At 36.9% G+C, this 255908-nt stretch overlaps 6 protein-coding genes across 10 annotated transcripts; 4 read left to right on the top strand and 2 right to left on the bottom strand.

The window, feature by feature from the left end:
* The first annotated feature begins 5364 nt into the window (after positions 1-5364).
* Positions 5365-39610, top strand: rasl10a (RAS-like, family 10, member A). Of its 2 annotated transcripts, XM_056456904.1 has the most exons (4): positions 5365-5829; positions 5936-6206; positions 30902-31026; positions 38707-39610. In XM_056456904.1, exons 1-4 carry the CDS (start codon positions 5768-5770, stop codon positions 38975-38977), a joined length of 729 nt encoding a protein of 242 aa, XP_056312879.1. In that variant the 5' UTR covers positions 5365-5767; the 3' UTR covers positions 38978-39610. The 2 variants fall into 2 exon arrangements, with proteins under 2 accessions (XP_056312879.1, XP_056312878.1); XM_056456903.1 differs by having other exon boundaries at positions 5365-6206.
* Positions 39611-50863: 11253 nt separating this feature from the next.
* Positions 50864-183900, top strand: osbp2b (oxysterol binding protein 2b). Of its 4 annotated transcripts, XM_056457746.1 has the most exons (15): positions 50864-51270; positions 84238-84446; positions 86384-86425; positions 145251-145501; positions 166066-166264; positions 168325-168448; positions 170092-170158; positions 170968-171120; positions 173532-173777; positions 175935-176055; positions 176326-176429; positions 178627-178722; positions 178893-179077; positions 180967-181187; positions 182243-183900. In XM_056457746.1, the coding sequence occupies exons 1-15, from the start codon at positions 50960-50962 to the stop codon at positions 182383-182385; spliced, it is 2472 nt and encodes an 823-aa protein (XP_056313721.1). In that variant the 5' UTR covers positions 50864-50959; the 3' UTR covers positions 182386-183900. The 4 variants fall into 4 exon arrangements, with proteins under 4 accessions (XP_056313721.1, XP_056313722.1, XP_056313723.1 ...); XM_056457747.1 differs by lacking the exon at positions 86384-86425; XM_056457748.1 differs by lacking the exons at positions 50864-51270; positions 84238-84446; positions 86384-86425 and adding an exon at positions 120033-120471.
* A 2835-nt stretch (positions 183901-186735) lies between these two features.
* On the bottom strand, positions 186736-205866 carry atp6v0a2b (ATPase H+ transporting V0 subunit a2b). The gene is made up of 20 exons (XM_056457745.1): positions 205186-205866; positions 204583-204661; positions 204133-204230; positions 202770-202907; positions 201249-201346; positions 200658-200784; positions 200451-200533; positions 199614-199707; positions 196269-196481; positions 196034-196184; positions 194106-194245; positions 193851-194008; positions 193636-193726; positions 193312-193430; positions 193011-193221; positions 192813-192932; positions 192194-192313; positions 192002-192119; positions 190912-191083; positions 186736-187805 (listed from the first exon to the last, which is right to left on the bottom strand). The coding sequence occupies exons 1-20, from the start codon at positions 205300-205302 to the stop codon at positions 187703-187705; spliced, it is 2550 nt and encodes an 849-aa protein (XP_056313720.1). The 5' UTR covers positions 205303-205866; the 3' UTR covers positions 186736-187702.
* A 228-nt stretch (positions 205867-206094) lies between these two features.
* trmt2a (tRNA methyltransferase 2 homolog A) lies at positions 206095-213876 on the top strand. Its single transcript, XM_056457744.1, has 12 exons — positions 206095-206214; positions 207085-207824; positions 208119-208227; positions 209164-209345; positions 209513-209627; positions 210588-210703; positions 210784-210895; positions 211058-211180; positions 211257-211332; positions 211716-211832; positions 211909-212005; positions 213687-213876. The coding sequence occupies exons 2-12, from the start codon at positions 207091-207093 to the stop codon at positions 213832-213834; spliced, it is 1929 nt and encodes a 642-aa protein (XP_056313719.1). The 5' UTR covers positions 206095-206214; positions 207085-207090; the 3' UTR covers positions 213835-213876.
* A 119-nt stretch (positions 213877-213995) lies between these two features.
* dgcr8 (DGCR8 microprocessor complex subunit) lies at positions 213996-225501 on the bottom strand. Its single transcript, XM_056457743.1, has 14 exons — positions 225395-225501; positions 223661-224653; positions 222913-223075; positions 220705-220847; positions 220252-220588; positions 219844-220041; positions 219657-219758; positions 218588-218686; positions 218396-218478; positions 218206-218306; positions 217957-218063; positions 217198-217325; positions 216998-217111; positions 213996-216007 (listed from the first exon to the last, which is right to left on the bottom strand). Exons 2-14 carry the CDS (start codon positions 224339-224341, stop codon positions 215924-215926), a joined length of 2340 nt encoding a protein of 779 aa, XP_056313718.1. The 5' UTR covers positions 224342-224653; positions 225395-225501; the 3' UTR covers positions 213996-215923.
* A 2940-nt stretch (positions 225502-228441) lies between these two features.
* tia1l (cytotoxic granule-associated RNA binding protein 1, like) lies at positions 228442-235445 on the top strand. The gene is made up of 11 exons (XM_056457741.1): positions 228442-228631; positions 229339-229435; positions 230186-230284; positions 231563-231617; positions 231736-231823; positions 232370-232445; positions 232534-232642; positions 232805-232903; positions 233043-233127; positions 233503-233638; positions 233726-235445. Exons 1-11 carry the CDS (start codon positions 228600-228602, stop codon positions 233876-233878), a joined length of 1029 nt encoding a protein of 342 aa, XP_056313716.1. The 5' UTR covers positions 228442-228599; the 3' UTR covers positions 233879-235445.
* Positions 235446-255908: the final 20463 nt, after the last annotated feature.

Below are 255908 nucleotides of genomic sequence, written 5' to 3'. Positions count from 1 at the left end.
TTATCTGACTAACATCTTGCAGCTAACTGTGTCTGGAGAAGGATTTAAAGGCTTTTATTTTCATAAACAGCGCAGATGTAAGTGCGTCTGAATGTTCTGATTGGCTGGAGTAGACATCTCATGTCAGCGCGTTCTAAACATAAACACGCTCTTTCTGGCAATTTTCCTTCTGTGTTCATTACAGGAAATTACCAATAATATTACAACTTCTCTTTCCGGAAACGAATGTACCGGTATTTTTAAAAAGGGCCTGTTCCCGTATGATCCCTTTCCGGAAAACACATTCATAGGAACAAAAATACTATGGAAGTCAACAGCCCCTTTCACGAATACAGACCTTTTTGGGAAAATTACTGGCAATTTTCTGGAAAGAGATCATGTGTGAACTGGCCCTTTTGGAAAATACTAGTAAATACGTCAATTTTCAGGAAAGAGAAGTTTAACATTACCGGTAATTTGCTGGATTGCTGCTCTGTGTGAAGGTTTTTGCTAAATCGGATACGGTTGCCAGCTGGAAATTAACATGAATTATTTATGTTATTTATTAAATTTCCCATTTATTGTAGTTTTTTAACGTCCACCCCAACCCTAAACCCGATCATCACAGTAATGTAAAAACAGTAGTTGTACCGAGTATTATTTATGCTCTCCATTAAATTACCCAATAAATTGTTTTAACACCTACCCCAACTCTAAACCCAGTCATCACAGTACTGTTAAAAAAAAGGTATTATTGTTCAAGAGTTCACCCTCAGCTGATGATGGATTGTAAAGCGTGTTTGGCATGCTGTCCAAGGAGAGAGCCCTGAGCTCATTAGATCCTCGAGCCTGGGGCTTCCTCCCATTTGCAGGGCGAGTTTGAGCTCAGGTAGGTCTCGAGAACTCCCCTGCTTGATAATAGTGAATGTAAATTATGAATGACTATGGAGAGAATATTGCTGGGTAATCAATCGTTTATGGTGTCAATTTGCTTTGGTTAATTTACTTGTGTTACATGTTTTTGGTCTGTGGGAGGAACCGGAGAGCCCGGGGAAAACCCACGTGAACACAGGGAGAACACGCAAACTCCACACAAATGTCAACTTGGCCTGGTAAAGACTTGAGCTAGTGATATTCTTGGGCTGTTTATGAAAATAAAAGCCTTTGAATACTTCTCCCGACAAATTTAGCTGCTAGATGTTAGTAGGATAACATTTCTATGTTTCTTCTTAATGCCAACTGTGTAAAAAAAATCGATAAAATGTTTATGATAAACCGTTGTTTGTTTACCTTTAAGCTCTGCTTCAGTTGCTTGCGCGTGCTCCAGTGACACACACATTATGCAGATCTCGAAATGCAAAAATGGTCCTTCATATCTTTTCATCGAAGTTGTTCACAATACTTATCCATCCACAGGATTTGTAATGTAGTCAAGTGTGTAAAACTTTAGCTGTGGTTCGCACTTCTGTCTTTGGATGTCTCTCGATCAAAGTACCTGCAAGAATGCCAGAGCTTTAAATAAAAGTGAAACCATCAACAAAAGCCTGACTCTTATTATGTTTACAAATACAAGCACAACCGTTTATTTCCGGTCATTTCTGGTTAATGATGTCAGAATTTACCAGTATTTTGGAATGGATGTGTCTTTTCTGGAAAAATTCCGGAACGTTCTTGCCTGTGTGAACAGTTCTTTTTTGAATTCATCGGTAAAGTCGTTCCATACATTTTCTGGATATTTACCGATATCACTATGTGAAAGGGGCTAATGCAGGCATGGGCAAACTCGATCCTCGAGGGCCGGTGTCCCTGCAGACTTTTGCTCCAACACTAATCAAACACACCTGAACACCCTAATTAGTGTCTTCAAGATCACTAGAAAGCTACAAGCAGGTGTGTTTGATTAGGGTTGGTGCAAAACTATGCAGGGACACCGGCCCTCCAGGATCGAGTTTGCCCATCCCTGGGCTAATGGCTGCTGCTTTCAAAATTTCAGAATATCTTGTTTTGTGTTCAACAGAAGAAACCCAAATCGGTTTGGAACAATTTTCAGGGAATTTTTATTTTTGGGAGAACAATTGCTTTAAAGCAATCAAAAACGTTACTCAAATATGAAATATCTGCAATTTCTATGTGGCTCACATTTCAATAATCAATACTGTCCTCTCTTCTAATACTCCAAATTAAAAAGAAACCCCAATAAAACTTTGCCGTGACTATTTGGGACCTGGAATCCCCTTCAGTCTCTTGCTTGTGCATGAGTGAGCACATTAGCAAGTAAACAGCCACTGGACTCAATAATAACAAGACTGAATAACTTCTGAATTCAACATGTAGACCTCCAAATATCACCTTTTAATAGATTCAGGGGAATTTCAGAGGTTAATGTTATCTCCTGTGGGTCACGAGTTTAGTCTGTGTCTTATCTAATGACATTTTCATGAGTAAAGCTAATGGGCTACCTTGCTGAAGCTGAGGTTGAAAAGGTTTCAGGAAATGTCATTTATTATGGGTTGCAGGCACACCTCATTCAGTCCTTCATTAAACCAGCCTCCGTAGTTGGGAATTACTCATAATTACTTGTACTGAAGTGGCATTCTCTAGAGTCCAAGCAATATTCTTGTTGTCATTTTTTTTTTAATGTTCTGCTCTTCTATGATCTATGATGAACATTAAATTTGCCAGTGTGATATCTACCCGTGTTGAGCCATGTTAAAATTGTTTACTAGCCTGCAGTAATCTGTAATGTTTAGTCATATTATAGGAGCTGAAGGACTTGTGTATTCAACCATGTAATTCATGGAAGTACATTCATGCACCAAGCCTGAAGCTCAATTTCAAATCTGATGACAAGCAATCTAAATTGAGAAGACAAGAGGCTTGGTTTATATTGCTCATACTAATGAACTCTGCCTGGTCACCAGCATGGCAATTGAAAGCTGCGTTTAGATGCTACAGCTTGTGTGATTGATGCTAAATTGGTCTTCCTGGAGCATTGTGTGTGTATATTGACAACTGCAACTGATCCCGAATATTTCACTGGTTTAGCGATGGCCTAAAGGTCTGGCAGACGGAGAAAAATCACCATTTAAAATGTGGACTGAATTAATCTTTCTTGTGTAAATCAAATTGCACTAATGGGTGAATGAATTCCAGTCAGTAATCCAAATGTCATTAGATTAGATTACACTCCATGCTGTTCTGATACCCACCACTTCTGTTATCCAAATGAATGGCTCATCGTCTGGATTAGGGACTGTGAGGATATTCCTGCAGATGGCCCTCATAACAGAAGAGCAGAAAACGAACATCTCTTTGGACCCCAGGTAAAGGAAAATTTCATATTTGCGATTTAGAAGTGGTTTTCCGGTGTTGACTCCATGCAGTGTGTGAAATGATTAAGATTAATATGTTATTTATTAATAGCACACACAAATTGGTTCTTTCACAGTTCTTTATGGTAGCTGAGGTAGTTCTTTGGCTTGTAAACATTTTAGATCCAATTTAAGTGCTATATACAGTATAGTAGCACCAGTTGTGGTTAGTTGAGGACAGTGCTACATTTCTCGATTAATAAGCAAGTTGAATCTTTTTCATTGACATTTCCCCCGTAAAACTATGAAAAGCATGACTTTTAATCACCTAGCTACATAAATGAAGAACGCTGTCAGTAAAAAAGTGCTAAATACAGGGTTTATACGGTCATGGAAAACCTGGAAAAGTCATGGAATTTTGACAGTGCATTTTCCAGGCCTGGAAAAGTTTTGGGAAAAAAAGAAAAACCCACAAAGTTTTGGAAAAGTCATGGAAAACCGATATCTGTATAATTGAATGGGTTATTTACTTATTTTCTGTCCTTGGCCAATCACATACTCTCACATTATTAGTGTGGTGTAAGCATTATCTAAATCAATTTTACATATATATATATATATATATATATATATATATATATATATATATATATATATATATATATATATATATACATATACATATATATATATATATATATATATATATATATATATATATATATATATATATATATATAATGATTTTACACATATATATATAATGAAACTAAATAGATTGTTGCGTGTTTTACGATATGCTGTAATAAATTTGAACATGCATTGTTTTTCTTTTACCGCGTTATTTTAATCGAAAGTCTTGGGAAAATCATGGAAATTCATGGAATTGTAATAGTAAAAATGTTTATGAACCCTGTAAATAATGGCTCATAATCATAGGTGCCATGTACTGTAGCACTTAAAGCGATTCCCCTATGATTATGAGCCATTATTTAGCACTTTTAACTGACAGCATTCTTCATTTGTGTAGCTTAATAATTAAAAGTCAGATCTTTCATGAATTTAGAGGATGAATGTTAAATGACCATAAAAAGCACCAATTAGAGTGGAGAGACTGTTGCCTTTTGCAAACAAACATCTTAAACCAGAGTTTAGCATTGTATACAGAAATGTCAGTCTGTGAAAGCCAGGATTTACAGTTAACCCTGAGTAAATAATGAAATGTAAAGCAAGATAACTCTCAATCATGTTTACTCTGGAATATAGCGCTTATTGTTTGTGTCTGACTTCATGTGCTCTTGTGAATGGAAGCAATTTTGGGTTTTATTTCCTCACAGTGTCTCTTCAGGATAACTAATTGAAATGTGTTTGCTGCTGAGCTTTAGAGAAGTAGAAACATTTCAAAGAGCATAGTGCACCCCAAAATGGGAACCCGTTTCCCCATTATTTACTCACCCTCAGGTGGTTCCAAACCTTTATGGGTCTTCTGCTGAACACAAAGGAAGTTATTTTAAAGAAAGTTGAAAATATTTGTTGGAAAAACAGATATTATGGAAGTCAATGGTTACAGGTTTTCAGCATTCTTCAAATTATCTTCTGAACAGACGAACGAAACTTAAACATTTTAAAACCAGTAAAGGGTCAGTAAATGAGAGTTTTGAGTTGGAACCGAGTAATTCTCATAGAATGTAGGCTAATGGAAGACACCGTCCACAAACGGTTTCTGGACGGTTTTTAGTTTCTTATTAAAGAAATTCAAGAGCTAACTTACGGTTTGTTTTGAACTTAAGCAACATAAAATGTTTTACACATCAGTTTCGTACGGAAATTTAAAGCGATGTGTAGCTATGTTAGTTGAATTCTTTTGCTTGTTTAAGAAACATACGAAGCTCGTGTTTGCTGTTTGAGCACGCTTCCATTTTCACCTTGTATTTCTCTAACAATACTGGTAAATTCCAGGTATGATCGACGACTGAGCTTTTAGACCTGTTTGTAGCCAGTAAGCACCAGTCATGAGTGCGCGCGCGTCAAGCTGAACCACGAGTGCGCGCGGAGGAGCAGCGCTTAGTACAACACAGCAGGGTCTCTGTTTCTGCTTCACCTGCAGAATCAGTACAGATACCGTCCACCTTTACAGTCTCACGGAGCTTCACGATGGACCTTTAGACAGACTGCATTCGGCTGGCGGTGAGGTGCGTGGTTAAACGAGCTCTGGTGCGCCCGCGCAGCACTCACTGCTGAGACGATGAGGGGAAGGCACGAGAGGTTACGAGGAGAAAGGGTCAATGGTAACCTCCAAATCGAAGAGCACACTCAACCCCGAGAGCAGCCGGACGGATACTGTTGGAAAACGACCGCTTTGCAGCCCCAGAGCTTTGCGTAGGATCACCGTGGAGCGGTGAAGGTTTCCCCAATGGAATGCAGAAAAGACAGCGCAACTGCCGCAGTGAATGAAGTTGGTTTGTTGATCCGTTCGGATGCTACTGACTGTGTGTTTCACCAAAAAAGATAACGAAATGTACCAGAAGACAACACGTCTGTGAGCAAACTCTTGTTTTTAAGTGTGTTGTAATCGAAGGAGGCGGGATAATTTAACCACAAAAAAGGCTCAGGTTTACAATTGCCATTGTTTTGGTTTGTTGAAGAGGTTTCCACGTTTGTCGATCGGCAGTCGCTGGCTTTGGTCCTGATCGGCGCGGGATGGTGGAGACGCTGAGCATCGCCGTCATCGGAGCGCCTGGAGTCGGGAAAACTTCTATCATCCGTCAGTTTATTTACAATGACTTCTCTGAGACTTACACTCCCACCCAAACGCGATACGTCTACAGACCCTCCGTCATTCTTAACGGTGTGATGTACGACCTGAAGATTTTGGATGTCCCGCCAATATCCTCCTTTCCTTCAAGCCCGAGTCAGGTACTGTACACACTCTTCAAATGCGCCCATGTGTGATGGTAGTTTGTGTATGCATCAGACCATTAAACATGATGTAACACTGACTAAATTAATAACAGAACGTAGAATAAATATTTGGTTTCTTTGAAAGTAGGCTACATTGTACTAATACCACCTCAAATTGATAAAGTACTTAAAATATAGCAAAAATATATTTTCTGTCTAAAACATAATTTTTTAAATAGGTTTTTATGCAAAAATGTACCTTTGTCCCTGCTCTCCCCTAGTTTGTGTATGAATCAGACTACACATGGGCATTAAATACACTGAAAATAACTGCTTAATCGTTGCAAACAATTTATATGTGTTGAATTTAAACAAATTAAATTTAGTAATGTTCAACTTAATTTGTTTGTTTGTATTAAGCTCAAAAATTGTTTGCAATCATTTAACTTCAGTAAATCAGTAAATCCAAGGAATCATCTTTGGATAATTTTTGTTCAGTGCATAATGCAACACTTATTCAATAAATATATTTGTTAATAATAATTTTCTTTGAAAGTACATGTATTTCTTTTTTGAATACGACTTAAAATAATACAGATTGTTTACTGCCAAATATGTGTTTTGTTTTTTACAGATTATTTTTATTTGTTTATTTTACAGTTTTTACAAATTGTGCCCTTGAACACAAAACCTTTACAAAAAAGTCTTCAATTGCATGGGTATATATAAAGTAATTGCCAGCAATACATTGTGTCAAAAACTTCTGCTAAAAACCATCACAATATGATCCATCAATACATTTTAAAAACAGTTCACTTTAAAAAAATATTAAAAACCTTTTCTTTATTAGTAGTAAAATCCATTGATCTTAATTTAGCTTTAAAGACCATTTTCTCAATGTTTAGATATTTTATGAACCCTCAAATTTCAGATTTTCAAACAATTTATCTTTTCCAAATCAACTGAAAGCTTATTTACTCAGCTTTCAAGTGATGTATAAATATTAATTCCCAAATACTGACCCCTATGACTAATTTTTCATTATAACTGTTAAGATATCTAATACATTTTTCTAAATTTATTTCTCTTTTTTTTTTTGCCAAACGTTCAACAATTTTTATAGTGTACAATTATTTTATGTGGTTTATGTCTGTACACATATAAAGGAGTGCATTAGTGCCTGTCTTTTTTCCATAGGAAAATCCACGAACCAAATCAAACAGTTATAATGTTATAACTTTGATTCCAAGCAATTAGTCACAATTGCTCTATTTTAGGATGGCAACAAGTAACATTACCAACTCAGTGTTAGCACACAATACCAGATATTAGAAATACTGTAATTATAAGATTCCAACTTGTAAAAAGTGTTAAAGGGAGAAGTGTAAGTAAGAAGTGTTCACATTTTGACTTACAGAACCAGACTATTACTCCCCATTATCCATAAAAAAAAATCTAGGCCAGAAAGAAAAATAAGCTTGTGTCTGAAAACAATTCTGTGTCTAAACATCAGTATAAATGTTGGATATTGATGTTTTAAAGCCCAATAAATTGCACAACAATATGCATTATTGACACCTATTCACATAGTTCTATTTTCCTGCCATTATACACGTTCACTCATAATCCACCTGCTTGACCTATAGCACTGCCCATCTCTGGTATGCCATTATTCACACTTTCCCAGTCACTTCAAAAATAGAGTGTTTTTGTGTTGCAATCATCACAGCTAGATTGAACTGAATCTTTAAACAGATCCATTTATAGATAGAGATTCCTCAGGAATGTCAGTGTAATGCTTCAGGAGAGAGGGGCTTTCCTCTCAAAAAAAAAAAAAAACCTCTCATTTGGAGTAGTTGCTATGGAGACGTTGCTTGAACCGAGCATCTCTAAGCTTATTTTCTGTATCCTCCCTCTGGCAAATATTTCTCTCTCTCCCTCTCGGTCCTCCCCCACCTCAAATCACACAGATTAGTCTTCCTGTTTTTTTGTCTAATCATCTTGCCATTTAATAATAATATTAAAAAACACACATGCTCCTCAAATTGCCAATCTTTCAGAATTATCCCCCCCCCCCCCAAAAAAAAACCATTAAAATCTGTTAAAGAAAAAAAAAAAAAAAAAAAGAAACGTGGCATAATTAGACGCATATTTTGCTAGCAATTTTACCATTTCCAAATTCTTGCATCACATGACTTTTCTGTTAAAACCCAATTGTAGTGTATTGCTCACACTCAATCTACTTTTGTCACAGGTTAGTTCTATCTGTCTATCTATCTGTCTATCTATCTATCTATCTATATATATATATAAATAAATAAATAAATAAGTGTTCGTAAAGTGTAATTTAACACAAAAAGCTTGATTTTGCTGTTTCATATTGTCACGTCTCGCTCTTTCACAGAGGCTCAGGATCGCAGGAATTATCAAAACACATTTATTTACAAACTGAACACTCATAACTGGACCATAGACCCACATTAAGCTTGACAATATAATACCGGATAAAGACTGTACTCGAAAACAGGGCTTTAAATATACATGACGTAATTGCACAGACTACAAACAGGGGGTGTGACACAGGTGAATCTAATAAGCATTAACAACGGTGGGGAAACTAGAACAAAGGGATCACATGACATAAACAAACGCACATGGAACACTGGGGCATGGGAAAACACAGAAAGCACATGGGCACAGGAACCCTGACACATATGCGTTGATTGGAGCTAGATGTGTTAATAGATTTGATCTGCTAAGACGTTAATACATTTGTGCTTTCAACATTTATATCAGTTTTACAATTACAGACGTTTTAATTTATCCAACGCGATTAGCAAAATCACAATAATTCAAGCTGACGCAATTAATCCGCTATATGAAATTGATAAATACCAGCGTAGTGCAGTGCGAGATCCTTACAAATCCCTATAAATCCAGAGAAATCATTTCTGCTTGCCTCCTAATGCTTATGCAAGACATGGCCAAGTATGGAAAGCCACCGTGGTCCCTTCAGAGCAGACCAGCCTGAGCTAACGAGGAAATTTATTAATTTTATATATGTATTTTATGGATAATTCATATTATTTTATATGTACGAAAAAGTACACACACTGAAAAAAAAGATATTCATTGAGTTTACAATTTTAAGGTAAGTGGTTGCAAACAATTTATATAGGCTGAATTAAGACAGACTAATTACATTTGGTAATGTTCAATGTAATTTGTTTGTTCAAATTCCGCCCATATAAATTGTTTGCAACCACTTACCTTAACAAAATGTAGTAAATCCAGTTAATCAGTTCTTTCAGTGCACTTTTAAAAGAAGGTGATCATACAAAAGGTGATACGGTGGCTCAGTGGTTAGCACTGTCGCCTCACAGCAAGAAGTTTGCTGGTTTGAGTCCCGGCTGGGTCAGCTGGCATTTCTGTGTGGTGTTTGCATGTTCTCCCTGTGTTCGGGTTCCTCCGGGTGCTCTGGTTTCCTCCACAGTCCAAAGACATGCGCTATAGGTAAATTGAATAAACTAAATTGGCCGTAGTGTATGTGTGTGAACGTGAGACGGTATGGGTGTTTCCCAGTCCTGGGTTGCAGCTGGAAGGGCATCTGCTGTGTAAAACATATGCTGAACAAGTTGGTGGTTCATTCCGCTGTGATGACCCCTGATGAAAAAGGGACTAAGCCGAAGGAAAATGAGTGAATGTATGAATGTGATCATACAGGTTTATATGAATTAGCCGTTGAATCAAAAAGTTAGGCCTTTCTGTGAGCAAACTGCTATAGTCTCCAGAATGCAGAAGAAAGTATAGTTTTAGTTTTTTTACATTTATTTGATTTAAGACACAATTTCACACAGTTCTCTCATACTCCCTTTAGGCCACATACACACTGCAGCTAATTCGGCTGTCAGTTCACCTTTTAGTGCTTAGTCCTGTTGTGTTCAGAGTGATTTATTAGAGTAACAACTGCATTTAACATCCGAATGAACTCACTAAATAATCCATAAAGTGGGAATGAAAACAAACTGAATGACCAGCAAACTGAAACAAGCCCACGATAAGCCAAAATAAAATCTAAATAAATTCTCATTAAATGCACTTAATAAATAAATGTGATTGTTTTATGAGCAGAGCAACAAAAACACAACAAATAATGTGCATAGTTTCACAAGTCATATGGATCTTATGCAAATATAATATATGGATATTAAAATCTTATCCATGTGAGGTCCATAAAACACAAAGGAAGCTTGCTAATTACTAAAAGTCATTAATTTTAAAACTAATGATTGGCTGATTTCGTAATCTAGCTTTTATTAATATGAACAATATCCAATGTAAATCTGTTAAGAAAATACATCTACGGTAATAAAAAATCATTTGCTCACATTGACGCATGCATGTACAAGTTGTCAGTGTGTTGATCTGGAACCCACTGTGTGTCAGTCATTACACTTACTCGTTAAATGATTCTATTATTGATATCAATTATTGATTCTTTTTACAATCCTACTAGCTTTCAATTTACTGTAAAACATTTATCTTTGGGTGAGAATGCTTGTGTTTTTAGTGTCATTGCACATCCTGTCATGCTAATGACAATGTGCTAATAAAGTAGACACATCTTTTATTATTTATGTTAAGAATTAATCAATGAATCTTGTTTTAATGAAACATAACACCTCTGTTGACTGTGTTTAGGTTTAGTTTAAACTAAAGACTATAGAGCCTTTAATCACTGTAGTATACGTTACGTCAGAAATAGTAATGGAATGTTGCTAGGGCTGTCGCCTCACAGCAAAAAGGTCGCTGGTTCGAGCCCTGGCTGGGTCAGTTGGCATTTCTGTGTGGAGTTTGCATGTTCTCCCTGTGTTCGCATGGGTTTCCTCTGGGTGCTACATTTTCCCCTGAAGTCCAAAGACGTGCGGTATAGGTGAATTGAATAAACTAAATTGGCCGAAGTGTATGAGTGTGAAGGAGTATGGGTGTTTCCCAGTACTGGGTTGCAGCTAGAACAGCATCCACTGCATAAAATGTGCTGGATAAGTTGGGGATTCATTCCGCTGTGGTGATCCTAGATGAATAAAAGGAGAAAGCCGAAAAGAAAATGAATGTAAGAATGAATGAATGAATGAACACACAGCTGATAATAAACTTGGTTGTCAGTCCTAGCCCTGCATGAATAATCGTTTCAAAACTGAAATCACGTTTTGAAAGGGTGCGATATTCAAAACACTAATGCTGCGATTATGTGGATGCAACATCAAATATGGTAACAAGCATATATATTTTGACAGTTTGTAAGCACATTACCCTGAACAATGTGAAAAATGTAGCACAATCTAAATGTGACGGTTTCTTGATCGAATTATTAGTGTTCTTTACACTTTAAATTCCAAAAACATTTGCTGTGGTTGTTTCAACCTTTAATGTAGACTATCGTCAGTGTTTTACTGATGTAAAATTGTTTACAGTGTTTTTGGATTCTAAAAATTGTAAGATCAGGTAGCCAGTGTAAAGATCTGAGGACAGGTGTGATGTGTTTGATTTTCTGGTTTTGTTCAGAATCCAGGCCGCAGCGTTCTGGATGTGCTGTAACTGTCTGACTGTCTTTTTGAGAAGGCCAGTGAGGAGGCCGTTACAGTAATCCACTCTGCTGGTGATAAAAGCATGAACAAGTTTCTCACTGGAAACAAAGCATCTGATTCTTGCAATGTTTTTGAGATGACAGTTTGCTGATTTAGTTACTGCTTTGACATGACTATTGAAACTCTGATCTGATTCTAGAGTCACACCAAGATTCTTGAGCTTATTTTTTGCTGTTTGACCCTTAGAGCCAAGGTACGCAATTACCTTGAGAACCTCATCTCTGTTCCCAAATGCAATGACTTCAGTTTTCTCTTTGTTTTAACTGAAGAAAGTTTTGGGACATCCAACTATTAATTTGATTAATGCATTGGCAGAGGGTGTCAATGGGGTTGAAGTCATTAGCCATTAAGGCCAAGTAGATCTGAGTGTCATCAGCATAGCTGTGGTAGAAGATTTGGTTCTTTCTCATTATTTGGCTCTGAAGGAGCACATCAAGATTGAACAGGAGAGGTGCTAGAATTTTACTTTGTGGGACTCCACATGCCATGGGTGTCAACCTTGACCTATGGTCAACTATACTGACATAGTAACTTCTCCCTTCAAGGTAAGATCTGAACCATTTGAGGACCGTCCAAGGCAGCACAACCCAGTTTTCCAGCCTATCCAGAAGTATGCTGTGATCGACAGTGTCAAATGCAGCACTGAGATCAAGCAATACCAGCATAGTTAGTTTGCCTGAATCCGCATTTAATCCATTTCACCCCTACTGTTTGTAATGGTTTGCTCCACCCTTATTGGACTGTTTTAAGATATGTTATACGAGAAAGGAAAGTGAAAGAAAGAAAGACAGAAACACAGTTTTTTCATCAAGGTTTATTTTTATACTGCATGAGAAATCAGTAAACATCAGCAAACTGATTTTCTGAAAATCTCAATAGTACATTATATATGATTTCTTTCATTTAAGACACTGTATTTATTTCCTTTTTTTTATGACAACTGACAACTTTAAAAAAAAAAAAAGGCAACTATGTAGTTTTAAATAAAGAGTAGCATAGTATAGCATACCTTGTGATTATGCTTTGTCTTTTTTGGCTCTGATTAAACCACCACATTAAACCTGTAGGTTTTTGATGAAATAGTAGTAAATCACAGTTTAAATAGCAAATTTGATCAGAAAAATCGCAATTGGATTTTTCTCCAAATCATGCAGCCTTAGTCAGTCCTGAAACTTTCCAGTGTGTACGTGGCCTCTGATTTACCATCTGAAAGAATCTGTGCCGCTTGCAGAATGCAAAATGCTATTTGTTCTTGAGACATTCTGTCAGGGTTTATAACTGAAATGCAAGGCATTTTCTTACAACATTTTCCCTGGCAGTACTTGGGAGTAAATTCCCTGCATCGTGACCACTTCAGCTTGAAGACCCACTTCAGATGCAGACCCCCAAGGTCGCCCCGGCAACAAGTGATTCTGCTGATTGTTGTCAGGTTGTTTATTACCAACTATGAAGTAAAGTGTCGACACCAGCAAAACAATGAGAAAGAAATGCTATTATAGACTGCAGATGGCTGTGTTGAATGGAGAAATAAAAAAAGGATTGATCTTTATGGTAGTTTCATGATATCCCGCTGGGAATCGGTGAGGTGTTAGTAGTTCTGATGTCACATCAGCAAAATATAATAATAAAAATCATGAATGTTCTGTGCAGCGGTGCAGAGGGAGGGCATTGCTTTCAGTCCTGTGAGCACATTAAGATACCGCAATCTAATTGAGCCAAAGATTGCTGCAGCTAAATGCCATTTAGCTCCCTTCAGAGCGCGGCAGGCTGGAGCACATAGAGGAGAAGGTGTGTGTGTGTGTGTGTGTGTGTGTGTGTGTGTGTGTGTGTGTGTGTGTGATACATCTTTATTAAAATCCTTCTAGCTGCTTGTGACAAGTGCTGGTGTAATATGCTGACTGGTTGGACCCCCTTTGACTTCAGAACTGCTTTAGTTCTTTGTGGCATTGATTCCACAAGGTGCATAAAACATTTCTACACATGGTCTATATTGATTTGATAGTATCATGCTGTTTCTGCAGATCTGTCAGCTGTGCATTCATGAGATTTCCCCATTTCACAACATCTATTGAATTAGATCTTGTCACCATGAAGGCCATTTGAGTAGCTTGTACGATGATCATATTCAAAACTCCAGTTTAAGATGATTTGAGCTTTGTCATTGTGCATTATCCTGTTGAAAGTACACAGAAAAAAAGGATTCATTGGATTTGCTACATTTGTTAAGGTAAGTGGTTGCAAACAATTTATATGGGCTGAATTTAAAGAAACAAATAAAATGTAGAAATGTTCAACTTAATTTGTCTGTTTAAATTCCGCCCATATAAACTGTTTGCCAACACTTACCTTAACAAATGTAGCAAATCCAATGAATCATTTTTTCCAGTGTTGTAAGAAATGGGTTATTTTTTATTATTTTTTTATCCTGTTGCGCTCAACGAACAACCAAATGACCAGAGAAGGGTTTGATGACCTTTTAAGATTAGATTTGATTTGACTTTTTTGTCATTACAAATGTATCTTAAGGTTAACTTCACACCTTTCTCCAAATTTTAGGAGGTAAAACATTGACACTTAAGCATGACCAAATGACCAGAGAAGAGTCTCATGATCTTAAGGTAAACTTTCTCTAAATCTTAGGAGGTAGTATATTGACTCTATGATAATCATGCTGACACTACAAACCTCAAATTGTTCTTTGCAATCAGAAATAATGTGCACCTAGTAGAGAGCAAGAGAGAGAGAGAGCGAACAAGAGAGAGAGAGCGGGCCTGAATACTCACTCTTCTCTCTTACCTCTCTTACCAGCACCCAAATTTTCACTGCACATTGACCGGCATTCTCGGACACACGTGTTGGTTTTCCAATGTCCCAGCAGGCTCCCCAGTCTTTGAAGGGAAAATGATGGCACGTCTCTGAGATTGTATAGACAGTCTCATATAGATTGTATAGACATAATAGTTTTAATACCTCATTTCTAATAACTGATTTATTTGATCTTTGTCATGATGACAGTAAATAATATTTGACTAGATATTTTTCAAGATCCTTCTATACAGTTTAAAGTGACATTAAAAGGCTTAACTTGGTTAATTAGTTTAACTAGGCAGATTAGGGGAATTAGCCAAGTTATTGTATAAGATGGTTTGTTCTGTAGAGAAACAATATAGCTTAAAGGGGCTAATAATTTTTACCTTAAAATGTTTTTTAAAAAATTAAAAACTGCTTTTATTCTAGCCGAAATAAAACAAAAAAAGACATTTTCCAGAAGAAAAAACATTCACAGACTTTCTGTGAAAATGTCCTTGCACTGTTAAACATCATTTGGGAAATATTTAAAAAGAAAAAAAAATTCAAAGGGGGGTTAATAATTCTGACTTCAACTGTACTTCAAATCAAATTGCTTAGGGTTTCATTATCTGTCTTTTATTCTTGTTGAAGCGAATTTAGCTCAATTTATGAATATTCATGATTAATAATAACAAGTTATTTTTAATCATGAATATTCAAAATTAACTTATAGTACATTTAACAAAACTAAAATAACAATAACTTCACCCAGTCGTCTGAGCGGACTCTGTAATTGTTTGTTTATTTAGAAAGTGAATTGTAGCTGCTTCTTGTGAAGAAGGTGAATAGTTTAGAAGTTTTATTAAACTTAATAGGGTCTTTTCACTGAAGTGACCGTTTCTGTGAGGCAAAACAAAGACAATTCAACATGGTTATAGCTTAATTTATTAGCTTTATTGAATTTGCTGGAAAATAAGAAATATTGTACCTCGTCACAAGGTACAATATTGGGCCTTCCTTTGTGTCAGTGACCTTCTGCGATGATGTGGGGGTGTAAAAGGTATTTAAAGGTATTAGTCAGGTAACTCCCAGTCTCTGTTGACTGACCAATGACGTGAGAGGAAAAGTTAAGCGGGAAACTTTATTTGTTCATCTCGCTGGCCTGTTCCATCCCCAGACAGACAGACAAAATGTTAACTCATGGTTTGAAATTACAACAAGCATACAAGTTATCATCCTGAGTCCTAGATCATGAGCTGTAGAATTATGTGTGGAGGAAAATGACACCAAACATGACACTTTTAAAAATACATAAAACATGATTCATGCATTCTTAGTTTTTCTAATGTCTTGAAAAGGCATATACATGTGTAAGAATTAAGAGAGAATTAAGGAAGAGAATACAGAGGATACAAACACATTACATATACTTTGGGCTGAATATCCAAAGCTGAATGTTGAGTCCATTTCAATAGTGTGTGTCTTTGGGTGTGTGTGTGGGTCCCAGGATGGAGGGGTGTAAGAATTAAGAGAGAATTCTTCAACAATGGAATTTCTGGTAACAATGGAATTTCACCTCGAGACTGTATGTTACAATGTAATCCTTATTACTCATCTTTAATTCGCATTATAAGCCTTTTATGCAATTTTGTTGTATTTCGATTAATGATGTTCATGAGTATAATTCGTGATTATTGACTATTATTGTGATAATTAATATCTATTAATGTCTGTACCAGCAGTAAACAGTTGTATTGCTTGATTAGGATTATGTATAAACCGTTATTGGTGCCTCCTCTTGTCGATTAGCACCACACTTGTCTTATTAGCATAAACACAAACCATACTTCACCTTTTTGGTACGCTGAATCATTTTACATACTAAACATTTGGGACACACTAAAACAAGCGTAGCCAACATAAGATGGGCACACTGTGGTCATAAAGGGTTGGAGATGGTAAGCAACAATTGTCAGTTAGGCTGTGACATTGAAATGAAGCTCAGTTGGTACTAAGGGGCCCAAAAGTGTGCCAAGGAAATATCCCCCACACCATTGCCCCTCTAGCAGCCTGAACTTGCTTTGATACAGATGGACCCATGCTGTCATGTTTTCAAGGCACATTCTCACTCCATCATTCAAATTTGGCAGCAGAATCAAGACTCACCAGACTAGGCAACTTTTTTTCCCCATTCTTCTGTTGGCCAATTTAGCTTGAGCCAGAATAGTAGCCTCAGTTTGCTGTTCTTATTTGAAGTCCTGTGCATTTAGAGATGCTTTTCTATTGTATCAAGTCAATATTTTGGGTTACTGTTTTCTTTATGAGTAATTTCTCTTCTGACCTTTGGCATAAACAAGGCATTTTTACCCACAAATCTGCTAGACTGTGGATTGTTTTTGGACCATTCTGTAAAATTGTGGAAATCCTCATTCAGATCAGCAGTTTGTGAAATATACCAAACATGCAATCACTTAAATCAGCTTTCTTCCTTTCGCCCAATGTGCATCACACCATCACATCTTCTTCAATGATAAACAAACAGTGACGTTAAACCTAGATAGATGTCTTTATATATGCTGTATCTCTCTGCTGCAGTGCAAAATGAAACCGAATCATGCAGATCCACTGCTATTCATTGTATAGACAACTGTGAATAATAATCTTTGACTGCTTGGCAACTTTGGTGTGTGAGTGTCGCAGCTTGTTCGCATGATGCCATGGCAGATGGAGCAGATCAAAAGGCAGCATGATTCAGGATTTCCTTTTCCTGCCAGCCTCTCTTTCTCGCTCTTGTTCTCCCTCAATTATGACAACAGAGAGCTCAGTGACACGTTCCCCCGTGTCTACAGTTGCCTGGTCATGTAATGGTCCTCAGAATGTGAGAGATATCACTCTGCCCAGAGCCGGCTTCCTTCTGCTCAGGAAAATGTGCTCATGCCCTGTGGAGATTTCTGTTGTTCGTTTAGCTGCTAAGGTTGAGGAATATTAACTTTGGGTTTAGTTTTTTCCTGCTCTGAGCGCTGACGTGACTGACTCTCTGTTGAGGTCTCTTTTCTTTCAGCTCTGGGTCGTCACTTGGTGGCTTTGCCAATGTCACACTGACAACTCTAATTTTGGAATTACTCTTCATTGATACTGACATTCTCGTTCTCTTCTTCTATGACTCTTGCTTTTCTCTCAACTGCTCTGTCTCTTTCAATCCCCTGCATTAGAGTCATTTGTTATGTGAAGGATCATTTGTTTCTTTTTAGAAATGATCAGATTGATTTATCACTCGTCTGTGTTTAAAGCCAGATAAGCCACTGCAATGTTTTATAAAAGTTTAAAATCCTAAAATGACTAAATTGAAGAGGATTAGGCTAGTTTAACTAATATTGTATTATTCTGCGGTCACACTAGAGTTTGTGCAATCGAAATTCTGTTGTATGATGCTGTGAAAAGGGGATGGGATTATACAAGATGATTACTCATTAAAGCAAGCAATTGGTCCATATTTAAAATTTCTGTCCAGAAAGGTCATGTTTTGATCTTCGATTGGTTTCACGCAATCACATGATGCGATTTCGTAGGTCAGAGTTCACCAAGCTTGGACTTCGCAATGCAGCGGATGCAGAAACTTGTCGCACGAGCTTGTGTTTCTGGTCTGCCCCATTCGTGTGGGTATGAATGGAAGTCTATGCAGCGAAAAGTGCAGTGTGACCGCAGCTTTAAGCCTGGTTTATACTCGACGTGTCTGCTAGTTCACTTGAGTGTGCACGGCTAATGTGGCATCATCGCTGTGTTGGCGGAGGTTCGCTTTGCGTGCGCGCAACATGATTTCAGCTGGCGGAGCCAGAGACTGTAAAAGATATGGACCTAGTATTCGTGGCGTCAACCATAGTTTTATGAAGAACACAAAAGAAGCTACCAGTATGCGTGGCCAACTGTCGCCATTTTGTTCGCGTATCACTGCACCAACCGGGGGATGCCAAACAAGGGCAAAGAGGCGGAGTGTGAGCGGAGCTACATAAGCATGCTGGCATTTTGCTTAGACTGGCTTTCCTATGGGAGAAATGCTTAATACCTCATTAACTGCGACTCTTTGTGTTCTGTGTTCCTTGTACCAGGCTGTAAACACTTTTTTATGCTGTAAAGTTTCAATAGCGATTTCAACAGTGGGCTCAATAGAAATTTGCTCCATACGGAGCCTGGACTAACGAAATTTTGATGAATTGCAGTTTTAGTTACTTCCGTATTGGCTTCCCGAGGGAGAGCAGGAGGTTGCCGCTTGGGCGGAGCGCATGATTTTTTTTGAGACTCCAGCAAACAGTTCGCACGGCGCTGCATTTGATTTGAGTTAAATATGAAACACTTTGAAGAGATTTTGTCTGAAACAGGTACGACTGTACAGACACCTTTATGATCCGTGATCATAGAGATAACCAGATGATCAATAATTCTTGGCTAGAAATTGCAACAGCTGTGGGAAAGGAGGAAAGTTTTTGTTAAAAAGTTTGGGAAAACCTGAGAGATAAGTTTCTTAAAACCAAAAGAGGCCATGGCAAAAGTGGAGACCCAGGTACACAATTACAAAATATGTTTTTCCAGTCATAGGTTTAACACTGATGTATATATTAAAATATTGAATTTAAAACAATTTAACAGCTACAAAACTATAATTATGGAAAACATTATTTCTTTGACAACTTTAAAGGAATTTTTGAACGTATCACTTTACAATACACTGATGCCCTGTTTTTCTAGGTTTGATTGGTGATAATGGTCAGGAATGTTGGACCATTATTGCCTTTTTAGCATAATAAGATGACAGAAACTAGCCAGACAGTAATGTGTGAATTGTGGAGTGGGCTAAATAAAAAAAAAATATATTTGTAGAGCAACCCATGTTCTGCTGTCATTAATAAATGAATAAACTTTAATTGGTCGAACTGTCCAAGATATGAACAAAAGCAAGTGATGCATCAAAGTTTGACTAAAAAAAAAAATCTTAAATGGTTACAAAAATTCTTATAATCAATAAAATAAATAATAAAAAAATTATTAGTTTAAAAATATTAAATGATATTAAGGATGAGACGTAGTTTCGGAAACTTTCTACTTCTCGGTTTATCCGTCTGATTTTACGGTCAGTCTCTTTTGACCGCCCCCTGTCGTTTTAAAGAATATCACAACGGCGAATGCGTCAAGTTTAAAAGCCTCATCCATTTCGTGAGATACGCACGCTGTCAGTGGAGGTGTACGATGCGACGTCAGTCAAAAGCATAAATACAGCTTTAATCCTCCCCCAACACCTGTACATAACTGTTATAGCCATTATTTAATTATCTGAATTTATCAAACACTCCCCTTTTTTTGCTTCTTTGTTATGGTTAATTGTTGTGTAAGTTGTACATAACCTGCAAATGAATAATTAAATGTTAGTTAAATGCTTTTTCCAGTTAAATAATAATTGATTTTCCTGCGGCTTAGTCCTTTATTTATCAGGGGTCACCCCAGCGGAATGAACCGCTAACTAAATAAAAGTTAAATATTTTAGAAAAAAAATTATAAATAAAGATGTAAAAAGAATAATATTATAATACAATTATCATATAAATCATAATTAAAAAATAAATAAATAAAATAAACAAAGTTTAAAACCCTAACTAATTATGAAGTCAGGTAAATTCACAAGATTTTCTTACCTGAACTCACAAAAATACACAACGACAACACAATCTGAAAATCATGAGCACCAACAACAGAAATAAGTTAGAACAGCAAAATAGGAGAGTGTTACTATAATGCTATAATGCTAAATTAAAAGCAGCTCACAGGTCATCTCTAATTTGATTGGGTTTAATCATTGTTTTTGTTATGGTTTCACTCATACTGGTTATAAAATGTATGCATTAAATAACATAATTATATATATTTATGGTAAGAAAATGAATAAATGAATAAATATATATTTATATAATTCTATATATATATAATGTAGAAATATATCAGAGAGAGAAGATGGAGAAGAGCAGGGCTGCAGGAAAGAACCCAATAGGGAAAAGGCTAGAAAAACAGCCAGAGCAACAGTTAATCAGTTAATCTTCTTCCATCTTTTCCTTGACCATGTGGCTAAAAGCCAAATCTGAGACATTCAGCTGACCAATCGGCATCATGGAGCTCCCCCCACCACAGGCGTGACAACTAGCAGACCTTTAACAGATCTTTATCAGCATTTCTGTGCCTTTAGGAATTTCAAATAGTCCTTGTGGTCAGAAAGACATGGTTTAGAGTAAAAATAAACACCTTTGATCATTTCTTTTAAAATTGTAACATTAAAACTGTAATCTGTAGACAGATCAGACAGACTTCACTTGTGTAGACATTCATGTCTATGGACCCTTTTCACAAGACTATTATGACGCGTTTGTTATAATATTTAGATTTTAGCGTTTTGTTTTTCATATTTAGATTAAAAAATAAACCAATGCACGATTAGATGTGTTTATGTATGTATTATTTCATCTTCACATAAAATTACAAAAAAAAAGTAAAAGTCACCCCCCCATTTGGTGACTATTTTGACACTGTAAAGATGGGTTTTTAACCATTGCGGTTTGAACTGTAGTTTTGCCGAATGTCTAAAAAGTTATCAGTTTTATGATGAAAAACTGTACATTTCTAGTCGAACCATCCTTCTGCAATATTTTACCAAAAAAGGCAATAGGGGCACTTTTAATAGTTTAAAATGTGGGAGCGCGTTATGTGTTTAACGGTCATCAGCATCTTAAAACCTTGAAAGTTTTAAATATTTAAATAAAAAAATAATAATATTGCACATTTAGATGTATTTATGTATGTATTATATCATCTTTGCATCAAATTACAAAAAACAAATTTTCGTTTGTGTGAGGCGTTGAAATGCAGAGTGTATGGTCAGGAGAGTCAATTTTGCGCTGTTCTCTCTTCTGGCTGCCTCTCACACATTTTTTTTTTCCTTTTTCTGAAAGTTTTGTGGAGTTTTACTTTTATTATTTTAGCAAATAGGATTTTAAAAAAAGTATTTGTTGCTCACTCCCATTCACTGTGCTTAAGTGTACCCAATTATGATGACTTCTACTACTGAGAAATCCAGAAATGTGAAAAGGCTCCATTTGATGACTATAGTCAGTTTTTCTTTGGACTAATGATCCGTCATTTAGATTTTCACTGACATTTTAAAATTTTAACCAAGATGTTTGTTTGGAAGCCTATTAAGGGAGTTTTTATCATGATCTCATGCATCAGATGGTTTCAGCAGGAAGCCTTTTAACCAGTAATGTTTACAGTGGTTAGCTAGCATGCTAGAAGAAAATATCAAAGCTTCTCTCCAGCGCTTCATTTGTGTTTTGTTTGTTTTCTATCTTCCAAAACACTTTATATAGGAACGCACCTTGTTTAGTTGTGTTTTGCCAAAGTTTTTATGCATTTTTCCATCTATGCTGTCCATTGGTTTCAAAGACCAGCTTGTTTGGCAATTATGCATTGGTTATTGTGGAAATATTGACCTAATCAGAGATCCTGGGTTATTTAATTTAATAATAATTTCATTTCATTAATTTAATTTCTTGTCCATTGATTACAGATATTAGTCATTCATAATTCACTTTCGATAAAAGTGTCTTCCAAATTATAAAGTGTAAACCCAAATGATGATGAATGACATATATGATCATACCAGTTTTAAGACCGGATATAAATTGGAGAAGTCTCATTTAAACTACAAAAAGTGTTTATAGTTTAACCATTTGAGAATTACACAAAATGTAGATGTCACTCACACATAGTTTTTTAGATCCTCTTTCAAAATCTGTAACATAAAACATGACAAAATATCACAATAAAACAATCTTAAGACTCTTACAGTCGTCTTTAAAACAAATGCAATTCCATTTCAAGGACAGATGTTCTTATTTTCTTCACGCTTGAAATGTGTAATCTCTATTTTAGGATGCCTGGTAGTCATACATCACAGTGTCAGGAAGAAATAAAAAAGAAATCCATACAACTTATCCAGCTGTACACACCTCAGCATAGAATTAAGAAATGTAATTCAGTAATTATACCATCAATTATCAGGGACTGAACCATGGAATAAAGATGATGCATAATGTACAAACAGTTTAGTTCCCTGGCATGTAATGATTTAAATGAGACATGCGGTTATTTGTCTTAGTGCTTTTCTGGATTATTTCCACATCCCAATTTGGCACTGTATAAACAGACCGTCACATAGATGAATGAATGCTGTGCTAAATTATGCCTTTGGTTTGTATTTAGTCATGAATAAACACGTGGCTTAGAGAGAAAGATTCTTCAGTGTTAGGTGGAAAATGATCGGATCATGTATTGAGTTGGATATTTCGTCTTTGACTCAGATTGTATTGATTTTTTTCTTGTGGCATCAATGTAGTGCAGTAAAGTGGTGCACTATATGTAGAGCACTTTTAGTGGAATTCTTCATTGCCGGCAGATACAGTTGAAATCAGAATTATTAAACTTTTTTCTTCTTTTTAAATGTTTCCTAAATGATGGTTAACAGAGCAAGGAAATTTTCACAGTATGTCTGATAATATTTTTCCTTCTGGAGAAAGTCTTATTTGTTTTATTTCAGCTAGAATAAAAGCCTAATTACCCTATCCTGCCTAGTTAACCTAATAAACCTAGTTAAGCCTTTAAATGTCTCTTTAAGCTGTATAGAAATGTCTTGAAAAAGATCTAGTCAAATATTATTTACTGTCATCATGGCAAAGATAAAATAAATCAGTTATTAGAAATGAGTTATTAAAACTATCATGTTTAGAAATGTGTTGAAAAAATATTCTCTCCATTTAAACAGAAATTGGGGGAAAAATATACAGGGGGCTAATAATTCAGGGGGGCTAATAATTCTGACTTGAACTGTAGCTCTCACATGGTTGACTATTGAAGCTAAGTAGTGCTGCGCCTGGTCAGTACCTGGATGGGACAAGATGTCCTTGCTGCAGTCTGTAATCACGATGACGTACTGGACCAGGTCCAATAAGTAGCGTACCTTGTACCGTCCACTGAGGTAACGCCCATACTACTGTGACGGTTGGGTTTAGGGTAGGGGGAGGTGTAGGTGATCGTCCATTAATCATCAAGCTGCAGGCTGCAGTGAGGACAGTCTCGGATGGGAGACCACATGGGAAAGCTAGGTTGCTGCCAGAAATGGTGTTGGTAAGACCAGAGTGGGTGCTCTACCTGTTGTCTGTGTGAGACCTAATGCCCCAGTATATTGTTGGGGACTCTATACTGCTAAGGAATATGATAATAAGGAATTATTATTATTATTATTATTATTATTATTATTATTATTATTATTATTATTATTATTATTATTATTATTATTATTATTATTATTATTGTTGTTGTTGTTTTTGATTTATTACATTTCTATTCATTGATTCATTTATTTGTTTATTTAGAAATCTGTACTTTGTGGGTTAGGGTTAGAAGATCTGTTAAAATGTGCTAAATTTACAAGTCAGAAACATTATTAATCACTAATTAAATTTAAATCATATACTCAAAACCCTTAAGTAGTTCCTATCCTGCTATTCTAGTCTAACAACAGAATCTGTCTGAGCTGTTCATTCACAACATCATGAAACACATTCATGAGTCAGATTGCATTTCTTTCATGAACTCACCTGCAGCTTTCAGCAGCCCAGTTACCCATGCGGAAATATCTGGATGCCTCTCAAAGTTCGTTTCCTTAAAGTGCACACTTTCCTCACCCAGAGAAAACTGTTGAATTGCGATGAAAGTGAATTTCAACATGTTTTTCTTCTTACTCACAATCACAGGGAGGAATAGTACTGTGGTTTGACAACGAGAGAGAAAGAGAGAGAGAGAGAGAGAGAGAGATAGAGAGACAAGCTTCTATTTTTAGCTTTCACAGGGATGGCAACGCATCTGAAACATCTCACAGGCACATTGAGGGAAGCGTTTATGTAAGAACAGCGCTCAGCAGAAAAGACCCGAAGCTTTGAGGCTCACGTGGAATAGTGCTCCAGCTCTACAGTAAATGCTCAAAACTACAGCAGATAATTGCTTCGTCTACCAATGAATGATTACTAGAACCACACAGAACCTCATCCAGTGCTGAGTTTTGGGCTTAATAAGGTCTGAGAAGCGTCAGATTTCCCATTGGAGACGAAGGGTCAGGCTTTCTGCTTCTGAGGTGCAGAAAATTGAAAAAGACGAATGAAGCAAAAAGAGACTGGAAAAAAGGACAGAGACTTCTAAGGGACCATTTTAAACCCAAATGCGCACATATGATCTCTCTTCCTATTTTGGGGGGATTTATAGATCAGTCAGAAGCTGGAGAGTGTGTCTAGAATGCAGAAAATGATTGTTCACTCTTAAAGGAAAACTGAAAAATGTCTAGTTTTGGAAAAATGAGTGAAAGTCAGTTTGAAGGGCTTGAAACAAGTTCATTTTTTGGGGTGAACTGTCACTTTTCCCTCCCTCCCTTTGAACATTTCCCTCCCTTCCTTGTCTGTTTGTATACGATAGTGATCAACAATATTGCGGTGTGTTTATCTACAAGCCTGATTGCTTTCATTATTAGATTAATGTGCGGGTGTGAATCTCAGTGCAGCATCAGAATCTGCGAGTGTGAAATATTAGCAGGAGTCTGCTTTTCTAACGTCGCTAGAGGAAGAAGGTAATTATTCCCCTGTTCAGATGAATGCGGAACCACAGTCTTTGCTACACTTGACATCGATTTTCTTTACAAGCAAGATCAGCTTGTGACGAATGGCTTCAATTTGACTTCCCCACTCACTCGATTTTTCTTCTGTCCGTTGCCAACACACACACAAATGCAGATCAATATGGTAATTAAACAGGATCTGCTGAAATTTCAACACATGCAAGCTCTATCTAGTGTGATAACTAATTATTTAAAGCTGGGGTACCCAAACTTTTTTGTATGAAAGGCCAAAATCCAAATATCATTGATAGCTGTGGGCTGAAGATAAATATACCAAACTATTTTACATTAAAGCTGTCATGAGTAATTTGCTAATTTATTACCTGATATTTAAAAATAAATAACAAGCATTACTTTGAATTGTATTTCCTAATGCAATATTACTTTTTTCATTATAACTATTGCAATAAAAACAGAAACAATCACATTTATAACATAGTTGAGTCAACGCTAAATACACTAGTCAAGCAGAATCTGCCTTTGACTTGATTTGCTTACCAAAGTCCTCCATCTGGCAGGTGACAGTATGTACAGTTTAAACTAAGTCTGATTAATTGACACTGTTTAAATTGAAATGTTTAATTTCACTTAGCTTTTTTTGTAGCTTAACAATTGAACAAACAAATAAAAGCTTACATTAAATTTGAAATGACAATTCTAAACCATCCTCATCTTTCTCCCTCTTTTCTCAGATGGGAAGGCGGGCCAATTCAAAGGTTTCCATGTGCCAACTTTGGCCCGTGGGCCCTAGTTTGGGCATCTCTAATTTAGAGTTTATTTTACGAGGATGTGCTCATAAAGTGTTAGTGTTGTTAAAGGTATAATTTACCCTAGCATGACATTTTCCTCATCATTTACTCAAACTCAAGTGTTTCTAAACCTGTATGATATTCTTTTTCTGTTGAACACGAAACAAGATGTTCTGAATAGTGTTGGAAACTACAGGGGCCCGGTAGTGCACAACGCAACACTAAAAGCAAATATTAATTTCACAACATAATGACATTAAGATCCCACATTTATATTTACATGTAGTCATTTAGCACACTTTTGTCCAAAGCGACTTATAATTAAGAGGCATTCAGCAAGAAGAAGTAATACACACAAGAAGTGCTGATTATACAAAGAAACTTGTTTGTGCTCAGAGAATTTAGTGCTAGAGTAAAAGTGCTGGAGATTTTTTTAAGAGAGAGAAATTGCTTCTACAGGTGGTTTGTCAAGCCCACTCACTGTGTGAAGCCCACTTCATAAATGCAGTGTTTGTGTTAGTTAATGTGTCAGTGAGATGAGTAAGTCCGTTTTCTACAGGTGGTTTTTTAAACCCACTCACCACAGTGAGGCACACTCAGAATTGCTAGTATTTTGGGTTGGTGTGTGGTGAGGTCAGTGATAGAAGAAGGGTCTTGGTTTTATTCACCAGGGTTAAGGTAGTCTCAGAAAAGATGGGTTGTTTGAAGGAATTACAACGCAACGACATTTCAGAAAGCAAACATTAATCTCACAACGCAATCGCTGTTTCACTATAACTCGCCATTCAACCAGAAGAAGTAGTAGTAATCGGTGTTTTACTGCCACCTAGTAGTAGCATTTCCGTTGTGTTGTGAGCTTAATGTTTGCTTTCTGATATGTCATTGCCTTGTGATCTAAATGGTGTTATGTTGTAAGATTAATGTTTGCTTTTTGACATGTCAGTGTGTTGTGAGAACTACTGTTTATCCCTTTAAGCCCGACTTGTGGGGTTATGTTTATCTAGAGTTTCACATTGACAAATATATTTAAGCTTCAGATTAAATGCAAATCTTTTCCTCCCTTTTGCGATGTATGTACAAATGAAACAGTCTAGAGCAGGGGTAGAGAACCTATGGCTCATGAGCCACATGTGGCTCTTTGACCAAAACATTGTGGCTCTCCAGCTCTCTCTTATCAATATTTCAAGTTTTTACAAAATATAATCAGTTCCCTATTGAAAATACAATTACAATTTCCTTTATATTGTACTTTCTACAGCAAAATGAATAAGAACTCGGTTTACAATAAAAGGACGTTTCAACCAATGCGCATATATGGTGCTGTGGTTTAACTTGAATCGCAACAACAATAGAGGGCAAGCTATATTTTTTTTACATTTCTTTGGTACATTTCTGTGGTAACTTACATTTCTATGATAACGTCACGCACATACATTTAAACATTCATGAGTGGCGATGGCAAAAAGAAAAAAAATCTGTAAATTGTTCTTTCTTCATACATTGTGATGCGTCATAATTGTTTATTTTTGAATTGTGCATGGAGATAAATAAAGGTTTTGTTCATAAATAATTAAATAAATAAAGATTTTGTTATATACACACACCTCATATGGCTCATTAAAAATGCATTTGATAAAAATAAATCTGAAATGGCTCTTAGCTGAAAAAAGGTTGCAGACCTCTGGTCTAGAGTGAAAAAATGTATAGTAGGACTTGATTTAGTCAGTCATCTGAAATGTACATCATTTATATATACACATAAAATGATACAGAGAGCATCAGCTTTTATTTCTGTGCTGATAAATGCAATACTGTTATTGTTTAAATCAGTACTAAGAATGATTGTTTCACAGGTTTTTTTCGTTTTCAGACCACTTATAATATCATAGGGCAAAGGTTAAATGCTGTCTGGTTAGCGTTTTAAAAAAAAAAATCTTTTACTGTATATGAATGAGGTTAGTAGGCGTAGGGTACTGTAGATGATCTGTTGGAACACATTTGTCCACTTGAGTATTTGGTTTAAAAAAGCAATTCAGCTAAATCTGGTTTCATTAACTCTAGAAGCACTTAAACGTGGACTTGACAAGCTCAAAATGTTTTAGACATTTTACTCTAGTTTACACATATATTTAGTGTGGCCAACATTCTTTAAATATCTTTTGTCATTCTTGTCTTCTTTCTGGGACCGAGACCTTTAGTCTGATTTCTGCTCATTTGCATATATGCATTTAGCAGATTCTAACCTGTAGAATTGATGCATCATTGACCAATTAATACAAATGGTTTGACATGACAAATGATACAACACTTGATGGTGTAAATGAGTATGGGAATTGATATTCAGTTGACATCACGAGAGCTCGTCTGAGAGAAGCAGAGGAGATGAGGTCAGTGTGTCAATGCTGGAGAAATGTGCTCACAGCCCCTTTCAGCTGTCCTCCATTCAGCACTCTCATGTAATTCACGAAATCATTACTATTCATTGGCTGCAACCTTATTTCTTCCTGCACTCCACTGAACTGTTGAGATTAGCCACTATAACACGCTTGCATGTAAATGACACATTGTGCAAACACCTTGGAGTAGAGAGATGGCATTACAAAGCAACAAAGCAAACTGTGGATCAAAGAAATGGATTCAATTGTGTTCATTTCTTTTTTTTTTTTAGTTTGTTCCTGCTTTCTTCCTTTTTAGGATCACATTCAGTTCGATGAACCTTATCAAGAGAACTGGAGCTTCATTAATTAGATTTTATTAAATCAGTGATAACAATGAATGAAAATATTAATTACAGTTTAATAATAAAAGTGTTTTACTCTTAGGTTAGGATCGTTTCCATAACATATAATTTTGATTGTGCTTAACTAATGTGTGATTTGTCTTTTTAATTTTACCTTTTAAAAGTAGGAATTAAATGATTTATTGAAGGAAGTAATGTGAGTTCACTTAAATTGTGTTGTTTTCTTTATTTTCTTATGCTTTTCAATCAATTTCAATGAATTGCTTTCTATTTTATGAGCCTGCTTTGTAACTACCAACAGAAAAACTAAAGACTCATCATGGAATGTTTCATTCTCTTTCTTTCTTTCTTTCTTTCTTTCTTTCTTTCTTTCTTTCTTTCTTTCTTTCTTTCTTTCTTTCTTTCTTTCTTTCTTTCTTTCTTTCTTTCTTTCTTTCTTTCTTTCTTTCTTTCTTTCTTTCTTTCTTTCTTTCTTTCTTGCAATACATTTGCAACATTTTATTTTGTTTATAGGCCTTGGCATTTACTTAATGCAAAACAATTGAAGTCAGTACAACAAAAATAAAACACAATCCTTATTTCCTTTTGCTTTTTCTTGTTCACTCAACTTTTGAAGTTGGATTAACTCTAGTTAGGTTAACATCAGATTATTTTGTGGAGAGGTGAACTACTCTGTAACAAAACTTTTTAAGTTGTGCCAACTGAACTTTATTTGCCTGAAGTTAAATGAAAAAAACATAATCTTCATTTCCTTTCATTTTTTTCTTGTGTACTCAACGTTTTTTTCACCTTTATTTGATAGAACAGTAGAGAGTATAGACAGGAAAGTGTGGGGAGAGAGCGGAAGGATCGGCATAGGACCTTGAGGTGGGAATCAAACTTGGGTGCCGTGAACATGCCGTGTTTGTTTGTTCTGATAATGTATTATTTCTTAATAATTTCCAAAGGAGTTTTTTTATTCACTAAACGTCAGACATTTGAGATCAGTGCAACTGATGTTTTCAAAAGTTGAGTACACGTCGGCGCCAATAATGTAGTGCTGAGTAATGGTGACTCCAGTGCTCACGGTCACCCGAGTTCAGTTCCCGCCTTGAGGTCCTATGCCGATCCTTCTCCTCTCTCCCCACACTCCTGTCTATACTCTCTACTGTTCTATCAATTAAAGCTGAAAAAAATGTTGAGTACACAAGAAAAAAATGAAAGGAAATAGGGATAATGTTTTTTTGCTCACTCAACTTCAGGCATTCCAGTTCTGCAGACAAATAAAGTTCAGTTGGCACAACTTAAAAAGTTATGTTACAGAGTAGTTCACCTCTCCAGAAAACGAATAATCTTATGTTAACTCAACTAAATGTTATTTGTATTACGGACAAATAATTTTAGGTCAGTGCAGCTGATGTTTTCAAAAGTTGAGTGAACAAGAAAAAGTGAACGGAAATAAGGATGATAATGTTGTTGTTTTTTTGTTGTACTGATTTATTTTTTTTTACAGTGCTTTATTTGCTTGGCATTTACGTTATCTTATTTATTGCTTTGTTTATGATTTATAAATGCAATACTTTTTATTTTATCAGTGTTATATATTATCTGAAGCTTAACAAAGAGAAATTCAATGGTATTTTGTTTGATATTGATTGTAAACTATACTTAAAGAAGCAGGTAAATGTATTAGGTGTAAACATTTTTTTGTGGTCATGTTTGAAAAAAATGTATGTATATATATATATATATATATATATATATATATATATATATATATATATATATATATATATATATATATATATATATAGTTTAATGTATTTCATTTTAATTTACATATATGTTTAAGTTTAAGTTGTTGTTTTTTTTTATGTTTTTTGTAATTCCACGTAACTTAACTGCAACCAAAAAGTTTGTTATTTCATAAATATGTTGTACAATGGCCTCCTATCATCATAAATAATCAAACATTTATATGCTCTATTAAACAGTTAACCAATCATAATCTGAAGTGTCAGTGTTTGTCTGTTTGTTTCTGTTAGGAGTGGCTGGACTCGCGGTGTAGAGGAGTCCGCAGCGCAAATGCATACATTCTGGTCTATGACATCTGCTGTGTGGAGAGCTTCGAGTATGTCAAGATGATCCGGCAGCAAATTGTGGATAACAGGTACAGAACTGAACTGACCCACCACAAAGAATAATAGAGAACGATTATGGTGTTATCATATTAGGCCGACTATGGTCATTCAAAGCTTTTCCTCTCCAGTTCAGCAGTATGAAGCACATCATCACTGATTAATGTGACAGTATCAGCTGCAGTGACAAGCTACTGATTGCGTTTGATGTTTTTAATAACAGTTGGCCCTTGTTTGCCCGGCTGAAGCTGAGATAATGAGGTGACATTTGAGAATATGGATGAGTGACAGTTGCAGAGCATAAACACTGTCACCATTCACTCCAGCTGATAGGAATATAACAGATGCCAGTGAAAAACCTCTTTTACATATGCAGGTCTTGTGCCCATATACTGTGTGCAGGATCAGGCATTTGCATAGTTTATGTGAACTGAATAAATGACAGAAAATGATCTGCAGTCTCCACCTTTAACCCCTTTTCTCCACCCACAATATCACATATCTGTTTTACAGATGCTGCTTGAGTTCTCACTGCATGCGCTTAGAGCACAAATGTCAATAAGACATTAATTAGACAATGTGAATCATTTTAACGATCATCGTATTCAGATCTAGTAAATATATTCAGTAGAGAATGCATGCAGATACAGTGGAGATCAAAATTAGAGAAGCATTTAAGATTACTAGGCTTTTACTAGATTTTTTTTCCAGAAATAATAAAATTTATAGTATTTTAAGGAATTTTAGTTGTGACTTTAACAGGGCTTTTTTAGTTTTATAGTTTTAGATTTAAAATGTTATAACCAAGACACTTTAACAAAATAAAAGCTTGTGCAAAATCACTTCTTGACCTTAGACAAAAAACACAAACAAAAAGATGGTGCCTGATGAACAACAGAAATACACCGGTACACAAGGTGGTGCTGTCCAACTTTATGCTTCTGATACTCATTTGTGGCACAGGAGATGAAGATAAAGAAGAAGAGAGACAGTGTTTTATCATACAGCTTTGCTCAGTGGTCAGAAACCATTGATAGAAGCAGCTCTACATTCATTCTGCCTCTATGCATATTCTTTGTTGTTAGGAATGTGTGCTCTCCTAGCCCATTTAGCCCGTTGAGTGTAGTCAATTCCTGGGTACTGTAACTCCAGCATCTCAGGCACGTGAACATAAGAGCCTCATTGGTTGATCAGTTGTAACATGTCGCGTCAAAACATAAAAGGGTTTTTTAATAGATATTTTAAGCCTGGCGTTTTGCACATTAATGTAAACGCTCACATTGGCACCCGTTGTTTAGGCATTACATTTCAGAAATAAGCACAAACAAAAGTTGCCCCCAGTGTGAACTGATCTTGCTCTTTTCTTTGACAGTTCTCTGTAGTAGATTGTAGACTGTAGTAGGATTCTTATTTATATTTTTTTCGCCAAAGATTCTCAATCAGGTTTAACTCGGGACTCTGAGCTGGCCATTTTATTATTACAGTGTTTTCAGCTTCAAGGATTATACCCGTCTTGCTGTGTGGCGGAGCTCATTGTCTTGCTTGTGTCACAATCACCAGGAATCTAGTCCATACAAATCGCTGCATAACAACAAACCCTTTCATGCACCACACACTCACACCTGTTCCTGATTACACACACACAGCCGAAGGATCATTATGAACTGATTACTTGGACTTTAAAATCAGCACAGACATATTTGCTGAGTCATGTTTGTACTGTGAGCATTACGTCATGTTTTCCTTGCCTTACCGTGTTAGACCCTTGCTTTGTTTTACTGTTTATTTCTGTCCACTTCCAGCCTTTGACCATCCGCCTGTTTATTGACCACAACTCTGGATTTTCTGTATACATCTGTTTGCCCCTGTGTTGACCGTTGCTTGCCTTGTCATTCTTGAATAAATCCTGCGTTTAGATCCTCAACTCTGTTGTCAGCGTCTCTCACATAACAGCTTGTAAGTTGCTAGGTGATTGGCTGATGAAGTAACTGCATGTGGTAGGAACTTTTTATGAACAGAGTAGATTAATTTTGCCATGTCGACATTTTTTGAACACACTTTGGACCCTATCATACACCCAGCGCAATAAGGCGCAAGACCTGTTTGCCTCGATGTGTTGCTATTTCCAGACCAATGCGTCCTTAATTTTCCCTTTTTCCGCCACGTTGTTTAAATGGCAAATCCATTTGCACCACTTTGTGTTTCGGCCTAAAAAAAGAGATGGGTTAAGGTGCATTGTTGGCGCGTTGCTATTTTTAGGAACTAAAATAGAATGCTAAAAGCAGGTCTAAAGTCCAGCGCAGAGCACACTAGTTGTGCGCCTCACTTACACATTGCTTAAAACACTCAGGATGTACAGCAATACGCAAACATGTTTACAAATGAAAAAGAATTAAAGGAATAAAATATTACAAAAATTATTATTATCTACATAAATATAAAAACCACTGCCTCCATGCCTTCTTCATCTCGTGGGGCTTTTTTTGTTTATTCATGATTATTTGCTTTTGTGTAATGTTGTTATTATTATTATTATTATTATTATTATTATTTATTAAATGCATATGTATATTTGCTTTATTAAAAACAAGCTTAGATTTGTCCACCTGTCTTTAGACCATATGGGGCATAGCATGTGTATTTGGATATAACTCAGTTATTTGACCACACTTGGTTATTATTGTTCATTTATTAGTTTGCTGGATATTAGAACTGAATTTAGAAATAGTTTTGAAACAAATCTTTGCGCTTAACAAATGAAATTAAATATGTAGGCTAATGGATGTCTTCAGCGGAGTGCGTACAACACTGTTTCCTTATCCACCAAAGAGAAAAAAGTGAAAGTAAAGGCCAATTGGAGAATCGGCCTCATTCTTTATCCTCGCGCTGCAGATGCTGTTTAACTGTTTTCTCGCAAGTGAAGCGTTCAGTTTTTCCACTTAAAAAGTCCGCCATGTAAATAGCAAATGCACCATGGTGCAACGCAACTGACTCTTAAAGGGAATGGGAGATGAGACTCTGATTGGTTTATTCTCAAAACACACCCATTACTCATTAAGAGAATAAGCTCAACCCTGTTAGACCATGCGCCGTGATACAGAGTGTATTTTTCTGTCCTTAAAATTGCAAAAATGGATTTGGACATGCCCTTAATGCTTTTGGGCCCTACGCCTTAGACTTTGCACCTAGATCATTAAAATAGAGCCCTTTGGGTTCATTCTTTACCCAGTTTGACAAGGAGCAAATTGTTTTTCATTACACCCAAATAAGTTGATCTTGCTTTCATGACTGCAGTGAACTCTGAACAAGTTCTCTGACAATTCCAGCTGCAGTTTTTGAGATTCTCAGCATTATATTGTCCTCTCATGCATTTGTCTTCTGAGAACAACCAGTCTATCTAGGTAACATGAATGAGTTGTAAAGATGCAATGGTATAGAAATCACAGATTTGGAACATTCAACTCTTGCTGTGGCTAAAAGGGCTATCACTCACTGAAAATCAATGAAAACTGAAATGTTCTGTTACTGGTTAAAAATTACACAAATAACTGTGATGAATTTGAAAGTGTTCTGTATTTGATCAGTGTTCTTTCTCAATTTTTGCATTTAAGATATGCTGTGCTTCAGAATAGTCATGAAACATGTTAAAAACTTCTTTTGTTTTACTTTTAGTGTGACTTTAAATAAAACCATGCAGAAATTGCAGGATTTATTTCTAATTTTGATCTTCACTGTATGTGTGTATATATATATATATATGATGTGATAGAAAATTGAACGTAGACTCAAAATACCCACAGAGGCTTTACTAAAAGCAGCTGAGGTAGACGAAGATTTCACAAAAGTGCTCTGACTAAACATGGACTTGAAAGGTTTGAGAGATAGCGAGGGAGTAGACGGGAAGTCTTACTGAGAAAGCCCTGATAAACAATATGAAAGGAGGATAAATCAGTGTAAAACATGACACAAGCGCCCAGACACAGGCATGAGGGATTGGTGTGGGCTTATGAAACTCAATGCCACTGGTTTATCTGACAGATTATTCATCTCTTTTGTGCTGATATTACTCACTTTCTTTTTTCTTACTGTCTTTAGAAATGTACTGAAACACACTCATATAATAGCATAAATTCTCAGCATTTCACAGAAATTACATGAGTCTGCACTGTAATAGCTGTAGCAATAATAGTGTGCCTTTTAATGTCAAAATGAATGAGATGGAATGGCCTTGGGTCAGCAATTACAGTTAATGAGTTTCAAATATTTCTGGCTTGTAATCTGTTTGCGCATGAAGCCCTTCGGTAATTTGTTATTATATAAAGGAACTCTGAGTGGCCAGAAATTTATTGGATATCTACATATCCATATCCTACATTCCACCGTTTTTTCTACATACAGTATGTCACAATGGACTTTTTTTTTCTCAGCAAATTAAATATAAAAGTGAACCTCTCTTTTGAGCTCCTTGTGCACATTTAACTGCCAATTAAATTTATTGCACATTTTTCAATTGAACAAAATGCCTTTGAAGCCTTCTGAACATGAAACGCTTTCATTCTTCATTACCCGTGCGTTTGTGTGTGTGTGTGTGTGTGTGTGTGTGTGTGTGTGTGTGTGTGTGTGTGTGTGTGTGTGTGTGTGTGTGTGTGTGTGTGTGTGTGTGTGTGTATATGTGTGTGTTTCTGTCTGTGTGTCTGTGAGTGACCTTCAAGAGCATTTAAGCACTGAGAAAGGACACACATCACGCATTCCCCATCACACATCATGAGCTCAGAGCTTTTTTTATGGAGCCTGTCAAGGAGCAAAGGGGCTTTCAAATTAGTGTGTGTGTGTGTGCGTGTGTGTGTGTGCGTGTGTGTGTGTGTGTCAGTCCATGTTTGCTGAATATATTAGCATTCAAACATGAACAAATATTATGTCCAGCATAAATGTCATTTAAGAAACAGATCCAATCCCATGTGGTTCCTTTATTTGACTTACTAATTACTTATAACGGAAACCTAACATGCCCTCTTTTACAGGATGTCTGATGTCCCTAAAGTGCAATAATTCTGGATGCAGCTTTTATGATGCAAGCTGAGATTGTATCTCTTAGAGATGCAATGTCAGACATGATGCACTCAATGGGGCTGGTGACGTCACTGTGAGGGGTAGGGTTAGGGGTGGGGTTAGGTGAACCCATTGAAAAGCATTGGATGCAGCTCAGATTGCACTGCACCATCCAGACCCCTCTCCAAAGCAGGGTTCCCAATTTTTTTCAGCCCGCAACCCTCAAAATAACAATGCCAGTGACTCGTGACCCCCACATTCCTCTGAGGTGGTTATAAATATACATATGTTGCACAATAATAGGCCTACAGTATATAAACATGAGCAGATTGACAACACAAAATTGTGCAACAGTCTAACAACCATAGGCCATAATTTATATTGTCATTTATTAATTTGTTTAATTTAATATTAACCTCACTGAATGAGACTGGTGGGCACAATGTTTTCAGCACAAGTCTAGTCTTAATTTTGGAGACCGCCACTCAGAGATCATCCTCAATGTTTAGTCGTGGCCTGTATTTATTTATGCGTTGGTCCACGGCACGCCAACTTCATGCCTGGCATAAATGCATTTCTTGTGTGTGTTTGTTTTATTTCCATTGGCGACTCCTAGACGCAATTATGTTAAATTGCACACCAGAAAGTATCTTTGAGCCGTTCAATGGCAGCTGTATGGGACGGGATCATCTGCAGGTCTAGCAGGTATATAAGGTTTCCATACCATGCAGTTGACCAGCCAAACATTAAAGCGCAATTTGCAGCGATCGCCGGTTTCCCAATGTAATCGGAGTGATCGACTGCACGCACATAGCTATAAAGGTGCCATCTGAAGACGAATTTGCATACGTGAATCAGAAACATTTCCATTCAATAAATGTGCAAATAATAGGTGATTCTCAAATGCACTTAACACAATACACACACTTATTAATGAGTCCTACTTGTCTTCCTCGTGATAAAGAGTAGGCAAAATCTGATATGTAGTGGGGGAAAAAACAAAAATGTGTTCATCAGACACTGGATGCCATGCGCTTAACGAGCTACGCCACTCACGCTGTTTGCCACTTTCTTTAGTTACGTTGTCTCTGTCAATCAAACGGTGACGGGTGGGAATCACCCAACTAGTTCTATCCAACGAGGTGTGCTATTTGCACTTAGCCTAAATAGACACTACAAAATTTTACACCTTTACATCAGACCATTTCTTTTTTAATTCACTCACAGTGCGATGTTCAGACCCCACTGCATTAGCCGCCTCAGCCAAACTCTCCCACTCTATTTTTTTCTTTTGTTATTAAATCCAGAGAGCAAACTTGCAAATAACACTGTTTATCTCCAGTTTACCTCCGAAAGGAGAACCTCCAATTCACATTCTGTTCAAGGTTTCTCTTTTTGCTAGCTTTTGCCATTACTTTTTTGTTTGGTTTTGCCAAAGTAGAGTCATTACCATATTTATTAGGGGGAGGAGGCAGGGAGGGGTTTTGCGCTCGTGGACGTGCGCTCAGTTTCATGTTAATTGGGGTGTACAAAGAGAATAAGCATGGGATTCCGCGTACGCAGTGTTTCATACATCTGATTTTTTACTGCGTACACACATTTACAGCTTTGTGTGTACGCAATGTTTTAGTATGAATTCAACGCAAGTCTTCGTACTTGAGGCCCCTGAACTTTTCCAGAATGCCACTAAAGCACCGCGATTCATGTAAGTAGAACTAACCAAACTGCAATGCAGTGCTTCATAAACTTGCATCAGAGCTGCAGCAATGATTTGTCCGTTGCATCCTCTGAGAAAACAGTTGATGGGTGCCTAGTTACAGAAAGACGCCAGGGGAGCATGAGCGTCAAATGTATTGAAAAAGGTGAAGGAAACCATGCGCTTGCACATTTCACCTGTGAGTTTTGGGTTTGATCGTTGTCACTTCAAACCAGAATAACATACATGAAAAGGAGTGCCATATAGCAGCAGTGAGGAGACTGTAAATAAAAAAAGTATGTCAGGATGTCGCCAGAGTGGCGTTTGGGTTTCTTTTATTGTGCATCCCAGCCACTAGCATCCCGTCTGAAAGAACTTTTTATCATAGGGGTAATGTAGTCATCCAACTTCACAATTTGTAATGTTGCTATACATATTTGAATAATGATGGCTGGTTCTTTTACTTAAAAGCTCAGATTTGATTATAATAATTTATTTTGTTGACACAGTTTGAGGTTTACTATATCATTATTATTCACACCATAAAGTTTGCTTTGATTGTTCAGCGTTCACACTTTATTATTGCACACACTTTGTAACATTTTATTTGTCAAGTTTAAGAGTTAACTTTAACACTCATGTTTATTTTATTATAAGTAGATCAGGTATTTTGTTGAAATATTTTAGTTTTTGACTTAAAGCTATTTGGCTTAGTAATATTGGTAAATTAAAATAAAGTGATAAAAAAAATCCTAATATTCCTAAATGGATTGTTAAATAATATATAATCAATAATGATCGATATCGAATGATATAAAACATGATATCATGATTTTTAATTTAATTTATTTATTTTTTGCTGTACAGTATCGCTTATCCCTAAGAATAGGTGCCCTTTCAACTATTTCTTATATTGCTGTCCTCACCTACTGTCCCCTTCCTGTCTCTTTCTGTGTTTTTTCATAAGAGTGGGCAGCAGCAGTGAAGTGCCCATCTTGGTGGTAGGCAGTAAGCGGGACCTCCAGCGGCAGCGGTTCACCCAGCGCAGGGCCGTGTCTGTACTGGTAAAGAAGACCTGGAAGTGTGGTTATGTCGAGTGCTCCGCCAAATACAACTGGCATGTGCTCCTGCTCTTCAAAGAGCTCCTGGGAATAGCCGTATCCCGAGGACTGCGCCCAAACCACACCTCCATCCGCCTCCAGGGGGCACTGCAGAGGAATCGCTGTACTGTCATGTGACGGATATGTAGCCTTTTATCAAAGAATTCTTATTTAGGACCAGTTTGTGTTCTCAGATTTAACTGTTTGAAACAAAACTGGCTCTGAAAAGTTAACTTTGCTGTACCACAAGGATGAAGCTTTGAGGACAAGCTGTCAATCAAAATGGCTGGAAAACTACCACCTCGGGGCCTCTGTAACTGATGCATTCATCTGAGGGATTACCTTAGGTACTACTAATTTTACTTTTCTCTCTGTTCTTTAAAACACAACAGTGGAAGCAGATAAGGATTTTTTTCATCTTGCCAAGTCTTTCATGGTTAGAGTTAGATTGGATTGTGTTTCCTTTTTGCTTTATTTAAATTCAGATGCTGTGGGTGCATTCCAGTTTTTAAGGATTGCTTTGGAACAGCTTTTATAAACTTCTTTTAATGAACACATCTACTGCATTTTAAACTGTGGGTGGAACTTCCGGTTTAGAGAACTTTAGATCAAAACAAATTATGGTCCCACTTTACAATAAGGTTTGATTAGTTGATGTATTTACTAACATGAACTAATTATGAACAATACTTGTACAGCATTTATTAATTATCATAGTTCAACATTTACTAATGATTTATTAACATCAGGCCCGTAGTCACCCTGGTGAAAGTGATGGTCCGTTTTTCTTAAAAAGTGAAAGTTTTAGCAGTTATTCGCCTATTTTCTATTTAGTTTTGATTTAAATACTGCATTTTAGTGACCTTTTAAGCACTTGTTTTAGCTGAATTAGCTTGTTGGATATTCGTCATAACTAAACTTTTAATGTACCAAAAATATTTCCTAAAGTTTTAGAATAAAGAAACATAAATAAATACTTATTTTTTTTTAAAATACAAATATATTACATCCTATATCATTAGACAGAAAATAGGAATCTTTTAAGGTTTTAAATTCAAAACTGTACCCTATTGTTACTTATTAGACAGATAACAAACTGGGGTGCGTTTCCCAAAACCATCGTTGGCCAACTAAGGTCGCAAGTTCCGTCGTTACAAACATAGTTTGTTGATTTGCCGTTTCCCAAATCTGTCGCTCCAGCGAACATTCGCAAAACTTGAGCACTCGCAACTACAGCTCTGGAGCTGTAGTTAGAAACATAGTTCCTGGCTGTGTTCTATTCCCACTTATCCCCCCTATGCCCTATTCATTTAAAACATTTCAACATTCAAAGTTGGAATAATTAAAAATAAAAAAGCATTAAAGTCATCTCTCTTAACTGTAAATTGCTTTCAATCTATTTTTACAGTTCAGTTTTAGCGATCTTCATGTTTACAATTGCGCTCCCTTCGCAGTGCACTTTGAAAACATTGATGTCATTTTGACCACAGCCTCATTGCGAAAGCTATAGGTGACCTATTATTTAAAAGCGGAATTTATGTTTCCAAAGCTTAGGGAAAAAAAGCATTCGGTAATTCTTTTAATTTATAGTGGGTTATTTAATAAGTATCTGTACTGTACATGACATGGGCCTGCTGGTTAGAACATTTCTGCTGTGGTTTACATGTGTCAAATTGTAAAAAAAATTATAAAAATAATAATAATAATATATTTTTCAAATAATAAAATTTTTTATTATTATCATCATCATCATCATCATCATCATCAATATTATTATTAAAGTATGATTTTTTTCATTTCTTAATAAATAATAAATATTACATTTCATTTTAAAATAAATAACCTCATTATTTATTTATTTATTTATTTATTTATTTATTTATTTATTTATTTATATGATTTATATATGATATTAGAATACGTGTTAGCTTTTGTAAGTGATTTTTTGTTTTAGAATAGAATATGTAATGTTCAACTTCTAAATAATGTTAGTAAAGCAAACATAGGCCCTATGTGCCATTTACATATATTTCAGTTAAAATGGAATGGAGGTACATGTTTTTACCAAAACTAATATTGAATTTTTTTTATGCGTGTGCGAGTAAAACAATATAATTTGCCAAAGAAATTATGGGTTTTTCTTTAAAGTAGTAGTTACTCCACCCAGTTCAGAGCATCATTATGGGCGTTTTACACTATAACTACCGTGGTTCAAGCGATGGATCTGCGACAGAGAAACAACAGGTTTTGGGAAACACTCCTCACTACATAGTTCTTTTCCCAAACGCATAGTGCATCGTACTATGATAGCTTAGCTGCAAGTTACGTTGTTGTTTGGGAAACGCACCCCTGGCCAGCACATTCAACTTTCCTCACTCACACAAATGTAAACATAATAATAATGCAGATCTTCATGGTTTTTCTAGCCTCTCTTGTAAAAAGTACATTTGAAAATTCATGAATAACAATAATAGCCAATTAATATTCATATTAATTTTAATATGGACCGCTTTTGACTATTTTAGTTACGTTAGATTGTAAGTTTTCTTTCACAGCTGGATGTTGGTCTGGATGAAAAATATTTGTTTGCACTGGCCAAAACTGAAGCGGAAGTCACACTAAAGTGACAGCCAACAGAGGATTCCACTTAGTCTTTAAGCCTTTTTTTAATGGGTTATTTTCACTATTTATGATAGCATAGCAGTCAAAATAGGAAAAAGGAGCTAGTGTATGGGACAAATTCTGGACTTTTGTCAGTGAGGTCCCCATTACACCCCCCCTCCCCCTCCCAACCGCCCTCCGGCTACAGCCCTGAACAACCAAATTCATTCTTTTTAACACTAGTTAATGCACCATGAGTTAACATGAAAACCTGTATTTTCATTAACTAACATGAACAATTACTATAATAAATGTGTTGTTGATTATGTTAGTAAATGCATTAACTAATATAGTCTTATTGTAAAGTGTTACCCAATTTATTATAAGTTTGCCTGAATGAGCTGTACATTTTCCCTCATGCTCTATTTTTATCCATCAGTACCACGTCATTTTAAATTCTCTGTTCTAACTAATTTCTATAAACATTGTGAATATTTCTAGAATATTTTTGTAAATATCTATGTTCTCGTAAGTGATGGGAATTCTGATTAGCTTAACAAAATGCTACATATTGCTACAGTGCTCACCGTAATTGAGTACACCCCATTTTGAAAATGAATATTTTTAGCCATTTCTCAGTAAATACAGGCAATGTATTTTAGTCACCAAGCATATTTAGAAATGAAAAGATAATACAACTAAATTCAAGCAAAATATTACAAAAAAAAACATACAAAATTTAAACTAAATTTTTTTGCTTCTCTTGATTTTTTTCCTCTTTTTTTTAATTTGTATTTAATATTTTTCTATAACAGAAATTTGGGTGTACTAGTTTTGGGATCGTTATCGTAAGTTGTTTTGTTAGATAAGCTCCAGATTTGGCTTCAGTACTGACTAATCTAATGTATATGCACATATATAATATTGTATAGCTTACTGGTAAAAATATGAATTTAAAATATAGATTTTGAGGGGTGTACTTAAATGCTGAGCACTGTATATCTAATCCTTCTGGTTCTACTTATACTTCTCAGAGCAACATTCAAATCAGTGTTTTTTTTTTAAATGGGATGTGAACATGCTAATGAGGATACTAAAGACTCCAGTCTCTAGTATCAGTCACTATAATGCACTTTAAGAGGCCAGAGAAGTGAGCTTTACTCACACTGCTTCTACTGTCTGGCCTTAATTTCATATAAAGTCATATTAATGCCAACACCTCCATAATGCTTATGCTGAAAGACTCTGGGGTTATTTATGTTTCTTGACAGCAACTTGTTACTATTCTGAAAATGTAGCCCTATATATGTTTCTGGAGAGCGCGAATTATGTAGCCAGAAGTACGTATGGCTGCATCTTCTCTTTAAAACGAAGACTACACGGTTGAATGATGTCGTTCCTTTTCGCGCTTACCAGCTGATTGCTTACCTCCGTGTGAATGGCTTTTTCGCTGTTACCAGTTTGTCCAGTAGCTCGCCATGTACGTCAGCGAACTTGAGACATAGAGAGGAGTTGACCACAACGATGGGGTTTGAGTCTGGTGAAAAACAGTTCCAGAAAGTGGGTAAGACAAAAATAGAAGCCAAAAAATAAAATAAACAGGTAAATGTTTGTGGTAAAATCTGAAAACGTGGTTAAAATCAGGCGAGGGCTTTTCTTTTTCTGGATTGCTTTTGAAAACACTTCAATTGTGTTTAGAGAATTGGGTGGGCGGGTCCCTGTTGTCTGTTGAGAAATTTGCGATCTCAGAAAGTGTGCCGAGCAGTCTCTGGTAGATTTGTGAAAACAAAATGGGACGTATTTGGCGCTCTCCAGAAATATATATAGCGGTACGTTTTCATAATGTTAGCCCATTTACCTGCAGTGTCGTGTTCTTTTCTCAGCCTCAATGATATGTAGCACTACAAGTTTTTTGTTGTTTCAAACAAGTAACCTATACATCTTTATTCAATCGCCATTTTTACAGAACACCACACAAAATGAAAACAGCTTCAATCACAGCATACTACAAGTTATTGATCGATTATTATCGATAAATATGCTTCTTGATGTCACTGTTGGACATTTCACTTTACTTCAAAGTTCTTAGCGAGCGAATGCATCTCAGATGTTTGAGAAAAATGAAGGAAAATGTTTTGTTGGGATTTTTTTGTCCTGTTGGGATAGTTCCTATGTCTAAGTTCCTGTAACTGCATGCAAAACCCCCTGATCTCGTTAGTGATGGGTCGTTCTTGAATGATTCCTTCATTTTGAATGAATATTTTGTATGACTCAAGAACGATGAGTCCTCTCGGAGTGATTCGTTCATTTGCGCAAGCGCACAATTGTGCACGTGGAGCGGAAGACTAGTTTCTTTTCTTCTATCTGGTTTGAGTCGTTCATTCATCACGTGAAACACAGAAGCCAGTCATATGCATTTAGAGCCAGAAAAAGATTTGATTGAATCATTTCTCTAGTATTCAGCTTTGAGTCATCTCTATTTGTTGTCACATGATGAACCATGAATGAACGACTTAAAAACCAGAAGACTTGAAAGGTGAAATAATCATGGCTCATTTTGGCTCAGTCTGCTTGCATTGTTTGAGCTTATATGGGTCTGTGTGATGTGAATGAACCACTCAAATTTGAAGACCTGTCAGAAGAAGTGAGCTGACATAATCCTAGACAAAAGAGCAGGTAAACAATAAATGATTATTTTCTCTTTCTTATAGCATTCTAGTTATGACTTGTTTGTAGTGTGGTCAAAGTCTGGGCTAGTTGTAGATGAGTTTGGAAGCAACTTGTAACATTTTAATAATATTTTGGCAAATTGAACAAAAGGAACGGAATGACTCGAAAAAATGAACAAGACTCAAAGGTCCGAGTCAGTAAAATGATCCAAACTTACCATCACTAGATCACATCGTCCCTGCTTTTGTTAACAATTATTAATACACTCGCTGGCTAAAACTGATGGAAGTTTCCTCACCAAATGCCCTGCTACATCTACTAAACATTCTACCTCCTAGAAATAGATCAATGAAGATATGAGGCACAAAATAAAGTCTTCCTCTGTTGGGATAGTGAGGTGTTGTGTACATATTTCAGCGAGCATGTACAATCCAGGAGCTGCGAGCAACGTTAAGAAAGCAAACAGATCCTCTGGGGCTTCCCTAAACCTGAAGATTTCTGCTGAAGCGAGATGCAGAGCAGGCTTACGTGCTTTACTGCAGTGGACCGCAGTCTGTATGCTAGATGACAGCGCAATCCACATCCTCTCTGGAGTATTTCTGAATGCAGAATACATTAAAGTTAAAGCGCTTCAAAGTCTGCAGTGAGATTCAGGGCTAATTTTTTTCTATCCTACTCTGTAAGTGTGTATAGAGAATGAGCATTGGCCTGTAAGCTTCGAATGGGCTAATATATATAGAGAGAGCTCATGTCTGTGGTATGATTGATTGATTGGCTGTGTGGAAGTGTTGATCCACAGCTAGAGTCGTCACACTTCTGCAGATACTCTGTCACCTATTGGCTTGTAAGGTAATAAATGGGTGAAGGGTTGAAAAAAAAAGTCCTTAAAGGGGTAGTTCACAACAAAATGAAAGTTTGCTGCAGGTGACTTTTCATCAGTAGAAGATTAAACAGAATTTTAGCTGAAACTGTGCTCATTGGTTATTCTTAAAATGCAAGTCAATAACTATTGGTACTTTTAGAGTCAATAAAAATGAATAAATAAAAATTCTAAACAAAATTAATTCTGACTGTTCCTTACAAAACATGGAGGACTTATGAAATGAAACACTCAGTCTGTGCAAGAAACGCTATTATAATTCACAGGCTCTGCAGACTGTTCTGAGTGCATTTGTGACAGTTTAGAGTCAGGAGCCCCTCGCCATGGTTGATGCCGACAGTGGATGTTTCCATCCAAAAATGTGAATTAAATTTATGTGCTAAACTGGATTATCGCATAAAAGACGTGCAAATAAAGCAGCGTTTCCATCCAACGAGTCAAAGAGAACAAAATCATCACTTCCTAACTAACTGGTGCCAAATATTAAAAGTAAAAACGGAATTTGCTGCAGTAGGAGAAGCTGCGTCAATCTTTTCCTGATTTAATAAATGACTTGCGCATGCAATGAACGCATGGTGGCATTTGAAGGCAGTTCTGGAGGTCATTAATAATATAATAACACTAATACTGGAATGGTTAAGGTGTTTTAAAATGACCAAAACAACATTTAAGATGTTTTACAATGTGCTCAGTCTGCTGGTTTGTCCATTCACACACATTTTTATCATCACATGATCTCTTATTAACTAAATTGTGTGACTTTTTTTAATGCGCAAACTGAATTTTTTTCAGTAAAAGTGTTTCCATCATAGTTTATGCGCATCTTTTCTTATCTAATAAAAAGTTCATCCTACTCAGTTATGCGCATATGATTTTTATGTGCAGTTTCAAAATTGATGCGCATCTTGGCGTTTCCATCATATCCAAATGCTCATAAATAAGGGGAATGGAAACATAGCTACTGACAAACACCTTTCAAAAAATGTAATTACACGTCGCACAACGTGTAGAGCAAGCTGTGTGATTGGTCAGCTTGGTAGCTATGACGAGTGTATGCGGTGCTCAGAGCCGCGAGCCCAATGGAGCGAGTGTTTACAAGTGTCGAGTCCCATGAAGGAGCTCCAGATGGAAAGTTTTATTTTGTGTTTACCTTATGATTAAAGTTGATACCATCTGCCGGTTCCCACCTCATAATGAGCAAGTTTTCGCAACTAGTAGCATTCAGAAAAAAATAAAACACCTACAGGAACATAAAAACATACTGCCAGCTAGTGTTTCAGAAGTGTTATTGCAGAGCAACACAAACAGCACGCAGAAGTATAAATGCATGTCTACGTGCAAGGCATGCACCGTGGGTCACGCCGATCACTTGACATTGAAGTACAAAAACCAGCCTTGGCTCGTAACATACCGGAAGACATTGACTTTCATTATATAAATCATCGATAAAGCTCATCCAAAAATGAAAATTAATTAAAAATAGAAAATTATTTACTCTATCTTTATAGAATTTTAAACTTTTACAAGTTTCTTTCATATGTTGAACACAAATGCCCATTGACTTCTTAAGTCAGGTGTCCCAGCAACTAGAACTTTTAAAAATATATTTTTTTGGATTGAATTTAAATAAAGAAACACCAATGGGATTAGTTTTTGGGTGAACTATACTTTTAATGTTCTACTGAAGAAACAAAAAGTCACCTACATCTTACTAATTTTCTGCTGCACCATTCCTTAGGAAGGTACGTGTAAGATTTTTTATTTATGTTTATAGGACAACAGTATCTCCAGCAGAAAAAAATATCCAAAGATGCTATTTTAAATTGTAAAGAAATCAGTGTTTTTGAAACTAATGAAGACAGCAGAAGTCAACGATGCATTTGAATTATTAAGCCTGACATTTTTACTGTTTCAAAATATTTTAAATGTTTCTCAAAATATACATATATTGTGTTCAAATGGGAAAAGTCTTTGTTTTCACCCAGACATTTAAAAAGAATATATTTTAGAGCAGTAATCACAATACTGTCAAACCGTGATATTTTAATCCAAGGTTATCATACTGTCAGATTCTTATACCAGCTCATACCTACATCATACATTGCCTGATGGTAAACAAACTGACATTTTGTTTTTGAGGAGAACTGTCCCTTTAAAAAGCCTCACACCCACCCCAAATACTTTCTTATGGCAGAAAAAAAAATCACAGACACAATATTCTCATGCCAGTGTGCATTGGAATGAAAAAAATCTCCCTTGCTTCTTTCAAAAGCAACTCTGACAGCCATCTATGCACATCTTACAGTTAGCAACTTGGGTCATGCTTCAGACTTCTTTTTAACCATAAAGACTCTGTTTTGTGTTTAATGGAGCTGCATGCTTTAACTGGGAAAACTATTCAGGGGTAAATTGCACTGATGTACCTAGCCTACATAAGTGAGTACAAGCAGATTTCTGTAAAAGTACTTTAACATTAGTCTTTTTGTATAATGTCAGTGTGGAATTAGCTTAGCATGTGGTTTAAGTGTAACTGATGGGGAAACGGTCAGGCTAAGAACAGCAGAGGTGGGCTTATACGTTTGCATGCCACACAGTGTTAAGTGCCATTGTTGTGGACCGAGGACTAGAAAACATGTAGCAGATGTCATGTTCTTGTGGAATGTGTCCTGTGCTAGTAATGTTAAAGGCATTAATAGACTGAACATTCAGAGTTGATGAATATGGATTCTCTTGGTAGGACTGTTTGATATTTTTGTCAATGTTTTAGATTTTAAAGGGCTACCTGCTTTTTCTAAAATGAAAACATGTTTTTTTTCTTTTAGTAGTTGTAATGTTTCATCAATGAAAAATTAATAAACCGTTTCGAACTTCGTCTCAGCATTCTCCTCTTATGTTGAATATTTTATACTTCACTTGTGTCTCAATCTCAAGCCAAACGCTCATGCCACATTTGAAGCTCTGTGGCGCCATCAACTGGCAAGAAGTCAAAATATTACATGATTTAAAAAAAACTGTAAAACTGGTGTGAAACATAGAATAGCAGTTACAAAAAGATTCTTAGCTAATTTTAACACTAAAATTCATAGTTTACGCCAAAAATATTTTTACTGTTCATTTATTCAACTATTAATTGACAACAAAACACATATGTATAAAAAACATAATAATAACTTTAAACCACAGCACCTGAGTGTCAGGAGCATGCACTATTAGGCCCTATGAGCAAAAGTGGTTCTTTTATAAGAGACAATTAGAGACTGGATACACTAGTCAAGCAGAATCCGCCTTTGACATTGTGACATTTTAAACTAAATCTGATTAAATAACATCATTTGAATTGAAACATTTATCTTCAGTGAGCTTTTTGTAGCTTAACAATAAAACAAACAAATAAAAGGTTACATTAAATTTGAAATGACAATCTCTAAACCCCCATCATTCTCTTCTCAGATGGAATGACAGGCCAAATCAAAGGTTATCATGGGCCAACTTTGGCCCAAGGTTTTGGGCATCTCTGGTATAGAAAAATTACCAGTTTGTAAACAATCAGGATGAGCACGCATCGAGGTTGCAGAAAAACGGGAGCACTAGCATTTACAGCGACTGAATGACATCTGATGCGGTACAGAGTTTGTTGTTGTATTACATATAAGTTATATTGATTACATATTATATATATATATATATTATTTACATAATGCTTTCAGCGTATTATAACAGCTTGTCACCCAGTGATAAGCACAGTTATTTGGCAAAATTAGCATTAAAGTGAGCGGCGTTCGTCTGACAGGTCCATTTGCCAAAACCCCCTTCCAATGGATATTGGATAAGACGAAATGGCCAAGCATCCAGCACGAAATATACAAATATCTCATTGAAACTCCAAGTGTTTTTACAAGAGAGGTTACAGGCCTACAAGTCTTTGGATGCCAACAATTTTGTTGTGTGGTCATGTGCAAGAAAAAATGTTCCATGATGACCAGATTCAAAACTTTGTAGTGCTAAAAACCGAGGTTCTGCCTAGCCAAAACAAGGAAAGAAGACGGAGCTACACAAGGCCTGGGTAAAACAACTGCATTCTGACGGTGAACTGCCTGTATATGCCAGGGTATGTGAAAGTACATTTTTACATTTCATTCTAAGCATTCAGTGTCTGCAGTTTAATCAACCATATTTAACTGTTTTTGCTGAAATCATTGCTGCAGTCAAAAACGAGTAATGTGTATGGTTCAGCATAGCATGAACTTACCTGATGTGAAATGAGAACTGCAGAGTCCAGCATTTTTAATTAGGTCCTCACTCCATTCAGCTCTTCTGATGGCTGTTAGCCAAAGACGTCTGCGGTTGGCATTAAAAGCGGTGTGGTGTACGGTAAAATTTAAGTTTACTAATTTTGTACTTTCGATTTCGGCATCCTACCGCACAGCACAACATGTTTGCTATTGCAACCGATCTTTTTTTGCAGCTGGTATGCATGGTTGAACCTGTGTGACTGGAACTGAGTTTGAAACCATTGCCTTAATAGATTAAAATGCCATATTTGTGACAAATCTAACGATTTTACAATATTATTATTATTTACATAAACTATTCATTATTGTTTTGAGGGTACTATTGTAATAACAATGACCATTTAACTTTTTAAAAAGTGACTTGCGCTCTTTAGATTGAATGTAATGACCAAACTTTGCAATAAGATTTCAATAGTTGATGTTAGTAAAGTAACATGAACAAACTGACAAACAAAAACAATCAAGACCATTTATTACAGTAGACTATGTATTCTTTTGTTAATGTCAGTTAATGAAAATAAAGTTGGTCATTGTTAACTCACAGTGCATTAACTAATGGTAACAAGCTAAATTTTGGAATTTAATAATGCATTGGCAAATGTTGGACTATGATTAATAACAGCTGTACAAGTTTGTCCATCCTTAGTTCTAGTAAATAAAACTTTAGAGAAAAAAAAGTTTTAAAAAGTGTAACCAGATTACAATATTGTTCAGACTGATGGTTCACTTCTTGAGATCAAAATGTATCACCAGAAGCCACCTTCACTTTTTGACACTCAGCTACCAGTAGCCATTGACTTACTTTTCTTTGACTTTTCAGCAAAAATAAATAAATAAATAAATAAATAAATAAATAAACGTATTTAAAGTTCTGCTAAATCAATAAACCAACTAACATATTGTAAGGCCAGCTAATAAATTGTCAGCTCATATTAAAGAAATAGTTTACCCAAAATTCTAAATTCTGTCATCATCTACTCACCCTTTGCTTGTTCCAAACCTGTTTGACTTCCCTTCTTTTGTTGAACACAAATGACGATATTTTGAAGAAAGCTGGAAACCTGTAACCATTGACTTCCATAGTACTTATTTTCCTTTATTTAGCTAGGAGATCACATTGAGAGAGACAGTACTGTCTGTTCTTCCAGTGAAACCTGGTCAAGACTGCAGACAACACATAAAGTTTCACATAAAAAGAAAAAAAAACAATACCACAAAATCAAATTTACAAAATTGTGTTCAACAGAATAAAAGGTTTGAAACCACTTAGAAGGTGAGTAAATTTTCATTTTGAGTGAACTAGGCTATCCCTTTAAAATTTTAAATGTAGTTGAGTAAACTACCCCTTTAAGTAAATGTAAATGTTTAAGTAATAAAACTAATCATAGACATAGGCGTCTATTACATTAAGTCCTATAAATACACTTAATTAGTTGAACACATGTTTTGTTTAACTCAACAGGCCTGCTGCACGGGTACTATAATGTGACGGACTGTACGGTGATTTCTGCTGTGGCGCCAGTGGTCGTCGCTCCAGCTCTCTCTCTCCCTCTCGCTGCTCTTCATCTCTGTCATCATCGGGGAGAGAAAGTGCGCTGTTTCTCTCTATCTCTATCTTTATGCCCCAGACCCTCCTCAGCAGCAGCCCGTCCATCTCAGCGTATCGGCGGCGAGTTTATGGGGAGAGTGGCCGCTCCCTGCAATAACGGCCCCGGCAGGATCGCGTCCTTTCTCACCGCAGTCCCGTGTTTATCCTGCAAACAGCAGCAGCAGAAGCGGCGGCAGCAGCACCATCAGTCTGCGGCAGTGGAGCGGGGCAGGAGGAGGATGAGCGAGCAGGGCAAGAGTGTCGCGTCCACGCCGGCGAGCGGGACACCAGCCCCGGGCTCGGACACCTACAAAGGCTGGCTCTTTAAATGGACTAACTACATCAAGGGTTACCAGCGCAGATGGTTCGTGCTCAGCAATGGACTGCTGTCATATTACAGGTAACGGTAAAACACGCGCGCGGTCTTTACTATCATGGGCATGTGTTAATGTCACTCGTTTATTTCGAGAGTGTAATATATGCATATATCATAGGCTATATTGGGCAATGTTAGTTTGAATTTCTGTGGACGAATAGTGTAAACATCTGCCATGTCAATACAGGTCATTAGAGCTGTCAAACACACATGCGGACACTTCTAGTGCAAAACATGAGTGTGGACAGACGCGAATCATTATTTACCTCACTTTAAAAGCGAGTGTTTCTTTTAAACCACGTTTTTCAAATGTTATTATGAGCGGATAAACGCATGTCTTACTCATGCTTACTAATGTTAGCGTTGTTTTTATTAGCGCGTCCGCTAGCGCTCGTGCTAACGTCAACTGATATTGTCATACAACAGCGATACACTGTGACGCTTATGAGAGAGTCGTTTCACTTTAATATCTGACTGGCGACTTTTGCGTGTGTATGTGGGCGTGTCTTACACATTTAGGTCTAATCATATTTCTGGCTCGATTTTATGGCGAACTTGGTCACTATTAATTGATACCGGTCAGTTTTCAGCCGCTGGCCAGCTACAGATGTGTTAGCCAGCGTTAGCTTTAGCCAGCGTACACGCAACAATCCAGAACACCCTTTGTAAACATTCGTCATGGTACGCAGTTTTCCTAAAAACAGAAAAACTGTCATGCATTTGATATCAGCTCCCTATAAAAATCACAAAATTCCTGTGACAGTGTCTTAAAGCTCGATTTTAGTGAGTCATATTAATTTAATAAAGGCTATTTTTATGTTTATATGAACACATTTGTAGCAAAAGTACGCTCAGATCTTTTTTCTTTTTGTGACAGCATCTCAAATGACGGGTTGAGATACCTGATGATGAAGTCTCTATGTATGCAGTGATACAGTATCTGTTTAAAATTTAAACCTTCTTCACATGTGTCACCTGTGAGCTCTGCCAGTAACACCTGTTGTTCAGTGGTATTCATGTTTCATCTCTCCCCATGTGTCAGGAAGACAGGTAGATCAGATGAGGTGACCGGCGCAAACAATTGCTTCATTACAGTCTTCAGGTCCCACGTTGGAAGCATTTAATGATCTAGCCGAGCAGAAATATTGCTCAGTGGAATGTGTAAGTGATTGCTCATTAAGTGGCTCGGTTGATGATAATCATACAGCAATAATTATTACAATATCTGAGCTGGACTGATTAGAAGCCTCATATTGCTGGTGATTCTGCAGTTTCTGAGATGTTGCACAATGGTGACCTTGAGATTACTGAACTATCTGGCAGGCTGCATGTCAAGTATTTTGAAAACATCGCACACTTACATCCAGCTAGTCTGTGTTAGAATTTCTCATGGCAGAAAGAGTGAAAAATGGACCTCCTGGAAAGAGTGTTGGAGAAATGTAATGCTCATTATCACAACTGTACAACATAAATGTAATCTCTCTTTACAGTTCTTGCATTACAAAAGACAAACACCTGTTCTGTTTGTTTGTTTGCTGGATCAGTGTGTGAATTTTACATTGACGATCAGGGGGTCAACTGTTTGTCAGCTGTTAGTTTGTGAAATACTTGCTTCAGTCATTTATGTATTTACTTTTAATTACATATAGTTTATTAATCAAATTTATTTAAGTTTTCAGCATTTTGAGGAATACTTAGTCTTTTCTGACCTAACGTATTCTCCGATTAGCTATTTCATATGTTACTGTAGGTTAAACTACAAACTATGTGTCTATTTTGATTTTATTTTTAGGCTAAATGTAGATACAAACACCTATTTTAGGAGAAAAAAAGTCGTGTGAACACGATGTCTATTGGTGCTCTAGATCTTCAGACTTTTTCCTCAAATTTGGTTGGCGCAATTATGCATTAACAATGGTTTGAACCATTATAGGGCGGGTCAAATGTATATTTATGTCATGTCATGTCATTTTCATCCGCTTATCTGGGGCCGGGTCGTGGGGGCAGCAGTCTCACGAGAGACCTCCAGACTTCCCTCTCCCCAGACACTTCTTCCAGCTCCTCCGGGGGGATCCTGAGGCGTTCCCAGGCCAGCCGAGAGACATAGTCCCTCCACCGTGTCCTGGGTCTTCCTCGAGGCCTCCTCCGGGTGGGACATGCCTGGAACACCTCCCTAGGTAGGCGTCCTGGAGGCATCCGAAACAGATGCCTGAGCCACCTCAGCTGACTTCTCTTGGTGTGGAGGAGCTGCGGCTCTACTCCGAGCTCCTCCCAGGTGACAGAGCTCCTCACCCTGTTTATAAGAGTGCGCCCTGCCACCCTGTGAAGGAAACTCATTTCGACCGCTTGTATCTGAGATCTTGTCCTTTCGGTCATGACTCAAATCTCATGACCATAGGTGAGAGTAGGAATGTAGATTGACCGGTAATTCAAGAGCTTTGCCTTTTGGCTTAGCTCCTTCTTTACCACAATGGAACAGTACATCGACCCCATTACTGCTGCCGCTGCACCAATCCAACTGTCAATCTCGCGCTCCATCCTTCCCTCACTCGTGAAAAAAACCCCAAGATACTTGAACTCCTCCACCTTGGGTAAGAACTTTTCTCCAACCTATAGATGGCAAACCACCTTTTTCCGGTGGATCACCATGGCTTTGGACTTGGAGGTGTCTCTGTTGGAGGTGGGCCTCATCTCTGTTATTCGCAGGCGATGTTGTTCTGTTGGCTTCATCGAACATGGACCTTCAGCATGCACTGGGGCGGTTTGCTGCTGAGTGGGACGCGGCTGGGATGAGAATCAGCAGGTGGAGGAGTTTAAGTATGTATATTTATATTATCTATTATTTTAGCGGTTGGCATTATTATTTAAAACAGATCAGAGTTAAATATTTCTTAGTATTATAGAACTGACCCCCCATACAACTTGTTTTGGGGGGGATCAAGCAATAATTAGGGGGGTCAATCCCCTCCACAACTCCCCTGTAATTTGCACCCTGTGCTGGACCAATGCAAAAACAGTTTAAAGAGTTTTAAAGCAGAAAGAAACCATTGCAGTTTTTTAAATTCTGCTTTAAAACTCTTTTAACTATTAAAAGTATTTGTTGTCAGAGTATATAGTACATTTTAGTATGAAGCAGCACTTGACAAATAGTTTTCGCAAAGTGAAGGAGTTTGTTTTTCCCCATTCAAGTTCATAAAGAATATGCTGACTTTAATTTCTGCTACAATGAGCCTTTTTATTACTCCAGATTTTCAAATATAGCATTTAAGAAATTTAATCTGAACAAAGATATTGTAAAAAGTAAAGCATAGGTGTAGTTAATGAATTCAAAGTGATGTAAATTATTCACTCCCATCACTTATTTATACATGGGATAAATGTGAGGCAAACCATGAACGTTATATGGAATAGGCTTGCTTTCTGCTCTTTGATCACTATACATTATATAATACTAAACCAGAAAACTTGTATGTCGATAATAACTTTACTTTCATCTGTTTTTTTATGTAACACAGAATTTAATAGCACAAGTGATAATTAAAGATTTCCATCATGTTGAGTTTGGTTTTACAGTAGTGCCCAAAAGTAGTGTCTAGAGTGTGATTTGCTCAAAACCAGCTTTTATTGACCCTAAAACCTGAATGAAATACTTTTAAGACTGGGTAAAGAAAAGTTATGGTGTCTGCGGGGTTTTAAATTGTCCCTGCAGGCACATGACGTCATCTTGACATCATATTGACGTTGTACCCCAACATTGTGGAGACGTTGCATTTTTTGGTAATGAAAATCGGGTTGACGTCAGAACACAACGTCAGGCTGACGTCAATGTCCAATGTCCAACTTAAAATCAACCTAAAATCAACCAAAATATCAACGTCTAATCATGTTACTCCTTGACGTTGTGTGAACTTCATCCCTTGACATCTATCAGACATTGGATTTTGGTCACTTTAAAAAAAATCAACCAAATATCAACTTAACTTCACGTTGTAATTGGACATGTAAATAACTTAGACTTATAACTTAACTTATTCCTTAGAAACTGGCTAGACATTGGATTTGGGCAGCTGACGTCATGACCTAAATCTAACCTAACCTAACGTCTTATGATGTTGTGTGCCTACTGGGGTCTTACATTTCAAAAGCAAAATGTTTAGGCCTTAAAAAGTTTTAAATTTACTAAAATATTGTGTTGTAGGTCTTAAATCATTTTAAACAGGTCTTAATTCTCCTATGTCTAAGTAAAGCTAACCTATCGGGCTGACACCCAACACAACTTTTAAATATATATTTATAATATACATTTTTTTATATTGCAAAGTTCAAACAGCTATAGTTGATATGTTTACTTGAAATTCTCCAATTTAAATTCTCTAATTAGGGAAAGAAAACTAAAGTAACACATCCCTTCATATCTTCCATTAATACAAAAACTAAATACAGTGCTCAGCATAATTGAGTGCACGCCATTTTGAAAAAAATATTTGTATCCATTTCTCAGTGAAAATAGGCAATGTATTTTTGTGCATTTAAACAAAACAGATTAAACAGATATATTTATTAAAATAATATTTTAGTCACCAAACATATTGAGAAATTGAAATATAATACCATTAAATTCAAGCAAAATATTGCAAAAAAAATTACAACCTACAAAATTTCAACAAAATTTTTCCATTTGTTTGCTTCTCTTGATTTTTCCTCTTTTTAAAATTTGTATTTAAGATTTTTCCATAGCATAAATTTGGTTGTACTAATTTTTGGAGCGTTATCGTAAGTTATTTTGTTAGATAAGCTCCAGATTTGACTTCAGTACTAATCTGATACTAATTTAATACATATGCACAAATATAATATTGTATAGCTTCCTATTAAAAATATGAATTTAAAAGAGAGATTTGTGAGGGGTGTAACTGGGCCATTAGAAAAAATCCTTAGCGTGTAGCCCTGTATAAGTCTAAAATTTCATTCATAATGGTCTTAAAAGGGTCTTAATAGTCTTAAACCTGCAAAAATCCTGATTAATATGTCATTGGTCATTTTGTCCTTGAATTAACACAAATTAAATAACTGAAACATCATCCGCATATAAATGTTTTACACTCAAACACAACTAAGCAATGTGCTTAGAACATTTACATAACATCCTTATGCTTTAATAAAAGGGCAAATATATTAGCAAAATGTCACTAGTTATTTGTCTTTTGTTTTATTTAGGCTGTTTTTGCATTGTTTCCAGCTTGCCACTTAATAACTGGCTGACTCAGAGCAATGCGTTTCCAAAGCAGCATTAAAGAAACTTTAGGTTTACTCCTGCAGTATTTAATCTTTAAAATTGTCTATAAATGCGGCAAGTCTGACTGAAGACGTTCAGGAAGTGTATTTCAGAGCCTTCGTCTTGTCAGAAGTGTATTGTATGCCAACGGTCATCTGGAACAAATGCTTATCAGATGGTCATGAGGGTCATCGTGATAGCGTCAGGGAGTAGATCTGTAGTCAAGCGGCTAATGAAATAAGGCCAAAGGCTCTTGTAAAAGCACTGAAGCAATGTCCGTCAGTCCATATCTGCAGTGGGCAGCCCTTCACAGGGTGGCCCACAGGGTTTCCTTCCACCCACCCTGGAGAGTCTGAAGGGGAAAGCGACACTCTGCTGACTCTGAAAGAGAAGAAGCTTGTGTCTTGCCGCTCTCCTCTATTAATAGTCTATTATGGTGGAAGGTGATTGCAGTGGTGTAAAGCTAGATCTGCTTGTCATCAGAGAGTTTGGCAGTAGTTCACGGGTAGGCAAACACAATGGAGTGTCTGGATAACGTGCTGCGCTCATGTCTGCCAAATCAACCTGCCAAATCGGGGTTGCTGAAGAGAGCAACAGAAAATGTGTGAATACGTTTCAGTGCTATTGTAAAAAGTCATTACGAAGGATTTCTTGACATTATAAAGGATTTCTACTCCCTGAAACTACATTTCTGCCATTGTTTACTCTTCCTTATGTTGTTCTTATGATATTAAATTTAGGTCCTAGAGGAGATGCACACAAATAGTAAGGTAATGAAACCCCTTCAAAGTCCCCTCAAATTACACGTTATTTCATTTTTCAGTTTATTTAGGAGAACTATAGAAAAAAGATTAGAAGATAGAGGATGTTTTAAAAATATATATGTTGGAGATTGCTGAAAACCTGTAAACATTGACTTCCATAGTAGGAAAAACAAACACTATCTCAGCAGACACAGGACGCCAACATGACGTCATGGGGACATTGCATTTTGTTTGGAAATGAAAACTGAGCATCAGGCAATTCATGATTTTGCCAAATACAATGCGATCCTGGATTAACACCTATTTTGATCCTGGAGCATCATTTTTGTTTGAAAATGTAATCCATACCTGTTCCCTACCCCTTAACCCAACCATAACTGTAAACTATTCCCAAAATCAGAGGGGAATAATAGTTGGATAACACTCATGTAGAAGTGCATAAACCTAACTGTAAGATTAAATTTAACATAAACTGTAAATGTATCCCTTAATTCTAATTGGCTGATTGGTATGTTGATTAACATAGATGTTAATCCAGGAACACATCTTACTTGGTGAATTCAGGTTGGGGCAACATCAGGCCGACGTCAATGTCTAACGTCCAACCTAAAATCAACCAAATATCAACGTCTAATGATGTTACAGCTTGACATTTTGTGGATATTACCAATATGGCGTCTATCAGATGTTGGATTTTGGTTGCCATACCTGATAAATAAATGTCAGTATTTGACATCAATATGATGTTTGTTTAAGATGTTGGCTCGATGTTGGATTTTGGTCACTTTCCAACACAACCTAAAATCAACCAAATATCAGTGTCGTTTGACATCGTTATTGAACGTCAAAATTACGTTGAATTTTGAACACCTGATGTCACAACCTAAATCTAACCTAATATTAACGTCTTATGATGTTGTGTGCCTGCTGGGATGAAAGCCAAGGGTTACAGGTTTCTAGCTTTTTGCACAGTTTGTACACTGTAAAAAATGCTGGGTTACACACAATTGATTTGTGTTGGGACCATATGAAAAGATTCATTTAACTTATTAGTTTTCACAAATTTAAATGGATTGAATATGAAACAATTAAGTTGTCTCCAAAAAAACTCAAGAATTATGTTGTTTCAACTCATTTTATATAAGTAGGTCTGGTCATTTTGGTAAATATGAAGTATATGTAGGCATCTAAAATAATTTTTTTGAATAATTTAGGAATTTAGGGCAGCACGGTGGTGCAGTGGGACAGCACAATCACCTCACAGCAAGAAGGTCGCTGGTTCGGGCCCCGGCTGGGTCAGTTGGCATGTCTGTGTGGTGTTTGCATGTTCTCCCCGTGTTAGCGTGGGCTTCCTCCGGGTGTTCCGGTTTCCCCCCACAAGTCCAAAGACATGTGTTATAGGTGAATTGGGTGAGCTAAATTGTTCATAGTATGTGTGTGTGTGTGTGTGTGTGTAAATGAGTGTGTATGGATGTTTCCCAGAGATGGGTTGCAGCTGGAAGGGCATCCGCTGCTTAAAACATATGCTGGATAAGTTGGCGGTTCATTCAGCAGTGGCGACCCCAGATTAATAAAGAAAAGAAAATGAATGAATGAATTTAGGAATTTACATTAGCATCAGTAACTTTCAAAATCATTCAGCCATCATCCTGTTAACAATACTAACACAGTTTTGGTACTCAATTTTTATGTTAAATGGTGAATATGTATTCTGTGTGCTATTGACGAATCATTGCAGCTGAAACGGTGATTGCTTTATTCTTATTCATGTAAAAATAATTGATTACATTTGAAAATTAAGTTTTAACTTTTCAAAATTATATTTTATGTTGTTTTTTTTAGTAAATATGTTTAGGCAGTTATGGGTTTTTGGTCAAGGAATGTAATTCCATTAATTCCTATAGAAATATTACTAAATATTACATAATCTGAAGTATAGATTTGTAAATTGTGATTTTTTTAATGTAATTTTACATATATTTTTTTGTTTAGGTAATGTATATTTGGCTGTAAGATTATTGAGTTATGTCTGAACTATGTTTTAAATTTGAAAAGAGTGTACAGATTGTCAGTGTAATATTGAGGGCTAAGTTGTTTTAGGATTTTTGATGTACTGACCTGAGAGCTTTTCTTGAAGGACAGCTGAGCATGTGCACTACATAGTACACCAAATGCACTCAAATAACTGCTTTTTATGTCTACATTTTATTAGTCCAATAGTGGTCAGTATATTGCAAGTCAAGCAGGTGGAAAGACTTTACAACTTAAATCTGCTTCATGTTGCTAAATATGCACAATTACAACACCCTCCTGCAGTTAAATGCAGAGCTCTGGCTCTCCTGGGTGGGCTCTGTATCAGCAATTTCTTACTTTCTGCTGATATCAGTCTAACGGCCATAAATGGCCATTCAGTAAGAAATCCACATAAAACTTTGGGCCCATACAATCTACTATACATAGCAAACTAGTATTCAGAACAAGGCTGCATGATACTGGGAAAATATGTGATAAGTGCTGTAGAAATGTCTGATATAACATTCCCCTAGTGAAATGCTATTTTCATCTTTAAAAAAAACTATTATTCATGTGATGATCATACTGTACCAAAATAAGCAGGTAATTGATATTTCTTTGATCTAATTCAGTCTAATGCTGGTTAAAACATTAGTGCACAACACTGAATGACTGAAAGTTTAAATAAAAAAATTCAGTCATAAATATTGAAAATTATTATAGTTATTATTCATTGTCATTTCCCTTACTTGTCTTTACTCCTACTATTAGTATTGCATTTCTGGGCACTGGTCAAATTTCTGGGGCACTGTATTCACTTTTAGGCCTATTCTAGCCAATAGTATAATAGCACCTACTGGGAGGTGGGTACAGTTGAAGTCAGAATTATTAGCCCTCCTTTGAATTTATTTATTTATTTTTAATATTTCCCAAATGATGTTTAACAGAGCAGGGAAATTTTCACAGTATGTCTGAAAATATTTTTTCTTCTGGAGAAAGTCTTATTTGTTTTATTTCGGCTAGTATAAAAGCAGTTTTTAATTTTTTAAAATCCATTTTAAGGTCAAAATTATTAGCCCCTTTAAGCTATATATTTAGTCTACAGAACAAACCATCATTATACAATAACTTGCCTAATTAACCTAACCTGCCTAGTTAACCTAATTAACCTAGTTAAGCCTTTAAATGGCACGTTAAGCTGAATAGAAGTGTCTTGAAAAACATCTAGTAAAATATTATGTACTGTCATCATCGCAAAGATAAAATAAATCAGTTATTAGAAATGAGTTATTAAAACTATCATGTTTAGAAATGTGTTGAATAAATCTGCTCTCCGTTAAACAGAAATTGCGGAAAAAAATAAACTTGGGGGGGCTAATAATTCTGACTTCAACTTTATAAACCAAGCAGCAACCTCCCGCTCTCCCTCGTGGAGCTAATACGAAAGTAACTGAAACTGCAATTCATCGACGCGCCTTGGGGGGCTGGCTCCAGAAACTCCAGATGTTCACTGACTGCAATGCTAAACTGGCCAATTTTACAGCTGATAAAAACATGTTTAAAGCCTGGTACAAAAGATGGTTTTGGTTCATATAGCTAATATTACCCTTCATGACAACTTTGGAGGGGGTGATTTTTTTTTATAAATCATCCATTTCGTTTTTATTAAGTTATATTAAGTCTGCATTTAAGGGCGTGGCCACTTGAGTGACAGCTAGGTCTTGCTGGTCAGCATCATGTCATTCAGGCTGATTTGCTTCTGAACTTAGGATATATATCATATTTTTGTTTTGTTTTATGTGGCTTTACACAGTCAATGGCCTTTTGGAATTATTTACTACAATTATCAGATAATATCACATGCTGTGTGCACTTAATTGTGCTCACAAACCATTCAAGTTGCCTCCATTTCCCAGGTGAGTGAAATGATATACTTGTATACCATCATCTCTATAAATGTATTTATTTTATTTAAGATAATTTATCATTTATAATTTTCTTTAGTACTTGAATGCACTCCAAAATCTGACAGATTGATTAGCTGTAGGCTGTAGGCTGAAGTATTAAGTGTTTCTCCCGAAGAAAAGCCTGTCTAAGCAAAATGCTTACATTGCATCTGTAGCTCCACCCCCTTGCCCTTGTTTGGTATCCCCGGTGGGTGCGATTACATGTGAACCATAGACTGTAAAATATATGGACATAGCATCCGTGACGTCACCCATAGGTTTCTAAAGAGCGCAAAAGAAGCCACAAGTAGGCGCGGCCAACCGTTGCCATTTTGTTAGCGCGTCATCGCACCCACGGCGGGAGACCAAACAAGGGCAAAGAGGCGGAGATTGGGCGGAGCTACAGACACCTGCTGGCACTTTGCTTAGACCTGGCAGACAGACTTTACTTTGGGAGAAACGCTTAATACTTTATTACCTGCGACTCGTTTGTGTTCTGACCACATGTGCTTGGCTGTACACTATATCAATAAAGTGATTAGACTTTCAAAAACACTGTTGTAATACATTGAGCCACTAAACATTGCTCTTATGACGTTTTTCTACAGGAGGTAAACGCGAATTACTTCCAAACACTTCAGATATAGTGTGTGTTAGTAAATGCAAGACTATTGATAAAATCCAGCACAACACTGTATGATAACGCTTCAGATGACTGTTCTGGAGTCTACAGCTAATCAGTCTGTCACATTCTGGAGTACTTTACGGGTCTAAAGTGAAATATAAATGATAAATGATCTTAAATAAAACAAATACATTTATAGAGATGGTATATAAGTATATAACTTTACTCACATGGGAAAAGGAGGCCACGTGAACGGTTTGTGAGCACAATTAAATGCACACAGCATCCCATATCATCTGATAATTGTAAGAAATAAGTCCAAAAGGCAGCTGACTGTGTAAAGCCACATAAAACAAAACAAAAATACGATGAATCTGCCGAGATCAGTGGCTAATCTGCCGGATTCAGCTGAGGTGAAGTGACGGCGACCAGCGAGACCTAGCTGTCACTCAAGTGGCCACGCCCTTAATTATGCAAATTTAATATAACCTAATATAAAGGAAATGGATGAGTTATAAAAAAATTCACCCCCCTCACAGTTGTCATGGAGGGTAATAATAGCTATATGAACCAAAATCGTTCTTTGTACCAGGCTGTAAACACCTTTTTTTCTGCTGTAAATTTGGCCATTCTAACAGTGGGCTCAATTGCAACTTGCTCTGTTATGGAGCCAGGACTAGCGGAATTTTGATGAATTGCAGTTTCAGTTACTTCCGTACTGGCCTCCCGAGGGAGAGCGGGAGGTTGCCGCTTGATGTGAACAAAACGGCTGGCCATGCCTACTTGTAGCTTCATTTGCACTCTTCAGAAACCTTGGGATGACGTCACGGATACTACGTCCATATCTTTTACAGTCTATGGTATAAACATTGGAAGGTCCAATCTGATTGGACAGCTTTGGATAAACATCCTACTGTATAAATGCTTGGCACATAAAAAATGTCACACCTCTCTGCGATATGGATATTGCATATACAATTATCATATTAATGATGAATCCAAATTCCTAATTCATTATTCTGTTTTTCAGAAAATTGCATAGAGATCTATTTGTAAAGTACAGTATGCACAACATTAACACTCTTGATATTATTTTCCTGTGGTAGCAAAGATGATTTTTTTATGAAGCAGGTTAACTTGAAACATCATGAATATTGATTATTTGCTAAAGCCCCCTGGTCATAGTAGTTCATCCACACCTTATGAGCATTGGCTTTGCGTATTTGCCACCACTAATTTTTGCTTCTCCTATTTCGCTGGTCTACCTGTATATCAGGAGTGTCAAATTCAGTTCCTGGAGGGCCACAGCCCTGCACAGTTTAGTTTCAGCCCTGCATCAACACACTTACCTGCAGGTTTCAAGCAAGCCTAAAGGACTCAATTAGTTTGATTAGCTGTTTTTCATTAGGGTTTGAACTAAACTGTGCAGAGCTTTGGCCTTCCAGGAATTTAGTTTGACACCTGTGGTCTTTACGCAGTTTAGATTTTATGTCATTGTTCATTAATTTGTGCAGTGTTGGTAATTCATTCATTCATTTTCAATCAGGGGTCGCCACAGCAGAATGAACCACCAACTTATCCAGCATATGTTTTACACAGTGGATGCCCTTCCAGCTGCAACCCAGTACTGGGAAACATCCATACACACTTATCCACACACATACACTATGGCCAGTTTAGTTTATTCAATTCACCTTTAGCTTAATCTTCAGACCCGGAGGAAACCAACGTGAACACATGGAGAACAGGCAAACTCCACACAGAAATGCCACCGCTTCGCCCCTGTTTGTAAATAATCTGCAGAAATGTCCATGCCTATCAATGCTGTTTTGGTATTGCTCACTTGCTTAAATTTTCCCCTGTTTGGTAAATCTTTCCCTATGTGCTTACGCACTTATACAGTACATTCAGCCATATAGTATTCATTTAGTGTCATCCCAAATGGAACCCTAACCTTTTTTCCAAACAGAAATAAATGACCAAACTACCAAAATAGTAGTCTACCTTTCATGAGTACTTGATTTGTCTTGAGTTTTTTTTATCAGTACATTAAGTACATCATGTTCTCCCCGTGTTGCCTGGGTTTCCTCAAGGTGCTCCGGTTTCCCCCACAGTCCAAAGACATGCGCTATAGGTGAATTGGGTAACCTAAATTGTGTGTGAATCACACTTATTCTTTTTAAGAATTTTCAGTCTGAATGCACCACTTACACTATTTATACTAGAAAATGATGTAGAATAGTGATCAGTATCTGATTTGGGATGCCCTCATGTTATTACTGTCCACAATTCAGTAAAAAGGTAGCTTATTAAATTAAGTAGAGTGGAGGATGAGAAAGTACTGTTGACGCTCCTCTAAAACAACACTATTCCTCCAGTGCTCAACAGTGATGAGATTTTCTTTTTTAATGAGGTTACTGGCTCCTGATTTTTTATTTAAAGCAGGTCATTATATTTGTCCTTTAAATGAAGTTAAATAGTAACTTCAGAATTTAAAAGGCGGCTATCATGCAAAATCAACTTTTGGAAACAGTTTGGCCTGAAATCTGTGTAGGTATAGTATGTCCACTGTCATATTGAAGTGATTTAAACACAACAAGTTTCGTTTTTTTAATTTACCAGACGTTAGAATCCAAATCCGGCGTCACGGTGGCGCAGTGAGTAGCACAATCGCCTCACAGCAGGAAGGTTGCTGGTTCGGGCCTCAGCTGGGTTAGTTGGCATTTCTGTGGGGTGTTTGCATGTTCTCCCCGTGTTGGTTTAGGTTTCCTCCAGGTGCTCCGGTTTCCCTCACAGTCCAAAGACATGTGGTACAGGTGAATTGGGTAAGCTAAATTGCTTTAAACTTATGCTGGATAAGTTGGCGGTTCATTCCACTGTGGCGACCCCAGATTAATTAAGGTACTAAGCCAAAAAGAAAATGAATAAATGAATAAACCTTTTTGAAAGACGCGCAGCTGAACGCTATTGATTTACAGAGATACATCACAAGTTGTGCAACAAACCAGGAGAATGAAAACAAAGGAAGCGTTATTTTTAAAAACACAGCCGAAACATTACACCGTAATAATATATACATATAATAATGAGCCATGGTTGACCCGAGCTCAAACAAACCTTTTCGTCGTCTTGATGAAAAGCCACAAAGCCAAGAAAAAGAGCAGAATCTACCCTGTTGTTGCTTACATAGCCGTCTAAAGCGCGAGCGGTTTCGCTTTCTCGCGTGTGTTCACTTCGTGTCTATATTTGAAATAACAAACTTCTTGAGATGATGATAATAACATGCGCATGATTATCAAAGTGCTTCTGACATCTGATCCTTTCAGAAATGGACAAACGTGAAAACACAAAAGAGAAGCCGGAAAAAAACGGAAAAAAAGGAGCAAATGATTCTTTCTGCAACCCAAAACATGAACAAACTGCCACATTTAACTATTATCATCACCTTCTGGACTATTATGAACTTAGAATGACAGAATTACTTTCTAACAAGAGGTTACATGTGCTGGTGAAGAATAAAGACACAGATGAGAGGTTTGCACTGAATATGTTGTGTGTTTTTGAACCCAAATAAGGACTAAATATATGTTGTGTGTAGTTTTTCTGTAATTGGTAACATATCGGAGACTGTAAGGGTCTGTTTGTGTTCATATATGTTGCATTTATTTTAAATAATTGCAGACGTTACAGTATACTATTTTTATCATTGATCTGCAGTTATAATCAAATCATGTTCATAGAAAGGTTAATAATGAACATTTATACACAAGTATATAAGTGTGTAAAGCATCTGTTTTGTGAGAAGTGCTTCTCATTTGATATGTGAACGACCCGTACAGCTTTACTGTAGACATTTCCTCGAGCGAGAATGACGTCGACTGAAACTTTCTGTCGTACACCATGCCCACCAAAAGGGTACCATTGGTACCCTTTAAGGGCCTATACCATTGGTACCCTTTTAGCAGTGGAAACGCAAGCCTGATAAAGGTGACCCATAACGACCCGTACCATACTGTACCACTCAGTGGAAACAGGCCATTAATGGCACAGGAGCAAAACAGCTACTATTCCCTCTGACCCAAAAATTGACATTTTCAACAAGGTGTATATGATCTGTCAGTTATTTTGACCTGAATCTTCTCATACACATTCTGTAAACACAAAAAACTTATTTTACATCTTGTAAAATGACAAAATTGGAGCCCTTTAATTTATGACTGCAAAATTTCTGCTTTACTCCCCCAACACTCAGAGCCGTCATGTGAGGTATGCACGTCTTCAGTGAGTCACACAAGTCGATGACCCTTTTGTTGACATGGTGCCGCTGATTTCCGTATACTTACACAGACACCTTCTCTTTCTCTGTCTTCATCTCTCTGGGCTGGCTTTAATGGGCTGGATCGAACTGATCTTGCTGTCATACAGATTGTGGATCATTACTAAGAGACACATTAATCAATCGCATCTGAGGCACTCAGCTCCCTGTAGTGCTGTCACGCTGAAGGAAATTGCTGAAGGAGGTTTTCTGTAGGATGTGCCTTGGATGTGTTTTGCTGATGTGTTAGTTTTACAGAGGGCAATAGATGACCCCCCCCCCCCACCCCCCACACACACCGCGCACACACCTCTGTCATCTGCAGTGCTAAAACACGCTAAAGTGTAATGGCCTGCGTAAATTGCACTGGGTTACAGCACTTCCCCTCCTTCTCCTCCTCCTCCTCTTCCTCATGATGAGTCACAGATCTTTCCCTTTTCATTTTACACACTTCTTCTCGTTCTGGTTCATCTCTTCCTTCTACAGTATGCACATTTGATTTCATAATAGAGTTTTTTAATGTGTTCCGATGTGCTTATTTTAGCTGTTTGCAATAGGAAACTCTTTTAGTTAACTGACTTACTAACTAGTAAAAGAGTATACGGTAAAGATCTGATGTGATTCTAAATGTGTATGTATTTTTAAATGATGGATATTATCTGGATATTGTTGGAAATGGGTTGATATGGTGTTTGCTAAAGGCCCTGATAAACAGCTATGGAAAAAATTATGACCAGTTGTTATTTGTCAGGTTTTTTGGGGGGTGTACTGTATTTAGGGGTATTACAGTGTTTGATTAAAATGTTTATATTTGTTTTATTTTATATAAGTCTAATTAAATTTCTTCTAAATTCCAAGTAAAATGTTATTTAAAGCATTTTATTTTATTATTTAATTTTTTTTTTGCAATTACAGTTGATCACAATAGCTAATGATTTCATTTGTGTTTTGAATTTGAGCAATTGTCACATTCTTCTCTATATGAAAATGTATTTATTTCAAATGTAGAACAAATGTTATCGTTATTGGGCAGAACTATTCATTGTAAATCCAGAGGACCTGAGAATTGCCAAGTGTTCTCTTTTTCATAGGGAAGGAACTGGTTAGATATATATTAATAATAACAAAATCAGGCCAAAAACAAAGTTTTGTTTCATGTTAGTTTGCCAGAGCAGCTTGCTAGAGAAAACGTTCTGGCTGGTAGACACTGGTTGTTAACTGGCTGGTGTCATTGGTTTTTGCCAATTTGTTTGGTGTGGCTCAGCTCTGTGGCTGCAATAATGGGATTCAGTGAATCGTTTATTTATATTATTTGCTTAAAATGGAAAAATTGTTTAAAAACTAAGCAAGTGACTGCTATATACTGCTATATAGCAGTGCGATATGGCTGTATATCGGCACTAATGGGAGGCATGCATTGGCACGAGGCCACAGGCCAACAGTTGGACGGCGAGAGTCTCAAAAATACTTTTGTATGAGGAACTGCTTTCTTCTGCCACTTATTTACATCTGCAGCTTAAGTCAGAACAGCAGAAACGGTTGCTACTTCACAAACGTAACTTTAGAGCTAGTATTTGAATGATTCTCTAGCATAATATCTAAAGTGATGACAAAACAGGGGATTTTGCTCACATTTTAATATTGTAAGGCTGAACGGCATGAAATGCCATCAGTCTAGAGGCATTTCCCAGTATTTCTGTTGCAATCGGGAGATGAAAATAATTATTCCAGAAAAAGTTAAAACAAAGCAAACACTACCAGATTGCTATGGTATAAATACACCACTACAAAACACAAAAGAGAAAGATGGATTTACAATGTCATTTACCTGTTTTATAATAATTTGGTCAGCTGTAATTTGAAATATGAAAATAAAACACTGAGTTTTTCTCCCCTAAGGACTAACAGTCTTTGCTCTGCTCAGTATGACAGAATGATGGCTGCCGATCTCTGAAATTATAAATATTTAAAATAGACACTATCCTTATAAATACACTGCATAGTTGCAATCTAAACAACTACATTCTTGCCTAAAAAAGCCTCAAAAGTTTGTCAAACTGTAGTGAGTTTATTGATCTGTTGTCACTCTTTGAGTGGAGTAATACACAAGAAAAGTGCTGTTTTATATATATATATATATATATATATATATATATATATATATATATATATATATATATATATATATATATATATATATATATATATATATATATATATATATATATATATATATATATATATATATATATATATATGGATATATATATGGATATATATATGGATGATAAAATAATTGTTTTAATGTATTTCTATATGTGACCCTAGACCACAAAAAAATTGCATTTAATAGCAAAAATAGCTCAAAAGATTTTCTCAATATTTCAATTTTTCTGAACGCTCATAATCTAAATTTGGTAATATTTATATCTCAGCCAAATATCATCAGGTCCTAACAAATTATACATCAGTCTGCGTATATAATTATTTATATATATATTTATTTTTAAAATTCTGCATACTGCCTCTTTAATACAGCGCTTAGCATAAATGAGTACATCCCTAATTTTGAATTAATATTTTCTATAGGATGCTTTACATTAGTCAGCACCAAAGCCAAAACTGTAACTAATTCTGCAAAAAAAAAATTAAGATCACAGTCCAAAAATTTGTACAGCCAAATTATTATGTTGGGGGAAAAGATTAAAACTATTTTAATAAACAGGAAAAGATTAAGAGAAACATTTATTCATTTTTGTTGGCTTAGTCCCTTTATTATTCTGGGGTTGCAACAGCCGAATGAACCGCCAACTTATCCAGCATATGTTTTATGCAGCGGATGCCCTTCCAGCTGCAACCCATACATGGGAAACACCCATACACTCTTGCATTTACACAATACACTACTGCCAATTTAGCTTACTCAATTCACCTATACCACATGTCTTTGGACTGTGGGAGAAACCGGAGCACCCAGAGGAAACCCATGCAAACATGGGGAGAACATGCAAACTCTACACAGAAATGCCAACTGACCCAGCCGGAGCTCGAACCAGTGACCTACTTTCTGTGAGGCGATCATGCTACCCATTGCGCCGTCATAATGCCCAAAATAAATGAGCAATTCCATACAAATGTCAACCTTGCTATAAATAAAATTAGGTTGTCGCCAAAATATCAAAACCATTTGTGTTATTTGTATAAGTTAGTATTTTACAGTGCTTCAAAAATGTCTCTGTTAATGTTTTCAAACAATTATATTTGATTTACCAAAATCACACGAGTGCCAATTTCACATCTGACACATCCGTAACAAAGAGATGTCACATCCATAATGGAGCTTTCTTTCTCATAAATGCAAAAAATGTCAAATAAAATAAAATCAATAATTTTTATTCTATAGAGAGCAAACTCCTATTCTTTTGATTAGCATTGTTTCTTTTGGGTTGTGCAGTTTAATTCACAGAATTTCTACAAAGTATGTGGTAGACCGTAAACTCGGCAACTTTTTTGTCACATGCATAACGCATGCTTATTTTCCTCATTTGAAATATAAAAATTGTTTACAGATTGATATTTTTCTGATCCTTTAACTCTGTGGTTAGTTGTTTTGGAAAATGTAAATCGATGTTTCAATATAATGTTAACATATTCTTTCTTTGTGAATTTTTGTTTTGAGATTTTACTGCAAATGTCACATCCACAACGCTGGAATTGCTCATATACAGTTTAGTGGATTTTTTTTTAGTTTGTAATTTTTTTTTTTTTGCAAAAGCTCCTTTGACTTTAAATGTAATATATTTTTATTTCTAAAGATGTTAGAATGTTAATGAATATATCTGTTTAATAATTCAAAATGTATTGCTAGATTCACTGAGAAATTGATAAAAATATTGATTTTGAAAAGGGGGTGTGCTCATTTATGCTAAACTCTGTACATTCAGAAGCTAAATTGTGTGAATTTTTATTTCATGTCGACTGAACAGTGACCGCAAAATTTATCATGCTAACTTAGGCCATAAAAAATCTGCCAAAACATGAAAGCAGTATTTGGTCATTTACAAAATATGTACAACAATAAAACAGCAATATAAAAACAATAATGACTATTAGCCAAATGTTTTGTTTTTATTTTTGCATCTTATTTTTTCCCTGACAACGCCTGACCTTCTTTTGCAATAAGTGAAAATGCTCCATTCTGCTGGGAAAATGTGGTCACATGATCTACGAGGAGGCTGTGTTCCTCAAGGGTTTATGGGAGGTTAACCAAGAGCAGGGTGTTTTAGAATGTCATTCATAGCCTTTGCACAATGTGTGCACTGACACTTGCACACTTCCTTCAGTTATTTGTGCTGCTATGGGTAGTTTATGCCAAGGAATCATCTTTTGCTGAGTGTGTGGTTTTTCTCATGCATGTGAGAATAGGGTTTTTGAACCCTTATGCAAAGAGCAACATTTATTCTGCTTTTGTATGGCACTGGGAGAGTTGATCATCAAACATATGGGGAAACAATCAAACAAAAAGTGCTCAGGGGTAGCTTTAATAATGTGTCGGTGCTCTTTGGGGAAGATATTCATCAGAATAAACAGCAAAAAATCAGTTCAGGGCACTCGAAAAATGAAAAGTGACAGATTTTGTACCTTTATTTAATTTTAGTTTAAAACAGCGTTTTAGAATGAAAACGATCCACATCCACACTGGCTTTTCACCTAGTGTTTCTAAACAGATCTACGTCCACACTACACCGTTGAAAACACACATCACGTGACCACACACACACTCTGGCTTGCGCTGCAGCATATGCGTGTGTCTGAGCTCCAGGCAGTCAGCTGGTGCTTTGAGCACAGAACCCCAGGTGAGAGCAGCACACATCGGTTCATCAAGAATCTACCGCTGAATCGAATCTCACTATACACTAGTTGTCAAATGTGATATTTAATTCATCTTGTTGTCTATATCTAATGACATATTCCTCGACTTTGGTCTTTTGAATCTATTACTTGTTCTCAGGTAACGTGTTTTGGCTGAGCGCAAAGAGAAGTTAATATATTAATTAATGGAACCACGTACACTGATTCTGCATATTGACTGATTGCTTGCCTTTATTTCCTATATTGTATAAACTTATTGCTTGTTATATTTCATAATGGCCATTACTGATTAATAAAACTGATATTTAGCAAAAGAGAATGAAGAAAATGAAAGGAGTCATTATGTTATAGGCTCCGGTTTGTTATAAATATGCATACAGTGAAGATGACGCTCATATACCGTAAATATGTAGCTACACAATGCCTCAACATTTTTAGTGTCTGTTAAGTTAATCTCAAAACTGGCAGTTTTAGAGTGCCGAAAACAGAGCATAGTGAACACGATAAAGAGGCCATTTTCATTTGAAGATGCTGCTGCTCCGTGTCAGTGTGGATGGATCTGATTGGGGCTTTTCCTCAATATTAAGTGCACACAATTCAGTCTTGCATCTTTCCTTTTAAGTTCAGACTTCGCAAGTTTGACATGAAAAACAAACTCCCGAGGACACATCAAGTGAATCTTCAAAGAGAAGAGTGTACTTTATAACCTCATTCACATCACCCTGGCTACGTTGTTTCACTATCTTAACAATAAAATGAAAACATGATATAAAGAACTCTGGGGTAGTGTGGATGGAAGGTGTAACTGTAGCAAAACCTATGCGTTTTTAAACTAAAATGTATTAGTGTAAACGGGGCCTGAGTGTGAAGAATCATGTGAATCAATTTCGGCTTTGAGTCATTCAGTCAAATCAAAATGTCTTTTCGACTGCATAATTTAATTGATGATTAATTCAAAGCAGATTTATTTGGGAAGAAAACACCATAGTGTCACTCAGAAACACAAACCTTTTACTCTGGCTTTGCTTGGAACTATTTCTTTTTTGGCGAAACAGAAACAAAATATAATTTCTTGAATTCTAAAATTAGACTCATTAATGATTAACTTATATCTTACCTATACATTTTTAGATGATTTGATCATGCAGGGAATGCTATTGGCCTTTTTTCCCTCCTGCAAAGTGAGTGACTGTCAGGATCAAAAATTATTCCAAGCCCCACAAAGATTCATTTTCAAAGATTTAATGTTTTTTCAGCAAAGAAATAATACAGAAGAAACACAAGAGGTTCCATTCTGGTTGCTCAAAGGACAGACCTTCAAGGCCAGTTTATATACAGGCATACAAACAGATGATGAGGCATTGTCTTTAATCATTGCTCTAAACTATTTGTTTGGTAGAATCAAAAACTCAATTCTTTGTCAGCATAATATTCCTGCAACTGGCACACTCAAAACATTCAACTGAATAAAAACTACAGTTGAGCATGGAATTATATCTAGAAGCACATACATTTATAACATTAAATTCAGGTTCCTTTAAAAGTATAGATATATAAAAAAAGAAATTAATAAAATGTATTTATCTAACACTGACATAGTTAATAATGTCAGCTCGCACATTGTTAAAGAAAGTAAATTGCCCAACCCCAAATGACAGCATGTAAATAAATATCTGAGACTGTCTTTTATTAATATCACAATCTTATTTCATTTCTTCTACTTCTTTTAAAACCTCTTTCTCTTTGGATGAATTTTCATAAATGTTATCTGCTATTTCTGCTGTTGCATCATTCTCCCGTACCCTTTTCTGAGTCTTCAGTCTGCCTCTTTCCATTCTCTATCTTTCTCTCTCTCTGCAGTTTAACGGCATATCTCTGCCTCTCTCCCTTTGCTCTGCATGGTAGTTTCTTACTCTGGCTTCATGTTCTCAGTTCTGACCCACTTACTGCCATTTGCGTCTAGTCTGTCCCCTGCAGGGTGGGTGAAGCTAATTTAAGATCTCTGCTTTCCCCCCTTCATACTTATTCCTCCTCCCAACTTTCTCTCCCGTTCTCCTGTCTGCTTGTGTTCTGGAAGAGTTTGAGTATAAGATCTCAGCTCTGGAGGGGTTGGTTTGTCTTGTTGGGGTGAATATGGTAATTGATGTTTGGTGCGTGAGCTGAAAGTGTATTTCTCCCTCTCTCTACTGACTTGGTCACCTGAGTTTGATTCAGCCAATTACTTGGTTTGCTTGAGTGTCAGACCATCAGAATGTCTGATCTTTCATCACACATGATTGAGGCACTATAGTGTCATGTATATGGAAAAGAAAGTCTTTTTTTCCTCATTGTCCAGTTTTTATCAAGTTACTCACTGTACCTCAATAAACTCCCCACTGCAAGGGTTTCAGGGCATGTACGATGGATACAACTCGAGCCACTGCTGAACCTTTATTGCGTTCACATACACAATGTTCATCCACAAAATAGACAGCCTAAATACTGACGTTACACTAGTCTGTCAAACTTCGACATCCTTCCTCATTTAATCAACAGTTGCTAGTAGCTAGCTAGGTTATAAACTGGCAAGTGAACCGACCCCAAGCAATAACTAACTGAGGAAAAACGAAACTTGCGTCTTAATTTATACACAGACACAACCTATTGGCTAGAAACGGTAATACACATCTCCAGAATCAGAATCAGAATTATGACATGTATGAAAATATAACATAAATGTGCCTGTATTTAAACTAACATGGAAAATATACATACTTATATTTATTCTTCAAATACTCTGAAGCATAATAACATCTATTGTTAATAATATACATATTATAAACAATACTGACACATACTGGAAAGTCTTACACTCATACTTGCTCAGTTTCCTTCATTCAATCATTCATTCATTTATTCATACATCCATTTTCCTTCGGTTTAGGCACTTTATTCATCAGGGGTCGCCACAGCAGAGTAAACCGCCAACTTATCCAGTATATGTTTTACACAGCGGATGCCCTTCCAGCCGCAATCCATTACTGGGAAACACCCATACACTCTCGCATTCTCACATATACACTACGAACAATTTAGCTTATTCAATTCACCTACAGCGCATGTCTGTACCGAAACCAGTCCGGAGCACCCGGAGGAAACCTACGCCAACACGGGGAGAACATGCAAACTCCACACAGAAATGCCAACTGACCCAGCCAGTGCTCGAACCAGCGACCTTCTTTCTGTGAGGCGACAGAGATAAGCACTGAGCCACCGTGCAACCACTTGCTCAGTCTCATCACTTTCAAAGTAGAGCTCATTTAAATTATTGTTCTATCTATAGATATTTCTAAGTACACAGCCCCCAGCATATATGATCTTTTAACATGTCCTATGCTTAAGGCCTTTAACTTAAAACATTGCCTGTGACTGGCTGTAAATATCTTTATTGGCCATGAAATTTTATGTCCATTATGTAATAGAAAGATAAATGAACAAAGGGGTTGACAACACATCTAATTGTGATTTAGTTTTTTATTAAAAACAAAGAAAGAAAGACTGTTTAATCATTAATCATCAAGTAATTATTATTATTATTTTTTTTTTAAACTCAGGGAAACTTCTCTTTTGAAACTGGTCAGTAACACTTTTCCAACGGCTAAGCTCTGGCAGAGAACTAATTTTATACTCTACACAGACTGAATAAAAACATTTGCAACTGTTGTTTCTAAATTATTTTTGAACTTCCCGGTGTTGGGTTGCAGCTGGAAGGGCATCCGCTGCGTAAAACATATGCTGGATAAGTTGGCGGTTCATTCCGCTGTGGCAACTCCTGATGAATAAAGGGACTAAGCCGCAAAGATAATGAATGAACTTAGCACTCAGGTTTATTGTGGAGTTTAAGGGGCCATGAAACCCCCCTCTTTCAGTTCAGGTCTACCTCAGATTTTTTTCAAAAATATGCTCCAGTATGGGCGTGGAGCACTCCAAGCAAAGGGAGGAATGGGCATGGCCGGCAGAGCAAGGGAAAAAGAGGGGAGCGAACAACTGTTGTCAGTTGTCTTACAAAATGATACACAAACCGTGAGGAGACCCATGATTTTATAGTTTACAAAGTTAAAATACAAAGAAATAAACAGTAAGTAATTTAATGTCCTGCTACATATGTTATTCATAATTTCATATACACAGAACCACAATTTGTTATATCATCTAAAGATAAAGTTTATATAAACACTATAAATGAGGAGGACTTTCTTTCCTCCTCAATCCCCGGGTCTGAATGCAGATACAGTGGATAGCAGTCCAGCAGGTTTCTTGCCATGTCTATTTCAACCATTAGCCCTGCCGGTAATCTGGAGGATTTTAAACATACTAGTGAACACAGCAAAAGGGAAATAGGTATTTCTCCTGACAAAAATGCTTGCTGCAAACCAACAGCTTTGCTGTATCGGCCCTGACAGCATCGCAGGGAAAAACATGCAACAAACCCCGTGGATCATGGAAACAAACACATACGACCCATGCCATAAAGCCCTTCATAAAGCACGTGTTCTCATGAATAATTAAGAAGCAGGGTCTTCTCATAGGATAAGAAAACTCCACTATGAATAATAATGAAAAAACTCCACTAGTAGATGCGTACTACATCACCGATTTTGTTCCTGCACCAAAAATTATTTTAAACCCGGAAGATGAAATTAGCTGACAAAAGTTCAAAATTACCCAGTTTTCCACACGGTTAAAGCTGACAGGTGCTAACATTGTCTTAACTGATGCTCAACACACACAAATCTGTTACAATTTTTAAAAAAGTACTCTCGGATGTCCTGAATCTTTAAGCCATGTTCAGATTACACAATTCTGTCTAGATTCTGGTAAATTTTGTAAATGACAAATGGGCGTCAGGATGCAAGATTCAATATTTGCTTCTTTTGTTGCGTGTCATATTTTTACCCACAACATTTCAGGATTTTCTTTAGACAAAATCGCGCATCTATTGACATATTTGTCGTAACCAACAAAATAAAAAATTGTGCAATCTGAAGAGATTTAATGGGCCTACATTATTCTCTGCACCATTACACCAGCAGCAGCAGCCTGAGCTGAGCTATTCTTTACCACCAAATGACCTGAACATCACACCAAGATTCATCAGACCAGGCAAACTTTTTCAATCTTCTTTTGTTCAGTTTTTGCGAGCCCGTGCAATTTTTTGTTTTTATCTGACAGGCTGCAATAATAACAGAATGAAGAATGCTGCTCACTGGATATTTCTCTTTTTTTTACACCATTCTCTCTTAACCCAAGAAATGGTTGTGTAGAAACTCCAGCACATCAGCAGTTTGTGAAATACTCATACCAGCCTGTCTGGCACCAACAACCATGCCATTTTTAGTTAGGCCTGTCACAATATCTTTTTTGTTGTTGTAGAATATATTGCACCGAAATATATTGCGATAAACAATATTATTGTCTAAGACCATTTAATGCCACTCATTATATATAATGCCAGAATGACAATATAATATCATCACCAGTGTTGGGGAAAGTTACCTTTGAAACTAATGCATTACAATATTGAGTTACTCCCCAAAAAAGTAACTGGTTGAGTTACTTACCTGTAGTTACTTTTTAGGGTAAGTAATGCATTACGCTACATTTGAGTTACTTTTGCATTACTTTCTATTACCTGACTGAGGCCTGATCTCTTTCAGAACTTGTTTGTTTTTTTAATAAATAACTTCTGCAATTAACAATGCTGTTTAACCTACAACTACATTTACCTTCATAAAAATACATCAAAAATAATATTTTAGGATAATGTTATCTGAGAACTTTCTGACCTCAAGAACTTTACATGCCGTATATACAGATTATTGAAAGTTTAAAGCAGGGGCGGATTTAGGCATGGGCACTATAGGCGATTGCCCAGGGCAGCATCTTGCTGGGGGCGGCACGGAGAGACAAAAAAAAAGGCTCCCTAGTAAAAGCATTGAGATACGATTTACTTTAGGTAAGTGTGTTTAGAGTGTTTTAGAGTAAATTTAGAGTGGCAATCCCAGAATAAAGACGTTAGGGGCCATTCACATTTGGCATCTTTTGCACACACAAGTTTGTTGTTCTCTATGTGTAACTGAAACATTCATTCATTCATTCATTTTCTTTTTGGCTCAGTCCCTTCTTCAATCTGGGGTCGCCACAGCGGAATGAACCGCCAACTTATCCAGCATAAGTTTTACGCAGTGGATGCCCTTCCAGCTGCCACCCATCACTGCGACACCCTCATACACTCTCATTCAAACACATACACTCCAGACAATTTAGCCTACCCAATTCACCTGTACCACATGTCTTTGGACTGTGGGGGAAACCGGAGCACCCGGAGGAATCCCACGCAAACATGGGAAGAGCATGCAAACTCCACACAGAAACGCCAACTGACCCAGCTGAGGCTCGAACCAGCGACCTTCTTGCTGTGAGGTGAACATGCTACCCACTGCGCCACCATGCAGCCGCAACCGAAACAATGCTGGTGAAAGCAAACTGATGCATGCGCGTAGAAAACCATTCCTGCATGCCTCATGCGCTCCTGTGTGAATCCCAGTTGTTTGCAAACACATCGATAAAGTACACCGCTCATGCGCTGTGAAACCAGAGTAACAGTCTTTTGTGCTGAGGTGTCGGCACACAGCGAGTTTTGTAAGTCGACAAAACTTAAGTTTATGTAATATGATGGTGATGATGATGATGTTACTTTCACTATGCATGGCTATAAAGCAAAAAAGAGGGATAAAGAGTCAGGGAGGTAAGACTTCATAACATTAATTCTCGTCCATGAGTCGGGTCTAATACAACAGATAATTCTATAAAACATATTTATTTTTATTGTATTCTATAGAATTGTCATAATAATCATGCAAAAGATTTCTTAAGTGATCTTAGCCTATCACTCCAGTTGTTACGTTATTTTCCAGTAACATTTAGGATTGATTTCTGTCACTTATTTAGAATAATAATTGTATAATAATAATAATAAATATAAAAAAAATTGTTATATTTATTGAAAAAGAAATATTGCAATATAAAGGAGGGCGGGGTGGCGTTGTTGTAAGGCAGGGCTATTCAATTGGCGGACCGCGGGCCGAATTTGTTCGGGCCCTCCAATTAGGGTGACCATGACATCAAAAATAAATTTAGTTTAGTCGAATAACGGCCGCTATAGTTATGAAGTGACGTGCGTCTGTTCAATACAGCATGAGCTGCAGCAGAGCACGAGTCACCTGACATTAAGCGAGCAGTCAGCAGTCGAAAACATTTGGATATGTTTGTAGAAAAGACCTTTTGTACAATGCACTGATATCGGGGATGCAACGATTAGCCGATTTCACTATCAACTGCTTTTTTTTTTCGTCACGGTTAATTATCACCAAAGGCTTCTCAACGATTATTCATATTTGAAATTATTATTTTTTTTATTCAAATGGCCAAATTCTGTGCTGGCCTGTTTTTTATTTACCTATATGCATCAGTTTTTAATTTAAAACAAGTTTTAATAGATTTCTAAAAAAAAAAAATGTAATGATAGATGACAATAAATTTGTATTTTAAAAATAAGCATCTCTTTAATAGTTCTTTATTTTAAATTTTCATTAGTTATAAAACTGTAATATAAAACTTACAGTTTGAATGCATAGTTGTAAATAAACATATTTAACTTTAACTTAAAATAGTATGGTAAGCAATTTGACAAAATGGTAGGAAATATTTTTGGTACATCAAAAAGTGTGGTTATGATAACCAACCGACAAGCTAATCCAGCAAAAAATTTGTTCTTAATATCTTAAATGTAATATTTATACCTCATTATTAAATAGAAAATCCGGCAAATACCTGCAAAAAGGTTCAGTTTTTCAGAAAAAATAGCCACCCCTTTCCATAAGCTGGCTATAAGCCTCATAGTGTAATGTTAAAAGAATATTTATTAACTGATAAAGAGAGTTTAATAAAAACTTCCGTTTATTTTAGCCATAGTGCAAACGAAACATGTCTCATATATCAGTATTATGCCTATACTCAGGCTGTATTTTTTCTGAAAAACTGTTTCAACGGAAATTAGACATGCTACTTTAAGATATTAAAGAACTGGCAGGGATCATATAGGGACTTTTACATTTAGCTTTTTATTCTGCAGTTAGTTTTCAGGCCATATTTTTCACATTATTCACTATATCAGTCTGCTTTAACGATAGACTGTGCGATAAAGCGAGGAAAAAACTCGAGCATTACCGGCATTATCATGATGGACTCATTCAGTAGTGAACTTGTGTTGATGTAACTTACACTTTTTGCTGAAAAAACCTAATGACTTCCTTTTTTTTTGCTGCCACCATCATCGCTTGTGTGCGTCACCCAACACATCTTATTTTTTCACGGGAAAAAAAAACAATCCACTGCATTTGGTGCTGCTTGTATCTAAACGCAGCCACTCCACCTCACATGACAGCAGGGAAAGGCACAGCCAATCAAAATGTCCATATGTGTTTTGGGGGTAGGAGGACTTGAGGAGAGAATGTCATTTAACCCTTACTGCATGTCTAAGCTAACATTAACAGCGCAATTTTTTTTATTTAAATTATTGGTGGGGACAGATTTCAATGCTCGGTGGATATTGGTGGGGACACGTCCCCTCCGTCCACCCTAAATCAACGCCCCTGGTAGTACCTACACGAGTAGTATGCAAATTCGGATGCAGCTTTTGAACAAGTGTAGAGCTTCTCAAAGTTTCTTTGAGGGTCAGAGCTTTAACATTCCATTAGAGATGTGCAACAGATACTGGGTAACCAGAGCAGTAACACACACACACACACACACACACACACACACACACAGAGAGGGAGAGAGAAATGTTTCTATTTTTCTTTGACTCTTCATGCTTTTTACTGTCTCATTTCCTCACTTTCACTCTTTCGCTCAACTTTTCGGGCTTTCTCTTTCTGTGGGTTAGCAAAGCTACAGTGGCGTGACAGTTTGAATCAGTGTTTCATAAGCAGCTGGGTGAGGAATCTCTGTCTTTCTCAGGCTGTTTTGTGAGGCTGTAGGCTTTTGTTAGGCTTGGTTAAATTAGAGCTCCTCGGAGTGACAGACTCACAAGAGACTCCAGGATTCTTTCAGGCTTGAGATATTTCACACAGATATTACAAAAGACCAGCCACCTTCACCCAGACTGTCTGTCTGTCTGTCTGTCCCTGGCATTCGATTGTCAGGGACAGACAGATATGGCTCTACACTTAAGTTTATTCTAGTGTTCTTCTGTTCGTTCTGTTGTTCTAATATTCTATTCTACTGTTCTTTACTTTGTGGCACGGTGGGTCAGTGGTTAGCACTGTCACCTCACAGCAAGCAGGTCACTGGTTCGAGTCCCGGCTGGGCCAGTTGGCATTTCTGTGTGGAGTTTGCCTGTTCTCCCTGTGTTGGCGTAGGTTTCCCCATGCGCTATAGGTGAATTGAATAAGCTAAATTGGTCGTAGTGTATTGGTGTGTGTGAATGTGAGAGTGTATGGGTGTTTCCCAGTACTGGTTTGCAGCTGAAAGGGCATCCACTCCATAAAACATATGCTAGAATAGTTAGCAGTTCACTCCACTGTGGTGACCCCTGATAAATAAGAAACTAACCCAAAGAAAAATGAATGAATGAATGTTCTGTGCTTTTGTAAGTTTGTCTGTCTGTTGTTCTGTCCACATACAATGAATATTAAGGTTGTTGATATGATGTCTAATATTCCAACTGAAGACTTTTTAAAAGGGGTGGGCAAAAATTAATCTTGATTAATCGCATCCAAAATAAAAGTTTGTTTTGACAAAATTTAAATTTGTGTACTGTGTATATTTATAATGTATGTACAAACACATACATGCATGAATATATTTGAGAAAAGCTTTGTTTTGTTTAGATATTGATTATATATGTGAATATGATACAAATTATATATAAATTTAAGTATCTGAATTGTCACAAAATGTAATGTATGTGTATAAAAATTAATTGTTTTGAATTTGTATAATTTTGTTTCTATCACTTATACCTATTATATATATTAGACACACATATATATTATGTCAAAACAAACTTTTATTTTGGATGTGATTAATTGTGATAAATCCTTGCCCATCAGTTCTTTTACTAAAGTTAAATACATGTAATAAATATGGGCTCATATTAATCAAGAAGAATGACAAGCAATGTTTGCCATTTTAAATCCACTGACTCTTATTTGTCAACTATATAATTTTACACAAGTAAATATTAAAATGTTAAAAGAAAGAATGAAATTATTATTGTAATCAGAATGCCTATTTATGTTGATATTCTTAAAGTGGAACTCTTTTTGCTAATTGGTCTTCTAATGATCATATAGAGACTCTTATGAAGCCTTTCTGATTACTGTAATTGAGTAGTTTTTTTCTCAGGAATTGTAATTTACTCAGTAGTTGTAAAAATGTGTACGTTTACTTTCCATTGAGTACATCTTTAGTGCAGTATCGGTGCTTTTACTACACTACTTGTCTATGGGGATTAGAAAAATCAGTCCTGTGATTCCTGTCCGCATAAAGATAAATCGCATCATAATGAACTGCCTCAAGACATGGTCGATAATATGTTTATAATTGCAGCAAACTGTTTGGAACAATGAAAAGTGTCCAAAAAGATATCCAAAATCTTTACACGCATTGACCCAGAGACTGTTTAGATGCATGTCACTGATGAGAAGATGACGGATGTTTACTGTATGATGACCGAAGTGGCCTTAAACACCCATGAAGCATAGGACGTCAACATGACGTCAGATTGACGTTGTACCCCAACGTCGTGGGGACATTGTATTTTGTTTGGAAATGAAAACCTGGACATCAGAACTCAACATCAGGCAGAAGTCAATGTCCAACATCCAACCTAAAATCAACCAAATATCAACGTCTACTGATGTTGCAGTTTGATGTTGTGTGGACGTTACTACTATGATGTCTATCAGATGTTGTATTTTGATTGCCAAATCTGATAGATAAATAAATAAAATCTGACAATATCTGACAACGTCAAATCTGACAATATGACGTTGGTTTAAGATGTTTGCTCGACGTTGGATTTTGGTCACTTTCTAACACAACCTAAAATCAACCAAATATCAAAGTTATTTGACATTGTACATCATTTGACAAAATAACATTGTCCTCAGACACTGGCTAGACATTGAATTTTGGTCACCTGACATCACAAGCTAAATCTAACCTAATATTAACGTCTTATGATGTTGTGTGCCTGCTGGCCAATAACTAATTGCACTACAGGATGTTACGTTTGCACACATCCACAAATGACATGTAAATGCATCAGCTTTTTACTGCACAATACTCACTACTCACTATTCTTAAAGGGCACCTAGGTTAGCCCTTTTTTCAGATTTAATATAAGTGTTTTGCGTCTCCAGAATGTGTTTGTAAAGTTTCAGCTCAAAACACCCATCAGATTTTTATTATACCTTTTAAATTCCTATTTATACATTTCTTCACTGGGTGGCGGTTTTGGTGTACTGCTCCTTTAAGGCCAGTCCTCCCCGCCCACTGTTTCTACGTGCCTTTCTGCGTGCCTTAATCTCCTCCCTCGGCTGCGTCAAACAACAGACAGACTTAAAGGAAGCAGATCTCACATAGCGTTTGTGGGAAATACTACAGTAAGAACTTTACCAATGAGTATTTATTGTGCAGTTGCATGGCAGGGTCACACAAAGTTCACGCGCGCACCCACACACCGCAGCAGACACACACACACACACACGCACGCACACACACACACACACACACACACACACACACGCACACACGCACACAGACAGACAGAGCGGCCGTTTAGCTTTGCACTCTTTTTGCATGCAAATATGACAGGATACAAGTTAATCTCCTTTGCTGTATGGATATCTGTTATGTTAATGTACAAAATAAACCTGATTTAACGTCCACAAACCGGTATTGAAGCGTCTTCCTTTATAATTGTTCTGACACGCGACTGTACTGATGAAGTAAAGCTGAAGTGAATCGTTGTAAAGTGAATCATTGTAAAGTGAATCGTTGTAAAGTGAATCTGTTTTAAAACATTTTAAACTTGTGAAACTCACTCTTGATCACGTTTGATGATGATTTATGATCCTAGCGAACTGAACAGACCTTTTATTCCCGGTTGCTTTGCGCTCGTCCTCTCTTGTTGATATGATTATACTCATGACTACCGGGACATGTTAATACGTGCAGCTGTCAATCAATTCGGTTGGCGGGGGGACCGCACTCCTACGTAAAGTTGCGGTCGATCTGAAAACCGCTCCAATTGGTCCACCGTTTTTAAGTTGCTAAATTGAAAAAAAGGACTGGGTGTGTTTATATCACCCCAATATGACGGTCTATACACCATACATGCACATATGTCTGTCCAAACAGCTTGAAAAGTAGATTTTGTACCATAGGTGCCCTTTAAGTACTTTTGAAAGGTCTACTTTTTACTCGTACTTTGAATATTATTTACAACAGATACTTTTACTCTACTTGCACTACATTTTTAGTCAAGTAATGGTACTTTTACTGAAGTGGTGTTGTAGAAAAGAATGCATAGAGAAATAAACTCTTTTTCTTGCTAAAGGAGTGCTGTGTTTCCATTAGGATAGGCCTCAGTAGTTTGCTTTGCTGTTGTCCTGTCTCTGTCAGGGTTTACATCACACTGTTCTCTCTCTCTCTGACTGACACTGGCTGGATTGTTTGAGTGTTGTTGTTTGGTCAGCTGACACACAATAGCCATGTTAAACTCCATTCTCTGTCCACTCAGTATGCAGCTTTTGTAGTAATGTAACGCTCGCAGGGGCTCAGGGTTTCTGTCTCTTACACATGACAGATCAATGTTGATTTACCTCATTTATTCACAAGCTAACCTACATTTAAGGTGTTTTGATATATTTGTAAAACTGGAAGTTATTGTTGTTGAAATATAGCATTTTTAACCACTTTTTCTTTTTTCTCCTTCTTATCATTTGTGATTTTGTTTTCTTTACCATGTTGTCATTATTTCACTATGTACTGTATTAACACCTACTTCTCATTTCCTGTCTGCCCTTCATGTTTTGTTTTTGTTTCTTCTTTTTTCCTGTTGCTTATGGCAGGACGCAGGCAGAGATGGCCCATACGTGTCGCGGCACTATCAACCTTGCCACTGCGCACATCGACACCGAAGACGCCTGCAATATTGTTCTGAGCAGTGGAGGGCGCACTTACCATCTGAAAGCCAGCACAGAGGTGGAGAGGCAGAGATGGGTCACAGCGCTGGAGCTTGCCAAGGCCAAAGCCATCCGCATGATGAACGATCAGTCCGGTAAGACTCCAGTTTTGAGATGGTTTTTTTTGTCTAATAAAATGTATTATTTCAATTAAGCAAAAGTTATTTTGGAAGTTTAAAGTTGGTGAGAAATCAAAATTTACAATGTTCATTTTGCTACCGCACATTATTACTCTTTAGGTCAGGGGTGTCAAACTAGTTTCTAGAGGGCTGCAGCCCTGCACAGTTTAGTTCCAACCCTGCTTCAACACACTGAACTGTGCGATTCAGCAGTGCGATGACTCAATTAGTTTGATCAGGTGTGTTTAATTGGGGTTAAGTTAAACTATGCAGAGCTGCGGCCCTCCAGGAACTGAGTTTGACACAAGTTAATCCACAAAGAAAAAAAGTTTGTTTTGGTAATCAAAAGTCAAATCATTTTCGTCCATGTTTGTAGTTGTGGTGCTTATTTGTTGATGTTAGTTTAACGGCTTCAGCCACAATATTTTTAACCACGCTCCTCTTACTGTTAGTTTGCTATGAGGGAATGATGCACAAAAAGAAAGCCCCGCCCCCCGCTCAATATTCCCTTTCAGTTGTAAGTGCATCAGCATACTGAAATACACACTTTATTAGGTACACCTGTCCAACTGCTCGTTAACGCAAATTTCTAATCAACCAATCCCATGGCAGCAACTCAATGCATTTAGGCTTGTAGACATGGTCAAGATGATCTGCTGCAGTTCAAACCGAGCATCGGAATGAGGAAGAAAGGTGATTTAAGTGACTTTGAACGTGGCATGGTTGTTGGTGCCAGATGGGCTGGACTGAGTATTTCAGAAACTGCTTCTTGACTGGGATTTTCAAGCACAAGCATCTCTAGGGTTTACAGAGAATGGTCTCAATAAGAGAAAATATCCAGTGAGCGGCAGTTCTGTGGGCCTAAATGCCTTGCTGATACCAGAGGTCAAAGGAGAATGGCCAGACTGGTTCGAGCTGATAGAAAGGCAACAGTAACTCAAATAACCACTCGTTATAACTGAGGTATGCAAAAGAACATCTTTGAATGCACAACAAGTCCAACCTTGAGGCAGATGGGCTACAGCAGCAGAAGACCACACCGGGTGCCACTCCTGTCAGCTAAGAACAAGAAACTGAGGCTACAATTCACACAGGCTCACCAAAATTGGACAATAGAAGATTGGAGAAACGTTGCCTGGTCTGATGAGTCTTGATTTCTGCTGTGACATTCAGATGGTAGGGTCAGAATTTGGTGTCAACAACATGTAAGCCTGGATCCATCCTGCCCTTTATCAACGGTTCAGGCTGGTGGTGGTGGTTGTTTAATGGTGCGGTGGATATTTTCTTGGCACACTTTGGGCCTAATTGATCATGTCCATCCCTTTATGACCACATCTTTTGATGGCTACTTCCAGCAGGATAACACGCCATCTTATAAAGTGCAAATCATCTCAGACTGATTTGTTGAACATGACAAAGAGTTCTCTGTACTCAAATGGCCTCCACAGTCACTAGAACTCAATGCAATAGAGCAGCTTTGGCATGTCATGGAAAGGGAGATTCGCATCATGGATGTGCAGCAGACAAATTTGCAGCCACTGCGTGATGCTATCATGGCAATATGGACCAAAATTTCTTAGGACACTAAGGATTAAGGCAGTTTTGAAGGCAAAAGTGGGTCCAGCACGGTACTAGTAAGGTGTACCTAATAAAGTAGCCGGAGAGTAAGAGACAGTAGCTTAAACTTCAAGGGGACTTTCAATTGAATATTTTGATTTGAATAAATCATCTATATTGTAATCACACCTGTCATAGTCTCTACTGTTTAATTATTTGAACATTCTTGGAATAATTATGTCATAACTCATAATAAATCTGCTTTTCAAAGCAACTCACTCATTAGGCATTTTCACAATGTGGCATATTTTCATGTGGTTTTAAAGGTTTTAAATAGGAAATGTTTGTGCTTTTAGACAATGGCCACACAGCCTCGCTAACACACTGTTATCCGTCTGGTAAGGTGACTGTAATTCTTACAGAGGATTTGCATCATGTTTGCAGGGTTGGTGTGTAATTCAGAGTGAATTCAAGTTGTTTGCAAGAAAATGTAGGGCTCAACAATGAGGAACTACTCTTTTTTTTATTTTATTTTAATGGCTTGGTTTGGTACTTGAATTGTACTTGCCCTGCCACTGGTCTCCATCAAAAAGAATAATAAAAATAAATAAGTAAAAATGTATATTTTAAGTTTTGTTTACAGTTTTTATGTCTTAATGTCTATTACAAACTCAATCATGGACATATCATCAGAAATTTTAATTAATAATATATAAAAAATATATTATTAAAAATATTTACTCAAAAAGAGCTGGTTCTTAAACATCTACAGTTGAAGTCAGAATTATTAGCCCCCCTTTAATTTTTTTTTTTTCTTTTTTAAATATTTCCCAAATGATGTTTAACAAAGCAAGGAAATTTTCACAGTATGTCTGATAATATTTTTTTTTTCTGGAGAAAGTCGTATTTGTTTTATTTCAGCTAGAATAAAAGAAGTATTTTAATTTTAAAAGCCATTTTAATGTCAAAGTTATTAGCCCCTTTAAGCTATATTTTTTTCAATAGTCTACAGAACAAACCATCATCATAAAAAAACTTGCCTAATCACCATAACCTGCCCAGTTAACCTAATTAACCTAGTTAAGCCTTTTAATGTCACTTTAAGCTGTATAGAAGTGTCTTGAAAAACATCAGGTAAAATATTATTTACTGTCATCATGACAAAGATAAAATAAATCAGTTATTAGAAATGAGTTATTAAAACTATTATGTTTAGAAATGTGTTGAAAAATCTTCTCTCTGATAAACAGATATTGAGGAAAAAAATAAACATGGGGCTGATAATTCAGGGGGGCTAATAATTCTGACTTTAACTGTATACTGTACCTCTAACAGTTATGAATTCACAGATGCACTTACAAAATGTATCATGTATCTCTGACAATGTATCATAAATTACAAGACAGTTTGTATGTAAGTCTTTGTGAGAATCCGACACAGGCCTCATGGGACAATAGACAGCTCTGTCAGCTGGTATCAAAACATCATGCTGTTGTTCAGGCAATCCTCTATTGTTGAGCCCTGGAATGATTGCATTTGGGCTGCACAGGGTCAGAGATGTTGTTTTGCAGGGTTTGTTTGGTTTGCTCTCTCTGATGTGGGTCAGTGCTTGGCTTCAGACAAGTCAAATATTTCTATCCGTTGAACATGAATGGGTGGTATTAACCTTTGGCTTGAATCAAAACATAGATCTGTTCAAAAGAATCATTAATTGAATGCTATACCAGGCTAGATGGTGCCTTTGGTTTTGAGGACTGCATGGAGCATGATTTTATGGCTTATGTTTATATGTAACAGCACTATTCAGAATTTTGGATTTCATTGTTGGCTTCCGAACTTGTTTACATGCACTGCAAGACTCCCGCTATTTACTACTGAGGGATGAATTTGAACAGTTTGATGACAGCATTCGTTAATCAAAAACTTCAAGTGCAAATGTGATCAATGTGATATGAATTAAATAGTTTTGACAGATTCTCTTATTTAGAATCAGATCAATATTCATATTATTGCAGTCAGTGCAAGTACAGCAGTATCTTCTATTTTACAGCTCTCTTTTGTTTCTGAAAGACAAATATGAGAAGTCATTTTTTCCTTCATTAGAGCTATTGCCGCATGTTTTTTCAGATACAACGAAAATGATCAGTATAGGTTTGATTTTCATTAAAGTTATTGCCCATTTTACAAAGTGTGGCAATTTAACAATATGCAATCATACACATCTCAGGTGTCCCCAGAATATCTCTGTGAAGATTCAGTTCAAAATACCTCATGCATTTATTATATCATGCCTATTTTTAAACAATAGCTATGCTCTTTTTGCTTTTGTCTCTTTAAATGCAAATGAGCTGCTGTTCCCCTCCCCCTTCTAGAAGCATGGCTTTACAACTCGTCCCTCAGTACCTCTAGTAACAAGAAATAGAAAAGACAATCAGTCTTTTTTTAAAGTATTGGTTGATATACTGTATGGCATGTCATTTAAACTCACATTTTAAAGTTCTCTTCTAAAGTTCTCTTTCACAACAACTGTCAAATACTATCAAGGTTATGTTATAAGTACACAAAATAAACATACATGCACATATGTTGATTATGTCTGTGAATGTAAACAGCTGGAGAAGAAATGTGTATCAGTAGATTACACTTGTGAAACAATGGCTGCTTCTGAAATTGCATACTTCCATTTTATATAGTACGCTAAAAACAGTATGCGGGCCGAGTATGTCCGAATTCATCAAATTAGAAAAACAGTATGCAAGAAGTACCCGGTTCACCTACTACTTCTGGCGAGATTCTGAAGTGCACATCTGATGGATCCTACATTATCCTAGCAAGAGAATTGATGAATGGGAGTGAAGCGATGCGTGATCATGACAAAATGGCGGTAGTACGTCCGAGTTCCAGTCATTCTACTCACATTCATAATGTATAGAACATACTTTTTTAACAGTCGAGTAGTAAAATCAAATTCAAATGCAGTACCTACTGAGTAGTAGGGGATTTCAGACGCAGCTCATCTCTTCAGCACTACAGCTGGGTACACTCTAAAAATTGTTTAACTATTATAACATTTTCCAAAGGGTTATACTATAAACAGAAGGAAAAAAACAATCCTAGATTTTACAGTTTTGCTCTTGTAGTGTGTGGTGTTCTGTGATGTGACAAAGACCGCAAACCAATAGATTTGAATGTGAAATCTTGCATAAGCTCAAAACTTAAGAATAAACATGCTGGACAAATAAACATTCCTACTATTACCACAAATCAACATGCTGATCCAAATCCATTTCACTTTTTGCTGCACCATGACTGTTGTTATTCTTCTGTCTTTCTATAAACTTGCATTCTGATTGGATATTGTTTGGTTTCATGTGAGAATCTCGGTTTCATATACAGGTGTGTCCTTTAGTTCCCCTCACACATTACAATTGGATGTGCTCTGATTGCAAATCGTACACGTTCAACATGTTGAATCTTTATGATTCGGGACTGCAATGTTTCCGACATTCTTCTGAGCAGATTAAGTCACTCTTAGCACACCACACACCACAGGAAAATCTAATAGCAATGTTTCAAGAGTTCGCACTTAGATATTGCTTGATAATATTAGCAGGTTTAGCATGGTTTCCCGAGAGAGAACCCTGACAAGGTTTCCGCTACATTCATTCTTCCATGGCGGGGCGCCACACCAAAATTCATCCCGCCACGGCTACATTACAGCTTCTCATTTAAAACATTCAGCCGTTTTTTTTAAATAGTGGGTTATAATTGCACCAAAACGAATTAAAAGGTAAGGGAATTATAACAGCGCAAACTTTTCTGCAATCGTAGCAGTGCTGTACGTTATTTGTTTAACCCTTTAAGGTGACGTACTGACTGACTGACAGGTGTGTGATGCGTGAGGCCAGCAAACACGATGTAGCTTTCAGTTATGACAAACAGTTTCCATAATTATACTTTATGGATAAAGGTCTATGGCTCTGCATACAAAGACTTTCTCTTGCTGGAGTTTATAACCGTTTCACTTCAGGACGCATTAATGCCGCTCTGTAGGTCTATTGGAGACATTCACAAATATTCCTAGCAAATCTAACAAATGTTGGAGACATACTCGCTACATAAATATGCTAAATCGCACTTCAGCAGTGTTTATTTCAGAGCGCACAATAAAATCGTGTATTTGAGGGCGTGCAAGAAGTTTTGTGCATGAACAGAGGAAATCAGCGCTCGAGCACAGAGATTCACATGCTCGTATTACATAAATGCTATCTCGGCTTGTAATACTGAGCTCACAGCATTTGTCAATGAAATAACGCCACAGGTAGTTGGTAGATCTGTGTAAAAGGCCCAACAGAGTCTGTCGCCACAGCTGGAAAAAATCCTATAGGAAACACTGCTTCGGAGATAATTGAGCCCAGGGTTCCGGCCAGGTCGATGAGCATGTAAGGGGGTACGAGATCAGGTAGTTCTCAAGAGCTCCCCCTGGTAAAGGAGAAAGAGGGGGAGATGGGGAGGATGGGGGAATTCTTCAAAAAAAACAAAAAAACAATGATAAGGGTGTAATAGTAGGCGGGCTATTTATAGTGAGTTTGGATTAATCCAATTGGCTTACAAATGATTACTGATGGTAGACCAGCTGCGGTCAATCATATCACATGCTCCTCTCTAAATTAGTTTGTGAAAGTTCACTTAGAATCAGCAAGATAATCAGGACATTACCTAGTATAGTCAGAAGGGGAGAAATTATATCAAAATCAGTCTGATTATCACACCAAGACAATCAGCCAAACCTTTCTCCATCAGGATGCCTTTGGCAGAATGATTTGAATTCAGGATAATTTGTGACATGGAAGGACATATTTGAGGGACAGTTCTTCTTAACAGAGAACAACTTCCTTTGCAGTGGTCTTTATTTTTTTTTTAACCTGGCAGGTCTTTACAAATCTAAGCCCACAACATTACACACTAAAAATGTAATTGAAAATGCAAAAAAAACATTAAAAGACCCCTTTAAAAAGTCAAGGTCCAAATGTTATCCTAAAGGCTGTCTAAATCACTCAGTGTGTTTGCTTGTTGGTTCTTTGGCAGTACTTGGGGTCAGTTCAGGTCAACACGTTTGCCATGTTACAGAGCTGTCCTATATTTGAGACCTGTGACACACACAGCTGTCAGTTCTCTGTGAGCTCCTGGAGCAGATGGCTTCTACTTTTGGGTAGAACTTGTGCTTTCAGTAATCAATGCTGCAGATGCTAATCACAATGGAAATATTATCCTGTTTATATAAACACAAAGAAAAGGTTTTATTAACTTTCCTTGCTGTTATTTACTTGACGTTTTTGCCATTTTCTCCTTACATAACTGTATTTTTAGCCCTTATTTGACATTAAATCTATTGTCAGAATTTATTGAAGACACAGCGCATATATACAGATGGTAAAGGTGGATCTTTATTTTAGTGGCGGATGCATTTACATAAGCAGATCTACACCCATTTCATTGAATTTTTGCTTTAGTTTTGTTGTTTATAATTGCAGTAGGAGGAAGGTTGCAGAGAATAAACTGTGTGTGGAAGAACAGTATTTTATCCACAGTTAATTATGATGGCGGAAAACATGATGTGAACATATCAATTACAAAGCTGTATTATTTAAAATTTTGTTCAGAATTGTCCACTCTAGTTTGCCCTCTTAAGTAAATCTGGTTAAAATGATGAGGACTATTATTATTATTATTATTATTATTATTATTATTATTATTATTATTATTATTATTATTATTATCATTATTATCATATAAAGTGATATACATAAAATATACCATAAAAATATATAAAACATATATAATAAATATATTTAAAATATTTCAAAATATTTTATATATAATTGATTTATTATTTATTGATTATTTATTTATTTTCTCCAGATGACATTGAGTTGTACAATAATTTTTCATCTTCTAAGTGGCATAAAGTGGCAGTGGTGGGGGGGGGGGGGGGGGGGGGGTCTGCTGCTTTTAATGTGTTCTCCACAGGGGGGCAGGAGTGCTCATTTTGGCACGTGATTTGAGTTCTCATGAGAACCTCGCCAGCACTCACATGACAACAGAGCTCTTTTTTATTTCTGTCTTTAATCTCTCTTGTATGTCAGTCTGCCGTCCATGTGAAACACTGGCAGTGCTCCAGCCTCCTCTCTTCATTCCATTCCAGACGCTGCCCACTCTTTCCTCTCACACACAAACAAACTCAGGCTTCCTATTTTTGTGGAGCTGCTCTAGCATTCTGTGTATTCTGTGAACATTATTTGTGTGAATGATAGATTTGTTTGTCAGTGTATTGAAATGACAGACAGATCGGTAATGATGTAGTTCACACTGGTTTTATCTGTGTGTGCGTGTGTGCGTGTGTGCGTGTGTGTGTGTGTGTGTGTGTGTGTACCTGGTATTCTCTACATTTTAATGACCAAGTGTCCCCTCAAGTGTAGTATAGCAGTATTTTTAATCATTTGGGGACATTTTTTTATCCTAATGAGGAAAACAGCTTATAAATCAGAGATAATTATTTTGAAAATCAAGGGCTCTATCTTAATGATCTAGACACAAAGTCTAAAGCGCATAGCAAAAGCATTAAGGTGTGTCCAAAATCCACTTTTTAAGGATGGAAAAATTCACTCTGCGCCTTGGCGTATGGTCTAACAGGGTTGTGCTTATTCTCTTAATGAGTTATGGGTGTGTTTTGAGCATAACATGCATTAAACCAATCAGACTCTCATCTCCCATTTCCTTTAAAAGTGAGTTGCGTCACGCCATGACGCATTTGCTATTTACATGGGGGAATTAGCACGTGGAAAAACTGAATGCTTCACTAGTTCGAAAACAGTTATCAGCACGAGGATAAAGAACGAGCCTCCTCCATTCGGCCTCTTTATTTTGTCTTTACTTTACTTTAACTCTTTACTCCTTTACATTCGTGGAAGGAAACGGTGTTGTACTCACTCCACTGAAGACATTCATAGCCAACATATTTAATTTAATTTGTTAAGCGCAAAGATTTATTTCAAACTATTTCTAAATTCAGTTCTAATTTCCAGCAAACTAATAAATGAACAATAATAATGAAGTCCAGTCAAAAAACTGAGTTATATCCAAACACACGTCCTATTCTTATGCCCCATATGACGATGCATATGTATTCAAAACCCTACAGGTGGACAAATCTAAACTAGTTTTTATTAAAACAAATATAAATATGCTAATAAGCAATAATACTGCTAATAATAATAACATTACACAAATGCAAATTGTCATGAATAAACTGGAAAAAAAAGCATGGAGGCATAAACAAGGCATGGAGGCAGTGGCTTTTATATTTATGTAGAAAATAATAATTTTTGTAACATTTTAATCCTTTTAACATATGTAAAGATATTTGTGTATTGCTGTTCATCATGTGTGTATTAAGCAATGTGTAAGCGTTTGAACCTGCATAGGCGCTTAACTAATGCTCTCTGCGCTGGGCTTTAGACCAGCTTTTAGTTGGTCAATGGTGTGGCCTATTTAAGTTTTTCAAAATAGCAACACGACAACAATGTGCCTTAACACACCTCCTTTATAGACCAGCATGCCCATGAGTCCACAAAGTGGCACAAATGGATTTGCTTTTTAAACAACATGGCTCCAAACGTGAAAATTACTGTTCCGCTGGTCTGAAAATAGCAACAAATCGCACCAAACACGTCTTGCGCCTTATTGCACCGAGTGTATTTAGGGCCCCATGGGTTCTTCTGGCAAAAGTTAGCATTTTAGTGTCATACTCTTTTTGGTAGACTGTTCTGAGGTATACCAGGCTTCTTTCAACACATCCTCAAGTTATTCTCTGTGGAAACCAGTTCATTTATGTCAATGTTATCAGATTTGTTTTTTTCTTTTAATATGATTTAAGTATTCAGGTGAACTGTGTGTGTCTATATACAGCAATACCATTAATTTCTGATTTGTGGGGATGCTCTGGGACAATATTATTGGTGTTTCCCATGGTAAAAGAGCTCATAAATCATCCAGAATAAAGTATTTTAAAAATGTAAAACTGCAGATTATGTTTTATGTGTGTAAAAACAGCATAAAAATCCTTATGTCTATGGGAAGACCCCATAAAGCGCACACACACGCACTAAAATACACTACTAAACATGAAAAGTACTACTGAAGAACTGTTGATACTACTAAACAGTGAGTGGTGGCGCAGTGGTTTGCACTCACAGCAAGAAGGTCGCTGGTTCAAGCCTCAGCTGGTTCAGTTGGCATTTCTGTGTGGAGTTTGCATGCTCTCCCCGTCTTGACGTGGGTTTGCTCTGGGTGCTCTGGTATCCCCCACAGTCCAAAGACATGCGCTATCGGGTAAGCTAAATTGGCCGTAGTGGATGAGTGTGAATGAGAGTGTATGGGTGTTTCTCAGTGCTGAGTTTTGGCTGGAAGAGCATCCGCTGCGTAAAATATATGCTGAATAAGTTGGCGGTTCATTCCGCTGTGGCAACCCCTGATGAATAAAGGGACTAAGCCAAAAAAATTTATAAAAAGGCCAGAAACTCTAATAATAACACATCTCACAGCCACAGATGTTTGACTCAAATGTGGATACGATTCTATAGAGTGGGTTAAGTGGAAAACCTGATCTTCATCAGCCTGAGCTGTTCAGGAAGATGATGATGCTGATGATGTCTGAGTGTGATCTCCTGAAGAGTGTGAAGTGAGAGATGGAGAAGTGGGTCAGACTCACATCATTGATCTCAAGCTTTCACATCAACATCACGAGCTCTAAAAGCCCAGCTCATAACAGTGTCTATTTTTACATCAGTATTTTTATCGGCATCTCTACCTGCCTGCCAGTGTCTGTGTGCATGTCCCAGCAGACCCAGCTCTGTCTGCGTCACTCTCACATCGGCTCATCCCTGGGCTCCAGTGTCTGGTTGTCAGGAAGGTGGGAGTGGGTGTCATGGTGATGGGATTCTGCAATAAGAGCCTGCATAGACTGAAATATTGATCACCAAGATCATGAGGTTTGATCCCTATAGATCACATATGCTCAATATATAGTTTGAATGTAAGAAAACAAGCATCTGCTTGGTTAATAAAGCATCATCTGCGAAATCTGCTCATCACCTTCTTCATGCTGGAAACATGTGATGTGATCAGTGAGCCAGCAGGTGGCAGACCATCCCTGACCACTCTCCTGACAGCAGAGCTAGAAGACCAGGGATGGGCAGTTCTTGTTCTGGAGGGCCACTGTCCTGTGCAGTTTAAGCACACTTAAAAACCTTCTAGAACTAGAATTGTGCTCTTCTCTATTATATGTTTAATTAGTGTTTGTTTGTTTGTTTGTTTGTTTGTTTAGTTATCAGGCATCCCTGTTATTACTGATCACAGAGCTCCACTGCCCTGGTATTGTTATGAATGATGCCTTTAGACTGTATGACTGCTTAGAAAGATAGTTAATCCAAATTCTGTCATCTTTTAAACTTGTTGTAAACCTGTTTGAGTTTCTTTCTTCTGTTGAACACAAAAGTAGACATTTTAAAGAAGTCCAGACTTGCCCTTTTCTAAATACAGTAGTCAAAATTTGAAGTGGATCAAGAACGATTTTCATAATTTCAGACACAAATGAGTGTTGTTTGAAAGTTTTAGAACAACTATGATGAAAGGTGATGATCCACTTCAAATGTTGACTACAAGAAATATATGATTTGATGTGCTTTGGCCAGTCAGAAACTGCTTAGCAACCAGTCAAAACCCCATAAATAACTGCTATGAATCATCTAGAATACCTTAGCAGTTGCGCATGGGCGATTTAAACCAGCATTTTAAAAAGCTCCATGCAAGCCAGGGGCATTCATTTGTTTATTTTCCTATTTATCAAGGGTCGCCACAGTGGAATGAGCCACCAACTATTCCGGCATATGTCTTACGCAGCGGATGTCTTTTCAGCCGCAACCCAGTACTGGGAAACACCCATATACTCTCTTATTCTCAGCATATACTTTCAGCAGCTACGCTAATTATTCAGCAGCTACGCTAATTATCCTCTTTATTCTCCATTTCCACCTGGGGATACTCTTCCCGAGGCTCTCAGACTATGCAGAGTCACTGATTCAATCCAAGACCAACGACGAGATGATCCTAAGGTTTCCATATCCTGGACCAGGCCGTATCCTGAGCAGCTACTGTGGTGGTCATGGAAGAGTGAAACATGAGACTGATTCCTGTGATGCTCCAGGACAGACGAGTCTTCGCTGAGGCCAGCTTCCAGCCTCCGCCGCTGAGACTGCTGCTCTGCACAAGACGTTTGGCCAGCGGAGTAATTAAAATGGTCGTGCCCAACTGAGTCTGGTTTCTCTCAAGGTTTTTTTTCTTCACTTTCGCCAATTAGTGAAGTTTTTTTTCCCTCTCCGCTGTCGCCACTAGCTTGCATGGTTCGGGATCTGTAGAGCTGCGCATCGTTGGATTTGCTCTTCAGTGTTTGGACTCTCAGTAGTGATTTTTAAACCACACTGAACTGAGCTAAACTGATCTGAACTTAAACACTAAAAAACTGAACTACACTGTTATTATGGCCTGTTTCCATCGTGTGGTATGGTTCGGTATGCTTTTATGGCCGTTTCCACTGTCAAATGGCCCGTTTTCACTGAGTGGTACGGATCACCTTTATCAGGCTTGTGTTTCCACTGCCAAAAGGGTACCAATGGTCGGTGTGGTGTATGACAGAAAGTTTCAGTCGATGTCATTCTCGCTCGAGGAAATGTCAAAGTAAAGCTGTACGGGACGTTCACATATCAAATGAGAAGCACTTCTTACAAAACAGATGCTTTACACACTTATATACTTGTGTATAAATGTTCATTACTAACCTTTCTATGAACATGATTTGATTATAACTGCAGATCAATGATAAAAATAGCCTACTGTAACGTCTGCAATTATTTAAAATAAATGCAACATATATGAACACAAACAGCCCCTTACAGTCTTCGATATGTTACCAACTACAGAAAAACTACACACAGCATACATTTAGTCCTTATTTGGGTTCAAAAACAACATGCAACATATATCCCACAGTAACCTCTCATCTGTATCTTTTTTCTTTACCAGCACATGTAAACGCTTGTTAGAAAGTAATTTCGTCATTCAAAAGTTCAAAAGGTGAATAATAGTTAAACATAGCAGTTTGTTAATGTTTTAGGTTGCTGAAAGAATCATTTGATCCTTTGTTTTTTCTGGCTTCTCCTTTGTTTTTCACGCTTCACTCTCGTGTTTATCCATTTCTGAAAGGATCAGATGTCAGAAGCACTTCAATAATCACACACACATTATTATCTTCAGCTCAAGAAGTTTGTTATTTCAAATATAGACACATGGCTCGCGTTCTAGATACCCTTGCGAAAGGGTACCCAAAAAGTGGTACAGTACGGTATACTTTTTGGTACCTTTTGACAGTGGAAACGGCCATAAAAGCGTAATAAACTGTACCATACTGAGCGGTATGGTACAGTTTAATACGCTTTTATGGCCGTGGAAACAGGCCAATAGGGTACTTAACACAACAAAAGGGTACCAAAAGCCGGAGCAATAGCTGAACACCATTGGTTTTACAGAGATACGTCACTAGCTTGTGCACAAGCTAGGAGAATGAAAACAAAGGAAGCGCCATTTTTAAAAACACAGCCGAGACATTACACAGTAATAATATATACATATAATAATGAGCCATGGTTGACCCGAGCTCAAATGTCGTCTTGATGAACAGCCACGAAGCCAAGAATAAGAGCAGAGTCTACCCTGTGCACCATAGTTGTTTACAAGGCTGTCTGAAGAGCAAGCGGTTTCACTCTCTTGAGTTGCGATTCTTTCAGAAACGAACAAACGCCAGAGTGAAGCGCAAAAAAAAAAAACAAAGGACCAAAGGCATTTTAAAATCTTACAGCAACCTACACCATGAATAAACTGCCATGTTTAACTATTATCATCACCTTCTGGACTATTATAAACTCGGGAATGGCGGATTTACTTTCTAACAGAGGTTAAATGTGCTGATGAAGATTAAAGATACAGATGATGGGCTATATGTTGCATGTTGTTTTTGAACCCAAATAAGGACTAAATGTATGCTGTGTGTAGTTTTTCTGTAGTTGGTAACATATCGAAGACTGTAAGGGTCTGTTTGTGTTCATATATGTTGCATTTATTTATTTATTTTATATAATTGCAGACGTTACAGTAGGCTATTTTTATCATTGATCTGCAGTTATAATCAAATCATGTTCATAGAAAGGTTAGTAATGAACATTTATACACAAGTATATAAGTGTATAAACCATCTGTTTTGTGAGAAGTGCTTCTCATTTGATATGTGAACGACCCGTACAGCTTTACTTTCACATTTCCCCAGGCAAGAATGACGTCGACTGAAACTCTGAAACCATTGGTACCTTTTTGGCAGTGGAAACGCAAGCCTGATAAAGGTGACCCATACCGTACCATACCACTCATTGGAAATGGGCCATAGTGGATCAAACTACCTAAATTTAGTTAATTTCAGTTCACCTCTGTTTTTAGTCAGCGTCTGTTTCCATTCTTTCTAGTGCTCTCCTCCTGTTTCCACTTTGAGCCATTTACCAGTGTGACATTGGGCTTGTTTGGACTCTAATGAAGGAATGTTGACACACGTGTGCTGTTTCAGCTTTTCTTCTGTCACTCTCAGAAAGAGTGTAGCCGAATGATCAGTTCTGGTATGTCCACTCATTACCCAGCATTCCTCAGCGGCCACATCACAAAGCAAGAAAAGCAGCGGCTCACGTCCCTGTCATCATTTCACACCACCGCAGCACGTCCGACACACGAACAACACTTTCTCATTTAGCCCTTCATATTTCACTGGCGCTCGCTCATTATCGCTCTCCATTCCTCTGTCCATGGTGCTGAAGCCTGCTCTTTGAGCAAAGTGTCAGCGATTAATTGGCGACGGTTCCCCTGGTATTCTCTCTCTCTATTTCCCACCTATCTGACTGGCTGCTCTCTCTTTTTCCCCCTCCCAGTCGCTCTACCTCTCTTCTTTCTCAGTAAGCTCATTCATTTTCTCTGAGTATAGACCAGAGCAGACAACCGACACAAGTGACCTCTTCTTTTTTTATGAGGTTGAGCTCATAGACGAGCACTCGTTCTCTCTCTCTCTCTCATTCTGTGGCTCGACTCCGGCTGGATTCTTAACTGAGGAGTGAATCTCTTTCCCAGCAGAGAGGAGGAGGAGGTGGAGGAGGATTCCTCTTGTGTGTAAGTAAAAACAAAGCTAATTGGAGCTCAGGTTTGTTTCTTGTTTAGTTTTTTTAGCTAGGTTAATTCTTATATCTACTGTGTAATGTATATATTTGTGATTATAGTTCATTCAAATGAGATTTCTGAAAAATTTTCTGCTGTTGTTCAGTAGACTTTGATTGTTTTTGTGTCATCTCTGGCAAGTTTTATTAATTTTTTGTACACAGGGAAGTTTGTCTTGTGTGCGTGTTGTTTGCAAATGGCGGGTGGGTGTGTGTTGTGTGTCTCACCGCTGTGCCATGTCTCTGTGTGTGTTTTATAATCTCACACACTCCAGCCTGACCTGATTTACTACACACTGACAGATGGTGTATCTCTCTCTCTCTTCCTCATACCTCCATCCATCTTTCCTCCTGCTTTCCATTGCTCCTTTTTATAATGTCTGTCCGTTGGGCATTACAGTGTGATTTGCATTCAGTTTGTGTGTGTGTGTGTGTGTGTGTGTGTGTGTGTGTGTGTGTGTGTGTGTCTATGAGAGAGAGAATGAAACATGCATGTGGATCCTAATCTCCATTTTTCATGTATGACTTGATCTGTATTGTGGTTGTTTATTAGTTTTTAGCATTTGCTTGGTTTATGCCTCTGTGTATTGTGTGTGTGCGTGTGTTTTAGCCCACGGGGAGACTCACTGTACAGTTGAGAGACTCTGTATGCTTGGATACACACTCAGCCTGGTTTCTACAACAGTAGTAATTGATTATAAAACTGGCTGGAAAGGAGGAGAAATGAGAAAAGGAAGTAGACAAATGCTCTGGTGATGTCTTTATGCTGTTTGTTTATGTGTCCACCCGTCCAATCATTCACTCCCACATTACAGTCTCATATGGGATATCACAATTTGTGTTATTATTCTTTTCTTTTGGTTTACCCATTTTTTACTGTGCCTAATTTTCTGCTTCTTCTTTCCTTCTTTTTCTTTTTTTTTGTTTCCCCTCTCCACTATCCTGTGATTTTTGATATAGCAAGTCTATAAAGTTCATCTACTACAAGTCTGTTTGTGTCCGTCATAACTGTTGCTTACTACTGATATGCAACTAAAGCCATTTAAAACTATTTATTAATTTAAGTAAAGCTAAAAAGTCAAATATAAATATTAGAAGAAAAAATATTTATGTTTTTTGTCATTTTTTAGTTGTTTTTTTAATGGGAGACGAATAGAGGTCTCAAAAAAAGATGAGTGAAGCAAAAACAGAGATCAGTAATACTTTATATACAGTGCTCAGCATAATTGAGTGCACTCCGTTTTGAAAATGAATATTTGTATCCATTTCTCAGTGAATACAGGCAATGTATTTAGGTGCATTTAAGCAAAACAGATTTATCAAACAGATATATTTATTAAAATAATATTTTAGTCACCAAACATTTAGAAATAGAAAGATAATACAATTTAATTGAAGCTAAATATTGCAAAAAAAAAAAAAAATTAAAAAATCACAGCCTACAAAAATTCAACTAAATTTTTACTTTTTTTTCTCTTGATTTTTCCTCTTTTTTAAAATTTGTATTTAATATTTTTCTATAACATATAAATTTGGCTGTACTAGTTTTTGGACTGTTATCGTAAGTTATTTTGTTAGATAAGCTCCAGATTTGGCTTCAGTACTGGCTAATCTAATGTATATGCACTAATATAATATTGTATATATTAAAAATATGAATTTAAAAGAGAGATTTGTGAGGGGTGTATATAATATAATATAATATAATATAATATAATATAATATAATACAATACAATACAATACAATACAATATAATATAATATAATATAATATAATATAATATAATATAAGACATAAGCTATAAGTGAACTGAATAAACTAAACTGACCTTAGTGTATGAGTGTGTGTGTAAATTAGTGTGTATGGGTGTTCCCCAGTGTTGGGTTGCGGCAGGAAGGGCATCCGTTGTGTAAAACATATGCTGGAATAGTTGGCGGATCATTCCACTGTGGCGACCTCTGATAAATCAGAGACTAAGCCGAAGAAAAATGAATGGACGAATATCTTAAATAATATATTGAATAATATTAAAGTCTGAGATTGTTTGCTGATGTGATGTGTGAAAAAAGTTTTTCCATTCTGAATTCTTTCCTTACTAGTTAAGAAAACATTAAAGGTTTTACCATTAAAGATGATTCTTCTCTCAGTGTGGCAGTATTCAGCATGAGCCACTCCACTTTTATATTTTTATCTCTGAGCTCTGTCTGTTACAGAAAAAAAAACATAAGTAAGATGCAAGCAAAAACAGCACTTATTAGCTGAATAAAAAACAGATGCTGTTTACCTAACATAATTTACATTTCATGGGAGTTCAGTGTTTCCCCAACCATTATATTAGGAGGGTGCCCCAACGGCTTTCCCCGCCCCCCTTGAAGTAAAGTTAATTGTATTTTATATATAGCACCAGATCACAACTTCTTTTAATAAACAAGCTAAATAGCCGTATGTAATATCTTATTTACACAACGACATGAGATTTCTGTCTCTACATGGTCGCGCGATTACAAATTTCTGCTCTCTGAATTGCACATGGTGGAGTTCACATAGCCACTCTCTGCTGTATTGGAATGAGTGTGTGCGCGCCACATCTGACAGGACCGAAGACGCTCCCGTATATAATGCATAGCCTACAGCAGCCAAAACACAGGTGAATGATGTGTGGGAGCGTAATTCGCTCGTCACAGCAGCTACACAGATGCGATGGGACCTGTTTAGTTTATTGGCGCAACTCGCGTGAATGATGCTCTTTATGTTGCAAGCGCTGCCATTGTATTTCCAGTGTTTTGAGCTGCTGTGAAGCGTTCGCTCCTATCTAGCGTCTCATCCAACCTGACTTCTCCCGGAAGCTCCGCGAGTCTCCCGCAAATTTATACCGGCCCCGTGATCCCCAAAAATGAGTTAAAATACTCGGAAATCATGGCGAATAGAGTAAATGAGCAAGTGAACTGATCATCAGATGAAAAGAGCAGTAAAGATATCACAAGTGCAAATCCCTTTCCCTCTCTCTCATTGGGTGATCTGCTGTCAATAGTTGGAGACCAGCAAAATATTTGAATGGTATTGCATGTATTTAGGCCTTTTTACATATAAGAAGTTCTGTTTTGACAATATTGCAAGTTCACTAAAAGCTGGCTGGAGTTATTAGATAAATAAAACTTTATTTAAACATGAATATTTAATAATACAAATTCTTGTAATACACTCATTGCTATAAACAGTAGTTTATAGACCCGTTTCCTTTCAGTAAAGAAGTATTAGATTTATGGGTGTGCATTTTAATTCTTATGCATCAAACATATGCTCCAAACTTGTTCTTGATTGACAATTATTATATCTGTGTTAAACTATTTTCTGTGGCGGTTCATTCCGCTGTGGCGACCCCTTGATAAAAAAGGGACTAAGCCAGAGTAAAATGAATGGATAAATTATTTTCTGTAAAGCTGCTTCTGGCCATGACACGTTCACAGCTAAATAGTTATGAGACGTGTTTAAGGGATTATGTGCAGCATCCATGATTTATTATCTTAGGTAAGGCAAGATCTTCTCTTAAGGTACTGACTTAGAGGGAAAATGTGCTCAATGCATTATAAAGCTTGAAGCATTAGAATCGGTGCTCAGTATCAGCCGATCACCATGACAATGAATCTGTACTCAATATCAGCTGCAAAAATCCTGATCGGAGCATCTCTAGCTTTGACCCAACTTGGCTGTCAGAGCGGCAATACTCCCCCTGGCTGTACAAGACTGATCTTGGTAAGTCAGTAAATACGCCCTTTGGAAAAAGAAGTATTCTTAAGTAAAGGTCAAGTATAAAAGTATACTTCATTTAATAAGCAAATAAGCCCATTAAGATACACTGCAGTGACGAAAGCTGCACACTTTGTGGATAAAAAAAGATAAATGTTAATTTTTAGCTTGTACGGTTGTACAGTTCAAAAAATTGTTGTTATTTACTGCTGTCATTAAAAGAAACAAATTAACACCATGACTCCTTGTGTCGGGGTCAGTCTGAACAGCCGCGCTACGCCACGCCATGCCCTGTCGAGTCTCGGCTGGACCAGTTTGGCTGAACTTCAGGTGCTCTGGTTTTTCCACCACAGTCCAAAGACATGCACTATAGGTGAATTGAACTAAATTGGCCATAGTGTTTGAGTGTCTGTGTGTGTTTGTGTGTGTGTGAATGAGTGTGTATGGGTGTTTCCAAATACTGGGTTGCGGCTGGAAGTGCATCTGCTATGCAAAACAAATGCCGGGATAGTTGGTGGTTCATTCTGCTGTGGCGACCTCTGAAATTGAGAGTAGGCCAAAGGAAAATAAATGAATGAATGAATGACGTTGAAGAGTATTTATATTAACAAATTAACAATAGTACATTGTTCAATATTTTCTTTTTTTCAGAGTGTACCGTATAAAAGTTTGAAATGACCATTTTCCTTTCAATTATTTCCTTATTTGTTTACTTTTTTATTCAGAAATGATACATTAAACTTGTTTTGTTAGTCACATAATCCTTAATAATACTGCAGTGGTGTTTCCACATTTATTAAAGCAGAAAACACAGACAGAGACATGATTGTTGAGCAGTTAATCAGCATATTAGAATGACTTCTGAAAGATCATGTGACACTGAAGACTGGAGTAATGATGCTGAAAATTTAGCTTTTTTCACAGCAGGAATAAATGACATTTAAAACATATTAATAATACAGGAAATTTAAATGATAACAATATTGTTCACAATATAACTATTTAAATAAGTCAAATAAATGCACATACATAAAAGATTTATTTAAACGTTAGTCTAGTCAAAAGATTCTAATGAAAAACTTCTGAAAACTGTCTTCTCTGTTTTTTTTTTCTATTGTGCCTTACATATCAGTATCTCTCCTAGCCATGCATTTTCTGTATCGCATGGTCCATGACATTACTTCACTGCAGCGCTATTAAATCTGTTCCGCTCCCTTGCTGTTTAGTTATTTGTTGTTTGGTATGATTTTTCCTTTGCTCTCGCCACATGCTCGAGCAGTTGGCTCAGATGTCCTCTGTGATCTCGCAGCTCTTCATGCTGTAGCCTCTGCCCTTTACAGACTACCCAGAAAACACTAGAGTCCTCCTACATATAAAAGTCTAGACATCTAGAAATCCCTGCCCACGCCGTTTCTCTCACATTCACACTTGCACACATAAATCAGTGCGACTCCACGCCAACTATTAGCTCTATGTATAGAAGCCATTTCTGTCTTGAATGATCTCTGGTGTGAAATAAAGCGCAGAGAGAGCTGAAGCTGTGGGTTGAAATTATTATGTTTATGACATGATATAATGTAATTAAAAATGTCTACACAACATGCTCTATTTGAAAAGTTTTGATAAGTTGTTGCCACAGAACAAATATTTAAGCCAATAAAGCAGATGAATGTTCCTACATGCAAGATGAGTTTATGTCTGATGATGCTCAACTGAATGCAACCCAGGCTCATTCTGATTACGTACCCCTATATACATTTCTGGAGAGCACCAAATACGTCCCAGGGACTACGTTTTTTGCAGTTTTTGTTTTCGCGAATCCACCAGAGGCGGTGGATTTCGTGTACACTTTTTGAGATCACAAATTTCTCTTGCGAGATTCGCCATTGCAAGATTCGCCATTCGCGCCTGCTGTTCTCACGTAAATCCACCAGGGGCCACAGTCGACTGACTAACTGATTGACTGACCAATCCTCCACCCATCCCCTTTCCTAAACCCAACCAACAGTATTTTAAAAGCACAGATTGACCTGGCCACCCTCTTTGCTAAACTCAACCGTAGTATTTTGAAAAGCAATCTAAAAGAGCCCTCACCTGATTTTACCACGTTTTCAGATTTTACCACATTCTCACCCTGTTATTTACTTATTTATTTTATTTTTTGGCTTCTTTTTTTTCTTACCTGCTTTCTGGAACTGTTCTTCACCAGACTCAAACCCCGTTGTCGCAGTCAACTCCGCTCTGTATCTCAAGTGCCGAGGTACTGTAATTCGCAATCTCTAAAAACGGATATAGGGCTACGGTATGTACTCAAAATGAGCCTGTGTTGCATGAGAACATTGATACAAACTGTTATTGTATGTTATATTATTTTTTTAGCACAATAAACAATATTTTTTCAAACATCAGCTGAAATTTTAGCAAGAAATTTTTTTTTTTCATTGTTTAGATTAAATCAGATTTTTGCCACAGAGTGAATTTGCAGTTCGTCAACAAAACAAGTGAATTCATACAGTATATTACAGTACTATATCAAAAACAGAAAGCACTCTGCCATTCAGAAACAGTCACTAGCTGGGTTTCTATAGAACTCCTGTGAAATTAAAAGTTAAGTCAAGTCGAGGTAACTACACACATAAGACAGGCTATACAAATACTTTTACATGAGACTGAACAATGTTGCGCACAATATTGTGCAAGAGAGGTAATAAAGGTCAATATTGGGTAAAAGAGGTATTTAAGGTTGAATATTGTACAAAAGAGTTGTTTAAGGTTGAAGCATAGTGCGAAATGATTGTGGTTCATTTATCGTAAAATTCTTGTAAAATGTTGTTTAAATAAAGTGTCAGGTGCATATGAGAGAAGAGTATTTCTACAGTTTTTCTACAGGTGGTTTGTCAAGCCCACTCACCTATATGAAGCACAGTTTGAAATGTACAATATTTCCAAGTGACATTGAGTGATTAAGAAAGTGTCTATAGTGCAAATGAAAATTAAATAAAAATTGTAGATGTTAGTTTCAGTCTGTTAGTTTAAGGATGTTGATTAGCTGTGATTCAAACAGTGGCAAAATTAGAAAATATATAAATTCAAAATATAAAACTGATATAAATATGCAAAGCTTGCAGTTTATTACTTCTGCTTAAATGGATCAACAATATTTTTCAATCTTGACCAACCAAATGCTCTCTAGTATCTGACATGCTTGATCTTCATGTGATAAAAAACAAAACGCTATTGGCTGTTTTTTTGAGGGGAGGAGCCACTCTATGTCCCACCCTCTCTTCTTTTTTTCAGTTGAGACTACATCAAACATTGAATAAAAAACACATTTCAAAACATTTGACTTGACCTTTAATGTGCAACTTGAAGTATTGCATGAGAAATGAGTGATGGAAATGCCAAATTTCAGATAAAAAAAATATAGGAAAAGAGAAGTGTGTTTGACAAATAAACTCTGACGTAGTAAATATAACACCCATGTGGCTAATTAGCTGTCTCCATCATACCTTGTTTACAGTTGGTTACCAAAACTACAGGTGAGGAGAAGGATGTAGTCTTGTCGTGTTAACAATAGGGATGCACGATATATCAGAGTCCATATTGTTATCTGCCGATAACTGCTATTTTTAATATGGGTTGTTAACGGTTTGATAACATATTTAGGCTGATATCTTTTAGCCGATAAGTTATGTATTATTTCCACTGGTGAAACCACTTCACACGCTTATCTGCTGCTTATTTGGTTTATGTTCATTGATTTATTTATTGCTTTACACATGATGTACATTTTATTTATATCAAAGAAAGTTAGCAATAGAAAACAATAGTTTAGAGATCAGTTCAGACTTTCTTGGAGTAAAATCAGTTGCTCACTTCACTGTATGTGTTTGCCTTTTGTTTTTGCAATCATGCAGAAATATTAGAGAATTAATAAATGTATTTATCTGCTAATATATCGGCTATCAGTCTCCAAATCTGAAGAGTTATCGGTTATCGGTATTGCTGAAAATTTCCATAGCGGTGCATCTCTTGTTAATAATAAACAGTATGAATACAGAAATACATAAAACATTTCAAATATTTTTAATTGCTAGTTATTATAAACATTAAAGGTAAACTGAAAGACTGAGAGGGAGATGTGTGGAGAGAGTTGGGTTTATGTAGGAGACACACAGGCAGACAGATAAACAGATCTGTAACATCACGGCCCACAGGAACAGCTTGAGTGTCTCTCCGTCTCTCCCCACAGGACCAATCTAACCAACCCCAACAACAAACGCTCAACCCAGAAACCAGCAAACGATCTGTTGTGCCCAATAAACACGAGTGTGAACAGTGAAATCTCACCCTCTCTTTATGGAAGCAGTGTGTTTAGATGTGAATGTGCTTGTGGCGGGGAAGAAGAGCGAGGGAAGCAGAGCATATGGCATATTAAATGTTTGCAGAAGGAAAGGGCTGAGATATGATATAGTGTCTCTGCGGTGGGCTGTCTTGGGCCATATCCATTTTTGATTACAGCAGGATCCAGCCATGCTTGGACAGGAACTCATGTGGTTCTGTCTCACGCGGCAGACAGCGACTTGAAGAGTTGTCTGTACATCTGATAAAACCAGTGGTGTTTTAAAATAAATGAAGTCTCTGGTGGTTTTGTTTACAGTTTATCTCTCTTCAGTAAATTCTGCTTCACACACTAATAAATAATCTTTGGCTATGTCTATTAACATCTTTTCACAGGTGATTTAAAGGGGATATATTATGCCTCTTTGTACAAGAGGTAAAATAAGAGTGCTTATTTGTATGTTTGAGCTCAAAATACCCCATAAATATTTTTGTATAACTCTTTGAAACTGCCCGTTAGAGACTTTTATCCAAATTGGTGACAGTCGCTTTTAATTTAAATGAGATTGTGCTGCCTGCCAGCCCTCTTTTCAAAAGAGGGCGGAGCTACAAACACCTTTGCCTCAGTGAGATTGTCAGTGAGAGTGACTTTCCCCCTCCAATGACACGTACAAGGGAAAATGTCAATCAGAGTGTTTCTGCAGACTGTTTTTAAGAAGTATGATTATAAAAAATAGAATGAATGAACTTTTACCTTTAGAGGCTGACTATGTTCACACACTGCTGCCACGCGGCGGTGTTTAAATGCCTTATAAAAGTGATTTTTGCATAATTGTACCCCTTTAAGGTAGCCCAAATGCAGGTCTGTGTCTACTCAGAGTTCAGAGTAAAGACATTAAACGGTGTGTGTAAATACACATTGTTGGAAAATGTATGCTGCTTCAGGTTTTGGTTTCCATACCGCCTTTTCTGTGCTTTAAGTGTGCTGTTTACTAGGTTTGCCTAGTTGGCATGGTCTGATAGTCCCTATTGGTAAATGCAATAGCTGCACCATCTGGACCCAAAAATATGTTTTTGTTGACTTTACTGTTTAAATATTGCTGTGCATTCTGACTAATTGTGCATTTCTGTATTATAGTTGTTTTATTACATTTACAAGCATAGATGTAGAAATGGTTTACCTAAAATGAAGCTGCTGTCATTATTTTCTGAACTACACGTCTTTCCTAACTGCCAAGAGAAACATGAGGGCTTTAAAAAGGATTCATATGATTTCGTTTTATAATAGCTAGTATGTAATATATACAGTTTATTCATTTTTAGAATAATAATAGCAAACCAAACCAAGATTATGTATTTTGATTTGAACCAAAAGAGACAAAAGTAGAGGCCTGTGCCTTTAGTAAAGAAAAGCACTACAATCCCATGAAGCACTGTGAATAATAATACCTGAATTACAATTAAATGCAAAAGTCAACATAGGCTCATTCTGAAAACGTAGCCCTATATACATTTCTGGAGATCACAAATTATGTAGCCAGAAATACATATGGCTGCATTTTGTCTTTAAAACGAACGAAACAGGGCGGTATGACGCTGTTCCTTTTTGCGCTTACAAGCTGACCACTTACCTCGGTATGGACAACTGTTACCAGTTTGTCCAGAAGCTCGCCATGTACGTTGGTGGACTTGAGCCGCAGAAAGGAGTTGACAATGGCGACAGGGTTCAAGTCCAGTGAGAACGGTTCCAGAAAGTGGGTAAGAAAAAAACAAAAGCCAAAAAAATAAATAAACAAGTAAATAATAGGGTGAGAATGTGGTAAAATCTGTAAACGTGATAAAAATCAGGCGAGGGCTTTTCTTTTTCTGGATTGCTTTTCAAAACTGTCGATTGGGTTTAGGGAAGTGGGTGGGCGGGTTTAGGGAAGGAGGAGGGTGGCTCAGTCGATTGGTTAGTCAGTCATTCAGTCAGTCAGTTAGTTAGCAGGAAAAGCAGGGGTGAATGGCACACGCAAGAAATATTTGAGATCTCAAAATGCTTACACAGCGGCCTCTGGTGGATTCGCTAAAACCAAAACTGTAAAGAAACTTAGCTCCTGGGATGTATTTAGTGCTCTCCAGAAATGTATATAGCGGTACGTTTCCAGAATGAGTTCTGGGTTGTTTAAAGTTGTTGAATGCAAAACTATTTATTTGAGCAGTTATATAGCAAATCTATATATTTTAGGTTCATTCTTGAAATGTATAAATAGCTAAAAATGGCATGATTTATCCATTTCACATTGTTGTCATCAATAACTTCAATTTCACTTTGTTCCCCACACAAATCAAATGAATGAGTTGAGACGACTTTAGGGCTACACAATATATCGTCACAATATATCGCAATGTCAACATTCGCAACAGTCACATCGCAGGTTATGCAATGTTGAATCTCTATTATAATTTATCATTGGAATATGTTTGAGGCCTGTGACTGTTTGAGGATTTTAAAAGCATTTGGCATAAGAAAATGTACCATTAGTAATGATTTTGTTTTAATTATTTTTATTTTTCAATTACTGTACCTGAATACTGTTAGACTCAGAAAACGATAAAACTGTTTCAGTTCATTTCAATTGTATCCATTTCTTTATTTTATTTATCTACACTGCCTGACAAAAGTCTTGTCGTTGATCCCAGTTTTAAGAGGAAACAAATAATAACTTGATATCTAGTTGATCATTTGGAAAAGTGGCAAAAGGTAGATTTTTCGGACGAATCATCTGTTGATCTGAATCCCAATCACCATAAATACTGCAGAAGACCTACTGGAACCCGCATGGACCCAAGATTTTCACAGATATCTGTCAAGTTTGGTGAAGAAAAAATCATGATTTGGGGTTAAATTCATTTTGGGGGCATGCGAGAGATCTGCAGAGTGGATGACAGCATCAACAGCCTGAGGTATCAAGACATTTGTGCTGTCCAATACATTACAAACCACAGGACAGGGCAGATTTTTCAGCAGGGTAGCGCTCCTTCTCATACTTAAGCCTCCATATCAAAGTTCCTGAAAGCAAAGAAGGTCAAGGTGCTCCAGGACCAGCCCAGTCACCAGACATGAACATTATTGAGCATGTCTGGAGTAAGATGAAGGAGAAGCCATTGAAGATGAATCTAAAGTATCTTGATGAACTCTGGGAGTCCTGCAAGAACGTTTTCTTTGCCATTTCAGACGACTTTATTAATAAGTTATTTGAGTCATTGCAGAGATGTATGGATGCAGTCCTACAAGTCATACACAATAATAATTCTTTTTCCACTGCTCCATGACTTTATATTCTATACTGTACACTATTTCTGTTAAGTGACAAGACTTTTGTCTCAGCAAAGTCAGATCTTACTGTCCTAATGAAATAATTAAGAGTCAAGGCATGATCATATTTTATTTTGGTAAAAGAGACATTTGCCTTTCATATAAGTCACTTCTGATACCAAATGATCAACTAGAAATTCAAGTTATTATTTGTTGTTCCTCAAACTTGGATAGGCGATGACTTTTGTCAGGTAGTGTATGCTTTTAATTTGCTTATTATATGTTATGCAGAAATACACGCCTGTATGATCCTTCAAATCAGTCTAAAATAATAGGATCTTTAACAGGACGTCATGGGGTGAACTTGTATTCATATCGTAACATGTATCGCAGAATAACTAAATATCTCAATGTTAGATTTTTCCAGTATCGTGAAGCCCTTTTAGACTTGGAATATAATATGTAATTTTAATGGACTATTTTTATTCATTTATTTGTCATATTGAAGATTGACAGAAGCATTTCATATTCATTATATATAAATAAAAGCTCCTCTTTCATGTTCAGTAAAAAGCAAGTATGCATCAATTTGGAATTTGGCGTAAAATTTTCTTATAACAAGTTTAGAAAATGTTTTAATAGATGTCCTCAAAGCATGTAAACCTCATCTGAATGTGTGTTTATTTGTACTTTCGCTGGTTGTAAATAATCAGTCGGGTCTGATCAGGCTTTCAGTAATTGGATTGCTGTCTCGTGGCTGTTTTAGATAAGATGTCATCTGCATCTGATTATCATCTCTGCTCCGCTGTAACTCAAAAACATCGCTCCATCTCCTTATATTTAGACTCGCGCTGTTTTCCAGTCATTTGGTTTAACTATCATCATAATAATCCAGCACATCAGAGGCGTCTGAGTGTTTTCATGCCAGTAATGCATTCTAATGCATTCTGGATCATTTGTCGCTGTGTACCAGCAAGGTCAGTGGCTTCACTAACAGCCGTCTGGATCACAGCCAGGGTCTCCATGCAGGGCAAAAGGGCAAGAGGAACCGAGAGGAGAGACAATACCATCCCATATAGTGAAGTGAATTATTGTGCCTGTCTGATATGAGTCATGTTTTCTCTCCAATGATGTGCTCTGTGTAAATACTCCCGGTGCTGTGTGTATCCCTCATATGGACTTTCTGGTTAATGATTGGTTTATTTATGAATACTGGCTCTTGACATTTACAGGGATTTAAGATGTTTGTTTCTGTGTGTGTCTGTGTTTGTGCATCTGCATGATTCATTATTTGTGTGTGTTGCTGGGCTGCTGTAATTGCATTGGGGTGTTTGTGGATTAGGTCTGAGATGTAGTATCTGGCTGTAATTGAAGATTCGGAGAGTGTGTGTGTTTCATTGTTTTAAGTGCTGGCCAATCAGCATATAAGCCTACTTTGATTAAATTTATGACTCACTGATAAATTTATGCTTCAGGCTTATGTAAAAGGCATACTTTTAAAGGTGTCATGTCAATTTATTTATATGATATTAGTTGATATTAGGTTGTCAGACTTGGGTACCAATTGGTTCTGCCATTTTACAAACATCAATTACCCGCTAACATTTGACACAGCTTCAAATGCTCCAATGTCCACGTTTGCGTATTTAACTGTAGAAGTTTTGTAATATAGTAAGAATTTTTCTCTTTTGGGAAACTATTTACATTTTTATTAAGGTCACGTGAATGGCGCCAGTGCGCTCACCAAAGAACAGCTATAGGGGACGTGGAGAGATAGTGGTAGAACCAATTCGGTAGATGGGGATGATCGGGAGGCCATGATGGTTAAGGGAATTTGTCCGGGACACCCAGGTTACACCCCTGCTCTTTACGAGAAGTGCCATTGGATTTTTAATAATCTGGACCTCAGTTTAACGTCTCATCCGTAAGATGATCAATCTTGCTCCCCATTTCCAGAAGTCGGTTGTGGCTTTACTGTTGGTGCATTGGTTATTCTAGCTACATTAACAAACTTTTACATGCTGTTAATGCCTTGTCAGTTTATTGGTGATTTTATTTGATCAAAAATACAATAAAAGTAATGTAACAATAAATATTTTTCTATTATTTAAATTTAAAATAACTATTTTTATTTTGTAAGTATATTTGAACCAACAGGCTCATTCTGAAAATGTAGCCCTTTATACATTTCTGGAGATCGTGAATTATGTAGCCAGAAGAACGTATGGCTACATTTCGTTTTTAAAATGAATGCTAAGGGGCGGTATGACACCATTCCTTTTTGCACTGGATGGCTTTCCCATTGTTACCAGTTAGCTCGCCATGTACTTCGGCAGATTTGAGACGCAGAGAAGAATTGACCACGATGACAGGGTTCAAGTACGGTGAAGAACAGTTCCAGAAAGCAGGTAGTACAAAAACAGAAGCTGAAAAATAAAATAAACAAGTAAAAAAAACAGGTAAAATCTGAAAACATGGTAAAATGCAGGTGAGGGCTTTTCTTTTTCTGGATTGTTTTTTAAAACTGTTGGTTGGGTTTAGGGAAGGAGGATGGTGGGTCAGACAATCGGTCAGTCAGTCAGTCGACAGCGGCCTCTGGTGGATTTACCCAAGAACAGCAGACACGAATGGCACTCGCGAGAGAAATTTGAGACCTCAAAAAGCATACACAGCTGCCTCTGGTGGAATTGCAAAAACAAAAACTGCACAAAAAAAGTACCTTCTGGGATGTACAGTATTTGGCGTTCTCCATAAATGTATATATCGATACGTTTTTAAAATGGGTTGACCTGGGTTGATTTGAACGTGTACTTCTGTGATTCGAAGTTGATTTTCAGCAGTCCGTTTAAAAATAAATAGTCAGGTTTCTTCAAAAATTAGGCCACTGTTGTATATGAACCCCTGCTGGATGTGATTTTATTTCGCTTTTCACGATCCTGTTCTCAACTTAAAGAGGATAGACTTGTGAAGTCTTTTTAAAGTTGGGTCCTATAAACACTCCTTCAGAATGTGTTAATAAACCTGTGATTATGTTCCCGTGATTTTGACTTTCCACTTTTAGACTTTTCAAATCACAGTATTGCTGTGAGAGAATGTCTGACATAAAGACACACACACTTGATTTTTATACTGAACATACTATATATTCTATTCTTCTAACCCAACTCTACCCCTAAACCAAACCCTCATAGGGAAACACTCTGCATTTTTACATTTTCTAAATATTTAAATCTGTTTGATTAGCTGATTGATGAGCTGTTTCCCAAATGGGGATCAAAAAACCTCAAAAAAGACTGGTATTGCTGTACTCGTGGGGACATTTGGAATGTAAGGAATTCAAGGAACACTCTCTCTCACACGCACATAATTCTGTTCTTGTCATGCTACTTTTTATGCAGTGTTTCCCTGAACAGTCTTAAAGTCACTGTCTAGTAGCCGCAGCAGTAACATTTACAGTATTTCATGTAACAAACATTATAACATTATTCATCTTCAGTCTTTTTTAGTCTTCTATTCATTCAGTTTCAGGTCACAGACTAAATAGTTTTTTATCACTATCTTTTATCAGTGTGGTGCTGTTAGAGAGTTGATGCTTGCGGATGTGTCCTGTCCTTCAGTGGATGTTTTCCTACTGCTGGGTGTTAAATATAGACTCTCCTCTTTTAGCATCTCTCATACTGAATCTGTATTTCCTCTGGAACTCTTTTCTAGATCATCCCTTTCACTTTCTTTTTCTCTTTTCCTTTAATGTTTCTAACTAAATATGACCAAATTCTTAACGTTTAAAGAAAACCAGTCTTATTTTACAGCAGTTTTGTTTTGACTGTTTGGCTTTGACTGCTGCAGTCTTTGTCAGCTGTTTCCTTCAGTTACGCAGGACATTTAGCTTCTTTACTGATCGATCTGCCTGAAGACATCCTGCAAGGGTGCCAGCTGTGTGCTGCTCTGCTAAAGCACTAAAGTCTGTGGTGACAATTAGTATTTTAGTCGTTTACTTAATCTCCACTTGCTTGTATAAGTTGTGGATAGAAGTTAAAGGGTTCAGGGCTATACTAATTAACTGCATTTCAGATGTTCATCTTAGATCATTTTTGCTTAAAATTCAAACAAATAAATCAGAATAATTTATGTAATTTTCTCAGACCACATGTAAAAATATGTAAAAATTACAAAAATTATTTATATGAGTATGGACTGTATGACAGTGGGGAACAATAACATTTCCTTTTATTCTCGGCAGTAAAGAGAGTTTATAAAGGAGGTTAATAAAATGTATTATACTCTAAAATTAATAATAATTCTAAATAAATATGATAAATATTACAGAAATTTTATATTTAATGTAATTTAATATTGAAAATAAACTGAAAAAAGTGGCAGCATTGTGGCTTAGTGGTTTGCACTGTGGTTTGCACTCACAGCAAGAAGGTTGCTAGTTTGTCACCCTGCTGGGTCAGTTGACATTTCTATGTGAAGATTGTATGTTCTCCCCGTATTCACGTGGGTTTCCTCTGGGTGCTCCGGTTTCCCCCACAGTCCAAAGACATGCACCATAGGTGAATTGGATGAACTGAATTGACCGTAGTGTATGAGTGTGTGAATGAGGGAGTGTATGGGTGTTTCCCAGTACTGGGTTTTGACTAGAAGGGCATCCGCTGTGTAAAACATATGCCGCAATAGTGACCTGTTCATTGTGCTGTGGCAACCCCTGAAAAATAAGGGACTAAGCCGAAGGAAAATGAATGAATGAACTGAAAAAAAAACCATCACAGCAATTCTAGTCAAAGTTCATCTCTGGATGGCTTATTTATTTAAATGTTTATTATTCACTTTTAGCCTAACACCATGTACTAAGTGCATGTGATACTCGATAATAGCTATTTTTTTATATAAAAAAGTTTTTAACCTAACCACCCATGACAATGATGAGCAAAGTTTCTATTTTGGAATAATATCTTTTTTTATTTCTCTGACGTCGCAGCTAAACAACAGTATAAACTACTATAACAATGATCAACTCGGGTGCTGATTATATGTTTTATTCAGGGTTAAATGTTACCAGTATGATTTTACAAGATATTTATTGTCATGCAGAAAGTGGCAGATACTGTATCTTATAAATTAAAAAACTAGCAAACATGTTTAAACATGAACAGTGACTCAGCATTCAGCATGTGCTTTATTAATATTATAGATGTTTAATAAATTTTAAATAGATTTGGTTGGGAGTGCAGTGCCCTATTCTGTGCTTCTGATCTCATATTTAAATGTTTCTGGCGTGTTGTGTTTGGTGCGGAGAGACAAATTGCTTGTTGCTGGAATCTTTTAGGTGCCAAAGTTGATCAGTTATGAGCACTTTATAAAAAGTATATAAATACAGTCCTCTTCAATTATTATATGTGTGGTTTATTTATAAACTCATTTCGAGAGGAGTGTCCGCTTATGATTGAACATGGCTGGTCCAGCATTAGCTAATACACAATCCACCAATCAGTCAATTCCTAACACACTATAAATAATCCGAAATTCTTACCTCAGTATCTTCATTTTGAAGAATCCTCCCTTACATCCCGACTCCTCCTCCCTTTCTAGATGGGGGCGGCGTGGCGGCCCAGTGGTTAGCTCTGTTGCCTCACAGCAAGAACGTCACCGGTTCAAGTCCTTACCAGGGTTCCCCGGTTTCCTCCCACAGTCCAAAGACATGCGACATAGGAGAATTGACCAAACCAAATTGGCACTGTAGACAAGCTCTAGTCAGCAGTATATTTCCATAGTAATCCATAATTTGCCATTTATAAGCTGGGGAATTCTCAAGATTTACCCGAGCTCAAACTCCCCTTTCACCCTTCTATCAGGAGGGAGCCCCAGGCTTGAGGATCTTTTGGGACAGCATGCCGAATATGCCTTATTATCAATCATCAGCTAAGGGTGTATTAAAATGCAACACCGGTTGACAAAATGTGTGTGCGTTGGTCTTTGAAATTGGCAAACTTGTTTATTTGGCTGGAAATATCTGATGATGGAATCTAAAGATGCGCGAAACGATTGCGGTCAGGAGATCATGTAATAATTGCGACAGGCCTGTCTCTGCTGTGCCGTCTGCCCTTCATTCTCTTCATTTGGCAGCTCTTTTTTTCTGTTGCCAATTATCAGCCTGAGTCACTGCCGCTGCTGGTCTTCAGCACAGGAACTCGGTGCTGCTCTGAAACAGCTGCGTAGGGGGAAGGTGGAAAAGTCTCCTCCTTTTTTTCATGGAATAATAAAAAGCATTATTTGGTTTAGGGTTGACTTAGAATGACTTTCACGTGTCAGAAGGTTATTATAATTGATTAGGGTTAGGATAATGTGTGTGCTTGTTCTAGAACTATATGTGTCTGCTGTGTGGTGTGTGCTCTGGCATCCATGCTGTTTTGTACTTGACAGTGTAGATAAACTGAACTGAGGCTGATGGATTCCTCGAGTGTTCACACACATATTAGTAAAAGTCACCTTGTGGTGCTGCAGATGTAAATGTGTATAGGCGACTTGTCTCTCTCTCTCTCTCTCTCTCTCTCTCTCTCTCTCTCTGTGTGTGTGAGGATGTTACAACACATCAGTGACCTTGCTGTGCTTTAAATGTTCAGAGCACTGCAACGGACACTGAGTACTGCTGGGACTGAACAGAGCTGCGTCCTCTCTGTGCTATGTGTGTTTATGTGTGTGTGTGTTGTTCTATTTTTGCAAGAAAATTGTGAAACAGTGATAATAATATGTTTTTTTTAATTATTGCTTTGGTTGCTTCAGCTCTACAAGCAGCTGAAATGAGTTTCCTTCACAGGGTGGCAGGGCGCACCCTTATAGATAGGGTGAGGAGCTCTGTCACCTGGGAGGAGCTTGGAGTAGAGCCCCTGCTCCTCCACATTGAGAGAAGTTAGCTGAGGCTGCTCGGGCATCTGTTTCGGATGCCTCCTGGACGCCAACCTAGGGAGGTGTTCCAGGCATGTCCCACCAGGAGGAGACCTTTGGGAAAGACCCAGGGTATGCTGGAGGGACTATGTCTCTCGGCTGGCCTGGGAACACCTCGGGATCCATCCAGAGGAGCCGGAGGAAGTGTCTGGAGAGAGGGAAGTCTGGGGTTCTCGTCTAAGACTGCTGCCCCCGCGACCCGGTCCCGGAAAAGCAGTTGAAAATGAATGAATGAATGAATGAATAGAGTATAGAAAACTATATAAGAATACAAATATTCTACAAAAAAAAAAAAAAATTAAATTAAATAATATTTAAAAAATCATACAGTCAAAATTGTATTATTCAGAAATGTTATACAAAATATGAAAAATATTATTTTTTATTTTAATTGCTTGTTTATTTAACAGGGACTTGACATTGTTATACAAAGACAACCGATGTCACGTACATAGGGCATATAGCATAAAGCTAATTTGCAGCCCTCATCCCTGGTTAGGCTTTACATAAAAAAGAAAAAAAATGTACAGTATATACAGAGCCACCAACATAAAATGTAAGTCAATCTGCATACTAAAGAGAAATGTAAACCTGACCAACCTGAAAGAATAATTCTTAATGTTCACATTGCTGTAAAGATTTCAACCATTCTTTCAGCTCATTTTCTTTCAGTTCGGATTGTAACTTTAAATCAACAGGCATGGCATTCCATAGATAGTGGTTCTGCATCTGTGAATTCTACAATTCTCCCGTTTTAAAAAAAATTATAACTTTATTATTATAAAGTTATATTTTTTAAGAATTTGTCAGTGATGCCAATTTATTGGTTTCTGATCCATTACTTTTAAAGTTTGTTTGTAAAGTGACATTACAGGCTTAACAACTGACTGTAGCTTGACCCCAGATTATTGCACAATAAGACATACAGTTGAGATCAGAATTATTAGCCCCCCTGAATTATTAGCCCCCCTGTTTATTTTTTACCCCAATTTCTGTTTAACAGAGAGAAGATTTTTTAACACATTTCTAAACATAATAGTTTTAATAACTCATCTCTAATAACTGATTTATTTTATCTTTTCCATGATGACAGTACATGATATTTTACTAGATGTTTTTCAAGACACTTCTATACAGCTTAAAGTGACATTTAATAGCTTAACTAATTTATTAGGTTAACTAGGCAGGTTAGGGCAATTAGGCAAGTTATTGTATAACGATGGTTTGTTCTGTATACTATCGGAAAAATATATAGCTTAAAGGGTCTAATAATTTTGACCTTAAAATGGCTTTTAAAAAAATTAAAACTGCTTTTATTCTAGCCGAAATAAAACAAACAAGACTTTGTCCAGAAGAAAAAATATTATCCGACCTACTGTGAAAATTTCCTTGCTCTGTTAAACATCATTTGGGAAATATTTTAAAAAGAAAAAAAAAATCAAAGGGGGGCTGATAATTCTGACTTCAACTGTGCGTGATAATACCATAACATGCACAAACATTTGTGCTGCTTTAAGAGATATATATGGTCTTATACAAAAGCAGTTTAAATTTGTGTCTATATACAAACTTAAGTCTATAGTGACACCTAGGTATTTATTGAAAATATATAGGAAATATATGATATCCAAATACATACTCATCAAGGAAGGAGATGTCTAACAGCATAATATAATGGTATTTGTTGTTATCATTTTTTTCATTCATTTTCCTTCATCCAGCATATATTTTACGCAGTAGATGCCCTTCCAGCCGCAACCCAGTACTGGGAATCACCCATACACACTTACATTCACACCCGCAGTCATACACTATGGCCAATTTAGTGTATCCGATTCACCTACAGCGCATGTCTTTGAACTGTGGGGGAATCCAGAGCACCCGGAGAAAACCCATGCATAAACTCTGGAACAAGACTTTCACATTACACACACACAAAATTATTTATCTGTACTAAATATCAACCCTTAGGACATAAAAATTCCCATAGTTGAAGAAACAACTGCTTTTTTTCTCATAACTAAACTCTGAATGGCCATTAAAAGACGTGTGTGTGTGTGTGTGTGTGTGTGTGTGTATGCGTGAAAGCAAGGGCAGAAAGTATGTTCATCAGTCTCTTCCAGTCAAGAGAGCATTGCACTGCAGACTACTGTATCCTCCTCCCCCCCACCACCACCACCCTCCTCCCTCCCCCTCGCTCCGTCCTACTCCACACTGCATTAAGCTGTGCACGAGGAGAGGAATGCCAATATGCTGCGCTACCGGAGTGTGTGTGTGTGTGAGTTGAAGGTGACGCCGAATAGAGAGGATGTGAAATCAAGGCCGTTCAGGTCTATAATTGCCCAGGCTCCAGAGAGAAGGCTTTGCTCCTTTGCAGCATGACGTTGAGCTTGCGTGCATGCCGGACCAGAAGACTCAGCAGTGTGGCCGATTCCCCCTGCACTCAGCCAGCTGATATAGGAGCCCGGCAGACTTCCTGTGCTTGCGTAAGTGTATGAGGAGGGGAACGAGGAGCGGCCTGTAGCGTGGTGGAATGAAGAGTGGAGCATGCTGGGAGCCGGCAGCGGTGCGCTCCTTTTGCAGCTCGGGATGCTTGAGTCGATTCGGCCACGGTCAAGCCGGAGGAGGAAGAGGAGGAAGAGATGACACTTCCTCGTCTTTATCGCACACCCCGGCTCCTCTGGCCCTTGTTCGGGCCCCGGCTCGCTCCTCATCGTTCTGTCATCTCCTCAACCTCACCTGCCTCAGAGGTAGGACATGACCCATGCTTTAATCCGTGTCTGTGATTTGTGCTGCTGGAAGGAAGTGCAGGATCAGCACTTCCTGTCCCAGCCTGAATTTCTTGTGCGGAGCTTGATTGACGTGTCCAGGAGTGCTGCTTTAGAGCCCATGATGTTCCTGAGTTGGCTTGAGTTTCTCCGTCTGTCACTCTGAGATGTGTTTAAATGTTGCTTGTCAGTTGGGGATTGTTAATTGTGAGTTGGTTCTTTTGTGAATGGCAGCTGTTCAGTTGTGATGTGTGTTTGTAGGCCAACATGGCTTATTCAAGCTGGAGTGGTTATCGGTTTGTGAATAACGTAGGGTGTGTGGTTAACATCGCTGGAAGAGGCTTGCGGGTTTTGTCCTACAAAAAAATTAAAACACTGAAACGGAAAAAAATCCATTTGTATGTATTAATATTTAAGCTGCTGTGCGCTTCAAAATATGTTTCAAAGATGCACATTGTTGTTTAAAAGTTTGGGGTTTGTAATCCTGCAGGCACAGGACGTCAACATGATAGAATATTGACGTTCCCAATGTAATACCCCAACGTCATGGGGATGTTGATTTTGGAAATGAAAATCAGGTGACGTCAGAACCCAACGTCAGGCTGACATCGATTTCCAACCTAAAATCAAACAAATATCAACGTCTAATCATGTTACACCTTGACGTTGTGTGGACATCACCACTATGACATCTATCAGACGTTGGATTTTAATCACTTTCCAACACAACCTAAAATTAACCAAATATCACCATAATTTGATGTCATTACTGGACGTCAAAATGACGTTGTCCTTAGACACTGGCTAGACATTGAATTTTGGTCACCTGACATCATGACCTAAATCTAAACCAATGTTAACGTCTTATGATCTTGTGTGCCTGCTGGGAATGTTCAAAAAGCATATTAAGTCTACATTTATTTAATCAAAAATAAGTAGCTCTGCGCCAATGTTGTAGTAATAAGTGTGTTGACACATGGCACTAGGGTGCTCATGGCGATCCAAGTTCTATTACCGCCTTGAGGTCCTATGCTGCTGTCCTATCCATTGAAAAAGGTGAAAACCCCAGAAAATAAAATAAAATAAAATAAAATAAAATAAAATAAAATAAAATAAAATAAAATAAAATAAATAGCTCTTGGGGCATCACGGTGGTGCAGGGGGCAGCGATGTCGCCTCACAGCAAGAAGGTCACTGGTCACCAGCTGCTCTGGTTTCCCCCACACTCCAAAGACATGCGCTATAGGTGAATTGAATAAGCTAAATTGCCCATAGTGCATGTGTGTGAATGCAAGAGTGTATGGGTGTTTCCTAGTGCTGGGTTGCGCTGGAATGGGCATCCGCTGCATAATAACATATGCTTTATAATTTAGCGGTTCATTCCACTGTGGCGATTCCTGATCAATAAAGAGACTAAGCCGAAAAGAAAATGAATGAATGAATGAATGAATGAATGAATGAATGAATGAATGAATGAATGTAGCTCATGGTCCACACTCTCAAAATTGTTTTAGTTTTGAAGTTTTTTGTTTAACATTCTCTACATGCAGAACATTTGTAGTTTATTTCCCAAAGAATAAAAAAACATCAAAATAAAAATAACTGAATTGAGAATTGAGTACAGATCACTTCTTGAAACAAGTTATATAAAAGAACAATGCACCAAATAATCTAGCAATGCACGTGTGTGGTGCAAACTACACTAGTGAGCAAAACTACAGGAAAATCTGCTAATCTGCTATATATATATATATATAAATTATATGGATTTATTTAAATGTATAAAACATTTTTGAGTCATGGAGCATAGACACGTCAACCAAGGATGTAAGTAAATGTGCTTGAAGAATTGAACAACTGGTTAAGTTGTTAGGACGTGTCTGAAAACTGGTAGATCCATAATGCATCAGTGTGTTGATGTGTTTAGAGATTGTATATTGCAGAATCAATCTCCCTATGATTTATTTATAGTTGCAGTTGTTTTATTTTTTCCCTGGCCCTCTCAAATATCTATTGACTTTACCCTCAGTTCCTGTGAATGGAAGTCACATATGGAAGTATGTAGTGTGCATGTTTTTGGTTTCAATATGAATGCCAACAGAATATTGTTGAATATTCAGAATTTAGCATAAAGTGTATTTAGTATGGAGATTATAGATTACTGTGGCTTTGGTCTTGTGTTACAGCATGAAGTATCTTGACCCTTCAGTTCAGCCGTGTAACCAATGTTGAGCGTAATTCGTGAACACTTCATAAACTGTATGCTCTGTTACTTTAAACAGAATTAGACTGACATTCTCACATTTATAGGTTTTCATCAAGTTTGATCTTGAGGAAATGACTTCTAAATTGACATGCCAGAGATTTTAGATATAATTATGTTGTGTTAAAGCCAGAAGGTGATGGGCTACTACTAATAAAGTCAAGAGATCTCATATACTGTATGTGAAATCTGATTGTCTGAGCACTAGAAAATCTAGCGACAAACGACTAGTATGATGAGAAAGTAACACACACAAAAAATCTGTTAATTTACTCACTTTTCCAATCTGGTTTCTAATCTTTATTTCTTCAGTAGAACACAAATGTTTTTGACAAATAAAAGTACAGTATATTTGGTTAACGGTGTTCTTCAAAATGTTGTATTCTATGAAAGAAAATCAGAAAACCACAATGACAAAATAGTCATTATTATGGGAACTTTTACTTCAAATGAACAGTTCAACAGAGCTTTGACCATCTTGACCTAATAAGCTTTGAATAGAAACCAGTCTTTGGATCTTATTTATTGTTTATAGTAGTTAAAACATGCTTTTTAAAAAGATAATTTATCGTGGCACTCTCTCCCCCTGTTTGGTCTTCGAGTTATTGCATCATTTGTGGAGCAGCAGGAAGAGTTACAGTGCTCTACATTGTGTGTGTGAAAGAGAGACTTGTGGGTCAGACTGACATTGAAATGAAGGATATCCATTTCCTCCACACGCACAGTACAGCCCTCAGACTATGGAAACATGATGATAAAGTGATGCCCTGTTCTGATTGGATTGACCCCAAGCTCTCTGTCCATCTGTGACTATTATAAAGAAGCATCTTTGTCATGTCTGACTGTACATACAGCTTTGAGAAAGTGTCATCCATTTAAAACATGACTTTTGCTGCTTGTTTAAACTACTTATTTAAAATGAGTTGAAACAACACAATTCTTAAGGTTTTTGGGGCACAACTTAAATGTTTTATGTTTAATCCACTTACATTTGTAAAAATGATAAAGTTAACTTAATGGATTTGTGTTGGGACAGCATGAAGGAATTGTGTGGGACCCAGCATTTTTTACAGTGTCTGCTCCACATTGACAGTTGTCAAAGTGCAATCTTTGCTCCAAATCTGAGCTGAAAATAAAGCCTTTATCTCCTAAATGTCCTTCACACAAAAATCAATAATATGGTTATACAGCACCCAGTTGAATTAGTCAATAACCTTCATGTTTTTAGAAAACATCACTTGACCAGCTGTAAATATATTAATTTCTCTCTGTTATAAACTGGATTTGAGGGTAAAAGACATGACTTCCATTATTTTTGGTGATGCAGTGTATATTAATAAATAAAATAAATACAAATCAATTCTAGCAACATTTTAGCTGATTGCACAACATCTCTATCTCTATTGGAGGTGTCAGTGTGGTTAAAAAAATACTATAGTATGTACTATAAATTACTGTAGTATATTTTCATGTGGGTGCCTGACAACTGAAAATAGATCTAGTTGCAGATATTGCAACCTCTGTTATTTTTTACCTTGCACTTTTTTGTTAACATTATTAACTTGTTAATTATTATTTATTTCGGATATTTGTTTTCACATTCTGATTCCAAGGCCTCATTATTAAATTGTTAAAATCACTATAAATAAATAAAATATTCTTAAGAATAAAATATAATGTATTATTTGGAAGAGTGTACTTGCTTTATTATGCTATAATATTGTCATCCTGGCATTATATAATGAGTGGCATAAAATGGTCTTAAAATGACAATAACATCGTTAATAATAACAATAATAATAATAATAATAATAATAATAATAATAATAATAATAATAATAATAATATCGTACAAAAAAAAAAGATATCGTGACAGGCCTAGTTATAATGCCATATTGTATGTTGAGGCATTTTGATGAATCAGCTATGTAATAGAGATTGTGTTTTGGTACACATGAATGAATAATGCATTAGTAAATCTACTTTAGAAATATACACTGTTGTACACCGTAGAGCCTGCTTCTCTGGAGATTAATGAAAACATCTTTTGCATTTACTGTTGGCTGTAAGTAAACTTGCAGTGACCTTTGTTACACACATCAACCACCAGCCTAATTAAAAGAGTGTTTAAAGTCTTGGAAACATTTTCAAATGTTGCTTTGAAAGAGAATCAGTGGATTGTGTACGTTAATTTATATTTCTGTTCAGCAGTTTGCATTTTCTTTATTAGACAGAATTTGCTCATGTTCGTTTAGGGATTTTTGGTTTGATTTTGAAATGTAAGATCATTGCAGTGATAATATTCATTACTGCACTACTTATACTTTGTATAACTTTAAAAAAGTATAGTTCACACCTGATTAACTTATTTAAATGAGTAACTTTTTTTAACATTACATTTTGTCATTTTTTACAGTGTATGCGATTCAGTTTAATTAAAGAGCTCAGTCAGTTTAATCAAATAGTTTTACTCAGAAAACTAGTTTAAATAGAACCTGGGGAGAACTGGATTAACAAAGACATTTTAATGAAAATATTATGACACTTATTATGTTTACTTCTTAATTTCTTTGAATATATCTATAGCTTATTTAAATATAGAATATATACACTCACCGACCACTTTAATAGGAACACTTTACTAATAACGGTTTGGACCGCCTTTTGCCTTCAGAACTGCCTTAATTCTTCGTGGATTAATCAACAATACTCAGGTAGGCTGTGGTGTTCACACTCAATTGGTACTAATGTATGGCGAAAAAATATCCCCCACACCATTATACCACCACCACCAGCTTGAACCTTTGATACACGGCAGGATGGATCCATGCTTTCATGTTGTTGACCCCAAATTCTGACCCTGACATCCGAATATTGCTGCAGAAATCGGTACTTATCAGGCCAGGCAACGTTTTTCCAATCTTCCATTGTCCAATTTTGCTGAGCCTGTGAGAGTTGTAGCCTCAGTTTCCTGTTGTTAGCTGACAGGAGTGGCACCCGGTGTGGTCTTCTGCTGCTGTAGCCCATCCGCCTCAAGGTTGGACGTGTTGTGCATTCAAAGATGCTCTTCTGTTACCACAGTTGTAACGAGTAGTTATTTGAGTTACTGTTGCCTTTCTATCAGCTCGACCCAGTCTGGCCATTCTCCTCTCAACAAGCTATTTGTGCCCACAGAACTGTCGCTCACTGGATATTTTTTTCTTTTTCAGATCATTCTCTGTAAACCCTAGAGATGGTTGTGTGTGTAAATCCCAGTAGATCAGCAGTTTATGAAATACTCAGACCAGTCACTTAAATCACCTTTCTTCCCTATTCTGAGGCTCGGTTTGAACTGCAGCAGATCGTCTTGACCATGTCTACATGCCTAAATGCCTTGAGTTGCTGCCATGTGATTGGCTGATCAGAAATTTGCGTCAACAAGCAATTGTACAGGTGTACCTAATAAAGTGGCCGGAAAGTGTAGCTTAAACAAATATTGTAGCATATCTATATTATATCTATTATATATAATATAATGTTGTGATGGATGACAATTATAGAAGCAATACAATAAATTAATTACCAGTAACACCTTTGGGAATTAAAAAAAAAATATGGGGAGATAATCAAATTTTTAGGAGGTTATTTAAAATGCTTTTTTTCAGGAAATGTGTCCTTTAAAATAATAATAAAACAAAACTGTTTGACATTGTTCAATATTATATCAAGTTGTACAGTGTATCTAGCATCTTTGTCGTTGTGCTTATAAGCCCTCCAAGTTTACAGCAGCTCTAATTGTAGGCATATCAATGACTGTTAAACCTTAATACCCAGCTTATACTTCTTACAGTCAAAAGTAGTAATTTGCACAGAGAAGGACTGTGATTTAGTTAATTGTCATCTTGCCATTCACGGTTCATTCTTATTGGGAAACTACCAGCTGTAAGTGCTGTTGATCAGCAGTGGTGCCAGTCCCTGTGTGCAGTATTACATTGATTAAAATCATGCCAATCAATACAATGCTTTGTAATCAGTTCATCAGCTCTACTCTCATTCATTCAAACTCGTATAATAAAAACCTAAGAGCTGTCACAGATCTCCATCATGCCAGAGAGAAGCAGCGGCACTTTTAAAAGGAATTTTACCACCTTTTTGCCTTGAGTGACAAACAATAAATAACGATTGCAGAGATCTTTCTAGCTGGATATACGCCGCTGCTCACTGTTATGAATATATATTTCACTCATCGGCAACTTTATTACTTTTGCATTGGTAGGACTGGGATTATGGGATTATCTACCACTGCTCTCACTTGGAATGTTCTACAATCTGAAATATTGTTATCGGTTTTTATTCTCTTTTCTTCATCTATGTTAAGCTGCTTTGACACAATCTACGTTGAAGAAAGTGCTATAGAAATAAAGATGAATAGATTTGGATTTTTACATGAGAAACTGAGGCGGCATTTATATTAGAGCATTTTCAGAAGACCAGTCAGAGAGTTCTTCATTTCAGTCCCTTTATACTGATATAATAATGTATACATCTATACAGATCCCCAGCAATTCCAAATTAAAACAGGGGCTTAAGTGTTTTCAAAAAGCTCTGTTTTTGCGGGTAGTGTGTACACCAGGCATAAACGCAACATCCTAAAAACGTAGCCCTATATGCATTTCTGGAGATTGAGTATTATGTAACTAGAAGTACGTTTGGCTGCATTTCGTCTTTAAAACGAATGCTACGGGGTGGTATGACGCCGTTCCTTTTTGCGATAATAGCTGCACACTTACCTCCGGATTGACGGCTTTCTTGCTGTTACCAGTTTGTCCAGTTAGCTTGCCATGTACATCGGCGGACTTTGATGTGGAAAGGAGTTGACCAAGATGACGGGGTTTGAATCGGGCGAAGAACAGTTCCAGAAAGCGCGTAAGACAAAAACAGAATCCAAAAAATAAAATAAACAAGTAAATAACAGATTGAGAATGTGGTATGATCTGAAAACGTGGTAAAAATCAGACGAGGGCTTTTCTTTTTCTAGATTGCTTTTGAATCTAGAAAAAAAAGAGTCAATCAGGGGTCAATCAATACAGTTGGTTGGGTTTAGGGAAGGAGAAGTGTGGGTCAGACGATCGGTCAGTCAGTCAGGCATACAGTCAGTCAAACAGTCAGTTAACAGCAGCCTCAGGTGGGTTTATGCGAGAACAGCAGGGGCGAATGGCACTTGCAGGAGAAATTTGAGAACTTTCAGCAGTCTTCTGTTAAAATGTGTGGATATTTGATTTATCAACTCGAACTAGTCTGGTCATTCTCCTCTGACCTCTGGCATGAGCAAGGCACTTTTGCTCACAAAATCTGCCACTCACTGGGTATTTTCTCTTTTTCAGGCCATGCTGTGCTTCTGAAATACAGAGCAGCATCTGGCATCAACAATCATGCCACATTCAGATTCACTTAAATCAACGTTCTTCCCCATTTTGATGCTCTGTTTAAAATTTAGAAGATCATCTTGATCATGAACACAGCATGGTGCCAGGAAAAAATTAGCATATTACACCAATTTTAAATTCAACAAGGGTGACGCGGTGGCACAATATGTAGTGCTGTCGCCTCAAAGCAAGAAGCTCACTGGTTCGAGCCTCGGCTGGGTCAGTTGTCATTTCTGTGTGGAGTTTGCATGTTCTTCCTGTGTTCGCATGGGTTTCCTCCTGGTGCTCCGGTTTCCCCCAGTCCAAAGACAAGTACAGGTGAATTGGGTAAGCTAAAATTGTCTGTAGTGTATGTGTGTGAATGAGTGTGTATGGGTGTTCCCAGTGATGGGTTGCAGCTGGAAGGGCATCCGCTGTGTAAAACATATACTGGATAAGTTGGTCGTTTATTCCACTGTTGCGACCCTGTATTAATAAAGGAACTAAGCGAGAAAGAAAATGAATGAATGAATAAATTCAACATAGGCTCTTCCTGAAAATATAGCCCTATATACATTTCTGGAGATCGAAAATTACGGAGCCAGAGGTACGTATGGCTGCATTTTATCTTTAAAACGAACGTAAAATCTGAATACGTGGTAAATTCAGGCTGCAGCATGGGCTTTTCTTTTTCTGGAGTGGGTGGGCGGGTCAATCGGTGCTTTTGAAAACACTTTTGGTTGTGTTTAGGGAAGGAGGAGGGTGGGCCAGTCGATCGGTCAGTCAGTCAGTCAGTTAATCAGTCAGTCGACAGCAGCCTCTAGTGGATTTATGCGAGAAGAGCAGGAGCGAATGGCACTCGCAAGATAAATTTGAGATCTCAAAGCACACACAGCGGCCTCTGGCGGATTCGCGAAAAACAAGAACTGCAAAAAAAGTACTTTCTGGGACGTATTTGGCGCTCTTCAGAAATGTATATAGGGGTACGTTTTCAGAGTAAGCCTGGGTTGTTTAAATTCTTTGCATTGACTCCCTGACAGCTTCTGAGTTGATTTTAAAGTTAACATGCTCTATGCTCACATATAAGCAATGTTGAGCAGATTGTTATTTAAAAGTACAGTTACATTTCTCCTGTATTACTTTTACGTTACTTTTACTAAAATAACTACAGAAGTAAAACTAAAAGACAAAATATCTCAGATTTTAAAAATAAAAAGTTTTATATTTTGATCCCAAACACCACATACCTGCATATTCCTACAGGACCACACAGGATTTTGTCACCATTTTGCTGTAGGACTCTTGCAAGACTCTTACTGGGATCGTGGCAATCCAACAGGGAATATGCAGGACTTCATCAGGAATTAAAACAGGAGCATGCTAAAAGTGAAAATGACAGCGCACAGAGTCCCTAATTACATTTAGTAATTTGTCAATCACTGTCTGTCACTCTCTCATTATTTTTAATGGCTCTGATGCCACTTGAGGGATGTTGAGTCTTGCTTGCAAAACAACGGCATAGAAGAAAACACACCGGCACCTGTTTCTCTCTGTACATTTACATTTACGCTACATTTAAAACTATTTGCATATATTATGCGAACTGAAATGAACAAAAGGCATTGGTATTCATTCTTGTTCAGCCATTTAGGAGTCTATCAAACATACAAACATATGTAAATTGCCTTTATAACAGTTTGAATGTACAAGACGTCTACTGAGAACTATGCTTCCCTGAAGAAAATTTAGTGAATGTTGTTGCTGTAGGCTAGGAAAGTTTGCCATGTCACTGCTGATTCTGACAGGCTGTCCGGAAGCAGGATTGAGAGGATTCTTAGCGATTGCATCAGGGCCTGCTTTGGAAACAGCTCTGTGTCTTAACACAGGGAACTGCGGAGAGAGGGGAAGACAGCACTGTCCATCACTGGCTCTGAGCAGCATGCATGACATATATTCAGACAGATGACTGAAGAAAGCCAGATCATTTTTAAAGACCCCAGACATCCCAGTAATTGCTTGTTTTCTCCTTTACCACCTGGGAAACAGAACAGAAGTTCCTGGGCATAGACCATATGACCATGGCAAAGCTTCGACCCACAGGCAATAATAATTCAATCTCACTGCTGTAATTTAATTACTGCAACCAAGTTCCAAAAACAAACAAAAACATCTTTTATGTTCTTGCATGTCGATGGTTTGATTTGATTGCTTGGTCCAGTATTATTCAGTTAATACAATATAATAGTTTAATGTAATATACTATTTTAATAATATTAAAAACTTTTTTTATTTGCCAATTTGTAAAATATTAGTTTTGATTTACAGTAGTATTTGATTCAACACAAAATTTGATTATGTAATTTATTTAATATTAATTATTTAAATATTTAAAAAAATGTTTAGATTCATTTGAAATGGATATGCAGGATGTTGAATTCAGAAACCCTTGTTATTAGCAACACCAGTAGTGGTTAAGTGTATTGCAGTGTAGTGAATTAGCTCAAAATGAATTGAAGATTTGTTTGAACAGGGCTTCATATAAAGTAACTCTTTAAATCCGAACAAACGAATCATCCAGCGATTGTTCGAACGAACAGATGACTTAAATTACGGCTATTGCTATCAGAAATAAAAACCCATTTATTTTTAAGCAGGGTAACAAGATTGACGTTTAAGACATTAGATTCATAAATATGCACAGGCACCTTTCTTTATACAAAATGCAACTTTATCGACTAATTTAACAGAAACTAACATGTAACACAAATGCACATTCATACAGGTTGTAAAAAGAGTAAAGGAAGAAAAATAAGAGTTTGAGCAAGTGTAATGATGGAAAAACCTCGGATTTTGTAAGACCAAACCAAGCAAACCAAAAATAATCAATTTAACCCTTCTATGGTCTCTTTAGGGTTACATTTAGTTAACACCAAGTCAGTGACAATCTGGACTTGGGTTCCTTTTGTGATGTGAGGAACTCTCTCTTTTGAGCACATGGTTAGCTGGTGGTCTGTTCTTTGTCCTCGCGGGGCTTGGAGTTGAATTTTCAGTTGAGGTGGCAAAAGGACTAGTCGTGTTGACTTTTGGTTTCACAGCACACTAAACTTGAGCAGACTCTCGACAGAAAGAAAAGAAAGAAAGTTATCGGAAATGGTAATGTCTGAGCTGTGCGGTTAACCCATTTTGTCAGGGTCCACGCCTGCTCCCTGGATTTCTCTGGCTGGTGTTCTCCTGGGGTTCTTCTGGATTCAAGTGTGGATTCAAGTCCTGGTTTGGGGGTGGCCTTGGGCACAAGCTTTTATAAGGATGGTTTTGTACCCACCCTGAGGAGCTGAGTTGACCAATGAGAAGTTAACTCACCCAAGGCACATAAAGTTACAGCAGCTTTATCGTACAACACGTACAACACTCATAAAGTACTAGACACACACAACGCAGTAGAAATAAAAAGTAATAATTCATTATTGTATAAATGTACATATGTCATTCATTCATTCATTCATTTTCTTTTCGGCTTAGTCCCTTTATTAATCAGGGTTTGCCACAGCGGAATGAACCACCAACTTATCAAGCATATGTTTTAGGCAGCAGTTTCCTTTCCAGCTGCAACCCAACACTGGGAAACACCCATAAACTCTTGCATTCATACACATACACTACGGACAATTTAGCTTACTCCATTCACCTACACCACATGTCTTTGGACTGTGGGGGAAACCGGAACACCAGAAGAAAACTCACACGAACACAGGGAGAACATGCAAACTCCACACAGAAATGCCAATTGACCCAGGCGGGGCTATAGATATAGATATACTAGAAGCTTCTACTAAACAAACTACAATACATCACGTAACATTCAACAGAGAGAATACTTCTCAGTATAGTTTCTTTTTAGTCTGTCTGAACTGTGTCTGTGAACACACTGATAATTCTCTCTGCATGAACAAGGAGTGCAGAGGTTTGCAGGTAGGACAGCCTTTCATAATGTTTGGACCGAACAGTTTGATTTGATGAACTTTACTTGGTCCTAAACCTTCTACAAAATATTAAAATACATATACATTTGGTTCCAAATTTGATAATTTTCTATGAGGATTTGAAGAGACTTTGAATCGGGATAACAAAAATATTTTCTGATGACAATCGCCTATTGCCCATTTAGGTAAGCATCTAATCATAGTGAAATGGATATATTTGCAGATGAGGTATTTAAAATGTCTGTTTCCGGATGAGGTAGTTACTCTTTTAGGACAGTTTGACTATAAAACAAATTCCAGATACTTTATCCAACTATGTAAAGCTTTAGTTTTATTTAATATATTTTCGTTGTAGCATTGACATTACACTAACAGTCAGTTATTAATACATGGTAAAATCTTACATACTGTATAGCACTATTACCAATATATGTGTCAATTATTTGTATTGAAACATTTGTGTGTGCATGCGTGCGTGCGTGCGTGCGTTTGTGTGTGTTACATTATGTGCAGTGCTAATCTATATCATCATGTTTCATCTGCAGCACGTCTACCTGATCTGAAAATTCAGGATATGGTGTTCCCCTGATTGACCTTTTATCATTCAAATAGGCAAAAATGGCAAGACAGCATGCATATAGATGGACTCTATATAAATAATTAGCAAATAAAAATTAGATACAATAACTGCTCATAATAAATAATTTATTAAGCATTAGCAAATAGTAAACTCAGCATTTGTTAAGCATTAACTCTAGACATTAGTAAGCAGTTTTGTAAATAGAACTACAAATGCTATATTATTGACTTCTAGGCTCCTCTATAATCCTTAATGTCCATAATTTGTTAATGATGAACTATTCATTACTAAATTAAGTTTTAAATTAATTTGCATTATTTACAAACCAGTCATTTAAGAGTAGTTGGTGGTTTTCAAGATCATCCAGAATGAGTAAATGATTAATAATCTCTTTAAATGAAAATTTAGACATCTTATTTTTCATGTATGTAATAGCTAATCTGTGTGTTAATAAATGCTTTATTAACACAAATTCCCACAGTTTTTGGTAGTGAAGTGAAAACTATTTATGCTTTGTAGATCTCTTATAAATGACGATTAAAGGCTCTGTTATTCTAAAGAGAAAATAAAATGAACAAAAGAGTGATTCTGAACAAAAAATTATAATGTAAATAAATTAATAAATGTAAATGCTTCATAAATGATTCCTAGAGTGCAGTTATTATGAACTGTTACCAACTGTGATTTGAAAGTTGAGATGCTTTTTAAAAGGTTTGGCAACTAGTAATTGCTTATTTCACATGCATGTGATATAAACAACACAGGCTCATTCTGTAAACGTAGTCCCATGGACATTTCTGGAGATCGTGAATTATGTAGCCGGAGGTATGTATGCCTGCATTTTAGTTTTTAAATGAACGCTACGGAGAGCGGTATGATGGCGTTTCTTTTCGCGCTTATTAGCTGATTAGCTTACCTTATCAAGCATATGTTTTAGGCAGCAGTTTCCTTTCCAGCTGCAACCCAACACTGGGAAACACCCATAAACTCTTGCATTCATACACATACACTACGGACAATTTAGCTTACTCCATTCACCTACACCACATGTCTTTGGACTGTGGGGGAAACCGGAACACCAGAAGAAAACTCACACGAACACAGGGAGAACATGCAAACTTCACACAGACTCCACTCTATTTATGCTTTGTAGATCTCTTATAAATGACGATTAAAGGCTCTGTTATTCTAAAGAGAAAATAAAATGAACAAAAGAGTGATTCTGAACAAAAAAATTATAATGTAAATAAATTAATAAATGTAAATGCTTCATAAATGATTCCTAGAGTGCAGTTATTATGAACTGTTACCAACTGTGATTTGAAAGTTGAGATGCTTTTTAAAAGGTTTGACAACTAGTAATTGTTTATTTTACATGCATGTGATATAAACAACACAGGCTCATTCTGTAAACGTAGTCCCATGGACATTTCTGGAGATCGTGAATTATGTAGCCGGAGGTATGTATGGCTGCATTTTAGTTTTTAAATGAACGCTACGGAGAGCGGTATGATGGCGTTTCTTTTCGCGCTTATTAGCTGACCGCTTACCTCCATGTGGAGGGCTTTCCTGCTGCGACCAGTTTGTCCAGTTAGCTCGTCGTGTACGTCATCGGACTTGAGACACAGAGAGGAGTTGACCACGATGGCGGGGTTCAAATGCGGGGAAGAGCGGTTCCAGAAATCAGGTAAGACAAAAACAGAATCTAAAAAATAAAATGAACAAGTGAATAACAGGGTGAGAGTGTGGTGAAAATCAGACGAGGGCTTTTCTTTTTCTGGACGGCTTTTGTAAATTGTTGGTTGGGTTTAGTGGAAGTAAGTGGGTGGGCGGGTCAATCGATAAAATTGGTTGGGTTAAGGGAAGGCAGAGAGTGGGTCAGACGATTGGTCAGTTGGCCAGTCAGTCATTCAGTCAGTCGAGAGTGGCCTCTGGTGGGTTTACGCGAGAACAGTGGGTACGAACGGCACTCAGAAAAAAGCGCACACAACGGCCTCTTGTGGATTCGTGAAAACAAAAACTGCAAAAATATGTACCTCCCGGGACGTATTTTGCGGTCTCCAGAAACTTCCATAGGACAACATTTTCAGAATGAGCCTGGGTTGGATATAAATGTGTATACGCCTAAGTGACATGAATGTTTTCATTAATGAATTTATATTAACTAAATGTTAATGTGAGGGTGACACGGTGGCGCAGTGGGTAGCACAAACGCCTCACAGTAAAAAAGTTGCTGGTTCGAGCCTCGGCTGGGTCAGTTGGCATTTCTGTGTGGAGTTTGCATGTTCTCCCCTTGTTCACTTGGGTTTCCTTTGGGTGCTCCGGTTTCCCCCACAAGTTCAAAGACATGTGGTATTGGTGAATTGGGTGAGCTAAATTGGCCGTAGTGTATGTGTGTGATTAAATGTGTATGGGTGTTTCCCAGGGATTGGTTGCAGCTGGAAGGGCATACGCTGCGTAAAACATATGCTGGATAAATTGACGGTTAATTCCGCTGTAGCGACCCTGGAATAATAAAGGGACTAAGTCGAAAAGAAAATTAATAAATGAATGAATGTTAATGCTTTGTTAAATAAATGATAAAAATGTGCCATCGCCATTGCAGGTTTAGCTTTGCAAGAAGACTGTTTTAACCTCACAGTGAAAGCTGATAGAGTTTATCCCACCTTCTTACATGGCTTCTCATAAATCCTTTATAATCTTATGAGTTCTATAATAGTCCAATTGAAAACCGTTTTTAAATCCTATGTGAACTATTCCTGGCAGTGGCATCCATACAGTAAATCTGGAGGCACGTAACCAGCTTAAATATTTATTAATTCAGAATTGCTTCCTTTATCTGATTAATTACCAGATTATTGCTGGCTGCTACTTAGGTAGGTCCTTGACATATTCACCATAGGTCATAGTTAATTCAGCGTTCCTATTTCAGGCAAACAACTGAACTGGGGAAATTTGTCATGGTCAAATACTTCGTTGATAATATGCAGAGCAAATTCTGTATGTGTAGTTGTGTTTGGAGACACCGGATGCTAAAGTACCATTTCACGTGGGATTTATTCTTTAATCTGATGTTAAGCTGATTTTAGATTGTAAATACAGACTGGAGACACCAGATGTGTTTGCTTTTACTATTTCGGGCTTGTTTTGTGTCACTCTTTGTAAACAAGGTTTTTGTGTACCATTTGTAGACTACGACTCACATCTAGAAACAGACCTCTATGTAACATACGTCACAGCATGTTAAGGCCTGTTAGTGTTATGAAATGGCAAGTCATCCTGTTATGCTGTGGAACATTTTTCTGACAGAGAAGCTGTGGAAATGAGCTGTAATCTCCAGCACACAGCAGATTTAACCTGTGCCAGCTGCACATTACCCTCAGACCTTCATCAGCAGCTCTTCTAAAGCTGAGGGGTGGCAGGGGGAAAACTGCACTTAATGTAAAGCTGCTTCACATTTCTTTATGTGTGTGCTAAGAATTCATCTCAGAAAAGAAGTAGTTGTGTACTGCAATGTGCGTGTTTGTGTGTAAATTCTGGAGTACAGTGGAGCAGTATGCAGCATTATCAGTGTAACTTATATGACAATTTTACATTTATAATTCTTCAAATATAATGCATTGTATCTATTGTTTATACATAAATACTAGTGTAATAAATAAATAATAGTGTTTGCAATAAATAATAGGTGTTTGCCCTAAAGTACCTCCTCTTCCTTCAGTTTATATATATATGTGAAATGTATTTTTATTTGCATATAAATACATTCAAACACATGAAAATGTGTTTGTGTTGATGTTTGTGTTGTGGCTAACAAATGTCCCAGTGTGTATAGCAATACCAGCAATTTTTGACTACATGGTGATTTTTTCCCCATGAGGAAAATGGCTCATAAATCATACAGAATGTAAATATAAAATTACAGAATGTTTTCCATTAGGGTTGGGGTAGGGGAATTAAATATGCAATCTGTACAGCATAAAAATTAATACATTTATGGGAAGTCACCATAAAACATAAAATCCTGTGTGGGTATATCTTGTATACTTCACCTTGTGGGGACATTTTTTGGTTCCCATAAGAGAAAATAGCTCATAAATCACAGAATGAAGTATTTTGAAAATTGTGAAAATGCTGAATGTGTCCTGTGTAGGTTTGGTATAAATTACATTGTTTAAAGTATTATAAAATATATAAAAATATATTTTTAACACATACCGGCCACTTTATTAGATACACCTGTCCAGCTGCTCGTTAACGCAAATTTCTAATTTATAATCAGCCAATCACATGGCAGGAACTCAATGCATTTAAGACGATCTGCTGCAGTTCAAATCGAGCATCAGAATGGGGAAGAAAGGTGATTTAAGTGACTTTGAACATGGCATGGTGGTTGGTGCCAGATGGGCTGGTCTGAGTATTTCAGAAACTGCTGATCAACTGGGATTTTCACGTACAACCATCTCTAGGGTTTACAGAGAATGGTCTGAAAACGAGAAAATATCCAGTGAGCGACAGTTCTGTGGGCGCAAATGCCTTGTTAATCCCAGAGGTCAGAGGAGAATGGCCAGACTGGTTCCAGCTGATAGAAAGGCAATGGTAAGTCAAATAACCACTCATTACAACTGAGGCAGGCAGAAAAGCATCTCTGAACACACAACATGTCCAACCTTGAGGCGGATGGGCTACAGCAGCAGAAGACCACACTAGGTGCCACTTCTTTCAGCTAAGAACAGGAAACTGAGGCTACAATTCGCACAGGCCCACCAAAATTGGACAATAGAAGATTGGAAAAACATTGCCTGGTCTGATGAGTCTCGATTTCTGCTGTGACATTTGGATGGTAGAGTCAGAATTTGGCTTCAACAACATGAAAGCATGGATCCATTCTGCCTTGTATCAACAGTTCAGGCTAGTGGTGTTGGTGTAATGGTGTGGGGGATATATTCTTGGCACACTTTGGGCCCATTAGTACCAGTTGAGCATTGTGCCGAAGCCACAGTTTACCTGAGTATTGTTGCTGACCATGTCCATCTCTTTATGACCACAGTGTACCCATCTTCTGATGGCTACTTCCAGCAGGATAATGCACCATGTCATAAAGCGTGAATCATCTCAGACTGGTTTCTTGAACATGACAATGAGTTGTACTCAAATGGCCTTCACAGTCACCAGAACTCAATCCAATAGAGCACCTTTGATTCGCATCATGGATGTGCAGCCGACAAATCTGCAGAAACTGCGTGATGCTATCATGCCAAAATGGACCAAAATCTCTGAGGAATATTTCAGTACCTTGTTGAATCTATGTCACGAAAGGATTAAGGCAAAAGGGGTCCAAACTAGTAAGGTGTACCTAATAAAGTAACTGGTGTGTGTATATCTAGTAATATTTGAAATTGTAAAAATAAAATAAAGTGAAATGAATGTATACAAATGATGCATTACACATTTGATGCATAGTTTTTTCCACATTGTGTATTTTTATGTTTCATATATAAAGGACAGCCTAGATCTAGATATTTCATGCAACCAATTCCGATTTTGCAAACTGCGCACAATATAGGCCGACACGGCACCAAAAGCACTTGCTATGCAAATATGCTGTTAGGACATTTAGATTTCTTCATTTAGCAGACACTTCTATCTAAAGCGAGTCTCTCACAGATTCCTCTGTCAGCAGTCACATGACAGCTCACAAATACGTGATGTATCTGCACAAACAGCCATATGTGTGTCTAATGGAAACAGAGAAAAGAAGAGGCATTTGATTGTTAGGCCTTGAGATGTCATTCTGTTGCCTTTTAGATTAAAACAGTCAATAAGCTGTCTCGAGGTCAGTGGCTGATGTGGCACAACAATGAACGGAGAAACAGGACAGGGTATTTAATGCATAATAATTACTGTTTAAATCTGGTATCATGAAGAAGACTCTGGCTCTGTTAGAGAACAACTAAAGTTTGTCCCCAGCAGGAAGTGCCCTGTCCCTCCACACTCAAGTGTTTTGTGTCTGTATGTATGTGGAGTCATGAGAAGGTTAATGTGTTCAGTCTCTGAACAGTTTGCTGACGGCGGCTCTGCTCTCTGCTGAGGAGGAACAAACAGTCAAATCAATCTCACCCTTGCCCTGCTCTGCTGCTCTGATTGATGTTTCCATGTCCTCCTCTCTCACGTGCACCGTGAGAAATGTCCTTTCTGACAAATCTTCTTTCTTTTGTCTGAGATGAACAGCGTTGTTCTTTCCTTATATATGTAGATTATTTAAAGGGCACCTATTTGACTCTTTTTCCAGATTTATAATGCGTCTTTTGTGTCTCCAGAATGTGTCTGTAAAGTTTCAGCTCAAAACACCCCTTCAGATTATTTATTAGACCTTTCGGAATATTAGATATTCTGGCGCTGTTTTTGTTGCCTTGGTGCTTGTTCTCCCTGCCCACCGTTCCCATGAGCCTCAATCTCCACCTCGGCTGTGTCAGATAAACAGCACAGTGACAGACATGAAGGAAGCAGATCTCATGTAACGTTTGTGAGAAATACTACAGTAAGAACTTTCCCAATGATTATTTGATGTATTTGTTGTGGAGTTAGTTTAAGGCCTTTCTTCCACGAGTCACACACAATTACTTTACAAAGTTTGCATGCACACACACACACAGCGCGCGTGTTTTATTCACATTAATATTCACTGCTGTATGGGTATTCGTTATGTTAATGTACAAAATAAACCTGATTTAACGTTGAAAAACTGGGCTTGAAGTGTCTTCTTTTATAATTGTTGCTTTGCGCACGTCCTGTCTTGTTGATATGATTACACGCATTACCAAGGAGACATGTTAATGCGCAGCTGTCAATCAAATCAATGGCCAGGCAAACCGCACTCCTACGTCACGTTGGGGTCGGCCTGAAAATGGGAGGGATTTGGATCCTATTTTAATGTCAGGAAATGTAAGAAAAGATGCTTATTGTCTCTATATCACCCCGATATGACTGTTATGACCAATATGGCCCAATATGACACACTATACCTACACACAGTTCTGTCTAAACAGATTACAAAAGATGATTTTCATCATATAGGTACCCTTTAAATGAATTTGATTATCTAAACGACACAGTAACTATAGCCTGATTTACATTACACAAAGGCAGTCATAAGTTTCCATTTTCTGAAAGCTGAATAAATGAGGTTTGTGTTGATGTATGTTTGTTAGGACAGGAACATTTTTGTTGGCTGGTATATTCTAAGGATTTTTGGCTGACAATTTTGACCCATGTAATGTATTTTGTCTTTTGTCAAAAATATACAATTAATATTTTTATTTATTTATTTATTTATTTATTTATTTATTTATTTATTTATTTATTTATTTATTTATTTATTTATTTATTTATTTATTCATTTATTGGTCCTCAGTCACATTCTTGTGAAAAAAAAAGTTTGTGACACTTTTTAATAATAATTCATTCATTTTCCTTCTGATTAAAATTTATCAGGGGTTGCCACTGCAGAATGAACCGCCAACTATTCCGGCATATGTTTTATGCAGCGGATGGCCTTTCAATCGCAACCCAGTGTTGGGAAATTTCTAATAATCACTGTAAATATATTGCAAAATCATTTATTTTCTGTCACAATATCTCATTCATTAATATCATGACAATGTCGGTAGGTTTATCACGGCCATTTTTTTTTAATCAAATGATATATAGGCATGTTATCATTAAATAGAAGATAGAAGCTGACTTGTTTGAGGTGTTTCTGGGAAGTTATAGTGTGCAATTTCATAGAGGATCTGTGAATTGAGATTTCTGAATAAACAGATTTGAGTTATGTAATTCAATGTGCAACCTATTGTTTGGTAAAAAAGTGATATATTACAATTTTAAATAGGGCTGAACAATATATCGTCTGAGCATCAATATCGTATTGTGTGAATCTGCAATAGTCACATCGCAGGATTTGATTATTTATTAAAGATTGAAAGGTAAAGATAATTTTAATTCTTATTATTTTTAAATGATTTATTTCATGTGACCGTGTTATTTTACATTTGATTGTTCCGTTTCTGTTCTTGAATACTGTTAGACTCCCCAGAAAACCATAAAGTATTGTTTATTTATTTATTTTGGACTGCCATTCATTCATTCATTCATTTTCCTTCGGCTTAGTCCCTTATTCAGGGGTCACCACTGTGGAATGAACCGCCAGCTGTTCCACCATATGTTTAATGCACCGGATGCCCTTCCATCAGTAAACCAATACTGGGAAATAGTCATTGGACTGTGTCGTTGGAAACCGGAGCACCTGGAGCAAACCCCACACAAACACGGGAAGAACATGCAAACTCCACACAGAAATGCCAACTGACCCGGCTAGGACTCGAACCAGCGACCTTCTTGCTGTGAGGCAACAGTGCTAACCACTGCGCCACTGTGCCGCCTTTATTTTGGATTGTAATTTATTATAATTTATGCAGATGCACCACATAGAAAAAGACAGTCGATCTGAATTAATAAAATCTTTCCAAATAGAGCTATTCAAATCATCTGGTGAAGTTTATATCGCAATATATAGTATCTATTGTCTTATTTATTGTCTATTAATATATAATTTTCCAATTTCCTGTAGCCTTTTTTTTTTTTTAAATAACTTTGTTACTCTTAAAAATCCCCACAAAAATAACATAACACATACTTTCACCATATACTTCTCTAAAATTCTAAATTCTAATTCTAAATTCTTATTAAATAATCTGAAAAGGCACCTCATGTGAGCGGAAAAACTTGTTGTGATAGTGACGTTTTTCCAATAGGTGTATATTGAGTTGCTACTTCAGTATTTGAAGAGTAATGGGAATGCAGCTATTGAATCTGGAGAAACTGTCTTATTGTGCCAGCGTTGTGTGTTTCTTTCATGGCCTTAACTCAGCATCAGGATCTTAACTCTGCTCTAATGCCTTTCTCCATTTGCTCTCGATTTATTCCACTTGAGTTGAGCTGGAAGGGAGTCATTGTGTGTGTGTGTGTGTGTGTGTGTGTGTGTGTGTGTGTGTGTGTGTGTGTGCGTGTGTGCGTGTGTGCGTGTGTGTGTGTGTATGCGAGAGCGTGTCCACACATGCCAATGAACATTAATGATGGCAGCTGTGGAATCATTCAGAGCGAACACTTGGCCATCCAGATTATTTATCACAAATTTATTTTTAGCACATCCTTTCCACTAGCAAAGGTTTATAGCGTAGACATCAGAGCAGATGTGGGTTACTGTAAGTCATTTTATGTGAGCTTTACTACCGCTTAGTGTTCTTCTTAAATAAGCAATATGATGGTCTTAAAGTTTTGATTTTTACTCGCAGCTATTAAGATGAAAGCATCATCTGATAAAAGCTGACATTTTCAGTTCACAAAGAAATCCTTAAGAGGAAACAAATGGAGGGTTTTAAAAAGACTTCCCCAGTTAAGTCCTGCACTTCAAGTATGATGTCATTTCATTGGTCAACTTCAAGTAAGCATCATTCTGGTCTTCTAGACAAAATAAGCCAATGACATCAAACCCCCCCCCCCCCCCAAAAAAAATAAAAAATTTTCTGCTCCAAAAATAATTTGACAATAAATAAAACATGTTCTAAATAAGTAACTAGATAATTATTATTTTAGGGTGCGAGTCTGTGATGTTTATGGCATAGAAAAAAACTTTTAAGTGCCACTGTATTTACCACAGATCATATTTTACTCATCAATTGAAAATCTCGATTACATAACCCCCATAGGAATCAGTGCTAAATTAATCTGTCAGGTTTTGACGTCATTTCTGCATTCCTTCTGGAAAATAAGCTCATTTATGATTCTTTCATGGCTTGCTTGTCAAGAATCTTTATAAAAGTTACCTTTAAAAGGTTATAATGTACTTATGTTTGCATGACAAAAAGCAGGGGTGTCCAAACGTTTCTGTTTGAAGGGGCAAAAACCAAAAATCATTGATAGCTGTGAGCCGAAGACAAATATATTAAACTGTTTTACATTAAATTTGCCATGGGTAATTTCCTCATTTATTACTTAATATTTAAAAATAAATAAAAAGCATTACTTTGAATCGTATTACCTAATGCAATATAACTTTTTTCATTATAACTATTGCAATAAAAACAGAAACAATCACATTTATAACACAGTTGAGTCAACGCTAAATACACTAGTCAAGCAGAATCTGCCTTTGACTTGATTTGCTTACCAAAGTCCTCCATCCGGCAGGTGACAGTATGTACAGTTTAAACTACAGTAAGTCTGATTAATTGACACTATTTAAATTGAAATGTTTAATTTCACTTAACTTTTTTGTAGCTTAACAATTGATCAAACAAATAAAAGCTTAAATCAAAATTGAAATGACAATATCTAAACCAGTCCCATCAGTCTCCCTTTTTTCTCGTGGGCCCTAGTTTGGGCATCTCTGACTTAAAGGAATAGTTCCCATTTAACCATTCCTTACTTGTTCCAAACCTGTTTGAGTCTCTTCTGTTGAACACAAAGCCAGATATATTGAAAAGTGTTGGAAAAAGCAACCATTGACTTCCATAGTATTTTTGTTCCTACTATGGATGTCAATGGCTGTTTTTCCCAATCTTCTTTATATATAAATAAATATATTTTTGTGGGCAACGCAGTGGCGCAGTAGGTAGTGCTGTCGCCTCACAGCAAGAAGGTAGCTGGTTCGAGCCTCGGCTGGGCCAGTTGGCGTTTCTGTGTGGAGTTTGCATGTTCTCCCTGCGTTCACGTGGGTTTCCTCCGGGTGCTCCGGTTTTCCCCACAGTCCAAAGACATGTGGTACAGGTGAATTGGGTAGGCTAAATTGTCCGTAGTGTATGAGTATGAATGAGTGTGTGTGGATGTTTCCCAGAGATGGGTTGTGGCTGGAAGGGTATGGGTTGGGTTGCCGCTGCGTAAAACAAATGCTGGATAAGTTGGCGGTTCATTCCGCTGTGGCGACCCCAGATTAAGAAAGGGACTAAGGCGACAAGAAAATGAATGAATGAATATATATTTTTGTGTTCATCTGTAGACAAAAGCGCATTAAAGTTTAGGATGTTATTGGACTCTATAGAAGTTAGATTAGTTTGTTTTTTGCAGTAGTGAGTCAGTTGGCGTTTCTTTGTGGAGTTTGCATGTTCTCCCTGCATTCACGTGGGTTTTTTCCGGGTTCTCCGGTTTCCCCCACAGTCCAAAGACATGCGGTACAGGTGAATTGGGAAGGGAAAATTATCCGTTGTGTATGAGTGTGAATGAGTGTGTATGGATGTTTCCCAGAGATGGGTTACGGCTGGAAGGGCATCTGCTGCATAAAAAAAGGGCTGGATAAGTTGGCGGTTCATTCCGCTGTGGCGACCCCAGTCCATTGACTTACTGTAAAAATTGTGAATAATATGTATAATGATAAGTTAAATATGTGATTTTGTTTATATCAATTTTGCCAATAAAATCCATGCAAATAAAGTTTTAGTTTTAATACTGTACACACATCATAATTTGTAAGCTGTTAACCTTTTCCTATAGAATCTACAGTAGCTTACTGGCAGCAGTTTGCCAGTACCTTATTGTAAATCAATTACAGCAAAATACTGTATTTACATTGACAGCACCAATTATCTTGCTGTATATGTATTTTCAGAATTGTATCTATGTATATCTTTACTGTAAAATATACAGTAATTTTTACATACACAGTATAACTTTCCTACAGTAAAATACAGTTCATATTACAGTTAGATACTGTGTGTTTTATAAAAATCATTAAAAGTGTAGGTAACAGACTGAAGTTTTAATGAGCTTTACTTTTTCCACACTTTTCTGGAGAAAGTCTTATTTGTTTTATTTCGGCTAGAATAAAAGCAGTTTTAATTAAAAAAAAAAACATTTTAAGGTCAAAATTATAAGCTCCTTTAAGCTATATAAAAATATTTAAAAAATGTAAATATTGAGGAAGTCGCCTTTAAAGTTGTCCGAATTAAGTTCTAAACAATGCATATCATTTATCAAAAATTAAGTTTTGATGTACAGTATAGAATGGAATTTACAAGATAGAAGGGAATTTACAAATTGTCTTCAATGAAGATGATCATTACTTATCATATTCTGAAGATTTGTTATCATAAAAAAAAATATTTTGACATGTACAATGTATGCCAGGCTTTTCAAACAAGTATATATAAAGACAAATTTATATTTAAGACTCTTCAAGTTTCTTAATAGGTAGTATTATTCATGTTGCCACTATCACCTATAGCTGTCCACCATCCATTGTGCATGTGTGTGTATTGATTTAGGATGTTTGTGCTTTGTTTGCATAAGTGACTATGCTAATTATAATCGACTGGCATTGGAGCTCCAACCACCTGTAAAATCAGCATTAATTAATGAGGGAAATTAGGAGAAGCTGTGGCCTCGGATTCATTAATGAGAACAGCTGGAAAATGCATTGTGCGGACATGGTGCTCTGTTTTGTTTTTTTTCTAGAAGTCTATTCCTGAAACATTAATTCAGACTTGTTTGTTTGTGTTTAGATGACTCTGCAGACGAGGAGCCCACCTCTCAGTCTGACCACAGTGAGATCCAGGGCACGCTGAAGACTCTAGCCAGTAAACTGGATGATTTGAGCACATGCAATGAGCTGATAGCCAAGCACGGAGCTGCTCTACAGAGATCTCTGAGTGAGCTTGAGACCTTACGTGTGCCTCTAGAGGGAGGAGAGAAGATCAAGGCTGTCAACGAGAGAGCCACACTCTTTCGCATCACCTCCAATGCTATGATCAATGTAAGTACAACAACAACAAAAAATTTAGTTGGCTGCTTTGTTTGCTTTCAGTTAGACTGAAAAAATTATTCATTGGGTTGACTATTTTTTATAAGGTAAGTGATTGCAAACAATTTATATGGGCTGAATTTAAACAAACAACTTCAATTTAGTAATGTTCAAATTAATTTTTTTGTTTAAATTCAGCCCATATAAAGTGTTTGGAACTTACCTTAAAAAATTGTAAAAATGCAATTAATTATTTTTTCCAGTGTACAGATTAATCTGTGTTCTAAGAGTACTAAGAGTATACTGTACATTATTGTTCAAGTTTGATGTCTTAAAGATTTTTGGGAAATGAATAGCTTTATACATCAGTGACAGCAAATATATATATTGTGTTGAAAAGGATTTGTGTTTCAAATAAAAAAAATGCTGTACTTTTTAAAATTATAATTCTGACTTCAACTGTGTATGTATGTATATTTATATATATATATATATATATATATATATATATATATATATATATATATATATATATATATATATATATATATATATATATATATATATATATATATATATATATATATATATACAGATGAAGTCAGAATTATTAGCCCCCTGAATTATTAGCCCCTCTGTTTATATTTTTCCCCAATTTCTGTTTAACGGAAGTAAGATTTTTCAACACATTTCTAATAGTTTTAATAACTCATCTCTAATAACTGTTTTATTTTATCTTTGCCATGATGACAGTAAATAATATTTTACTAGATAGTTTTCAAGACACTTCTATACAGCTTAAAGTGACATTTAAAGGCTTAACTAGGTTAATTAGGTAACTAGGCAGGTTAGGGTAATTAGGCAAAGTAATTGTATAATGATGGTTTGTTCTGTAAACTATCGAAAAAATATATTAGCTTAAGCTTAGCTTAAAGAGGCTAATAATTTTAACCCTAAAATGGTGTTTAAAAAAAATAAAAACTGCTTTTATTCTTGCCGAAATAAAACAAATAAGACTTTCTCCAGAAGAAAAAATATTATCAGACATACTGTGAAAATTTGCTTGCTCTGTTAAACACCATTTGGGAAATATTTAAAAAAGAAAAAAAAATTTAAAGGGGGGGCTAATAATTTTGACTTCAACTGTATATAAATACTTTGACAGTACTAATAAAAACTGATTTTTAAACACCAGTTCAGCACAATAATAATCTTTTCTGAAACATCATATGGATAAATGTCAAATTCAGCTGTCATAAAAATTACTTTTTACATTACAGTAGAAAATTATTATAATTATGATAAATTAAACTGTAGTACAGTTAAAACTCTATCTGAGTTCAGTTTTACTATTTGTTTTATTATGTAAACATAATAACACTGATTTCAAATTTCAAAAATATTGTTTTTTTTGAGGTTTTGTTTTTATTTTGTTTTTGTTTTTTACAGAAAATGACAATTTGACAAAATAATAAATGTTTGTATTTATTGTGATTGAAAATTGAAGGTTTTTAACCCTTCTGAAGACATTAGTAAAACGTCTTCTAAACTTTTGTGAAAAAATTACATTTAATTTTAAATTTACAAATGTCATCTTTAGTTTAGAGAATACAATAAAAAACAATGGTTCACTGAAACTCATAACTATAATTGATAAACATGTAAATGAAGTGGTCTCCTATTTATTTTCCATAGCTGTAATGTAAAAAAATCATACTGATCCCTTAATATAAAATGTGTATACTGAGAATATTACAACCAGTAATACTGTATGGATACTTAAACATGAATGTAAACTTTATTCATTTTCATTTCATATTTGTTTATTCATTTACGGTGTTCAGTCAAATAGAGCTGCTTTCCTTTGTTCTTAATGCCATGGTAAATATGTGCAATGTTTAGAAAAAGTGGGAGGAAGAATTATAGTTCATTTTTCAAAACGGTCAAAGTGAAATCTAATCCAATTCAATTCAATTCACCTTTATTTGTATAGCGCTTATACAATGTAGATTGTGTCAAAGCAGCTTCACATAAAAGGTCACAGTAAATAGGAACTGTGTAGTTCAGTTTGTAGTGTTTAAGTTCAGGTCAGTTGAGCTCAGTTCAGTGTGGTTTAATAATCACTACTGAGAGTCCAAATACTGAAGAGCAAATCCATCGATGCGCAGCTCTACAGATCCTGAACCATGCAAGCCAGTGGCGACAGCGGAGAGGGAAAAAAAACTTCACTAAAGGCGGAAGTGAAGAAAAAAAACCTTGAGAGAAACCAGGCTCAGTTGGGCACGACCATTTTAATTTCTCCGCTGGCCAAACGTCTTGTGCAGAGCTGCAGTCTCAGTGGCGGAGGCTGGAAGCTGGCCTCAGCGAAGACTCGTCTGTCTCTGGAGCGTCATAGGAAACAGTCTCATGTTCTCCACTCTTCCATGACCATCGCAGTAGTTGTTCAGGATTCGGCCAGGTCCAGGATATGGAAACCTTGGGATCATCTCGTCGTTGGTCTTGGATCGAATCAGTGACTCTGCATAGTCTGAGGGCCTCGGGAAGAGTATCCCCAGGTGGAAATGGAGAATAAAGAAAATAATTAGCGTAGCTGATGTTCACAGTGTATATCAGCAAGATGCATAACCTGTGTGGAAGCCCCCTAAGTGGTGCACTAAGTGTATGCTTTACTGAACAGATAGGTCTTTAATCTAGTTTTGAATTGGGAGAGTGTGTCTGAGCCTCGGACGTTATCAGGAAGGCTATTCCAGAGTTTAGGAGCTATAAATGAGAAGGCTCGACCTCCTTTACTCGACTTTGCTATTCTAGGTACTACCAGAAGCCCTGAGTTTTGAGATCTTAAAGAGCGAGTTGGATTGTAGCGAGACAGAAGATTGGTTAGATAAACAGGAGCTAGATTATTTAAAGCTTTATATGTAAGAAGCAATATTTTAAATTCAATACGAAACTTAACAGGCAGCCAGTGTAAGGAGGATAAAATTGGGGTGATGTGATCAAATTTTCTAGACCTGGTAAGAACTCTGGCAGCTGCATTTTGTACTAATTGAAGTTTGTTAATAGAGGATGCTGGGCAGCCAGCAAACAGTGCATTACAGTAGTCCAGCCTAGAAGTCATAAAAGCATGGACAAGCTTTTCTGCATCTGAGATGGATAGCATACTTCGTAACTTAGCTATATTTCTCAGATGAAAGAAAGCAGTTTTTGTGACATGGGAAATATGATTTTTAAAAGTTAAATTGCTGTCTAATATGACACCCAGATCTTTTATAGTAGAGCTAACGCTAACTTTGTATCCCTCTAATTGTAGGTCGAGTTGTGAGATCTGCTGTGTACAGTATTTAGGCCCAATAAGTAATAATTCTGTTTTGTCTGAGTTTAAGAGAAGATAATTGTTGGTCATCCAGTCTTTAACATCTTTAATACACTCAGTTAGCTTGGACAGATTAGACGTCTCGTCAGGTTTAGTTGAAATATATAATTGAGTATCATCTGCATAGCAGTGAAAGCTGATCCCATGTCTTCTAATAATGTCTCCCAGGGGTAGCATGTATATTGTAAACAGTAAAGGGCCTAAAACTGATCCTTGAGGCACCCCGTATTTTACTGGGCTGATTTGTGAAGGCAGTCCATTTATATTTACAAACTGGTAACGGTCAGATAAGTATGACTTAAACCATTGTAGGGCATGTCCCTGGACACCTGTAGACTTTAAGCGATTAATGAGGACACCATGGTCAATGGTGTCAAATGCCGCACTAAGATCGAGTAGAACTAATAGCGAGATGCACCCTTGGTCAGCAGCTAAGAGTAAATCGTTGGTTATTTTCACTAATGCAGTTTCTGTACTGTGATGAGCTCTGAAACCTGACTGAAACACTTCAAAAACATTGTTGGTCTGCAGAAAGGAGCATAATTGAGCAGAAACAACTTTTTCTAGTATTTTAGATATAAATGGAAGGTTTGAAATAGGCCTATAATTAGCTAAGTTGCTGGGTTCCAGTTGTGGTTTCTTAATAATAGGTTTAATAACAGCTAACTTGTAAGGATTTGGAACATGGCCTAAAGATAAAGAAGAGTTGATAATGTTAAGAAGAGGTTCTCCTATAACAGGTAGCAATTCTTTCAGTAACTTTGTTGGAATTGGGTCCAATATACACGTAGCTGATTTAGAGCTATTTATAATTTTGTCTAGCTCTTCCTGTTCTAAGATTTTAAAGCACTGTAGGTTATTTAGATTCAGTGGCGTGTTTACTGGATCTGAGGTATAAGGCGGTGCAGAAAGTTTAATATCTCCTATTTTCTGTCTAAAGCCTTCTATTTTATCACTGAAAAAATTCATGAAGTCATCACTACTAATTTGCGGTGGAACGTTTTGTTCCAAAGATGACCGATTATTTGTTAATTTAGCGATGGTGTTAAATAAGAATCTAGGATTGTTTTGATTATTTTCTATCAGTTTGCGGAGGTGCTCAGCCCTGGCAGATTTTAAAGCCCTCCTATAGCTGGACATACTGTCTTTGTATGCAATTCGAAAGACTTCTAAATCCAGTATTCACTCTCTTACCCAAACAAACATCATCATACAGACCTGTTTGTGAATATTCCTCCAGAAATAGTCTGTGTCTGTGTTCAGATTTTTATGTTCAGCGTGGCTCTAAAGTCAAACGTTCATTCAAATACCTGGATCAATGATGTTTTTCTTTTTGTCTGCAATCGATGAAGGTAGAACTTGCCTCCGCTTCTGTGATCAATACAGGTCTAGGAATAGCTTTAGCTTTTGTGGATGTCCTCTGTGTCTTTGATTTCCTAAATCAAATTTTGGGTAGGTATCACTACTCACAGTCATGAAAATCAATATCGAAGGTGAGTTCATTTTGTGTTTTCTCATTTTGACTTTCATGAACTTATCAATCTCTGCCAAGCTTAGGTGAATGTGTTATCATAGTATATATTTAAATTTTGTGCATTCTCAATTAATATGCAGTTGACTATATTAGAAGTCCGATTGTTGGTTCAAACCTCCCTTCAGTTCTGTGCGTCTGCTTAAAAGCCTGGTCCACATTCAGTCTGCGACAAAAATCCCAAATAAGTCATTCTATATCCTGATAAAGATGAATGTCACAATATAGTACTTTTTTTGTAGATTCAATCAATTAATAGTTTAATGATTTTCTTGAATGAATTTTTTTTGTACATTTTAAAGCATATACTTGAAAATCTACTCATTGATATGTAGGGATGGGTATCGGGTAACGTTTTAATGGTATTATTACTTTTATCGATACCACTTATTGGTTCATTACTTCAACAGTACTCTTACCTGTTCTTTTTGTTGTGTTTTTTTTTTTTGTTGTTGTTGTTTTAAGTGAAGTTTATTTATAAACAAATTTCGAGAGGATCACGTGCTTAAGATTGTTCACAGCTGTTTCAACTTTAGCTCATGACTAATTATCCTATCAGACGATCCTTAACTGACTATAAATAACCAGACTTTTCTCATCTCAATATCTTCGTCTTGAAGAAACCCAACCCTACTTTCCCTCCTTTCAAACGGGCGACACGGTGGCCAGTTATTAGCACTGTTGCCTCACATCAAGAATGCCCCTGGTTTAATTCCTTTCCAAACCATGCAACATTTCTGTGCGGAGTTTTGCTTATTCTCCACGTGCTCGCGTGGGTTTTCCTCGGGTCCTCCAGTTTCCTCCCACAGTTCAAAAACAAGCACACTAAACAATTAATCCAAAATATTTTGGCCAAGCTCTGAATACACCTTCTCAGCATCCATATCTGACACTTAGCTACACTAAGCAGGAGGGGGAGTCATCGAGATCTACCTGAGCTCAAACTCCCCTCTTGCCCTGCAAAGGGAGGGAGCCCAGGGCTCGAGGATCTTATAAGCTCAGGGCTCTCTCCCGGGACAGCACGCCAAACAAGCTTTATTATCAATCATCAGCTAATTGTGAACTCTTGAAATGAAAAAAAATTTTGAACAGAATTACCAACATTTTATTTTATTATTACCTTTTTAATGTAAAATAAAATGAAACCAATAATTGTAAAACAAATTAATAAAGCAATTCCTGTAAAAGAATGTACAATGCTTTGAAGGAGCTTTGAAATGCTTTTGCCTTTTCTGCCAGAAGTCAGGACCTTTCTTCGCTTTTTGTGCTCCCTGCAGTTGAAAATACCCTATTTGAGTTAAAAGACGCAGTTAAACAATCAGCTGTGGTTCATTTTTATGATTTATCTTCAACACATTCACATTAATAGGATAACAGTCTTTGGGATTAAGAATAAATAAAGTTTTGGATCTTCTTGCAATGTAAAAATAAGCTTTTTTATTATTTCTTTATAAGCATAGTTTATTATTATCGTTCATCTATTTGTAAATGCAGTGATGTAAAAGTATTTTTAATGTTTAAGCTTTATTTAAGCTACTGCAGAACTAAATTCTATTTTCAGTTTAACTGAATGTGCGTGTTTATTAAACTATTAATATTATACTAATTTAGAGAGACCTTATATGATTGACTGCTAGAATAAGTACCCGAGGATGTGGATGATGTACTGTTGGTAGCTAAGCAGTCGAGAACTTTGCATTTGTTTGTCTGCAGTTAATGCACGTTTGAAAGATGCTTAGCCAGATGTGTTTCTGCTTTTACAACAAAACAACTTTTTGCATTTGTTGCAACGAGCATTGTCGGTGTCCGCTCGAAAAATATACCAAACTCTTGACTGTTTGGTTCTCTCTGCTGTCATCATTCTATAAGCGCAAGCTTGTGTGCACACAAGTCTAATGTTATGTGTGTGTGCTCGGCATGAGTGTCCGCAGTGCGAGCCTCCATTGAGTGCGCTTGCACAGCCAAAAACTGAAGGCTGTTGTACTATTGGGTGGAACATGATGAACATTTCTCGCGTGAGAATGCCAACAGTGTAGACAAATATAAAATATCGCAAATTAGAAAAAGTTGGTCAGTTAAATTATGCTACTGAAAGGTAACGTTTAGTTAGCAATAATACTCCAGTACTGATAGCAGAACCGTTAATATCAGCGCTTATCAATAATTCTGTCTTTTATATTTTTGATTACCGATAAAGTTTCGGTACCCATCCCAATTGATATGTGATCATTTTTCTCACTTTATGTAGAACTTCAGGGCAAATGTTTTATTGACAATGTAGAATTACAAGATAATAGATCAAGGGCAGGCCAAGCTGGAGCCTGTCTCAGATCCCTGGGGCTCTGCAATGGTTGTGGATATTCCAAATTGGGTAAGACTTTATTTTGATGGTCCCTATTGCACATTTTGTTGAGTAAAAGTTGCATTGCAACTATATGACAATTACCACTCATTTGAGTATTAGTAGACCTGCTTAATATCTGCTGACACTGCTCCTTCAACAGACATTTAACTGACTATAAGAAACTTTGCAAGTACATGTCAACTTACACTAACCCTAACCCAAACCTAACAGTCTACATATACTCTAATGAGAATTAGTTGGCATGTAGATGCAATGCAATTTAAATTCGAGAACATTTGTTAAAGGGACCATCAAATTAAAATGATACCAAAAACAAACGATTACAATTGGGTTAAGATTGGCAAGACAATTCGGAAAAAGTGCTTCAACTGGCAGAGAATTTTAAAAAAAGATGAAAAAAGAAAAGAAATCCGCGATAAACATTAATGAAATATAAATCACTATCAAAAATGAATGATTAAGACGTAACATTTCTCTAAATAAATAGCAAAATGTAAACATTGCACTTTCAAGATTGCAAGTCCATGTTCCTTATCCATAACTTGATTCTTCCTGTAGAGTTCTTGATGCATGATTTTATAAAAAGTCTTTGTAAGGATCCAGTAGTTATTAACTGGTAGTGTTTCCTTTACTCTTCGAGATTAGCATGAAACATTAGCCTGCGGGCAGTAGTCGAGACCTGAGTGTCATTGTACAATATACAAGCTTTAACACATTCATTAGGGAGACCTCTGTTTAGTCAGCTGTGTGGACTCTTCTTTTGTTCATCTCGAAAAATGATTAATAGCCAGCTGAACAGGAATACACACGCATAATGAAAAGTGCAGAATAGCAGGAGCTCATTAAAACACTTGGCCAGGCTGAGCCGCTGCAGTTATAATGAGAGGAACAGGAACGTGTGTGTGTGTGTGTGTGTGTGTGTGTGTGTGTGTGTGTGTGTGTGTGTGTGTGTGTGTGTGTGTGTGTGTGTGTGTGTGGGAAAAACTGTTCATCTTAGATTAAATAATGTACGTCTGTGTTTGATTCAAGGAGAGGGAATTTCTCTTGATGTCACCTGACTCTCTCTGGCTGTGAAATATTTCTGTGATGTTATGAGGCACTTCTATTTAAAAGTTCACGGTCAGTCAGGCTTTTTAAAAAATTGTGTAATGCTCGCTAATGCTGAATTGATTGGTTTAAAAATGCAGTAAAAACAATATTATAAATTATTATTCTTATTTAAAATGACCATTTTCTCTTTTTTTAGATTTTATTAGGTATATTTATTATGTAATTTATTCAGGGGCGTAGGGGCGTCCCCCTCACTTTTAGAGACAGACCATTTAGAAACAGGTGATTAATAATTATATGAACGTATGATCTCATACAGCCGTCCCCCGCACTTTTAAAATGTCCGATATGCCTCTGCGTTTATTCCTGTGATGTTAAAACTGGCATGAGTGCAGTCAGACTTTCAATGTTATTTTCAATGTTTGAAACAGATACTTAATTTTTTTGATGAGTAAAAAAAATATTTTAAATAAAATTATTTTTTGTTAAATTCTAAATGTCTTTATTGCAAAAAAGATTATTGCCAATTACAAAATACTTTTCAACTGCAGTGCGTTTTAGAATTGTCTAACTAAATCTGAATCAGACGGATTTATCCATCAAGTATGACTGTATTAACTGTGTAAATAACAAACGAAATCATGCGTTTACATAATAAGTAGCTTCCCAGCAGACACACAACATCATAAGACATTAATAGTAGATTAGGTTTAGGTCACCAGCGTCTAAGGACAATGTTATTTTGACATCCAATAATGACGTCAAATGATGTTGATATTTGATTGATTTTAGGTTGTGTTGGAAAGTGACCAAAATCCAACCTTGAGCCAACATTTTAAACCAACGTCATATTGACGTCAAATATTGACATTTATTCGCCAGGTATGGCAAACAAATCCAACGTTTGATAGACGTCATAGTGGTAACATCCACACAATGTCAAGCTGTAACATCATTTGGTATTTCGTTGATTTTTAGGTTGCGTTGAAAAGTAACCAAAATGCAAAATCTGTACGATGTTGGACATTGACGTCGGCCTGATGTTGGGTTCTGACATCAACCAGATTGTCATTTCCAAACGAAATGCAACATCCCACAACGTTGGAGTCAATCTGAAGTCATAATGACGTCCTGTGCCTGCTGGGTTAAGTGTTTACAGCAGGGGTGCCCAAACTTTTTTCTTATAAAAGGCCAAAAACCAAACTTGATTAAGGGCTGTTTGCCGAAATTACATTAAATTCGCCAGGTCTAATTTCCTCATTTATTTGCTAATATTTTAAAATAACTAGAAAATGTTTCTTTAAAACATATTAATTAATGATGCTGTATCATTTTTAAGCTTTTCTATTAAACTTTATTATAGTAAAAACATAAACAATCCCATTTATAACACAATGGAGATCAGTGCTGAATAGATCAAGCTGCTCCTGCCTTTGCCTTGGTTTGCTTGTTGATATCTTGTGTGTTGTCCTCTATTTGTCAAGTGGCAGTATTTACTTTTTAAAAGTCTGATTCATTTAATTTCAGTTGTCTTTTTTGTAGCTCCTCAATTAAACAGAAACAAAAGGTTACATTAAATTGACGATCTCTGTCAAAGGCATTTGCCCCAACCAACTCTATATTATTCTCACTCTCTTTTCAGATAGGATGGTGGGCCAAACCAATTTTGGCCAACAGGCCCTACTCTGGTCTCCTTAGGTCTATAGACTACTGTGGTGAAGTGATTAGGGTTAATACCAGAAAAATGGGACACATTGTAAATGTTTGTGACACTTATGATGCATTTTAAGAATAAATCTTAGATATTATCCCACTTAACTATTATCCACCCCTACATCCACTGAGAGAAAGCAGCAGTCTGGATCTGTGTCTACAGTGACCCTAAACAGAAGTTGGACACTTATGGTGTGTTCACACTTGGCAGGTTTGGTTTGAAACAAACTCTGATGTTATTGCTCTATCAGTGCAGTTCATTTTAAAAAGTGTGAATCCTGTCATCTAAACCTTTGCTGTGCAGCAAACAGCCAGACTGAAATTTAGGAAAAAGATGTATCTCGGTCTGCTTCCAGATGAACTCAAGTGTGGTTCAACTGAATTAACGGACCAAAGACAACCGAATAAACAAACAAACAAAAAAAAAGCACATGAATTCACGAACATAAACAAGACAATTTGCTCAAGCATAGCTATGTTTCTCATTGTTGCTCATAACACCTCAGTGCAGGCACTAATTAAAGGAAATGTTTAAGATTTTCCTGGGTTTCAAACATTAGTGGATCACAAACGGTGCGAACCAGCAGAGATCACTTTCTTAACAGTTTCTAAACATCCAAAGGTTTAGTTTGGAGGAAAAAATCAGGCATACTTTGCTTGCAGATGAATCTAGGTTTGATATTTTACTTAAAATAATATAGCATTCTGAACTTTTACCTCTATGTTGGTTAAAGGCATAGTTCACCCAAAATAATATACTCTCCCTCAAGTTGTTCCAAACTTTTTTGCGTTTCTTTTTTTCTGTTGAACGTAAATGAGGTAAGAATCTTAAAAACATAAACAGTAAACTTCTAACATAAGATGAAGAATGCTGGAGACTGGTAACCACTCACATCCATAGTAGAAAGAACAAATATAATCAAAGTGAATGGTTACAGGTTTCCAACATTTTTCAAAATATCTTTTGTGTGTGTGTGTGTTCAATTCAAAGGTTCGAATTAAGTAAAGGATGAGTAAATGATGACAAAGCTTCCCTTTAAAATAGTTATTTTTTTAATTAGCTTCACAAACCCAAGCAACACCTTACATCATAAAATTAGATTATAAGTGAAAATCTATCCAGCCTTGACATATTTGTTAAAATATTATTAGACATTGCATTAGCCATTTCCCTAAATTCAGTGAAACATCTATCGATTTCACACAACGCATCACATGGCTTACACTCCACTCAGCCCATTTAAAGGGCATTTCTCGGATATGAGGATGTACGACACACATGCGTGTCTTTCCTCTTTACTCTTCCTGAAGTCACGAGCGGTCTGGGCCCCAGGGCCTCACTCAGCAGAAAAAAAGTGGAAGTGTTGCTTATGTTAAAGATGATGGGCTGTAGTTTCATGAACGTGTTAGGAAGCCGCAGTCACATGCTGAGCGTAGCACAGAGGAATCTCTCTCTCTATCTCTCAGCAGAGCTCTGGACACTCACCAGACAGGTAAGAGCTTCCTTTGTTGATTTCTGTGTGCACAGAATGTGTGCGAGTGGAATAGAGCTTTTAAACTATGTTCTGTACAGGCTCCAAGATTAACACTTACTAGTGCCAAAAATGAGTAAAATTAAGCTTGGTCAGCTGTCGGGAAACTTTATTATGGGCTCAAACGTAATGCAGAGTTTAAACCGATAGTTCACCCCAAAAAGAACATTTCCTCAACATTTATTTATGAATTCTAGTGGTTCTAAACCTTAATGCATTTCTTTCTTCTGTTGAACGCAAAACAATATATTCTGAAGAATATTGGAAAAACAAAGCTATTTACATCCATAGTCTATGGAAAATACTATGGAAGTCAAAGGCTGTTTTCACCAATAGTCTTTAGAATATCCTCCCTAGTGTTCAAACAAGTTTGGAATAAGAGGAGGATGGGTAAATAATGACAGAATTTTAATTTCAACTATTCCTTTAAGTCAAGATGTAAGAATAGAATTCTGCCACCATAATTAATGATATGATCGCTTGAGATGTGTAAATACCTAAAAAAATAAATAAAAGCAAAGATGAAGACATGCAAATAGATGCAACTGCAGTCTCAATTTTGCCACATCCAATTAACAATGAGACCTGAAATGTATTTTGTCATAATAAATTGATGTGGTCGTAGGCAACGTGGTGGCACAGTGGGTAGCGCTCTCGCCTCACAGCACGAAGGTTGGTGGTTCGAGCCTCGGCTGGGTCAGTTGGAGTTTCCATGTTCTCCCCGTGTTCGCATTCTCTCCGGGTGCCCCGGTTTCCCCCACAAGTCACAAAGACATGCGCTATAGGTGAATTGGGTAGGCTAAATGGTCCATAGTGCGTGTGTGTGAATGATAATGTATGGGTTATTCCCAGTGATGGGTTGCAGCTGGAAAGGCATCTGCTGCGTAAAACATATGCTGGATAAGTTGGCGGTTCATTTCGCTGTGGCGACCCCTGATTAATAAAGGGACTAAGCCGAAAATATAATGAATGAATGAATGAAATTGATGTGGCATCATGATTTTCTTCATGTAATATGAATTCTTATGTACTTTTGACACTGCAAGTGAAAGTGACCTGCCATGAATATGCAATGAAAAACACTCAAATAATCCCATTAAATATAAATAATAAATAGCATCGCATGTCTAGTAAAACCAGAACATCTAGCAAAACCAAGACTTTTCAAGTGCTTTTCATAACATATAGTGGGATACCTTTTTATTCCACGTGACTATGGAATTACTAATGCCAACAACTGATTATGATTTGAGAATCTTACAGCTTTGTCATTGACAGGTGTGGCAAAAGTTGCATTTTGGACAGATTCTCTGTTTATTTTGTTATAAATTGAGGCCATTGGGTCTCCATTCCTCCTGGTAAGTTCAGCACACTGGGTTTAGTCGGATGAGTTGTGCCGCAGGAGACAAGAGATTGACAAAGATACGTTGATCAAGTCAGAGATGCAGAGTAGAGAGTAAAAGACGGTATTGCATATGACTGTGAGTTGCTTTAATGATTTTTTGGCTGTACTGTAGTCAGTTATTAACATGATTGATGAGCTCAGCTGAGAGAGATGCTTTCACAGATACTCAGGCAGTGTGTTGGTTATTTTTAGTCAGACCTGCATGCGTGTTGGTTATTTTTCTTAATAAGCAGCAGGAAACATGGCGTTTGTCATACATTTCACTGTATGTGGAGGGGGAAATGCTATGTTTTCCTCATTCAGTGCATGCTTTTGAATAAATCAGAATAATTTAATTGAGGTGAATAATGGCACTACATTGTCTGCAGTGTTGTTTTATTAGTTATTGTTTTCTATCTGGAGAATTCAGAAACATTGTTGTTTTTGTCTGTTTTATTCTCTTCTCTTTTTTGTAAAGCAGTGCTTCTCATGAATGCTTTATCCCATGGTCATTTACCACAATATGTTTGATAAATTTACATTTTTCCCTGACAAGCTGACTCACAGCTTGATCTTATACTCGTATCTTATAGCTTGATCTTATACTTATACTCTATGGGCTCAGTGAAATGTTCTTATTAATACCTGAGAGATAATTTAGTGCTGTGACCAGTACAACACCAACCTATTTAATAGCTTTGGGTTGTTTTAACCCAATGTTGGGCCAGATATGTGCAAAATTAACCATTAGGTTAAAAATACACTTGAAGTCAGAATTATCAAACCCCCTGAATTATTAGCCCCCTTTAAAGGCTTAACTAGGTTAATTAGGTTAACTAGGCAGGATAGGGTAAGCAAGTTATTGTATAACAATGGTTTGTTCTGTAGACTATCAAAAAAATATATAGCTTAAAGGGGCTAATAATTTTGACCTTGAAATGTTTTGTAAAAATTAAAAACTGCTTTTATTCTAGCCAAAATAAAACAAATAAGACTTTCTCCAGAAGAAAAAAAATATTATCAGACATACTGTGAAAATTTCCTCGCTCTGTTAAACATCATTTGGGAAATATTAAAAAAAGAAAAAAAAATTCTAAGGGGGGCTAATAATTCTGATTTCAACTGTATATCATTTAAATTTAATTTTAAAATACATACACGGCCGTTTGGATACATACAAATTACATTTAATTAAGCACAAGTTTAAATTAATTTACTATTAATAAATGTAAACAATCCAGCATTTTTAGAGTGTAGTTTAAATATCTCTCACTTAAAGGTTTAAGACACCCTGGAGCACTTTTTTTTGGAGATTTTAACAGATTTGTGTGTGTTGAGCATCAGTTAAGACAACGTTAGCACCTGTCAGCTTTAATTGTGGGGAAAACTGGATAATTTTGAGCTTTTGTCAGCTAATTTCATCTTTGTGGTTTAAGAAATTTTTTGGGGCGTGTCAAAATCTGTGACTTAGCGCTATCTGCCTGTCCAGTCGATTTCTCATTATTATTTATAGACTGATTTTTCCTATCCTATGAGAAGACCCTGCTTCTTAATTATTGCTTTCTGATGACAGACCCATATGGACAGACCTGCCAAGCTGTGAGACGGCACGCAATATTTAGGTGGTTCCCAAAACCCGTAGTTGCTCTGTCACAGATCCACGTTAGACATTTGAACCACGTTAGTTATAATGTAAAATGCCCATAATGATGCTCTAAACGAGGTGGTAACAACATTTGCACATAATTTCTTTGTGCAAATTATATTGTGTTACATGCACACACATTTTTAAACAAGTCCAAAATTAGATTTGGTAAAAACCTGCACTCGTTTTCCATATTAATTGAAATATATATAAATGGCACTTATAGGACTTATATATGTTTCTTTACAAATATTATTGAAAACATTACATATTCTATTCTAAAACATAAAATCACTTACAAAAGCTAACACAGATTCTAATATCATATATAAAGCCTCTACTTTTACAATTTGACACATGCAAACCACTGCTGAAATGTTCTAACCAACAGGCCCATGTCATATACAGTACAGATACTTAATAAATAACCTACTATAAATTTGAACAATTACCATATGTTATGTTTTTTGTTTGTACAAGCTTTGGAGACGTAACATAAATTCTGCTTTTAAATAAAAGGTCACCTATAGCTTTCATCATGAACCACGGCTGTGTTTAAAATAACATCATTGTTTTTAAAGTGCACTGCGAAGGGAGCGCAATTGTAAACATGAAGATCGCTAAAACTGAACTTTAAAAGTTCTTTGAAAGCAAATTACATCTAAGAGAGATGACTTTAATGCTTTAAAAAAAAAATCATTCCAAGTTTAATGCTAGAATGTTTTAATTGAATAAGGAAAACACAGCCAGGAACTATGTTTCTAACTACAGCTCCAGATGTGTAGTTGCAAGCAAGTTTGCGACGCAGTTTGCGAATGTTTGTTGAAATGATGAATTTGGGAAATGCCAAATCAACAAACTATGTTTGTAATGACAGAACTTGCGACCTTAGTTGGCTAACGATGGTTTTTGGAAACGCACTCCTGTTTGTGTGCAGCAAGCAACTTTGTCAGGAGAGCTGTACAAGAATTGGACAATGGCGGACTTTGTTGACTGAGTTTGTTACCATTCAGAAACATTGCTGTGTAGCCGTGTACACCCATGATTAAAATCCTTCAGATTACCAGCAGGGCTAAAGGTAGGAATAGATCGAGCAAGAGACCTGCTGCTTTGCTATTCACTATGTCTGCATTCAGACCCTGGGATTCAGGAGGAGAGAAGTTCCCCTTATTTATAGTGTTTATGTAAACATCATTATTTTTATAATGATATAACAAATTGCGGTAATACATTATATGAAATTACGAATAGCCTATCCAGTGCACTATATAGGGCATTAAATTGCTTAAACTGCTTAACTAACAGTTGTTTTCTCCGCTCTTTTTGCCCTGCTCCGCCAGCCACGCCCACTCCTCCTTCTGCTCACATAGCTCCACGCCCATCATGAAGCATTTTTTGAAAAAATTCTGAGGTAGACTTCATGACCCTTTAAATGACTGAGCACTTTAGGAGCAGGCTGGATTGTGATTGGCTGTCAACATAAATCTTTCATCACATAAAAAAAAAAAACATTCCAACAATATAGTTGTTCTGAGCCTTTATCATTATATATGTGAGATGTGGAGTATACCTCAATTTCTATCATCATAATTATTATCCCTTGTGTGAATGGGCTTTAAACTTTTTATAAAGTTTTCTTTATCGTGCTAAAATATTTTAGTAATTGAATTACTATTATTTTATTTTATAAGCCAAAGCTTTTTTTAACCATAAGTAAACTCACCTAAATCTGCTGAACCAAGACCACTAGTATTTTCCTCTGGGCACAAGCATGTGACTATTCTGTGTAATTGACCAATAGTAACCTCTCCTGCATGCTTGCATTGCTCAATACTGCTAGTCAGAGACTCAACTAAAAAAGCATGACTCAGCCCATAGACAGTCTGTGTGTTTGCATTTCTGATTGTGCACTGGCCATCATATCAACTCTTTCACTTCTGCTTTCAGTTTAACCACCAGATTTACAACTCATGATCATATTTATAAACTACTTGACATTTCTGCTGTGGTCGTCAGTCACGTACCATTTCTTAGTTGTTGCAAAACACTTTTGGTTGTGAGAGGTTTCCTAGACATTTCAATAAGAACAGTAAAGAAATAGAAGTGTGGAGAAATAAGCTGAAGAAAATGACAAGAGAGAGAGGAAGGTATTTCCATGATCTTTTCCTGTGGGGATGGTTTTTATGAGGGAGACTGGAGCGGTAATGAGGAAACAGCTGAATTCATGTGTGCTGCCGGCGGCGGGAGGACCGATAAGATCCCTAGAGAATTGGGAAGCAGGATTATCACGATGGAGATACTATAGTGAGGGAAATACAGAGAGAGGATGAAGCTGCTGAGGCCGATCTCTAGAATCAATTATACAAAGTAATAAAAAATTAATTATGATTGCATGTTTGTGAAATAAGTTATAGTTTGATAATATTTAAGTACTATTTTAATGTAATAAATTAATACAAGTAGTAATAATTTTAATAATAAAACAGGCGGGCTGCACGGTGGTGTAGTGGGTAGCACGTCCACCTCACAGCAAGAAGGTCGCTGGTTTGAACCTCGGCTGGGTCAGTTGGCATTTCTGTGTGGAGTTTGCATGTTCTCCCCGTGTTTGTGTGGGTTTCCTCCGGGTGCTCCGGTTTCCTCCATAAGTCCAAAGACATGTGGTGTAGGTGAATTGGGTATGCTAAAATTGACTGTAGTGTATGTGTGTGAATGTGTGTATGGGTGTTTCCCAGTGATGGGTTGCAGCTGTAAGGGCATCCACTGCGTAAAACATATGCTGAATAAGTTGGCGATGCATTCTGCTGTGGTGACCCCAGATTAATAAAGGGACTAAGTTGAAAACAAAGTGAATGAATGAGTAACACATGCATAATCCCTGATTTATCAGGGGTCACCACAGCAGAATGAATCATCAATTGCAATTGTGTAATTGTGAAACTGTATGTGGATGATTTAAAATACATACACATACATATATATATATATATATATATATATATATATATATATGTATGTATGTATATATATATATATATATATATATATATATATATATATATATATATATATATGTATGTATGTATGTATGTATGTATGTATGTATGTATGTATGTATGTATGTATGTATGTATGTATGTATATATATATGTATGTATTTTAAATCATCCACATAGTTTCATGGCCAGTATAGCATGTTTTAGACAACACAATAGCAGTGTTTTAGCTTCAGAAAAGTTAAGAAAACACCATAGTTTCCAATCATAACAAATTAAACCATTTGTAATTCTGACCCATTGTTATTTCCTGATGAGTAGCAGATCTAAATGACATCCCGAAATTTGGAAGGAACGTGATCAAATCTTTATAAAATAAAACAAATGTTAATATTTTAGTCAAACCCATACCTACACTGTAAAATCCAACAGTCAACTTTATCAAATGAAATGAGTGTAGTTAATTCAAAATTTACTGAAAGTTAATTCTACTCATTTGAAAAGAGTTCATTTAAAACCTCATCACTTTAACTTAAATGGAGTAAGTTCACAGTACTCATATAGATTAGTTTTTGAACTCAAATGGTTTGTAGCAATACGTTTCCTCAAACGGTTTGAGTTGCCTTAACTTATTGGGTTTTACAGTACTCAGTTGGTTTGAGTTCTCTTCATTCATTGGGTTTTACTGTACTCAAATTGCTTCAATTACTCATATAGATTAAGTTCACAGTACTCATTAGGATTAGTTTTTGAACTTAAATGGTTTGTTGCAATTGGTTTCCTCAAATGGTTTGAGGTACCTTAACTTTTTGGGTTTTACAGTGTACTAAACCAAATAAACTTTGAATTGTAAAATGTATATATGTTTGTTTGGGTGGTCATAGTTCTCAGACTGTCCCGCTGCGCCAGGGTGTCCCTTAAGGATCTGTCCCTGGTTCACTCCTATTTAGTATTTACATGTTGCCTCTTGGACTCATAATGCATAAATTTGGCCTGGGGTATCACTGCTACGCTGATGACACACAGATTTACATCAGTGCTCGGCCCGATCTCACCTCTGCCATGTCACTTTTATCTGCCTGTCTACTGGAAGTTAAAGCCTGGAGGAATCAAAATTTCCTTAAATTAAACAGTTCTAAAATGGAAGTTCTACTAATTGGCACTCCTACCAATGTTAACCAGTGTAATGATTTTAAACTCTCTGTAGATGATCGCCAAGTGTCTCCCTCCACCCAGGTGCGCAACCTTGGGGTACTTTTTGATGTGCATTTCAGTTTTAACTCACATTTCAAACACTTGACAAAAATAGCCTTCTTTTATCTACGTAACATTGCACGGATTAGACATTTTGTATCACATCATGTCTTGATTTCTGTAACTTAATCTTCAGTGGCCTACCAACAAGTGCTCTCAGATTTTTACAGTATATTCAGAATTCCGCTGCATCGGTTTTGATGCACACGTCCTCACGCCACCATATCACCCCTGTACTTCAGCAACTTCACTGACTTCCTATTAAGTCACGTATTGATTTTAAGACCTTGATTTTAACATGTAAAGCAGTGTATAGACTAACACCTGACTACATTTGATGACCTGGTAACTCTCGCCACTCCCACCCGCAGTCTTCATTCTTCATCTGGGCTTTCGCTGTATCCACCATGCTGTAAACTAAAGACCATGGGTGGTAGAGCTTTTTCATAAAGTGTGCCTAAGGTATGGAATGGTCTACCCATCAGCACCAGGAATGCCGCTTCTCCGGACTGTTTTAGGAAACTTCTCAAGACTCACCTTTTTATCGTTGCTTTTAATTTAGGTTGATTATTTTTGTCAATTTAATCATTCAATTTTATTGTTCGTATTTTATTGTCTTATTGTGATGTTTTTACTGTTTTTATTATTCTGCTTTGTTACTGTTTGCCTTGTATGCCTTGCAGTGCTTTGGGTCTGAGAAAAGTGCACTATAAATAAAATGTATTATTATTATTATTATTATTATTATTATTATTATTATTATTATTATTATTATTATTATTATTATTATTATTATTATTATTATTATTATTATGTGATCAAATGGGATACAATAAGCTTGAATATTGTTTAATCACATTAAAATGCTTTAGATGATTATCTGGGTCAGATACGTTTTAATCAGTGGTTCCTTCTTTCACATTGGCATTGAAGTGAACTGAATCTAACACCAGCGTTCTACCATTACTCTGCTGTCTGCCTGATGTGCTGAATATGTTCCACAATCTGAAATATTGTTATGGCTTCTTATTCCTATTTTCTATGTACAGGGTGTCTGCTGGCTCTTAAAAAGTCTGACATTTCAAAACCTAAATTTTAGGCCTTGAAATGTCTTTAATTCACTGACATATTGTGTTGTTGGTCTTAAATCATTCTAAACAGGTCTTAATTTTGCTTTGTTTAAGTAAAGCTCCTCAATTTGGGCTGGCATCCATCCAATGACCAACAATACATCTCAATAAAACTTAATTTTTTATATGTAAGCTTTTTATTGCAAAAAAAAATACACTTCACAACAGCTGTTAAACATTTTTACAGCAAATTCCCCTCAAAAAACTAAAAACAAATACAAGATTCTTCATGATAATACTGGGCCATTCGATAAAATCTTAATCCAGAAAAGTTTCATTTTAAATGGTCTTAAAAAGTGTTAAACTAAACTTGATGAAACCTGCAGAAACCCTGATGCAAAGCTTCTTTGACAAAATCTACATTGTAAATGTAATGAAGATAACTTGACTTGTTGGGGTTTAAACTAAAGATATTTGAATTCATGCACACTTGTTTACATGATATTACTCCATGCGTTCTTTGCTAATCAAGCCCTTGACTTTGTTAGACCATGTTGTACTGTTTCAGCTACAACGTTGAACTTTGAGACTTGGGACATACGTTTTTAATTTAATAGCAAAATTTCTGTGTTGAAGTTCAACTCATGTGTCTCGTATCATCCATTGCAGGCATGCCGTGATTTCCTGGAGCTGGCAGAGAGCCACAGCCGCAGATGGCAGCGAGTACTTCAGCATGAGCGTGAGCAGCGTACCCACCTGGAGGAGACCATCGAGCAGCTAGCAAAGCAGCACAACAGCCTGGAGCGAGCCTGGAGAGAGGCTCCCACGCACGCCGTCAACACACCTGATACACCCACCACCGACACAGGTGAAGCCCACCGTCATTCACACACTTCTGCATTAGTTATTCAGTGATGGGTGTTATTAGTTAGTAACTGATTACTGTACTTTTTCAGAGGATAAGTCATTTAACTTAAGTATTGGAACTGCATTCAAGAGTTCTGTATGAATTAATTATTGTAATTTTTTTATGTTGATCAAGACAATTACATATGCTTAAGAAAAAAGGAATTGTGTAAGAAATTAGTTCATGACTATATATAGTTAAAGTCTGAATTTGTTAGTCCTACTGCAAAGTTTCCCCCAATTTCTGTTTAACAGAGAGAAGATTTATTTGAACAAATTTCTAAACACAATAGTTTTAATAACTTATTTCTAATAACTTCTAATTATCTTTGCCATGATGACTGTACATAATATTTTACTAGATATTTTAAAGATACTAGTATTCTAGGATAATAATATTGAGCTTAAATGTTTTTTTAAAAATTGTAAACTACTTTTATTCTAGCCAAAATAAAATAAATACGACTTTCTCCACATGTAAACAATAAAGTAAATACTGTGAAAAATCCTTTCTCTGTTAAATATCATTTGGGAAATATTTAAAAAAGAAAATAATTCACAGGGGGCGAATAATTGTGATTGATATATATATATATATATATATATATATATATATATATATATATATATATATATATATATATATATATATATATATATATATATATATATATATATATATATATATATATATATATATATATATATATTATATATAACTTTAAAAAGTTTTATTTTTATTTAAACAAGTCTATGCTTTAAATTTTTGGGGGGATTCTATGTAGCATTCAGTCAAGCAAAACCTTTACTTAATGAGTAATTAAAACAAGTTTTAGACAAAGTAATTTTAAAAAAGTTTGAATAATAAACTTTTTTAACTTAATTAAATTTGAATAATAAAAATACTTTTTAGGCAAAGTAATTAGAGAAGTTATTTAAAGGGTTTTTTTTTTTCAAAAAAAAAAATTCACTCATTATTTACACACCTTTATGTGTTTCTTAAGGTTTGTAGGATGTCACGTTTACTGTAGGGAAAGGGAAGAAGGACTCAAGTGCAGAACTAAAATGGATTTCTTAATAATAAAAATAAAACAAAAGCTACCATGAGGGGGAATACATTAACAAAACACACAAACAGGGCAGGCTGGCAGGGATCAGGGCTGGACTGAAAGGACAAGGCAATAATCGACGACGAACTGGCACAGGATAGCAGACATGGGGAGAATATAAGCAGAAATAATTAACAAACAAACAAGTGAACATAATAAACTAATAATGGGTTAACAAGGAGAGTGGGACTAGACAATAGACGATAAGCACATAACACAAAGAAACACAAGCCATGTGCTCACATAAAATGAGACTAGAACACACAGCCGTAGAGAGAACTCATTAACTGTGTGTTCATATGAACATGACACTAAAGCACGTGGCGCATGTAAACATGTACCATGTGCTAAAACACCAACAGAAGACTGAACACAAGACACGTGTAAATAAAGAGACTCACTGTGCACTCACACATGCAATGTGCATGTTTCATCCCAGTGCCAACCTGGGACATCAAGCGGGAGCGCGCATGGCCCGAGCACAGCCAGGATGGCGCTCATATAAGGACAAGGACAGACAATAACGAGAAAACTCGAGCCGAGCACAACATACAAGACATGACAAGAATAGTGTCTGGACTCTGCCACCAAAACAAGAATTAGCAAGACCGAAGTGGCAGAATCTTGACAGTAGAAAAAGAATATTTCAATGGAAGTCAATAGTTACCGGTTTTCAAGATTTTTCGGAATGTCTTTTATGTTCAACAGAAAAAAGAAATGCAAAAAAGTTTGTGATAAGTGAATGATTTTCAGGAATTTTCAGTTTTTGGTGAACTATCCCTTTAAACGCAATTTTAATTATGTAATTACTAATTATTTAGTTTCCAATAACTTGCCCACACTCTTGCCAACACTCCACATGTGATGTCTGTAAACTCTGTAACTCTGTCCTTGTCTTGTTGTGCTTGTGCAGGAGTGAGTGAAAGGCCCAGGAAAGAGGAAGCGAGTGATGAAGATGAGGATACAGAGTATTTTGATGCCATGGAGGACTCACCTGCCTTTATAACAGTGACTGCCACGGACCCCTCTCAACACAGGTCAGCCTCATTCCACCCCCCCAAAAAATCCCATAGAGGTTTTTCAGCAACATGAGGCTAAATAATCTGGCAAGGTTTTCTTTTTTGTGTGAATTACCCCTTTAAGTGTTGTTCTGCCAGGTGCTTTTGTTAACACGTGACTAGAGGATGATGACACTGATCTAGAGGTCTGCATTCCCACACGATTCCTATGGGAGCCACACAGATCTAGACTAAATGTGTAAGCGGTACAGGCGGCATTCGTTTAAGTCGTGGCTGAGAGAGAGGTTATGAGAAAATGGAAAGTTTGAATGCAATGCCAGCATTCATGAATTATAAATACATTTCTGAAGGCACCGTTCTACTATTTCTGAGACTTCAATTCATTCATTTTTCCGCTGGAGAGCAATGTGGGAGCTGCATAATTTGTGGGTCTTGTTTGAGCTTCTGTTGTGTTGGAATGTTTGAACTTTTGTAGCTAAACTACAGTTGAAGTCAGAATTATTAGCCATCCTGAATTATTAGCCCCCCTGTTTATTTTTTCCCCCAATTTTTGTTTACACTTTATTTTTTAGACACTGCTGGATTTTAATAACGCTATTAGTGCTTATGGTGACAATTGCCAGTGTTTTGGGGGTAAAAAGTTATTTTTTAAATGTTGCTTCTTTAAAATATGCGGTTATGAATAGTTTTGTGTGAAAGTAGCCTTAGAAAACTGCTATGCATTACTGTCATGCAGTGAGGTATGTTACAACATAGGCTCATTCTGAAAATGTCCCCCTGTATGCATTTATGGAGATCGCGAATTATGTATCCAGAAGTGCGTATGTCTGCTTTTCATCTTTAAAACAAACACTACGCCGTTCCTTTTCTTGCTTACCAGCTAACTGCTTACCTCCGTATGGGCGGCTTTCCTGCCATTACCAGTTTGTCCTGTAGCTCGCTATATACGTCAGCTGACTTGAGACACAGAGAGTAGTTGACCACGACGAGGTGGTTGGAGCGGTTCCAGAAAGCGAATAACACAAAAACATAAGCCAAAAAATATAATAAACAAGTAAATAACTGGGTGAGAAAGTGGTGAAGTCTGAAAACGTGGTAAAAATCAGGCAAGGGCTTTTCTTTTTCTGGATTATTTAAACTGTCGGTTGGATTTAGGGAAGTGGGTGGGCGGGTCAATTGGTACTTTTGAAAACACTATTGGCTGGGTTTAGGGAAGGAGGTGGGTGGGTCAGTCGAATCAGTCATTCAGTCAGTAAGTCAGTCAGTCGACAGCGGCCTCTGGTGGATTTACGTGAGAACAGCAGGCGCGAATGGCACTCACAAGATAAATTTGAGATCTCAAAAAGCATACACAGCAGCCTCTGGTGGAATCGCGAAAACAAAAACTGCAGAAAATTTACCTCCTGGGATGTATGTCATGCTCTCCAGTAATGTATATAGTGGTAAGTTTTCAGAATGAGCCTGGGTTGGTATTATGTGTGGTTATCTTTATTTATTTACTATTCATTCATTTTTTATAGTAAATAATAGAGGATAACATCTGCTAACATAGCATCTTTTAAGATATGATCTTTGCTAAATGAATCAAACAATGTGACACTTGTGTTCTACTTATTTGTCTGCACTTGATCCTCTAAGCACTGTCTGTGTTGTCTGTTCAGGCGTTCTCAGAGTAATCTCAGCGGTGCTAGCGGAGGACAGCCCAGTGACTGGAACCAGGAGGACAATGTGAGTGGTACATAAAACAGGAGTCCAAAACAATAATCATATACACTGCAGAAAAGCACAGTCAAACTCTCATTTGAAAGGCGTAGAAGCATCTAAAAACTTTTAATTGGTGTTAATTTCTCAGGCCATTGAAGGTGTAGGTGACACTTTAACTTAAAATCAAACTGGAAAAATAAAGTGCCATTTTATGCTTAGAGTGAAGTATCGGAGGGGGAAAAAAAGAAAAGAAAATAATTCTGTTCAGCCTAAACGAGTAAAAAAAAACAGATTTATTCAACAGATCACAGAACATCATAAAGGGATTAATAAAGGGACTAAGCCGAAGGAAAATGAATGAATGAATTAAAATGTGTATTAAGTGTTAATTATAATCGAAGGGTTAATCATTTTGTCTTTAACTGTATGTATGTGATTTATTATTATAATTATTAAACTAATGTTAAATCGAATCATTTTCATTAGTGACCTTAGACTTTCAGAGCTGTATCTCATGTGGTGTAAGGATCCAGTAAGCTCTGTGTGACGGTGAATGTTTCCTCAGGCGGTCTGTGTTCATCACAGCTGTTGTTCATCTCAATTAAGCGACTCTTAATTAACTGATATCTGCTGCTCTCGTTTCATGTCTCTCTCGGTGACTCAGTTTCCGAGACAGACGGAGCGTCAGTCAGCTGTCAATGTTTATGTGTTATGCTCCTCGAGGGCAGTCGGGCCCTTCAAATAATGTCTTTTAGCACAAACACATTACATATTTCAGATGTTTGTTTGTTTTTTTAATACAAACACTCTCGGCTCTCTCTGTCTTTTTTTAGTGTTCTGTGAGCAGTAATGATTTTTCAGGGAAAGAGCTGCAGCCTCGCAGGAAGAGGCGATCCCGGATCTCAGAGAAACCCAACTATTCCCTCAATCTGTGGAGCATCATGAAGAACTGCATTGGCAAAGAGCTCTCCAAAATCCCAATGCCTGTAAGTCACATGCACAGGTTGATTTTTATTAAAATGTGTGTAAAAAAAGTAATGTCAGGAAATTGAAATCTGCAAATCCATTTCTGCTTCATGTCTGCATTATGAGCACTTCAATTCTATCAGAAATAAAACTGGTGAAAATCATGATAGTAAACAGCCCATTACTTCTAAAGTACAGAGGAGATAAAAGTCAGGGAACAATTTGTGAACACTTTTTTCACCCAATAATTAAAATTCTGTTATTAAATTACTCACATGTTGTTTTAATATCCCGAAATCTTTGTTCATATTTTGAACACAAATTAGGATATTTTAGATGAAATCTGAGAGCTCTCTGAGCCTCCATATACAACAAGGGTCCCAAGACATTCACAGTCTAGAAATTGAACTAAATCAAAACTTTCTGGGCTCTATTTTAATGGTCTAGGCACAAAGTCTAAGGCGCAGGGTGCAAAATCATTAAGGGCATGTCCGAATCCACTTTTTCTATTTTAAGGACAGAAAAATACACTCTGTGCCACGGCGCATGGTCTAACAGGGTTGAGCTTATTCTCTTAATGAGTTATGGGTGTGTTTTGAGAATAAACCAATCAGAGTCTCATCTCTCATTTCCTATAAGTGTCAGTTGTGTCGCGCCATGGCGCATTTGCTATTTACATGGCGGACTTTATGTGGAAAAACTGAACACTTCACTTGCGAGAAAACAGTTAAACAGACCATCTGCAGCGCGAGGATGAGCCTCCTCCATTCGGCCTTTACTTTCTCTTTCACTTTCTCTCTTTGGTGGATAAGGAAACACTGTTGTACGCACTCTGTTGAAGACATCCATTAGCCTACATATTTAATTTCATTTGTTAAGCGCAAAGATTTGTTTCAAAACTATTTCTAAAATCAGTTCTAATTTCCAGCAAACGAATAAATAACAATAACATTATATCCAAATACACATGCTATACCCCATATGGTCTAAAGACAGGTGGACAAATCTAAGCTTGTTTTTAATAAAACAAATATAAATATGCATTTAATAAATAATAATAATACTACTAATAATAATAACATTATACCAAAGCAAATAGTCATGAATAAACAAAAAAAGACCCCTGAGATGAAGAAGGCATGGAGGCAGTGGTTTTTATATTTATGTAGAAAATAATAATTTTTGTAATATTTTATTCCTTTAATTTTTTCATTTGTAAAAATATTTGTGTATTGCTCTACATCTTGAGTGTTTGAAGCAATATGTAAGCGAGGCATGCACACAACTAATGAGCTCTGCGCTGGACTTTAGACCTGCTTTCAGCTGGTCTATTGAACAGTCTATTTTAGTACCTCAAAATAGCAACGCGCCAACAATGTGCTTTAACACACCTCTTTTGTAGACCAAAACACCCATGAGTCCACAAAGTGGCGCAAATGGATTTACTATTTAAACAACGCAAAATTAAGGTGGCACTGGTCTGAAATTAGCAACAAGTCATGGAAACATGTCTTGCGCCTTATTGCGCCGGTTGTATGATTGGGCCCTCCATGTGACCAGTGGTTCAACTGTAATTATATGAAGCTCAAAGAACACTTTTGTGCACCAAAATTAATATATATAATATATATATATAAATTGTGTTCATCTGTGTCATATCAGGGTGATTATTTACTTTAAGCAATACGACGCTTTTTTTTTTTTGAGTTGTTCTGCTGACTCTAATGGCAATATGTTGTATTAACCGTAGTAAACGCGCCACCTGATCGTTTACAGGAGAGAAGTTATTGGCTAACAAAGTCATTTTTTTTACCATTTTTGGTGCACAAAGGTGTTCTGGGAACTTCGTATAATTACAGTTGATCCACTGAAGTACCATGAAATATTTTAATGGTGTTTTTGGATCTTGAACATCTTGGGACTGGCACTGTCTTTGTAGGATGAGATAGCTCTCATATTTCATCTAAAATATGTTCATTTTGGTTCCGAAGATGAACGGAGGTCTCAGGGTATTGGAACAACATGATTGTCATAATAATCATGACCGCATAATGAATTTTTATTTTTGGGTGAAATAATCTTTTAAGAATCGATGTAATCTTTATTATTCAATATTTACAAGAATTTTAGTTTTAGTGACTATTGATGCCATGTTTTACTAAATAACTAAGGTACTTCAATGTTTACCCTTTATTGTGTGGACAAAGCAGCTATCAAACCTAAAAACAGAATTGAGTGAGTCATGAAGAAAGGTTACAACTTACATTTCTGAATGTTACAGCAGTCAAAAACGGGCAGGAAAAAAAAAAGATTATGCGGATTCTGAACTTCTCATTTAAAAAAAATAACAATTTATATATGTAGTATTCTTATATACTGAAGAGTGAGTTGTAAAAGAAAGTGAATTGCATCTCTCTTCCTCTCTGTGCAGGTGAACTTCAACGAGCCGCTGTCCATGCTGCAGCGTTTGACGGAGGATCTGGAGTATCATGAGCTGCTGGATAAAGCGGCGCGCTGTGAAAACTCTCTGGAGCAGATGTGTCTGGTCGCGGCCTTCTCTGTGTCCTCATACTCCACCACAGTGCATCGGACGGCCAAGCCCTTCAACCCTCTCCTAGGAGAGACCTATGAACTCGACCGCCTGGAAGAATTCGGCTACCGTTCCCTCTGTGAACAGGTCAGTGTGAAAGAGTCCAGATGTCTGGAGTGTATCTACTGGCATTTAGCTCAGTCTGGCAGGCTTCGTCAGTGCAGTATCATTCAAAAGTATGATGAGTTTTTAATGTAAGGTTAATATCTTCAGCATAGGTGCATTTCCACTGTGAGAGACAGAATCTAAAAATAAAAATCCAGAAATCACATTGTATGATTTTTTTAAGTTTATTTGTTAATTATTTATATTTATATATATTATTTATATTATATTCAACTTTATTGTCATTACACATGTACAAGTACAAGGCAACGGAATGCAGTTCAGGTCTAACCAGCAGTGCAATAGCAGCAAGTGCAGGATACAGGTATGTTATAAAATGCAGTTATAGAAAAACTATGGTAATATTTACAGATGGATGTACTATCAACATTATATACAGGTTGTCTTAGCTTTGAATAGAGATTTATAATAAATGGATATATGTACAAGATGCTATGTAATAATCAGAAATGTGCAGATAAATAAACAATTACAAATGTATATGTATAGTGGGTGTGTACATAATTACAAAAGGGAGACAGCTCTGGGGAAAAAGCTGTTCCTCTGTCTGCTGGTTTTTGTCTGGGGAAGCCTGAGGCGCCTGCCGGAAGGCAGGAGAGAAAACAGTCTGTGAGCAGGGTGAGAGGTGTCCTTAAGAATACTGCGTGCTCGGCGCAGACAGCGTTTCTTCTGGATGTCCTCAATGGCTGGCAGTGTAGTCCCTGTGATGCGTTGGGCAGTTTTCACCACCCGCTGCAGTGCCTTACGCTCCGCAACAAAGCAGCTTCCATACCAGACTGTGACGCAGTTGGTCAGGATGCTTTCTATTGTGCAGCGGTAGAAGTTCACCAAGACAGCTGATGAAAGCTGGTTCTTCTTAAGTTGCCTTAAGAAAAATAGGCACTGGTGAGCCTTCTTGACCAGGCTGGAGGTGTTGGTGGTCCAGGAGAGGTCCTTTGAGATGTGGGTCCCCAGGAACTTGAAGGATGAGACAGGCTCAACGGCCATCCCATTAATGTGGATGGGATCATGTGAGCCTGTCCTCTCCCTTCCTGAAATCTACAATGAGCTCCTTGGTCTTGTTGGTGTAAAGGAGCAGATTATTGTCGGTGCACCAAGTGGCCAGATGCTATATCTCCTCCCTGTAGGCAGTCTCATCATTATTGCTGATTAGACCAATCACTGTGGTGTCATCTGCAAATTTTATATATATATATATATATATATATATATATATATATATATATATATATATATATATTAGGGCTGTCAAAATTAGCGCGTTAAAGCACGTGATTAATTTGAAATATTTAACGCATTAAAAAAAAATAACGCAAATAATGTAGTTGCAGTTTTTTTATTTCCTGTTGTGGCTGACATGTGTTCAGGGCCTGCGCGTCCATAGATGCGACCTTTACTTAGAGCAGTTTACTCTCATTCAGCATATTTTAATTCAGGATGTTAATGGAATTTGATACCGCAAGGCGAACGGAAAGAAAAACCTCCGGTTAGGTTAACTAGGTCATTGGTTACTGAGCAAACCACTCTTGTCCAATCTAAAAAAACATTTAAAATAATATTATCAACTCTAAAAATGATTCTGAAAAAATCTTCTGACTAAAGTAAATAAGGAAAAAATATAAAGGAAATATTGTGAAAATGTCCTTGTTCTATTATTAATCACTTGGGAAATAATTTAAAAATAATTACAATTTCATAGCAGGGCTAATAATTTTGCCTTCAACTGTACATTGTTTGGGAAAAAACAAACCCTCCAAAATAAGTATTGATTGGTAATGTGATGTGATTTAAAATCTTTCTTCTTTCAACTTTGATCATGAGAGTGGCATTTACATTTCTTTATGTCTAATTTAGCAACAATCATTTAACAATGTGGGACTCGATTATAAATAAAGCTATTTTTTCGTAAGTGAGCCATCAGGGTTTGTAGTGCTACAATGCACTTTTTCAGTCACATTTAGCCATTAGTGGAGCTTTTCATGCATGGTTAGTGTGTGGAGGGTAATGACCGTTGAAGGTGATAGAATCACCCATAGAAGGACAACAAGAGTGTGAATGAATAGAGTGAGAGCGCCATCTAGTGGTGTGTTTCATATTGCTCTGCTCTGTATTTGTCAGGTCAGTCATCATCCACCAGCGGCCGCTCATCATGTGGTGTCACAGCGAGGCTGGTCCCTGTGGCAGGAAATCACCATTGCTAGCAAATTTCGTGGAAAATACCTCTCCATCATGCCTCTGGGTGAGTCTCTGCTCCTCACTGTTCTTCATACAAACACATTCAGGAAAGGCCCACACATCATGTTGATCTAGTTTGTTGTCATTCAGAGAATTCATTAATGTTCTATTGTCAGAAGTGTCCAATCTGCTCTAACAGGATCAGACTCTCTCTCTCTCTCTCTCTCTCTCTCTCTCTCTCTCTCTCTCTCTCTCTCTCTCTCTCTCTCTCTCTCTCTCTCTCTCTCTCTCATAGACAAACACACTGATTATCTCTCTCTCTTTTTTTATCCAGGTGCGATACACCTGCAGTTTCATGCAAGTGGAAACCACTACGTGTGGCGTAAAGTCACCTCCACCGTGCACAACATCATCGTGGGCAAACTGTGGATTGATCAGGTTCAACTTCTGACTTTACTAATTATCTACTGTAACATCCTGCTTGATTCCTTTCTGTAGTTTAATTATTCAAAGGCTTGAAACATCACGAACACTTTGCTTTAAGACATTATTTTATCATTTTAAATAGTATTTTGTCTTTTTTGTGATGGCCCTTTCTGAATCTAAAAGACTAAACATACACTAAACGTATAAACAATAGAGATAGAGCGATTTGACCAACAGCATTAGCAGTGAATTTCAGATGCTTTTTTTTTTAAAGGTTTCTAAGTTTCTTTTGGTGGATTTCCATTTTTCTCTGAAGTGAAACGATGTTCTAAAGTCACTGTAATAAAGTAATAAGTGCAAGTCAGAGCAATATTATTAGTTAGTGTTAGTCCAAACTCAGGTCTCATCTACTACTGTAGCATTTAAAGCAGGGGTGCCCAAACGTGGTCCTAAAGGACCAATGTCCTTGCTGATTTCTTCAACTGCCAAAGTTCAGTTCCAAAACTCATGACCACAATAACGGAGGATGGGTGAAAGTTCCCGGATGTGTTCTTGATATCGAGGATGCAGACTTGAGCACCGAACTCGCTTTGAGAAATTCCAGAAGTCATTGTGACTGATTAAAGGAGGTGGGAAGTGCAGCATTTTATATAGACTTATTAAAGTTCAGAGATAGAACTTATTTATCTCAGCGTCATGGTGGTGCAGTGGGTGCCTCACAACAAGAAGGTCGCTGGTTTGAGCCTCGGCTGGGTCAGTTGGCATTTCAGTGTGGCGTTTGCATGTTCTCCCCGTGTTTGTGTGGGTTTCCTCCGGGTGCTCCCACAAGTCCAAAGACTTGCGCTATAGGTGAATTAGGTAAGCTAAATTGTCCGTAATGTGTGTGAGTGAGAATGTATGGGTGTTTCCCAGTGATGGATTGCACCTGGAAGGGCATCCGCTGCGTAAAACATATGCTGTATAAGTTGGTGGTTCATTCCACTGTGGCGACCCCAGATTAATTAAGGGACTAAGCCAAAAAGAAAATGAATAAATGAATTCACTTATTTATCTCAGGAGTTTCCCTAAATGAGCGGTGAAAGTAAACCACCATGAAAATCTTAATAAAGGCATAAACACATTAAGGGTGTTTATTTGCTGAAATTGGTATTAATATTGTCTTTTATTTGTATTGTGCAAAATATATTTGTAAGGTTTTTGTGTATGTTATATATATTGAAAAAAGGAAAAAAAATAGTTGTATGAACGCTGTCATGTTTAAATAAATTTCTGTTAAAACTGCGTAAAGGTCATGTGACCATCAGGAAGAACGCAGCGTCCTATTTCACGCATTCTGTATTCTCGTGGTCTCCTGAGTTCTTTCTTCCGAGGTGACCTGGCAAGACTGGTCTTCACAAGAAAGCAAGTCCATTCTTTGCGTTCTTGGAATTGAGATACATCCCTAGTAAGAGCTTGATTACCTAGTCCGGGTGTGTCTGATTGGGATTGGAACTAAACTTTGCAGGACACCGGCCCTCCAGGACAGAGTTTGGGCACCCTTGGTTTAAAGGATCACGTCATTATTAATCACTCACTCTCACGTCGTTCCAATCTCCGGCGACCTCCATTCATCTTTAGAACACAAATGAAGATATTTTTGCTCTCAGATCCTCCTTACACAGCAATGATCCATAGACGTTTAAAGTCCAGAAAAAGAACCCAAAAAAACATTCCATGTGACTTCGGTGGTTCAACTGTAATCAGATGAAGCCACAAGAACATGTGTGTGACAAAAAAAAAACCTGTAAAACTCACTTCTTTAACATCTCTGAAGTGTTGCTGACTATGGAGGATAAGAGAGCTCTCAGATTTCATCTAAAATATCTTAATTTGTGCTCTGAAGATGAACAAATACTCAGGCAATTGAAACAAAATGTCCGTCCGTGGGTGAAGTAACAATTTAATGTTAAGTCTAAGTAGACATTGTTTGAGGACAGCCACAGACAGAGGTAAAATGGAATTACTGTTGTCTTGTTCGAGAAGTTTCTTTGTTTGTTTTTGCTACATTACACACTATATGAAAGGTAATCAAAGGCACTCTTTAAATTTTGTTTTGCTTTTTGGGCTTTAAGAAACTTTTAATATTATACAAAATATAAATCTCTCATACCATGAGCACCGAATTTTGAGAACCATTGATTTAATACCAAGTCTTGTTTCTTTGTTTCAGTCAGGAGATATTGATATAGTCAACCACAGGACCAAAGAGACCTGTCAGCTCAAGTTCTCTCCCTACAGTTACTTTTCAAGGGAAGTCCCACGAAAGGTACGTTTGGGACGGTTTACGCTCTACCTTTCCCCAGACCATTTCCTGTAATCAATCACATAATATTGCTAGCAGATAAGAGCCAGCTAAGCCATCTGTCCATCCTGCTCTGTCCTCATGCTTCTGTAGTTCAGCCTTAGAGCTTGTTACCCTTGTTCTCCCACCGTAAGGTCACAGGGGTGGTGATGGACAGTGATGGCCAGGCAAACTACATCCTGTCAGGCACATGGGATGAGAAGATGGAGAGCGCCAAGATTGTGCAGAGCAGCAGAGGAAGCAGCAGCTCTGAGGGCAAGCAGAAGACCGTCTATCAGACCCTCTCACCCAAACTGCTGTGGAAGAAATACCCTCTACCGTAAGACACTCCGTCAAATATCAGTTATGACGACACACTCAACAACCTGCTTGTAGAACTAACAACCTTTCTCAATACTGACAGACTGAACTACCTACAGTACCTGCAAAACTAACATCCTTTTTGGCTACCATAGAGAAAATAACAACTTAACAAACTAAAGAAATAAGGCAATACTTACCAAACCTGAGTCTAAGATTAGTTGATTTAGCATGGTTAAGTATTTGGTTATCTATGTAAGATTCTACCTACTTGCAAAACTAATTACCTGCCTAAAAGACTTACTTCTGACAGAATGAATTACTTGCAGGATAAACTACCCACCTATCAGGAGAACTACTGATCAAACTTCTTAGTAAACTAACCAAACATGTTCCAAGGCATTACCAAACTATGTCTTAGAATTGTCAGTTCAGAGCAAGCAAGTAGTGACTTAAGGCCCCAAAAAATAACTGAAATGATGTCATTTTGAATCAAATATGGCCACAACGAAGTTCTTTATGAGTTTGTTTCGGCAGTTTGAAAAAGCCCACCTAAACAAACTTTTGGGGGGAGTTCATTTTGTTCTTAAACTTTTTTTTGGCTACCATTGGTCTGTGACAGTTAAGCAATTGGTGGGTGAGTCATGGATCTCCGTCACTGTTGATGTGCTTATGAAATGTGTTCTTTCTCAGCTGCCATTGTTGTTGTGTTAAGCAGTACACTCAAGCAATGCAGGACATTGAAAACCCCACTTACTGTTGCCTGGGGAGTAGTAGGTTTGAAAACACTATATCGTTTCACGTAGCCTTTTCAGACTTCTTTTTGCCCTTAAATGCAGTACAAAAAAACAACTTAGTTTGAAGAGTACTGGGGCCTTTATTTGCTGAACTAACTACTTACCAGACTCACTACCAGCAGTCAAACTAACCAAACTACTACTTACTACAAACAAACTACCGACCTCAGTAAAGCTCTACTAAAGGCTGATTTACACTTTCGTCTGGCCCCGAGTCACGGACCTCTGCTGACCACTGATTTGCTTTACAAATATATTTATTTTTATTATGTGAAGAATAAAAAAAACTTACTAAAAAACACAGATTTTTTTTATTTAGCTCACTCCACAATTCACACTGTTCTAGTTTGTTTCCTCCACTTATATGCTAAAAAGGCAATAACGGTTCAACATTCCTGACCATTATCACCAATAAAGCCTAAAAAAACAGGGCATCAGTATATTGTAGGTTCAAATATTCCTTTCCAGTTATCGAAGACATAATTTGTTACTTCATTTTAGTTTAGTAAATATTAAATTGTTTTAAATGTAAAATTGTAATGTACACATCAGTGTAAAACCTCTGACTGGTGGAAAAACATATTCTGTGATTATTTATTAAAACCTCTTGGGTCTCCACTTTTGCCATGGCCTCTCTTTGGTTTTAACAAACTTATCCCTCAAGTTTTTCTAAAAATTTTAATAAAAACTTTCTTTCCCTGCTGTTGCTTTGCTGTTGATTTCTTGCCAAGAATTATTGTCCATCTGGTTATCCCTATGATCATGGATTATACAGATACCTGTTTCAGACAAAATCTCTTCAAAGTGATTCATAATTAACTCAAATCAAATGCGGCGCCGCGCGAACTGTTTGCTCGAGTCTCCAAAAAAATTGGGCACTCCGCCAGCCGAAGTCATGTCACGCGGACGCGTTAAATATAAATCAGCCAAGGGTAGATAGTTTAATATGCAAGTAGGTAGTTAAGAAATATTTGCCTTTCAAACTACTAACAGTCTAAACAACCTATTATTATTATTACCTAACTGTTATTATGAACTAACTAAAGGCTTTGCACAATAGATTGTAGAATTCTCTGTGATGTTTTAGCTTTTGTTTCCTCTCTCTGTCTAGAGATAACGCGGAGAACATGTATTATTTCTCCTCTCTGGCTTTGACCCTGAATGAGGAGGAGGATGGTGTGAGCATGACGGACAGCAGGCTGAGGCCGGACCAGCGGCTGATGGAAGCGGGACGCTGGGATGAGGCCAACGCGGAGAAGCAGAGGCTGGAGGAGAAACAGAGAGCTGTGAGGAGGAGGAGAGAAGCTGAGGCCTCCAGGGCCATTGATGAAGGTGAGCCCAGGTGACGCTAAAATCTCTTGGCTGATCTTAAGCCTGACTGACACTAAATGATTTTGCCCATGAGTTGATTGTTTGAGACCAATTTTGGAAATCCTAAAAGATTCCTATAATTCTAGACTAAAATCTGTGGTCTTTGTATTGGCATGTTCACCAACAGACAATTATTGGCCATTGTGATTAGATTTGCCCTCCGATTTAAATTCTGCCAGCATTAGTAAACTATATATATATATATATATATATATATATATATATACATACATCCATCCATCCATCCATCCATGTTTTTTTTTTTTTGACCAGTGATCATAATATAAAACGTCTTTTTTTATGTTTTATTTACTTATTTATTTATTTATTTTACGTTTTGTAAATATAATTTTGCGTGAATTTTCTTGAACACACTGAACTGAAAATGATACTAATGCTGCATAAATGAAGTAATGTAAAAACGACGGGGGATTTCTTTACGTTAAACAAATTTCTTTTGTGTATATATGTAAACATGCCTAGTTCACAAGTTTTGTAAATATAATTTTGCGTGAAATCCCACTGGATAGACTTGTGTGTCCCCACATGAGCCTCTATCTCCGCCAGCAGGACCTCCATTTCAGACTCTGGGATTTTAATTTCTTTGTTCATTCTCAAGCACAGAAATGAGTATATCGGCATGTGCTCTTTTGTATGATGATGCTAATAATCAGGAGGTGTTGTTCACAAGGTGAAGATCTGACAGCAGTCAGCTGCTCACAATTTCAAGATCATTTGCTATTTATAAATGTCACATCTGGAAGAGAGGCGAATGCAGGTTTTTTTTTTTGTGCATGTTCGTTTTCTCACTTAACCAACACTGATGAGTCTTTCATATGTCTGTGTTTGGCACATCTAGATTGTTGAGACTGACATTATGACAATAATGAGATCCTACAGTGTGACGTAGATCATGTTCAGTCTAACAAGCTACAGTCATTAAAGATTTTTGTTTTTAAGTCATACAGTGTGAGCCAGTCAGATGAAAACAGATGACCTGTTGTTTTGTGTTCCAGGAGAAGACTTTGAGGGGTATAAACCACTATGGTTCCACCAGACGACGGATGAAATGACAGGAGAGAACATCTTCGTTTATAAGGGGGGATACTGGGAGGCCAAAGACCGACAGGACTGGAGTATGTGTCCAGAGATCTTCTGAACACACAAACACTTGACTGACTCTGCAGACTGACAAAAACAAATGAGGAATAAACCTACTACACAGACTCATCAGGGCCGCAGAGGACGTGGAGGCAGGGTGTGAACACCTCCACTGTTTGAATCTCTTAGATAGAGATAGAGAGAGTGTGTGTGTGTGTTTAGCGTGAGTGTGTGATTGCAGCCCAATGACATATACCTTTGCCCAACTACTGAACAGACTCCCAAGATGCGAGACCGAAAAATGTTTTCACCTCAGTGATGATTTTGTGTGTGTGTGTGTGAGTGTGAGAAATGCGCAGCTGAACTCTTCTAGCCAAGTGCCGCCCCAGATTATCTTCCAAAGCAAATCAGGTTCTTTTTATTCAGAACAACCCCTTCACGAATGCACTTTCCCTGCATCTCCTACAGTGACGCACACGAGACTGAGTCTTATTTCTAATGAGATCAAATCAAATATGCTCCTCGTCGCCCCCTGCTGGACAACACGTAAAGAAACTGGCATTTAAAAGAGAGGACACTTAACTACTCAATGATCTGATTGTTCAGCTTTGCTTCATATCAGCAAAACCACCACATTTGGGCAAAGGAAGATTGAATACTTGCATATGCCAGAGGAACATGATCTTATTCTTTTATCGGACACCCAGCTACAGACTTTCTTCCTGGCTCCACCCACTTTGCATAGATAATTAGACAGCCAGAATGATCTCATGTCTTCGCTTCACCACTGAGCTTCAGACAAACCTATTTTTAAATCCACGGATCGTCATGCACATAAATTAGCTGCTTCCTGCATTGACTCGGTGGAGCCCCCCAGTGGTCATGTCCATGTTACTGTGACTGTCACAGTACGATGCATATCAATGCAATTAAAATACTTTTTTGTACAATCAGTATACTTAATGAATGAGTGAACGATCAACCAATAAAAGTAAACAAGTCATCCGCTCGATTCTCTCAGAGAACAGCAAACTATTTTCCATTCATAATGCAACGTGTGATACTCAAAACACAAGCAACCGACGGTTGAGCTTGTGTTTGTGTTTATAAAGTGCTTGTATTTATTAGCAGTAGTAGAGATAGAGTGGTTTAAAACATGCCCTGAGGGAAAGGGCTGCTGGGACGAGAAGCACATTGTATATTATCATTATTTTTGAATTGGTCATTTGAGAGCCCCTGTAACAATACATAAGATTAGTACAACTTTCTTACATGGTTAAAAATGATCATCAGGACTCAGGAGTGACAAAAAAGGAAATGTTGACATTTTGCTAATCATTTTGAAACAATTCTTGTTCTCAAAGCTGTGGATTCAGACGTGACATCGCTGGAGATCAGTTCTCACTTTATTCCCGATTGCTGTCAAGAATGTAGAAGTCTTATTTTGCACTCACGCCATCGTATGTATTTTGTGATAACCATATACTTCTTATTTTAAAGGAAACAAAAGTAATGATGCTATGCCATCCTAATAAATGCTGTGGTTTGGTAAAAATCTGAATTTTAACCAAAATGTTTACTTGTAAATGCCTCTTTAATCTAAAAAACTCCAGCTAGTCCAAGCTTTGCTCTTGACAAGCTGTCCATGTATGATGATAAATGTCTTTTCTATTAAAACACACTGACATCGCATACCGGCAGGCACTTCTTATGTCTGTATGCTTGTTTCAGGACTGTTTTGATGTCGAATGAATGAAAGGGATGAGGTGATTTGCTTCATGTTTTAAAAAGCGAACATCTTTATATAGTCATTTTTAGTTTGAAGATTTTGTAGTAGTCTAAAAAAACAGTTTCAGGGTGTGCTCACACAAATTATTTTAGGAAACTAAAACTATTGCTCAAAATTATTTTTAAAGGTGCAGTAGGTGATTGTCTTCAGAAACATTTTTGCTTGTGCTGGTTGAAAATCTCTTCACGTTCCAATAGAAATGATTAAAGTAAATGATCTAAATGTATTTATATGTATTTTTATATTCTGGGTGAGGCATAGGACTAAAAAATGTTCATCCAATTCAATATTGTCATGCTAATAATTCTGATAAGTAGCCCAAACTGTCTATCAACAAATGTAGATTTGTACATCTGCACCCATTCACGCAGATCTGCTGTTTGTGCGTACATGTGCACTGCACGTTCAAGTGCATGAAAGAGAGAGATAATAACAAATGCTGAATAAATATTGGAGTTGCTTTTGCACGCTGGAGGAAGGATGACACCATGGCTGAAGTATTTCTTTTAGACAGGTCATGTTATGTTTTAAAAGTATTTTAGTCATGCAAAGCTTATGTAGATGTTGTTCTTACGAATGGGTTATATGCACAGAAGTGTTGTTCAGCCACTGAAATCCTCCGGCGAATGATTGATGTGACTATTTTCAGTTTCATTAATGACCTTTTACAGCAATGTAGATTTTTATTTAGTTTAACAACAAAATATCAGTAAATAGCGCTATTCCGCCTAGCCTGCTTTACTGAGCTGAAGTTGGTGTTATATTCACTTTGGCTGCATCCAAAATTGCACACTTCTATACTATTTAGTACGCTAAAGACAGTATGCAAGCCGAGTAGTATGTCCGAACTCATAGAACTCGAAAAACAGTATGTGAGAAGCACCCAGATGACCTATTACTTCTGGCGAGATTCTGAAGTGTGCATCGGATGGACGCTACACTATCCCATGATGCACCGCAAGAGAATTCATGAATGGGAGTGAAGCGACTCAACTGACGTGGGTAGGTCACATGATGATGATGACAAAATGGCAGATGTAGTACATTCATAGTGTAGAGAACGTACTTTTCTGACGGCTGAGTAGTACATTTAAATTAAAATGCACCTACTGAGTAGTTGGCGGTTTTGAACGCAGCCATTGGTTCATTTTTAAACAATGACAACCTGTGATACGCTCCCTATATTGTTTACCATGCTACTCTGAATATTTGGTCTGAAATAGCATGCAAGTACAGCTTAGTAATAAGTGTAATTCCTGCACACCGCAGGCCAACCACTAAGCAGAGTCGCTTTAGGACAGCACATGAGAGAGGGTTGTCTACGGTCATCTCTATGGTGCGTGCGTTTGTGTTTCAGGAGGCGTGGCTTTGGATGTCAGGGGAGGGACTGTGTTTCAAAGATATTATGCTAACCGGTTAGCATTGTGGCAGATCGCCTACTGCACCTTTAAAGTACAATCCAAATGGACTTATCTTCATTTGCAAAACAATGTGAGCTAGGCATGTTTACAACCTATATACACAAAAGAAATTTGTTCACGTAAAAGAAATCCCCCGTCATTTTTACATTACTTCATTTATGCAGCATTTGTATCATTTTCAGTGTGTTCAAAGAATTGGCTTACTAAAAGGTTTGCATGTTTTGCATTCAACTTTGCTAAACTAAAGAGAAATGTGCTCACTAAATAAAATCTAAAACAACCATTAATGAAATTTACAGCAAATGTAAATTAGCATTGAAATGAAAACCCATTTACAAACGCTCAAATAGTCGGCGCAATAGCATAGTGGTTAGCGCGCCGACATATGGTGCCGTACACTGAAAAAAGTGTTGCATGCAAAACTGTTGCGAACAATTTATTGGTGTTGAATTTAAACAAATTAAATGTAACAATGTTCAACTTAATTTGTTTGTTTAAATTCAGCCCAAATAAATTGTTTACAACCACTTAACATAAAAAAATGAGTAAATCCAAGGAATTATCTTTGAATAATTTTTTTCAGTGTAGCACTTCAGGGCGTCCCGAGTTCGAATCCCAGCTCAAGGACATTTCCCGACCCTACCCCCTCTCTCCCACTTCGCTTCCTGTCTGACTACTGTCCTATCTATCTAATAAAGGCCAAAGATAAAATAAATGCGCAAATATAGGAATCTTGCATGTCAGGTTTGCGAAGTGTGGTTTATCTGAATAAGTGTGTATCTTGCCATCAGAATTTTAGGTCACATGAACAACCAAATGCACTGAACCCTCATGTTGTGTTTACACTTCACTTGTTTCTTTGGTCTGAAAGTTTTTCTGATGTGTAGTTTGCAACAGATATTAGTGAACATCTAAACAATGCTGTGTGCTGGGCTGAATGCACATATATGTGTTTGCATGAGACGTTATTTATTCAACGAGAACCCATGAAGAGAGTATAAAATGTCAAAAAAGGAGTCAAAGTTGCTTCAGGTATTCCTCCATCATCACACAAATCAATCTTCAGCAGGGAGACAAATCATTTGAGCATTGTCTAATTTAAACTTTCACAGGAAGGATAATCATTTTGACCTCCACTGAAATGTAGGGGTACCTGAAAATGACACAAAGACCAAGAGTACAGTAGGTGAATCCAGCATTCTTCTCAGGTTCAGCTTTTTATTGTGTAATGTTAAACAAAGAGCTTATATGCAAACTTTGGAATGTAAGTCACCTAAAGCACAGACTCCTCAAACAACAGATAGAAATCAAAATAAGGAGTGCTGTTAATAAATAAAATGTAAAAAAAAGAGGGAAAATGATTCCTGAAACTGGAATGACTTCAGTGGCTCCACACACCCAAAAGTCGCACATTAAATTCAAGAGTTAAAAATAAATTCAGAAAAGGCAGAAGAGACCAGATCTGTGACAGTTAATAATCACTAAAACATTTACCATGAAATTAAAAGGGTTTTTAAAGTTTCACACCTGCCTTTAAGACAAACAACAATGCAAACGATGCAATGTATTTCACCATTAAAACAACTCAATTCAAATGACTATCCGCAGAAGAATCCAATCCACCAGCCGTCAGAATACCTTCAGCATGTTAGGCACTTAAAAATACCTGATCATCCTGTGATCATGAACATAAAGCTCCATCCTCTACAGCCCAGATCAGCTCTAAGAATGAGCACTTTTGGGCTAGTCATTACTGCCTTTTCTAACAAAAACAAAAAACTGCCTAAATGTCATTCAGCGAATCAACCAACACCACGCAAGTGAAAACAACAGGATGAAAAATCTGGACTATTCAAAATAAACTACTAAATCTTCACTTGCTTCAAGTGAAATCTTGAAGTCACTTGTGGAATGTGCTCGGCTATGGAGAAACACAGCCAACAGGCAACAAGGTGGAAAACTGAAATTTCCCAGCATTACTTTAGTGAAGAGCTGACAAAATACATTCAACAGATCTGAAGCACTCAGGAGTCCCGTTTAAAGTCTTTGTGTGATGCGAGATCTTCATACAATCCATCCTGCAAGAGTATTTGGTTGGACCAATTCGGTATGTTCTACATCACCGTAACCATATAGATTTTCATTAAAATCCCACATCTGACCGTTCACAACAGCCCATCTTTTTCAAAACTGCTGTGCATGAGAGAGAAGGCAAAGGGTACAAACTTGACTCCGACGCCGCTGTAGAACTTATTCTGAAACTCCACCCTGAGGAGAAACACAAGTCAGTTGGGTTAGTCTTCAGCTTTGATCTGACTGCTGTACATTGATGATCAGGGCTGGGGAGTAACCAAATACACGTAACGGCGCTACACAGTTAAAAATATACATCACTGTATTTAGTTAATAATTACATTTTAAATAGATGTTAATCAAATCTGAAATGTATTTTAAATGACCAAAGTGATTACTTTGAATTTCATTACCCTTTCTTCATTTAATATTGAAGTAAACATGGGCATATTAACCAACAAGGAAACTGATTCTCTGTTTAAAAACTTGTGGCCTGGTTTCTCTCGAGGTTTTTTTCCCTTCACTTTTGTCAATTGGTGAAGTTTTGTTCCTCGCCACTGGCTTGCTTGATTTTGGGACTTGTGGAGCTGTGCATGGATGGATTTGCTCTTCAGTGTTTGAATCTTCAGCAATGAAAATTAAACCACACTGAACTGAACTGAACTGAACTTCAACTCTGAAAACTGGACTGACACTGTTTCAATTTACTATAACTTCTATATTAAGCTGCTTTGACACAATCTACATTGTAAAGAGCTATAGAAATAAAGATGAATTGAATTGCTTGTCATCATGACACAAATATGGATGACTCAGAAAGAGATTTGCGTAAAGCATTTCTCTCTTGGAAAGTAAATATTTTACTTCTAAATCTGAAAAGGACGCAACATCACAATAGTAGTATTGCACTAAATAATGCTTAATGGACACACCAGGATGTGCATCAATTTTGAAAAAGGCACATAAAAAAATACATGCAAACAACTGAGTATGATAAACTTTATCTAATAAGAAAAAATGTAGGTATATTAAGATGGGAACAGATTTACCACATTATTGATTTTGTTTTAAACAGGCGCACACCAATTTATACATCTCTCCCAAAGAGTGGTCTCACGCCTCCAAAAGCCATGCAGTTTATTAAATCAGTGGTTCTCAAACTTTTAAGCCAGCGACCCCCAAAGTAAGATCGTCAAGAACTTGCGCCCCCCCACTACCAAAGCATATTCAAACAATAAAAATAACTTCTTTTAAGTTTTATAAACAGATTTATTGCATTTGAAATCAACAATAATCAAAACTAACAAGCAAAAAATATATATATGCATGCGTGAGGAAAATATGTCTCAGTGAAATCCCGTTATCACAAGAAAATACATTTTTATAGCATAATTGAGTGACCAAAAGATACACGGACGAACCGCTCACCGGCCCTGCACGCACTGCTTGGCATGAATTTATTAATGAATCTCTTAATAATAACTGTGCTGTGTTCTCACGCCTGGTGTCTGATATTGCACAGATGCTTTTGACATATACCTTATTATTTGCATACATAATTTTAATAGCAATAACTGGTATTTTCATGAGCTGCAATATTAGTTTAACCTTAGTCAGTGTAAGCCCTTTTGTGATGGTGAACGTGGTGTTACATTTTGCATATAGCTGCCACTTTTACGGCTGACAGCGTCTGGCCATTAAATAAAGAATTAAACAGAACATATCGTGCTTAAAATGTGTAGATGTGGCAAACAGTTACCTGAAAATTCCATCCCACAGACTTTACAGTGAAGGCTTTAGTTATTTTCATAGCGGACATAGCCAATGGAAGTCTTTTATCCACTCTTGGAAAAGTGTAGATGGTGGATTAAAATTCAGCACATGATGAGTAATCAGATGTGCCATCATTTTTAGCTTTAGCTGGTTTCTAAAACTAAATCTGTCAGTGTTGTTTTCATTCTCTCATCTTTAGCGCGTTACATTTTCGCAGTTGTATCTCCTGTCATCTGAAGGCAGAAGGAGTTGACTGAATGATTTAGTCTAGCGCAGTGGGCCAAGAAGAGCGCGAAGGTGGGACAAGCGTTGCCGGGTTTGTTTACTTCAGCAAGTTGACATGACAACAGTTTTAAACTGTTCCTGAGCGCTGCGTTTCAAGTGCAAAGATGCATTCTGCCTGAATGTGTCCTAAATACTTTATGAATTCATCAGTAATATCTTAAAAAAAATCTGAAAATATTAGCTTTCACTTATAATACTGAAAAATATATATTATAATCACTGAAAATTACACAATTTAAAATCACTCTCGCGACCCCTTGAAGTTATTCTGCGACCCCCAGTTTGAGAACCAATGTATTAAATGAGGAAAAGTCCCACAGTGGCTTCTCCTGCCTCTACAAATGACATTTTTCTTTTTGATATTTGCTGTCAGTTTATCTTGAAGTGACGAATTTGTTCTTTTTGACTCATTGGATGGAAATGGTGCCGTGTTCGTTAGCATATTTGGATGGAAGCAGCTAGTGTAATCTATGCCTACCTGCAACAAAACTTCTATCAGCATTCGATGTCCAATCGGAAAAAAGCATATGGCAGCTCTTGCAGGGTTTCTACAGGTTTCATCAAGTGAAATTTAATACTTTTAAAACATTTAATAAAGAGTTAATAATCTTTTGTTAAAAATAACTAATTATTGAAATGGAATGATTGGATGGGTGTTGGCCCAATTGGGTAGCTTTAAATGGACATATAGGAAAATTAAGACACGTTTAAAATGATGTAAAACCTACTACACAATATTTCAGTAAATTTAAGATTTTGATTTTGAAATTTAAGACTTTTTAAGATCCGGCGGATCTTGATCTTTGAGGAATGTTATTCAGTTACTGTTGTTTTTAAATTCTCATATTTTGAATGTTGAAAGGTTCATTATGTTTAAGATATTAATTGAAAAATGACATTGAATTCCCCTATAATTCCCATTGCATTCAGTTAACAGATCCATACGAATCATACATAAAATAAAAGTTTATAAAGTCAAACGATATCTTTGTGTGCTTTACAGACAAACTTTATCAAAAGTCTTTATCAAAAGTTATAATCTGATTTAATTCATCATGAACAGATGATTCTTTTGAGCCAATCTTTAATCATTTCTTTAGTTTAGTGAAAACAGTCTGAATAATAGACCGACTGGACAATACTGATACTTTTCAGAGCACGTATTTTACAATCTGATCTTAAAAGTAACCTTCCCAGCCTTGGCGATCGTGATGGTGGTATATATTTGTGTTGTTGTACTGACCAGTGGAGTCTGAGAGCGTGTAGAAAGGCTGAAAGTCCCTCCATCACCAGCAGGATGGACACCGTGAGGACCGCAAACAGGCCAAAAACAGGCACCAGGAACACAATCCCCACACTGGTGTCCACACGCAGACCCACCCGCATCACCATCGCCCACAAAACTTCAGACAACTCTGGATCATGAGGGAAAAAATTTTATAAACATTTAGCATTACTTTATTCTAACTGGCCTGTTTTCTTGCAAATGTCTTGCCAATTTAAACTTGAATGACTGTTACCAATGTTTTGGCTTCTTGATTTGGTTCTCAATGCATTTAACCTAAAAGACTTCAACTATTCTCAAGAAATTAAATGCACACATACACCGTGTTCTCCGGAAAATCTGATAATGATACTGCATTCATGGCGTAATTACCATAAAATTACGGTACTAGATATTCTTCTGATCGGTTTGTGTCCTCAGATTAGGAATTATTGATTTCTATGGGAGCACTATGAGGACCTAAATTAATCTGCAGCAGCAGGTGGTACATGCTATACTGTACATTGCAAACTGCAGCTCTCAGAAAACTCTTCTGTACAATGAGCATGTAATAATAATAATAATAATAATATAATAATAAAACTATATTTTATTTAAAGGCACCTTTCTGGAAATTCAAGAACACCATTAATAAATACAAAAACTTTAAAACAACAAGAAGAATATTATAAAAAGTACACACAACTAGTGCAGATACAATTAAGTATTAAACGCCAACTTGAATAAGCAAGTTTTGAGACTTGTAAAGACTTTCTACAAGTTGAAATCTCTTAATGGTTTGTTAATTGCAACATGCTAAACAAAACAACTGATGCTGCACCAGGTCTAAACTGCATTGTTGAGAATAAAATAAGATGAAAAGTTGGTTTGCAACCATTTGATTTAGAAATAATGTAATAGAATATACTGTAAAACATATTTTATTTCCACTTAACAGGCTAGCAAGTTATTTGTTCTTAGACAATGACTTTTGTTCCTCTTTTGAAAGTAGCACTGCATAATGTAAACACAAATGTAGACACAGAGATTTTTAGGATGCGTCACTCACGGGCATGTGCCAGGCTGAGAGCCCACAGGCGGAGGTAAGATGCAGTGTTAGAGATGCAGCCCAGGCAGTACTCAATCGTGTGAATGGACTGATTGAGGAACAGATCTGGAAAATCAGGCTGCAGGAGGAGAGGAAACTTTGTTAGGCTCATAGAGAATGCAGTTTGTTGACAGCAGGATGAGAGTGTCTGACCTCTTCTGATTGGCTGTCAGAGCTGGAAGAGTGGCTGTCCAGACTGCTGCCCTCCTCCATGTCATGAGTGTGCAAGAGAGAGAGCTCCTCCTCACTGCTCCTGCGCACTCGCTGGTAACCCTGCACACATAACAACACACACAATGACCAAGAAAACACACACACACACACACACACACACACACACACATATGTACACACTCGTTTTGGTGGTATGTGAGGACTCTCCATTGGCGTAATGCATTAAAAAAAAAAAAAACTGCTTATTATATGCCCTACCCCTAAACCCAATCCTCAATTGAAACCTGTGGCAAATTATGAATGTGATTTTATATATATATATATATATATATATATATCACATCACAATTATAATTAAGTGACATCATTTCTCGAGAGACACTTAAATACATCACGTGCGCTGCGAACGCAACCTCTATTAGTTACGTAAAACAATTTATTGCAAACTGAAATGAATATATTTTGATTATATGGTTAGGATTTGGATGTTTTATGAGATTATTAACATTTTTGCGATTATTTTGCGTTGGATTCAGCGATCAAGGAATCCTGAAAAACTAGGGGGTCTTATTACTACAAACAACAAGAGGATCCTCACCCTGTACATGCTCAGGCGGTCTCTGCCCTTGTGTTGCCAGTAGAGGTAGAGGGGTTTGCCAAATAATAACACGGGCACAGAAAACACAGCAACGATCACCAAGAACACTTGAAATCCAGCCTATTGGAAACAGGATAAATCAATAAAAACAAGCACAGAAATGAAGAATTCTGGTTATCATAGTTCCTTAACTCTCACCTGTCCTGGATAGAGGGGTCGGCCAGAGTCGCCCATCATCAGGAACATGTTGATAAAGTGGATGAGGATGCTGGGAGCCGTCTGAGAGTCTCTGACTGTGAAGAAGAGCCACTTATAGAGGATCATAAACACCAGATAACCGAAGAGACACAGCAGGAAGAGCAGCTCGGGTAGAAAAATCAGATACACATTGAATGTCCGCCTGAAGTGCCTGCACAAATAAAAACATTTGAAGCATTAGAAGTCATTAAATCTGATCTATTAAAATATATTGATCTATTAAAAAAAGTTTAAGACTCACAAGTGATTGAAAATGCCAAGGACGACTCCAAACGTCATGTGGATTATTCCTACAATCACAGACATCTTCATCTTATAGGAGTTCAGGAAGGTGAGACGGTTTGATGCCAGGTTCCAGATCTACATAGAACAACATAAGAAAGCGAATTACTTTAATTCACCTAAGGAGTTAGAATGGGGAGACTTGCATTCTTAGTTCAGGAAATGGCCTGCATTTAGTCAAACTTCTGCATTTTAGGTTTGGCTTATGTACATTGTATTGTACTGTTATAAAGTTTAAACAGAGCAACAGTAAACAGTAATAAAACAGAATCATAGAACCTACCGGGTCAATTCCCAAAGGATAAGGCCCTTTAAAAACTCCTGTGATGTTTGGATCCAGTGCAAGGAAGCTATTTGAGTTGACTGTGGACAGACTTGGAGAAAGACAAAAATAACAGCACACTGAAAGGTTGTGTCTACAATTTAAAAAATCAATTAAATTCAGCATATTATATTTTATCTGTTGCACACTCTGTTCAATACTGCAAAAACACTCACGTCCAGTCTCCATTCTCAAACATGGCACTGACGTTCCAGCCTGAGCCGAATATGTTGAGTGATTTGGAAAAGCAGTCATTGTATATTAATCCAGTGTAGACTGAAAATACGCCCATCAGCAGGATGATGTAGCGGCCTTCGAAAAAAATGTTCCAGATCTAAACAAATAAACACAAAGTAAATCAAACTGTTAAAAAATTATGCAAAATAAACACAGTCAAAAGCATGCAACCACATCATAAATGCAAGCTGTACCTCATTCCTGGTTTTCTTTAGTTTACGGTCGTTCTCATAGAGAACCATCCACAGAGCAAACAGAGCCATGATGATGCCATGACCAAGGTCTCCAAACATCACCGCAAACAGGAAGGGAAAGGTGATGATTGTATATGGAGCTGTGATAGAAAAAATATAATAATCTAAACATACAGTGAACATTAGGGCTATCAATATGGCTTAAAAACTACATTCGAAGTTCTTCTTTAAACTATAAACTTTAATCATATTCAAATTTTAATAAAGTCAATACTTAAAGTTATGTATTGGTTCACCCAAAAATAAAAATCCTGTCATAATTTAGGCCCAATCCCAATTCTATTTTTGTTCCCCTACCCCTTCCCCTTGGCCCTTGAAACAAAGTGTGAAGGTGAACAGCTTCAAATTGGAACCCTAAGAATTGGGATCTCTTGCTTCATATGTGATCAGATGATTATGACTGCTGTAGTTATTCCAGTTGTGTTTTTTTTTTTTGGTATTTATCTTCAGGAAATCACTGAAGGCATATTTTATGTTATCATAAGTTTATAATGTACAATAAGATCGTAACTGTACTGTGCATTTATATGGGGCCATATTTATCTATGTAAACACACCAAAAACAACATTAATATTATAGCAGACACTGTAAAAGGTCATTCCCAGCCACTAGACTTTTCTGACAGGGGATTTGAGTGTAATCGAGTGACTGAATATTGTGGGACTGCTGTACAGGAGTTATTATTAGGGATTATAGATAGCGAAATTTAGCGTTTTTTATTTTAGCGGGTTTTTTTTACATGACAGTAAAACACGAACGCAGTTATGAATATGTTCAAACATGTGCTTGTTTGTTGTAAAAATTCATAATAATGACAAAAAAAATTCAAATTTGTGGATCTCCTTACTTCCAGGTGCAGCTACGCTGCCATTGTGACTGGTGCATTCTGGGAAATTTTCTTACACCTTGGTTTTGAGTGTGGTCCTAAAAAAATCTCTGTTCGAAAGGGTTTCTACCCCTTTCCCTTAGCCCTACACCTTCAAGATAAAGAGAATTGGGACACCCCTATCCTTTCATGTGAACGTGCAAAACAAGGGGTAGGGGTTAGGGGAAGGGCTAAGGTTAGAATTGGGATTGGGCCTTACACTCCCTTTATTTGTTTCAAACATTTCTGAGATTCTTTCTCCTGTTAAACACTAAAGAAGATGTTTTAGACACAAGCTGAAGACCTGTAACCATTGACTTCCATAGTATTTGTTTTTCCCACTGTGGAAATAAGTGGTTTTCAACTTTTTTCAAAATATCTTCTTTTGTGTGCAACAGAAGAAGGAAACTCAAAAAGGTTTGAAACAACTTGAGGAAGAGTAAATTGAAATTTCTGGATGACCGATTCCTTTAATGTATTTTGGAAAAGTACTGTATTGTCTGTTATGACCATAGGGGGCTCAAGCAAGCACAATCCACAAATAAAAAAAATAGATCAAGCATTGCATCTTTCATTGAAATGAAATGACTCTATTCAAAAAGTGCATAATCTTTTAAACAACTGTCTTTAAAATATAATTTTAAGGGAAATTAGGAATCATGTTAAACTGAGGACAACAATAACCTGTAAAAGCACGTTTCAACAGACAGCGTAATGTTTGTGCCACCAACTAAAACTCAAAACAGAAAACAGCCATTCAGAATCAAGCTGCTCAGAGTCAATACATCTACATAATAATTTTCTAAAACATAGTGATTAGTAGCATAGGTAGCATAAGCATATTTCAACGCACAGGTTTTGGATTCAAATGTGCTTTTAATTTTGTTTTTTAATTCTGTGAAAATTTGCAATTATTTCTTTTTGTCAACCCTAGTGAACATGAAATATTTCTACATGAAGTAAATTTGAATGCACCCAGAGTTTGAAAAGCTGGTTTCTTACCTGGGTTGACCTCTCTATAGCTGCTCACACCATAGGCATCTACTATATTCTGAAAGCCTGAGGTAAACTTGTTGGTGCGTACGAGAGTCGGTGGAGTGTCACTGCTTGGGATACGATTGACAAATGAGGGAACTGTAGCTCCACTCTTCCTCTAAGGGACAAAACACAAATATAGCAGCAAAATTAGGGAATATGTGACCTCATAGAGTATCTGATGTAATATGCGGATGCTCACCGATCCATCTTCTAGTGCTCTCCGAAGCGCGGGCAGATCATTAACAGGACACCACACCTCAGCTATAAGGCACTTGTTTGTGACGTCAAAGCTGCAGAGGTTGAGGATGTGGTATATAGCTTTCATTTTCTTCACCTGGATCACCCAAATGTACACAGACTCTGAGGCCTTAATCAACACCTGCCTCAGATAATCCTCAGTACGGTGAAGAACCTACGGGAAAGCAATTCACTTCAACAACAGCTTCAGGTCAAGTGTTAAAGAGAGCTGCAGGAGCAAACAAAAGGTACTGTCTCTATTTACTTAAATCCAATTAAATTATGCATATATGCCTGTAATAATATAACTTAATTATACTGTTACAGAATTATATCTATACTGAATTATCTAACTGAAACCATGGCCGTAAATCCCGGGGGGGGAATGCTCAGTTAATGTTAATCCAGTTAATCCTTAACTCCAGTAAGTAGGGTATTTTATTTACTGTAAATAAAGCAGTTCTCTTTAATGTAGTTGATGCAGACTCATTCATTAATTTAGTTGCGGCAAATATGCTGATTGCTGATGTAATTTTCCATGAATCTGCTATATTAGCAATTAAAATATTACTTATCTTGTTAACGTTAGCTGTTTTTACAATAGATTGTTGCATAATGCACTGCAACTAACACGCCAAAGCCTTTCCCATGCATTGTTTTATTTATGACGACTTGGGATAATGTTAACTTAACATTAACGGCCACAATTAGCATATTGTTTCGCTGTGCATTTGCTAAATGAGCACTGTGCTACGTACGAACTGACCCCACTGTATTTTTTGTATAATCAATTCTATTCTGTCTTTAAGTGTCTTAATTAACGTGGACACTTCTAGACATATACAAGTAGATTTATATAAGTATATTTTGACTGTATTATTTGGGTCCCTCTCAAAAATTGCTCATGAGAAATTTTTTTATTTATTGTTCCCCCCCTACTGTTAAATGAAATTTACCATACCAATCACAGATTGAGTACCACAAGGTTTAGATTTCGGATCATTGCTTTTTACAACATAAATGCTACACTAAAGTGGCATCCTTATATACACAGATAGCTCTTACAGTTGTGGTGGTGATTAGGCATGGGATGATAACAGTTTTCAAGGTATACCGCGGTTTGGAAAAGTCAAGGTTTTAAAACAGTATAAATTTTCTACTATACCGTTCCTAAGGTATGTGTACGATTTTTTATTTACTTTTTTGTCTGGTTTTTTTTTTTGGACAACAGTATCTTCAGCAAAAAAGAGATCCAAAAACGCCATTTCAAATTGTAAAAAAAATTCTGTTTTTGAAATAAATGAAGACAGCAGTAGCCAATGATTCATTTGAATGATTTAGCCTGACATGTTTACTGTTCCAAAATATTTTAATGTTTCGCAAAATAAAATAGATGTTAAAAAGGGGAAAATGTTTTTGTTTTTTACCCAGACATTTAAAAAGAATATATTTTAGAGTAGTGATCACAATTAGGCATGAGCCGGTATAAGATTCTGACGGTATGATAACCTTGGATAAAAATATCACGGTTTAACAGTATTGTGATTACTACTCCAAAATATATTCTTTTTAAATGTCTGGGTAAAAAACTAAAACATTTTTCCCTTTTTATGATCTATTTTATTTTGAGAAACTTTTAAAATATTTTGGAAGAGTAAACATGTCAGGCTAAATCAATCAAATGAATCACTGGCTTCTACTGTCTTCATTAGTTTCAATAACAGATTTTTTTTGTTTAAAACAGCATCTTTGGATCTCTTTTCTGCTGGAGATACTGTTGTCCTAAAAAACGACAAAAAAAGTAAATAAAAAAATCATACACATACCTTTTATCCAAGGTTTTCATACCGTCAGAATCTTATACTGTGGCCCATGCCTAGTGGGGATACCCAAAAGAAACCAATTTTTTATAGCTTTAATGAATTATAGCTTAAAAAGATAGCTTTTTCTAAAATCACAAATTTATTTGCAAGTGTTTCATCTCCCAAGTTCAAAAGATTTTTAAAACTATAATTATTGTCAAAATTACAGCAAAAAATCCTATTTTCTCACATTTTAATAAGATTAATTATCAATATGGAAAATATTATTAATAATTATTAAAAGTACAAAGTCAACAATGTGAAACCAGCAACCATAAATTGGTTTTCTTGTGCTCCGGTCTCTGAACTGTGTGTTCAGTTTAATGGAAAAGACACTTTTCCCACTTGAAAGAAACAATGTGTGTGGAGTATCATACACACATGATTCAGTGGTGCCTGTGGTCTGTGAGAAACGAATCTGCAACCTAGACCTCATGAACATCATGTGCTAAGCTGGGCCACTAACACAATTTTCTTTCTCCCTCAACAAGGAATCACAAGCAAACTCAAATGCCCTCAAACCAAACATGGCCCCCTGCATTCCATCACTGCATGACTATCTTCAACTTGTTAGAGAAGACTGCAAGTGACAGAAGCAAATCCAAAAGCAGATAGTAACTGTGATAGTAATTTTTGTTCAATCATTTTGGATCATCTAAAGCAGGAGTAGGGACCCTTTGGCTCAGGAGTCACATGTGGCTCTTTGACCAAAAATATGCGGCTCTCCAGCTGTCTTCCTTTAATAATATTTTAAAGTTTAAAAAGTTAAAACTGATATAAAAAAATCAGTTTCCTATTGAAAATACAAATACAATTACCTTTTACTGTATTTTTTTACAGCAAAATGAATAAGAATTAGAATAAAAGGACATTTCAACTTGAATCGCGACACTCAATGGCTCTTTAAAAAAATGCATTGGCCAAAAAAAATTTGAAATGGCTCTTTGCTGAAAAAAGGTTCCAGACCCCTGATCTAAAGCAACCTCATGTTAAAAACAGACAGAACACAATTACAGCACACAATTTAATATGATGCAGGGCACTTCAATTCTTCATGCAACAAAATAATTTATTATATTTCTTATGATAGTGTTATTATAGGTTATTTGTCATATTTAAGGTAACTTTACACAAGTATATTTTAATTTTTACAAGTATATTTCTATTGAATAACACCAAAGCTTTTACAGAATACAAGTTTTAGTTCTTTTCTGGAATATGCTATGAATTACAATCCATAGCAACACATAAATTGCAATTTACTTTAAGCAAGCAAAATATGTGCGACAATTCTAACATTTGTAATTGTGCCAATTGAAAGGAATCTGTACAGTGCATCGAATAGTGAGAACACACTTTCACCCACATTTGTGATTCAGTGTAAAACAAAAAAAAAATGAAACAAGTGCAAAGTGCACTGACTAGTGCAAAACATCTTGACTCACCGTGTGCAAGTCCTGAATGCGTGTTCGGAGGCCCTCCACCACATCGGTCCTCTCCTCATTACTGTTGGGGTATGGGTACAGGTGACAGTGGTAGCTACAGACACAAAAACATCAAATCAATGATTTTAACTTGAAAATACAGTAAAGAATATACATTTTCAAACGGAATAAATTCACAAAGCTTCCTGTTTGTTTGTGTTTAGTGCCATGCCAGCTTCTGTGGACATTTTTTATTTATTTTATTTTATTATTTTAATTTCTTTCATTTCATTGAGAAAACATACTGGAGATATAGATTATATTAAGGTTTTACGATTTATTTTTGCTCAAAGCTCTACAGCAGGATTTGGATTAGCTGTGTTAAACATCCCCTCAAAAGAATGTAATGAATAAAATAAATTCCTCATAGAATTAAAACCAACACAATCCAAAGAACAAGCTTCATAGTAAAAGTGCGTTTACAAATGTAAACGTGTGGGGAGGTAATCTTAACAAATCCAAGAATTAAAAAGTGGTATGTCATCCTGGAGATTCTCTAGAACTGATTGTACAACAGGTAAAAACAATCTTGCCCCACCGGTTGGAGAATTTATAGAAGTTTGGTTTACCAACATTAGGGCTAATTTCATCGAGTTTGACAAAGTTTCCTGTAACAAGGAACATCTATTTTTAATCTTTATAAGGGAGCTGCTCCTTGTTTATCTGTCTGTGTGGTGCAATCGGTTAGCGCATTGGTAATTAACAGCAGTATATCCCTGGCAGCTCAATAAACAAAGACCTTTAAACTAGACTGATTAACAGAACCATCACATGTAGAAATTAAAGAAAAAAATGTACCAATCACATATCTTCTTGACTTTCTGTCCAATCTGTTCTCCCCAGTAAGAGATGAGGAACACCACACTCCTGGTCGGCTCACCCTAAAAAAACAGACAGAAAACAGACAAATTAGACCACAACAAAAGACTTGAAAAGTATTTTATTAAAATATATTTTGGAGACCTATAAACATTAAACAAAATTATCAAACTATGTTTGACTCACCGAGTCAGGGTCATCCAGAAGCTCATCTACTTCAGAGTAGCTGAGGATAGTGTAGCCTTTACATACTCTCCAGAGCATTCGCTCAAACGCCTCGATTTTCACACTCTGAATGAGGCCAGAAATGAACCTGAGCAGCAAAAGAGTGATTTTACAATAGTCAATAAAAACATGAGTCTTGCATGCACATGCATATATAAAACAGGATGTCAGACATTTACTGAGATCATGAGTGTGTAAAAGCAGACAAACATAACTCTATGTTACTAATTTCTGCTTGTGTCAATATTATCAACTACGACTAACCTAAAAGTAGACTAATCTGCTAATGAGGGTGAAAAGACACACAATTGAATAGATACCTAAAGTCCATCCAGAGTGTAAATCCCAACTCACAAACCTATCCCGATCCCACCCCACCTTTCTCTACAACTTCACTTCCAATATCAACTGTTCTGTTATAATCAAGTCCAAAATACCAAAAATAGATCAAAAAGGGGAAAAATTATCTCCATGTGGACAGACATCAGCAAAAAGTGTTCAAAATCGAGGTCAAAGTTCAAGAGAAGGCTTAATGTTTCAAACACTGCTCACCCAAGCTTGGCTCCAAGCCTCTGCATGCTGGTGTAGTCCATCATGGGTTCTTTCTCTAGAAAGGGAAACTCTTCATACTGGGCCTGTGTTGACTCCCTCTGCACATACAGAAGCAGGAACACAGCAGGAAACAAGATTCACACATGAACATGTGCATATTTTTGTGTTTTATGGAGACTTTTCACAGACAAAATTATTTTTACACTGTTCAAAGTGGTGTACATTCCAACCATACCGCTAGGGTTGAGCCGATAAATGATATTATATCGAATTGTGATAAAAATTTGTCAATAACAATGATAATCTCTGGACTTTTTTTACTCTATATTGATCTAAGAGCCAATCACACAGCAGAAATGTCCAACAATGGGAATCTAGAAGTGTGTTGATATTAGAGATGTACTGAATTTTCGGCCACCGTAAATTTATCTGCCGAAAATGTTAGGCCATTTATTGGACCCTCTACTTTTTGTGGCTTCAGTCATTGTTGGGGTACTCTTTTAAATCTGAAAGCATTAAGAACTTATATTGAAATGTATATCGTTATCAATAATAAATAATAATTATCAAGATTGCATTTTTGCCATATCCTCCAGCCCTACACACCGCTATACACAGTATGCACCAATAAAATATTGACTACAATATTTAATTAATGATATTAATGAAAGAATGAATGAATTAACAATTTTATTAAGCTTAACATTCTTCTCTTTTCACATAGATAACAAGTTGCACATAAATTGAGGTATTACTACTTTTTGTCCACACAACATGAGTAATAACTAGGCCCAAACGGAATCTGCACGCGCAGAATTACGCAGATTTTAAGTCCATCATTGATTCTGTTTATTTACTTGTGTAAATGTGTGTAAATTTATATTATTCAGTTCCTAAATTAATTTCTGTTAAAAATATGCATGTGATTTATTTACAATACAGTGTGTAAAGTAATATTTTTGATCTTTTAGTAGTTATATTATATAAGAGACTTGCTTTATTTACCAAATGAAGTGGATCTAATTGGATTTGCATTGTAAACATTAAATGAAAGTTAAAAAGGTATTCTTTTTTGTATATTAAGTTTTTAGTTATGATACTCCTAAAATCATTTCGCAAAAACCCACAGATTTTTAACAAAATTCTGCGCAGAAATAGCAAAAAATGTCCACAGATTCCATCTGGCCCTAGTAATAACTAAGCCCCCAATACATACACACTGCTTCAAAAAGATCAAAAAGAGAAGGTCAAGTGTTAAGCCTATTTATTTTTGATCATGGGTGGCTGCTCTCAAAATTCTGGACAATCAGGTGATTCTGAATCACCTGCATGATTCCCACAATCCTGCAGCCTAGGAATGAATTCCATTTCACAACAGAGGATAAACATGATCAAGCCAAACTGCAGACTGCACTGAGCCAGTCCTTTCAGCAGTCAGACATGTTACTTTTCTTTTGTGTTTAAAAAAAGATCCATTCAAACCAAAGCTGCAAACATGTGAGAAGAGATCACATGACCTACCTCTGTGCCGCGATGCACAAAGTTGCGTGTGATGCGGAGCATGTGTGTGTATTCAGTCAGCTCTAGAAGGTTTTTCTGGAGCTTCTCCTTATTCCTGGTGACTTCACCCAGTTCGAGTTCCAGTCTCTGAAGCTGCTCCTAAACAAAACATACAGGCTTCAGTCAGCGATAATTATCAGCAGCGATATCAATGCTGTCATCAGTGCAGTGACAATGGAAAATGTGTTCCTGAAATAGATCTACTATGATGAAACAGCAAAATGAGACGTCAACTTTAAAGTAATGGACAAAAAAAGACAACACCAGCTGATTGATATGCAACGGCAGGCTTGTAGCCAGGGCGGATTTGGGTTGTCCAACCCCCCACCACAACAAAGTCCAGAATTTGACCCCTATATGAGCTCATTTATCACATTTTTGACTGCTATACCATCATAAATTGAGAAAATTATAGATAGAAAAAAAGGCTTTAAGATTTAATTATTCAAGTGACCAAATTCTGACTGAGGAAAGTTGAATGAGCTGGCAAGTTTTTATTTGCCTATAGGCTACAGCTTTATTTTACAAACAAGTTTTAACAGATTCCTATTTTTGATGACAAATGAAAACAAACTTGTATTTAAAAATAAGTGTTTTTTTTTTCAAATTTCTTTATTATTTTTTTATTTAAAACGCTGACCTCATAACAATATTTATAAAACTGGATTCATTTACAGTATATATGTAAATTTGTAAATAAATACTTCATGGTAAAATAGTATGGTGAGCACTTTGACAAAATTGTAGGAAATATTTCTGGTGCATTAAAAAAGTGTGGTTATGATCAGCATCCGACAAGCTGATCCAGCAAAGATTAGTTCTTAAAATGTCAGTAAAATGCATAATTAAATAGAAAAATAATGCGAATAACTGCAAAAAAGGTCTACCTTTTCAGAAAAAATAACCACCCCTTTCAATAGGCTGTCTGAACGGTTTACAGAAGAGCTAAACAGCAATTCAGTATGCAAATATTTTCTGATTGCCAAACATTTTAATCAGTGTAATTCGGGATTTTTCAATTAAGACATCTTAATTAAAATGTATATAATTATTCTGTAAAATATTTAAAATAATTCTGCTATTACTGTTGAAATCATTTTTAAATATCTAAGTCTATATCTTTTTAGCTTTATATCTTATAAATACATCAGATATTTAAAGATATGAGTGTATTCCATAAAAACCAAGAGGGAAAAAACAGAAGAGTGGTAAAAAAAGAAACGCAAAAAATAACTTAGCGACCATAAAAGATATTTGAATGTGTCTGAAAGATCAACTAATCACACGCAGGCTAAACAAATGAGCAGTGTTGCACTGATCTCACCATTATGACCATCACATGTTTGGGTAATGGTGCGGCAGGGTTCACCTCCCCTTCTGGCAGTGGGATGTCTTCTTTTTTAATTTCCCTCAGAAGATATCCTGTTATGCAAGTACACTTTAAGTTTATGACTTTGATTTACTGTCAATGTATGTGATCAAGTACCCTAACAACATAACACATATCATTATTAAATAAACTCAACCTAATACAATATTTCTAAAAATATATATATAATTGTTTACCACTTCAGATACTTCATAGATTTGTATATTTCAATTTTGCTTAACAAATTTTCTATACTACTACTGTTCTTTGGTTATAACTCAATTATGAACAATTATTATGTTCAGAAAGTGTTTAGACCCTTCACAAGCTCTTTCAGCTCTTTTTCTTCTTCAGATTTTTTAAATGATGCCCTCATTAGATAAAGAATTAGAGCAAAGCTTTTACCCAGAATCCTCTCCATCTCTTCACATCTCTTGATTTCATTGACAAACTTGCGCTGAAAAGAGTTCACACTAGGATTGAGCTGAAAAAAGTGTAATGTTATTAATATTATTATTTTAGAAATGTACATTACTGTATTCAAACAATCAATAACAACACATTTAGGATGACTGGAATATTCAACAGATACTCCACACCTTCTATATAATCAATAAACTGAATACAGTAACCTTCGTAGCACTTCATCCATTACAAAACAGGAATAACAATAAATAAACAAACAATACACCTAAATATAAGTACATGTACTATTAAACAAATAACATTAAACACATTAAAACATTGATGAAACATTTAAGGATCCTTTTATATAAGGATAAAAATGACGTTTGTTTAAGTAGTAAATATTTATTTAAAAGTATATGTAACCACCACACCACAATAATAAAACCAACATCACGTTCTGGTTACTTATTGTCTTGGAAACTTGTTGGTGCTATAAAACAGTAGCTATTTGACCAAAACAGATGAGTAGGAGACTGTCAGCTCAACACAAGTTGAACAGTACTTAAAAATAGAAATATATGAACAACAGGTTTGACTTACATCTCTGAACTCCACCAGCCCGAGCTCTCCCAGTTCACTGATGCAGTCATACGCGGAGCCGGACTGCAGGAAGAGCTGGGCCAGACACATCTCCTCACTCCGAAACAACGAACCCATGGTGATCAAACAGCTCCTCTCCACGCCAGTAAAACGTTAAAAAGTGCTATTAAGCCAAAAGTGAATAAAAATCCTACAGATGAAAGTTATGTGATGGATGGACTCTTGGACTGGGGCGGAACGGAGTGATGAATGGATGTCCGCGCTGGGGCTTTAACTCCAGCCGCTTTATAAGTGACACGTCTGCCGTCTCCAGCCCAGACAGCCTCATCCGACCACTGTAATCCAGCTGACAGTCTTTATTCAACTTAAATCCCAGTCTCCGGTACTATTGGGTCCTCCATCACTAAAGTTCGGTTTAAGTCCAACCGCACTGAGTGCGTATAAAAGCCACTTTCCGCACTGTCTTCGGTCCGAATAGCACCGAGCTAGACAGCTACAGCTGAAGGTGCTTGGCCTCTCAATTAATAATCTGCTCCCTCTGTGGTAATCTCCCCGTTATCGTTTTACAGACGTTTCTGTAATATTTAACTGTAGTTAGTCATTTGTGCCTGTTTCTGTCTGCCGAGCCTCTTCAGCAACAGAAACTTCTTGCTCCGCCAGAGTGAAGACTCGTCACTTACTTTCGACAGTTGAGTTACACTTCAAAATAAAAGTCACGGGTTTTTAGCAGTAGATTAAATTGAGCTCTGCGATGGAATTAGATAAAATTACAGATATTACATAAATGCAGTTGACTTACTTTTGAGGAATACATTTAATTTTAAGATTTAAAACAATTATTATCATTGGAACTACATTTTATTTTAAAAGACCTTGACCCGTGCTCCCACAATACGCTGCTTTTGACACGTGTTTTCCTGTTAAAGATGGCAGCTTGCATGCATGCATGCATAAGTGCACAGTGGCTATAAAGCTTCTTTAGGTTTCATAGTGAAGAACACTGAATAACAGGGAGATTTTACAAAGCAGGTTTGTTCAGACGATACGAAGAAACATCGGAAATAACTTCCCATTTGATTTGCGCGGCGTCTTGAAAATATTACATGCTTAGTTTTTTATTTAAAACAGTCAATTGAATGACATTATATGCCAGTTCACTTTTTAGCTTTCAATCATGCATATGCATAAGGAATTTGTATATATTAGTATCTGTACCTGTTCACTAATAATTTTATGCGTTCAGAGATCTTGCTGCGTACGAATTAGAATGTTAAAGTATAAATCAAGAGTTCGGAATCAGATGCAAAAATCTTTGAGTCCAAATTACATTTTCTTTTATTAGACATTTTCATCAGGGTTCTATGTTAAGGACCAGTAATGTTAGGTGTATGGGTCTTTTGTGTCTGCCTGAAGACCATAATTGTGGGAAAAATATGTCAGTGTGTATCAGATGTGGTGAAATCGGTGACTCCTAAAGTAGCCTACATGTTGGTTAAGTGTTGAAAGTACAGGTAATCTGTTAGCAGACAGGTTTCTGTGTGTAAACTGACCATTTTCTGAAGAAAATTAAAAGCAAGACCGAGACAAACTTTGACTTTTTTTCTACTTGAGTCTTCATAAATTTCTGTTTAATATTACAATTTAAGCAACACTGTATAGTGCTTACAGTAAAATGCCCTATTGTCATGCCATAAAAGCATAATTACACAGCAAAACTGCTACACAAAAACACCCACTTAAAAGAAAAAAATGGTCACAGACTTCAAAATGTCATATTTCATAGCCTGTGCATAATAATGATTATATATTTCAAGAGTTGTGAAAAGTGAATTATAATGTGACACTTAGCAGAAAATCCATAAATCTGATTTTAAATCTGATGATATTTTCCATTGGCAGAGCAAAATGACAGATGTTGCCGTTGGCAAGAATGATCCAGCTGGTTTATTACCCAGTGGAGAGGAGAAACCAGAAGGCCCGACGGAGGAGAATGAGCCAGAAGAGCTGATGGAAGAGAAAAATCAAGAGAACAAGCCAGAAGACTCGACAGAGGAGAAAAACCAAGTGAACGAGCCAGAAGAGCTGATGGAGGAGAAAAACCAACAGAACGAGTCAGAAGCAGCAGGAGGAGAGGCTGCAGCAGGGGATGTTTATCGCTACATCAAGGAGGATCTCTTCACCTCCGAAATCTATAAAGTGGAGATCCAGAACTTGCCCAAGTACATTGGTTTTAATGACCTTAAGAAGTTCCTCAACAAGCATGGGATCAATCCTCACAAAATCAAGCTGCTCGGCAGACAAAAGTTCGCCTTTGTCACTTTTAAGAACCAGGAGGAACGGGACAAGGCCATGAAGGCAGTGCACGGCATGCAGTGGAAGAGTAATGTGCTGAGCGTTCGGCTGGCCAAGCCCAAAGCAGATCCCATCCTCAAGAAGAGGAAACAGGAGGAGGAGGAGGCAGACAGCGGGCAGCCTGGTGCCAAGCGAACCGCAGGGAGCCAGGAGGCAGAAAAGGAGGAGGAAGAGCCTCCCAGTATTCAGATTGCCAATGCCGTGACCCCCTTGTGGAAAGTGCCTTATGAAGAACAGTTGAGGATGAAAGAGAAAGAAGTCGAAGGTGTTCTCCAGAAACTCGCTAGGTATTTACTGATGAGGTTCCTGAATGGCTTCGACATATACATTGTAGTCCACATTTGAAATGAATAAAAAAAAAATCAAAATTGTTCTAAGACAGGAATGGGTGTTGATCAATCATTTTAGGGTAACTTTGATTAAAGGTTTTGATCCACTTCAAATGTTGACTGCTGTATATTCATAAATTATTTAGTTTTTTTTATATATATCACTGCCATCCATACATTTAAACATAAGCTTCCGGTGGCAAGTTATGTTGGTTAGAAAATCTTTTAACTGTCCTCTATATTTGTTTTCAGAGAAATTGGCAACAACAACAAAGCCATGCTTCCCTGGTTGTTCGTCCAAAAAGAGAAACACAACAAAATGTGTTGTCCACTCGAAGCCATACGGCCATCACCTATGCAGGTAAACCTATGTGCTCACATAAAGTATAATTGACATATTTAAAGAGCCTCTATTATGCATTATACAAGGTCATATTTTAGTTTTGGGGGGTCTAGCCCATCACAGCAATGAAGTAACAGAGTATGTGAGAGTCTAATGCAGCATATTAAACACCAGCATATTGCTCTAATCTTAAACCTAATCATAAGCAATAACAACGGCACACATTCAGTATTAATCCACACCGTGGCAAAAGATGAACTATTTTGAAATTTGACTGCGCTGTGCATGTGTGTATGAACAACTGATGGTGGCCATAGCAAAGACAAACAGCAGAGAACCGCAAGTTCAGAAACGCATTTAAATCGAAACAGGAAGAAGCACACGTCACATTTTCAACGTGGTTTTGGACGCAATGTGTGAAATAGCACATGCATATTTAACCTGAGAGATACAGAACAAGCACTGATCTATTATAGATACGTGATTGCAAGCCGCGTGGAGTCATTACAATTTACAGCACACAATTAAACACATATTTTGCAAACTACAGAAAACCTTTTTTTTTTCTTTTTCTTTTACCGCTTATTCGGTGCAGCCCAATCGGAATCTGTCATTGATTGTCATCTTCATGTCATGATCAGTCCTGTAATCTCCCGCGCTCCGCTAGTGTCTGAAGGGAAAGGCGCGTTCACGTTTTACCGGAACCGGCACTTCATATTTGGTGAAGTACCGTATCAACGCTGACGCGTTTAACCAAAAGAACCCAACTCGATTTATTTATTACACTCCGAGTCGACTATTTAGTTAAAGAATCAATTGTTTTAAACACGGTGCACTTTCAGATTTAACCCTCAGCTGGATGTTTTCATTCACTTGGTGCAGTGTTGTCCAGTTATCATTTTTTCCATGTCCAATAAAAAAAAGAAATGCCTAATAAACACCCTGTGCTTTCAGACAGAGTACAGGAATAAGTGTGAGTTTGTGATTGGAGTGGGAGCAGACGGAGAAGACAGGACTGTGGGCTTTCGTTTGGGCAAGTATAAAGGAGGATCCTGTGCAGTAGTGAGTCCATCAGAAACCACCAATGTGTGTTCTGAAGCCAAGAGGGTCGTGCAGTGTTTCCAGCAGTTCATCAGGTCAGTCAGTGTTTTATATTATTCACTGTTGACTTTCTCTGATGTGCATCCAAATCTAATCATCTATTTTAAATTAAGGGTTTATACTTTCCAGGGTCAGTATTACATTACACAGAAACCATTGAGTATGTGTTTATATCTGTTTTGTGTGTTGTTGTTTTGATCAGGACAACTCCATATGCAGTGTACAGTCCCGAGACTTACGAGGGTCACTGGCGGCAGCTGACAGTACGGACAAGCAGATTAAAGCAAACTATGGCCATGGTTTTCTTCAATCCACAGGTAATTGGAAGATTGGTTATTTCTGCATGTTAGCTTTAAACCTCATACAACATATGCATATGTAACAATGCAAGATGACTGTGAGTGTTTCATTCACTTGTTAAAAATGGACAAATGTCTTTATGGGTTTGTGTTATTCATAAGACAATATGTGACTATATAAGACTATATGACAAAATAGTCAAGTAATATCACACAAGAGTGCCATTTCTCCAAATATCAGCACAACAATTTTCAATTTTATACAACAGGTTTTACAACAGTTTAACAAACCAAAAGTTCATATTTAGTGAGTTACATTTTAGAAATACCAAATTTTTTTTCTTTCACCAATGAAAAATCTTGCAAACAAATGTAGAGCAGACCATTTTTCATTTCTCAGAGCAACACTGCTGTGTTTCATTCCTAAATAAATCTTGTTAAATTAATCATTTGAGTCAGTGATCCTGTTTCTATTTGATTTCTGGTTTCTAATTAAATTTGTGTAAAATATTTGCCAATACTTTTCAAATGTGGAAAAAAGCTATTGCAATACGGCACCATTAGATTGTCTTTCTGATTGCATTGTCATTACAAAAACCAACAGATCTTGGTAGGTTTATAAATATTGCAGCCATATTTTTTATCAAAGGAGAAAGACATGTCATACAAACATTATTGGGAAAAAAAATCCCTATACTTGGGAGCGGCCACATACAAGGTGTTTCTGGAAAAATATAGTAAGTTATTTCATAGAGGGTCTGAGGATTCAGATATCCAGATAAGCAGATCAATCCTTTTTGAGTTATGCAATGCAATGAGGCCTTTCGCAGAACAATGCATCATCATGACCAACAGAGCTAGCTTCTGGTTAAATGCATAACATTATTTTACCATAATGAATATTTTAATTTTCACAATTTGAAGGGTATTGAAAAAGGAACACACCTAAATAAATATTACTTTATTTGAACTATCAAGAAACTCCAAGAGAAAGAACTTGAGGAGCTGAAACAGAACCTGGGTCGGTATTTCACTGAAGGAGAAGGAAAAGAATGTGCTGTTACATCTTTGTACTTCGTGAGAATGGGACAGAGGTAAGATCCCGGAAAACTCTGATAACTAGGGTGTAAGTCACCAAAAAACTAAAGCTATTTCTTCATTTCTATGAACCCAGAACATCTGCAGGCACAGAGGACCTGCCATGTGAACACGTGACTGGAGAAGAGTGGATTCATGAGGAGCTTCTCGGACTAAAATTCCGCATTTCTCCACACTCATTCTTCCAGGTGATCCTATATTTGAGGAATTAATACGGTGTTAAAAGGCAACATGCCCTCGAGTTTGTGTCATAAATAGATATAAATAGGTGTTAAATTGATATTATATTGTGTCATATAATAGATCATAAAGTAAAATATCTTCCATTATCACTTTTTCAATACTGTCAGACAAACACACCTGCTGCTGAGATCCTGTACTCGGCCGTGGGTGAATGGGCTCAGCTAGACCAGGACAGCACTGTGCTAGATGTGTGCTGTGGAACCGGAACCATCGGCATCTCACTGGCAAAGGTGCAGCAATTGCTTCCAGAAATAAACAAAAAATATGAATGAAGAGAAAACAACTTTCATTTGTTGTCATTAACAGAGGGTGAAGAAGGTGATTGGCATAGAGTTGTGCCAAGAGGCAGTAAAAGATGCTGAGGCTAATGCTAAAGCTAATGGTAAGCTAGAATGAAATCATCCCCATTCTGTTTTTGTTTTGTTTTTGTTAAACACAACAACCTCAAACATTATTCAATTCTGAATGTGCCTCACACAGGTGAGTGGGCTTGACAAACCACCTGTAGAAAACACTATCTTTCATTTTCTCTGTCATTTTAACCAATACTTCCATCGGACAATTTCTTACGATCACTGAACATCTAAAAAAAAAAAAAAACATTGTGCATTTATGAGCTTTACACAGATGAGTGGGCTTGACAACCACCTGTTGAAACACTTCTCTCTTTTCAGACAGTTGTAAGTCACTTTAGACAAGGTGTCTGCTAAATGAATGTAAATGTATATCCCATGATCTACTCAGACTTCAGCTGTACATTTTCAGGGTTGACCAATGTGGAGTTCCACTGTGGAAAGGCTGAGGACGTGTTTCCCACTGTTCTTAATGCTGTCGTTTCCCCAAACGTCACCGCAATCGTCGACCCTCCGAGAGCAGGCCTACGTGCGTAGTCTTCTCATACTGTATTGAACAGATGTCATATTTTATATTCTCTCTAACCATATTTTCCTCTTCTTAGATTCCAAAGTTATTCTTGCAATCAGAAAGGCAGAGCATCTGAAGAGACTCGTCTATGTCGCCTGCAATGCCAAAGCAGCAATGAACAATTTTATTGAGTAAGTTTAATTCCACTTCATAATGAAATAATGGCGTTTTATTTCTATAATGTGAAATGGCAGGAACAAATCCAGAGCAGAGACATCCAATACATCATGAATTGATTATGACATATAGGGAAAGTAGCAATACGTATTATTAAGGAGGTTCAAGTGGAATTGCTGACATGTTAAAGTTATTTCTGACACATTTTTGGCTGCAATCCATCAAACTATTTTGTTTAAAGAGATATCCAACTCCAAAACATGGACGTCTTGGCTAAAACAAGGCTACATTTTGGATGTCAGTGAAAAATCGAATAGATGTCTAACAATAGCCAGAAAAATGACTATTCATCAATTCAACAGTATTCACGTTTTGTCATTCATTTGTCTATTTTTGGACTAGTGTTAGATTTTCACTGACAGCCCAAATTTAGCCTTGTTTTAGCTGTGTGTGTGTCTATTAGTTCAGTGGTTCCCAAAGTGGGGGTCTTGGTGAATTCTAAAAGTCAAATTCATTTGATTAAACTATTGGAAATACCATATTTAAACCATAATCCACTGAAGATAAAAATAGATTTTAATAGTAAAAAACAACTTGCAAATGAAAAGCAATTTTTTTTATAGGATTGGTGTGTTTACATTAGATTAAGAACACAGCAATAGCGTCAGCTGCAGCAGATTTTATAGCACCAGGTTAAACTTTGACACCTTTAAGGCTATCAATTACATTAAAAATAAATACAGGCCACAACTGAACATTGAGAATGATCTCTGGCTGTCTCCAAAATTAAACATAGAATAGACTGCTGCAAACATTGTCCACCAGACCCTTTAGTTGAGGTTATTATTAAATTAAACAAAGTAATAAATGACTATAAAAATATGGTTGTTAGACAGTTGTACTTTGTTGTCAATATGCTCATTTTTATATAGAGCTATTGTTGTGCGCGCAGCGTTTGTATATTTTTAAACCACCTTTGAGGAATTTAGGGGTCGCGAGTCACTGGCATTATTCTATGGGATATTGGGCTGAAAATTTGGGTATTAGATGACATTAAACAAATGTTTGCTGGGAAGTGTTCAGATTTTATTTGTATGTTTAAATAATTTTAATTGTTGCACAATAGGACAGTTGTTACAATAGTCACGTGTATAGTTTGTGTGTTTATCTCTTTAATATAAAACAATATGTGATTAGCTTTACAATGTAAAAAATTCTACATTGTATTTTCACAATGGTAACAGATTTTTGGTTGACTACTTACTGTTATGCAGTGATTTATGTGGTCGTATGATCAATATCAATTGTGTTGCAAGTCAACTTTGTTGCAATTATGTAAAAAAAAAAAAAAAAAAAATAGTAAAGAGAAATAAAGGATCTGGAGCTTACAATAGCAGACCAGTGTTGAAATGCATTCTGTCATTCAGGATCATATTTGTAATGGTAACGAATCTTTAAAGTGATCAAATTTCATGAGGCTTGTGTCAATTACACTGTCAAGTTACATATGGGCTAACAAAACAAGTGCTTTGGGCCACAATTCCTTCAGTCTAAATCTAGACTTTAACTTTACTCCAACACAACATTGACTTTCTTGAAAAAAGGGGGTCAATTGTGAAGTTGACAGGATAATATAAAGTGTTCCATTTAACTTTACATTCTCAATTTGAATGACTATACAATGCTTGTTTTAAGTCTCTGCAGAGCTCCTTCAAACCGTGTGCGAGGAGCTGCGTTTCGTCCAGTGAGAGCTATGGCTGTGGACCTCTTCCCTCAGACAATGCACTGTGAAACCATCTTGCTGTTTGAAAGAGTGGACTACAGCACCAACACTGACATTTAGACAACATAACTGCTGTTGTTCTATTAAACACTTAACAAGTGGCGTTTTCTTCTCATATTTTAACCAACTTTAAGTGCTCAAGCCATTACGTTTTTGTACGTTTCCTTTTTTCCCTCTTTACTTGCATTAAAATATCCGACAAAAACAGCACAAGACTTCAGTTTCTGGGCATCAATTTATTTGCATAAACAAATCACTGTGTATCAGCGATCATGTCGCATTAAAACATTGTTTAGGCAGCTATACTTGCAGATAAATCATCCAACATTACTATCCCTTCGACAACAGTGACTAAAAAGCACGCATATCTTCATACACCTAATACACACTTGGCAAGACTGAACAGGACAAGTCGTACACTCCAGACGTTTAGTGGGAAAGCATATTCTCTGTGTGGCAGCAGCCTTGTGCTCATGAAAAACAGGAAAGATCCTTCACAAACGCAGTGAACATTCAGAAGCACACAAACTAAAATACTAAAGTTCAAAATGACAGTGCACTGCAGGGTTTAATCGCTATCCCAAGAAAACCCCCTCACTTTAACACCTCTCTTAAGGCCAGAAATGTTTGTTTTTTCCTCTCATCCGAGTGGTTTTCTTCAAACAAGGACCATATTTTATTCCAGCAGTTATTGCATCTTTTTTTTCTATATTGTTCAATGCATGTAAGTTTTATATATATATTTTTTTTTTATGAGCAGCTACGCAGCAATATTCTATAAAAATGCATAAGACTTAAAGCTTTGGTTCACACTGTTCTTCAAGCTATTGAATATAAACACGGTTTGATTTTCTCTACGAGGTACGAAGTCACCACCTTTGTTTTTGTAGGTGTTCTACCATCTGAAGTAAAGAATGATGGACTATTTCTGATACCAACGTGATAAAGATCTGCACACAATAACTTCAGCAAATGTCCACAAAACCATACAGGAATATTTAAGACAAATGCAAAAAAAGCACATGCGTAGAAGGCATTTCCTCTAAAATATCAATGCAAGAAAGCAAGCGTCACTCCACAGCAAATACGTAACATACAGCATCACAAATGCAGACTTGGGTGAAGCGTTTCCCTTTTGAAACACAAGGTACCATGAATGAAACAAGGGGGAAAACTAAGGCAACATTATTTCCTAATGAAGATTACCAACCAGTCTCTAGATATTATGGGAAAATAACGGAAAAGTAACCAAAAATAAATCCTACTAAAATAAAGAAACACACGAGCATGGATCTCCCTGATGTTCTCTTCATCGGCAAACTACAGTACCTCACACACTTGTGCTTGCATTTTCTCTGCAGTGCTTTCTGAACAAGTAGAGCAGTTGGTCAAAGCGACCGCCTGAATGCAACACCTTTAATGAAAACTAAAAGCTTGTTCACTTCACGAGAAAATGGTTCCAACATTAGTGCATTTCTTAACAGCAGTTGGAAGCGTGCACAACATGAAATGCTTTAAAATAAACAACATTTAAAATGCTTCACGTGCCAATAACTAAACATAGCCACTAAAATCCCACACACACACACACAGTTTAAGTCATAATAAACCCTATTTTCCAGATAAAACGTGCACTGCATGCCACAGCAGCTGACAAATGAACCAATGGCAAATGCATCATTACTGAGCCACAGCCTGTCATGTGAAATCTGTAGTTTCATTGAAAATATGAAATGAAATTTGTGGTTAAGGGGAAAACAATATTTTTATTAACATCTAAAAGCCACAAACGTAAAAAAAGCATAATACTTATTCAACATATATAATTTTTACCATATACCTTAATTTGTGAAGGCTATATTGTCAACAGCCGTCATGATGTTTGTGCACTTTCAGGTGCTGAAGTGCATCTGGAGGTATTTAATGCTCATTCTATCAGCCCGCAGTGCATGTATACAACTTACCAAACACAAATGCTAATGGACAATGATTGAATTAGGGAATAGATCTCAAAAATTGGATAAAAATGTAACTAGTATTGCCATTTGCACTGGAAATAAATGCATAAGTCAGTAATGGTATGATGACCTTTTGTTACACAACTATTACCATTGGTCAGTGCTATCACAACATGCTGGACGAGGGTTTGCTAGACGTCAACAGTACACAGAGGTTCACTGCCAGGTTGAGCAGACTCCATTATAGTCATCTTCGGCTTTTTTCTTGCCGCCTCCTGAAACATAGAAAAGACGAATGAGAATTAAGTTGGACTAATATGTCAATTTATTTTAGTTGACTGCTATGAATAAAAAGTTCAGGTTGTTTTTGACCTGGAATAGATACACGTTTCCCATTCAGGTAATTAACTCATATGTACAAAGAACCTTCAGTTATTAACAGTACAGCTTGTAAAATTATACAAGTTGTAAATCTTTTTAATATTATTATTCTTTTAAGCCACAATGACAACGACAAACCAACCTTCAAAATTTTTTTTTAAATGTGATCAACATTTCATGCAATAATTTGTCAATTGTATATTTAACACAAATAATAAAAAGCTCTTTAAAATCTTAGTCATTTGTTTTGATGTTGCTTTGGTAGAAATATCCATTTCAAAAATGCAGTTTGAGGACTCATGCGGTATTGAGTAAATTCCATTCATTTCGATTAATTTGGTTTTATATTTTTTTTAAAAAAGCATCATTTTATCCATCTGTTTAAATTGAAATGTAATAAAAGGCTTAAATACAGGAATACCATGATAAAAATAAGGTAACATTCATAAAATATTTCAATGCTCTCTTTTGGTTTAAAGTTATAAACGAATACAGATCTTAAATTCATTACAAGGGCTAATCTTTGGCCAACTCTAATCAACATCATAAGATCTAAGAGCATATAAGAGCATCATAAGAGCAGGGATCTGTAGATCTGTAGAGCTGCGCATCGTTGGATTTGCCCTTCAATATTTGGACTCTCAGTACTGATTATTAAACCACACTGATCTGAGCTCAACTGAACTGAACTTAAACACTACGAACTGAACTACACTGTTCCTTGAACTACACTGTTCCTATTTGAACTACACTGTTCCTATTTACTGTGACATTTTATGTGAAGCTGCTTTGACACAATCTACATTTTATAAGCGCTATACAAATAAAGGTGAATTGAATTGAATCTACAGTATCTGCACTACATCACATGATTGCAGCCGTACCCTTTCTCGAGCCAGTTTCATCATTTCCTCTCGCAGTTTGTTGAGGATGTGAAGGTTTGGCTTGTTCTTTTTGGCATACTGCTGAAGCTCAATCACACTCTTATCAGAATTCTCCTAAAAACAATAAAGAATTCAACATTACAACCTCTGTCAACGGCAAAAACCACACTCTTCTAATGACAACACAATTGTGCACTGACCTTTTTAACCATTTTGTTGCTTTCTCTGCCATACATGCGCAGCAGTGAGCCCCAGTTCTTCACGTGAGGATGCAGCATCTGGAGAATCTTCTGTGAGGCCAGCTGCTTTCCAACTCGCTTATTTTTACCTGCAGTCATAAAGAGAAACAGTATTGGCAATGTGGAAAGTAGACCAGTATGACACAGCAAACTTTGTTTTTTTTTTATAGGCCCAAACGATTAAATCAAAGGTGATATTCATGCTCAATTTGTCAGCAAATCAGGTTCCAAACCTCCAGCAGATTCTTTTAGGTGGATTCTTTTTACACTAAGCCATAGTTCACAGACACATTAAAAATGTGCAGAAATTTGTTTGCCTTTTTTTGACAGCTGAACTATGGCTTGGTGTTGATCCAAAAGCATGTAAAAATACCACATTTAATATATATGTTTTTACTTCAAACTCATCCCATAAATTCAGTTGACTGATATAATATAGCGAAATTAAGAGTTATAGTGAAATAACCCATTATGTGAGATGATTCAGCAGTGTTAACTAGTCCCGATCAAAAGCAGTTAAATCTGCTGCTCTGTTTGATTTCCTGACCGTGGCTTTTTTGCAGTTTACTCTCGATCACAGAGCCATGTTACCCTGTCAACATGTGCATGAGAATCACAGCTTTTGCCGAATCACGATCTCAATTTCATTTCGAATAAATCGCACAGTTTTTACTTGTATCCTCAATCAAAATCCCTTTTTTTCCAGGTATGGATACTCACACCAGCCACGCACAGTGTGCTTGCCACAGGTCATGACATATTCACTCTTCTGGTTCTTTCCTGGAATCACCTCAAACTTGATACTGGTGTCTCCCATGCCATGGTTTCTGTGAAATAGACAACTAATCTTTAGTTGCTTTTCAGACATGATGGCACCCACAGATATTTGAGATGAATCAACAAATGCATTTTCTGTGAGAATGAATTGTCAGTGTGATCAAATGACTGATTATGCATAATTATAAGCACCTCTTAAGGCACTCATGAAGGATCTGATATGGTGAGAGTAAACCTGCTTTGTTGGTCAACTCGTACACCCTTGAATCTTCAATACTGATATGATTAAAATACTGTGGAAATGGAAAAAATAACAACCATAAGTACTGCAAATTCACTGAAACTCTAATCAAAAATAAAATATGATTAGGAAGAGCAGCACCTCCAGTTCATCTCCCTCCATGGGCTTCTCCTCAGACGTCTGCTTTACGAAGTCAGGAATGAGGATTTCCAGTGTTGCTCGAGCTTTAACAAAAGAGAACAATCGTAGTAAATTAATCGCTTGCAGTTATGTTGAAGCAAAAGGCATTCTTGCTGAGGTTAAAGTACTCTAATAAAAATGAGAAAGAGATACCAGCTTTGTTCTTGGCAAGTTTTTTACTACTTGCTGTTCCTGTGCCGTACGTAACACCGTCTATAATGACTGAGGCTCCGAAGGGTTCACTTGGGTTTTCTGGGAAAAAAAAAATTAAATTAATAAAAATAACAATAACAATAAAAATAAATAAATAAATAAAAATAATATATATATATATATATATATATATATATATATATATATATATATATATATATATATATATATATATATATATATATATATATATATATATATATATATAAAATGAAGACTTTTACATGTATACAAAAACATTGTGCCAAAAAACTGAACAAAAAACCCCACATGCATTACAGTAGATTTAAGAGACATTATATACAGATATGGCCCACAAGTAATTCAGTTTCTGAACAGATTAACTCTAAGGATGGCATATGCATTATCTATGGGTTTGTTGCTCAAGTAAAAATAAATTAAAACAATATGCAAGTAGTGTTTTTCCAAAATATTAGGACAACGATTTTACACAAGTTTAACAAAAAAGTTAATATAAGGCAAGTTACTTTTGCCCCCAACAAAAATAAAAAAGCCTGGGGCTAAAAATTTGTGCATTTTCCAATGAATTGGCTCTATCACTGTCTCTCCACTAAACCTATAGCTGGTGTGTGGTGAGCGCACTGGCGCAGTTGTCCTGTGGCTGCCGTCGCATCATCCAAGTGGATGCTGCACACTGGCGGTGGTGTGGAGAGACCCCCTTCATGATTGTAAAGCGCTTTGGGTGTAAGGCCATACACAATAAATGGGCTATAAATACACATTACATTTCAGAGTAAGATTGCAGTTACACTTCTGAATAAATCCATTTCTGATTCAATAATTTCAGCCAATGATTCAATAATTCATGCATAGACCATTTAGAATGAAAAAAAAGTGAAAAATTCAGTGAATCTCTCATTTAGAATATCAGGGATTAATTGATATTCTAGTGTCATTTTATCCATGAAAAAACTAAACTATTAAAGTTGTGCATTTTTTAAAATCACTCTTCAAACTGATGTCAATATCACAGCATTATGCTACTTACCACATTCAAAAAAGTTGTAAACTGGTCTCACTTTGAGTACTCTTTGCATATACTCATGTAAAATGCAGACTTCAGACTTCCCATTGGGATTGATGACAAACTCTGCAATATAAACATTGTCGTTCTTGTTGAAACAGCATGTTTTATTTGTTTTGAAATCCATAAAATGTATTAATTTCACAGGCACCTTTCTTTGTGGGGGCGTCTTGAACAGACAGCGTGATGAGCTTCTGATTGGCAGGTAGGATGGGCCTCTCAGACTCGGCCTGTTTCCTCTTCATGTCCCTGTTGAACTGTCTACGCTCGGCCCATGTGCGAAACTTCTTCACCGTCACTTGCTCAAAATCAAAGCACTTCTCTAGGTAGCTTCTAAAATCCTCAATGTCTGGGATACAAAACACAAAAGAGAAGCTTTACGTGCCAGGCATATTTTCATAGTGATATATACAATAGCCAACATTTGAAGTGGGGCAAGATTTCCAAAATTGTCTAAAGACAAAAATGTGTGTTGAATAGTTTTAGGACTACTTCGATGAAAGGTTTTGGACAACTTCAAATGAATAGTAAAAAAATTAAAAGTATGAAAACCACTAACCAATAGACTCATCTTTGCAGACCTCCACCTTGGCTTTGACCTGGCCTAGCGCTCCTTGTGCAGTCTCCCCAGTTTGCCCATCCTTCCCCTCTATAGAAGACCCTCCTGGCTCCATGAGGTCAAGATCCGGATCTTCTGATGTTGGTCTGCCAGTGGGTTCTTCAGTGGCAGTAGAGTCAGGCTCATCTGCCCGCTCAAGTGAGACGCCCTCCTCTCCAGATTTGACTGGAGAAACCTCCGCTGTCGGAGTCACCTCTCCATTCTGTTCCCTTTCTTCTTGTTCCTTCATTTTCTTGTAGTGCAGGCAGGGAATGCTACTGGTTGGTGCGTCATGTTTCTAGGGGAGAATAAGAGTATAGGGATGAGGAGTGTGAAAAAGATAAATTGAACATTGTAATTGTTTGATTGCAGTTTACAGAAAGTGTCATATCTTAGGCAAGTCAAAATGTTCACCCTAATGCTTCCTGTTCCAAGGAAGTAAGGTCTAGACCAGGTTACAACTCTGGTTTCCCGGTGGAGGTAGACTGGAATGCCGGAGTTATGGAATGTCATGATCCACCCATCAGGTAATGGCTCAGTTGGCGGACGACCACGACCTTTAATAAAATCATAGTAAACAATTACGTTAAACAATAATTACTAAATATTATAGCCAGCAAGAATCCTATATAGGGTTCTGGTTTCAGTGTGCTTTTGTCAAACAAAAAGCAATAAAAGTTGAAGATTTAAAAAATAAAAATACCAAAAATGCATTTTCCACCAAAAAAAAAAAAAAAAACAGGCAAAAAAAAATAAATTAAATAAATTTAAAAAAAAACTCAGTCTGATTCAAAACATCTACTAGCATTAAAAGACTGTTTTTCAGAAATTGCTGATTTATTCTGCATCCATGCATTAAATAGGCCAAAAAAGGTTATAGTGAAGACTACATTATTATAAAAAAAAAAAATAAAATAAAAATAATACACACAGATATACATATATATACACATACATACAGACTCACACATCCAATATTTGCCACTGCTTCAAACTATATCAGATTATGTTCTGAATGGTCACGTGACACAGAACATCACAATCCTTCTTTTTGTGTATAAAGCCTTACATGGCCTGGGCTCCCATTATTTATCTCAACTGATTGTGGCCTACACTCCATCCAGACACGTGCATTCCACTGATCAGTTTCTATTAAAAAGTCCCCAAGTCCCACCTCAAAAGCAGGGGCGAACATGCAGTAGCTACAGCCGGTCCTCGCCTTTAAAACGTGCTGCCGCAAAAGTTTAAAATCAGCATTGCAAATTACCAACTGTAAATTAAAGACTCATCTATTTCTAGGTCATTTGAAGCATAAGTCCCTTCCTTGGGGGGACCAACGGTCTCTTTTTTTAATCCTGTTTAATGTGGTCAAATGTGGTAGCATTTTTTAACTAGGCAGATTTAAAGGGTCAATTGCTTTTTTGTTTTAGGCATTGAAACCAAAGTGTTTTTGTATAATCTATTTTACATCTTTTATACGGTCTTTTACATTATGTGCCTATTGTTGTTTTGTTTATTATGTCTGTACTGCTTGTTTGTATCTTCTCTGTAAAGCCCTTTGTGCGGCCTTGTGGCTGCTTGGAAATGTGCTATATAAATAAATCAAACTTGATCACACATTTAAAGATCAATGAGCATTTAAACAGAAGTAATTTTAAATATTTACAGTTCAAAATATTGAACTGTAACAGTAGAGTGCATGATTGTAGCCCCAATTTTGACTCACCGACAGGTTTTGAGAAATCACCAACAAATGCCTGAAATCACAGGTAAAACTGTGCTCGTTCACACGAGTAACAATCACACAATGTGAATTATCAATAACGCCGTCTGAGAGAATCACAGATGAGTCACTGACGCCTGTGAGATATTTGGCATGCTAAATATCTGGAGCCGTCTGCGATTCAAATCATGCCGTGTGAAATGAGTTTTGACTGAATATAACATTAGTGATTAACTACAGCCAATGAGAGAGCAGCAATCACTAGAATGGGTACCCTCAGGCCAGCGGGAGGTTGGTGGAAAAGATAAAAGCGCTCATTTTCAGTTTATTTGGACCCAAGAAATGAAGGAAAAACTAGTGGAAATTTGGCAGGAGCACCCATGTCTGTTGATGAGTCATCTGAGCAATATCACAACCGGGTCGAAAGATAAAAAAATAAAAATAAATTGAGGAGAAATTGCTAATTCTCTTCAAAGCAAGGCGAGCAAAACAAGTACATTTTCTACCCCACTAAGGCCTTCTTTTTCCATTATATTGAAAGATATATTGCATGACCTCATGTTGTTTCCATGTCCCCTTCTCGCGCGTGTTTGGTTGTGAGATGTAGTTTGGACAACGTTGTGAGCAATTCTTCCTATTTTAAAGTCATGCAGTGTGAAACCCCCTGTCACTGATCCATTCTACAGTGTAAACACCGCACCGACGGAATGCTACCTCAAACAGCCATGCAGTGTGAAAGCATCTGTGACACGACTACTTCAAAAATCATGCAGTCTGAACTCGGCATTAGTTACAAAACTTCAAGGCACATTAAAGCAAACTTGAAAATCTAACCATTATAACAATGTAGCTAGCAAGAATGTTTGTTGACTTTTGAACCAAAGGTTTCTGAGGCTCACTCTTAAGAATGGTCTTAATTTTGGTCATCATAGGCTGAACACCGGCCTCCCCGTCTGAATGGTGGTCACTGTCTCCAGCATACTTGTCTTCAGCCACACGCCTCTTTTTGGGCATGGGCATGCCTTCCTCCAGCAGGGCATCTACATCATTGTCAAAGTCCTCCTGGAAGAGCAGATGGGTTAGTAACCAGCACTCACGAAAACATTAGCAGCTAGATATACATCAAGAAGCAGATTTGAATCAAGCCCACTTTATGAGCTGTGATTCAAATGTTCTTCAATGAGCCACCTTGTTACACTCCAGGATCCTTCTCGATGAATGAAAGACACATGATATCTGCATATGACGCACAATTCAGTACAGATTTTGATTGATGAACATCAGTGATATCTTTAATTAGTCTGCATTACTTACAATTTAAAGGGATAGTTCACCTAAAAAAGACAAACCTGTCATCATTTACATTTATTTCAAACCTTTTGAGTTTCTTCTGGTAAACACAAACAAGATATTTTGAAGAAAGCTGGATACCTGTAACCACGGACTTTCAAAGTAGCCATTTATTCTATTATGAAATCAATGGTTACAGGTCTTCAGTACTCAAAATACCTTCTTTAGTATTCAACAGTGTAAATGAACTCAAAAATTTGTAACCACTCGAGGCAGAGTAAATTATTATTTTTGAGTGAACTATCCATTTAATTAACAAAAAAAGAAAATATAGTCGTAACAAACCATGCATTTTACCTCATAGGAGTAACTCAGGTCCTCCTCGTGCACTTGCTCCTGCTGAACTATCATCTGAGACCTGAAAGCACTTGGCTCTCCATCTTCCAGAAAGTTCTCGCTGAAATCTTCCAGGTCATCCAGCACAGCAAACTCAACCTTGTTCTCCTGCTCTGTCTCCAGCTCTTCTCTAGTTCTAGCTAACCCTATGAAGCCAGCGCTCATGGCTGAACTGCCAGGCACACTTCTCATCATTAAAGAATCATGCAATTCTCCATTAATGCTCTGATCTTCATCGCTAACCTGCCCAAAACCAGTGTACAACACCTTCCTGTCTTTGCTCTTACTGCTGTCTGAAAAGCTGACACTGATCTTTACATCTCTGAGGAGTTTAAGATCAGGTAAAAACTTGGTAACAGGGGGAGCATGGCGAGCGGTTCTAGGGCAAGTAGTCATGGGGTCAGAACTATCTGATGGGCGGCTACTAACAGACAATGTGCGTTTGTTGAGGAGTAGCTGTTCATCCCTGTCCACTGCTGGGGTGTGTTGGTGTCCATCACCACCAGAGCTAACGTCCATTTCCTCTGCGTCACTGGACGTTTGCAGGGGAGGTGGTGGAGGTGCTTTACTGTAATCATTCCCCGCCAATACTGCGTCTGGTGGCTCCAATGGGAGGGGAGGTAAAAACTCATTTACATCCATATTTAATTTCTTAAAAAGAGCTTAATGTTAAAACTGATACAAGAACGCAATTGGGGAGGGGTGTGCCCAATTTAACTAAAACAATTGCAGCCCTAGCACATGCATGTATACATTATACAGCTTGAAACTCCTATTTAGTAATAGTCATGTACATGGTTGAATATGCTAAGCTGACTACATTGTTCTTTTCATTAATGTAGACAGCTTTTTAGAAATCACTGTCTCAATTATTGGAAATCACAATGCATTCAGCTTAAATGGTGCCCACATCTAAGCGCGGTCCATTCCCAGACGCCAGATCTTCTGTCAGTGCTGAAAAAAGAAAGGAAAGAGAAAAATCGAGACATTGAAAAAGTTATGACACATTAGAACTTACTTGTAATGAATAGTTACATTAGGTTCTGGAATTAAGTAAATGCGAACCATAATTTAAAGAACACAGAAACACTGAGGAAATACATTTAGTTTAAAAATAAAATCAAGCCATGAATTTATGCATAGATGCATTTTAGCTCTAATTACATTTACATTTGTAGGTCTTAAATGTTAATTTTATATTAGAAGAACGAATTGAGTGCTAAACTTTGCATTTTCAACGTTTAACTCATCACAACGCATAACGAAGAAGCCTCATATATTACCTCATATTAACTGTGCATTTATTTGCTATACTGTAGTGTGATGTAGCTATATGACAGCCTAGAAAATAAACACTGCATTTAAAACGTATCATACAGTAACAAGCTGAAGCCCCAAAGGCCCTTGCTGAATTGTTGGCTAAGCGAAGCTAAACAAAATGGCTGCAATTCCTCACGACATTAAAAACTACAATTTAACGTCACATTACTGGTCTATAAAACGAGTTTTGTTCAAGCTTTATATTTAGTTCTGCAGAAACCGATCTAAGACTCGATTAGTGCGAGTCCTTATACGGTATAAGAATGAATCGTACACGGCAACCGAACCTTTTCGACTAAAGCATGCGCGATATAGATTAACGTCGGTAGGAGTAAATCTCAGTGACGTTTGTGCAAACGATTTTCTTTTACTTACCCAATTAGACAAAGCGTCTACTGAAGCCAGCATGCAATCATAGGCGTTTTCTGCTGATTGGCTTCAGATGGCCGTGTCCTCTCTCCGCCATCTTCACTGCAGAGCTGAGCAGCATAGCAGCATCAGGAAATCTTTCTGAACACGCCTCTCAACTGGCGCCCACGCACATGTGATTGGGCCATCGAAACGATTCATATACTGAAACTTGCTTCCTTCAGATGTCGCTGAGTTTCATTTTAGGAAGTATTGATACTGTTTGTGGGGTTGTTGTGGAAATGAAATAAATAATACACCCCTGCATTACCCAACACACACAAAATTGCATTTACCAAGTGTGTAAGGCTGGATTGTGTGACTCTGTAATTTTATGTCGTGAAGTAGTTGTTAAATCATGAATACACCTATTACAAGTTTTTCAAACATGCCAAACTTTGTTGACGAATCGTTTACTTTTGAGTCGAATCTTTCCAATAAATCGGTTAACTTACAGAATGTGCTATTCAAGTCTAATATGCAAGTTACATATGTGATACATTGTAAAAGATGTACAACTTTGGATTTCATTTATTCATACTTTATTAATCTGTGGTCGCCACAGCAGAATGAACTGCCAACTTATCCAGCACATGTTTTACGCAGCGGAGGCCCTTCCAGCTGCAACCCATCACTGGGAAACATTCATTCATTTTCTTTTCGGCTTAGCCCCTTTATTAATCTGGTGTTGCCACAGTGGAATGAACTGCCAACTTATCCAGCATATGGATTACACAGTGGATGCCCTGCCATCTGTAACCCATCACTGGGAACCTCCATACACACTAATTCACACACATACTCTACGGACAATTTAGCTTACTCAATTCACCTATAGATAGCGCATCTTTGGACTTGTGGAGGAAACTGGAGCACCCGGAAGAAATCCACGCGAATGGGGAGAACATGCAAACTCCACACAGAAATGCCAACTGACCCAGCTGCCAACTGACCCGAGGCTCAGACCAGCGACATTCTTGCTGTGAGGCGATCGTGCTACCCACTGCTCCACCGTAACGTTCCTGTTTGGATTTCACATATATAAAATATATGTCGTATATGCAAACATGGCATACAATTATTTTGTCAACCAAAAGTTACAAATATGCAGGGGTGTAATCTCCAATAGTATCTGGATGCAGCCATGCAAGCTGGTGTGTGTGTGTGTGTGTGTTATAATGTTCAACACTTGCAATTACAACCCCCCAATATCTACTTGTAAGAATGGTACTTAAAAATAAATAAATCAAGAAAACTCGCACTTCAACCCGCCCCCCAATGTTAAAACCAAAACTACACCATTGTGCATGTTCTAATTAGACCTAATTTTGTATACTTATATATAAAGGCTATATCAGATTTCCATTGCTATTGGTTGCAGCAAGAGTCTGTGTTAACCCTCCGAAATTCACATAGAGTTTTATCCAAATTCATGTTTGTGATGCAGTATCTTATAATTTAATGAAGTTTTTCTATTTACCAAAACTATTGTCCTCATTTGTTTCAAACAAAATGACTTCCAAATCATCCAAGTTCACTCTGAAAATGTGGTGTCTTGTATATTCTAGAAACTATTGTGCTGTTGAACATACACCAGGGTAAACAGATGAGGCAGCAAACGGGTAATCAAATTCTGTCACCTCTTCTCTTTTGACAAAAGGCTCACATTTGCCTTGTGTCTTGTCCCCATGTATATTGTAGAAAGCATGAACACACACGTAGATTCAGAAGTTCACTGTTACAATCTGATTCACACAGAAACCAAACTGAGAAAGTAATGTAGGCTATATTTACTTCAGTTTAATGTAAATCCTTAAATATAGATTTCCTAAATGACTTTGTTTACAGCAGAATCTAACCTGGGACAGATCATATCACAATAAATACTGCAAAATAATAAAACTTAATCAGTGTACATATGACTTTATGGAACTTTGATCTTTATTATTAATAAACAACTGTATTTATAATGGCATTCGTGAATTCACATCTAAAAATGGGAGTAAACTATAGAAAACAATATAGTATTTCACCCTCTTTTAATAAACCATGTCTCTTATCAACTCAGCAAATTTCATAGATGTTTTAGTTTTCATACACTGCAGTACTGGAAAGAGGTAAGACAAATACTCTTTTAAACACAGAAAAATTGAATAATTTGTCCAGAATCAACATTACATTAATGAATAATTCTTAGACTTTTATCATCCAACTATACATTCAAAATATTTTAATATGTTTTCAAAAGGGGTCTATCTTTATTTCAAAACAATGAAACAGGCTCTGTGTTGACCTGTTCTAAACTAAACCAGTGTCTTGACAGCTATATAACAATGCATTTTTAAATAAAGTTTCTTTAGGAGCCATTGAAAACTCATTCATTCATTTTCTTTTCAACTTTATTCATCTGGGATCGTGCATATGTTTTACGCAGTGAGTTCTTCCAGCTGCAACCCATCACTGGGAAGCATCCGTGCACTCTCTTTCACACACTTACACTACTTACAATTTTACTTGCCCAACTCACCTATACCGCATCTTTGGACTGTGGGGGAAACTGGAGCACCCACAGGGAAACCCACACAAACACGAGGAGAACATGCAAACTCCACACAGAAACGCCAACTGACCCAGCAGAGGCTCGAACCAGCGACCTTCGTGCTACCCACTGCGCCACCATGACGCCCACCATTGAAAAACTTAGACATAGATTGGAAAACAGAATTGATTCACATTGTGAGCACGTGTCTTAAACCTGCAAAGTACAATTCGGATAAAAAAAAATAGGTAGTATAATATATAATTAAAGCAAAATCTGCATTTTCATGAGGTCATTACCAATAAGGTGATAGAATGGTAATGCTTTATAGAATACAAATCAAGTCATAATTTAGAAGAGTCGAAAGAACCGATTCGCTTAAATAATTGGGAGGTCGGGTTCAGCGTTTGATCTGATAGGGGGCAGTAGTCGATCTCTTCCGTCAAGAACATTCAGTAGCAGAAGAGGAACCCTGGCAACGTCATTTGATGACGTTTCACGAGTAACGTCAGAGGAAGTTATTCCAGTAAATTCGCGTTAACTAACAAGTTAAAACCTTAGAGGCTATACCTATTCAAACGTTAAAAACAGAGCAGTTTTTAAACAAATCGTCGACCTTTTCCCACCAGCACGATGATGATGGACGAGGACCAGCCGAGGACGTTGTAAGTGCTGCTGCAGTTTAGTCGGCCGCTTTACGAAGCCAAACTCGTGTTTAAACACGTTTGTTTAAGCGGCGCAGAGGTCGCAAGCACAGCACGCCAAACTTCACATAAGCAACTCGAGCACGAGTCTGTAAATGACTCTTTTTGTTATATGCGAAGTGCGATATGTGCGTCCAAGCTTTCAGTATCTACTGCACAAGCCGGTTAAACAACACCAAACTGGGGCAGCGGAACCGAGCCTAGCATGGGTGGCGGTGAAAAATACGGTGTTTGCCTCAACCCTCTATTAATTTATCCGGTTATATCCACATGGGTGAACTAATCAGTCGGCATCCCGAATAACGTAGCTACTTGCTACAGAGGCTTTAGCTGCAAGTTCCGTTTGTAGCGCAAGGTTTTCGTTACCCAAATAGCTAACTACTAACCGTTAAAACACCTAAAATTCTACTATTATATCCCTCTTAGGGCCCTCTTATGACTTCTGCTGTTGAAAGACTGTAATAAGTAAGACTATATGTATTTGCACGTGTATTTTCTCTCATGAATCAGCGTTGAGGCTTTTGAGTCGTGTTAGCTGCTCGCTCTCTAGCGCTGAAAACGTGGCAGAAATGAAACCCCGCGGAATGCACTGCTGGCGTGAGGGATGGAAGAAAAACTCAACGCGGTGACCGTGTTTCTCAGTCTCCCCTCTGCTCTCCTGTTTTTAGGTATGTCGGGAACCTCTCCAGGGACGTTACGGAGGCCCTCATCCTGCAAGTGTTCTCTCAGATCGGCCCCTGCAAGAGCTGTAAAATGATCCTTGATGTGAGTTAAAAGAATATCTGAGACACGAGGATTCCACTGTCATTTAAAACCTGGATTCTTTTATAAATGGGGTTTCTCAGGCCTGCATCTGTCCTTAATACGAGGAGAACCTTAAACGCCATCCACATTTCTCACGTTTCTTACCATGTTCCTGTCTAGTCAATGTCTGTGATTTATTTATTTATATATATATATATATATATATATATATATATATATATATATATATATATATATAAATACATTTATTTATTTTTGTTCATTTTAGTTTATGAAATGGTCTTATCACAATTATTTTAAAACCCATTACATACTCTAATCACAAACAACATGGGGTGGTTTACCCAAAATTAAAATGTAATGTAAATCTTTTTTTTTTTTGCTTTGTATAATGTCAGATGTTGGTAATCAATAAAATGTTTGTCTTTCTGATTGATATTGCACATGCAAACATATAGGTGTCAGTGTCCAGAATAAGCATGAGTGACTACCATTTTAGACAAAGAAAAAAATGTGCAAACTTCCTTACCGTTGCAAACAAATTGAGTCAGCTCGTGGGAGTTGGTGCCAAATTCCCAAATTTTCTTCTGAAAAATTAGTCAACCTCTTAGATTGTAGTGATTAAATGAACATCAGATTAAATGACCCATTCATTTTGGGTGAGCTATCTCTTTAAGGTCATGAAAATTATTTTATAAAGAAGAGTGGATATCCTTAATTGTTTCGCAAAATTTTTTTTTTTCACTCCAGACGACAGGAAATGACCCGTACTGCTTTGTGGAGTTCTATGAGAACAGACATGCTGCTGCAGCTCTGGCTGCCATGAATGGCAGGAAAATCTTAGGAAAGGTAAGATTAATTTTTAAAAAAATTGAGTCGACTGAATATGGTTTGAAATAAAGCAATACACTTAAATGTGTTATCAGAACTAACTAAATACACTGGCTGAAATTAGTTGGTACATTTATAGTGTTAACACACAGGCAAGTTCCTTTTTAACCTGTGCATCACTTTTTTTTTTATAAATCCATTCATGTCATCAGCATTTTGCTGTACCTTGTAAACGTTTTAAAACACATTTCAAATTGGAGTATTTCACAATGTGGCTGTTGTAATTGTATTTCATGATCAAAAAGCATACATAGATTTTACCATATAAAGGTTTATGGTTAGTTTGGATTAAATAAAAAAAAGAAATACTTGGTCAGTAAATTATTATTGTAGCACACACTGCTGCCTTTTACCTCTTGAAAAACCTAAGAAGCTGCACATATGACCATACACAAGTCAACACTAGGCATGTGACACTCCACATGCTCGTAACTTTACGTTTATCGTTTCATTAACGTATGAAGAGTTCAGATGCAAAAACCTCAAAAGTTTTTTCTAAAATTATCATTTTTCCTCAGGCTCCCATGTCTTGATTCAGTCATTTCACTTTTATGGCAAAGAATAGGTTATTTTCAGTGGTTTTTTTTTAGTTTTTTTTTTTTCATTAAATAACTGAACATGAGGCAGAGGAAATTGCTCATTTCGAGATGGCACTTAACTACTTCACATCTGAACTCTTCATATGTATTTACCTTTAGCTGAGAACACTGGCTCTATCAATAAACATTCATATGAAAACTATTTATTCCTTACAGCAAAACCCTACATTTGTTTTTTGGAGTCCCTCATTACTCTTGTCATGTTTTTAGTCATCATCTGAGCACTGGGTGACAATTTTATTTTTAATCTCTCCATGTACATTCCTTATCATATATACCTGCTGTACCAGGCCTTCAAATTTAGCAAAAGCCTTAGCAAAAAATATATTAAGTGCAAATATTTTATCCACAACAGGTAATGGACCATTTGAGGAGTAATACAAGTTGATAATATCACTCTGTTGTAAGTCTCTTGCTATTTAGACTTTTTTTTTCCATGTAGAAAATAAATCCAGCGTTTTATAACAGTCCTTGTTTCTTTTAAACTTGAGTATTTTTTATTTTATTTTTTTTTACTTTTGCTGTCAGATTATTTCTTCTGCGTTTGGAGGCTCATCATATTATGTGGTTAAGTAAGAAGAAGGTTATGTTTTATGGTGGCATTTGTCTTAACCTACCGGCCTCTGCTTTCTCATAGGATATGAAAGTCAACTGGGCCTCGACGCCAAGCAGTCAAAAGAAAGACACAAGCAGTGAGTGCACTTAAGCAAACCATACATTTATAAGATCTAAAGAAATAATGCACAACTTCATTTTACATAATTACTACCATGATTATGAGATATTTAAGTAACCTCAACTATATTGCAGATCATTTCCACGTCTTTGTTGGTGACCTGAGCCCAGAAATCTCGACAGATGATGTCAGAGCAGCGTTTGCTCCATTTGGAAAGATATCGTAAGGGGAATATTGTGTAATTCAAATGCTATTTTAAATTGTCACAAGAGGTTGTTTCACCCAAAATAATAACACTGTTCCAAACCCATAAGAAAATAATTTACTCACACATTTGATCATTCTGGTAGACTTCTGTCGCTCCACTGAAAATATGCTCAACAAACTATTTTACATTTGGTAAGAGATCAAAACACAGATCCCTATGAATAGTGGATTAATTTTAGCATAGTGAAGGCATGCACTTTATACAAGCAGATTTAATTTAGGTTTTTACTTGTATTCATCAGCACACAATGTTTCTAGCATCATTATTTACAAGTAAAGAATAATTTATTTTACAATACATTTTTTTTATTCTTTACAAATAAAACATATTAAAGCATGAAGACACTTTAAGTGGAGGGACAAAAGTCTCAGATTTTATTTAAAAAAAAAAATCTTGTGGGTTTTAAATGACGTGAGGATGAGTAAATGTTGAAAATGTTAATTTTGAGGAGAACTAATCCTTTATCATTCAGATTCTTACCAAGTTTGTGTTTTATGTAGTGATGCCCGTGTGGTGAAGGATCTGGCTACAGGAAAATCTAAAGGATATGGTTTCATCTCCTTCATTAATAAATGGGTATGTGTTTTAATGTTGTTTTTGAATGGCAAAGCTTTATGCAACATGATTTGAATGTCATCTGTTTCTTTGTGGCTTTTTTTAATAGGATGCAGAAAGTGCTATTCAGCAAATGAATGGCCAGTGGCTGGGAGGCAGACAGATCAGAACAAACTGGGCCACAAGGAAGCCATCAGCTCCCAAATCAAACAATGAAGGTAAGTCTGTTTAAACCATAGAAATGAACAGCTTCTGTAAATGATTATCTTATGTAGTTCACCTTTTATGTGAACTGCCTATATTGGTCTAGTTGATTTGTAGTCATGCCATCTTTTTGTGTTGTACTACTATCAAACAAGCTTTATTTCTTTCATTTTAAGGAGCCAGCAGCAAACACTTGTCCTACGAGGAGGTTCTGAACCAGTCGAGTCCTAGTAACTGCACCGTTTATTGTGGTGGCATAGCTTCTGGCCTTTCAGGTTTGTACAGCTGTCTAAAGGTTGTAAATGTACAATGATATCTTGCAAAACCAGGTTTTACACATCTTGTAATTAAATAATCTGCAATTAAAAGTTTTAGATGGTTGTGGTGTTTTAATGTTTTTCTCATTCACTGCAGATCAGCTCATGAGACAGACTTTCTCTCCGTTTGGCCAGATAATGGAGATCAGGGTTTTCCCAGAGAAAGGATACTCCTTTGTGAGGTATGTGTTAAAACTGTTCAGTTTAGACTTGATCACTTAAATGCGAGTGTACACTGGTTGAAAAAATGTTTTGAGCTTGACAGTTTGTCAACTTTGAGCCACTTCCAGAGGCAAACACATTTGACTGGATTGCTGTTAGTGTAAATTTGTATGGTTGATGGTTAATCATTAGAATGAGATGTACTGTCAGAAGTATACTTGCTGACACATGGATGTTGACATAAAATAAGAGGGAAATGTCAAAATGAAAGCTCAATAACATTAGTGGACTGCTTGTGATCAGATCATTGAAATGCAAGTTAATATCAGGTGGAAACAGGTCTGGGATTTGAAATCATTTATGTATTAAAAAAAAAAATCCTGTTTGTTTTACAGGTTTGATTCTCATGAGGGTGCTGCTCATGCCATAGTGTCTGTAAATGGGACATGCATCGAGGGCCACACTGTGAAGTGCTACTGGGGCAAAGAAACAGCAGATATGAGATCCATGCAACAAATGCCAATGCCCCAGGTACCCTTTTAGACGTGATTTGTGTATAATTTGCCATTCTTATGAAATATTGCAAATTCTAATGACTCCATTTTCTCTATTCCACAGCAGAATAAACCCGCTTATGCTGCCCAGCCCTACGGACAGTGGGGACAGTCATATGGCAACGGTCAGCAGATGGGTCAGTATGTGCCCAACGGCTGGCAGATGCCCACTTATGGTGTCTACGGGCAGGCCTGGAATCAGCAGGGATATAAATAAGTACAAATTTGGCTGATTAATCCCTCAGTCCAATCATTAAACCCCACTTCAGTGTGGCATCTGCCCAATGGGACTCACCATTACACCAGTTCAGGGGTTGTTGAAAGGGCTGTATTCAGCCCACTGTACATTATACTCAGACCATTAATTTGGAAGGAATCCTGTCTTTTGTCCTTTTTTGTTTGTTTTTAGGCCCCAGGATTATTCTTTTTTTCTTTCCCTTTTAAAAAGTACTGCATTTCGGGGACTTTAATTGTCTAGTTTTGCAACAGATGGAATGTCTTTTCAATATGTTGAATCTGCAGGTTCAATTTAGCTCACATCTCAAACGGTGTAGAACGTTTGAGGTCTAATATACTGCACTCTTTTTATGGAGTTCTTGTCTCTAAACCTGATTTGTTCACAAATTCTTTTCATTTTTGTTCTGTCAGTGCGGCTATGCTTTACCTTTATTTTTTACTAGAAATGTTTCAAACTTGAGACGTGTGATCTTGTTGATCAAATATATATATAATATTTTATCTCGTGACACCTATTGATAAATCCAACATATTCTGCATATACAGAGGAGATCAATCTGTGGCCTTGAACACTTGAGGTTTCAAGAACTTCTTGATGATAAAGTTTTGGACTATTACTAAAGCTTTTAACAAGTTGTATTAACAGAGGTGCAGAAAACATGCTTCCTTTTTGTTCGATTAAGACTATTCATTTTGTAACATGGAATTGTCCGCTCAATTTTTAAAACCTTTTTGTTTTGTGTTTTTACAAAATCACATTTGCTCGGATCAGTTGAGGGTGAGACGGCACAGCAGCCAGTCATTGGCAACGGCAGTGCTGTAGCATCTGTGTAAAGACTTTTTGTAATTGTGTAAAATGAAGTTGTGAATTATTTCTTTAAATCTTGTAAATTCAGGGTTTGTTGAACATCTGTAATGTAATAATGTTGCATGGACATTCTGAGCTCTGTTCTTGTTACAATCTCTTATAAAATCCGTAAAAAGGTGTTAGTTACTGAGATGCAATTTCATTTTTAATGCTCCCTCCCCATGATTTACTCTCGAGAGTCACTGCTGAATATACAAGCCAAAGACATTGACCACAACGAAGTGAGATCTTGCATGCTTCCACCTTGTTGTATTGAGATTGCAATGTCAGTGTTTGCTAGAGGTGTAATATGGAAAGGTGAAGAAATTCGAGATGCTCCTGCGTTTCAGCCACATGCTCTCGACTTAATCACAGCCAAATTTACTGGATAATGTTTTTCTGACCATTTTGTTTTTTCCTTACTGGGCCCCAAAACTGAGTCATGATAAAGCAGACCAAATTAAGAAATGAGCAACTTTTTTTTTTTTTTAATTTCCTTTTCTTTCCTTTGGTTTCTTTTGTCATGTAAATTTATCAGCGTAGTTATTTAATGTCACCTTTTTTCTATCTAACTAGGATTTTGTTTTTTAATTTGTAAAAAAATCTAGAGATTATTTTGAACCCCCCAATTATATGCTTCCATCTAATGTTGTTCCATTTACTCTGTGTAAAAACACTTAATAATAACCATTCAAAACTACCTTTGGTTGTCTTGAGTGTTTCATGTTGGAATATTCAACTATTTCTTTACAATTGTGATATTCCATGATGCTTTTGAGGGGGAATTTGGGCTTCATTTTGCTTGCAGGCACACACACACACAACTGTTTAGAGTAATATTCTTAACATTCTGAAGAATCATTTATTACTATACAGTGCTCAGCATAATTGATCACCCCATTTTGAAAATGAATGTTTGTACTCATTTCTCAATGAATATAGGCAGTGTAATTTGGTGCATTTAAACAAAACAGATTTCTTAAATAGATATATTTATTAAAATAATATTTAGTCACCAAACATATTTAGAAATTGAAAGATAATACAATTAAATCCAAGAAAAATATTGCAAAAAATTACAACCTACAAAATTTCAACTAAAGTTTTCAAATCTCTCCCCACCCCCCTCCCCTTTTAAAAAAATTGTATTTAATATTTTTTTTTACATAAATTTGGGCGTACTAGTTTTTGGACCGTTATCGTAAGTTATTTTGTTAGGTAAGATCCAGATTTGACTTCAGTACTGACTGGTATAATGTATGTGCACAAATATAATATCGTATAGCTTATTAAAAATATGAAATTAAACGATAGGTTTGTGAGGGGTGTACCTGTATATGCTGAGCACTGTATTTAGTTTTTGTATTGCCATGTTTTAATACGTAGTCTTTAGTAATAATATTAAGACTAGTTCATTCTGCTTTGGTTGATGTCTTGCTCTGTTAAAGAGATCTCGGCCAGGGGTCACCAATCTCGTTTCTAGAGGTCCGGTGCCCTGCAGGGTTTAGCTCCAACTTGCCTCAACACACCTGCCTGGTAAGACCTTGATTAGCTTGTTCCGATGTGTTTGATTAGGATTGGAGCTAAAATCTGCAGGACACCGTACCTCCAGAAACAAGTTTGGTGAGTCCTGCTCTAGTCTAATGCATAATATTGCTGTTTGAATATGAAAAAGCTACAATGTGCAAAGTCCAATCCAAAGAGAGCTATTTTGGAGGACAGCAAGCACTGTTTCTGAACTTCCCTAAACGTTTTCTTCCAGGAACATGCATGACACATTTGTAGCAGTAAAAAGGCTGCCTTGTTTTCTTGAGTCATTTGAAGAAGAATTGTTGCTGCAAGCCTCAGTTCCTCACTGTGTATGTCAATAGACTTCATTAGTGTTGCCTAAGTCAACTTTATTCCATTTCTCCTGCAGTGATCGATTTAAACAGACGTTTATCTAACTGGCCTTTACAAATGACGTTCTCACTACTTGGCATGGGCTGGTATAAGATTCTGACAGTATGATAACCTTGGATAAAAACAAAAAAAAAACGTTTTTTATTTTTTATGGTGTTGCAATTACTGCTCTTTTAAATAGCAACTTCCCCCAATATAAAACAATATTTTATTTTAAGAAACAATTCAAATATTTTGGAACCGTAAACATGTCACACTAAATAATGACAAAAAAAACATTGACTTCTGCTGTCTTTATGAGTTTCAAAAACAGATTATTTGTACAAATTGAAAAAGGCATCTTTGGATATCTTTTCTTTGGATATAAAGTAAGCCTCTGCACTGTTCAGCTCTATAGCATGCTTGGATGTTGGCTGAAAAGGTATTTGTTTTTCAGATGAATCATGGGCTGACAAGTAGCTGTACATGGTTGTAACTTACATGCGTAGGAATGATAACCGTGGTAAACCTTGAAACTGGTTATCGTTTCATACCTACTCACTACAGATACAAGAGTATTAGAGTGTGTGTCTTAGATTTCATAATCTTACAACAGAGACTGAGCGCTAAAATGTAGAGAAAAAAAAAAAGGGACTACAACTTGTACAATTGCAAATTTTATTGTAAACACCATGATTGAACTAATTTGTGGTTACCACAGGTCATTTCTTTAAGTAATGCTTTGCTGTGGAAGAGTGTGATGCTAAGATTTACGTATATATGCCAACGTATACGTATATATTTAGAACAATTTGTTGTATAAATTCTATTATTCGACACCATTTAGTACTACTACACACAAAGAAATGCCGCAAGTGTACTTATTTATCCAATGAACAAATAAATAAAGGCTGTAATTTTAGACGCTTATTGACTTAGCTTATTAAATAGTGGAAGAGGATCTCAAATTGTAATGATTACATATAAATTGATATATATTTTTTAATTTACGTGTAAATGGCTGAAGTGTTTTTAGCAATAAGGGAATGACGTCAAGTACTACTTGTAGCCTATTAGGAAATCAGAAAAGCAATTACCTTTAATTTTACAGAGTAGGTTGTTGAGGCCTACGGTTTTAAATGTCAGTTTTTGAAAAAAGTAAGCCATGTGAAAATGTGACCCTGATGTGATTTAACATTTAAAAAAGGTTTATTAAAAACTACCTAAAATTGAAAAAATAGCATTTCTTTTGCTTATTACCAGGCTCTAACACACCTAAAAATCTATATATTTTTTTCGCATTGTTGTGTAACTCCATTTCCAACCATAGCCTCAAATACATTTATTTAAAAAAAGATATAACACCTTGGATAAAAAACAAGTTTAAGTCGTGTCCCGATCATTTTAGTCCTGTCCTAGCCCATCCACCCCTCTGAAAAGCTGATGAATATCCATAATAGTTTTAAACAGTAAGTTGCATCATTTGGATCTTTGGAAGGCCACGGGAAGAGTAATATATCTTGTTTTATGTTTTAAATATTTGATTATATTACAATGAAATCTGAATGCGTCATTTTAAAAATACTATCCTGTTACCTAAATTATTTCATTCATTCATTCATTTTCTTTTCGGCTTAGTCCATTTATTAATCTGGGGTCGCCACAGCGGAATGAACCACCAGCCTGTTTTATGCAGCGGATGCACTTCCAGCTGCAACCCATCACTGGGAAACATCCATACACATCAATTCACTCACACACACACTATACGGACAATTTTAACCTACCCAATTCACCTATATCACGTCTTTACACAGACACAGATATTCCTCCTTTTCTGACACACACATACATAACCGTTACCCAGTGCTCTTTCTAGTTACTTGGAAATTGTTTTTTTTTTTTTTTTTTTTACAATTTACTCAATTATATATATATATATATATATATATATATATATATATACAGTTGAAATCATAATTATTAAACCCCCTTTGAATTTTTTTTTTTCGTTTTTAAATATTTCCCAAATGATGTTTAACAGAAAAAGGAAATTTTCACAGTATGTCTGATAATATTTTTTCTTCTGGAGAAAGTCTTATTTGTTTTATATCGGCTAGAATAAAAGCAGTTTAAAATTAAAAAAAAAAAAAAACCCTTTAAGCTCAAAATTATTAGCTATACTTAAGATATACTTGCCTAATTCCCCTAACCTGCCTAGTTAACCTAATTAACCTAGTTAAGCCTTTAAATGTCACTTTAAGCTGTATAGAAGTGTCTTAAAAAATATCTAGTAAAATATTATTTACTGTCATCATGGCAAAGATAAAATAAATCAGTTATTAGAGATGAATTATTAAAACTATTATGTTTAGAAATGTGTTGAAAAAGTTTCTCTCCGTTAAACAGAAATTGGGGAAAAAGATAAACAGTGGGCTAATAATTCTGACTTTAAATATAAAAAGGGAAAATACTCCTTGCATGCATATATAGTGATTTTTATTTACAAATTGTTTGAAAATGTAACAAACCATATTTAAAATGAAAAGGACTTACTTAAGGGGAAAACAAAGCTTTTTAAAAGACTCACTCATTTTGGTAACAGGACTGGAAAAAATGCATCCATCTACCACTTAGTAAAACCATACTTTGTAACAACTTAAATTATTTTACATGGACCAATACAGATTTAGAAAGGTTGTGTATTAGATTCTGCTTTGAAAAAATAATACGTTTAATTTTGAAATGTTACAAGCAAAAGGCACCCATTCGGGAGAATGGCCCATGCAACATCACATTACATCTTTGCTGTTGCAAGTTAGCTGTGACGGATGAGCTGCTAATGTATAAATACAGTAAGTCACTTTTCTTACTTTATAAATTTAGCTTTGAATATTCGTCTATAGCTCGAGTCTCATTCACTAATTGCAAACTAGTATTTTCTTATAGCATTTTTATTTGACGTACTATCATAAACACAGTTGTTTGTAAAGTAAATCGCTTGATCATTAACTGCCGTTCATTTCTAGTCAGACGTTCTAAAACAATCGCAGAAAAGATCGAACTTCCACATTGCAGAATAATATGAGGTGCCTTCAATTTTAAACTCACAGGCTGTTAAACCAAAACCGGCCACTAGATGGAAATCTCCCCCTACAATTCAGCATTATCCTAGATATTTCCTGAATTTATCACAATAAAAGCACTTTCACTGGGCAAGAGCATCTTGGGAGAAAACAAACACAATCAATATTTCCACAACTGTGTTGCTAACAACAGAATGTACTGTGCAATAAACATTCAATTTGGGCCGCGTAGGGCCCGGTTTCCAGTCACATTCTTGAATAGTCTTAGATCGGAAAGGCTGCAATAACACCGGAATAACATTTATATGTTTGAGAAGATAGTGAGATGGAGGCAGTAAAAGAATGAGAGAGAAAGAGAAATAGCAAGGTGTCTTTGCTTTGAAACATCATTTGTCAGTCTTTCAGTGTGAATCAGTAGAAGTGTGTGTGCGTGTGTGTGTGTGTGTGTGTGTGTGTGTGTGTGTGTGTGTGTGTGTGTGTGTGTGTGAGAGAGAGAGAGAGATATACGGAGAACAAGGTGTCTTTAGTGCGAGCCATCATTAGTCAGTGTGTCAGAGCAGTGGTGTGCAGTAGAGGCTGGATTGACAGTCTGATAAATGAGGGCAGCTCCACTCTCAACAGCACTGCTAAAAACAGACAGAGAGAGAGAGAGAAATGTCAGCAGATGAGTTACTGAGCAGATCAGAACTGACATAAATCAAATCTGTCCATGACTTGCTCCATCTTCTCTCTCTCTCTGTCTAACATCAGCTCTAAAATTCTCAATGCATCATAGCAATCAAACGTCAGAAAATGTGTATGAAAGATCTTGACAGATCGCTTGTAATGTAGAACTAAACCAGCTCAGTTCTGTGCATAGCAGATCGTTATTGTTGGAATATCCACTAAACCTAACCCACGCGGAAACCTTTTTCATTCTCAACAATTATTTATCAGATAAAAATACAGTCATGTGAAACAATTAGGACACCCTATGACAGCCTGAGTATTTTATATGTTTTTTAATATATGGTTATTTATTCAGAATTTTAACAATAGTGAAAGATTAAGGTAGCTAAACAATTAAAACTGAAGAAATGACCTGAGGAAATAGTTAGGACACCTCATTTATTCACACAAAATGGCTCAAATCACAGACCGGTGTACCACAACAGGTTACTCATCATTTCTCACATGACTGTTTGCTAATTTGTTAGTTATAATAATTAGTATGTTGCAAAACAGTTTGCTGAAAGACCTCCACACACTTGTAAACTATCCTAATGTGCCATCACAGATAAAACAATCCAACAATTACCAAACAACATTCATTCATTCATTTTCTTTTCAGTTAAGTCCCTTTATTAATCTGGGATTGCCACAGCGGAATGAACCGCAAACTTCCAGCTGCAACCCATCACTGGGAAACATTCACACACATCCAGTACAGACAATTTAGCTCACCCAATTCACCTATAGTGCATGTCTTTGGACCGGAGCACCCAGAGGAAACCCACGCGAACACGGGGAGAATATGCAAACTCCACACAGAAATGCCAACTGACCCAGTCGAGGCTCGAACCAGAGACCTCCTTCTGTGAGGTGAACGTGCTAACTACTGCTCCACCATGCAGCCTACAAAACAACATTCATATTATAATTATGATTAAATAATTTATTATGAAAAATGTCTAAATAATGCAATTCTTAAATAATGAACAAAACAATTGTTTTGAATATGATTTTGTTATTATGTGCCTATTTAATTCAAATTCATTGATTCATTCATAATTTATCTAACAGCAAAAAATAAATAAAACAAGTAATATAAAGAATGAAATGAGTAATAAAATAACTGTTAGTGATCATAATATTTATAATAGAAATGAATTTACATAAATGTAAAAATGAATAAATAATCCATTTGACAATGTAATATAATATATATAATGCATTAATTAATATGGGTAAAGTAATGTTTTCTATTTATTTTGTATATTTACCTCGATCAAGTTTGGTTTTTGGCCCTTCATAAGTAAAAGTTTGGGCACCCGTGATATAGATAATGCTCATCATAAACATAAAAATGAATTTAAAGATGAATTGTTTGTGAAAAGAGATTTATATGATTGCTATATATAAATATATGTCTATATATAAATACATAAACTCTGATGAGTCACGTGAGTACCTCAAGCAAGATGGCAGCTCCTTAGATAAGCTCCTATCCACTTGCTAATTAAAGCATAATTTATGATAAAACAATTGACTTTTTGTTGAAAAAAATTATCTAAGACCATTTATTACCTGGAATTGAGTGACTTAATCACTTTTTTGACTACATAATGATGCCAACAACGTCCAAATATTTCAAGGAAGCAAATCGCATGGCGACGAGACAGACTTCACCCCCCACAGAGGCGAAGGCAGCCTCAAGCTTGCCCGGAAAACAGGCTGACGCAAAAAAAATATAGAGAAACTGTTTGCTGAAGTTACTAAAATAAGTAAGAAGTAGTCGTAACCGACACAAGCGCCATCAAAGAGACAACGAAGGAACTAAAGGACCTGGTGAATGGGCTGCGGGTCAGAGTGGAAGAAGCGATTGGCCGAATCTCACAGCTGGAAGATGTGACAGAGGGATTGGTGACTGACAATGTTAAAGAAAATAAATATATCAATTCTCTCTGTGTGCTCCATCCAACAGACATTGTTCACGCACTTACGGCTGTCATGTGTTCCACTCCACATCTGATAATGTTAACCATTTTAATTCTGCTTTATGCTGTTTCTGCCAGATAACAACTGACAACCTCATAAAAGCTGTCCCTCCAACACTCACTGCAGATGTGTAAATGAGAATATGAGCAGATTAAAGAGGTCATTGTATGTGTTTCTGCTCTCCATGTAGCAGTGTGTTTGAAGACTGAATCTGCACGTTTGTGTGAAAGCTCACAGCAGAGCCTGACACCAAATAAACACGTTACAGTAATTAACCTTGACAGCCTCAATGCGGCCGCCAGCAGCAACTTACTCCTAATGATACAATTAATTTATAATTAAGGCACACTGTCTTACCACATACACACACACACACACACACACACACAAACACACAGAGAGAAAGTGTGAAGTCTTATATTAGAAAATATTCTGTTTCATTCATAGAGCATTCATTCATAGAGTACAGCATCAGGACGGCCATATTAACTAACATGCTTGACCCTTAAAGATACACTCTCAGAAATAAAAGTATGCGAGTTGTCACCGGGGTGGTACCTTTTCAAAAGATACAAATTTGTACCTAAAAGGTCCATATCAATATCTCAAGGGTACATATTATAACCTAAAAAGTACAAAAGTGTTCCTCTTAAAATTTTCAGGTACTAATATATACTTTTGACGAACCAATATGGACCCTTTAGGTACAAATGTGTACCTTTTAAAAAGGTACCACCTTAGTGACAGCTCGTGTTCCTTCATTTCCTTCAATCGAAATTCTGTCATCACATGATACACCTTCTGCTTGTTCCAAACCTCTTTAAGGCATAGTTCACCCAAAAATGAAAGTATACTCAATATTCACTCCCCATCAATGATTTTCTTCATTCTATTGAACGCTAAAGAAGATATTGTGAAGAAACTATTTTCAGTTTTGGGTGAACTATCTCTTTGGGCTTTTATTTAAACAAAATATATACATTTATTCATTTATTATATCATTTATATATAAATTGCTGCTTGTTCCAACTACTTATTTAAAATGAGCTGAAACAACATAATTCTTGAGATTTTTTTGGGGACAACTTAATTGTTTTATGTTCAATCCACTTAAATTTGTTAAGCTAACTTAATAAATTTGTGTTGGGGCATGAATAAATTGTGTGCAACCCTGCATTTTTTACAGTGTATATATAGGTTGCCATTGACTTCCATACTATTTGTTTGCACTATTAAAATGCAATCGTTACTGTTTTCAACATTCTTCTAAATATAATTTTTTGTGTGTTCAAGTGGAATTCCTTCCTTCCTTGGTACTACAAAAATGACACATAAGACAAAAAAGTTTTTCATCTCATGCTGTTACACTGTTATCTTTACTCCAATAGTGTAGTAGTGTATTTGATACGTGTGTCCCTCTGCTGGTCAAAGAAGGCATTACACTGGACTGAATGACGTCTCATTTGAGATGCGATGTGTTTTCTGTCAGCTGTTCTTGCTTTACTTTTTAAACTATTTTTCCTTAAGACTCAAAGCAACCCAACAGCACTTTCCCCAGGCTCTCACTCTGTTACCCACTATTATCCCTTTACCGAACTCACTGCTCCAACCTATAATTTCTACCTTTCTTATGATCAGTTCACAGATGAGTTTTTGACTGTGTAAAGGCCAAGAACACAGTTTATCATATCTGTTTTATACATGTAATATTTATTGTGGAGCATAAGGATTCATTAGTAGTCTTCAGAGAAGACAGTTTTATCAGACCATATGGCCCTGTCTGCAGAACACATTCCATCTGCGGGATGCCTGCAAAGCACACACACACACACAGATGCAGACTGCACACACACACATTCTGTCTAAAAGACACATGGTCAGCGTCAGGTTAACACAAGGTACTTTCCGAGACAAGGACTCTTTTTTTTTTATTATTTGTTTTTTTTATTAAATATTAATAGTTTTATGAGAGGTTGTGTTATGTATTACCACGTTCACATCTACGGGGAAAACATACACTCAAAAAATGGCTTACATTTTTGGGGGACAACTTGATTGTTATATGTTCAATCCATTTAAATTTGTAAAAACAATTATGTTAACGTAATAAATTTGTGTTTGGACAACATGAAGAACCCAGCATTTTTTACAGTGCAGTTTATATTGAAATTTGCTTATATTAACCATCCCTTATCCAGCAACTCCTTTTTAGAACAAAATCTTCAATTAACGCAAACAAGATGTGATTAAGTGTATTCAAATGCTATAAGACATAATCTATAAGTGATCTATTATAGCCCCTCATGCCCTCTACGCTCCATTAATTTTGGACAATTGATTATTCCCAGAATATCAAAATCAACTGTAGGCGGTAGATCTTTCTCATACCTAGCACCTAAACTCTAGAACAGCCTTCCAAGCACAGTTCGGGAAGCAGACACTCTGTCAGTTTAAAACTAGATTAAAGACACATCTCTTTGCATTAGCATACACATAAAACACAAACGCTTTTGAAATCTAAGGTTGTGTCCGAAACCGCATACTTCCATACTATACAGTAAGCTAAAATCAGTATGCGAGCCGAGTAGCATGTCGGAATTGATAGAAATCGAAAATCAGCATGCAAGATGTACCCGGATGACGTACTACTTCCGGCGAGATTCTGAAGTGCGCATCCCATGCATGCTGCGCTATCCCATGATGCCCTGTGAGCGAATTCATGAATGGGAGTGAAGCTACGCAACTGACGCAGGTAGGTCACATGACCATGACAAAATGGCGGATGTAGTATGTCCGAATTCCATTCATACTTTTCACATAGAACATACTTTTCTAAAGGCCAAGTAGTATGTTTAAATTCAAATGCACTACCTACTGAGTTGTAGGCGGTTTCAAACGTAGCCTAAATCCTTTAAAGGATTGTTAGAGCATACTCACATTAGGTACAGTTACCTTGAACCATGCCAAAGCCCGATTGTCCCCCATCCACTCTCCCCCTCGGCCTGCACTCACATTGTATTTTTACCTACCAGACCTGAGCACGCTTACATCATCGATGATGCGACTGTTCAGTTTAACAGGAAGAGAAGGGCTCTCACTCAGCACAGTGGAGATTGCTTTAGTTGTGTTGTTTTCAACTGAACTGCGCCTGGGCCCGATTCAGAGCACTCACACTTCTCAAACGAAGCGGAAAACATGCCTGGGCATGGTTTGGATAGCATAGTGTGAGTGCTCCCTTAGTCTGCATTATTTAGGGCAACTGGAGACGGGAACCCAAAAGACATTATAATTTGAACGGCATCTGCGCTTATGTTGGTCTGTTTTTATTATTCTCAAGGTTTCCATAATCCAGGACCAGGCCGTATCTTGAGCTGCTGCTGTGGTGGTCATGGAGGAGTGGAGAGCATGAGACTGATTCCTGTAAGACCTCAGTGACAGACGAGTCTTCGCATTGATCCTGAAGGCCCAGCCTATACACCAGTCGGTGAACACTCCCACCTGCAGCTTCTCCACGATGGACGTCCAGCGCTTTCCAGCCTCCAGCGCCTAGACTGCAGCTCTGCACAAGAAATTTGGCCAGAGGACAAATGGTCTTGCCCAACTGAGCCTGGTTTCTCTCAAGGTTTTTCCTTTACTTTCGTCAATTGGTGAAGTTTGCTCCTCGCCACTGTCGCCACTGGCTTGCTTGGTTCGGGACTTGTGGAGCTGCGCATCGTTGGATTTGCTCTTCAGTGTTTGGACTTTCAGCAGTGAAAATTAAACCACACTGAAATGAATCAAACTGAACTTCAACTCTGAAAACTAGACTGACAGTTTCAGTTTACTAGAACTTCTATATTAAGCTGCTTTGACACAATCTACATTGTAAAACCGCTATAGAAATAAAGATGAATTGAATTGAATTGAATCTGCATGATCATTTGTGATTTTCAAAACATATTTGCAAATCAAATAAATCCATTCACATTAAGTGTTTTAATAGTGGTTGTATTGTATTCATGTTTTAAAAGAGCTTTCATTTGCATTTTTTTCTGATTAACTGAAGTAAAAAAAATTATGTTTATGTTTTTAAAAATGTTTTTAATTTTGTCCTTGTTATTAGATATTGTTTTTATTTTAGAAATAGCATATTTATTTCCAATCAGCATTCTCAGTACTTCTGCTTAGAGAAGTTTTAGGTGGCAAGGTTTCAAAAGTACTTTTATTTGATTTATTTTTATTTTTTTCCATGTTAATGATAACAACATTTTCGTGGATATATTGTTTTTCTTTCTGCCACATCATTCACAAATCCAGTTCACATAATCCTTGATAATAATTGATATTACTATATGGCCTTCATTATTTCTGTTCCGACAAATATTGATGAATGTGTATCCTAACAGGAGACCTTTTCAGTTATATATATATATTCCCAAAATGCCCTCAGAGCTCATTAATTAAGGTACTGTTCGGCCTGAGATACAAAAATTGGCAATGAGAAGGGCAACAAACAGGCTTTTTTCTTCATATACTTCCACCTTCCCAAAACAGAAGTGAAGATTTTCCATAAAACAGTGCCGATAAGAAAGATCGGATTTCTGCTTAAGTACCGCAGAGACAGATCTAGTTTAGCTCCTGCTTTTCTTTGCCTTTTAACATAAGAAATTTCACTGAGTCCTAGAGATGAAAAGCAGGAAGCGGGAATTGGGAGTGAGAGAGACCATGACAGAGAGAAAGAGAGAGAGATGTGTGTGTGTCTGTCAGTGTGAGGAGGCTCAGCTCTGACAGGTGTGTCAAGCAGTCAGTCACCTGTCAGCACTATAAAGAAATGAAAGCCAGAGAAGGACAGAGGCGTCTGCCTTTCAGCCTGACCCATTTACCACACACACACACATGCACACACACCTGTCCTCTCCATCTGAGTCCACCTATGTAGGTCAAAGGCGGCCTGGGGCTCTCCCTCAGATGAGGAAAGAGTGGAAATCTTTCTTCATTTTGTTGCGTTCTGATCAATTTGCATCCTGTCATCCTCACCTTGTCAGCAGGAGCAAGGCAAAATTAGAGAGTGTGGATGTCACGGCAGACACGCTCTGCTCTGAGTTTATGTGCAAATGAAGCCAAATAAACGCATCTTCTGTGACAGGCCTTTGTGCTGGAGCTCTCCTCTCCAACAGCACAAGAGAGGGCCCGCTGACAGCTTTATGGCTTTATAGAAGAGGAAAGAGAATGATAGAGGAGGAGCGGAAGAAGGAAGTGGCGCCAAAACGCTGGATGAAGCTTATAAATGTGACTGAACCAAAGACAGCTGTAAATATCAGTCATTTACAATGATTCACACAGGCACTTGCTGTGTCCCAGTTTGAATACTATCCATCCTAAATAGTGTTCAGAAAAATAGTTAATGTGTAATAAAATGTTAAAGTTACCTTGGTGTACTATTAGAACTATAAGAATTTCTACTTCAGAAATTGCATGTCCAATATTGCTCAAAACACACTGCACATTGAGTGAGGTTTTGATTTTCGGTGGCCGAGAGAGCTTAACACGCTGCAATTTAAGAAAGCACATGCAATTACAAAAAAACACCAGCAAATAAAGAAATGATCTTCATCAATTTGACAGCACACGTGTTGCAAATACAACACAAACAACAGAAGAAATGCGCAGGAAATTGGTCACAACACAAACAACCGAAGAAACGCACAGAAATTGGTCACAACACAAACAACTGAAGAAACGCACAGAAATTGGTCACAACACAAACAACTGAAGAAACGCGCAAAAAATTGGTCACAACACAAACAACTGAGGAAACGCACAGAAATTGGTCACAACACAAACAACTAAAGAAACACGCAGCAAATTGGTCACAACACAAACAACTGAAGAAACGCACAGAAATTGGTCACAACACAAACAACTGAAGAAACGTACAGAAATTGGTCACAACACAAACAACTGAAGAAACGTACAGAAATTGGTCACAACACAAACAACTGAAGAAACGCACAGCAATTGGTCACAACACAAACAACTAAAGAAACACGCAGCAAATTGGTCACAACACAAACAACTAAAGAAACACGCAGCAAATTGGTCACAACACAAACAACTAAAGAAACACGCAACAAATTGGTCACAACACAAACAACTAAAGAAACACGCAGCAAATTGGTCACAACACAAACAACTAAAGAAACACGCAACAAATTGGTCACAACACAAACAACTAAAGAAACACGCAGCAAATTGGTCACAACACAAACAACTGAAGAAACGCACAGAAATTGGTCACAACACAAACAACTGAAGAAACGCACAGAAATTGGTCACAACACAAACAACTGAAGAAACGCACAGAAATTGGTCACAACACAAACAACTGAAGAAATGCACAGAAATTGGTCACAACACAAACAACTGAAGAAACGCACAGAAATTGGTCACAACACAAACAACTGAAGAAACGCACAGAAATTGGTCACAACACAAACAACTGAAGAAACGCACAGAAATTGGTCACAACACAAACAACTGAAGAAACGCACAGAAATTGGTCACAACACAAACAACTGAAGAAATGCACAGAAATTGGTCACAACACAAACAACTGAAGAAACGCACAGCAATTGGTCACAACACAAACAACTAAAGAAACACGCAGCAAATTGGTCACAACACAAACAACTAAAGAAACACGCAGCAAATTGGTCACAACACAAACAACTGAAGAAACGCACAGCAGTTGGTCACAACACAAACAACTGAAGAAACGCACAGAAATTGGTCACAACACAAACAACTGAAGAAACGCACAGAAATTGGTCACAACACAAACAACTGAAGAAACGCACAGAAATTGGTCACAACACAAACAACTGAAGAAACGCACAGAAATTGGTCACAACACAAACAACTGAAGAAACGCACAGCAATTGGTCACAACACTTGCAAATATCCACATAACACAATGGAAATGTTTCAAGGGGACCTAAAATCATGACAGACCCTGCTGAGATATGGAAGTTTTATTATGTCTTGTAATCAGGATATTTAAATAAACGAAAAACAACTCACCTTTCAAAGATCACCAATCACTTCCTTGAGCAACAGTCACGGCATAATAACACATCCATATCTCAGCAGGGTCTGTCATGGTGGCCCTGGAGGGCCGGTGTCCTGCATAGTTTAGTTCCAACACCAATTAGACACAACTGAACCAGCTAATCAAGCTTTTTCTGTATACTTGAAACTTCCAGGCAGGTGTATTTGAAGGAAGTTGGAGCTAAACTATGCAAGACACAGGCCCTCCAGATATCCAGCATTTTGGGTTTCGCTGAGCTGTAAACAGAGTAGAAGCATGGCTGCCACCATTTTAAAAAACGAAAGTGAGTATGCAGTGGGGCAGCACGGTGGCGCAGTGGGTAGCACAATCGCCTCACAGAAAGAAAGTAGCTGGTTCGAGCCCCGGCTGGGTCAGTTGGCATTTCTGTTTGGAGTTTGCATGTTCTCCCTGTGTTCATGTGGGTTTCCTCCAGGTCCACAAGTCCAGAAACATGTGTAGGTGAATTGGGTATGCTAAATTGTCTGTACTGTATGTGTGAATACGTTTGTATGGATGCTTCCCAGTGATGGTTGCAGCTGGAAGGGCATCCGCTGCTTAAAACTTATGCTGGATAACCTGGCAGTTTATTCCGCTGTGGCGACCCCCAGGTTAATAGAGGAACTAAGATGAAAAGAAAATGAATGAATGGGTATGCAGTGGGAAGAAACCCGGAAGTAGAGGACCAGCACTGTAAACATTGCAACAACATGCTGTGGACTACAAACCTCCAGCTGTTGCAGCGTTTTCAAAGTGCAGATGTGGTGTTAACATCATTTTAATATCATTCAGTTCAATATCATTGAACAATTAAAAGCATTTTAGGCATCAAACAAAATCATAATCTCTTTAAGAGTAATACACTTAAGTGTGCTCCTAGGCTTTAGTTCATGGCACAAGGTAAACACCGTGAGGACACTTCCCTGCTCAGCCTATGTAACCTGGTGAGTGATATAACAGTGCAGTCTTCTGTAGCACACCCTCGTGTTGTCTGTTATAGTGTTGTCCCGGTACTGATTTTTAAAAACATCCATTTACCACTAACATTTAAGTGCTGTTGAGCATGTTCTTAAACACCGCTGATTTGAAGGAGGATGGAGGAGTGGAGAACATGAGACTGATTCCTGAAAGATTGCAGTGACAGATGAGCCTTCATATTGATCCCGTGGGCCAGCCTAAACACCCTCCAGTGACCTACTCACACCTGCAGTTCTTCACGATGCACGTCTAGTGTTCTCCAGCCTCCGGTACCTAGACTGCAGCTCTGCACAAGAAGTTTGGCCAGAGGTTGTGCCCAACAGAGCCTGGTTTCTCTCGAAACTTTTTTCCCTTCACTTTCGTCAATTGGTGAAGTTTGTTCCTCGCCACTGTCGCCACTGGCTTACTTGGTTTGGAAATTGTGGAGCTGCGCATCAATAGATTTGCTCTTCAGTGTTTGGACTTTCAGCAGTGAAATTTAAACTAGACTGAACTGAACTAAACTAAACTTCAACTCTGAAAATTGGACTGACACAGTTTCAATTTACTATAACTTCTATGTTAAGCTGGTTTGACACAATCTACATTGTAAAAGAGCTATAGAACTAAACATGATTTTTCTAAGGGCGTGATGTGCCATAGTATTCACCAGTGCTCAACAGAAATGACTATGATTGGCCATGAAGGTCATCAGTTCACGGCTCCTCACTGAGTGCAAACACAGATACAAGGACACTGGAGCGTTTTAAAGCCTCAAAGATCAGTCAATTCATCAGCTGATGTCTGTGTTTGCACTAGGTAAACATTGGTAAAGAGCGGTGAACTAATGACCTTCATGGCTAATCACAGTCATATCTGTTGAGCACTGGTGAATACTATGACACATCAGCAATGTTTATGAACTCGCTCAACAGCACTTAAATGTTAGCGGTGAATTGCTTTTTTTTTTCAGTACCGATTGGTGCCGATATTCAGTATGATGACAAGTCTAATATAGTGAAATAATTAGTTCATTAACTTGAGCTTGATAAATGGCATCTAAAATGTGTGTTTGGGAAATATAACGTTATCTAACTGGTGCCATTTCCCTTTACTTAGCTGAAAATGAGGTCTGATATCTCTTTTTATTTTCACTATCCATTCAGAACGGACCTTCAAGTCACTTGGAGGGCGGTGAAATGATAAATTTGTGTCACTTTGGCCCAATCCTAATTCTACCCCTTAGCTCTTCCCCTTACCAATTCTCTTTAGCTTGAAGATGTAGGGCTAAGGGGAAGGGGTAGATACCCCTTCGAACTGAGATTTTTCAGCACCACATTCGAAACCAAGAGGTAAGAAAATTTCCCAGAATACACCAGCCACAACGGCAGTATAGCTGCACCCGGAAGTTAGGAGATCCACAAATTAGTATTTTTGTCATTATTACAAATTTTTACAACAAACAAGGAAATGTTTTAATATATTCATAACCGCCTTCGTGTTTTACCATCATGCATTTAAAGAAACCGCTAAAATAAAAACCACTAAATTTCGCGATCTATAATCCATTATAATAACTCCTGTATAGCAGTCCCACAACATTCAGTCACTCGATGACACTCGAATCCCCTGTCAGAAAAGTCTAGTGGCTGAATTAGCTTTTTTACAGTGTCTGCTATAATGTTAAATTTGTTTTCAAGTGTTTACATAAATGAATATGGCCACGGTGTAAATGTACAGTACAGATACGATCTTATTGCCACATTATATCGTTATGATAACATAATATATGCTTTCAGTAATTTCCTGAAGATAAATACCAAAAAAAACCACAACTGGAATAACTACAGCAGTCGCAATAGTCTGATCTCATATGAAGCAAGAGATGGCGATGACATATGATAATGTGTGCAGGTGCTGTAGTGGAGTCTCATTTCTTAGGGGTAAATTTTGTAGCCCTTCCCCTTCACACTCGGTTTTAAGGGTTAAGGGGTAGGGGTACAAAAATAGTATTGGGATTGGGCCTTTCTCTTTGCTCATGAGATATACAGCCAGGTACACAACATTCTTGTGTGACTCCAGGTGATACTTCTGGGTTTCTACCCACCGCAGCCTCGATTTCGCTTTCAAAATGGCGGTCACGTGAAATCAGTCTATTTCACAGAAGAGTCCCACACAAAAAGTAATTTTGACAAAATAATTCATCACAGGAAGCAAAGCACACATTCAATACCTTCTGTATACATCTCCAAAAAAATCATGGCCTAAGCATCTCGATGTGTCTCCCACTGTTCAACTTCTGGCATTCCAGACCGTACAACATCTCCTTCACATTAGCAGGAGTTGCTAATCGTCTAACGGTGTCTCCTGGAAGTCAGCGACTGTGTGGGAGTGTTTCTCTCGGTGGCCGTGCGGCTGTCCTTGTTCCTCAGAGAGTCTGCCACTCACACTGACGTCCCCGGGTCTGACAGCACCCGCTTACACATGTCACTTGACATTACACACACACACATGCCGGCACACACTCACACACACTGACTGCCAGGAGGATCGGGAGGGGTGCCCACATCCTGCCGAGAGCCCACACATAGACGCACACACTGTCTGCTTTCTGAGAAAATGCCTTTACCCTTGTGATCCGACCAAAATCGCATTCCCTATTTTAGTCCACAGACCACTGAAACTAATAGGACATGGTTTGGGTAGAGAAAGACAAGCATTGACGATCACATGACGAACTGGATGCCACAGCACCCTACGGTCAATCAGACTGGCATCAGAGCGATCAGACGTGTGTTTGATGGAGCGAGGATGCGTTTACGCCGGTGGGTGGTGGTAAGATGGCAGATGGAGACAGGTGTGAAAGTGTGTTTAAGGAGAAGTAGGCAAGCAAGTTAATTTGTGTTGAGAGTCTGCGTTCGTGTGGGTGAGGGAAGCGAGGGAAAGGGATGATGGGATTGATACCCGTAGGAGAGAGAAATCAGCTATGAGATAACGCACTGTTTTTCTTAGACAGCAATGCGATTAAATGGAGATCAAATCAAGAGTAAAGTCTCTTGCCTCTCTGATTTTTCTTGTGGAAAATAGATCTCATTGTGTATATGAGAGAGATTGGGTCTCCAATTGAGTTTAGTTTGCGAAGGAACTAAAACCTGAAATCAAAGTTATGAATTTAAGTAAAACCTACTCAACTTTTTGATACTGGTGATCCCATGTTTTCCCGGTCTTACTGCTTTTCTTGTAAGATGTTGTAACATTATTGAACTATTTTTTTGTGTTCAGTTGGGTACTTTATTAACTAGATTGTGTTGATATGATTTCCAATGAAAAGTCCAAACACTGAAAAGCAAATCTATTGATGCGCAGCTCTACAAGTCCAAAACCAAGCAAGCCAGTGGTGACAGTGGCGAGGAACAAAACTTGACCATTTGACGAAAGTAAAGGAAAAACCTTGAGAGAAACCAGGCTCAGTTGGGCACAGCCATTTCTCTTCTGGCCAAACTTCTTGTGCTGAGCTACGGTCTAGGCAGCAGGGGCTAGAGAACGCTGGATGTCCATCGTGGAGAAGCTGCAGGTGTGAATATAATGTGACAAGGCCTAACTTAAGCTTGTCATTCTTAAAAGAAATCTTACAAAAACAAGAATAAAATCATACAATTCAATGATAGAAAGCATCCTTGATCACTGTCATCTTCTCCTCCATCAAATGATGTTACTTTCGAGTAAGGTGTATGGAACGCAACTTTTTATTTATTTATTTATTTATTTATTTATTTATTTATTTATTTATTTATTTATTTATTTATTTTCAGAACAACCTCTTCCCCAACAATTTAACCCCTTACAGATGAGGTAATAAAAAAAAAAAGATAATATAACAATTTTAAAATAAAATAAAAAAAAAAATAAGAAAAGAAAAGTAATACAAAATAGATAAATAAATAAAAAAGTACTGCCATCATACTTTTTAGGGGATACATTTGTATATCAAGTTATATTGTTACCTCAGATTACATTGGTGATAGGTTAATTTACCTAATAATATACATATCTGAATACGCTGTAATACTTTTCCACCTCTTCAGAAAAATATCAATCTTCATTTGTAGACATGCAGTAATTTTTTCCAATACATAGACCTGTTTAAGTCTCTGAATCCACTGAGCCATCTTTGAAGAGCCTTCTTCCATCCAATGTACTGTTATCATTTTTTTTTTTGCAACCACCAGTAATAATTATTGCATGCATTTTATGTTAAATTCAATGCAAATGTGACAGGACTGACAGAAACACGAGGACATTTGTAAAATAGTATTTATTTGCAGAATTTATTATAGTTCCATGTTTTTAATCAATTGATGTGAATGATAACAACTAAAACTTGCTATTTATGAAGTTTTTTTTAATAAATAACAGTTTTTAGCATAACAAAACTATTAAAGCTGTGGGTTCAATTGGGCTGAGGACAAGGACAATGACAGGATTTGTGTAAAGTGTTTTTAATAAAGAACAAAAATCGGAGAATCAAATGAAAGACGTACTCCTTTACACAACAACTTACAGAAATCAACAATCAGCCATTTTAGGAATTTTTGGTGCGAAATACTTTTTATTCACTGTATTTTTTTATTTATTTCAGGGGCAGATAAAGTATGTTTCTGGTAGAATGTCCCAAATTTCTTTCAGTAAAAATAAACAAAAAGTTCTTCAAATAAACTTCAAATGACTAAGCAGAAATTATTCAAGTACGGGTCTTGCTTGGGCCATTTTACAAAACAGTTTCCATAATAATACTTGACTTATTTCCATACATGTGAAATTTACTTGCAATGGGACAATTATAAATTTTTTTGTGTAATAGACATTAATTTTGGAGCTTGTAACTTTTACAACTTTTATGATTTTGTTTTTTAGCTTAGCTTAAATCTTTTATTTGGAAAGGATGTAGTCAGCAATATTCATATTATGACTTTTACTTAAACATACAAAATATAAAAGTATAAGTGATTATACAAAATTTTATTGTTTAAATAAAATTTTAAAAGATTGAAAATATCTTTCAAAAAGGTATTTTTAAAATAAATCTATCTATCTATCTATCTATCTATCTATCTATCTATCTATCTATCTATCTATCTATCTATCTATCTATCTGTCTATCTGTCTGTCTGTCTGTCTGTCTGTCTGTCTGTCTGTCTGTCTGTCTGTCTGTCTGTCTGTCCATCTATGAAGAAACACCTGAGACAACGTTCACATAAGCATCTCAGATCACATTATGTCTCCTGAGCATTGACAGAATGACCTCTGGGTAATAACATTCTCCTCTCAATAGAGCTGTGACTATTCCCGACACTCTGTTTGTTTAGGTGTGTACGGTTGGCTTATGCAGGGTGGGCTGCTCTATGATTGGTTAAAGTGGGTCTCTGCAGTGAGTCTGTGGTCTGCGAGGAGGAGGTCG

The sequence above is a fragment of the Danio aesculapii genome, chromosome 5, assembly GCF_903798145.1.
Source record: "Danio aesculapii chromosome 5, fDanAes4.1, whole genome shotgun sequence".
Classification (NCBI taxonomy): domain Eukaryota; kingdom Metazoa; phylum Chordata; class Actinopteri; order Cypriniformes; family Danionidae; genus Danio; species Danio aesculapii.
The sequence above is the reverse complement of the archived record's forward strand: the minus strand, read 5'-3'. Positions and strand labels throughout refer to the sequence as shown.

Excerpts from the sequence above, each read along its gene's own strand:
- rasl10a (XM_056456904.1), top strand. The coding sequence starts at position 5,768 with ATGCTACTGACTGTGTGTTTCACCAAAAAAGATAACGAAATGTACCAG. Across the intron at positions 5,830-5,935 it reads TACCAGAAGACAACACGTCT|AGGTTTCCACGTTTGTCGAT; the intron begins GTGAGCAAACTC and ends GGTTTGTTGAAG. Across the intron at positions 31,027-38,706 it reads CAGCAAATTGTGGATAACAG|AGTGGGCAGCAGCAGTGAAG; the intron begins GTACAGAACTGA and ends TTTTTTCATAAG.
- osbp2b (XM_056457746.1), top strand. The coding sequence starts at position 50,960 with ATGGGGAGAGTGGCCGCTCCCTGCAATAACGGCCCCGGCAGGATCGCG. Across the intron at positions 145,502-166,065 it reads CCTCCAATGCTATGATCAAT|GCATGCCGTGATTTCCTGGA; the intron begins GTAAGTACAACA and ends CATCCATTGCAG. Across the intron at positions 176,056-176,325 it reads CCTCTCCATCATGCCTCTGG|GTGCGATACACCTGCAGTTT; the intron begins GTGAGTCTCTGC and ends TTTTTTATCCAG.
- atp6v0a2b (XM_056457745.1), bottom strand. The coding sequence starts at position 205,302 with ATGGGTTCGTTGTTTCGGAGTGAGGAGATGTGTCTGGCCCAGCTCTTC. Across the intron at positions 199,708-200,450 it reads GTCAAGAAGATATGTGATTG|CTACCACTGTCACCTGTACC; the intron begins GTACATTTTTTT and ends TTGTGTCTGTAG. Across the intron at positions 187,806-190,911 it reads CACGCTCTCAGACTCCACTG|GGTGGAGTTTCAGAATAAGT; the intron begins GTCAGTACAACA and ends GTTTCTCCTCAG.
- trmt2a (XM_056457744.1), top strand. The coding sequence starts at position 207,091 with ATGACAGATGTTGCCGTTGGCAAGAATGATCCAGCTGGTTTATTACCC. Across the intron at positions 209,628-210,587 it reads TGGTTTTCTTCAATCCACAG|AAACTCCAAGAGAAAGAACT; the intron begins GTAATTGGAAGA and ends TGAACTATCAAG. Across the intron at positions 211,333-211,715 it reads GGCTAATGCTAAAGCTAATG|GGTTGACCAATGTGGAGTTC; the intron begins GTAAGCTAGAAT and ends GTACATTTTCAG.
- dgcr8 (XM_056457743.1), bottom strand. The coding sequence starts at position 224,341 with ATGGATGTAAATGAGTTTTTACCTCCCCTCCCATTGGAGCCACCAGAC. Across the intron at positions 220,848-222,912 it reads AATTAAGACCATTCTTAAGA|GTCGTGGTCGTCCGCCAACT; the intron begins GTGAGCCTCAGA and ends ATTTTATTAAAG. Across the intron at positions 220,042-220,251 it reads CTGCAAAGATGAGTCTATTG|ACATTGAGGATTTTAGAAGC; the intron begins GTTAGTGGTTTT and ends TTTGTATCCCAG.
- tia1l (XM_056457741.1), top strand. The coding sequence starts at position 228,600 with ATGATGATGGACGAGGACCAGCCGAGGACGTT. Across the intron at positions 230,285-231,562 it reads GCAGGAAAATCTTAGGAAAG|GATATGAAAGTCAACTGGGC; the intron begins GTAAGATTAATT and ends GCTTTCTCATAG. Across the intron at positions 233,639-233,725 it reads AACAAATGCCAATGCCCCAG|CAGAATAAACCCGCTTATGC; the intron begins GTACCCTTTTAG and ends TCTATTCCACAG.